We start from the raw sequence: 245,743 nt of genomic DNA, 5'->3' as shown, positions 1-245,743 counted from the left end.
TTTTTTTCATATGTCAACCAACACAACACACAGCAACGGAGTGACTGCAGAAGCCAATATGAGAATCGACCTTATTTTATACAGCCAATCATTAGAGACTTGCAAAAAAATAAAACTGTGCCTTTCTTCCCAGTAAATGTTTTTGTTTTGTGAAAATATAGATATTTTTCATAAATGTTATTTGTGTTAGCCTGTGGAGGATTTATTATTTTTTCATGAGTTAATAAATATTTTTAAATTTCTCAGTTTTAAATTCCACTAAAATAAATATTGATAAATTCACTCCAAACAAACAAAAGCTCTTTGAAGCTCTTAATAATTTTTAAGAGTGTAAAGGGTTCTGAGACCAAAAGATTTGAGAACTGTTATGTATGTATTTTTTTAATAATAAGCATTTTTTGAGATGCCATCAATAGATATTCAAGTTGTTTGCAGTATTTGCTGGTACAAGTAAAGATGCAATAAACAGCCTTATTTATATACCCTTACATGCTGACCCTGTTGTTTCAGAGAGATAGCTTATTAAGTTGCTGGGGAAAAGGACATGTGTATTTTTTTGGTATATTTGTATTAGTTATTATTTATTTGTTATATACTTATTAGTTATTATAAATGTATCTATATAATGTATAGACATAGAGAAATAAAAAAGAAAAATGGGGCGTAGTCTCTTCACTTAAATAAATCCTTTAGCCACTTTTTTGGGAGAAAAAAGGATAATATATGTATATGGTTAGGAAACGTAAACAGTCAAGAGAAGTGTAAAATGAAAGTTTCACTCTCTTTTATTTGGTTTTAAAGTAATAACACCACCCTTATTAAGAGTTTCTAGTAATTTCTTCTAGAAACAAAATCATGTTTACACTGAGTTTATGTAGAATATCTACAAATACAGTTAGAAGGCTTGCTCTGTATCTCTGTGTCCATCTAGTATCTGTCATCTATCTACCTGTGTATCTCTCTATATTTCAGCTGTCCACCACCACTTCTCCCCTTTCTCTCGGGCATGCAGCTAGACTGTATCTCTCAGTCTCCTTTGCAGTTACATGTGATCATGTGACTGACCTCTAGACAATTAAATGTGAGTGGTAGTGATATGCACCACTTCCAAGACTAGTCCTTAAAATCTCATACCTCTCCCTCAACTTAGCAAGCAATAACCTTTGAGTTGTTTTATGTTTGACTCTATTTTTTGTTACAGTAGTTAACCTACTCTATTATAATATCTACTGAATCTATCATCTTATTTTATGCAAAAAGGGGTCATACATTCTGTCCTACATCCCATCATTGTTGTTTTATTTAATATACTGTATTTAAAGTATTTACCAATATTTAAATTATTTGTTAATATAAAAATTTAATATATTTCAATGACATCCCAGTATATGTATTTTAAATTTAAACACATACAAAGAGATTACCATCTAAAAAGTCTGTATTAATTCAGATTCTCACTAGAAACTTATGAGTGCCTATTTCTCAATACCTTTACCTGTCCATGATGTTATTATACTTGCAAAACTTTGCAATTCTTGAATGAGTGACATCAACATCCTGGCAGAGTGAGCTCTTCCCTTAGACTCTCCCTTCTAAGATACAATGAAAAGGACATTCATAAACCAACAGAAGACATTCACACAACACAATAGATGTCTGAGAGATCCACACAGCCATATGTCTGAAAGTGGAAGTGCTAGACCCCCAGGAGGAAGTGGAAGGAGGTAAGGGGATCTCCTCTCCCTTTCTGGCAGCAACGTAGGGCACAGGACTGTTCGCAGCTCTGAAAGGAGAGGGAGGAGGGGTGGCTCTCTGTGGGAACACCTTTGCTCTCTGAATTGCCTCCCAGGTGTTGGTAAGCTCCACACAGAGGAGGCTAACCTATTGTGGGGGTGTCTTCATCAAGCCAGCACCCCAGAAAGGTAGATACCAAGGGCAGAGTGAGGACATCCCCTGTATCATGCAGATGAAAGAAAGCACCCCTCCCCCTGCCTGGAGCACCACCCTGGCCAGTCAGCCAGAGCAAGAGACTCCCACCAGAGTGCTTGCACATATGTTAGCAAAGCAGCAGCTGTGAGCAGGCAATCGCAGATAGGCCCTGTCAGCAAAGATTCCAGAGAACAGGCACAGGTGCCAGAGATCACAGTGGGCTTAGAACACACAAGTCCTGCCCCACACACCCCAGTGGTGGCAGGTGGAATCTGTGACAAAATGCTACCAATACGCAAAGGCACAAATCCACCCCATCAAATAACATGAGGAGGTATATTAATTCCCCAGAACAGAAGGAAAATGACAAGCACCCAAAAATCAATGTTGTAGGCATGGAAATTTACAATCTAAATGACAGAGAATTCAAAATAGCTATGATCAAAAAAAACTCAATGAGTTACAAGAAAATTTAGAAATACAGTTCAATGAAATCAGGAATAAAATTAATGAACAGAGGGAATTCTTCACAAAAGAGATTGAAACTATGAAGAAAAACCAATCAGAAATGTTGGATATGAAAAACACGATGAATGAGATAAAGAAAAATCTGGAGTCCTTGAATATCAGAGCAGATATTGTGGAGGACAGGATTAGCAATTTGGAGGACAGAAATATAGAAATGCTTCAGATGGAGGAGGAGAGAGAATTAAGACTAAAAAGAAATGAAGAAATTCACTGAGAAATATCCAACTCAATTAGAAAATGCAACATAAGGATTATAGGTATTCCAGAGGGAGAAGAGAGAGAGGAAGGAGAAGAAAGCTTGTTCAAAGAAATAATAATTGAGAACTTCCCAAACCTGGGGAAGGAGCTGGAATTACAAGTAAAAGAAGCTAATTGATCTCCTAATTACATCAATGTAAAAAGACCTTCTCCAAGGGAGAAGGGATTTAGTAGTAAACTGGCAAAAGTCAACGACAGAAAAAAAATATTAAGGGCAGCAAGGCAGAAGAAAATAACCTACCAAGGAACCCCTATCAGGCTTTCAGTGGATTTCTCAGCAGAAAACTTACAGGCTATGTGAGAGTGGAATTATACATTTGAAATTCTGAAAGACAAAAACTGTCAGCCAACAATACTCTATCTAGTGAAAATATGCTTCAGATATGATGGAGAAATAAAAACTTTCTCAGAAAAACAAAAGCTGTTGGAGTTCAGTGTCACAAGACGCCCCCCAAAAGAAAAGATCAAGAAGGTCCTCATGTGTGAAAAAAAAAGAGAAAGGGTTTACAAAGCCTTGAGCAAGAAGATAAATATGCAGACAAAATCAGAAAATTGCAGCTATCAGAACAGGTTAGCAAACACTTAACTATAACATTAAAAATAAGGGAAGGAAAATATCAAAAATAACTGTAATCTCGTAATTCTAACCACAAACTCAAAACACAAAATGGAATAAGTTGTGACAATGATAACCTAGTTTGGGAAGAGGAAAGGCATGGAACCTACTTAGACTAAGGAAATAAGAGGCTATCAGAAAATGGACTAGCTTATCTATGAGATTTTTTATACAAACTTCATGGTAACCACTAAACAAATAATTGGAACAGAGACACAAATGATAAATAAAGAGAAACAGAGAAAATTATCATAGAGAACCACCAAACTGAGTCTGTAGTCTGAAATACACAGGATGAGAAACAAGGGAAATACAGAACAACCAGAAAGCAAGTGATAAAATGGCAGCATTAAGCCCTCATGTATCAATAACCACTCTAAAAGTAAATGGATTGAATTTTCCAATTGAAAGACACAGAGTGGCAGGATGGATTGAAAAACAAGACCCAACAATATGCTGTCTCCAGGAAACGCATCTCAGCTCTAAAGACAAACACAGGCTCAGAGTGAAGGGCTGGAAGACTATACTCCAAGCTAACAGCAAACAAAAGAAAGCAGGGGTTGCCATACTTCTGTCAGACAAAGTAGACTTCAAGATAAGACAGGCAATGAGAGACAAAGAGGGGCAGTATATAATGATAAAAGGGACACTCCAGCAAGAAGATGTAACACTTATAAATATATATGCACCCAACACAGGAGCACCAAAATACATAAAGCAACTACTAGCAAACCTAAAAGGAGATATTAACAACAAGACAATAATCATAGGGGACATTGACACCCTACTTACATCAATGGATGGATCATCCAGACAGAAATTCAACAAGGAAATAGTAGAATTAAATGAAAAACTAGACCACATGGACTTAAGAGATTTCTATAGAACACCCATCCCAAACCAGCAGAATACACATTCCTCCCAAGTGCACATGAAATATTCTCAAAGACAGACCATCTGCTGGGAACCAGGGCAAGCCTCAATAAACTTAAGAAGATTGAAATTGTATGAAGAATCTTTTCCAACCATAATGCTATAGAAATCAACTGCAAGAAAAAAGCCGAGAAAGTGACAAATATGCAGAGACTACACAACATGATCCTGACCAACCAATGGATAATTGAAAAAACTAATGGAGAAATGAAAAATTTGCAATTCTTATAGGTGATATATTGAATATATCAATATATTGAATATCATTTTTGGTTTTATTTACATTATCATGACTATGATTACCTCTCATATTTATTGAACATTGATATTTCCTCTTCTGTAAATTAGTCTGTTCATATTTTTTGCTGATTTTTCTATTTATTTATAATAATTTTCTTATCAATACAATGTCTGTCTTTTCCTTTATGGTTTCTGGATTTCCTGTTTTGCTTAGAATGATCTCCCTGACTGCAAGGTTGGTGCAAGCGTTCTACTAAATTTTATTCTATTAATTTTATTTTGTATCCTTTTCATTTAAATTTAATCCATCTTACATTTCTTTTTGTATAGTGTGAGGTGTTTAATATTTATTTTCTTCCAAGTGGACAAAAAATCTTTCCTGCATTATTTATTAAATGAACCATTTTTTTTACCATGGAAATTTCACGTCACTTTAGTCAGATGTTTCCATTATATTGGGAACTATTATGAGCTTTTTATTCCGTTCACTGCTCAATTTATCCTGAATTAGCCCCATACTCTTTTGATTGCAAATTTTAATATCTTGTAAGAAAAGAAGTCCATCATTATATTTTCTTTTGGATTTTCATGGCTTTTATGGGACATTTATTCTTCCATATAGATTTTATAATCATGTTATATTGTTGCAAAAAAATTTTATTGGAATTATGATTCAAATTGCATTATATTTATACTAATATAGGAAACACTATATTTTATGATATTAGGAATTCCTATCTAAAGTATGTTACTATGATGTAGTATTTTTTACTTTTAATAACTTTTTATAATTTTAATTATGTAGGTCTTGTACCTTTTCATTTACCACTCTTATTTACCACTGTGAATGAGAAATTTCCCCCATGTTCATGTCTAAATGCTTGTTTTAGTACAAAGAAAAACCTTGAATTTTGTGTATTCATCTTATCTTCAGTCACCTTGTCCAGTTATTTTATTGAATTTAGTGGCTGCTTTATTAGTTTATCTTGGATTTTCTAGCTATAGAATATTATTGTGAACTAACAAAAAAGGTAATTTTATCTCTTCCAGTGTTTAAGTTGATTGGTTCATATTCTTGTCTTATTACGTGACTCTAACGCAACAATTGTCTATTGAGAGTAACATGCCAGATGTTGTTGTGGGTACTAAGGATACAACTGTGAATAAAATAGACAAATAAAGGTACATTCTAAAGGAAGGCAAACATAAACAAAAGAAATATAAAATAATGACTGATGCTGAGTAGAAAAGGAAAGTATGAAACGGGGATGGGAAGGCTCGGTTGAGGCGGGAGTGGATTTTAGGCACTGGAGCTGGGCATGGTCTCACGGGGAAGGCGGGCACCACGAGAATCCTTAATCATATTAGTGACGGCAGGCGTCTCTCTCGTGTTTCTAATTTTAATGGCAATGGCTTCAGCTTTTCAGCACTTAGTATGATGTTTGCTGGTTAAAATATAAAGAAACAAATAAAATAATAAAGCAGTCTTTTACATTGTATATGTATCTATGTATATGTATCTATGTGATATTCTTGGTCATCTAAAAGAGTGTTCCTCTACCACATATCGCTTAAGGACCTATTTTGTTATAAATGGCTTCTAAATTTTTTTCAAATACCTATTTAACTTCATTATGAGGGATTTTTCTCTTTTGCTAAGGTGAAGAATTGTGTTGATAGCCTTCCTTATGTTGAAATTTCTCTGCTTCTCAGGATAAATCTATTTGATCATGGTATAGTATTCTTTAATACTTAGAGGGACTGAATTTGTTAGTATTTTATTTAGAATTTTTGTACCTATGTTTCTAAGTAAATCTGATCCGTTTATGTTTGGCAATGAAGATTAATCTAGCTTCATAAAATGAAGGCATTTTCTGTTCTTTAGAAATTTGGAAGAAAAAAGCTATAATAGTATCTTTAGCCTGGTGGCTTTAAAAAAATTTGCTGAAGTACGGGGGCCGGCCCGGTGGTCTAGCAGTTAAGATTGCGAGCTCGGCTCTGGTGGCCTGGGGTCCCTGGCCTAGATCCTGGGCACAGACCTACGCACCGCTTATCAAGCCATGCTGCGGCAAGTGTCCCACATATAAAGTAGAGGAAGATGGGGACAGGCGTTAGCTCAGGGCCGGTCTTCCTCAGCAAAAAGGAGGATTGGCGGCAGATGTTAGCTCAGGGCTAATTTTCCTCAAAAAAAGAAAAAATGCAGTGATGTATAATACATGTGCAATTAAGTACATAACTTTTAAGTGCAGTTTTCTTATTTGTCCACCCATGAGTTGCTGAAACAAACTCAGCTATTAAAGATGTATCTTTTTTTACGTATCACTGCATTTTATTTGCTAACATTTTGTTTAGGATTTTTGCATATATTTTTATTAAAAAGTTTGTATTTTACCTATAATTCTCTTTCCCTGTAATATCTTTAAGAGGTTTTTATATCGTGGTTAAGCTAGCCCTATAAAGTCAGTTGAGAAATGTTCTTTCTTTGTTTCTTTTTTTTCGTTCTTTCTCTAATCTCCGACTGTTTAAGATTGGTATTATTTCTTCTTTAAATGTTTGGAGGGTTTGCTAATGAAGTCATCAAGACTTGGAGTTTTCTTGGTAGAAAGGTTTTCAATTTCAGATTCAATTTATTTTACAGATGTAGGAATATTAAGATTTTATATTTTCTCCTGAACCAATTTGGTGATTGTGTTTTCCAAGGAATATATCCATTTCACCTAAGTTGTCGAATTTATTGGCGTAAATTCTTCATAATATACACATTGCTTTTTTCCCTGGGGACTTTTTACATGCTAGGTCTTCACTTTTCCAGTCTTCTTTGTAGTTATTGATCTTTTCAAATGTTCTATCATTTTGAGGGTTAATTTAGATAGTTTATACATTACTCAGAATTTCTTCTAGAGTTTCAAATTTGTACCACAGCAGCCACTAGGCTTTCTTTTATTGTATGTGTCTTCGATTTCAATGACTTAATTTAACACATAAATTCCAATCATACTGTCAGGGTCTATTCAGATTTCAGCGTGGATAACTTACACCTAGTGCAAGAATCACCGCTCGTCACTGTTGTCTCTTTCTTCCTGACACATAGTTTCTAATCAAAAATGTGTACAGGTTGAATAAAATAATCATATACTTTCCACAATATTATATATTTATGTTCTATTTTCCCCTTAATTAAGTTTGGGGATGGTTAGGGGGAGGAGGGTGTGTTCATTTTGTAAGTCTTTTGAAAGAAAATATTTTTTATTAGCTTTTAAAATTTTATTTAATTTGCTTTATCTTTTGTCTATATAAATCTCCCTCTTATTTGTTTTGTTTGTTTTTAAGTGCTCTCTTGATTACCGTTATTTCTTTCCTTTTTTATACTCTAAAGTGTGTAAGTCTAAAAATATTCTTCCACACATTCTTTAGCTCTCTCCATGGGTCCGATTATGAATCACTCACCTCCTCATTATATCCTAAATTATTTGCAGTTTTAGTTTTGTCTTCATTTTTTACTTATGGAAGTATTTGGGAGAGTATATCATAATTTCAAAATAATATGCATTTGTTTTGTCTTAGTCAACTATAAATTATTGATTTGTGGTTTTAGAAGTTTATGATCAAAGATTAAGATTTACAAATGCTCCGATTTTTAGAATTTAATAAATTTTGGGGGGAGTCAAAACATCAATTTTTAAGAAATTTCCAGGTATGCAGCATATAGTTGCTGCTGTAAATGTTGGCTGTTAACAACTCACATCCTCTTTAGAGAATTGCCCTGCCAAATGGGAGTGCCTCACTAGGGAGTTTCTGTGCCTGTCTCTCTAGACCTGCTCCCCCTCAGGGATCAGCCACCAGCTAATGACTGACTGACACAGAGTGCAAAAGGCTGGCCCCCTTTTGTCAAGGCAGCACCGGCAAGGTGGTGCAGCCCCTAATCCTGGGCTCCCTGTGGGACTAGGCTGAAGCCAGGCTCCAGTCAAAATCACTTGCTCTCTTAACTCCTTCCCATCCTGTATCCTTTCTCTCTCCTCACAACACTCTCCCAGTGTCTCAGGCTCTGTTCTGGGGAATCTAACTGTATTCCTTTCCTAGGGCAGCCAGAACAAGTTACCATGAACCAGGAGGCTTAAAACAGTAGAAATTTATCCTCTCGCAGTTCTGGAGGCTACAGGCCAGAAATCAAGGCGTCAGCAGGGCCATGCTCTCTGAAGGTTCTGGGGCAGAATCTGTTCCATGCTTACTCTCAGCTGCCGGTATGGCCAGCGGTCCTTGGTAATCCTTGACTTCTAGACACATCACTCTAATTTCTGCCTCTGTTGTCACATGGTGTTCCTCTCTCTGTATGTGCCTGTCTCTGTGTGTGCCTGTCTCTGTGTCTATTTTCCTCTTCTTATGAGGACACCACTCAAGTGGGCTATGTCACTCCAGCACAACCTCATCTTAACTTACATCTTAATTATATCTGCAGAGACCACATTTCCAAAGAAGGTCAGAGTCACAGGTACCAGGGTGAGGAATTCAACACCTCTTTCTGGGGGACAGGCTTCAACCCACAACACTGACCTAACACATTAGACAAAAATGTGTTTTCTCTATTTTAGGATGTATCCTTCTCTCCGCGTAACTACTAAGTCAAGCTCTTTTTTTTTAATATCAATAAAAGCGTCCATCCATATCTTGCTTATTTTTTGCCTGTTTGATCTGTCAGATTCCACAAAAGAAACATCAAAATGTCATAATTTAATTGTGATTTATCAGGGTCTTTCCTGTCTGGGACTTTTTACTTTACGTGGGTGACCGCAATTACTGAATGGGTAAAGGTTTATTCTTGTCCTGTCCCCTCTCAAACTCTACCACTATTAGTAAGTAGCACTTTGTTTTGTTCAACATTTTTAAAAGTTGAAATTTGCTTTTCTCATATCCGTATTCCTTTACTTTGATGATGGTTTTATCTTCTCTATGAACTGTCTCCTGTATTATTACGTGACATTGTATTAGTCAACTCAGGCTGCTGCAACCAAATCCCGCACTGGGTGGTTTAACAACAGAGATTTATTCTCTCCTAGTTTTGGAGGCTAGAAGTCCCAGCTCAGGGTCTGGCAGGGTCAGTTTCTGATGAGAGCCATCTTCCTGGCTTGCAGACGCTCACCCTCTCACTGGGTCCTCTCCCAGCCTTTCCTCAGTGGGTGCACATGGAGAAAGAGACAGGATCACTCTCTCCTCCTCTCTTACAAGGTCACCAATTCTATCAGATTAGACCCTCACCCTTATGACCTCATTTAATCATAATTAATTCCTAACGACCTTATCTCCATGTATAGTCACATTGAGGATTTGAACTTCAGCGTAGGAATTCAGCAGGACAGAATTCAGCCCATAGCAGATACCATCCTTTATTCTACTTAGTGCTTTTGACCTTGAAATTTGCTGTGTCTAATGTTAGTATTGACAAGGGCTTTTCGTTTGTGTTTCTGTAGTATATCTTTAGCAGAAATTTCAAATTTAATTGAAATTCAATTTTAACTTTTCTTTGTCTCTTGGTTTTCAGTGTGTTTCTTAAAATCATGTATCACTGGCTTTTTTTTTTTTTTTTGAGGAAGATTAGCCCTGAGCTAACATCTGCTGCCAATCCTCCCCTTTTTGCTGAGGAAGACTGGCCCTGAGCTAACATCCGTGCCCATCTTCCTCTACTTTATATGTGGAATGCCTACCTCAGCATGGCTTGACAAGCGGTACCGTGTCTGCACTGGGATCCGAACCGATGAATCCCAGGCCAGCGAAGTGGAACATGTGCACTTAACCACTGCACCACCGGCCAGCCCCATGTATCGCTGGCTTTTATTTGTTAATTCAATCTGATAGGACAATGAAGTCAATTCACATTTATTGAGTGACACTTGATACACTTGATTATACTCTATATAAGCTGATATTTAGATCTTTTGTTTGCATAGCCAATTCTCCTTTCTCACTCGTTAATTTAGAAATGCTACCGTGCTTCTCTATTTCATTGCTGGTGGCTTTCCATTTTCTATTAGACACATTAAAATCTCGACTTCTCTATTTGATTGCAATTCCCCTCCTCCACTAAGATGAGCCCTTTAGAGCTGGGGTGGCCAAACTACGGCCCATGGGTCAAAAATGCCCTACCATCTGATGGTGTATGGCTCACAGGCTGGAAGGGGTTTTACTTTTTAAATAGTTGGAAAAAAAAAGTCAGAAGGAAAATAGCTTTTCATGATACACGAGAATTATATAAAACTAAACTTTCAGTTCCATAAATAAAGTTCTATCGGAACACGGTCACACTTATTTGGTTACTTATCATCCAAGGCTGCTTTTGTGCTCCGATGGCAGAGCTGAGGGGTTGTGACAGAGACCATGTGGTCTCCACGCTGACAGCATTTATTGTCTGTGCCTTTAGAGCTTGCTGACCTGTGCTGGGAATGTCCTGATGTCCTCAGTTGACCCAGCTGTCTAGAGTGGGTCCTTGGAAGGCTGTTACCTGGGCTCAGGAAGTGGGATGCAAATATGCAATTTAGCTGTGTTTTTAATTTTTCAGCTGTCTGACCAAAGTAAAATTCTTGTTATAGAATAAATTTCCTTAAAGGGAAAATAGAAAGATAATTATTTTTATAATTAACTAACGACATATAGTTTATTTTTCTCTAGTTTCAAAATGAACTAATGGCTCTCTCAGCTTAATATTTCTCATATGAATTTAAAAATGATTTCCAGCACCCCTGCACAAATCAGGCTGGATGTTCTGTGCTTTTGATGGTTAGGTTACCCACCCTCACCACTGTCTGTGGGAAGCAGCAACTTTCCTTTTCTGATCACAATGGAAAGTGAAGCTTAGGGCTTCCCATACTGGTTATACGAGCTCCTTGTAGAGAAGTAGAGAAGCAGCCTAGCAGGTGGGTGGAGAACCGCAAGTTTCAAGCTGTGTCCTGCATTACAATTAAAAAACAAATTGCGTACCGGAGTTAAACTAGCAAGGACAAAACCGAGAAGAGATTAGAGGAAACTTTAATCAGATATTTTACATATTAAAGCCTCAATAAACCTTCTAGTACTATGTGTTCATACGTGTGAAGCAAGGAAGACAACATATAAGTTCAAATGGACACTAAGACAGGAAAAATAAGTGGCAGTGGGCATAAACAGTCAAAGGAACCAAGAAAGTAACGAAGTGGAGGCAAGATATCTGATTGGAAAAAGTGTAAAAAGAGTCTAATCTGGGGATGAATAAGATTTGATAATAAACGTGGACTTGAGAAATTATTTATCATTCAAAGATGGCAGTAACAGATGATTAAACTCTGAGAAGTAAAAAAAAAAACCAAGTAATTGTGGATATTACATTATGGTGATAAGCAGAAATTGCTAAAACATATGCTCGATTCTTCAGGAAAACAGGCTCTGCAGGAAGAAATTGGAGGCCGAGAGCAAGCATCTGTGAGGGTCAGACGTTCTTGTACACTGTCCCTGTCAGTCTTCACAGCAAGAACCGAAGAAGTGAACACTGATCACTGACCGTCGATAAGCAGTGATCATGATTACCTTTGAGAAACTGAGGCTCAGGATGCTGGCTGCTTTGCCCAAAGTCACACAGCTAGTGAGGGTTGAAAGCCAAAAGAGATGAAAGGAGCCGAGCTGGGATGCAGCTGGACAAACGTTTGGCGGTCGGCCTGGGGCACCACTGCTGCTGTTGGTGGAAGCAGCACATTGGTGGATGAGAACCGGACGCAGGAGGAGAAAGCGAGAGAAGCAGAGAAGATGGGAGGCAGGGGGTGCGGCCGCTTCCTTAAGAATTCCGGGAGCCAAAAGGCAGAGTAAATTATCAATAACTATTCAATACTGAGTTTTCTCAATGCATTTTTTGGTAAGATCTAGAAAGACAGGTCAAGTTACGGTCCCAACAAGGAAAGTGTTTATTTTCTAAAATGCTAGATTTAAAAGTTCTAATTTCTCAACTTTTGTTTTTTAAAACACTCCCATATACTGGATAACTCCCAGGGGTTTTGAAAAGATCAGTGAACTGAAGTAGCGCTTAATTTCCCAGCACGTAATCTACCGGACTCTGTGGTAAGACCTCCTGTTGTGTTTTCTCTAAAGTGGGTGTGCTAACCACGACAACAGACGACAGCATCGACACCTCCATTCAAGATGCTAACATATTTTCGAGAGAACCTTCTCATTTCTTAGGATGCCTGACAACAGAAATAGATCATATAGAAATTTTTAAAAATGACGAAAAAGAGAAAGGCGTTTAATTGAGGTTTTGGGGAAAAACTTCCCTACTGATTTTAGGGGAGGGTTTCCTGCCAACATTCCCAGAGTCCACTGAATTTTCAGTAATTTCTATTAGTACCTACTATCCTCGCTGAAGCCACTGCTACTGAATAATTTACGAAGCAGGAGGGAGAGGTCAGGTGTCAGTCTGGCCGCCCGCCAAGTCCAAACCTCTCCCGGTGAGGTTTTTGCTCAGCGCCAGTCCCACTTATTCAGCGGCTGAGGCTCTCTCCATCTGAATGTCCCGCTAGTAACTTAAATTCAACAAGTGCAACGTCAAACTTGGTATTTTAGTCCCCAGATTCTTCCTGCTGACTTCCTTCCTTTTGCTAACAAGATCCTTGATCTAGTTACCCACACTCAAACTTTCACCTGCAACCCCAGGAGCCGCCACCACAGGGCTTCCTCTCAGGCCCTGTGCTGTGAAGGGCTTAGCAAATACAGGTATTGAATTCTCACCAAAACCCCGTGAGGGGGGTCCCAGCATTCTCGTGACTTTCCTTTAAGATGCGGAAGCTGCGGCTTAGTGAGGTGACTAATTGATTTAAAGTCACCTAACTAGTGACTGAGGCAGCAGGACTCAGGCCCGAGACTGCAAACACCCAAGCTCGAAACTTTCAACTGCCTTGTCTTGTTGCCCCAGAGTCACCTCTGACTCCTGCTTCGCCTCTGCCTGGTCATGAAGACTTTGCCCCTAAAATGTCCCATGCAACCGTCCTCTCCCTTCCATTTTCACTGCCACCGCCGAGTTCTGCCTCTTGTCACCTCTCACCTCTCCTAAGCCGTCTTCCCACACTTTAGTGACGATTCATCTTCTTCAAGAGTCACTTCCTGTATACCATCAGCCTGAGGAAACACCTCTGATGACTCCCCGTGGTCCAAGTGTCGTTTTGTGACTCAGATATTCAGGTTACTGTGTACGCTTCCGGTCTCAGTTCTAACCACTTACCTTCATGAACACTGCGTTCCCCCCAGTCTAGACTTCTTCCTGTACTCCGAACTCCCCTGTCTGTTGAAATTCTACGTCTTGCCTTCATAGTCTAGACTAATTCCTTCATGAAGCCTTTCCTGATTCCCTTGATCTTCTGGACGTTTCTAATGAAAGCCTGTGGCAGCCTGTACTGTGGTCACTTGTGGGCTTATCATCCCTGTAGGACCCCATTCCTCTAGGGCTGAATTGGGTGTTACTATTATCTTTGCAGCTGGTAGCTATGTAGCATAGTGCGATCGATGTACACGATTCTGGCTTGAAAAGTGAAGATACATCACATTTTATTGTTAGGTGCTGTCAGGATGTGTGGCCCATGTACTCACGATGTTTTCAATCTAGTAAGGGAGACAAAACTATTATTCAAAAATTAGCCAGAGAACAATCAGAAGTTCACCCAAGAGAGTGATGAAAGGACAGAGAGAACAGAAGGAAGGAATGGATGGAGAAGGATTTAAACCCGAGTTTGACGCTGAAAAGTGAAGAAAGTTGCTGTAAGTGGAAGGGTGTGTTCTGAGGTAGGGAAAAGCATGAGGGAAAGCTCTGAGGTCAGGATGGGCACGGCAGGTCTGGGAAGAAGGATGGCACTTTAGGAGCACCTATTGAGAAGGAAAAACGCCAGGAAAGTTCAAGGTGTTTCAAAGTGAAAGTTTCCTCAAATTTACAGTGTCATTTCTTTTTAAAAAAATGTTACTTTTTTAAATTGAAATATAATTGACATATAACATTGTGTAAGTTTAGGGTGGACGACATGTTGATCTGATACATTTATATATTGCAATGTGATTACCATTGTGGCATTAGCTAACACATCCAACAAAATTTCCCATCACAAAGCTTTTTGTGATAACCAGCCTTCTTCCAAGTTAACCACAATTAGTGAGTTTTTGCTGTATATTCTTGCACTGCTCTATAACTGCTACAAGGCGTCGCTGACCATCTGAATTACAGTACACGGCAATATGCCGGCAAACCTCTTGCTCTTCTGCTTTTTAACGGCCATCACGTTTTAAGGTTTTGATTCCCAACACAGCCTAGGACAGATGGTAAGAAATTATCTCATGGATGACATTTTAGAAGCCTAAAAAAATAAAGCCATTTTTATAATGAATTTCCTACATAGTAAAGAATTTCCTTCATTCTGATTTATTCATTCCAAGGCTGTGTGATTGCCTCTGCTATTGTTCCAAGAGGGGAGATGTTCCCAAATGTGTAATGAAAACATGAAGCTCATTTCTCACTGTGCTGATGATCTAATCCAGATTCAAAACTGGCCCATGGAGATTGACAAATACGAGTTGTGATAAATTATTATACAGACCTATTCCCACTAAGGCACTAACAGAAAAAATAATGAAAATTGGCCAGTTCATTTTGAAATGCTACCTAAAAAGCCACAACAAGCAGAAAGAAAAGAATTTAAAAAGTATGTTTTTAAATTTTTTATTACATGTCATTTGGGGAAAAACAGGACATCAATACATTTTAAAACTATAAAGCACTGACTGTTTTCACAGTTGTTAAATTCTTTTTGATAGGAATTACACATTGATTTTTCCTTAGGACTAGAGCGTTGCTAATTTTCTCCATATGTGTGCAATTTGTCTTTGACCTTTAACAAATGTGCTCCAGGCAGTCCACTTACCATCCAAGGACAGCGCCGCAGCATCCTTTCACATGCACACAAAGGGCTGAAAGCTCCATAAAAATAAATGATCCATGGCACAAGCTACATTAACCAGCAGAATAATAAGCTATTTCAGCCCTGTAAATTTTAGTGCCATCCATTCAAAACCGCACCGGGTCACTTTAGTATTAAATTCATAGGAACAAAATAGTAAATACACATGTTTTATTTGTTAAGCTGCCAGCTATATATTTTGTGTAAAAGTTTGTTGGCCTAGGCAAACCTATTCAAAGGCACATCAGGCGGTGTCTATTTAAGAGCAGTATCTCTTTCCAGTCCACGAGTTTGTGTTACAGATACATTTACTATTAAGCATCATGTATATTTAATATCACAATGTTTACTTCAGGGCCCTAAAAAGCCTTTGTCCACTTAATAGTTTCCATTATTGAAGAGCCGACATTCAGTTCTCCAACAATTTTGCAAAGGACAGGCAACCCATACGAGCTTCTAGCGTGAGCCGGCAGCCTCGTGGGACGATGGTCATTGTTATGAAATCATTAATTCTACCTCAGCAGTTTCAACTGTCAGGTACACGTAACAATAATTGCAGTTAATGAATGCTGCTCAATTTATTAAGGAGGAAATGAAAATCAGGATTCTTTTATATGCATGTCTGAGACACTAACATTTGTGTATACCATGTTGACTATTCTACTGTCATTTATTAGTCAGGGGAGATAGTCATATTTTTTAAAAAGGTCTCTTCATTAAAAAACAATGTAGGAAATTCTAAGTCTCTAATTAAAGAGTAATTAAAATAATTAGTACCAAAAGTAATGTTTAATAAGAATCTATGTCTATGAAAAAGCAATCTGGCAGAACCAAGACTTAGTTCCCTTGGATAAACAAGATTTTTTCTTGTGCTACCCTCCTCTCCTCTAATCCTTACCAGAGTATGAAAATGTGAAAACACTTCCAGTTGTTTGAAATATTAGTGTTTTTTCTTTGTCAAACTTTTGGGCAGTAAAACATTTGTGTACATAGATACAGGCTATTTCTTGCTTTAAAAAAGTAAGAACTACATTTCTTTTTTTTTTTAAAGAACATCCTTTTTTGGGTGTGTGTGAGGAAGATTGGTCCTGAGCTAACATCTGTTGCCAATCTTCCTCTTTTTGCTTGAGGAAGATTGTCCCTGAGCTAACTAACATCTATGCCGGCCTTCCTCTATTTTGTATGTGGGACACCACCACAGTGTGGCTTGACAAGTGGTGTGTAGGTCTGCACCTGGGACGTGAACCCACAAATCTCAGCCACCAAAGCAGAGCATGTGAACTCACCACTACACTGCTGGGCTGGCCCCAGAACTACATTTCTTATTTTCAATCACTCAAAGTAAACCGCATAGACATTTGCAAGAGCAAAGAGAGAAGAATTTCTGAAAACATAAGATGAAAAGGTATCACTTTTAGGATCCCAGAGGCATCTGCTTCCAATAAGTATGCTCTGACTCGTCAGCTGCCCAATGTGAACAACCACCATCAGCTTATACCGCGGAATCAGCAAGTCCTTGACCCGGCCTTTAATAACCTGGAAATTAACAGAAAAAATAAGGTCCTCACTTAGCCACGCTGAAACTTCAGAGTCTTAATCTTTGTCATAAATGTATTGGATTTAACTTAAGAAAATAGTATGAAGCGTGGTAGATGCTTTCAGTAATTGCTGTAGAACCATGACCGTGATTTCCTTCAAGCACTGTCCTCATGAGATAGGAAATTGAGGGACAAAATGACAGCACCAGCAGTAAATCTACATTTCCTAAGGGACATGGAAAAACTGTAATCCAGGGCACAGAAGTTAATGGATTTATTACATTCCTCGAAAATCTATGTGAGGAGGGCTTCCCTTCAAAGAATGTTGGCATTAGAGTTTCACCGCCTTGTTCACGTCCAGGGAAGGGACTGTACATCTGGAGTCCCCTGTCATGTGACTAACCATGAATATTTATTAAAGACTTTGTTGTAACAAGTAAAGTAGAGAAAACCTGATGGAGAGCCAGCACTTCAGTTGATAAAAATAGAAATGTACTTAAATGTATTTAAAGCCACAGAGTCTGTATTGAAGGCACACAAAGAGGCTGCCCAGGGAAGAGAAAATAATCATTAAAATATTGTATCTTCTACAATAAATGTTTTTATAAATGGGGCAGCTGTATACATTTTTTTAACAAAACAAGTGCAAATGGTGCACATAATGATTGTTTTAGATAAAGGCTCTTTATACACACACACACACACACACACACGGAATATGACCTAATAAAAATTTTCATAAAATATATTTAAGCACTTTTTCTGCTACTGCAAATTAATTGCCTTCATCAAAAAGTAGGAGGTTGCGCCTCCAGCAGATATTCTGGTTATAGCTAACACTTTGGGCAAATCATGCACATACCTCAGAGACCGTCTTTGCCATCTGCCTACAGACCTCTGGATCATACCGTTCTTCCTGCAGGTAGTTGCTTAACACATCTTTCAAAATATGGTTGACAACAACCACAGGAAAAGGTTTGGTAGGACCTGAAAATACAGATGAAATTCCTAAGAAGTAATTTCAAATTCTACCTGCCCACGCCATAGGCTAATCAAGAGGATTGAAACGCGAGAGACAGTAATCTTCTGGGTGGCCCCTATTTAAGGAAAAAATTGATCCTAATTAGGTTTCCAGTCAGGTTCTCTGGCAGACAATGGGCTCCTCCATTTACCACATGACATAAGGAGTGTGCTCAGTACCACTGAGGTTTGACTCTGAATGTATCCTCCTTCTCAGTTCCCACTATTAATCTTACTTCAAAGTCTCAGCATCTTTCTTACTGGCCCCCAGCTCTTACATCTCCCCTCCAATCTATCTACCACACTACAACTGGGGGAACTGCTCTGAAACCCAGATCTTACTGCCATATTTCCCTCTGCAAGATCTAAGGTTCACCTCCTACCCAACCTGTAGCCTCTTCTCCCACCACCACAGCTCTCTACGCCGATGCTGCTCCATCTCACGGGCTTCACCTGGCTTTTAGAGGATGCTTGTGTCCATTCGTTCTTGCTCTTCTTTTGAAATAGATCGCCCTTCCCCATCGTGTTCATCCGAGAACTATCCACTCACGTTGCAAGGCCAGCTCAAACGTCTCCTTCTCCAGGTAGCCTTCTTCCTGTCCTCAGGTCAAAGTCAGCCCTCTCTTCGCTGCCCTCCCAGTGCACTGCGCCCTCCTCCACTCCATCCTGGATCCTAATCCACCTGACAAGAGCTAAGGCAGACCTGGCTTTCTCCCCAGTGAAATGCAAAGCTAGATTCGATTTTGTCCTCCTCAGCGTCTACTACAATGCTAAAGGCACAAGAAATGTTTACTGTATGATTTCTGATTTTAAATAGAATTAAACATTCTATAGATAATAATCTTAGTACAGATAATGGCTACTTTTATTGAGCATTTTGTCCATCGGGCACTGTGATGAGCATCTTATATTTACTACCTTATAGAACCTTCCAATAAATCCGAGGTGAATCTTAGTGTTAGCTCCTTTCGCACATGGGAAAACAGAAGTTGAAACACATTTGGTGACTTGCTCGGAATCGCACAGGGGTGGAGCTGGGACGTACGCTCAGGTGTATCTGACTCTCCGGCTTCTATACCTAACCGCATTTAGTCCAAGTTCAGAAACTTACGATGGAGCTTTTTATCCAGCACCCCGGGAATCTCACCTGCACCTCCCAGGAATGGGAACGTGACCATCTCTCTGGCTATATGCCCGTGTCATTGTACAACAGGCACGTGGGTCCAGAGCCTGGAGTTCAGAGGCTCCATCATTATTTTCTGAATTGATGTGGATGAAGGAATGAGATCAAGAATCATATCCCATTCTATTTGAATAGTCATCAGGATCTTTTAAGTGTTTATTTTTAAGGTCTGTCTCAGTCAGAGGCTAAAGAAACATATGGCACACTAAAGTCAGGACAATCCCAAGAGGATTTAGGAAGGAGACTCCTTAGGAAGGTCTGAGCAGAATGTGGGAAATCAGGAAGAGCAGTGCACTACCCTCAGCCTGTGAAAGCGAGGGTGTTACCCCATCCCACCCCAGGCTTCAGGGGGCTGAGCAGGGCACTGTTCCTAGATCCCCAGAGAGGCCTGTGGACAGGCTCCCTGAGAGCAGCTCATGTCCTACTGTTGGCGGATGTAGACAGTCTAGGGGGAACCACAGGCAGGGTGGGGGAAGCAGACACCCCAGCCTCACTCCTCCCTCCAAAGGCCCACAGAGTACCTTTCAGATGCAAAATAACCCAGAAACAAGTAGATGTGGAAATACGTTTTTGATTATTAACAAGATGGCTGGTTGAATGCTTAAAAAATGGATGGTCAAGCATAAAAGACTTTAATCATAAAAGAATAATTCATATGACTTTTTATAAAATATGGAAAGTACTTTATACTAAGGTGTTTCTGTAATTACTTTTCTAACTTGATTCAACACTCAGTACTTCTAAAACGGATGAGACAATTTAGTTTGCTTATTTGGGGAAACAAGTTATGAAAATACATCCTTATGAAGAAGAAAAAGAGGGCTTCGTTTTTCATGTCCTTTATCTCGCTGAAATCTGATTCAAACCCTTTCAGCACACAGAGACCAAAGCCGCAGGCACCGCATGGCCAAGATTGTAACTTTAGTTACAAGTGGGGGAAAACTTGACTCAAACTCAGCTTGCCTAATGGCAAAATCTATGAGCAGAGGGCTGAATTTAGGACTCAAATGATGACGTTAGGGTTTGGTTCTCTCTCGGTCTCAGGCTTCCTTCACGTGGGGCGAGATGGCAGACCCTGCCATAGCCCCTACGTTCTTTCAGGTTTCAGGGCCTGATCTGCTTCTTCAAAAGCCCAAACAACATATTCTGAATTGAATCTCTAAGGCTTTGACTTAACTAATCAAAGGGTTATATGCCATCCCAGAATCAGTCACTGTTACATCTCTGAAGCTAGTGTCAGCCTCAGCAGAATGTTATGGACCAAAAGTGGTAATGATGGAAGTGCTGGGGCTTCCCCAAAGAAAATAGGGTCAGATTACCAGAAGGAGTGTAAAAAGTATATTGGACGGCAGGAATATTAGTTGCCTACCCCAGGCCCTGTGAAAATACCAGTAGACTGACTAATTATGGAGCCTTGTAATCCGTGTAGTCTTGGGACTGCTGTAGAAAACTGGCTACAGGGCCAAATGGGCTGTGCTGATGATCTGTAATTTTCTTGAGGTTAACTGGCCACAGATGGAACCACTCTGGCCCATGGAGTCTTCCTTTGGTCATTGGTAAGTCTCTGTGGATTTCCATGTAGCAGTATAATTACTGCATTATATGGATTCAGATAATAGTGGGCAGGTATGCATTTAAAGAAAACAAGTAGGTCTATGAGGAAAATGAATGGGAAGAGACATTCACTGTGGACTCCACCTGGGAGGATAGGGGCAGGTGCAAAGATATTTGTTTTCAAAGACCCAAAACCTCAGTGGGAAGGGATGACCATCTCTGTCAACAGGGGACCAGGAATCATTTGCCTTGAAGGCTTTTTTCTCTACCTATCAACAACATTTGTTGTTTTTGTTGGATAAAATTTTAATGCATAGCTCTTTCATTTAACTTAAGTAGACATAAAATAACTCAATCAGATAACCCAGAAATACCTAAGGAACTTCTTAATTCAGTAATACGCAATACACATCAGTGCCACTCAATGAATTGCTTGGTATTTAGGAAACAGTGATGGAGGAAAGCAGGCAATGGGTATTGGTTCCATTTTGCAGAGGAAGAAATTAAAGCAGGATCAAATCACTCAATTAAGATCCCTTATATTGTGCTAGCATTGAATATACTACAGGTTATCAGATACTATTTTAAGTAAATATCATTCATGAAATTAGTTTAAACTAGGAGTGAATGATGAAGTAACACACCCAGCTGATAGGTGTTTTCCAGCTGAACTGTGAGGCGAGAGACATCGTCCTGCTGGCCAGGTTCATCCACATAAGACACGGTGCTCATCGAGCTAAAGGCAAGAGAAGACCAATTTCAATAGTTATTATAACAATAAGAACAAAACACAATGTTGCTTTCAGCAAAAATGTTACAAAGGTAAAGTTTTCTTTAAGAAAATTTCAAGTCAGCCCCAGGTAAATATCCCAGTGCCATAATTACAGTCTAAAACATTTTGGAGATGGAAACAGGAAGGCATAGGAGCGGGTCTCAGTGTAGCAGTTGAAGCCCAGGGCAGGGCCTGGGCACCTGATGATCCAGAACGTGTTCCTGGGTTGGTATGTCTGTGGGGTAACAGACCATACGTTTCAAAAGCCATTGCCAACCGCGTCTCTACCACAGATGCAAATCTCTCTGCTCAAAGTGGACAAAGCTCCCAAAGGGCTGGGGCATATCTGAGGAAGCTTCAAATGTTGGGAAACAACTCCATGTCCACATGGGGTGTTATAAAAACTTCACTATTATAGGCACCTCACAAAAATCCCTTTAGTAGAAAAAAGAAAAATGAGAAACTCACCTGCATGGTGAGAGAAACCACAATTCACCCAACCTGTTGCGAATCAATAAGCATAACCACCCTTTTCAACATTTAGAAAGGGTTTGGGCTTGGTTACCAAGGCAATATAAGCTTATCCAGGTGCTGAACAGGAGGCCCAAGCAAAGAAGAGCCCCCAATGGCCCTCCAGCACTACTTAATTCAACTTAATTCAGAGGAAATTCAGCTGTCACCAATGGCAGTCTCAGCGTCTACCCCAATTCTCTCCACCTGTGCACATGGAAGTGCAGACAGATGTCATTTCAAAGGAGATGATACAACAGTGTGTGTGTGCGTGTGTGTTCAGAGTGACCACTTTTCCAAGCAGGCTATGTTTTTGTCTTAATTAAATGAGAAAGAGATATTTGTTCTCAATCTTTTGGCGATCTTTCTCTGCAAGGAGTTTAAAATACTTAGTTCTCAGCTGATTGGAATTAGTGAGCTTCTTGCAAATTGATATTTTAAGAAGATCACAGATGATCTATTTTTTTAAATCCTTTAATATAATGCAATTTACACAATAAATTAAGGTTTACCCATCCAGCCTGAGAAAGTGATGCAAAAAATTATGGCTGCTTTTTCACGATGGATTTCTGGATTAGAGATTTAGTCTTCATTCATGTAACACCTGCTTTCCTCAATTTTCTGCTGCCCTTTGAAGTAGCAACCGACTTCACTGGCCACATGGGCTGCAGGTGTTGTGGGTAGTACCAACGACGACAGCTTCTGCTTAGAAAACCCAGTGCTGCCTAAGCCCCTTGATTCTAAGATAAGCCAGCCTGCCCCAATATTATATATGTTACTTTTAACTTTGCAAAACATTTCCCATTAGTGATCTCATTTTACCTTGACAACACCCTTTTAACTAAGTAAAAGAGTCTTTATTCTATCCATTTCAGAGATACAGGGATCAAGGCAAAGGGCTTAATATCATACATGTGGGAAAGGCAGACTCAGATTGCAAATATCCTATTTACCTCCTGGTGACAAGTCTCACACAGGACCACATCTGACAGACTGAAAATAGGGGCAATGACTGCCTGAAGTAATTAACTACTGCAATTAAAACTTACTTGCACAAACATACAGAGGTATTAATAAAAAGCCAATTTCTTTTGTACTGAACACTACATCAAAAACTCACACAAAGAGAAGTACAGTTGGTACAAAACTCAAATTAGCATAAGTGGAAGTGAAAGACAAAAAGCAAATAAGCGTTTTTACAAAGAGTCCTCACTATTGCTTTCTTATTTCCACGTTACTGACGAAGTGATCATCAGTGCAGTTCTGTGTCATATTATGGGCACGAAGTTGGTAAGTGTCATAAAGACAGCTTAAAAAATCCGCTGGCTGAAGAGGGATGTGCAGATAGAAAGTTTCGCAGACTGGGTTTTTTTTTGATTTATTGAAGATGATTTTCTTCAGTGCCTTTTTATTTCTACATTAATCATGTAAACAGTGTATGCTCATTGTAAAAAGTTCAAAACATATAGAAAAACATAAAGTAAAATTACACAAAAAATTATTAACCCCAGTGGTTGTCTAATCTCTGTTAACATAAAAAAATTTTCAGACATGATTTTACATACGGGATCACATTATAGATGCTTGGTTTGTTTTTTTTCACTCAAAAATGTATCATGGATTCTTTCTATGTTGATAAATAGTAATCTACATCATATTTTCAATATCAAGACAGTATTTAATATAAGAACATTCTGGATTTTATTTAACCATTTATTCTCCAGGTCATTTACGTTGTTTCCAATATTCCACTGTTGTAAAGAAAACCATAATGAACACTGCGCCAGGGACTGCCATTTGTCCAATGTTTTCTCCTTCTTCCTGGGTTACGGAATCCTAAGTGTGTGGGAAAATTTCTGTCCAAATTAAAGACAAATTCATGGACTTCTTTGGTGCTATTGTGACCATGAGGCTTATGAGCCAATTAGATGTGAATGGAAGTTTTGGTGGAAATTCTGAGAGAGTTTCCTTAAAAGAACTTATTCAACCAAGAGGAGCTTGTTTATACCCTGCTTGATAACTGGAATGTGGATATGATGGCAAGAGTTCAGCAGCTATCTTGGGGTCTTGAGATGACAGTATGCATTACAGATCAGAAAGGTAGAAGACTAGGTCTGTGAACTGCTTCCCTCCAGACGTCTTTTATGTAAGACGAAATATATTTCTATTTTGTTTCAGCCATTATTTCTTTTTAAAGTTATTATTACAAGAAGCATTAGATATAACTGACACAGAGTTTGCTACTTGCAAGTGGGATGCTGCAAGCAATAGACGATGAAACTTGGTGTGGGTTTTGTGGAGGAGAGAGGGCTTTGGGGAGTGAGGGTTCAGATATTTTGCTGGAAACCTGGCATCCCACATCATGCCCAAGGAAACTATTTGGTTAGTCTGTGGCTTTCTGTACTTTGGAAGGTTAACCATGAATCAACCAAAACTATAACTTCATGGAAAATTATAGGAAAATTTTACTTTTTTAAAAGCTCTGTTTATGATATATTTTGAAACTGAAGTTTTTTATGAAGTTTTTTGAAACTGCTTGTTCTCACATTAAAATGAGACGGGTTAGAAAAAGGAAGAGATAAGAATAAAGAAAAGAATAAGCTGAACAGAAAAATTAAGATATTTATTCCTTGAAAAAAGACAAAGGGAAGATATAAAATATTCAAAATGCTTGCAATCTGGACAAGTAACATTAAACCAGACATAGGCTTGGTAAATTTTTAGAAATAAAAGAGATCCTGTATTTGAAAATTGAGAATTACCAATATCAGTTCAGAATAGTGACTTAGAAAAATTTGTACATTTTCTATTGATAAGCAACTTTACTCAAGCCCTTTGGAATTTTTCAAGATAAAAATGTGAGATGCTCAAAAAGTAAATTTATGGCTTTGTTCCCAGTGCCACACACCTGGCACAACACTTTTACTGGGTAAATGTTATAACATTACGAGTGGATGAGTTTCAGTTGTCCGTGACCAGACTCTAGTTTACAGTAATAACCCATGCGGATTCATGATCTCATTGCAAGTGGCATGCTGAAGTTGATTTTAGGTTTTAAATGCGAGAAGTGTTCTTGCTGCCCATGTGTTCCATCAGCTCGTTGGCATTTATGAGGAAAAAGATTTCAATAGGAAAATGTGTCCAAGAGAGTTGTAAAGTTTTAGGAAGGAAGGCAGATTAAAAGTCAATGCAGGAAAATTGAAAATCTGGCATAAATACTGCACAAGTCAATTATCGTTACTCTAGGGAGAAGAGTAACAAATTTGCAACCCAATTCGAAATTCAGTCAGTACTTGGAATCACGTGTACTGTTGCTGAGGACAGGCTTGGAATGAACCTGGCTGCAGAAATAGCAGCATAAAATTGTTCCACAGTAACAAAACTAACCCTCCTATATTGTACCTGGTTGACAGTGGGACTGTCCTGTGCTAACCCAACAGCCTGTGTTCTGATTACACAGAAAAGAGGCCAAAAAAAAAAAATTTTAGCCAAGGAGTTGGAATATGTTTATTCCTTCATGAAATTCCATTTTCCTAAAAACATAAAAATTTGCTTGCTAATCAGCCCTTGAATTACACAGAATAAATATATGACATGTCTTGTTGTTATGACTGTTAGAGATAGAAACAATAATTTCAATTAAATCTCACCAGCTACAACACCATCTAATTATTTTGGAGAATTCCCTTCCAGACATTTTCATTGCCGTTATTACTTAGATGTTTTGAAGCTGCAGTAAGAGATAATATTTGAATGTATTTGAATGACCTTGCAGCCATTAATATAGTATATTAAGAAGGTCATAATAGCATCTCTTTCTTCTATTTGTAATCACGGAATGCCTGGAACTACTATATTTGGAATGGTATCATTTGAGCATGTTGTTTTATTTATTTAGAAATCTGTTAGTAAAGTCATGTGCTGCCTCCCAGTGGAGATATTTCAGAGGGCATAGAGAAAAAGAAGGCTTTGGGGTATAAACTTGTGCATTTGTTCTTTTGTTTTTTCTTCTTTCTTGTAGCAAATATTTATAGTCCACCACGTGGCAGGCAAAGTGAGAAGTACTGGTTATACAAAGAAAAATTAGAGTCCCTGTGCTCGAGACACACGACGTGTAAGACACGAGAAAAGACGCAGAGAAACTCACTTTCTTGGGAGCTTTCCATCTCAAAACTTCTATGGATATTTTTATGACCACATGAATTATTATGGGTATATTTATGCCGGTGTTTGTTGTCTGGTAAGGTAATTTAGTTTCGTAGCCATTTAGTTTATAGCAAGTTTGCTGGATATTTATGTAATTTTGAGGGATTTAATCACATTATTGGTCCCATCTGACTAGTAAGAGGAAGGTTATAATGGAAACAAAAGTCAAGATATATTTTCAAAAAGGAAAGAGGCAAGAAAATGACATGATGTGTTCTTGGCACATGTTACTGGAGCCAGGTAGCCTGTGAAAAGTCCAGCTCGGATGTGACTGAAGGTAATCCAGGAAAGGTGACTGACAAAATGGAATAATTTTAAGTGTGTGGGCAGAAAAATCAGAGTTAGGGTCTGAAGCTCTTTGAGCTAATGCTCGTCCAAGAGAAAGCAAGGGCAAGGTCAAGGCAGCTGAGGGCGCTCCTGTTGCAGCTCCTGGATGAACGCAGAGGCTCAAGGTCACATCACCCTTGCTAATCACCAGAGAAGTGAGCTTGGCACTGTGGGTGTCACGGTTACCTCCTCAACACTGTGCAGATCATCAAGGAGGAGTGTGGCCTATCTTAATGGATTTTCAACACCAATGAAAGCATTTGTTTGTTTGTTCACATTTTAAATAAATGCACAATGTTTCAGCAAGGAGATAAAAGTAAACCTTGTTTTACAAATGTGAATGAGCCCTTTTCCATTGGCTGTAAATGCCTCTTTCACCTACAGGATGAAAGGGTTTAGTCAGCCTGGACTTAACCACACACGACATGTGAACCTAACCTGTTTGTGAGCAAAAGAAATGCCCAGGCCACCGTTAGTATAACGCAATCATTATTCATTCAAAGGCCAAGAAATATTTATTGAGTGATTCCTATGTGCCAGGCACTATTCCAGGTCCTTTGGGTACAATAATGAAAAAGTCCGAACTAAGATCTCTGCCTTTCTGGAACTTTATTTTAATGTCGAGAGACTGACAATAGACAAGGAAATAGTACAGGAGTAAATGATTTATTATGTTAGGTGGTGATAAATGCTCCAGGGAAAGGAGGGCTCAGCTAAGGGAGCTTAGAAGGGCATGGGGGAGAGGGCACTTTGTGCAATGTCAAGATAAGCCTCTATGAGCAGAGAACTGAGGGGGTGAGGAAATGGGCCACGCGGATGTCTGAGGGAGGAGGCTGCCAGGTGGGGAGGAGCACATGCCCAGGCTTTGAGATGGGCGGCTGCCTGGTATTTTCGAGGAAGTGCATAGAGGCCAGAGCAGCTGGCACAGAGGGAGCAAGCAGGAGTGTGGAAGAAGAGGAAGCTACGAAGGTGTCAGGTAGCTAGGTCACAAAGAGCTTTGTGGGCCACTGCGAAACCTTGGCTCCTACTCTGATAAAGCGGGAGCCTAGAGAGAGTTTTGAGCAAAGGAAGAACAAGATCCACTTTATATTTTGCAATGATCAGTTCTGCTGTGTTGATAAAGATCATAAGCTAGTATGCGTGAAAATAGGAAGACCACTTAGAAAGCTATTACAGTAATCCAGGTGAGAGATGACGGTAACTGCCATGGACTAAACTGTGTCTTCCCAAAATTCACGTGCTGAAGCCTCAACCAGCCACGTGACTGTACTGGAAGCAGGGCTCTGAACGAGGGGATTAAGATTAAATGAGGTCATCAGGGGGAGGCCCTGATCTGACAGAACTGGTGTCCTTATAAAAGAGGAAGAGACACCAGGGCACTCTCTCCACCAGGCAAGGGCACAGTGACAAGGTGGCCTTCTGCAAGCCAAGAAGAAGGCTCTCCCCAGAACCCAACCATGCTGGCACCCTGCTTTCAGACGTCCAGCCTCCAGAACTGTGAGGAAATACATTTCGATTGTTTAAGCCCCCCAATCTACGGTACTTTTTTATGGCAGCTCGAGTTGACTAATACAGTGACTCAGAGAGAGAGGGTAGCAGTGGGGGTCGTGGGAAGTAGTTGGGTTCTGGACGTATTTTCAAAGTCGATCCAACAGAATCTCCTGCAGAATGGGAGGGGGGTAGTTAGAGAGTCAAGTCCTGAGCACGTTGAGTGAGATGTCTATTAGGTATCACAGCGAAAGGTCAATAGGCAGTTGTTTATGTGAGTGTGGGGTTTGGGAGAGATGTGGGCTGGGGTGTCAACTGGGGGGCATAGCTCCATGCCTCAGTCACTAGACTGGAGGAGATTGCTGAGGGGAAAGAGTAAGGTGAGAAGAGGACAAGAGGCTGCTCCCTGAGGCACTGCTACATTGAGCAACTTGGGGGAAGGGGAGGGACCAGGATGGGGAAGGAGCCCCAGTCAGGGAGAAGGAAAACAGGAGAGTGGTGTCCGGAAGCCAAGAGAAGGAAGTGTTTCCAGGAGAAAGGAGAGATGGGCAGTGACAAATGTTGTTGAGAGGTCAAGTAAGACGAGGACTGAGGAATGACCACTGGTCAGCCACGTGAAAGTCATGATGACCTTGACAAGAGAGGGACCAGGGGTCCAGGGACAGAGTCTATTTTGTTCACTACGCTATCTTTAGCATCCAACACGATGCCCGTAACCCAGGCAACAAAATGTGTTCAATGAATAAAAGAAACGACTCTGTGATAAAGTCATTACTCTCATTTTATAGATAATACATTAAGACTCAAAGAACATGAAATAGCAGCTAGTTAAGCAGAAGATCTGGGACTCCAATGCAGGTCTAGTTTGAAACAAAGTTCTATGTAGTAACAACAGTTGATACTTGCTCTGTACTTGGCTGTGCTAGGAACCACTCTAGGTGTCTCCATGTATTATCTTAATAAATCGCCATCACACTTCTAAATGACAATTACTATTTTTAACCATGTAATAGAAGAAGAAACTGAGGCATAGAGAGCTTAATAACTTGGGCAAGATCAGCAGCCGGGAAGGGGCCAAGCTGGAACTGGCCCCTGGCCAGCGTGGGCAGAGCCAGGCCTGTGAGCCGCTCCTCTCTGCTTGCTGACTCTGCTGCTGCTGTCCCAGTCACTCCTTTGGAAACGCTGTCTCAGTTGGCGCGGGCTGCCATCACAAAGTACCACACACTGGGCTTAGACAGAAGAAATTCAATGTCTGGCCGTTCGTGAGGCTAGAAGTCCGAGAACCAGGCGTTGGCAAGGTTGGTGCCTTCTGAGAGCCAGGAAGGAGGGGTCTGTCCCATGCCTCTCTCCTTGACTTGTGGACGGTCCTCTTCCCCCTGTGTCTCCTCTCAAGGTTTCCCTCTATGCGTGTCTCTGTGGCCAGAGACGTGCCCCCTACCAGGCCCTTTTATAAGGACATTAATCATGTTGGATTGGGACCCACCCTAAGGACTTCATGTAAACTTAGTCACCTCTTTAAAGACCCTGTTTCCAAATAAGGTCACTTTTTGAAGTACTGGGGATTGGAACTGCAATGTGTCAATTTGTTGAATTAACAAGCACTTTCTTGACATTTCTAATTTCTACGGTCAGCGAACCACAGATTACCTGCTCTGTCATCGGGAGCTGTGATAATCTGGCAAGTCACTTTACCATACCCAGCTTCAGCTTCCTCAACACACAGGGGCACTAGTGCAGACACAAACCTATTTTGTCTGTTGACTGTTAGATTTCTATGCTGAATGGCTGTATCAGTTTTTTTTTTTTTTTAAGATTGGCACCTGAGCTAACATCTGTTGCCAATCTTTTTAAAAATTTTTTTCCTGCTTCCAGAAGCCCCCCTAGTACATAGTTGTATATTCTAGGTGTGGGTTCTTCTGGTCGTCTGGTTGTGGCATGTGGGATGCCGCCTAAGCATGGCTGATGAGCGGCGCTAGGTCTGCGCCCAGGATCCGAACTGGCGAAACCCTGGGCCCCTGAAGTGGAGCGTGTGAACTTAACCACTTGGCCACGGGGACAGCCCCCTGCTGTATCAGTTTTTATTCTCGCTTGCCTTGCCAACATTTGGTATTATTCTCCCTTCTTATATTTTGCCATTCAGATGGGTGCAAAATGGTATCCTGTTGTTTTAATTTGCATTTTCCTCATTCTAAGGGAGTTCAAGCAGCCTTCACATTCTGCTGAGCCATTTGGGTTTTGCTTCTGTAAACTATTCATCTCCTTTGACTATTTGTAAAATTGTTTTCCTGTTTTTTTATTGTCAACATGCATAATTTTAAAAAATATATATCTCCTACCAGCCTATTAACTGTGTCTATTATATCCTTTGGTGAACAGAAATGCTAAGTTTTATTGTAGTTATATTTACAAAGTTTTTTTTTTTTGCTTCATGGTTTTGGGTTTTCATTTTGAGATCTTATTTAAGAAATTGTTCCCTACCCACGGAACACAAAGATATTCCCCTGTGCTTTCTTCTCTTAGCTTTACAGCTTTCCACATTTCTGTCTTCCATCTGGAGTCTGCCGACATAGACGGCGTAAGGTGAGAATCCAGCAACATTTTTTTTCATGTAGTGAGCCAGTTTCCTCCCAACACGGTCTATCAAAATCCATCATTTCCCCCTTGCTCATTTACCATGTTTCCATACATCCACTGGTCTGCTTCTGAAGTTCCTATGAGTTCCATTGGTCTATTTGTCTATTCCTGTGTTTATCATTTTTACTTACTGCAGCTTTGTGGTATATCTTAACATCTGGTAGGGTAAGTCCCTTCTCTATGCTCCCTCTTCAAAGTTAACTTAGTTACTCTGATTTTGGATTTTGACTGAGATATACTGAATTTGTAGATTAATCTGAGAAGCACTGGCATGTTTATTGCATTAAGCAATTTCATTTATGGATTCTCTTTCCATTAATTCAGATCTTCCTCAACATGAATGCCCTTACCTTGGATCACATTCCCAGGGCAGTTTTCACAAAGATGCCAATGAAGGATTGTGCACAAAGCTGTTGCACATGGCAATGCATTCTGTGTGCACAGGGAGTGAAAGGCAATTGGGGCATCCATCCTTAGGGGAACGGATGAGAACATGTGTGACAGATGCATATTAAGGACTGCTATGCGGCAGTAAGGAGCAAAGAGCTAGACATCTATGTGTAGATATAAAAACTAAAAATGTTGAATGAGATATATGAGATTGAGAAAACAAAAGGAGATTTATAGCACAATACAATTTACGTAAGTTAAAAACATGTATCCTTGATAAGTACTTATTCTGTATTCTTTTATGAGATGGTCACTCCGGTGTGGCCACAGAAGGAGACAGAGGAAAGGCTAGGAAAATGGAGTTTATGATACTCACAGGTCCCACTGACAAGAGACACAACATGCTACGTGGAAAAACACAAGGGTGGTCAGGAGGCAGAAGGCAGAAGCAGGGGAGAGCGAGGGCTAGAGCCTTTACGGGGGGTCTGGGGGAAAGGCCAGCGGGGCGGGGAACAGTTTAGGATGGGCTAGTCTGGATAATTTTGGGGCGCTCTGAGCTAGAGGAGAGGTCACTGGTTGCCCGGTACCTGGCCCGATGATGAAGGCAGAGGAATACTGCCTCCTGGGGTGTGCAGCCAGAGGCGGAGGGCTGGCTCTGCGCTGAGCAGTTTGCATATCAAAGGTGTGCCCCCTACCGGACCTTGGCTATCTTTCAGAACTGGCTAGACCGGAAGGGGCAGGCGAAACATCATAACACACAGAGAATAAAAAATACATATAATACTGTACTTAAATACGTCTATTCTTGCAGTGTATGCGGTACTGTGTGTATCAGAGTATGTGCCTATTGGGAGAAGAGAGTGGGAGTGAGGACGGGGAGGGACAATCAGAAAACACGAGAGGGACTAGCTCATGTTGGCGACGACAACGTGCTAAGAAGGAGGAACATCTTCAGCTCAACTCTGCCCCTAAGGTCCAACTGAAAACAAATGGGGATAATGAAAATATCCTCTCTGCTCAACCCACAGGGTCTTTTTGAGAATCATATGGATACCGTATGTGAAGCGGCTTAATTCATCGAGTACAATATAACACCAGTTATTATTGTGGATTAATTTAGGATTATGGCCATTTCCGTTTTCTCTAGCTTTCTCTTTTGGGGGAAGCTGTATCTCAGCTGATCTTGTTGGGGGCCTTAGTTTGATTTAGATGACAATAGAACTCATCAAAATGAGGAAGCAGCCAGGCAACATCATTTTTAACTGTACATAAGCAGCTCACTATAGAATAAGTTGAGATCATAGAATAAATTCATCACATTTAAAATTACTTGTTCACTGTCTTTCCCACCAGATTATAAACTCCATGAGAGCAGGGATGATTTTTGTGTGGTTTGCCACCTAGCATAGTGCCTAGAACGTACTCATGGGTCAATAAATATTTATTTCAAATGAAGTAATGAATGCAATCTTTTCCATTTTTGTGGGGGAAAAAAATTACCAGGTAGCTCTCCGTTAACTTGAAAAACGAGCTCCTCCAGAGAAGAACCCTCCGGTTATTCACCATTCTCTGCCTACCATGTGGCACAATGAGTGGCACACAGTAGAAGCTCAATAAACCTCGAATAAATGAGTGAGTGAGAGAATAGAGTGTGGCCTAACCAGGGTGTTAGATGCTGTCAGTGGGTTCCAGTAGAGAGCCGTGGGATCTGCACTCAGCATCCTGGTAGCGTGACATCACTGTAATGTTGGTTTGAGGCACAAGAGAGACTCCCTAGTTCCCAACCTTAGGCTCGACCTCCTAGTGAAACTACTGGCCTCAGAGATAATAAGCCTGGATATCGTGTCTCATTATCCTGCAGAAGTAACTTGACCTCAGGCTTCTGTTTCCATTTAAGAACGTGAGAGCAGTGCATCTGTTCAAACACTGTTCGAAGGCTGCCAAAGGCCGAGCCTCCAACAAGAAAGATGTCCTGGTAAATACCTGCTCTCACCCAAGGAGGAAACAGAAGGTCTCGGTGAGTGAAGAGCTTCATTAACGCCCATTACGCACAGGTTGCCAGTTTCCAGGGAATGAGAACAACTGACTGTGAACAAAAGCCTGTTTTGCCACTTGCTAATTCTGTAGCTTTGGAGCCTCAACCTCTCTGAGGATGTGCTTCTTCATTTGTAAAATGGAGATGATAATAGCGTGTATCTTATGCAGAGGGCAGCAAACACTTCTGTAAAATGCCATAGAGCAAATATTTTTGGCTTTGAGGGTCCTGTGATTTTTATTGCAACTACTCGACTCTGCTGTTATGCGGTGAAAGCAGCTGGAGACGATCCAATAAATATTTATGGATACTGAAATTTGAATTTCTTATAATTTTCACATGCCAAAAATATTATTCTCCTTTTGCTTCTTTTCAGCCATGTAAAAACCATACTTAGCTTGGGGACTGTACAAAAACCGGTGGTCAGTTGGATTTGTCCCTTGGGCCATGCTTTGCCACCCCCAGGTGCAGGGCTTCTGTGAGACCTAAATGAGGTCATGGTGAAGGCCCAATAAAAGTCAGCTATTGCCACCCTTACTGCTACCCATTATCTATGCGCAAAACAAATAAAATTCAAAATTACAGATGAAGTATGATGACAACCATGTAGGTATAGAAAGAAATATGCCAACATGCTACCAGTTAGGATGTTGGAATAGTAAGATCCAGCTTAAGATGTTCTTTTTTTAAAATAAAACATAAAACGTAGATTATAACGAGAATATAATTTAAATAAAAAGACCCAATCCTAAAAACAGTTAACAATAATGATATTGAATAAAAATTCAATCATCCTTTCACAGTTCCAAAGGCCTCCCGATATCCACCACATCCAAGGACCAACGTTAAGCGTTAGTTACCACTGTGGAAGCTGTAGACATAGACACCGAGTCTATAGGGCTGAATCTGTGCTGATCTTACACCACACCAAGAAGCTGCTTTCCAAGTAGGTCTACCTCCTACTCTTCTTTGCTGTCCTTATCAGTGTGTTTACTTCTATAAAGGCAAATAAGTCCAAAATCTAATGAAAGAGCTAGAGAAGAAAACAGCCAAATTCAGTACCATGTAGGAGGGGAAAGCAGCAGGAGCAGAAACGAAGAGCATCCAACGCGGTTCAGAGGTGGCAGTGGTTGGGGTTGCATAGTTGGAGCTTCCTGGCGAGGCAGAGATGGAGCCAAATTCTGAAGGAGGAGAAGGAGAGCATTCCAGACAAGGGTACCCCACGGGAAAGCAACACGCGGCAAAGGCTGGAGGCAAGACAGAGCACTGAGGGGTTGTAAACGTGGAAGCTGAGTTTGGCCGGAGAGAAGAATGCCAGCAGGATGGTGGGGAAGGCAGTGCTAGAGAAGTAGACAAGGGGCTGCAGACCCTATACGTCATACTCATGAACTGGGACTGCATCCTAGTCATTAAATCGTTACTTGACCTGCGAGCCTCAGTTATTTCACAGTAAAATGGTAAGAATGATATCTACCGAGTAGGATCAACGCTGGGAGATTAAATGAGATAATGTGTTAGATAATGTTTTCAATATACTTCAGGATATGTTTTACATTGTTGAAATTGATCTATTAAAAAAACTGTTTTGAAAGAACTTTCAAATGAAAGATATGTGCTTTTCCATAAAACAATGTCATTTCAAAACAATGCTTGCATTAGATAGCTACTAAGCTTTCAGATTTTTTCTACTAGTTGAAGACTCGTTTCATGAAGGAGAATCACCCATACAGTCTGGTCCCAGACAGTGATGAAGATGATGGAAAGGAAGAAGGAGTGAGAGTGGGGGAGGCAGCCTCCTCAATGGCCTCTGCATCTCAAGGATGCTGCGGGCTGTCATTTGCTATTTAAGAAAAAAGCGCAAATAGAGGATCCATTCTGAACGTTTTGTTTGAGAGTCCAAACGTCTAACTTTGAAATGTATCAAAATAATTATCACTTAAATGTATTTGTTAGTGAAAAATCTATGCTAATGTGTTGGTAAAACTATTTTTGTATTCTTGTTATTTTAATTTGTATTTACACTTCAATAAAAAAAGAGCAATCTCTAATTCTTTAAATTTGGCCATGTTCTGATTGTACGTGACTTTCTAATTTGCTTAGAAAGGGAAGAGGTAAATGCAAATTATGCAAGTAGGGACGACAGTTTAGTCTTCAGATGAGAAAAGTTTTGTTTTTTTTAATCATGGGAACATGATCTGTGTCAGATTATTGTTATAAGTATTTTCTTAAAAAAAGTAGAATTTAAGCTAACAACTGTTTTAAAATAATTCTACAAAGAACTCTTACACTTAAATATTGGGAATAGCAGCCAAAATGGCTTAGGGTCAGAAACAATTGTTATGGAAGTTAATTCTCCTCCCAGCTGAACTTCTGACCTGCTGGGGTCGCTCCTTCTTTATACTTCCTGTCTGTAAAAGAGACAGCCTGTACTTGTAACCCACAAACATCCAGGGCTGGAAAGTGGAATTTTAAATAAGTTCATTAATACACTCTGAGAGCAGAAAGATTTGGTTTCAGAATTCTAACATAAATGTATTCCAGTTCTTCGGTCTCTGGTCCACAGGACACAGCAGCTCCTGCTTCCCAACCTGGCGATCAATAAACCACATCCTTCAATCCCCTGGAAACCGTTCAGAGGAAAGTCTGTTTATAAGTTAACTGATCTCTGCATCGGATAATTTGTTTTGTTTTTCCTCCCCAGTGGCAGTCAAAAAGGATGTGATGAAAGGATTAAAAACTGATTTATCTCTTTAGGAGAGCAAATGCAATATGTAGCAAGAGTCAAAAAATGTGCTCACTGATTACCCTTTGACCCATTAATTATACTTCTAGGAAGAAAATAAACATATACTTATTATATAACGGAAAAGAAAAAAAGTGGAAACAAACAAAATGCCTAATAACTGGGGAATGGTTAACTAACACAGAATCATAAACTGACAAGATATTATGTAGCCATTTGCAAGGATATGAACAAAGACTATGAAAATACCTTACACAATTTGTATAAAATAGTGCTAGATGCATTGTATATGTATATATTGATTACAAAAGAGCAAAAACTATGCGTTTATACAACATGGAGGAGAAGATTCAGGAGACTTGTAACAAGTCGCTCGTCTGCATTGCCGATGGCGTTTCTTTTGAGCAAACGATTTCTTGCATAGTCCTTGAAATAGTAAAAAATGCCGCTGGGATCAACACATCACTGAAGTTTTCTCACTCTCCTTCTCTTTCTTTTTTTAAATAAGGCCCCCAAAAGATGACCGGAACCTTTTACTTGCCCATTTTCTCCCTGTTTATGTCCCAAAGGAAATTTTTTTCCCCTCCTGATCAACGTTATGAGCCTGTTTACTCAATAACTGAATCGAGGTCGCTAGACATTCGGGCACTCACCCTTTGGGGCGCCCGTGGAGCTCGTGCCGCCGGCATCCCCGACTGCTCAGCGAGGACGTGCTCGCCCTTCGCTTCGACGAGCCAGCCGCTGCGTCTCTAGCCGTATCTGACGTCATCATAACCTAGGGGAGAAAACTTGTAAAATAACAAACGAAAGATCTGAAAACACTTACGTATAACACCGAGACTCCTAAATGAAGTACAGACAGTTTTCCGGCCATATTTGAAGGGGGAAGTGAGGTTCCCTTAAGAGCGATATTCATTATATGTTGTTATTCTCGTCAGTGTAACTGGAAATATGATAACTGATAACTTTTATTTGTGCAACTGTATACTTAATTCACATAAGCAGACATTAAGCTGCAGCAAAAATGCCTGTGTAGAAGAGGTTCAAGTCACCAGGAAAAGATAGCCATGTGCAGAAGAAAGATATTTCACCACACCAGCAAGCAATATTGTTTATTGCCTCCCCCAAGTTTAATTGTGATGAGAGTTGGCTAATTAATATTCGTTGGTGTTGCTGTTACTTTAAAAATTAAAATGAACTGTCTTCCCCAAAGGGTAGTTTTTTCAAGGAACAGTGACTTATTTAGTAAAGGGAAAACAAGAAAACTGTTAACAAAGTAATTTATTGGAAAATCTACCTTCTTCTCACAAATGCTTGTTGAGAAGCTGGTCGGAGGAATGGACTTCCCAGAACTTGGACGATAGCGCTACTGTATTAGCATTTAGATATTCATTTAAATGATTTTTTTGTGTGTGTGAGGAAGATTGTTCCTGAGCTAACTATCTGTTGCCAGTCTTCCTCTTTTTGCTTGAGGAAGATTGTCACTGAACTAACATCTGTGCCAATCTTCCTCTACTTTATGTGGGATGCGGCCACTACATGGCTTGATGAGTGGTGTGTAGGTCTGCGGCTGGGATGCAAATACACAGACCCGAGGCCATGGAAGTGGAGCCTGTGAACTTAACCACTATGCCATCGGGGCCCCTGATTTAAATGATTTTATAATCTGTAAATCTGAGAGTCCTAACAAGAGAGTGTGCTAGACACTATACACAGAACTGAAACAGGGTTCCTGCCTTCCAGGAGCTAGCAGTTGTGTGGGTAGGGCAGACCTGGTTACAGCCAAAAACCCCAGCATGATGGATGTCAGGGCAGAGAGAGGGAAGGGGTGCGGAAGGGCACACCAGCCCGGCAGGGGAATCGTGTGTTTGGGGGGGGCACTGTGGAGTATGTGTGCGTGTGTGACTGTGTGCCTGTGTGAGTGTGTGTGTAAGCATGGGCATCTCTGTGTAAGTGTGTGCCTAGGAGTGCGTTATCACTCCATGGGGGCGTGGCTGTGCGCATGAGCATAACTGAGTCCCTGTGAATGTGTGAGGCTGTGAGTATGAGCGAGTGTCTCTGTACATGGATATAAGTGTGTGCCTGTGTGTGTACCGGTGTGAGCATCTCTGTGTGTGCACCTGTGTGTGAGTGATTATCTGTGTACTTGAGTGTGTGCCTTCGTGTGTGTCTGTGTGTGCACCTTTGGGTGCCATACGTTTGTGTGCTGAATGTGTGAAGCTGTGTGTGTGAGCATCTCTGTGTGTGTGTATGAGTGTGTGTGTCTGTGTCTATGTGTGTGGACAGGACACACTGAGCCTGATTAAGTGGCTCATTCACGTTCTGCTCCAAAGTGGCTCAGATGGACCTCTGCCTGCTCCCAGTTTCCAGAGCTGCCCGCGGGGCCAGGGTTGGCACCTGAGGTCCTGAGGGGATGCAGCCGACGCTGGAGGTCGCCAGCCGGCTCAGGACTCGCGCGGCTCCAGGGCATCACCCTGAAGCCTAGATACGCAGGCGGGGGTGGGGGGACAAAGGCCAGGATCCAATTCCAGTTCCCTAAATTGGGGCCCCTTTTGATTTGTTTGGGGAAGAGGAGTTGTAAGGCGTCAGAGAGGTCGTGGCCAATGCTGGCTACTTCTCAACACATGCCCCCCCCCCCCCCCCCCCCGACCCCCGCGACCCTCTCTCTTCTCCCCTCTGGCCCCGTCGCGCTGCGGAGAGGGCGCACTTACCTCCAGCAGGGCAGGGGCTGCGGCTCGGCCGGCCGGGGGCCTCCTAGACCTCGGGCTCGTCCACTGCGGGACCGCGGGGGGCGGGGCTCCCGCCTCCCAGGCCTCCGTCTGCTCGCACCCCGCCGCTGGACTCCGCGGCCCGTCTCCAGGGTGACCTCCTCAAACAGTCCTCGGCCAGCCCCGGCCGACCAGTAGCTTCGGGGTCCTCTGGACCGCCGTAAGGATGTAAAGGATCTCTTCGTCACTGCTCAGAGGGGCCGCCTTGAGCCCCCCTGCGCCCTGGGGTGGCCGCGGGCTGGAGGGGCACCGGTTCCTCCAGGAGCGAGGAGGACATCTGGGACTCACGACGCGGCCCGGCGAGCCCTCCTCCGGCTCCCTCGCCCGCAGATGTGAGGGGCCGGAGCGGGAAACGCGGCGCTTTCCTGGGACGGCAACCCCGAGGCTCAAGGAGAGAGTGGAGCAGCCCCGCCCCCCGCCCCGACGCGGCTCCCCCGCCCTCCGAGGCCCAGGGCGTCTAGAAGGCGGAGGACGTGCCGAGAGCTCCCGTGCCCCAGATACTGGCAACCAGCTTTAGTTTATTCAGTTGTCCCAACAACTCTGCCACGAAGGGGTTGCTGTCCCCTTACAGATGTGGAGAATTGACATTCTAGGATGCTCACTAAGGTCCCCGGGACCGCTTGGAACGCGGGGGCCAGCTCCTGCGCCTCACCTGCGGGCCGCCTCGCTCTCCTGCACGCCACTGCTCCCAGCCGCTAGAAGTTTAAGCAGCTTTGAAAACGAGGCTGTTGGGGTCGAGATCTACTCACATAATTAATCGGCCCTTCCTGCTTCATAATTATCCCCCTCTTAACCCCTGAGCCCCTCCCCCAACCCAAAGCAAACAAAGCCAAACCCCGAAGGGACCCTCCTGCAGCGTGCCATCACTGGAGGTGCGGAGCAGACAGCGCCTCCCAGCGGAGCATCAGCATCAGTATCACCATCAGCATCAGTATCACCAGCAGCAGCAGCAGCAGCAGCGGGCAACAGCGGTGCCTCGGGAGGACGGTAGAGCCGGCAAGGGGGCGGATAGGGTCGGACAGGAAAAGATTGTTTACTGTATCTACCAAGTACTAGGTATGAACTGTTAGGTGACTGAGAAATATTCTCTCATTTAATCTGTGCAATGGCCCTGTGATAAGGGGACGCTCCATTTTTTTAAGATAAGGAAAGGAAGAATCGTTGAGGAACCTGCTCAAGTCTACAGTTAAATTATAGAGCTGGGATTGTCTGACTGAAGTCCTTGCGCTCTGAACAGCTTTGCCCCCTTGCCCAGCCTGAACAGCAACGAAGTTTCCAGAAATGTGGGTAGAAGTTTAAGAGGCTGGTAATGAAAGAGATTCACAAATCAGTTTATTTTCGTGTTTTTCATTTATTTTCCACACACACAAAAATCACATTTAAATAACAACTTACGCAGATGTTTCATCTTGTTCTCACGTATAACTAAACTTTGTTCTGAAACGGCAACTCTCTTTGGAGTAATGTGCCACCATAAATAACTGCGTATTCGGGATTTTGTGAAATGGGTGATTGGGAAAATTTTGAAGGAAAAAACATTTGTAAAAATCATTATTTACAAAAAATGATATCCACACCTTTTCTGACTTATAAGGCAAGTAACGTTAAAATGTTCCATGATTATCTTCAACAAGTCCCTACAACACATTCATATCACCATCGCTCAACAGAGAGCTTTGGGCTGTTCCGGGAAGGACGAGCCTTTGCGTCTGTGGCTGGGTTTCTCTTGAGCACAGCACAAAAAGAGTGGGGCTTTCATCACAGACACAGCAGTAATGGCTATGAGAATGACGTGTTCTCTGCTGGATTACACATGTAGGAAAAAATGCCAGGTGTCAACATTTTAACTAAATTTAAAAAGTCTACTCAAGTATTTTAACCCATAACTCCTTTTATAAATACTTTATGCCCAAGGTATTTTGTGAAATTATATATTCCGTACAAGGTCATAGAGAAATTCAGTTTACTTTTGCTACAAAGATCGTGGAGAAGTCTAAATAAAGGCTACCACCTACTCAAATGAAAGCAAATACTAACAGCATTTTCCTTAAGAAAGACAGTCGAGTGAATTTTATTACCTTTAGAAACACAGCAACATTTCTCTGAGATTCTTTTCCTAGTTTTTCCTATTGTAAAAGTATAAAAAAATGTAATGCCTTACATTGCCACCTAGTAGGCAGGAAAATTAAAGTTTGATCATTTCATTCATACAGATCTTTTCCTATACAAAGTGAAAATTAAAAAAAAATTCCTTGTGTATTGAAACCTAAGAATGTTCAAACAGTTTAAGAAGCCAGCTCTAGAAATTGCTGCTCAGCCTTTAGTGAAGCCCTGCTCATAGATAAGATCAGCTTAACAGCACAACAACACTTAGTTTTTTCAAGAAAAATTATCCAGCAGCAATTTCCCAACTCCTTTAGATTGAGAGACAGAGAGACAGAGAGACAGAGAGACAGAGGTCAGACAGGAGGCGATCTCTTTCATGCATATTCATTTAACAAGGCAAGAACTGAAGCCTGACCTGGAAACCAACACCGGTTTAAGAATGCTCATCCCAGCATCTCATAAGGAAAAGAAAAGATCTGGCTTTGGACCTCGGGACAATGATCCCAGAGATAGTCATTTGGTGTATTATTTAAAATAGCTTGAAGCAATGATGTATGAATAACACAAGCATTTGTTTTGCCCTCCCCCACCCCAGAAAAAGAAAAGGAAAGGTCAGTGAATTAAGAGACACACAACTAAAGTGGGATACAATTAACATTTGCATGATATATTCATTCAATGGAATATTTTAAAATGACCGATAGCTTATGATCTGTCAAGCTGAGTTACAAGTTCAGAATGAATTAAAAATGGAACTATATTTAGAGAAATGTAAGATGATTCAGCTTTACTCTTTTCTGTCTGATAACAGACAGTTTAGCCAGGAATTTTTTAAAGGAACTTTGATTGTGTAAAAGCAATTGATTTGCAAGATAAAGCAAAGCAAAAAAGAACTGTGAAGTGCTCATTAATAGAGTGTACAGTCCCATAAAAATCAATGCTAAATAGTGCCTTCCTGTTAGCTTTCACCAGAATGTTTTTCATATAATTTCTAACAAGATTATGTAAAAATGCTGTGAGCGTTGATCTACCATGATTCAATTTCTTAAAGTTGTTTAGTAAAATATTACCCAATATTATAAGCGTTAATTCCACTCTGCGAAGAATTTGAGGCATTTCAGCAGATAGTGGCCTGATGTGCTGATTCTAGGTGCAGATCTTAAAAATAACACTTAAAAAAACAAAAATAGAGGCTGGCCCTGAGGCTGAGTGGTTAAAGTTCTGTGCGTTCTGCTTTGACAGCCCTGGATTTGTAGTTTCAGATCCCGGGTGCCGACCTGCTCCACTCATCAGCCATGCTGTGACAGTGTCCCACATACAAAAAGGAGGAAGATTGGCACAGATATTAGCTTGGGTCTGATCTTCCTCAAGCAAAAAAAAAAAAAAGGAATATTGGCAATGGATGTTAGCTCAGGGCGAATCTTCCTCACCAGTAAATAAAGAAGTAAAAAAAATATTAAAACAATTTCATTGTTTTGTTTTGAATATTTTAGGTGATAAAATTAAATTCGCTAACGTATACTAATACAATTTAAAGTAGATACTAATTTATTTGAAATGGCAGGAATTTCCCTTTTAGTTAAAACAAAAAGCCAGAAGAACATTTGCAAAGCATTCTTGGTTATATTATTTGCAGCAGTTGTTGAAAGATATGTAAACTGGTGTAAAAGAAAATTTTTATAAAATTTCTTCAAGGTTTGTTTAGAAAAAAAAAGTGTTTTCCTGGTTCAATAACTTTCTTAAGCTTCATTGAAACATTAACTTTTACTATCAATGTCCAAGGAATGGGATCTATGGTATAGAATCATTTGTTTTCAGACCACAATGAAAATTTGCCAGAGCCAGTAGATCTGAATATGATTTGGAAAATACTGGAATATAGATTAATGCAATGGGAGCATCCTTTACTAATTTTCTTTTAGACATTAAGGGACACATGAAAATATATTTGCTTTTCATAGAAACATCTTTTCTCATAAGGCTAAAGCTGCATTTAGAACAGACAATGTACTACCCTAGGCATAGAAGGAGGCAATCAGAAATACCATAAATCAAAGGAAAAATAACTTTAGAAATTAAACCTAGAGAATAAATTACTATGCCCCTGGTGAATGTCAACAAGATGGTGCCTTTCTCTCATTGGAATACTCATGCAGGATAGAAATCAGATAGCATACATGAGGGACAGTCTAGAGGTTTGACCATGGTCAACTCAACAGACCCTAAAATTTGACATTCCTTCAAAAAGGCTATTTAGATTTCAATTAGATATTAAAAACGCAACTCTAGCCTGTAGAAGATGATAGAACGTCAAATTGATGACATGAGAGAAAGTCTAGTGGGTTTTCTTTTGTTGTCGCTCTTTGTTTTTAATATTTGGAGACTTAAGCACTGTCCTTCCATCTCATTTCTCCCCCATTTATTCCACGTGAGAAAAGTCACGTAACGGTAGCCATGTTTAGCTTGTGAGTGAGTGAATGGCATTTATAGGCTGTTTGTCAAATGAAAGAAAGGAAAGGAGCAGGAACATACAGAGACACCTCCAGAGAAGGCATCCAGTAAAAGGAAGTGGGCGGGCTCTCAGAACAGTCTCTTTAATCACCATAACATGGATTGATTTGTTCATTCATATCGACAACTTAATTTGACTCATTTCAAAGAAATAGCATGTTTCTGCATATTTTAAAGCAATATTTAGAGATCATCCTCATTTCGATCATAAAAAATTTATGCTTCCATTAAAAAAAAAAATGCTCATCAGAAAACCAGGTAGCAAAATGAGTGCCTTTAGATTCAATGGGATTTTGCTCAAATACATAATCTTTTGGGAAAAAGAAAGCTTAAAAAAAAAACCCCGCAAACTCATCTCCTTAGTAGACATCTGCACATTTTACTGTGTCATTCAAGATAATTGACAACCTGTGATTATTTTGGGGAAAAAAGCAAAAATAAACATGATTGGGGCAACTCTTTTGGAATGACATGAGTCCACGCTTATAAATCATCCAGTTCGAGGGCTTACAAAACGAATAGGGTCGACTTGTGAGTTAGATGTCTGAGTGTCCCTCGCAAGGAGGGAGACATTTATGAGGACTTTGTACTTGCAGTGAGTGACAGCCTACAACCCTCCTACGGCTTCTTTTAATCTTCTAAGACATTGACAAAAAGGACAGAAACATGAAAAAGAGAGAATGCGTTTCAGACCACTGTGAGACTGAGATAGCACAGGATGAGCACTCTAAGCAAAAGATAGGATTTTCCTAGAAAAAGCCCTCTCTTTTTTAAGATTGGAGGAAGTTAAACGGGATGAATGAAAAAATAAACTCGTTAGAAAAGTGGTATTCAACTTACAATTTAACGTTGAAAATCTGATATAATGTCAGAACTAAGAAGGACCTGGAGACATCAGCTGGGGCAGTGATTCTGAAATTTGGGGTGCTTGTCAAAATACATGTTCCTAAACCTTATCCTTAGAGATTTATTCATTCAATAGAAATTTATTGATGCCTATTATCTTCCAAGCTCTGGAGATGTTCTGGTGACTAAGCCAAAATCCTTGCCCTTTTTCAATAAATGATAATGCAAGTGGTTCACAAACCATACTTTGAGAAACATTCTTTTTCAACAATTTTGCTATTTCAATTATTCTTATTTTGAGACTAATTTTTCGTGGCACCTTTTACCTTGGTATTCGAATGGAATATGCATAGAGAAATAAAACAGAAGACTTTATTTGCAAGAATGAACAAGCAAAACAGGCCAGGGTCTCCTTCTGCAGTCGAGATAACTGTGTTACTTCCAGCTGCTGTGTTGCTTTGGGCAAATTAATCTGTCTAAGCCTCAATGTCACCATTCGTAAAACAGGAATTAAAAAGAGTACCTGCAACTTTTGGGTTGATGTAAGGATTAAACAAGCTAGTATCTATACTGACTGGTACACAGTACGCACTCAAGTAACTATCAATTTTTACTGTATATCAGTCAATTACTGTGATCGTACAAGTTTCCTTGTGAAACCCCCAAGGTGGATATGAGTCAAGCAGAATCATGGAACTTCAGAGGTGGAAGTAACTTTCCAGATCACTGATGTGGCATTACGGTGTTTAAACAGTGCTCTGGGGGCCTGGATTTAAACAGGATTCCATGTGCAATTTTAACAGAAAAAAGTCCTGCTGTTAAGAAAAACTTGAAAACCATTGGTGATCCCAATCCCTCATTCTAAAGATGAGAAACTGAAAAGGGCAGTGATTCGTCCAGAGTCGCACAGCAGGAGAGTTGATGTAGGTACCAGGCTTCCTTGAAAAGAAGATTTAGAAGTGGAAATATGTGTAATTGTGACCTCAAACACTTTGCAGATTGAGGCTGAGTAAAAACACATAAAAACAAAAATAAAACATCTGTAGTTTGACTTTCTGGGGGGTTTGTCTCTATTCACTCAAAACCATTTGAAATGTGGACATTCTTTCTTTACAGGTGAAATATATTCCCACGTACTACACGGTGAATTTTCATTTTGGCTGTAGGTGTAAAGAAAGAAGAGAGCTTTAAAAATAATTAAAAATGTAATCCTTAGGAATTATAAATTCCAATTATGATAAAATTCAGACCAATTCTTAATAAGAATTTATTTTTAAAAATATCATGAAAATACGGAATTTATTTGAAAAGAAAAACGTACTTTCCACGTTGCCAGAATAAAGCAGTATCATGCATACTTTCTGCCTTGGTAAAGCAGAAACTTTGTTAATCATGATGCTCAGGAAATGGTGCTCTGGTTAACGGAAACCCTTCCTTTTATTGTAATCCCTGATATGGAAAATCTGAATGTGTACTAGCCCATTTTGTTCTGTTTTAGATTGATAATGAATCTGGTTTAATGTTTCTTTCATAACTGAGATTCTTGCATTGTCTAGGGTCATTTTTCCTAACCTGAGTTCTTATTGTACAGGACTGTGGATATAGATGTGACAGTAGGTTATAAACTACGAGATTAAAAAACCCACCAAAATCTAAATCCCTGATATGAGTTTATTGTGTTATTATTTGACCTATTTTATGAAAGGAGAAGGGATGTATTCTGGTTCTGGTTATTCAAAGTTTAAAAATTTTGAATCACTGACTTCCATTTTGTTTCATAAAGACAAATTAAGGGATCATAGGATATCTTCATAGTTTCAAATTTAGTTCTTGGAAACATTTGAATAATGTTAGAAATTGCAATTTATGTTTTAAATTGTATTTTATACTGTCAACAAAATAATTCTTTGAAAAAAAAAAAACCCTTGTGTTTAACTACTAATTCACTCTAGAACTATGTGAAATATAAAGAGCAAGACATGAGAACCAGTAATATTTACACATTTTTAATATACGTTGTGTTAATAGTCAACATGTTTTTTCACGAATTGTTTACTTAAAAACACAATTTATTTTCATATGATGGACAATTCTCAATTTTCTGCTGCTTCCTCTCCACTGGTTTCAGTGTTTGAAATAAATTTCCCTGTGTTTCATGGGATTTAAAAGTTTGCATTTTCTATTTTGGTTTCAAAATCAAATTGAATATCTTTACTTAAAATGAGTATATTAATTATTTGTTCAAAGTACTTCAACACCAGACTGCTTGGGGAGCCAAGTGAGTTTGAATAGTAAGAATTCTTCTAAGGTCAAACAGATCATTTTGAACCTTCTCTTGGTTGCAAGCACTGATTGAGCAGTACAAATATTAATTTTAAAGTGCCACTATAAACAACTGCCAATCACAATCTCATTTTAAAAGTAAGACCTATAGAATTTAATTTGATTCTAAAATTTAAAGGGGCTACAGATTCTTTGTCAAATATGAGTGAGTGTAAAATAAAATTTAGCAACTAATGATAAACGAAACAACCTAATAATTACAGTTATTTAATAGTATAACCTGCAACAGTAATTGGTTTATGTTTAAAATAAATTCTATAACTTAAAAGAAGATTCCTGTTTTCAGATCATAACAGAGGAAGGTTTTCCAACTGGGACCCCTGAAGAAATGGGCTTCTCCATTCTGAATTCCCATATTATAAGGCCAGACTGAGTAATTACAGTTTTTATTATACCTTGTGACAATGAAATCACGACATAAATTTCTGATGACTCTTTTTTGGATTCCCCAAGAATGGCAAAGATTTATAGTTACATACGATGAATCATATCTAAAAGGAAATTTATTGCACAATAATGTGGATAGAATTTGATTTATAAAGCTTATTTTTTCCTTCCCAAATGACGTAAATGATGACGATTAAAATCCTCCTTCTGGATTTAAACAGGGGACTAAAAGGTTTTTTTCTGAGGTGTTCAGTCTCAATGTTTTGATTTCTATGGGTAAAGAAGATATGTGGTACCATTCTCCATGCTAGATGGGAGAGACTCTCTGTTTAGAGTAATTGTGCAAAAGTTGTTAACCTGTTCAACTACGGAAAGTCTTGAAATTTACTGTAAAATCAGAATTTTGGTTTCAATCTGACTAATTATTCAGCAATCTCCACAATTGCCAAACTGTAGAGAGAGGAGGAAGTAATTAAGACTTCAATATCTTCCTTACTCTTGATTATAATTTCATATACTTAAACTTTAAATATGAATTGCTTTCCCTTTTTACACAAGTTATAAAAATAAGAGGCCTTGTTTACACAGTTTGCATTTTTATGAAATTTGCAGTTTGAAAAAAAAGCTTTTTAAAAAGTGATAATTAATGCTTTTCTTTGAATATGCTGTAACCTTAGAATTTTTTTTTTCTGAAATAGTTTCTGAATTTAACCCACTAAACATCTGAAGATAGAATTTTTATTTAGCAGTAGAGTAAAACTTACTAAGGACTGAAGAAAAGGAAGTCTTTTTCTTTCTGGTTCCACTTAATTTTCTTTGTATGTGGCACCCCCTTTAGGACAGCTATCCATATTATATTTAAATTTTATACATTGACAAAATGCAATCTACCTCTGTAAGCATTGTGCCTTTCAACAATGCTACTGTTAAATTTACATACCACAGTTTAAATTACATCCATTTCAGGAATGGTAAAATGCTAAAACTCGAGTGTCTAAATGCCTTACTGAAATGAGTACAATTTACAAATACAATAATTACATTTTAAAACCATTAACAATATTACACCTAGAAGTAAATACTGTAGGACTGGTCATCAAGGTATCGTGTGAGGGAAATCATTGCCGAAAGTCACCGATGTTTCCAGCAGATATACCCCAAGTGCAGATTTTGGTTTGTTTTCATCAAGCCAAAATGAAAACCTGTTTCTCATACAACAGTTCTCCATTATACGAATCCTCCAATCCTTGCATAAGGTTTTATCAGTTATCTGCCAAGTATTTTCCTGCAAAACAAAACACCGTATCAGATGGTCACCTGGCAGTTCCATAATGTGGTTATTACGTGGGCAACATTTCTGTGCTTCCTGCCCTACCCCTGAAGCCATACACTGCATACTCGAGCGCTGCAATACTAATATAAAACAGGTAACGTTTTTCAAGTTTTCAATCTTGCAGACCAGCAGGTTTCCTTTTCATGTCTCCAAATGTGAACAATTTGTAGAGCTTTGGGTTTTACTCAGAATAGGTTGTTCCTGGATGTGAGAATCCGACTTGCTCTAGGAAGGGTGACCATACAATTACTTTCCAAACTGAGTCATCCTTGAAAGTTAAAGAGGTCTAATTAATAATTTCATCAGTCCAGCAGGCACAAACCCAGGACTCATCCCAATAGATCACTGATAAGTCTAATCACCCTAGTATTGGGGAATGCCCTGCCAGCAAACTAATCGTGTGTGTCAAAAACCTGGCTCACGGCCACATTCAGCTCGTGAACAACAGTTCCAATCTCTGGCCTAGGTTCTTTAAGGTTGCCGTTAAAATGAAAGATGGAAACTCTTGGATCTCAGCTAAGCCTGACAAGTCTAAAATCTATGAAGTCCTGTTGGAGAAACAAAGTTTTCAGGTAAGAGATAAATTCAAAGACAAATAGCATTTATCTCGTTTGTCAATATAACAAAAGTAGGATTTACTCCATTAACCTCAGTGTACACATCTATATGATAAGAAGGACTGGTCAGCCCCATACAGGAAACAGAACCAGAGCTACGATAAGTAGCCAGGGCTTTCCTAATTTCTGATTTCCACTTCAGTGTCCTATTTTTACTACACCCAACAATTGGTTTGCTCTCTAACGGGGATGGGAAATGGGACTGGGAGTGAGGAAGAGGAGGAGGAAGAAGATGAGAAAATCCTAATCTATTTCTTCTTAAGGAAGAGTAGCTAAGGCAACATTACTTTTGCCAATGAAGCTCACAAGATACCCACTTACCTGCAGCAAACCTTTTCTTGATGAGTGAAAATCGATATCCTGCTCCAACAAGTTCAATGTCGCAGCCAGAAAGCGTGCTTCCTTCACTTGTGAACTGCACAACCAATGGGGAAGCTTTGCTTGGGCCTTCAGACAACTGAAATCTTGCCAATAAGGAACCCACCCCTATAAAAAGAGTATTATTACAAGATAATAGTCAACGTCACATTCTGGATATAATTTTGAAAATTGTGCTCAAAAGTTGACATACAAAATCTAGCTTACAAGAAAATAGTGTATGTTTCAGTGACAAAATGGTGATGGATAAAATTTATCATTAAATATTATGAGCCACTCTATGCACACTGATGGAAGCGTAAGGCAGCCAAATGGCCCTTCAAAATTCAGGAGCACGCGGCTCGCAAGGCAATGTATGCCAAAACTATGATTACTATCAGAGGAAAGTGAAAAACATCTAAACGATCAGGGAGTGTGAGATCTGACACAGACTGGAAACATGCCTCATTAAATGCTCTTCCCCACTTTAGAGAAGGTCTGTTTGTTGGGGGGTCTTGGGCAGAAAAAGGGAAGCAGAAGATTCATTGAAGAATTATTTGCTTTTATTGGTTGAAATAAGTATATACCAAAATGAAGTGAAATATTTTGCTTGCTTTCAAGGCTAAGTATATTTTGACTAATAGTTTTCAATACCTGGAAGCAATTTCAGCTTTATACATTAAATCAAATAAGACTGTGATTACATTACCTCCATTTTCTGACTTTTGGGAAATATCGGGAATCTTCCACAATATTCTTTGTTGTTCAGCATTCCTAAAAATGAAATAAGTAAAAGACTTTTGCATATGCAAGGGTTTTTGTTTAATTGTTGCCATAATTTTTCCAGATAGTGTTAATTTAAAAAAATTGATCTTGAAAATTTTAGCTACAATTTAAGCATTATCTATCTATCTATCTATTTATCTATCTATCTGTCTCCCTATCTACCTACCTATGCATCCATCCATTCAACCATCCATCCATTCATCCATCCATCCATTCCCACATAAATTCGCTCCTTTCCTATTCCTTATTGTAACTAGCCACAACACTACCAGATAGATAAACATTTAGGGAACAATGCAGTGAAATTTGTTTTCACACATCTACTGAAAAAATAGATGGGAAGTGTTAATCAGTTAATTCAGATAATTTAAATTGGAGCTGTCATCTGGCTGACTTTTTTGTTTTTCTTAATTTTGCCTGTTTCTTTTTAGTTTTTAATGGAGCTAATGGATAATTTGTGTGTGTGAGGAAGATTGGCTGTGAGCTAACATCTGTCACTAATCTTCCTCTTTTTTTTAAATTTTATTTTTCCTTTTTCTCCCAAAGCCCCCCAGTAAATAATCGTGTATTTTTAGTTGTGGGTCCGTCTAGTTGTGGCATGTGGGACGCCGCCTCAGCATGGCCTGACGAGCGGTACCACGTCTGCACCCAGGATCTGATCCAGCGAAACCCTGGGCCACTGAAGTGGAGCGTGGGAACTTAACCACTCGGCCACAGGGCTGGCCCCAGCTTTTTTGCTTTTGTAGTGTTTTACTTTTTGCTTCTGACAATCGTATGGAAAAACTAGAGTATTTTTTCTAGGTGAATAAGTTCTTTTTAACAGCTGCTATTGGTACTCAGTGTCTATTCAGTTTCTGTTCCCATACCTTCTCTAATGTGCCATTTTATGGTCCAGAGGCTACAAAACAAAACCCTACATTTCTCAGACTCCCCTGTAGCTAGGGTCCTAGGTGTAGGATGCTTCACCAATTACATACACCACTTGAGATACGGACGATAGAAAGGAGGCAGAGGCCTTTCTCTGCTGCTTTCTTGGCTGTTTTCTGCTGGCAGCAACCTGAGATGAGGGATCTTCTGAGAACAGAGCTCTGGTCCAGTCTCCAGGTTCGTGGGTGTTGAGAAGCAGCTAGGGCAGTGCTGGTAGGAGCTTTCTCATCCCTGGAGCCACGTGGTGGTGGTGGGTTCTTGAATTCAGTGGCTCCGCTGGCAGCCTTCTGATTTCTCTCCTTCTTGGTTGTGGCAGAGGCAGCAGCTCCCCTGGTGGGCCAGTTCTGCAGTGCTCTGGGAAACATTCTTGGAGATCCAGCCTAAAGCTTATTCCTCCAGCACCTTCACCATTGGGTGAGCATCGAAATCCCTGTGTTAAATCATTTTCTGCTTAAAATAGCTACAGTGGTTTCTGTTTCCTGCCCTGAACCCTGACACACAGGCCTGCTGTGATCTCCTCCTGTGGGAAACACAAATGCTAAGAAGTCTGTCATCCCTTTGCCCCGGAGGAGCCCTTTGGTGAAGAGGGAGGGGAATGGCGGCTCCTTACCAGACTGCTGGGGGGAGCACGGCCTGCAGCTTGGTGACGCCTCCATCGATGGGGACCAGGAACTGCACGTTGTTGAGGGCCACGGCGGTGGTCATGGCATCTGTGTTGTATTTGTAATCTATGCGCAGGTCAGTGCTTGACGGCTCACAGCGCCAGTTCACCGCCAGGTTCAGAGGCGTGGACTGAATGCCCTGGGCAGACACCTTGCCAAACAACAGGAAAGAGAATATTTTAGGCTCGACTGTTGATCTGAAACAAAACTAGAAGCTATGATTATCTCCCATAGGAAGAGACTTAAATATCAAGGAGTTATCCCATTGTTTGTGCTGCTCACGAATGAGCTCCTGGTGAAAATCACCATGAAGGGTACCGTGTGAGGGAGAGCTGGGCCCTTCAGACAAACCGTTACAGATGAAAAACATAAAATCAATTACTAAAATCACTACAGCACTTTAGAGCTTACAATGCACGTTATGTGTAGGGAGGTGGTAGCACCCTGCTTAGGAGCTGACGCCAAGGAGTTAGAACTCCTGGGTCTGACTTCTGATTATCACTTAAAAGCTGAGTGATCTTGGATCAGTCACTAAGCCTTTCAGAGCCTCAGTTATTTCCTCATCTGCCAAATGGGGGTTATAGCAATAACACGTACCCACAGAGTTGTCAGGAAGATTGAAGGAGGTGTTTTATGTGAAACACTCGGCATAGTGTCTGGCACACGGTAAGGAGCTAAGGTTTTAATGAACGTTACCTATTAATAGTCTTATCCTATTTACTCTTCCCAAGAAACCACTGATTTAGATGAAGCTGATTATTATTACTCCTTTGGCATTTGCTAAAGTAAGGGCTTGAACCCAGATCCTCTAACTGGGAGGGATGCATTCTACTGTCTACTGTCAGCTCCAGTTAGAATCAACTGTGAGTTTGACTAAGGAAAAGCCAGGTTTGAAGAATCAACAAAAATTATCTAAAGACAATAATATGAACTTGAATTCTGGGTCCACAGTGAAAAAAATCAGAGTATTGTTATTTCCCAATCCTTCCCTGTGACGATGACTAGCTCTGGGAGAGTCTCCTTGTACAAGTACACACACTGGAGGGCTGGGGAGGGGGCGTCTATGTCCTTGCAGTTTTATTCATGGAGTATGAGTCTTGCTGGTTTGGAAGAATATACACAGCTCTTTATTGGCTGAGCAATGTCTGCACACATGGACACCGTGGAGAGGGTCCTGGGGCAGGTTGAGCACACAGGCAGGAGGGGTTGCTGCAGAAACAAGCCCAGGAATGAGTTTTTTAATAAAATGACAGACATGGCTTTTGATGGCAATTTTAGATAACCATTATAATTTTTAACTTTCAATATTTTTAGCAGCACAATCCTCTGCAAATAAACTTTTATTTAGAAACCTGTTATTTAAGATAGCTCACAAGCAGAGCCGGCTCGCTATCCTGGCCCTGTGTCTGCCCTTTATCCTCAGCAGTTCTCTGCTTGAGAGTGGTTCCTCTACCCAGCCAGGCACTTTTTGGAAATGTGAGGGTGTGGTTTTTATTGTCCAGTTCCAGGGGGATGCTACTGGTGGCCAGAAACCAAACATGCTGCAATTGGAGGGCAATCCCACAAAACACTGGCTGTGCCTCCCTCCCAAATCTTTGCGTTGTTGAGAACAATGAAAACACAACTGAAAGCGACCAAAGGGATTCCTCAGAGCACACTTGAGAATGAAATGATGAAACGATGGGCCTGGGGCTATTACATTTCACCAAGTGCTTGGACATCTACTGGGCTCCTAGCTCCTCACAATAACCCACGAAACATCTAGGTGTGATCATTATTATCCTGATTTGCAGGTGAGGAAACTGAGGTTTCGGGGGGGTGGGGCAAGTGCCAGGATGCAGCTGACTGCACTCTGGAATCCAGAGTCTTGCCCACACTTTAGCCCTTGACCTCAGGCTCATGTCGCGTGACAGGTGCATTCGTCTCCTTTCTAGGTTCACTTAGTAACAAGTATGGAGACTAAAAAAATCTCACAGGACTGAAGATTTCAAAAAAAATTTTAATCTGAAGTGAAAATGTACATGCATTGTTTTCAGCGAAAGTTCATGAAAGAAAACAACTACAGTCTTGTTTTTACCTTTTTGGGCATAAGAACCATGCATGTGTCCCGAAATTTAACTTCTCATTCAGGGAAAAAGTACGCTGGACTTCCCTTTCTTACTCTTTCCTACTTCTCTCAGAAGTTTAAAGCAGTCACTAAGTGTGTTTATATGCTTTGGGGGGAAAAAGTTAAATAAAAATGTATTTTTATCATATTTAATTATAAAAGTGATGAATTTCTGTTGTATCATTTGTTCACTATTATCAATAATGTTCAAAGTTTAGATGATACTATTCTTACAGGAAAAACATTATATTCATTTGCATTTTTGTAAAATGTACCATCACCTAGATACTTTACCTTCAATGATTTCCTTACACTGATCTAGATAAGTGGTTTTCAACTTGTAGGGTGCGTTACAATCACTTGGAGAAGTTGTGAAAAATACAGATACCTGGGTCACGTCCTGAACCAATTAAGTCAAAACGTGTGGGAGTGTCAGGGCCCAGGAGACATCTCCCTCTATCATCTCTATCTCTGTTTCTATCTCTACCTCTATCATCTCTATCTACATCTCTATCTCTGTCTCCTCTCTATCCTCTCTATCTCCGTCTCCATCTCCATCTCTATCCCTATTTCATCTATATTCAGCACCAGGTCAGACCCAACATTTGTTTACAAGTAGCTTGATGATTGTAAATACAGTCATGTTTGAGATGCACTGATTTCTATTAAAGTACAATTTAAAAAAACAATAATTTAGTTTCCTCATCTAAGAAAAATGATTTGAGTATATTTGATCACAAAAACTACAATGCATTAAAAATAACCTGGGAGATCAAGTGGCTGGGAACCAACGGGCTGCTCAGGCTCCAGTGAAGCCTCGTTTGAAATAGGCTTATTTACTAGATCAGTGAGGATTTGGGGTAAGGGCAATCCTAAACACAGAATGAAAGTCCTCATATACTCTACTGTGCTGTACTGAACATTGTTTTAAGATTAAATGATCTCTTAACATAAGTTTCATTAGAATTTATTTCATAGGACCGTCACGTTAGGAGAAAACACCAGACTGCTTACATTTAGTCATTTAAAATAAGAGGTTTGAGTACAGTAATGCTCTTAACAAAATTACAGTGAACTAGTTTATTGACACTTGTAATCTTAATTAATGTAATTTTCTGAAGCTTCATTTTTGTGGCATATTTCTCTAATTTTTTAACAAAATATTTTTCTTGTAAGTTTAAACTAGTAAGGATATGTATGAATATTCCTTTCACCAAGCAGTCTCCAAGTAGTCTTTTAAGATCTTTGTCTTACAAATTATAGCTTTTAAATAATATTAAAGGAAATGTTGCTTTATTTACTTTTACTTAATGTTAGGCACATTAGAATATACATTTACAATGTGAAAGTGACACCCTGGCAGTATAGACAGGCTTACCTGATACTTGAGCATGTCCACATTATAATATGTAGCCTGGGGTTTCTGTTCCGACACTTTCTTTAGGTGAGTCATCAAATTTGGCATGTTTACCCAGAATTCCTTGGTATTGGCATCATTTTGGGTATTATCGCTGTTTAATTGGGAACAAAAAATGATTGAGTAGCATTTTATAATCGATGGAAACCACAAGAGCAGCATCTCAGCAAATTGCCATCTGATCTCTATATCCATCTTTGACAATCTGTAGAAATTATATTATTAACAGTAGTATGGTTTTAGCACAATTGTAGTTCTGAATGGTATTACGTTAATAGATTAATACCCATGTGGAAGCATTATTATATTGCTATACATCTCAGTGATTACCCAGGAATATTAAGCAATCATGATGATAATTGGTTGCTTTAAACAGTAAATTATTTATTAACCCAAACTTAATAGGCTTTTCTGCATCACCAGTTTCCCCTGAATTAGTCGGTTAATGCAATCAAAGAGCTGAGTATATTGATTTTCTTTTGAATTGACCTGAACGGTAGTTTCTCAGAAATTGAGTTAAATATTTGGCCCAATGTTAACATGGTCTTTATCTCCAACTGAGGAGAAAGGGGCGATACTAAAATGACCAGACCACCTTTTTAGCATTCGAAAAATTTCATCTAAAAGCATCTAAATCATAACAAAAGTCACTTCACTGACGAGATGATCCTGGAGTTTAAATGATAACGACCACGGTAGTTCCAGGAGAGAGGTGCAGTCTTGAGGAACTAAGGAGTCCTGTGTTCCTGTGGAAGTCATTAGCTCTGCTCAGAGCCTGTCCATGTCTTGCAAATGCTTGTGTTAAAGACAGGAGGAGTCGGGCAAGAGTGTGACAAGCATCTGCTCACTTCGCTCATGACGAGGAAACTGAGGGTCCAGGTGATTGAGTAATCTGACGTACAACTCCTTTACTGAGATTTCACTTTCAGAGTACTCTGTATAACACAACAATAGCGGCTACAATTTTAGGAGCACCTATTATGTGCTTAGGTATTCTGTTAGATATATTATAAACCATTTCATTAAAATTTGCCCTTCAAAGAAGAACTATCTTCCTTTTTAAAGATGAGCAAATGTTGTAAGAAGAGAAAATTAGAGGTTAAGAAGAGAGAGAGTTGGCAGCAATAAAGTGATGAAGGCAGGTCGAACCTAAGTCGCCACGATCCAGCCTCCAGAAGTCAAACAGATCAAGAGGGCTGAGTCAGAGGTATCAGGGCCTTAAAACTGCTACTGGTCTGTTAGGAGGCAGTGGTTGTGGCTCCAGGTCTCAGCATGGCCCATGTGGCTCGCTGGGCCTTGGGATAGGTTGTTGAGGACAAAGCAAAGCTCTAGGACTCTGGGCACGTAGGGAGTGGATGGAGAAGACTCTCGGCCTCTGAGACTCTGCTCCTGGTCAAGCAGAGCTAAGGATGCTGAGAACGGCTGTCTAAACTTTTCTTATCTAACAGCATCCAAGTGACCCAGAGCTTCTGGAGCTGTAGCTACACTAGAAGGTAGGAGATAAGAGTAACAGAGGTTCAGAGAAATTACGCAATTTGCTTAAAGTTGAACAGCTAAGAAGTCACAGAGTCAGGATTCCAGCCCAGGTCAGTCTTCCTACAGGTTATACTTTCTTACTATAACAAAACAAAGGTGGGGAATTAATATCCGGCAACGTGTCATGAATTTGTACCAAGTAGATGTGAATAATTGGGGAGAATTTCAATTATACTATTTTTTTTAACGAAATGCATTTACTAAGTTCAATAACAAAATATGTCTAAATAATAGTCCTATGTCTAAAATAATTCCTCAGAGAACTTGCTTTAATAAATATTCCAGAAAGCTTTGCCCATCAAATGCTTGCACAGAGATGCAATTCTTGAATGCTCAAGAAGACTTGAGAATTCTTTAGTCTCATAATTAGTTTAATAATTGTTCCTGAGCATCTTTTACAAGCAAACCCCTTTCATAAGGGAAAAGTAGAAGTAAACCTCAATTTGGTCCCTGTCGCAGGACTTGCAAACCCCAATATCTCCTGGGGCCCAACTTCCAGCATAAATGAAGTTTTCCAGTAAACACAAATGAGAGAATAGGCTGGGGGTAAGACGGTAGATGTGAAAGGCTTGCCTTGTAATTGAGAATAATGCTTGGTTACCTTGCCTTTTAAAAATTGGGGGTGGTAGCTGTGGTGGTGAGCAGTACTGTGTAACAAAACCAAATAGGCCATATGACTAACGCGTTACCAATCACAGCCCTGACACAATAATCACATATTTAAAGTCAACAAGGTCTAAATTAATGACAACATTTTATTTTCGTTTTCTATTTCTTTATTTTAGCAAATAATAATTTAAGGGTCTATATACCGTTTTGCCAAACAAAAACATTCTCAGAATACTTAATTCAATTCATGACTGATATATTAATATAATTATATTATATTGCACATATGCCTAAGAACTTGGCAACATAACTGCCTAAAAATGCAACAAAAACTGTAACTATCACACCAGTCATATTACAAACAAGCCAGTGAGATGGCGGTACCTAATTCCTAATTTCAGATGGAGGAACCTCAAAAAATAAAATGAATTCGCTCAATGTGCACAACAAAAACATGGAGGGAGGGGCCGGCCCCGTGGCGGAGTGGTTAAGTCCACACGCTCTGCTTTGGTGGCCCAGGGTTTCACAGGTTTGAGTTCTTGGCATGGACATCGCACTGCTCGTCAGGCCATGCTGAGGCGACGTCCCACATAGCACAACCAGAGGCACTCACAACGAGAATATACAACTATGTACTGGGGGGCTTTGGGAGAAAACAAAAGAAAAAAAAGGAGATTGGCAAAAGTTGCTAGCTCAGGTGCCAATCTTTAAGGAAAAACCGTGGAGGGAAACTGAAATAAGAAGTTGCTGACTTCCAATCTTGATCATTTCACATTTGTTTTTCATTTACTGGGCAATGATTTCTGTCACACCTTTAAACCTAGAATCAAGTTTGCCGGTTAAGACATTGAAAGGAGGAGGAGGTGATCTTGGTAATCACCTGAAGGACCTGTTTTTGTTTTTCTGGTGAGGAAGATTGGCCCTGAGTTAACATCTGTTGCCAATCTTCTTCTTTCTGCTTGAGGAAGATTGTCGCTGAGCTAACATCTATGCCAGTCTTCCTCTATTTTGTATGTGGGACACCACCTCAGCATGGCTTGATGAGCAGTGTGTAGGTCCGGGCCTGGGATCTGAACCCATGAATCCCAGGCCACTGAAGCAGAGCACACGAACTTAACCATTATGCCACTAGGCCAGCCCCCCATGACTTGTTTTTTTACCACTGGAATGAAAAACTCTCATTCAGTCAAGAAAATGAGTGACTATATTCGTCCTCAAATTCTAAATAGCAACAACTTTTAGTTATTTCTACATAAATATCTGACTTGACTAAATTCTTTAAATTATAGTCAAGTTGTTCCTTCATTCAACACTATTACTCCAGTCCTCATTAGATGCCAAGCTCAGGGGAAGGTGCTGAGGACGTGGTGGTGAACTATAGATGTGCTCCATTCCCTCACGGATTTTACAGTCTAGTGAGGAGATGGGTGGATGAAGAAACACGAATGGATATATAATTACTAATTTATTAAGTGTGACAAAGGGAGAGAATAGGGAACCTGAGGGGAAATAACAAGAGGACACAGTATTCAATTTGGGAATGGTGGCTGGGGGTGGAGAGGAGAGTGGGATGGTCAGGGGAGGCTGAGCGGGACTGAGACCTGAAGGATAAGTAGGAGTCAGGTGAAGAAGGGTGGGAAGGGTATTGGAGGCAGAGGAAACAAGCACACAAAGCCCTGGGGGGGAAGGACTCAGCCCGTTTGACATCTGGCAGGACTGGCTGGAGCTACAAGGCTGCTGAGGCAGGATGGCGGGAGATGAGGACCGAGAGGAGCGGACGGCTCAGGGCCTCACAGGCGATGGTAACAGGTCTGGATTCTGGTCCAGATGCAATGTGGAGTCACCAGAGGTTATGAGCAAGGACGACCTGATTCGCCTCATAAAAGTTCATCTGGCTGTTGTGTGACAAACGTAGGAAGGGGGCAAGTTTGGATGCTGAGAAGGAAGAGGGAAGGCAATGCTGTGGTCCAGGGAAATGACAATGGTCACCTGGACAAGGGAGTTCACCATGCAGGGGAAAAAGTGGCCACTTTAGGGAGATTTTTAGATGCAATATCAGGACGTGCTGATAGAGAGGAGCTGTCAAGAAGAACTCTTTTCATCTCATCCATTGCAAATAGTTAATTTGTATAGTTGATCATCTTTAATGGCATGTACTGTGTGTGTTTGCGTGAATATGCGTGTGCATTTATATGATAAAGACAATCATATTCAGATTTAATAGGAAACGTGAAGAAGTATATTTACATAACCAAATTCACAGAAGCTTCTTTGATGTCATACACATAAAGTTCTATCAAAACAATTACCTCACAGTGGAATTACATGTTTCACAAAACAGATTTTTAAGCTCATATGAAGAGTAGCTCACAGCTCAAATATCACTTGGTTTAAAAAGATGCTAATGCAACAAATGGCTTGTACTCCTTTTATTGGGCTCTTTTCCCACCATCCTCACCCATTGTCTACCGATGGTAAGTAAAACAGACAATGAATAAATTGTCACTAACACAGACTTCATTACTCTAAACGGCTCATTAGCCACTTGAGACAGTTGACCATTAAAATACATACATGCACACACACAACCACCCACAGAAACTAGAGCGGGTGAGAGTTCTGGGTGTGAATCTACAAACGTATCTGCGCAGTGGTAATTTCTCTACAGTGCTGCTCTCTTGCTAAGGTATATCCCCCACCTAAGCATAAAGCTCGAAGCCACACACATCTCTAAAAAATTCGTGCAAAATATATTTACCAGCAGAGAAGTTGGGGATTTGGCAGGACGTGTTCTAACCTGCTGAAATTTATCACCCGGAAAGTCAGAGCCGCTGGCGATGGGTTGTTGGCAAAGTGTCTGGTGATGCCGGCAGGAAAGGACAACACCATTTCTCCGGTAATCTTCACAATACATCTGGCGCATCAAAACACAGGAGAGGAAACATGGGTCAACATGTGTGAATCAAAACAGTGGTGAAAAAGGCATTATGCAGCAGAGGAGCCAAAACGTAAGCTCTTACAATTCCACTCTCAACTGCTAATTCACTTTTAAGCCCCGAGAACTCAATGGTTTGTTTTAATATTCATCCGAAAAAAGTGGCCATTTTTTTAAATGTGTTTTTGAACTGTAAGAAGAAAAGTGCAGCTTTTCCCCTCCTGTAGAAAAGTCTAAATGTTCACCTTACAAATAGAATCATCTATTCTGGTGGTTCTCTCTCTGACTTCTGAATTTTCGACAGCATATTTGAAGATATTAAATTACACAATGTTATCACACTGTTCTCCAGGACTTGTTTGACTTTGAGTAACATGACACATGCCTCAAGCATGTTCTTCTATATTCTCACGAGGTAAACTTCTGGCTTCCCACTTAACTAGATCTTCATTCCATTCGCTCGTCTATTTGGTTGAAATTGTAAAATAATTATATAAGTTAACACAATAGGAGGATACTTTGGAAGGAAGAATAATCTTGTTTTTTAAAAAAGGGCTTTATTGATGTATAAGTGACATATAATAAATGGCTCTCAATTATAGTGTAAAATTCTGTAATTTTTGACATAGCATACAACTGTGAAACCATCATACAACCAAGATAACAGACATACCCAACATTCCTAAAACTTTCCTCCTGCATTTTTGTAATCTCTCTCTCCTGCTCTTCTCCTTCCTTCCACTCCTCAACCCTACGCCACCGCTAATATGCTTCCTGACACTACACATTAGTTTGCACTTTCTAAAATGTTATATAAACAGAATCGCAAGGAATGCAAATTTTCTTTGGTTTGGCTTCTTCCACTCAGCATAATTATTTTGAGATTCCTCCTTGTAGTGTATGCATCAATAGTTCATAACTTTTCACTGCCAGCTAGCATAGGGATGTACCAGAGGTTTTGTTTTTTGTTGTTCATTCATCTGTTGAAGAACATTTGGATTCTTCCGAGCTTTTGCCTGTTGCAGATAAAGCTGTGATGAAGAGGCATGCTCCATCTTTGTATGGGCATGTGCTGTCATTTCTCTTGGATGAGTATACAGGAATGGAATCACCAGATCACATGGTAGGCGCACCTTTAACTTTTTAAGAAACTGCTAAACTGTTTTCTAAAGTGGAAAAATACAGCTGCGTAGGAGAGTACAGTTTTTCCACATCCTTACCAACACCTGGTAGGATCTATCTTTTGAATTTTAGCCATTCTAATAGGTGAGTAGTGGCTTCTCATTGTTGTTTTTTTTTTTTTTTTTTTTTTTTGCTCACTGTGACTTTTAATTTTGGTCTAGATGTATCAGCAGCATCTATTTTTATTTCATTCAGTATAAAAATTCCTTTCGGCATTTCTAGGGGAAATCACATATTCAGTTAAAAAATTTGAAGTGAGATTTTAGAAAGGTGAAGAGCGATAAGGGTTAACCTTACTGAATAAGGATTTAAAATCTGGAAACATAACTTTCACACCTACTGATGGCTGAGATGGTTGATTAGACTTTCATGTGGAAAGTTTTATCACTGAGATTCATTTTTCATCTTTTCTCATAAAAGAAGCCCACAAAACAAATATGGGCATAGTTTCTCGTTATGTATTTGGGTTAATTTAAATTTGTGTGTACTTAAAATTGTTCTTTGTATTACCAAGAACACTCAGAAACAATAAATATTTGAGGTATTATTAATTAATTATTGATGTTCTTTATATCTCATTTAGGCTTTATAGATTTTGTCTTTCTGGTCATGACAATAATATACTCTTTTCTCCCCCAATTTGGCCAATTTTACAGCATCCCTTTTTTTTTTTCTTTTTTTTTTCTTTTTTCTTTTTTTATTAATGTTATGATAGATTACAACCTTGTGAGATTTCAGTTGTACATTTTTGTTAGTCATGTTGTGGGTACACCACTTCCCCCTCCGTACCCTCCCCCCACCCCCCCTTTTCCCTGGTAACCACCGATCAGATCTCCTTCTCAATATACTAATTTCCACCTATGAGTGGAGTCATATAGAGTTCGTCTTTCTCTGACTGACTTATTTCGCTTAACATAATGCCCTCGAGGTCCATCCACGTTGTTGTGAATGGGCCAATTTCGTCTTTTTTTTTGGCTGAGTAGTATTCCATTGTGTATATATACCACATCTTCTTTATCCAATCATCAGTTTCTGGGCATGTAGGCTGGTTCCACGTCTTGGCTATTGTAAATAATGCTGCGATGAACATAGGGGTGCAACGGACTCTTGAGATATCTGATATCAGGTTCTTAGGATAGATACCCAGTAATGGGATGGCTGGGTCATAGGGTATTTCTATTTTTAACTTTTTGAGAAATCTCCATACTGTTTTCCATAGTGGCTGTACCAGTTTGCATTCCCACCAACAGTGTATGAGGGTTCCTCTTTCTCCACAACCTCTCCAACATTTGTTGTTCTTGGTTTTGGATGTTTTTGCCAATCTAACGGGGTTAAGGTGATATCTTAGTGTAGTTTTGATTTGCATTTCCCTGATGATTAGCGATGATGAACATCTTTTCATGTGTCTATTGGCCATATTCATATCTTCTTTTGAGAAATGTCTGTTCATGTCCTCTGCCCATTTTTTGATCGGGTTGTTTGTTTTTTGTTGTTAAGCAGTGTGAGTTCTTTGTATATTATGGAGATTAACCCTTTGTTGGATAAGTGGCTTGTAAATGTTTTTTCCCAATTAGTGAGCTGTTTTTTTGTTTCAATTCTGTTTTCCCTTGCCTTGAAGAAGCTCTTTAGTCTGATGAAGTCCCATTTGTTTATTCTTTCTATTGTTTCCCTCAACTGAGGAGTTACAGTGTCCGAAAAGATTCTTTTGAAACTGATGTCAAAGAGTGTACTGCCTATATTCTCTTCCAAAAGACTTATTGTCTCAGGCCTAATCTTTAGGTCTTTGATCCATTTTGAGTTTATTTTGGTGTGTGGTGAAAAAGAATGGTCAATTTTCAATCTTTTGCATGTGGCTGTCCAGTTTTCCCAGCACCATTTGTTGAAGAGACTTTCTTTTCTCCATTGTAGGCCCTCTGCTCCTTTGTCTAAGATTAGCTGTCCATAGATGTGTGGTTTTATCTCTGGGCTTTCAATTCTGTTCCATTGATCTGTGGACCTGTTTTTGTACCAGTACCATGCTGTTTTGATCACTGTAGCTTTGTAGTATGTTTTGAAATCGGGGATTGTGATTCCGCCGGCTTTGTTTTTCTTGCTCAGGATTGCTTTAGCAATTCGCGGTCTTTTGTTCCCCCATATGAATTTTAGGATTGTTTGTTCAATTTCTGAGAAGAATGTTCTTGGGATTCTGATTGGGATAGCATTGAATCTGTATATTGCTTTAGGTAGTATGGACATTTTAACTATGTTTATTCTTCCAATCCATGTGCAAGGAATGTTTTTCCATCTCTTTATGTCATCGCCTATTTCTTTCAAGAAAGTCTTGTAGTTTTCATTGTATAGATCCTTCACTTCCTTGGTTAAGTTTATCCCAAGGTATTTTATTCTTTTCGTTGCGATTGTGAATGGGATAGAGTTCTTGAGTTCTTTTTCTGTTAGTTTATTGTTAGTGTATAGAAATGCTACTGATTTATGCACGTTAATTTTATACCCTGCTACTTTGCTGTAGTTGTTGATTATTTCTAATAGTTTTTCTGTGGATTCTTTGGGGTTTTCTATGTAAAGGATCATGTCGTCTGCAAACAACGAGAGTTTTACTTCTTCGTTACCTATTTGGATTCCTTTTATTTCTTTTTCCTGCCGAATTGCTCTGGCCAGCACCTCCAGTACTATGTTGAATAGGAGTGGTGAAAGTGGGCACCCTTGTCTTGTTCCTGTCCTCAGAGGGATGGCTTTCAGCTTTTGTCCATTGAGTATGATGTTGGCTGTGGGTCTATCATATATGGCCTTTATTATGTTGAGGTGCTTTCCTTCTATACCCATTTTACTGAGGGTTTTTATCATAAATGGGTGTTGGATCTTGTCGAATGCTTTCTCTGCATCTATTGAGATGATCATGTGGTTTTTGTTTTTCATTTTGTTGATGTAGTGTATCACGTTGATTGACTTGCGGATGTTGAACCATCCCTGTGTCCCTGGTATAAATCCCACTTGATCATGGTGTATAATCTTTTTGATGTATTGCTGTAATTGGTTTGCCAAAATTTTGTTGAGGATTTTTGCATCTATGTTCATCAGTGATATCGGCCTGTAGTTCTCCTTCTTTGTGTTGTCCTTGTCAGGTTTGGGGATCAGAGTGATGTTGGCTTCATAGAATGTGTTAGGGAGTTCTCCATCTTTCTCAATTTTCTGGAACAGTTTGAGGAGAATAGGTATTAAGTCTTCTTTGAATGTTTAGTAGAATTCTCCAGAGAAGCCGTCTGGTCCTGGACTCTTGTTTTTGGGGAGGTTTTTGATTACCGTTTCTATTTCCTTACTTGTGATTGGTCTATCCAGATTCTCCATTTCTTCCTGATTCAGTTTGGGGAGATTGTAGGAGTCTAGGAATTTGTCCATTTCTTCCAGGTTGTTCAATTTGTTGGCATATAGTTTTTCATAGTATTCTCTTATGATCTCTTGTATTTCATTGGTATCTGTTGTGATTTCTCCTCTGTCATTCCTGATTTTATTAATTTGCGATTTCTCTCTTCTTTTCTTGGTGAGTCTGGCTAGGGGTTTGTCAATTTCGTTAATTCTTTCGAAGAACCAACTCTTTGTTTCATTGATCCTTTCTATTGTCTTTTTTGTTTCAATATTGTTTATTTCTGCTCTTATTTTTATTATTTCCCTCCTTCTACTGACTCTGGGCTTTGTTTGTTCTTCTTTTTCTAGTTCTGTTAGGTGTCGTTTGAGGTTGCTTACGTGAGCTTTTTCTTATTTAGTGAGGTGAGCCTGTATTGCAATGAATTTCCCTCTTAGGACTGCTTTTGCTGCATCCCAAATGATTTGGTATGTCGTGTTCTCATTTTCATTTGTCTCCAGATAATATTTGATTTCTTCTTTAATTTCTTCAATGATCCATTGTTTGTTGAGAAGCGTGTTGTTTAGTCTCCACATTTTTGCACCTTTCTCTGCTTTTTTCTTGTAGTTGATTTCTAGTTTAATAGCGTTATGATCAGAAAAGATGCTTGATATTATTTCAACTCTCTTGTATTTATTGATGTTTGCTTTGGTTCCCAAAATATGGTCAATCCTTGAGAATGTTCCATGTGCACTTGAGAAGAATGTGTAACCTGCTGTTTTTGGATGAAGTGGTCTATATATATCTATTAAGTCCATCTGGTCTAATTTTTCATTTAATTCTATTATTTCCTTGTTGATTTTCTGTCTGGATGTTCTGTCCATTGGTGTTAATGGTGTGTTGAGGTCCCCTACTATTATTGTATTGTTGTTGATGTCTTCTTTTAGTTCTATTAAGAGTTGCTTTACAAATTTTGGTGCTCCTGTGTTGGGTGCGTATATATTTATAAGTGTTATGTCTTCTTGGTGGAGAGTCCCTTTTATCATTATATACTGTCCCTCTTTATCTTTCTTTATCTGTTTTGCTTTGAAATCTACCTTGTCTGATATTAGTATAGTGACACCTGCTTTCTTTTGTTCATTATTAGCTTGGAGTATTGTTCTCCATCCCTTCACTCTGAGTCTGTGTTTGTCTTTGGGGCTGAGGTGTGTTTCCTGGAGGCAGCATATTGTTGGGTCTTGTTCTTTGATCCATCCTGCCACTCTGTGTCTTTTGATTGGGGAGTTCAATCCATTTACATTTAGAGTGATTATTGAGATGTGGGGGCCTACCACTCCCATTTTGTGTCTTGTTTTCTGGTTTTCTTCAGTTTCCTTTGTTTCTCGTCCCATGGTTTAATCTGTTCTGATGTAGAGCTGCTACTCTCTGTTGTTGTCCTTCTACTTATCTCCTCTGCTCTTGGTTTTGTAGCCCCTTTCCTTTTTTGGATTTTTCAGGAATGAGGGTTTTCCTGAGGATTTCCTGAAGAGGAGGTTTTGTGGCAATGAACTCCCTTAATTTTTGTTTATCTGGGAAAGTTTTTATTTCTCCATCGTATTTGAAGGATATTTTCGCTGGGTAGAGAATTCTCGGCTGTAGATTTTTGTCCTTCAGATTTTTGAATATATCATTCCACTCTCTTCTAGCCTGTAAAGTTTCTGCTGAGAAATCTGCTGATAGCCTGATGGGGGTTCCTTTGTAGGTTAGTTTCTTTTGCCTGGCTGTCCTTAATATTTTCTCCTTGTCGTTGACTTTTGCTAGCTTCACTACCATATGCCGTGGAGTTGGTCTTCTTGCATTGATAAAGTTTGGAGATCTATTGGCTTCTGTCACCTGAAGATCCATCTCCCTCACCAGATTTGGGAAGTTCTCAGCCATTATTTCTTTGAATAGGTTTTCTGCCCCTTTCTCCTTCTCTTCTCCCTCTGGTATACCTATAATCCTTACGTTGCATCTCCTAATCGTGTCTGATAATTCTCGGAGAGTTTCTTCATTTCTTTTAAGTCTTGCTTCTCTCTCCTCCTCTGCCTGCAACAATTCTATATTGCCATCTTCCAAATTGCTAATTCTTTCCTCCATATTATCGGCCCTACTGTTCAGAGCATCTAGATTTTTCTTAATCTCCTCTATTGTGTTCTTCATTTCCAATATTTCTGTTTGGTTCTTCTTTATCGTATCAAACTCTTTTGTGACATAGCTCCTGAACTCGTTGAGTTGTCGGTCAGAATTCTCTCTTAACTCTTTGAGAATCTTAATGATGGCTGTTTTGAAGTCATCATCATTTAGGTTATATATCTCATTTTCTTTGGGATTGTTTTCTGTGTATTTGTTACTTTCTTTCTGTTCTGGAGATTTAATGTATTTTTTCATATTGCTTGATGTTGTTGATTTGTGCCTCCGCATGGAGATAGAGTTTAGTTGCTCCTTTCACTTGTTTCAGCTGCTGCGGTGGGGGGAGCAGCTGTTTATACTTCACCAACCAGGAACCCTGTCCGTAGTTGCTAACTGGGCCTGGGCCCCTCTTCGTAGCCACAGTGGCCCTTTGGATTCCCTCCTCTGCCGTGGGGGCCGTCACCGGGGGGCTTCAGGCTGCAGGTGCCTACTGTTGCAGCCCACCTAGATGTGCTCTCTCCTTCGGGTCTGCAACGGTGTTATGGGCTTTTCCAGCGGCCAGGGGTGGGATCACTTATATTTGTCGCTCCGTTGCTGTTGGCACCCACCAAATCTCACTTGTCCTCTATGGGTCGCAGGAGAGCTATTGGCATCTTCTACAGTCTGTGGTTAGTACACCTAGCTATGCTGCTTTTGCCCTGGGGTCTTCCAGCCTTGTGGCTGGTGGCTGGGTGCCTTCTACTGGTGCTGTGCAGAGGCTTTCCCTAAGGCTGCTGTGAGCCTGTAGGGTTTCCCCCTAGGCTACTAAGCTGGGTCTCTGGAACTCTCTCCAGCCCCAGTCCTCTCCGAGATCTCCGGCAATCCCTAGCCTCACGGGGCGGGCAACGGCAGCTAGGAGGTCGCCCCGCCCTCTGGGATTCTCTCCGGGCCTCTGCCGGGAGCCCTGAATGCTGGGCGTGGCCCCTCTGCTAATGGCAGACAGAGAGTTTTGTCTGCTGCCTGGCGGAACTCCGGCACTTCCCCTCCGGGTCGCAGAACCGGCCTTTGAAAGTTCCCCCCGCCCCGGTCCTCTCCGAGATCTCTGGCAATCCCTAGCCCCACGGGGCGGGCAACGGCAGCTGGGGGTCGCCCCGCCCTCTGGGATTCTCTCCGGGCCTCTCCCGGAGCCGTGAATGCTCAGCGTGGCCCCTCTGCTAACGGCAGACAGAGAGTTTTGTCTGCTGCCCGGGCGAAGCTCCGGTGCTTCCCCTCCGGGTCGCAGAACTGGCCTTTGAAAGTTCCCCCAGCCCCGGTCCTCTCCGAGATCTCCTGCAATCCCTAGTCCCACGGGGCGGGCAACGGCAGCTGGGAGACCTCCGTGCCCTCCGTGTCTCTCTCTGGGACCCTCTGGGCGCCCCGAGCACCAGGCTGGGTCTCCCCGCCAATGGCGGGGAGAGACTCTCCCCGCGGGCTCAGGTGTGCAACTCCAAAGTTTCCCTCTGCGTTTAGGAGTAATTGCGGGGGGTTTAGGTAGGGTTCTGGTCACCTGTTTCCACCGTCGCTCCTCTGTTGTGTTCTCGCTCCTGCCCTAGATGTGTGTGGATCCTCTGGGGGCGTCCGTTGGAAGAAAGCCGCTTGCGGGTACTAGGCTGCCCGTCGGGGTCGGAGAGTTTTCACCTATTTCCACATCCTCCCGGAGGAAAGTCCATCCGCCTTCCAATGTATAGTCGCGTGGGTGTCTCAGACGTCCTGAGATGCTGTCTGGATATCCTTTGTCAAGCGATAAGTGTCCAAATAATTGTAGACTCGAAGGGCGAGAGACAAAGAGGACTACTCACGGCGCCATCTTGGATCTTCTCCCTCTCTCATTGTTGTTTTAACCTGCATTTCCCTAATGGCTAATGATCTTAAGCATCTTTTCATGTTCTTATTTGTCATCAGTTACCTGCTTTGGGCAAGTGCCTGCTCAAATTTTCTACCAATTTTTAAATTGAGTTTTCTATTTTCTTATTGAATTTTGAGAGTTCTTTATACATTTTGTATACAAATCACTTATCAGATACATGCTTTGCAAAGATTTTTTTTCCCAGTCTGTGACTTGCTTTTTCTTTCTCCTAAGAGGACCTTGGAAGGGAAGAAGTTTTTAATTGATCAGTTTATTCTTTTATGGATTGTATCAATTAATTTATTTTTTTAGAATCCTGTCTAAGAAATCTCTGCCAATCCAAGGTCACAAAAGTTTCACCTGTATTTTCTTCTACAAGTTTTTCACGTTTAGCTTTACATTTAGCTTTATGACCCATTTTTAGTCAATTGCTGTATAAGGTGTGAGGAACGGATTCAAGTTCATTTTTAAGTGTGTGGATATGGATGCTTGATTGTTCTAGCGCCACTTGTTGAGAAAAGACTGTCCTTTCTCCACTGAATTTCTCCACTTGGCAATTCTGGTCAAATTCAGTTCTCCATCTATGTGTGGGTCTATTTCTGGATTCTCTATTCTGTTCCCCAGATCTTTTTTGTCTGTCTTTTCACCAATACCACACTGTCTTGATTACTGTAGCTTTGTAATAGTTCTGAAATTAAGTAGTGTTAGTCCACCAACTTTGTTCTTTTTTCAAAGTTGTTTTGGCTATTGTAGGTCTTTTGCATTTCCACATGAAATTTAGAATCATTGTATCAATTTCTATATAAAATCAATATAGTTCCATTAAATTAGTGCCTGCTCTGAGAAAATTACTGTTGAACCCTGCATGTATTTTTTCTTTGCCAACGAGCACCATGTTTTGTCAGCAGAGGGTGCTGGAAAGATACTGCAGGAAGAAGAGATTTTTCCCTCCTGTTCCAGCGTGCTGGCTGGGCAGGCTCTGCAGTACTCGGGGTTTATCTCGTGCCAGGCTCTTGCAGCGCAGGAGGGCTGTGTGTGACTCCTGCAGTGCATGTGGCACCCCCGGTGTGTGGATTTGCTAGTGCCCAGTAGCACAGGCAGCCTTCTGGGCATCTGGCTCCTGCAGTGCACATGGCTGCCCCAGGCCCCAGATCCTGCAGGGCAGGTGGACTCTCCAGCACCAGGCTCCTGTCATGTGTATGCTGCCTCCACAGCCAGCGTCTGCAGTGCATGGTGGCCAGCAATACCCACTGGCCATCGGCTTCCTCTGGCACCCCCTCAGCCAGTCTAGTCGTGGAGTGTGCCTCAGTGAGACACCTCCCCATGGACAGCTGGGAGTCTGCTGGGCTCCCCCTGTGCCACAGCCTGGAAACTCTCAGGAAAGTGAGCTGGGGCAATCATATGGCACACCCTGCCTCTCCGGGGGCACTGTCCTTCACCCGAGGGCCAGTGTCTTGGAAATCATTGTTTCATATATCTTGTTCGCTTTTGAGCTATTTTCAGGTGGAAAGGTAAATGGTCCCTGTTACTCTACCTTGGCCAAAAGCAGAAATCTCAAAAGGATTATTCTTCTTCAGGAAACAGTAAATATTTGAAATGAGTCAGCTTCTTTATGACTTCCCCATTCCTCTGGATAACTGACCCTTGCATAGTTCTACAACTTTGAGCTCAAGAGTGTACTCTCTAGGGAAACCGAGGTTAATAAATGAAAACTGCTCACATCCGTATACTGGTAACTGTGATTGATGAGACGCATGCGGCTCAGGTGAGATGGTCCTCGGTACACATTCAGAATAGTTTATGTGAAGAACTGCTATAGCCTTGTGTGTATAAGGCTGGGTTTGGGGTAGAGGTGAAGGGCCAGTGAGCTTCCTAAAGTTGTCATGCTCCCCCCTCCCCCCCACCCCGATATTATCATTGGTAATTCTGCACTGCTCTGAATGATAATTTTGGTTCCTGGAAATTTGCACCTCCATCTCTTCTGAAGAAAACTGCTGATCTCCTGGTGTGGTGCTAACTCTGCTGTCTTCCTTCTCTATCTTTTAGATCCATAAACCTTGCTTGATTTACTGATGCTGAACTGGTGCTGAGCCTGGACTTCCCATCAAGCTGAGTCTACTTGTGATGTTTTTCAACATGTGGACATGCAGAATATTGTCTGACAACTCTAGAAGAAAACAGTAATTAGTCAGATCACTTGTTCAATTAACCTCCGGTGCCTAGCATCACTCAGCATATTGTTAGCAGTGGTGACCCAAAGGTTTTCTAATGGATGGGTATCTGCTCAGATTCTTTTCCAGTTTGCTGAAAATGAGATCCAAGGGTGTCTTGGTGGGGGATAAAACTTCTCTTTTGAAAGCAAGTCAGTAAGGGGAGGAGGTGGCAATTATTAAGTCAATAAACATTTATTAGCTCCTAACTATGTAAGTTGCTTTCTGTTTGTTTGTTTTTTGAGTAGGGAGGCAATTAAAAAATGAGCAAAACAGCCCCTTCTCTCACAGGGCTTATAGTGCTGGGTGGACGATGAGAGAAGTAGTCAATATGAGCCAATATAAGCACCAAGCCTCCTTACTTACGTTACGTTTCTGGGCTGTGTCTCAACTGTCAGAGTCAGATCTTTGCTGATTTATTAATCCATCCAATGTCTAAGTTGATCTCAAGTTTTCTATGTGAAAATTATTATTTTCAACCTACACTCACAAAAGGAAAATCTTTGTTCAACCTTAATGATTGCTCCTATCAGTACGCAATGTGGCTACATTTCACGTGAGTTTGAATTATGGAAATCTTAAATACTGCAATAGGGAAATATTAACTAACTTACTTTATGAATAAAACTTGAAGTCATGTGCATCCCCACAAATGAAACGTTTGTCAAGAATGGCAAAATTTCAAAGTCAACTGGCCAAGTGACTTACAAACTCGTCTCTCCCTATCTGCCACAGGAAGCGCCGTGTTAGCCAGTCAACAGAAATGCCGGCCAATCTTGGTCAGCCAACGTGTGAATTTGATTTATGTGAGACCATGAGAAATGCATCCCTCTCATAAACTATGGCTTCTATGTGCTGCTTTGATAAGCAAGCCACTGTCTTCTTTTCTGAGCGTACATCCTCTGGGCGTATGCAGCTTCCTTTCCTTTGTTTATAATCCCCTTTCATCTGCTCAGGTACTAGACAAACTCCTTTTCATATTTCAAGACTTAGTTTGAAGGCAGGCTTTCCTTAATATCCTTTCCATTCAGACTTCCTTTGTTTTTCCTTTCTCTAGGCTCCTTGGACAAATGCACAGATTTTTTTTTTTTTTGAAAACTATTTTGTAGTTTCTTGCACGTATCTTACTTACTATTGTGAAGGCAAGTACTGTGTCTGAGGTTCTGGGAAGATGAAGATGCACGACACAGAACCCATTGCAGAGGAGGAACTCAATAAAATGTTTTAAAAGAAAATCCACACACTTAGCAATTATATACAGGGTGCCTATAAAATGTACTAGGCATGGTGGAATGCACTAGAATGAGCAGTGAGAAACAGGACAAACGTGGTCCTTGCCCAAACCTCCAGTTTAAGGAGGGAGACAGAGACTTGAATAATAATTGAAATATGATGATCAGGAAAGAAGAGAACATCGCTGAGAAACTTAAGTTTGTCTGGGGGATTATAGAATTAATCCTTAGCACCAATGTTCAAATAGGAGCTAATAATGGGAGATGTGTGCCCCCGCCAGAAGCAAAAGTCAAGGAGTCCTCTGCCTACGAGCTACTGAGAAGGACTCAGACGTCAAAATACCTGTTACAGGTGTTCTGAATACTCACGGAAAGAGTGTAACTATATTTGAATGGATTGTATATCATAATATGTAATAACTAAGGTAGTGAATTTTGGTTTCCAATGTGTGGTCTGAAAACAATGGGGAAGGCTTTGCTGCAGGTCGAGGGAAGCTCAGGCAAAGCAAATCCACATCTTTTGCTGCATCATTTCTCCACGTGGTGCTGGGTTTGGCTTTATCCTCCCCCTCCCCACCTCACCCCACGATCGAACTTTCGAACTTGAGTTATTTCCTTGAAAATGAATAACAAAGGAACAGCAATTAAAATGATTCACTGCCTGGAGATGAAATTAAATTTAGAAGAATGTCACTTCATGATCTGTTCATAAATTTCAGATCTCATAATTTCAATGAAATGTACTGAATTTTCCCTCTACCAATAAACAGTATATACTGCAACTACTTATGGCAATACAGTCGAAAACAAACTCAATATAGGCAGCCACCCAGAAGTCAAAGGCTCAATTCATTTGGAAGGGCATAGGAAAAGCACTAATATTAATTTGGCTCAAGTGCCACGTCACTGGAATGCCAAGGTCATGGATATCAGAGGCTCACTGGTGTGGACCTCCCCGCATGCCTGTTGTAGTGTGCTGGGGAAACTGACACAGGATGAAGAACTCGGCTTGTATAGGGACAGGCGCACAAGGTAACTGGTGGGTTGCTACACTACTTCTTGGGATTTAAAAAAGACTATTATCAAGGGCTTCTTAACTCCCATTGCATCACATCTACACCCCTCCTAGAGTGGACTTTCTATTATATTTACGCACAAGTCTTATTTTCCGTATCAACTGTCTTCACCCGCAATACATCCCATCTAGCACAATGGCAGGCACATAGTAGCCATTCTGTAAACGTTAGGTGAGTAACTGAACTTGTTTAGCAAATGTGCATTGAGTACTCCATGCCAGGTCCGGTTTTAGGTGCTGAGGATACAGTAATTAACAAAATGCTCAAGGTCCCAGGTGTCATGGAGCTTACATTCCAGTGGGGGAAGAGAGAGCCAGTGGACACTGAGAACATGTAACATGCTAGTTAGAGAGAAGGGCTATGGAAAAAGAGAAAGTGAGGTAAGGAGGAAGGAAGCGTTAACAGTGGATGGAGAGGAGTGTTGCCATTGTACCTAGGATGGACAGGGAAGGCCTCTGGTAAATCTGCTGAAGAATCACAAGGGAAGTGAGGGGACAAGTCACTCAGTTGGCTGGGAGAAGGTTTCACCAGGGTCGAAGGAGCAACAAATGCTAAGACCCTGAGATGCCGATGGGGTTGGGGTGATGCAAGAGAAATAGCCGTGAAGACAGTGTGGCTAGAGGGACTGAATAAGGCAGTGAGTGATGGAGACAAGATCAGAGAGGTGGCAACTGGGACGGGGTAGGGGTCTCAAAGGACAGATCACATAGGGCCTTGTAGACCAATATAGACTGTTTCATTTTTACATTGACCAAGATAGGAGGATTTTGAGCAAAGGAGTGACGCGATACATTGAGAATAGATTTGGGGGGGTGGCAAAAGTGGAAGTACCCCCACTACCAATTAGTCTCTCTGAATAAATGAAAGAATGAAAGCCAATTAGTAAGCAGACAAGAAAGAATTCATTCTTGTGTGATTCCCAGTGTTTTTCACTCCACTACAGATAGCCCTCTGCCCTCCTGACTACTCCTATATTTTTTAAGCTGTGTTTCTACCCTCTTTTCTCAACTCAGGTCAGCCTGAGCTTCCTAAGGTCTAGGTCTGTCAGTCATAAGTAGTCCTTACAAGTGGTATGACAGGAAGTTACGCAAATTCTTTGTTCAAAGAAGAGTCTGCAGAACAAACATGTATGTATGTCTATAAAGCATATATACCACCCACGCTCATGGTCCTCACTTGTGCTAACAGTTCAAATGCACCCTCTGTATGAGGTAGCTTTAATTTCTATGGATATGTGGATGTGGCTGGCAAATGACCTTCCTGCTCTGGAGATTAAAGAGGAAAGACATGGGAGAAACCAGAGTGCTGTAGACTGAATGTTTGTGTCCTCCCAAAATTTATATGTTGACACCCAATCCCCAATGTGATGGTATTTGGAGGTGGGGCTGTTGGAAGGCGATTAGGTCATGGTGGTAGGGCCCTCATAAATGAGATCAGTGCCTTTAGAAAAGAGACCCCACAGAGCCCAGCCCCTTCCACCACATAAGGTTACTGTGAACCAGGAAGCTGGCTCTCACTAGACACCGAATCTGCCAGTGCCTTGATCTTGGACTTCCGGCCTCCAGAACTGTGAGAAATAGATTTCTGTTGTTTATAAGCCACCCAGTCTATGGTAGTCTGTTATAGCAGCCCAAATCGACCAAGACACCAGGGTCCACAGTGTCGTTTTTCTATAATACTCTGGACCTAGAATAAAACCTAAATGTTGTTTAAAAGGACGTGACATTTAGGGAGGTTGACAGACCCCATTGGCTAGGCAGGACACTTAAAGGTGGAGTTACTAATTATCCTAGTTTCCTAGCATAATATTGTTAGATTTAGACTTCAAAATGTGAATGTTTCTGAAGTGTAAAAAGAATTCATGATTAATCATACAGATTCCCACTTAAATTATATGTAGAGATCCAAGTTCTATATAAAATAGTCTAGTGTTCTAAATGCTCATTTAATTTTTTCTCTCATTCTTATTTCCAAGGATTCTAAGATTTTCTAAACCCCAGTCCTTGTTAGTAAAAAATAAAGAGCAATTCTCTGCTTACCCAGGTCTGCCCTTTGTATATCCATCACAGTCAGATTCGTAATTGCATTAGTGACACACTTGAAAACCAGTTTGACTTAGGTGGTTAGTTTTCAGTGTAGATCAATAATCACTCTTAACTTTTTTTTTGGATCATGAACCGCTTTATGAAATTGCTGAATGCTGTAGACGCTCTTTGTGGACAAATGCACATATGCGCACACACACAAGATATGCAAAATATCTTGCATCCAATATATCCCACAAATTTCAGGGAATCCACGGACTTCCTGAACCCTATCCATGGAACTTCTCCTAAGAAGACAAAATATTGAATTACATTACACGCGCATTCAGTCTAGTCCACTGCCTCTGCGTAGGGATACAGGAGAAATCAGGCTCATGACGATGGAAGGTGGTGCATTTTCCCCTAGAATTTACACTTTGCTGTGATTATAATTTGTCTTGTCAACTTTTCCTTACTTAGTAAGGGTAACATATAACTTGTCCTCTTACTAATCTACGTGTTATGGAAAGGTGTTTATTTTCCAGCTTCTCATTCCAATGCACCGTTGTTTCAATTTGTATGTGGGTGATTCCCATTTGTCCAGGAAAGACTACGACAATAAAGACAGGATCCAGACATTCAGATCCAGATCCAGATGATACATTTCTCACTGCTGATAGACTTCAGTGAGGGCTTTCTGTAGCTTGTGACCAAAACTGAATCAGAGATCTCTAGATAGTGAGATATTAGATTCTTGGACCTTCTGGAAGATTTTCTTTAAAGCAGTGAATTAATATTCCTAATTAGTTTTGCTCCTCCATTCTGGGTATGCCACCTGTTATTGTTCACTGGCTTTCTTTTGGTTTTAAGATAAGGAATGAACTAGTTATATTTAGGGTTCCCACAATGAATAAGATAGAGTTTGGAGACTACAGTAGATCAAGCCGACAGCCCAGGCTTACTTGCTTGGATCTGCTCCCTTGAAGTAGGCGTTGACCGTTTCTGTAAATGCTGCTGCAACGGGCAGGGTGTCCTGGGCGCCCATGGTAAGGGGGCTGGGTCCTCTGGAAGAACCTGCAGGAAATGAAAGACTTTCCTTTATTATGGACACAGGGACACCTTAGTGTATGTAGGACTAAAAGTCCATTAGAGGATCACAGGGTGAAATCTGTTACTGAAAAGACATGTAATGTGCTAAGAACCAGAACTCTAAATATTCAACATAGAGCTCAAGTATTTAAAAGGAAATATTTGGCTGCCTTACAGACAAACACACTTGAAATTAATTCCATTATGTATTTTACCACAGAAAAAAATCCAAGCAGAGAATAAAGCCATAGAGGCTTTCAATGCTTTACATAAAGCATAGGGCAGTATTTGCATGACAGTTTGTACAGCAGGTAATTAATACAGGAAATCATTAGTTTCCTATTTGAGCATTCACCCTACATAGTTGCCCAAACACTCAAAACTTTTGGCATTTCTTCATTTTAAAGGAGAAACAGTCATGGGGTACCATGTTACACATGTTCTTTTCCAGATTATTTCCATTTCAAAAAGCCCAATTACCTCAGATCAAGCAGGCTGAAGTTTACATGTCCAAAAACACACACAACCAAAATGTACACCTTGACTCAGCACAAACACACAAATGCATCAATTCACACTATTAAAAAAGACAGCAGCTCTCCTGTTTATTGAACACCTGCTACATACCAGGCACTGCTCTGGATACCTTACGAGGATTATCTCATTCAAGCCCCAGACCAGCCTGTGGGACAAGCATTATTATTCTCATTTTACAGAAGAGAAAACTGAAGCTCGAAGACGTAAGTGACCTGCGCAAGATAACACAGTTCTTTAAGCGGCAAAACTAAAATTCAAACCTAGATTTGCTGCCCTGCAAAGTTCATGTTTTTCCCATTAGACAACACAGTCTGTCTAAATTAAACCTAGTTTTGTGCAGTTTTGATATGACCTGAGGTTTCCAAAGGGAGCAAAGTGTAGACCGTTGCCTTTGTTGCTAATCTCTAGGCGTGTACGGAACAGTAAAGTTTCAGTTACGACGAAGTATTTCATTATGTCGCAAGCTCACTGCTTCTCCTTCCTATAAACAACACGCATTCTCCCTTCCCTTCCCTTCCCTGCCCAGATGACATATTTGACCCTTCACCTTCAGTAACTTTCGTCCTCTTCTCTGGCTCTGACTCAATCTACACTTTGTACATCTCCCTCCTTAATTAGATTTTCCTTGACAATGCTAGTTCACTCTAGTCTCTAGTTTTTCTATCTTCCCTTGTCTTTTGATATCTTGAGCTTGGTAATTGATCATTAACAAACATTTGCTTACTATCTACTACGTACAAGGCACCATGGTAGGTGCTGGGGATTCAAAGATAAATAAACATAATCCTTGTCCTCAAGGAGTTACAGTTCAACATGTTAATATCATTATTGTCATTATCATCAATATTCACTACCAGCATTATCTCCATCACCATTATCTGTTGCAGACTTACTATGTGTTTTGCAATTATCTATGTAAACATGTGAAGTAAGCATTATCTTCATTTTGTAGTTGGCGGAACCAAGGCTGAGTTTATACAACTTGCACAGCTGGTATGCAGAATATTCAAGGCTGGTACCCAGAAATGTAGAGTTCATAGTTTAGGCTCTGAGGACTACATTAGTTTGCCGCCTGGGTAGTCAATTACAGGGCCACTGGAGGAGAAGCAAACAATTACAGCACCATCGGGGGAGTCTTAAGGGGAAGTATGCACGTCTAAGTCTTTGTCACCCCCAAGACTGTAAACTTTTAGAAGGAAGGAATGATGACATGAGCTTCCTTTATGGGACCTCTACAGTTCATAAAACAGAGCCAGGATTACATTGACCTCTCATTAAATCCACATCAAAGCTTTCCTTGTTGGATCTCAGGAAGGTAAAATTTGGGCACATCTATAAACAAACACGATGCGCTGAGCAGAGGCCATTGTTTTGATTCTTACCATTATATCCAGGTCATAGCCACGATGTGATTGGATAGATAGATCTGCAATCAAATAATTAGAGCAATCTGGTAAAGGCTTTAAGAGTGCTACAAGCAAATCTCTATGAAAACACTTCATGCTGCTTGGATAGGAGAGGGCAGGGTTCATCGAGAAAGTGATACTGGAACCAAGGTTTGAAGATGAGTCAGATCTCATGAGGGAAAAGGAAGAAAGCCCAGCATGTACATACATGAGGAACTGAGCAAACACATGGCATTTTGAGAAACCACAGGACGTGTGGTCTTATTTGTGTGTATGTGTGTGTGCGTGAATGTGGCAGGTAGTGAAGGGTGAGACAAGGCTTGGGGGGTTAGGAATTAGATCATGAAGAGTTCTGTATAAATATTTAGGAAAATTTGTCTTTATTGTATAAGTGATTTATGGGCATCAAAATTAGAGTTACTTTTTGATAATCTAATACAAATCTGTGGACGCTTTTCAGAGCACGCACATATATACAGCATTTAAATAATCTGAAATAGAATTACTAATTTCTTGAAGTCCTTGGGGTTCCTGGAACAGGGGTTAAGACACCCTCTAGAAGACGGGAGGCCGCTGAAATATTTGAAGTAGGGAGTTTATAATAGGGCTTGACTTTAGATCACTCTAGCTACAGTGCAGTGGATAATTTAGTGAAGGAGACAATAAAGTAAGTGAGGAGAACTCTCAGAAAGAAAAAGATAAAGTTAGAAAGAAATGCAGATATTAGTAGATAAAAGGAATGTCATAGGCATGATATTTCTTTAGTTCTGCAAAGCATTTAAAAGTCTTCTATGATATTCTTGTGAATAAAATAGGAAAAGTTGAGTAGATAATAGTCTTGCCAAGTGAATCGACAATTAGACGAATCATCATATCCAACGAGCATGAATCAGTGGCTTTCTGTCCATTGAGAAGGAAGCCTCTGGTGGAATATCCCAGAGACCTATCCTTAGTCTGGGCTCTCCAGTGCCTTGGATAAAACTAGAAAAGATGTTCAGAAATGGCACACTGTAGTGGCTGAGAGGTTGGGATTTGGCATTAGACATTCCTGGGGTTGAGCCTTGATTCCGACACTTGCCATCTGTATGATCTTTGGCAAGGATGATATAGTAATACCCACTTTGTAGGCCTGTTCTGAGGATAGAATGAGGTTAAGACATTTAACACAGTGCTTGATCCATAGTAAGCCCTCAATAATGATTAGCTACTTTTAAGATTATTATCACAATTTAAGATAATACAGAGATTATCTTAAATAATGACAGACTCATTGAAAGTACTCAAAATTATCTCAAACTTTTGGAATACTGGACTGGAAATGATAAGAAAAATATCAGCAAAAACAAATGTGGAATTCTTATATATCAAGATTAAAAGTTAACCAAACAGGGGCTGGCCCCGTGGCCGAGTGTTTAAGTTCACGTGCTCTGCTGCAGGCGGCCCAGTGTTTCGTTGGTTCGAATCCTGGGCGCGGACATGGCACTGCTCATCAAACCACGCTAAGGCAGTGTCCCACATACCACAACTAGAAGGACCCACAACGAAGAATATACAACTATGTACTGGGGGGCTTTGGGGAGAAAAAGGAAAAAAATAAAATCTTTAAAAAAAAAAAAGTTAACCAAACAATTGTGGTTTGGGGAAAACTGGTTTGGCAGAAGAACATGTGAAAAAAATATTTGGGGGTTTAGTTGACCATCAATTTGCTACAGTTGGGTTCAAACATTTCCCTTATTGGGCTGCGTCAGTGGATGAGTAACAGATGGATCACTAGGAATGAAGCTTTCACTGCTTTTTGTGTGCTTTGTTTTAAAGCCCATCAGCCAGCAACCGGAACACTTAACCACGAGCTAAAGACCAAACTCTCCAGGGTAATGATGCACAAGAACATCTGTGGTGCTAGAGTCGGAATGCTTGCGTCCCCCAAAATTCATATGCTAAAAACTTAATGCCCAACGCGATGGTGTGAGGAGGTGGGGCCTAGCTGTAAGTCATTCTAGCTCCTCTATGTGGGATGTCGTCACAGCATGGCTTGATGAGCAGCTCCTAGATCCTGGCCGGGATGGGAACCAGTGAGCCCCAGGCCTCCAGGTTGGAGCGTGGGAACTTAAGCACTCGACTGCAGCCCGGCCCCTAACATCCCTTTCTTACAGATGCAGAAACTTTGAGAGCTTAAGTAGGTAGCTCCAATTCAGAGAGCATGCCACCCAGACTTCCAGCTGTTCTACTTTGCTGTTACAGTAGAGCGCATCAGAGGCATGCGCGTCGGTCTTGATCGCATGCTGTCATTAATATCTGACCCTGGCAGCTCGCTGATTCTAGCTGCACCTCCATTACAGCGGACGTTGATCTTGGCACCAGCAACCTCACCTGGCTGTAGGGAGGATGTGCACTGACCAACACCAGGTGTCACCAGAACTGCAAATTTTCCCTTCTGTCCATTGGGGGTTAGAAACAATCACTTTGAGAGCAACCTGAAGGATGGGCAGCAGAGAGAGCTGGCTTGTTTGTCGATAAGACTGATCCCACCCTTGCAGTCAACCAACCCAAATAACTGCCCACTCCACCGGGCCTGCCGGGCGAGAGCCCAGTAACCCTTACGGCCAGGAATGAGAATGCGGGAGATGGAACCAACGGACAGAGGCAACAGCAAGTCTCAGAATGCATAAAAGAAGACAGAAGAAATTCCAGGAATTGTGGGAAGCCGCAGAGAGTAGATATGGAGTTAGCTTTCTCTAAAAAAAAAAGTGGATCATATTAGTTAGAATTAGTAAAAAGATAAATGATACTCCATTCTATGATAATTTACAGAGTATATTCTGTATAATGTAGTGATAAAGACAAAGAATGTTGGAATCAGACTAAATTAAATTTGAATCCTGACTTTATCACTTACTGTGTGACCTTGGGCAAATTACTTAACCTCTCTGAGGTTTAGCTTCATCATTTTGTAAAATGGAGATAGCAGTTTCTACAGAAGTTGTAAGGATTGAATATGATGATACAGGAATGTCCTTGTTATCTGAGGATAGTCAGTGTCAGAAAAAAGTCACTTAAAAATGAATGTATTTAAACACTTCCTAAAATTTCATAGTATAAAATGATAAAAAGGTTTGATTGGGACTCTAGTCAAACTAAATTTGCATAAAAATCTTTTGTTAACAAACCACGATCAAATAACTAATGAGTTCTTAGAATGAAAAAAATGATTTCTGTTGATATTTTGAGGAAGGGCATATTTTTCCGGTAAAATTGTATTACAGCTCTAAACACAGTCTAGGTTCAGATTTGCTTTGATTCATGATCATAAAGTGAGCCATTATTGCTGAGTTAATTGAGAGTTTTATAAATTTTCCTAAGGGCCTTTCAGTTTCTTGATTTTCTTTTGAAATGGCTATGGTGTAAGCTTCCTTTTTTTCTTCCTCTTCAGTTATTAATAGTTTTATTTCTGCCAAATCCTCAATTGACAGTGACTTTGAGTGTGACCCAAAGAGCTTTACACCAACATTTTTGTTGACTTCACGGAATCCTGTATCCTTTCTGAGCCCGGCACTTTCATTTTCCAAGAAATGGGCTCTGCATCCGCACGGTACGCCCACTGTGAGGCAGTGGTTCACGGGGAAACTGACTGACCTGCGTTATGTCAGGAATGGGGACAGATGGCGTGGATGCTGGTGTCAATTGGGGAAAAGCGATATTAGAAGGGGGACGAATGTTATAATACTTCCCTGTCATGTTGGTATTTACCTTCCTACAAAATCCAATAACCGCAAAGATGCTGATAAAGACGTTGGGAAAGAGAAACACCAGCACGTGTAAGTCTGATGCCAGCATCTAATCAGCACCCAATAAATGACAGCTATTGTCACTAGCAGCGGCGAAGAGTTTGCCTGGCAATCACTGCATGTAATACACTGTTTCAGGCTCCCCTCAACACCAGATGCACTTTGCACACGAGGGCAGGTGGAAGGTTAGAAGCCCCTCTGAGGTCAGCAGGAAGAATTGCATCACGAGAGCTCCATTTTAGAAGGAGGGTAGTGATCTTGCGACTTTGTGAACCTCAGCTGAAGTGATGATTAATAAACTAACATTACTTTTTAAAAATCACAGCAGCTTTCCTTCAAAAAATTTTTAGGATAGGTTTGTAAGAAAAAGAGTGAAAGAAAAGTTATTACATATAAAATGTTGCTTTTTTCTTTTTCTCTACATCCTTGAATGTTACAATTTTACATAAACTAGTTGGCTTAAATTATATGAACTATATCTTATATATGTGTATGTCGTATATATGTGTTTACGTGTTATATGTTGCATATAAAAACCTATAAATAAAATATTTTGTGTATTTTTGGTATATTTGTGTTTTTGTCTATTTTAGAGTTTTTGGTAGTCTAATGAATGCCATAGTCTGCTCTAATAAATAATAAAGCTGTGATGGGGGCTAAACTGAACATATACCTTTCGTATATGTTCCAAGGACTATGCTAGATGTTTCACATGCATGACCTCATTGAATCCTCACACTTAGGAAAAACATATTATTATTACTATTTTGAAGATGCTCCAATGGAGGCTTCAAGAAGCCCAGGGACTTCCCCAAGTGCTGCTTTGGCTTCTCACCTCCTGAGATGGTAGCATCAATTGACTTGCTGAGTGCCAGAAGGAGGAAAAGGGGCAAATCTCAGAGGAGGAGGCCTCGGTCTCATTCCTGAGGACCTGCTGTGAGCTGAGCACTGTCTTTGATGCTTTACACTCAGTGCGCTGTTTAATTATCACCACAATCCTGTGCCCAGATAGGCGTTACCACATATTACAGATCAACAAACAGAGTCTGAAGGAAGATCGTCGTGTGCCCCCATTCTCACAGGAAGTAAGTGACAGAGTCAGGATTTGGTGTGGGTCCACTTAACCCCAAGCTCTTGCCATATAAGAAGCCCCCCAGGCCTCATCTCAACCCACAGTGGCACTGGGTGAGTGACACCTGTTACATGCTTTTCAGTGTGCAAGGCATTTGCCTTCAAACATGCGGAAGGCATGCTTAAGGACGTCAGTTATTACAGGATGGAGTTAAGGATACTGAATTTCTGGGAGTAAAAAAGATTAGAGTTATTTTCAGTCTTCCTCTTCATTTTATATATATATATTTATTTATATTTATATATATAAACATTTTATATATATATATTTCACTTGCATACATTTCTTGCTTTTCAAATTCCACTCAGTCCAGAAACATGGTCAGCCAACAGGGTTTATAGAGAATTTTCTTCAAATTGGGTCTTTGCTTACAGTTCCCAAACCATCATCCAAGATTAATGCCCTGCTTAACTTCCTGAAATGATCTGTTTGACTCAGAAAACAGGAAAATTAAACTTCGTTTTCATCATCAAACTCCCATCAAGCATATTCAACACAGGGACTATTGTGAACAATGGACACGAGGAAGGAGACAAAGTCATAAGGAAAATGTCTTCGGTATGAGGACTCACATGACCAAATCCTAGACAATTTCTCCGTATAGACAGGATGGAGAGTTTTTTTGATCCAGCATCTGAACCCGAGCCTGCTAGAGCGCGGTACTACAAAGAATATGAATAATGACGTTAAGAGCTAATTTACGTAGAGCCCTTCACGTGATGGCGCCATGCGGAATACTTCATGTGCGTTACGTCTTCTCCTCTCGAAATCTCTCTCTGAGGTACATACCATTACTATGGGTATTTTACCACTGAGGAAATTGAAGCTTAGTGAAATTAAATAATTTGCTCAAGGTAATTGCTCAGCAGTAAGTAGAGGCGCTGAGACTGAAAACCAGATTTAATGTCAATTGTCTTCTTACACCCTAGCCTGTATTATTAACGTTCACCCACTCATGTCAGGGAGCTTTGCTCCAAGATCCAGCTGGATGCACAGCCTGCATTCTTAATGGAGCAGTATCACCCCAAAGGGGCCGAAGCTTGGTTCTTGGGGGAAGGTGAAAGAAATCTTACTTTTTTCTGTATAAAGCACACAGATGTACATAAGTACATAAGCAGATGTATGGTACCACCATGATATTAAAATTCTACTGGGGAGCAATTAAGGGAAAACAAAGTTCTAAAAAGTGTCCCTGGGTAAGGGAGGGGATATGAATAAAGTGTTTGAGAAGCACTGGTTTACAGTTTTAAAAGGGCCGTGGATGTGAATGTCCTTGGACACCTCATCAACTCTCTTGGAAAAAACTTTAAGGCACTGGTTTTGCTGAAGGATAATAGTTTCTTTCTTTCTTCAAATTTACACTCAGTGAATAATACGTGCAGCGCCCCCAGTAGGGGTGGTCTAATCAAGATATGTGGGAAAACATCCAGTAAGGGCCACGCAAAGCAAGAGAGGACAGGAAAGGGAGGCTCGAGAGCCTGGTCAGGGCAGGGGAGGTGTTCTCCCGTGAGCACGTGGGCAGTCCTTGAGCTGAATATAGTCAGGGGCTTCCACACATCGGAGAAGCTGGAGACACCCCGGGCCAGCCTTCAAACCACACAGGCTCATGGCCAATGGTAGGGGACAGTGACCGGGGTCTAAGAACACCAGGAGAAGGAGGAAGGAATCTGTCAAGGGATGGGGAGAATGAGAGGTCCCAAAGGACACCCAAGCACGTTGGCAGGTGGAGGATGTTTCTCTGTGGAAAGTCTGGGATGTGTTTTCAGAGAAGTGGTGGCTACTTGAAGGACCGCCAACATTAGAGATATTCTCAGGTTCAAGTGGGAAACATCAAGACTTTTAGAAAAGAACAAACATTCGCTGAAGAACCATAAATGGCTAAAAAAGTACAAAAACAAATTCAGCCTCCCCAGTAATCCAAGAAATGCAACAGGAAGAAAGACAGAATTTTTTATCTTTTCAGATTAGAAAAGATCTCAAAACAGTCAATCCTTCATGTTTGTGAGAATATTATGAAATAGGTACTTTAATATAATGTTGGTAAAAGTAAAAATTGGAGGAACCTCTCTAGAAAACTTCTTGGCAATGTGTACCATGAACCTTTAGAAGTTTCATAATTTTAGCCCATAATTCCAATTTTTTTTTTTTTTTTTAAAGATTTTATTTTTTCCTTTTTCTCCCCAAAGCCCCCCGGTACATAGTTGTGTATTCTTCGTTGTGGGTTCCTCTAGTTGTGGCATGTGGGACGCTGCCTCAGCGTGGTCTGACGAGCAGTGCCATGTCCGCGCCCAGGATTCGAACCGACGAAACACTGGGCCGCCTGCAGCAGAGCGCGCGAACTTAACCACTCGGCCACGGGGCCAGCCCCCCCATAATTCCAATTTTAAGAATCCATTCTAAGAAAATATCTTAAGGCCAAAGAATTATGTGCAAAGATGTTCACTGCGTGTGGGAAAACTTGAAGCAATTTAAATGCTTAATAATTGAAGTGAAATAAATCATGATTCATGACAGAATGAAATGTCATGCAGATATTAAAAAGTTTTCAGTAATTAAAAATGGAGCTGAAAACAATCAGCTATTATTCATCTATTTTCTCTATTAGATCAGAAAGGGTAAAAGGTACTGACATAACTCAGTGTTGACAAGGGCATGGAAAAATTGTTAATCATAACGCTGGCATGAAATTTTGAAGGGACATTTGGTAATATGTAGTAATATTTAAAATATGCATGCTCCTTAACATAATGATTCCACTTTTAGCAATTTCTCTTTAGGACAAATTATGACAAGTACATGAGGATATAGGTTTAAGGCTGCTCATTGCACCATTATACATAATAGCAAAAAAAAAAAGTGAAAAATCTAAATACCCACTAATAAAAGGTAGGCATATGCATATAATATAATCCTATGGAACCATGAGCATGGTTATACAGATGTACACATGCACACACACACGCATACATATACACTGCGCATAGTAAATTTAAGGGGCTACCATTGACCGAAGGTTACCGAGCAGATTATATATTCTATTTGCATAAAATTGTACATAACGTGTTTCCTTGATTATGAGAAACAGACTTTTGAAAACATTCAAACATTTCTGAAGCTGAGATGTGTCTTGTAATCAACGTCAAAAGAAACCTGGCAGCTGCTAACACGTTCCCCTGTTGTCTTTGCATGACCTTGAGAGAACGTAACGGCGAGTAGACTAGACGTTGTTAGTTCATCTCAGGGTCTCCTCAGTTGAGCTCAGTTCCTTGAATTGATAGCCTCTCATGTGACTGAATTTTAACTTACGTTTGTACTTTTACTTCCCCTCCTACGCTCTTTTCTTTAAAGATTCCATCCGATGCAGTCATAAAGTTAACAGTTATTTGTACAATGAATAGACTCTCACACACAAGGCCATGCAACTGCAGGCAGGAGAAACTGCCACGTCCTTTAAAGTCAAAGCCACAGAACTTTGAAAGACGGGGCACGTAACGGCTGACTGAATCATGTATCATGAAAGAATAGATAACTCAGGTGCTGAAACTAGATCTGTCAGAAACTTCTAGGTGACTTTCAGAAAAGTTGTTTACCTTTGGCAATTTATAAATAAACTTGGGGATACGAATGCAGCTAAAAGCCTGGAATTTTCGATGTGCCCCCCCAATTAAACTGTCAATGTCAAAGAGAATAAAGAGGTCAAGATTACAAACCCGCCGTAGAAAAGCGTCAAGCCACTGGATGGCAAACACCACTGCTGATGCCAACAGTGATCCAGGCGTATCTAATTCTGAACAGGAAACAGGTTTAGACTCAATTTCTGATGCTTGTACTAAAGATAGTGGCTTGCATTTTATCTGTTATTGCTGGTTAGATAAAAATGCTTTTCTATATCTAATGAAGTTTATTTTGCACCCGAAAGGTTGTTATTAAACCAATGGAGCATATCCCAGTGGCTTCCTGGAATCAAGTAAATGAATGCAGCACTCACACGAGTAGGTGTGTATGTGTGTCTGTGTGCGTGTGTGTATAAATATATACAGAGAGAATTTTATTCAAGACGTTTCACCAAATGTTAAAAATGTTATCTCTACCAGTCCCTCAACAGTGTGATTTCAGGGTTGTATTCACTCATTTTATTTTATTGTTTTTCAGTTCCAGGATTTTTTTTTTTCTTCAGCTTTACTGAGGTATAATTGAGAAATAAAATTGTTGGATATTTAAAGTGTACATCTTGCTGATTTGATATATATACATTGTGAAAGGATTCCTCCTGTCTAGTTAATTAACACATCCATCACCTCACGAAGTTTTCTTTTCTTTTCTTTTCTTTTTTGGTGAGAGCATTTAAGTTCTACTCTCATAGCAAATTTCCATTGTACAATACAGTGTCGTCAACCTTAGTCACCACGTTATACATTAGATCCTCAGCCTTTCTCCATCTTAGAGTTGAAAGTTTGTGCCCTTTACCAACCTCTCTCTATTTTCTCCACCTCCCAGACCCTGGCAAACACTTTTATACTTTCTATTTCTAGGAGTTTGAGTTGTATTTGCTTTTTTTAAGATTCCACACATAAGTGGTACCACACAGTATTTAGCTTTCTCTATCTAGCTTATTTCACTTAGCATGATGCCCTCATGGCCCATCTATGTTGTTGCAAACGGCAGGATTTTCTTTTTTCTCTGTATTTACTCTTTCATCTATTCTTTACCAGGCTCTTTGAATTTTTAAAAGTAATGTGCTTATATCAATTTCATAATCATAATAAAGCAAACTATGAGCTATTTTCAAATATGCTTTAATGGCATGCAGGACATTATCATATGTTAAAATAAAAGGATGCATAATTATACACTGTATGAAAATATAAAGTACACACACACACACACACACACATGCGGTGACATAAACATGAAAAATCTTAGGAATGAAATACACCAAAATGATAACAGTGGTCATCTGCAGTTATTACGTTATAGATTATCTCATTTTCTTTATACTTTTCTGTTTTCCTAAATTTTCTATAATAAGCATGCATTACTTTGATATTGTGGCAAAAATATTATAAATAGAAATTGGGAGTTATATTGGGATTTTAAATAACACTGAGTTTTATACATTTGTCTTTTATTTATTTCTTGAATATTCCTGTTCTTACCGTTAAAAAGGGGATGCTGGTGGTTTGAACACTACTGAAAGTTATTCCCCTAGGGGGCTGATACTGAGGAGTGGAGAGGCATAAAGGAGGCTGTCTGTCGTAGTCGGACTCCCTGATAACCTGCTATTTGAGCAGCCAGTTTCATGGGGAATGGGCTGTGAGCAGAGTCCAAAAAAGGCAAAATCTAAGAAAAGGAGTAATCAACATTAAGTAACTCATTCTTCCTCTTCCTGGACTCATCCTTTACAGCGACAATTGCAACTCTTGAAAGTCACCAAAACATCCTTGAAAAATTGACATCACCCTTGCTCCTTCATGACACTTCTACAGAATAACCTTTTGTGTTTTCTCAGAGGCATATTTCAAGTCTCTAAGTCAGGTCTTAGGGGAAGCCATGCTGTAATTACCCTAAATACAAGACCAAGAGACACAGTTGTAAATAGCACACATGGTCTGCGTGAATGTGGGCCAGCAGGAAACGAAGTCCCAAGGCCACATTTACTCACGTCCTGGTGACTGAATCCAGCACAGCCAGCGGAAAAGGAACAAGTCCATGCAAATTCCTGTCCATGAAAGTTCATGCTCTAGCAGAAATTATTACCGCACGCATGTTGCAAAAACAATTGAAGACACAAAAGGGTTAAAAATCTTAAGGGCAATGACTTATCTTAATGCCTTAGCTTAAATGCCATATCTTGATGACCCCAAATCAATCTTTGATTCAATACATGAAGCAATGAATGTAAAATTCTTAGCACATGTTGAATATTCATTAATGTTAATTGTTGTATTAGGAAATGATTACATCTGTATAGCAACTACTTTACTGTTTACAAAAGCCTTTCACAAGTAACTGACTAAAATCTGTTAGCAGTATATGTGGTGTTGATCAAATATACTCATTCCACGCACAGAAAAGGGCTTAGAAATGGAAAATTCTCCTGAGTCTTAACATTACCACTTTGGGTCATTTCTTCATTCATTGTGTCAGCTGTCCTTTCTGAAGGGGGCAGTCAGAGGTTCCCCTCTCTGTCTGCAACAGTCAGAGGCAAGAGTACAATAGGAAGGGCAGCCTCGATCTGCAACAGCCCTTCTTACAAGACATACAATGAAAGGCTGGTGCAGGACGAGGGCTCACAACCACGCAAAAGTAAAGCAATTCCCTCTGGCGATTCTCTGCTTCTCCATCCTTTTCTCAGGAAGTTTGAAATTACTTGTCAAATCTGCTGAAATGCCATGATTTACAAATCCTTTAATAAAAGAGATGGTAACAGCTTTTCTTCCAACACCTCCCATCAGCATTAACACAGCACCCGAGGAGTGCATCACCAGGCAGATCATTAGTCCCAACAAGTCAGCTTTAATGATAGGCTCTGGTGGAGGCGGGGGGTGTACAGCAAGGAGGAGGCATTGTACTTCCAAATCATTCTCCTGCTCCATAAGCAGTGGAGAAAAGACGGCTCACTGTCCATGCTGACAAGGAGGGCAACTCACATGTAGCAACTCACAGCAGATCAAGTTGCCAGATGTTTTATGTGGAAGAAGATGAGAATGCTACCCCTCAACCTTCTCCAAAGGAGACAATAACTGGACAAAACACAGCCACAAGCAAGGGATACGGGAAGCTGGATGACAGTGGGAAGAGCTAATCATTATGGAGCATTCGCATGCACCCGCCTCCCATGTGCTTGACCATTCAATCCTGACTACGACCCTATGAAATAGGTGTCATTACTGTCCCAATTTCCAGAGGAGGAAACTAAGACTTAGAGAGGTTAAGGAACTTACCTAAAGTCCCACATCATGCTGGGGCTGCAATTCAGACCCAGAAGGATAATTCCATGGCCAATGCATACACACACACACACACAAACACACACCCACACATACTTCTTTGCCTTCTCTCTCTCTCTCTAGTTCATATATTTTCCTCTATTTATCTATAGGTATGTACCTACGTATGTGTGTGTATGCGTGTGCACATATGTGTACTGAGCATAAATTGATATAAATTAATTAGAGACTCTTTTTCTATTTCTAATAGCTAGACTAGTATCCAATATATCTTTAGGTTAACATTTACACATTACATAAGATTATATATTAGAACTCCAACTCAGCAACATTTTGTATTTCTTCAATGCATACTCCAGACTTAAACGTCACTCCCATCGCTTCCCCGGGAAGCTCCCCCTAACTTCTAGGCCAGGTTAGGTCTCTCTGCTGGGTGCCTCCAGACCACTCTACCTCCTGAATTGTAAAAAATCTCTACACATTCTTGAAACTACGTGTTTAGTGTCTGGCTTCTACGCCCCGTGAAGGTAGAACCATGTCTTTCGTATCCACAGCTGTGACCCCAACACCTTCCATAGCACCGTGCATGGAGCAGGCACTCAGTAAATACTCACTGATTGAATGAATGCAGCCATAGCAATATCTGTCCCTGTAGCAACATTACCAAGGCCTTAGTCTACAAATTCGTTTATTGTTTTCCCTGTCAGATACCTACCTATTGCAGAATCAGTAACCCTGGAAAACCTTAGCCTTTTGCTATGCATCCATCATAATCACTTTTGTACACACACATTTAAACACATGAAGATAGTCCTGACTCCTGCTAAACAATATTAACTATGAGTATGTCCAGGCATGTACATACTGGAGCTACCATGACGACTATTTCAAATCAAACTCTACAATATCATAAAGGACAACTAATTCCTTCTTTTGAACATGACTTATATGTCTATAAGTTTACTGCAGGGGTGGGTAAGGAACTTGACAATTTTTCCCAAGAGCTCATACTTCATACAAAAAGAAAATTGGAGTGTGCTATAAAAAAACCAAGTTTTTTGCTATTCATAAGCAAAGACATAGAAAATTTATCAATTATTTTTAAGGCTTATACAAGTCATCACATTTTTACTTGATGTACACAATAAATATTAAAAATTCCTTCAGTCTCATATCGTGATCAGTTTTGTGTGTTCCTGTCAGTGTGTCAGGAGAAAGAAAAAGGAGAAAGAGAGAAAAGATCGTAAGACAGATGAGAATGACACACACCTAAGAGAGGACAAAAGGCGTTGACGGGCAGCAGTGAGGGAAAGAAGCAGTGCGCCATCTCTAAGTTAACGTGTATTTGCAATAATAGCCATCTAGAAGCTGGGATTTTTCTTCTAAGCTTGATGTCTGCAATTTTCCTATCTGGTACTTAGGTTAACAGTCATACTCAGAGTGCAACCAGGTCAGCCAGTTAGGCATTCCCTCAAGTATGAACGAGTGGGAGACAACAGACCAGCAAAAATCCAGGCACTTAATATATTCCATGAAAGCATATCCATTGAATATCATGCATTCAAAACTAATCACCAATATTTGCATGGTGATTTAAAGAAAAGATACAATGGAGCAAGTTTCAAGTTACATTCCATTCTTTTTCCAACATGGCTCCTGAAAACAGGCATGCCCCAAGGTTAAACCCTCACCTCCACGGATTCAGCCCGTATCTCTAAGCAAATGACTCCCAAATTTCCAGTCTGTTTACTCCTAGACTCATGCAACACAGATGGTGTGCAGGACCTCAAAGGCGAGAGATCTCAAAAGCAACTCACGCTTCCTGACCAAATCTAGGACTCTCGGGGACTCCTTTCTCCTGCTTTACAACAGCACCCTTCTCCCTGTGTCTCAGGATGGAAGCCTCCACTCCTTTCCACATCCAATTAGATATCAAATGTTTCTACCTTGATGGTGTTTCTCAAATCTCCCGATGAAAATGGTACTGTCAGTCCCTTCCCACTTCTCTCGGACTGCTTCGGTAAATCCCCAGATTTGTGCCTGCCAATAATCCTAAAACTCAAAGATGATCATACCACTTCCTTTCTCAAAAAATTCTCAAAATGCCACCTTGCGTAGGGATTGTGATTCAATTTCTTTTCTCAGTATTTAAAGCCTTTTAGAACATGATCTCTACTTACTTTTCAGGATCAATTCTTAAAACATTCCTCGCCTCTCCCGGTGTTTCCCAACCCTGAGTACAACCTGGATATCACTCACCTGAATGCCTCTGCTCAAGTCTTTTCTTCAAATTGGAACCCTCTTAGCTGTCTAAAGTCCTCCTTGTCCCTTAATGTCCCTGGGCCTCCAAGAAGCTATCCTAGATTCTTCCCAGTTAAAAATCTATCCAGTATTCACACACTTCAGCATGCTTTTACAATTCTGTTATGTCATTCACTATAGTCCGCCTCTTATAGGAAGTGCCCGTCTCTTCTGTTTCCTGTGAATTCCTAGAAGGCAGAAGCCATATCGTTTATCTCCGTAATTCCTATGCAGGGGCTTAGAGCAAAGAGGAGCTCACAGGAAGCTTGTTAACCCTCGAATGGAGGAACACATGAGTGCGTCTTCTTTAACTTTCTAATCCATTCAGCGTTGACCCAACTTTCCTTTGGCTGCTGAAGGGAACTGTTTAACTTTTGCTTCAGGTTTTGGAATTGTCTGCACACAGCAAGTCTTCTTTTTGGGACTGAGAGCTTTGTGCCATTCTTGTCAGTTCTCCACACAGTAACCCCAGTAGGACAAGAAACACTGTTACACAATCTACTTCTGCACCCAGGCAAGCATGACTCAAACTCGGGGTTCATCTCCTTTGCTGGGGAGTAAAAGTCTTCCATCTTGAGCAAAGCAAAGGCTGTCCAACATCTATATATTTTAAAGTTATTGAATTACGTTCATTTTCTTTTGAGTGAGGGACACATTCAGAAACAACTGAGTATTTTGGACTGTTACGGCCATAAGAGGAAGAAAATACACCACCAGTGAGACTCGTAGAGATTCAAGAGGAAGTTCCCGGGCTTAATCACTACCAGAGACCCAAGAAGTCACTCTAGAGACCAGGAAAATTCCAGAAATAAGAAACAAATGCATCTTGGGTACAGAAACTTCTTGGCCCCTTCCCATAATTCTCCTCATTCAGTTTGAATGCAAACTCAAAGTACAAATAATAAAAACCTTTTGGGGGGGCCGGCCCCGTGGCTGAGTGGTTAAGTTCGCGTGCTCTGCTTTGGCTGCCCAGGGTTTCACCAGTTCGGATCCTGGGTGCAGACATTGCACCGCTCATCAACCCATGCTGAGGCAGCATCCCACATGCCACAATTAGAAGGACTCACAACTAAAAATACACAACTATGTACCAGGGGGCTTTGGGGAGAAAAAGCAGAAAAAAAAGATTGGCAACAGTTGTTAGCTCAGGTGCCAAACTTAAAAAAAAAACAAAACAACCTTTCAGAGCTATTAAGCAATAAAAAGACACAAAGGAAGCTTAAATGCATATTGCTAAGTGAAAGGAGCCAATCTGAAAACGCTACATACTGTATGATTCCAACTATATGACATTCTGTAAAAGGAAAAACTATGGAACAAGTGAAAAGACCAGTGGTTGACGGGGTTGTGGGCCAGGGAAGGTGAATGGGTGCAGCATAGAGGATTTTGGGGGCACTGAAAATACTCTGTATGGTACTATAATGATGGATACATGCCAGTGGACATTTGTCCAAACCCGTAGAACATAAACACCGAGAGTGACCCCTAATGTCCACCATGGACTTCAGGTGATGATGATGTGTCCGCATAGGTTCATCAATTCTACCAATGCCCCACCCTGGGGGGAGGTGTTGATAACAGGAGAGGCTGTGCATGCGTGGGGCAGGGGATATACGGGAAATCTCTGTGCCTTCCTCTCCGTTTTACTATGAACCTAAAACGGCTCTAAAAACATTAAGTCACTAAAAACAAAACAAAACTGAAAAACCTTTTATATTGTATAATACATTAATAAACCAAAAAATCTACCTTATTTGATTTTCCTAATTCTCCTGCCAGGTGGGTATTATACCTTCCAGTCTAAAGATTATAAAACAGAGGCTGGCCCGGTGGCTGAGTGGTTAAGTTCGCGCGCTCTGCTTCAGTGGCCCAGGGTTCAGATCCTGGGCGCGAACATGACACTGCTCATTAGGCCATGTTGAGGTGGCGTCCCACTTGCCACAACTAGAAGGACTCACAACTAAAATACACAACTATGTGTTGAGGGGATTTGGGGAGAAAAAAGCAGTAAAAAAAAAAAGAAGATTGGCAACAGTTGTTAGCTCAGGTGCCAATCTTTAAAAAAAAAAGATTATATAACAGAGACTCAGAGACATTACATTCTCAAGATCATTTGGTTACTGAGTGGCATGGCCAAGACTGAATATTATAGTGGTTAGGAACATTGGTTTTATAACTCGACACTAACTCCCCCTGAGCTGATTTACCCACTGACCGGCTGTGTTATTTTGGGAAAGTTACCTAAATTCTCAGAGCCTCTGTCTATTTATGTGTAAAATGTGAGTGATCATGGTGCCCACTTCATACAGCTGCTGTGTGATTCCTCCAGCTTACAAATACGGACTAATCAGCATGAGACTGGCCCATGGGAAGGGCTCATCAGTGCCGCTGCATCAGCAGGGCGGGTCTCAGTGGCACCGGATATGCTGACTCCAAAGAAAGTGATCTTTTCACAAACCAGGGACCCTTTGCTTGGTGACTCAGGATAGAAGCTACCACCTACTCTTAAGCTTTCCTACAGCATTTAATTGGATAGAATTCTGATATGAATTCCGTACATTCACGTCCTCCTTGGCAGCCCATCCACATAATTGGCCTAGACACCAGGGTAAAAACAGGGAGCACTTTGCTGACTGTGCTATTAAGAACTATATATTAGTCTTTGACCCAGTTCCTGGCAGAAAACTCCTAAAATTCTTGTAATTTCCTGAGTGGTAAGAGTGAGAGGGGAATCTTTCATTATTCATAGTAAGCCTCTTTCAACCAGGCCTGAGTTTATGCTAATGAGATGACTCTTGGAGGATGCGGGCTGGTTGCCAGAGGCACCAACCATGAGATTCGAGGTTTGGAGTTTTCTGTCCCATCTCTGACCTCTGGGGAGAGGAGAAAGCCTAGAGATAGACTTAATCACCAGTGGTCAGTGATTAAATCAATCATGCCTATGTAATGAGCTTTCATAAAACCCCTGGGTTTTATGAAATCAGAAGTACAGGTGACAACCTGGGACTTGGGATTGGCATCTGAAGTGGAGGGGGGCAGTCCCGTGGGACTGAGCCCTCAACCTGTGGAGTCTGGATTAACTCTAGGTAGTTAGTGTCAGAATTTTTCAGTGTGAGGAAAAAATTCACATATTTGGCGTCAGAAGATTTGTGAGTAGTACAGAGAAAGAGGTTTCTCTTTTACTGACTTTCTAGTCTGTCTCCGGCATGACAGTCGTAGGCTAGACACGAATGAGAAACCAAGGAAAGATCAGCGTGGAGGCCAACCTTGGAGATTTTCAGAACCAGGCCACTAATTTCTTACGAAGGGGCAATGCGAATTCTGAAACCCTCAGCAGATCCGACCAATAGAATATTTGCAGGTTCAGCTCCACTGGAATCTTCTGAACAGGTTTAGGCTACTTAAAAAAACTCTCCGTGACCTTAATTATTAACAGAAAGGATTTTACATTTTATATTTACAGTCACGTGCAGCATAACAAAGTTTCGGTCGACGACAGACAGCACGTATGGCGGTGGTCCCATCAGATTAGTACATATAGCGTAGGTGCATAGTAGGCTGGACCGTCTAGGTTTGTGTACACACACTCTGTGATGTTCACACAATGATGAAGCCGCACCACGACGCATTTCTGAGAACTATCCCCGTCGTTGGGCAATGCGTGACTGTAGTTTACATACAAAGATGCTGAATAAAAATCCAGGAGTGTGATTTTACTATTTTTAATGAAGACGGTCTTGTATCTTCATTATGTTTTTAATGAAGATAGACAGTCTTTTTGTATTTTTTTCCCAGCCTGGTTGTACTTCACACTGTGGTGTGCAGACTTGGGTACTTGATAATTTCACAGTTTTCCTGATTGAAAAGGGCCTACACTGGGGTAGGGATGATAGTGGACACTTCCCATTTAAAGAATATTGTGAATTTGGCAAACCAGTTGCTTCCCAGAAAATTAGTCACACCCTCCAATTTTCCTTTTGCTAGTGACTCTCAGATGAATGAATTAATATCCTCCTGGCCACGTGAAAATTTTGGCTGGTTTGCTTCTTACCAGATGTTATTACCATGGGAGGGTAAGGAAAGTTGGGTAGTCCACGACTATGATTGTGTCTTACCAATTACTAAACACGGATATTTAATCACCTGCTGAAGGAGTTCAGAAGCTTAAAGTGCCCAAGAGTTATTTTTTTTCACACAGACAACATAATTCCAAAGAGGAAAATGTAGCTCTCATTGTATAGATGATTAGAGTCCTTATAGAAACACACTTCTCCTCCACGGGGTCTAATCTGGCTAGAAAAAAGAACTTGAATGTGGGCCTGAGTTAGTGGACTGAGCAAGAATGGGATGGATGTGAAACCCAGAGGTCTCGGCAAGGTCAAAGATAAGGTATAGTCAGGAGGGTTAGGAGAGCGGGAGGGTTAGAAGATTAGGGAGAACCCACCAGAACCACCTACTTCAGAAGAACGAGATGACGTCTGTAGAGCAGAGCATCGTCCCAGGTCTCCAGCTGGGAGGCCTGGTTTGAATCCCTACTCTGCCTCTCCCTGGCTGGGCGATCCTGCAAAAGTTACTCACATCATCTGAATCTGAAATTCTTCCTCAGTGAGTTGTGCAGAAGAAATGAGATCACAGATGGGACAGACTTTGCACGCAGTGAACACTCAGATGTTACCTATCGTTATCCATCACTTTCATTGCCTCAGGGCCCCTACCTAAAATTGCAACCCACGATATGCTCTATTCTCCTTCTCTATTTATTTATCTTCTTATTTTTGACTCTTCACATTAGAATGGAAGCTCCGTGATGACAGAGATTGTTTCCTATTTTGTCCACTACTAGGGAGAGTCAAGGACTGCGCCGGTACACAGGACTGCTCAGTAAATATTGTTGAACGAAGGGATCATTGCCTAATGTAGTCCTTGGTGCACAGGAAGGGTGACAAATTGTTAGTTGTGAAACAACTAAAATGACCCTTGCCAGCGGGGACCATTTCTGAGATGTGGCCCCAGGTGTGAGTTACTGGGTACAGTGGAGGGAAAGCTTGTTGGAGCTGAAGAAGTCAGAGGCCCTGGGGCCAGGTGTTGGATGGGTCATCCACATGGAATCCATGTCACAGGAAGAAGCTAGGAAGTGTGATGGAGAAGAGGATGAAGAGGAGCTGCCAGCATCTCTAAACCTATAGATGAATGCAGAGGAACGCTCTGCAGCTCAGCAGTGGACAGCAATACGGAGCAGTAGAAGGTGGAATTATCAGATGGCCACTTTCCACAGTGGGGAGTGGTTGGGGAGTGGCAATATGGGGTTGGGAGAATTCAAACACTGCCTCCTACTCCCATGACATATGGCCCACAGAAGATTGAAGAACTTTCTGTGGAGAGAGCTACAGGAGAAGTACGGGTCCCTGGAGAGAGCTGGGATTCAGTTAAGGAAACAGGTGGGCGAGTTCAGCAGAGAGCCTGCGAATGAAGGGAAGGGTGTTGCTAAGGACGTGACATTCCGAGGCACGACGGGAGCAAGAGCAGTAAACAGCAGCAACGAGTGCGCAAGAAGCTGGATGCACAGAGGCTAGAGACGGTATTCAGAAACAAGGACACTCAAGAAGGCATGGTTGCAGGATTTTCTTTTTCCATTAGTAGATACAAGATGATTTTGCAGTTAAATAAGCTAATCAAGGAGAGGGCCAGCACATTTCTGGAAACATCTTGATGTTAAAATGCTCTGGGAAATTGTCCAAACATCTAACAGTCACATCTTTTCCTAGTCACAGAAATAGCTTTCCACTTCTTCCATCTCAGAATAATACTTGGTAGCTTCAACCGGATATACTCTTGGATGAATGTATTACCTTTTGTAACCTTTACTTTTTTTTTTAGCCCAACTTAAATAGGTTGTATTTTCAGTGAAATTGTTTATAAAAGTAAAACATTAAGAAAAGCTTTGGAACCCTTGTGAGTTAGAACCATTGTCTGACACTTTTCTACCCCTCTTGGAAGTGTGAAGCACCTCACGTTATCCCCAAATAAATTCCTAGGCCAGTGCTCATTAGTTGGTTGGTTGGTCAGTGACTCAAACACTTCCTGAGTAGCTGCTATGCCCAAACACTGTACGGACAAAGCAACGAATAAGACAGGCTAACGTTTTGAACACTATAAAAACATTATTTAGACGCCAATAAATAATAATTTAGAAACTATTTAGAACAGGTGAATATTTTTACCTGGCATTCTTTCTTCCTCTCATGCATTCCCTGAATGAAGAATTGTAGATAATAATAATTAATATTAATAATAACAAATGTGGGTAAAATCTGAGTACCGTAGAGGAATGTGCTAGAAGTGTTATTCAATAAAATTGTCATGTTGAATGACAGTCTTCTGGACTATAAAAATTTAGATAGGCGTACTATTCTCAAGGTAACTTACTATGACACCATTTCTATGTTGCTTTATCATCACAGCAGAAAATAAAAAAAATCCTTCCAGGTTGCACTAGCTAAAAATACCTGAGACTAATGTACATAAAGATGAAAACAAACCTTCTCCATTCCTAAAAAATAGCCATTCTTGCTCAGGTGCAATGTGTCATTTTAGTTTCTCCAGTGTCTTCCCTTGAAGCTTATTTTAATGTACTTCTATCTGTTTATACTTCCCAGACTTGAGCAAAATTCAAGATGAAGATAACACAGTACCAGAGATTCCAATTAATTTCTATTAAAACTCTTTCTTGCATGACTTCTCATGACCCGAATTGAGATGCTTAAGGACTTTGGATCTTACTAATTAGAATGGCAATATTAGCAACTTTAGGTACCCAGAAATCTACTAACAAATATTATATTTTCCTAAAATAAAAATGTGATTCATATTATGATATTCCACACATTTGTTAATACTTATACTTGATTGATAATTTCCTTTTTAAAAACAAACAAACCAACGACGAAAAATTATCCTTAGATTGGTATCTTCAAAAAAAAAGTCTCTTTCTCTCTCTATTTAACGAAACCCAAACTAAAACACAAGTAAACAAGCCAATAGATACTCTGAAGCCAAAACAAAGTACAACAACAGAAAAGCTGCCTGAGTTGTTCTTTTGTGGAGCCCCAGACAATTCCTGGAGGGTTGCCTGTAGCGTGTTGCTTAATTTCCTGGTTAAAACTGAGCAAACTGCAGCCTTCGTTGTGGCCCCGCCAAAGCAAAGAAAGGGCCTTCATGTCTGATGTCCTTGCTGTCCTGCAGGATTACCAACCTACTCAAGGCAGCTTCCCTTTTGAGATGCGCTGATCAGTACAAAGATACCTGTGCACTTTTTAATTCCATCTGATTCAAAGAGAAAGTTTAGAAGGTCATAAGTTTGTGGACTTTGCACCTTGGTTATTACAAAACTAATGACCTGAGGCAATGACAACTTCTGACACAAGTGGAAAATACGCCTCCTCCCCTGAAGACTGCCTCTTCTGCCCTCTCCCCACGCCAGGACAAGACATCAGATATTTGGAAAGTCTTAAGTCAGATCATATTTTCTGCTGCAATCCAAGCCACTCCAAGCTAAGGACCTCCGTCCCTAGGACCATCTTGAAAGGAAAATTCACTGTGGAGAGGAAAAAGCCACACCACACAAACTACGTACAAATCTGTATCATTCTGATTTTTCAAGTTGTCTTAAAATAGACGCCCAAGTTACGAAAGTTCTTTTTGTTGTCATGAAACACAAAGACAAGTTCAATATTTAGGTTCCATTCTAGAGTAGAATATTTTTTTGTCAACTTTTGACCCCAATATTTAGATTCCATTCTAGAGTAGAATATTTTTTGGTCAACTTTTGACCCCAGGATAAATTTAGCTATTTAAAATTGTAGGAACTAGGGCCTTAAGTGGTAAAAATTTATGTATAAGATGGCCCATTAATTAAGTTAAATTATTTAATTTTAAATTAAATTATTTAATTTAAACTTACCATGAGTTTAAATGGGCCATTTTATCAAATGCCTGTCCTGTGAAAATGATTTAGAATTTAAATATAAAACAGAAGAATGCTAATCAGTAATACAGAATATGACAAATTATCCAACACTGAGGTTAGGTATCTGACATTCTATTTATGTATGTTTTCCTTAATCTACTAAAATGGCAGGTCCGGCGATAGTTGTCCATTTTATTACAGTCATTGCAGTTGCAATTTCAGGAGACGTAAATAGAACTTACTAAAATAGTCCTTTCTTTCTTTTCCTCATTTTTCTGACCTCCCATGAAGCATTCCTTGTCATAAGAGTATGTACGCATATTTACATTTTACAATAGTAGATGCTGTAATGGTAATTATCCAAAACAAAGTTAAATGCCAATTCCAACCAAAAATGACCTTATATTAGTTGCATTGCATTTGCAAGAGTTAGCAAAGAGCCCTGGTTGACAGAGTTAAGTTCCTTGGCCAAAAAAGTTTGTTTTTTTCACTTTAACACAGTTAATGAAGTAACCAATATTAACTGCAAATTAGCTTTAATTTTTTTAATATGAAAAATTGAAGATCCCATACCAACCAAATTCAGGTACTATTTTCTTTAGTATTGAGGATTTTCTAAGTAGCCATAGCATTTTCATATAGAAAGTGAGACCAGGTCTTCTGACGAGAGCTGGGATTTCGAATGCAGATGAGAAAGGATGAGGAAGTATAAATCAGAGTCTGGTATGCTATGTCCTACTTACCTTCAAAAGTCAAATAAAACTTTCCTCTGTCAAACCAAACGAGGGAAGGCTGCTCATTCTCTGTATGGCCAGGAGTTGAAGCGGGACGGGGAAGGTTAGGGAGAGGGAGAGAGAAGGACACAGTGTGAGTCACAGAGCAGGTCATAATCTCACTACAGTGGGGCAGATGCACTGCATGCTACTAGCGTGCAGGGAAAAGGGAAGGCTGGCAGTCTAGGCGTTTTTTTAGTTCGGGAAACAAAGCAAAAGCAAAGCTATGGAGGCCTAAAAAGATGGGCATGTGTTGTTGGGTGCTTGACACTTGGTGCCTGTGCGCACAGAGCAGGTCTTCCTGGCCACGCAGGGGCGCCAGCATATTTTAACTGCACTGCTTTGGGCAAACTGTCATTCAGCAATTGCTGTATCCATTTCATCTTCAATGTGATCCCCTTCTATGTTTTCAAAAAGATAAACTCAGAGTTATGGGTTATAGAAAACTTAGCTTAGGTTTTAAATGACAACAGCATTGCACATCAATTAAAAGTTCGCGGAAGATGTCCTATATCTTCCGTCCCCTCCCCGGAATCACCTTAGGCATCCAGACACAAAGACCCTTTACCTAAGCACCAAAGAGAAAACAAGGTTACTGACGTGCTCTATTGCTTTTTAAATTAGAAAGCAGTCACTGGACATGTAATTCTGAGCAGTTAAATTATTCCCTCCTTTGTAAATTCACAAAGCAATAGCAGCTCACCTTTTCCGAAACTTTTCACTGAGAAACTGTCATGCAACCTGCTGCTTTAAATATGTTCACTTAAAAAAAATTCAGTGGCATGAATTCCACGATGAACAGTAAACAGGGCGCATCTGAGAAGGACTGGACGCTCATGAGGGCAGTAGCATGTCCATGAACTTTACAGCATTCAGATGACATAATGGCTTGGATTTTAAAGTCTAGCATCTGGAGATCACTCGTCTCGCACCATACCTGCAGGCGTTTCACAGCGCCTTTCAAACGAGGGCAGTTTGTCATAAAAAACATCATCTTCTGACACTACGAACCAAAGAAATATAAAGGCGTGGAAAACAAAAACACAAATACAAATCCCAGATGAAATCAAGCAGCACACCTCACTGATCGAAACACAGGAATGATTTTAACGAAGAAAGGAAAGAAAATCCAAGACACTGGGGATTATGACTAGGATATAAAAAAGTGATGTGCTTATTTCACGATGATTCTGTGAGAAGAAATTAAAATTTTAAAAATGCCAGGTTTTAGCATCTGTGAATTTGGCTGAAGTCAGCTCCATGGAAGAAATCATGCCTCCACCTTTTCATGCGGTTGTTAAAGGCACTATCATTAATAATTGACTCGAGGAAACGGATTTCACTCAGACACGATCCTCAAGTGACCAGACATATGTCCATCAACCGAACCTCCTGACAGAGCACTGACAGCTGAACAGGATCACTCAGCATGCACCTTCCCCCCTGGGAAAAGAGGAAGCTTTTAATGGGGCCGTGAGAAAGCAACAGTATAAGTTTAAGGTCCCTGAATGAAGTATCCCATTTCAACTTCATCAATATCCAAATTCAATTTGCCTTGCACCTGTCTTTGGTGGTTATGGACTGTTAATTTCAAAGAGCATTATGGCAATTCCATCTTTGGGTATGGTATCCAGCTATGGCCAAATGCCTTTATAAATTGGTCACCACAGTTGCCCTGGACCCCAACTGTTCCAGCTCCTTGCAGGTGCTCTCCTTTCTCACCAACTAACAAATGCAGGTGATTGGAGTTTTACTCTATCTATGTGATTAAAAAAATGTTCAATGCCATAGGGCCTGAGGTTATTATTGCAACTTTAGTGGAAAATTGAATAAAATCTGTACAAAGACCAGTAAGGGAGAATCCTCCCTACAATGTAGGAAAGATAAGGAAAGGGGTGAGTGTAGTAAAATCATTCTGTAAACAGTATTTCGTGGAAAATATTTTACTAGCTTGCCTCCTAGATGTAGAGAATAAGACAGGGAAACTATTTCTTTGTCAATTTTTAGGGCTCTACGATAGCACCTGTCAATTGGTTTTTTTACACATGTGGCTTCCTTACTGGCTAGAACAGTTAATGCAACTCCTATAATCCCTTTAGGAGAGGAACAGGACGAATGGAACTGGCCCTCAGTAACCTCTCCAGAAAATAGGCAGCAAAACAGTTACACAGGCAGTAATTGATGTAACAGTGCCTTTCCATACCTACTAGTGGGAAATGATGGAGGAGATCCTTTCTGTAAAGAAGTGACTTCCTATTTACAGCCTCGTTAACACGAGGAGCCTCAAACGCTGCCATTTGTTCTTTGAACTGAAGTTATACAACAATAGCTCATAAGAGTTGAATAGCATGCTTATGATTTATTTTTTTTTTCTGGTGGTTATGGACATTAAGGACTCAGAAGAAAACATCCTAAATAAATCAGAGAACTTAAAAAGTGAGTCATTGGAAAGCTCTGTGTTTGGTTTAAATAAGGGCAACACTCAAATTAAGTATAGAAGAAAAAAATTTCCTTAAGACCTAACCATGGAAACTCCCTCAAATTGATCTGGGATGGGGAAGCCAGTACTGGAGACAGCCTTTTCCAAAAAAAAAGCAGAAGAAAAACAAAAGACTAAAATTAAACGTGGGAATTTTTAATTGGGATCAGGAATATTCACCTCCAAAGGACTTCCTTTGTGCGCAGGCTAATTGGCGTTAATACAGGTATTTTTAAAAGAAAGCTTATCCAGTTCAGAACTGCCACCCGACTTGGAGAGACAGAGGTTTGGAGGCAGTGTTTTAAGTTTTAGATGCTATGGTGAATATTCCAGTACTGAATAAATCACTTTTGCTCAACGTGCTAGACCACAGGCAGCATCAAAGTCCATCCGAGGTTTCCTTCGGTGCCCATAAATGATTGCTTTTCATTCCTTACAGATTCCTGGGATGTTAAGATGCAATTGAAAATGCATAATTAACAGTGAAGGAATTGTAATTAATAGTGAATTTAACAATGAAAAAAACTGTCTCCATGGTAGTCTTTTTGCATTGGGGTTCCAAAGGAAGATTTTGCAGTTCTGTGAGCTTTTTCTAGCAGAAAAGGAGCTTATTTTATGTCATGGATTCTAATATGTGCACTTTTTCACATTTTAACCTCTATGAAATTGGTATGGGTCTTAACATGAATGTGATAAGAAAACATTGTGTCTGAGCTCAATTGGCAGCATTCCCCCTGGGTCTCAGTCGTGTCTGAATAACAGTTCGTCTTCCAATTGAAGGAATCTCAAATTCAGTGCAGTACAGCTGCATAGGAGCTCTTCACTATCTGAGTGTGGCAATGCACAGAAAGTTTCATTTTTGGGTGTGGCATCAGACTTACAACTTTATAATCAAAGCTGTCAAGAAAGATTTTATGCCCTAAGTCTTTCAGAGGCATATTCTTATACGAATTGTTGTGTAGGAAGATTAGACTTAGTCTTAAAAATTTAGTCCTTGAATTATGTTAAACTTTACAATAAGCAAGTACAAATAAATAAATGCAGTTTCTGCTACACTTGCCCCAATTTTGGCTCAAGTGTCACAGGAATTGTCAAAAAAGTACTGTGGTGGTGGGAGGGAAATGTCGAAGCCATCAACTTCAGGAATTTGCCCCTGAAATCCTCTAATTCCTCAAGCCATTTGACTACCTTAAGCTGACATTCCAAGTCAGTCATGAATAGTCAGCCCCTTGGTGCTGAACAGTCAAAGCACATCCTCTCCAAAAGGAGGTAGACAGCAATACGCAAGAAGCTGCTGGGTAGTCAGTCATTTGACAATGCATTTACTTCAGAGAGAAGTGACTGTCAGGTGAGCCGCAGCAGCAGGAAATAAAGAACAGGAGAGCAAGGAAGATGAAAACCAAATAAAAATAACAGAGCCAAACAGAGTAAATGAGAATGCTCCCCAGCAATGCAGCCATGTGATTACCCTCTCAGGTGGGTTTTTTTTTAACCCCTCTGTGGTTCATCTTGAAAGAATGCATACTAGCTATGTTAATAATCAAAGTCACTGGCCAGAATTTGAGGTTTCTGCAGCACGGAGTATAAACACACATTGCACCAAATATGGACACAGTTCGAATTCTCTGTATGTGCAATTTCCTCTGTGAATTTCAACGAGTTGGAAGAATCCATTAGAGAGTCATCCAAGGTCACTTGAGGTCTGCTTCCTCTGAGTGACAGTTTATTCTTTTCACTTTCCTCTCTGACCAACTAGGAAAATCACATGGAATTGGTGGAACAAATGATCTTGAGCAATAAAAACAAGAACAACAGAGCAGAAGTGGGGGAAATGGCTGGAGCAATCAAGAGTATTACAGAGAGTTCAAAAATAAAGTTGGATGTTACAGAAAAAACAAACGAAAAACTCAGAGAGAAATGAGCTAATAGACATCTAAAAACAGGAAGCCCCAAATTGCCCCAATTGGTGATGCAGATAAAATATAGGCTTGGCTATACAAATAATATTAAATACCTGTCTGTTAATGAATCATGCTGAATTAGATAGCTGCCTATATTTTCACCAAATTTGAAGGATTCTTTTGGGCTGGTCTGATTAAAAATATATAGCATGTGATATAGTTGCAATACTCTTTGGGGGCCCTCAGAGGCACACCTTAACTTATTTCCCAGGAAAATAGAAAGTTCTTCTCCAGAAGAGCTTCAGACTTTGCTCAAACTACTTCTCACATGGGCAACTCTATAGCGAGCCCTTCTTGGGTAAGTAGCAGCAGGAATTTATTGAGCTTGGGTTAATGATTCTCCCAGCAATGCAGGATGGGTCCGCTGGTTTATAATATGGGCGACTTGTAGGGGAAGTCAGGCAATAAAGGAGGACAATGGGAAAACACGGAATGGGAAAGCCCCAGTCAGAGACACCATGCAAACGGGAGAAGGCAGTAGGAGCTCAGGAAGATGGGCAAAGAGGTGTAGAGAGAGACCAGCCTGGGAGGAGGGAATATGCTCCAGGCAAAATGAGGCATTTAACCCTGGGGAAGCCATCCAGCTGAGCAGCCATGCTCAACTCGTCACTCTCAGCACACCATAAGGAAAGAGGCACAGAGGCATTTAATGGAAATGCCAGCAATGACTTATATCTTGGGGAAAATTGACTACACATCACTGAAAAGCACTAGAAAAAATGTCAAAAAGTTTGTTCCAGTTCCACAATGCCAATGTTTATACCATCTATCAACATAAGGGCAACCAAAAAGTGACGAAGAAATGAAAACTTTGAGAAAATAAAAGTTCTAAATTTTGTGATTTCTGATGTGGTACCTGGTTGGAATTTAAATAAACATACCTCCTCAAAGGAGACCATTTTGATTATAAGAAATAACATCTAAATTACAAGACCTTATTTGACGATTTCTTCTTTACTTTTATGAATAGTTCTGTATGGCACAGCATAAGAGAATTCCTGCAAAACACAGGGGTTCATGTTCTTTTATTTGTTTATTTGTTTAGTTAAAGCCCTTTGCCTCCTTTGCTGAGAAGGTGCTTTTAAAAGAAGAGTCAGATGATAGCGAAAGACACAGCAAAACAGTTTCGACCAGAAACCCAGGGCCTGGGGTTTCAGACCATTAAAAAATAGCCAGTCAAAACCACAAACAGAGTAGAATAGAGGAGATAATTTTTACCAACTGTGGGAGTGGTGGCTGCGCTCAAGGAATTGGTGGATGATATTGAAGACGTGCTTTCGGCCCGGGCTAGGGGTGCTATCGGAGGAGGGCTGGAAGAATGTCTGGGAGGGCTGAACGGTCTGGGCTGCAGGTGGAAGAAAGAGAAGAAAAATTAGATACACAGGTCATAGTACTTTTGTTCCATATTTTGAATGTCTTCCAGCCCCAGGCATGGCAACAAGGTTCTTAAAAGGGTACAAGTGACACCATTTTTACACTGAAATTGACTGTATCTGTACAGGAGGTCATGGTGGAGCTGGAGGAGCCATAACCCATCCTGTGCTGCACTCAGTAGGGCCATCAGATTCAGAGAAGCTGAGATCTGTGCTGTGGTCAGCGATGTTTCAGGACTGGGAAGTCACATGCCCTCAGGGACTAAGCAGGTAGCCGACTGTGAGAGCTTAAACCCATTTAAAGATATTTGAATACAAAACACTGTACTGCGCTAGCTAAACCAAATACCCTGGACCTCACTAGTTTGTGACTCCTGTGCATGGATGCCAAAGAAACTGAGCTCTGCCCGAAGTCTCTTAGTTGTTTACACAGAATGTTTTATACCCCTCAGCCTTAAAACACAGTGCAAGAAACTTCTGGAACAAATTCATCGGGCCACCATCACCCTCCTTTATGTCCACGTAGTGTGCCTACCACCGGTAACTTTTCTGTAGTCTGGGGACAGAAATCAGGACTTGCCTTCTCTTGGCGTCTTCCAGAAGCAGATAAATATGGAGAAAGGAAACATCTGCTTTCTAAAGAATTTAGCACAATTGAAAGTTACTATCTTAGTTTGCATCAACCCACTGAAGCAGGACGGAGGGCCCCAGAATCCTATCCTGCCATTTCAGACCTTGGCTTGCAAGAGGGTAGAGGTTCGAGGAGGGTTGAAATGCACACCCATACTGCAGGGACACTCGTTCAGATGTCACCTGTGAGGGCCACGTGTACGAGCGCTCTAGGCTTAGACCTGAAGTTGAGACGCCCGTGTTAGGGCATCTTGGCTTCTGTCTGTCATTCTCACCACGTGTTTCTAGGCGAGCCAGGGCAGAGGAGACATACCACGTCTCCGACTCCAGGCTTCCCCGGGGGCAGCTTCGGCCGCGAGGGAGGCCGGGGAGGAGGCGGAGGAGGGGTGGTGCTGCTGCAAGGAACCAACGGAGTGGCTGGCCGGGCGGGGGATGATGCACCTGTAAAAGAAGCTGGCATTCAACATGGCTGGAAACGCAGGGGGCCAAGGGTCTCATCACCTTCCCCCACCTCCCCTGTTCAGACAGCCGCAGTCCCGGAACTTTCCTCCCCCTCAGCAGTTACTGCATTCAACATGGTAGCTTGTGGTGTTTTTTCTTTTTTTAATAAAGAAAAAAAAGCACTTGGTTGAACTATGGTTGATGGCAGAAGCGGAAGCTCATTGCCTTTGTTGTCATGTGACGCCCGTGAAAGGTAAATCCTTTTGTCACTCTCTGGGACAGAAAGTACATTCTTAAGACTCTTCCGGCTGGGTGGCGGGTAGTTTTCATTTTGACCACATACACACCAAACATAAGATAAATTCTCTTGCCTTTTGCATTTTCAGAATTTATTTATGTCCAAGATGAAAGCGGAGGGTAGAAGTTGAAGGAAGATGAATGATTTTCCCACATTATATATTTTTAAAACATGTATAAGAAGAATTATCTTTTGTACTGTGCTGCAAAATCTGAGTGCTGTATAAATGTAAGCAAACACGATGCAAACAAAGGACCAAATCTAAGAAAGTAAACTAGATGTTGTGTGAGGACTTTGTGTTTAGAATCTTAGTAACAGGAACATATTGAATTTAGAGGATTTTAGTTTTCGAAGGAGGCTGCTTAGGAATCTGCCTACATAGAGTCTGCCCACGATGATTTTTGTGGTGATTTTTAAAAGAGCCTCTTGGATTTACTTTTCTGGCTGCCAATGACAAGCACATGAAACACAGAAGACACACAGAGGCCGGCATGCACACCAACCAGCACACCAGCAGGCTCTCTGGACTCAGGGTTCTGCCTACCTTCAGTCACACTACGGGCTACACAGGGAGCCACTGGACTAAAAACCTCAGGAAAGTCAAATCAATATCCCAACAGTTCTCGTTTAGAAAAGTTCCAGCGACTCCTGAGGTATCTTCACTTGGGTTAGAAGCACAAGTACCAAATCACTCCAAGAAATTTCTCAGGTATCCTGCGCCAGGAAAATACCCACCCTCCTGCGTCCCTCCAACACGCCATGAAACTGCTCTCCGGAGGGTCCTGCACCAGCACCTCCATCCCCGGCCTCTCACGTTCTCAAAGAGCTTTGCAGGTGAGCAGCAAAACCCATCATCTCAGAATCTACACTCACCTTAGGAAAGTCCCTGGGAATAGACTTTGCTCCTCCTGTTTAAACAACCTGAAATCTTGACTGCGTTACATTTCTCTCTGCTGTTTATTTTAAGCGTAAGTCCATCACTGTGAAACCCTACTAATAATTACCCGCCTCCCCCCAACTCTTCTCCACCACCACACCACCACCTTTTTACTGTATTCTTACTTCTTATTTTATTGGGCCAGGGTCTATGTTAGGCATTTTCCATGCATTATCTTATTTTATCCCCACAATAAGCTTTGGAATAAGGTACTGTAATTATCTCAGGGGAAACTAAAGCTCAAAGACATTGGGTAACTTGCTCAAGGTCACACAGCTCAAATGGTCTATTTAACTCCGAAGCCCAAGCTCTTCAGTGCAATGTCTTGTAGCTTTGGGTGGACTGTGAGCCCCACATTCTGCATGAAGGCTTATTTTTGCCCGGGCAGCTTGTGCACATCTCTCCCAATAGAAATATTCTTAGTCTTTGGCTAATCTTTACTTGAATAAAAAAATAGGGTATGTTTTGACAGGTCCCACTATAAAGTTTTCTTTTGAGTTAACAGATTTACACCCAGGATTTTTCAGAACACAGATGTGACAGCAAAGAGATGGGAAATAAACCTTTAAACAGCAAAGTCTTTGTCGGGGAGTTTCATGGGCTTTTACTGGGCTCTATTTCGCTGGAAAACTATGCCATAGAAATCTTTCAAAATCTCTATCCAGGGGTCTATTTCCAAGAAATAGTCTTCTGACTCGATCTCAGGACAAGGTGAGCTGCTTATCCTACACGTTCCAGAAGAGAAAGTTAACAAACCTCTATCAGTGACGCTTGGGGAAGTCATGAGGGGTTGTCATCCAGGCAGTGTGGAATATTGGAAAAACTGGATGAAAGGTCAGACGGTCTGGGTTCTGGCCCCACCCGCCTCCTGTCGGCGGCGGATCACCACCTCTCTGAACCTCAGCTTCCGGCATTAAAGAACGAGACATGTTTCTACCTTACAAGGGAGTTGGAACAGTTGAAATGGAAAATGCTTATGAAAGTATTTAGTAAACTATAAAATGCTACACAAATGGAAGTCAATAGATGTTGATGATGGTGCTAAAGACTGTGTCTTTTGATACAGATACAACTAAAAGCAAAGAAAAAAGTGGCTAGTTAACCGTTTTCCTTTTCCTTTATGGACATCCCATTTAACTCACTTTTTCCTTACTGAGTTGATTTAATTGATTTGCTGTGCAGTTAGAAAGACACTAAGGGAGTGTTTAAGAAGCCAAATCCTGCTTGACAGAGCCCTGCGGGCCAACAAAGGGTATTCAGGGCCTGAGGGGTGTGTGACAACTGACCTAAGGCTTCACGTGCTCTTGTGAGATTACACAACTGTTGCCCATTGTAAGAGTGTAGAAGGTTATTATCTGTACGTCTCTAGTCTCATTCTTCAATCTTCAGTTATACTTTCATTTTCCTTCAGACGGCGCTTATTCCCAAGAATAATGCTGGAAAATAATTGGACAAATCACCATTTATGGTTTAACTTCAAACATTGCCCTTGCATTATTTGAGTTTTGTGAGTTCAAAAAAGTTGGCAGCCACTGACACGCTCTCACAATCCATTTTCTGAAGTTCCATCATAGTTGCTGAGAACCACATAACTATGGCTTCAGCTTTCATCTCTCTTTTTGAGTGAGTGTGGGTTGGGGGAAGAGGAGGGAAGCTGGAAGAAGTGGTAAATGGAATCCAACAGATCTGGGGTCAGATCCTGACTTTGCTACTTATTAGCTTTGTGACTGTGGCCAAGTTCTATCTTTGAGCTTCCGTTTCCTTAACTGTAAAATGAGGCTAATACACTACAGTGTTGTGGGGAGGATCAAATGAATTAAAATACATGAATTTCGAAATATGTAAAGAATCAAATAGCATTTCCAAAATTGTATTTAATTACACCATTTCTTTGAAGAAAGTATTAAATACGTGTGGGAATGGTTACATACTATGCTTCTTTTTTGGTGACCAGCACATTAAAAGCCCTAAAACAGTCCTGTCCAACAGAGCTTTTTGCAATGATGAGAATGTTCTAGAACAAATGCTGTCCAACATCATAGCCATTAGCCACATGTTGCCATTGAGCACTGAATTGTGGCTACAGCATCTAAGGAATTGATTTTTTTCTTTTAATTTTAATTATAGTTAATATTAAAATAGCCACACGCGGCTAGTGCCTTCTGTATTGGACAATGCCACTCTACAAAGATTTGTGGTTAGAAAATACATTTGTTTAATTCAACCCCATGAAGCTCGAACTCATTTGTTCACGGATGTGTGTGTGTGTCTGTTTGTGTTTAACATCTGTTAATATGGCTTTAGTTCCCAAGTTGGAAAATGTTGCACTGCAGAGTCTGTCTTCACTAACACCCCTCTCCCTGGCCTCCAAACTTGCTGCAGGCCCATAAAACAATTTCTCCATCCCATCCCCTGGGCACACAACCCACATGGCAGAAGAGAGCGCCTCTGCCAAGAATCAGTGTTACGTTCCAGCAAAGCAACATTCTGGCCAAACTTCATATTTTTAACTTTTGCCATAAGGAAATTAAAGTTCTTGGAGGGAATTCTTCACTTCCAACTGTTTTTCAACAGCAGGTAACGCTTCTGATTCACAAGGCTGTGAGTACCGTTTGAACTTGGTCAGTGGCAGTCACCTTGCTGTGATGAAATTTTAAAGTGAGCATAATGGTATCCAATTAAATATAGTTTGAGAAGCACAGGAAAAGTTAGTCCTATTAGGCTAAGTGTTATCAAAAGCAGGTAGTGAGAAGCATTGCTCATCTTTAAAATATGAGGCCATATCCTATTGTCTTAATCCTAGATTTACATTTCTGCCAGTTTCTGTATATTCCATCAATAAAAGATTAAGCGGCAAATAAACTGGGACTTAATTAAGGAGATAATGGTGCAACATTTTATTTATTCATGAGCTTCATTGGCCCAGTTCAATCTTCCACTTAGAAATTCAGTCCTTTAATACCAACAAAGTATAGCCTTTTCCAGCTCAATTATTAAGTATCAATAGTCTTCACTGGTAACAGTTTCAAGTAATTTCAAATAAGGGTAAGGAAGTTAAACATTAAAACAATAACGAAATTCTCCAAGATTCCAGAAAGAGAGCCAAAGCTCCAATCTTGGCTCATTAGGTCAGCGGCCAACTCGATTATACAAACGCCTCCCAGAGCCTGAGGAGGTGATGGAGAAAACCGAGGGACAACCAAGCGGCCCTGTGCTTCCTCCTCCACTGAGAGTGTTTCCTGGGAGGAGAGCATCGTGGCCAGCCACTGGAAACAGGGCTTGACTCCTAGAAAAGTCCTTCAGAAGACTCAGAGCCTGGCCCAGGAAAGAGTCCCACAGAAGACGAGGGAAAGATGCCCTTCTTTGACAATGGACAGCCAGCTTCTTTGGGTTTGAGGTCTGAACTTGAAGGCTTTCCAGAGGGCCCTTTATTATCTTTACAGAGAAGCAAGGAGCCTTATATCCCAAAAAAGTCCTAAAAACAGCAATAAAGGATGGAGGTGGTGCTCTATAGAAAGGAGCACAGAGGAGCAGGTTTGGAGGGAAGAGTTTTGGAGATCTTGTTGATGACACTGTGCGGTATAGATGGGTGTCAGTCATCAAATAAGTTTGGGACATTTTGTAACTAAATTTACAACAGTGCTCGGAGAGCACAGTGGTTAAGAACACAGGCTTGGGATCAGACAGAGCTGAGTATGAATCCCAGGTCTATCACCTCTAGCTGTGTAAACTTGGGCAAATTACTTAACATCTCTGACCCTCAGTTTTCCCATCTGTAAAATGGGGACAACAAGAGCATTGACCACATGGGGTTGCTGTGAGGATGAAATGATGGGCATAAAGCACTCAGCGTGGTACCAGGACGAGAAACTCCAGCTGTTGCTATTATTGGCAAAATTAAGGCTCTCAGAGATCCTATGGAAAAGAAACTTGCCGAGTTTGTTTTAACACAATGTTTCCCAAACTTATTTGAGCATTGGATGGATCTCCTCTCGTGTTGGAGGAAGTCACAGGGGGGTGCATCTAATGATATAAAACGTCGGTTTTGTGTGCAGTGCAGGTGACTCCCCAGCCCTCTCCTTGATCAGCCTGGATGCCCTTCCGTGAAAGCAAAGAGGAATTTGCAAGCATGAGCAAGCACTGAGAGAGACTCCCCTGAGAGAGGCACAGTGATGACTGACTGCCAGGAGACAGAAATGCCTTGCCTTTCTGTCTCTTCCCAGGTCGAAATAACTTACACTTGGACACCTCTTTCAAGGCAAATGAAAAACAAATAGCACATCACAGCCCCAGGAACGTGCCTCCTGAACCCACGGGCACAGGAGGGAAAGCACTGGGGGATCTTGCCAGACAAATATGAGAACCAGGGGAATCAATGCAATGGAAAAAGATGCATTAGAAAATCTCGACCTTCCTCTGGTGTGCGTGGCAGGTGTTCCTTTCATAACAAGAGGACACAAAATGAAGCTTCAGATATGGAAAGCCAAGAAATCAGATTCCACGTGAACATGTGTGGATAGATAGTCTCCCAATGCACATTTCTGATAGACTTCTCCATCATCTGTCACCGCACTCAGAGCTGACCTCCTGGCCCATGAGCAGGTCTAATGATGAAACCAGAGAACAGCTAGTCTTCAGTGGCAGGTTGATTAGGTAGGGGATGCAGTAAGGCATCCTCTTTCTCGCCGTCCTCCAAAATCTCCTTTTCAAACCCTACGTCTTTTTTTTTCTGAACTAATTAGAGGGGTTAACACGGTTCTCCCCCAGAAGAAAAAAATAGTAGAAAACATTGACCTACAAAAACTAGGGCTCTGGAAAAAAAGCACAAACTTCCATGAATAAGGTCTGAGGATCCAAGTTGATAACTCTGTACTGTGTGATTGAAATTTGCTAAGAGAGTAGAAAAATGTTCTCACCAAAAAAACCCCCACAAAGATAGATATGTGAGGCGATGGATGTGTTAATCAATTTGATGGGACGGGGGCATTCACAATGCATACATACATCAAATCATCACATTGTCCACTTTAAATATCTTACAATTTTATTTGTCAATTATACCCCCAAATTGAAAAAAAAAACCAAAAAACCCAAAACAGGGCACTTGAGAACAAGGACATCTGACAAGGAAATCAGACATTTAACATGAAACTCATTCGCTATGAAACCTGTCCTTCTAGAACTTTCCTGAATTCCAAACAACGACATCACAGTTTTTTTTTTTTTTAAGAAATACACATTTCCTAACTGCAGGGTGGAAGGCAGGGCACTGCTAAGGGCTGAGAGCGTGGGGCAGAACACATCCACAGACTTGCACCGCGACTGCAAGCATTCGATGGACTAGGACATGCCATGGGGCCACAGCACACCCAAACCAAAGGAGGGACGGCTGAAGCTCTAAAGCCACTGCCAGGCAGGAGGAGGATATTGCTCACACTGCAGCAGCCACAGCCATTCCCGGTCACATGAAGCACACCCAAACAGTAAGACATACCGCTGGCGGTCCCCGTACCACTGCCCGAGCCAGGTCCGGGGGACGAAACCACAGTCCTGTAGGTGGGTGGTGGTGGGGGAGGTGGAGTTGCTCTCTGTCCCAACCCAAAATCTTTAGGAGATGAGATTGTTTCTAAGTAATCATCTTTAATGAAGGTCTGCTCAGTGACTTTCTTCTGGACTTCTTCTAAATTGAGCGGTGATGGTACACTGCGAGGAGGCCCAGGAGGCCCTGGGGGGCCCGGGGGGCCTGGGGAGCCCGGAGCTGGGGAGTCAGCTGGGTTGTCTGATGCAGCTGGTGGGGACACCACCTTTTCTCTTGGACTCAACTCTGGAGTAACATGTTCCGGGGACGTATCAGAAAAATGGACCCACTTTTCTTCGGCATTAACAGCAACAGACTTGGGAGACAACACTGGACCAAAAATGCTGTCCAAGTCATTGATTGACGGTAGCTTTTCAATTTTGACCTCTGTGGCTGACTGGTCACTTCCTGTGGTTAAAGTAGGTGATTTTAAACTTTGACTTTGTAAATATTATTTGTATGGGGCAGGGTTGGGAGGGGTGAGGCAAAGCCTGGTAATAGATTGCCTGCTGAGGTGCCATGGTGGGCATACGGCACAATGTAAAACTATCTTGATTGGACCTGGAGCTGAACCCGAGGGGAGAGTGCCTTGCCTCCATAATGTGAGCGCCATCTTTCTATGCTGCCGTTTACCCTCGTGCAGGTGAGCACAGCTACTTCTCCCATGATGGGAGGCGGGCAGCATGCTACTGCTCCCAAAGGCTGCTCTCACGGGTGGGAAGTGGGATGATGTTGGGAGGCAGCATCAGGTTCACAGAGAAGCAGAGACTCTGGAACTGTGGATTTCAGAAGGTAGGTCCCTCTTGAAAATCTGGCCTACTGCAATACACACGACACAGTCAAAAAAGGACTGATTGCTGGAAATCTCCCTCATATTTGATAAAGATTGCCTCCTTCATCATATTAAATGAAAATCTTTGGTGAAACCAGTTATAATATCTGTTAGTTTAAAAAATTATCACATCATAATTAGCTGTATATCTTCCCCCTTTAAACACACCAGAAATACAGTACCTGGATTATTTAAAGAGATATCCCCAAACATCTACTTACAAACACACACAGACAGACCCCGCACGTAACGTACACACAGATTGTCGAGAAGACATTTACTATTTATTAGAACTGTTACATATATACCTGTTTAATAGGGAACAAAACTATAAAGGTAATTTGTAATTTATAATTCCTTTTCTCGTCAAGTCTAACCTGTTAACATAGTATGCATATCTACGACAAATACTTATCTCACGAAGCCCTGAAACAGAAAAGTCTCTGCTTTGCTTGACATTAGCATCAGCTAATCCTTTTGAATTCTCATCAGTAATAAGAGAAAAAAATTAAAAGCTGTATCTTCTACAGCTTGGCAGAAAACACTTGATAACAGCTGCAGTGTGAGGAAGTGCCTTTTTTTTTTTTAAACTGAGGTTATGCAAATTAGAAATTGCTACCTGAACAATTGCAAGGCACAAGCAGAAGCCACTTTACCTTTAAATAACCCTTTGGCTATAAGAAGGGCTTGAACTTCCGTATTTCACTTTTGAGAGAAGTTATCCTTCAAGGCTCCCAGACTACAGGTAAACGAGGTGGCAGTTTACATGACCCATAGTATTTATAATTTTGTCGCTGGTAGATTTATTTATATGTAACATATTTATGGAAATACGGGGAGCCAAAATGGTTTGAACCTGCAAAGAACTTTACCTATGACACTCTGGATGACTCTCTGTTGGGTCTGAGTCAATATAAATCTCACCCCTGAGTATGTCTTGCATTTGCTCTTGTTGATAAATTCTCCACTATGTAGCTATCAAACTCACCAGGCTGCATAAATACCAAAGGATGAAGCTGCAACAGAATTCCAAAGGTGATGAACCACACTCTAAGGGCCCAGACACACAGAATAGTGATGACTGCTTTTGACTGGCTAGCCCAGTAGGAATAGGTAGATTATAAATTGTACGAATTCACAGTATTGATTTTAAGAGAAGTTAAAGATGTGCCTTAGAAATGATCTGTCTACAGGCATGCATATTTATCGTCTTTACACATCTCTTTGCCATGGGATAATAAATACTTTAATGATTATTGGGAAAAAATTCCCTACCACCCAAGCTTACCCTTGGGTATGCTGCTCTTCCTAGGGACCATTTTAGGTCTTTGGAGACTAGACCATTGTAATTCTAGAAAAAAATTTATCAGTTCTTGGAAAAATACAAATTGTGCCTCGAGACTTTTAATTTGTAAACCATTAAAATGAGATCCAATGAAGTGAGATGTCAATTAAGCAACGACTTCTGATATTGAGATGTTTTTTTCTTTCACTTCACAGGTAAATGTGGCCCTCATTCAACAAAATTATACAGAGTAAAAATTAGTTGAGAAAGTGAACCTTTTTGTGAAATCTGGGAGTGATACCTTAAAAGAAGTCTGCATAGTAAATTGTAATGGAAGTAAAGCTACACGCAAACACTTTTGGCAAACATTCCATCACGTTTAGCCTGGCCTACAGCTTCTGACACGTCCAGGGCATGCTGAGGTCCAGGGCCACTGCTGATGGCCACATCATCCCAGAGCAGAAAAAACTGAAGCTTACCTGGTCCAACTGTTAAGGGGGAGCCTGTTCGGGGTGGGGTGGCTGGTACATTTTTTGGAGGCAGTGGTGGAGGTGCTGCAAAGGGAGGAGAAGGAAGGCATTATTGGTCACTTTCTCCCTAAGTTACACGATATTCTGTAAATAAGCGTGAATTTGGCTTTCATTCATATTCCTGCTATTGGAAATGCAATAGCCATTAATGGTCTCAATTTTTTTAAGTTCAAAACTAAGGACCCATTCGGATTCTTCCATTTTGTGATAACGACAAGAATTTGTCAAAAGAATGTCAGACAACAACAGTAACAATATCACCATTTCATTCATTCATTCCTTTATCTGACAAATCTCAAGTGGCAACTAAGTTGTACATCTGGTACCAGGAACTAGGGCCATAGGGTTTAATAAAAGGGGCCTCTGCCTTCAAGGAATTGATAACTGACTGAACAATATCACGTCCACAGTCTGGGGTCTGTTGGAGGAAATGAGAACAGCCTGTGTGGGGGTTCAGGTGAGGGATTTTTAATATGGTCAGGATATTATTGGCTGGATTGGGTCTGGAAAGATTTCTCAAAGTTGTACGTCTGAAATGTTAGTATCGTTTTGAAAGTCTGAAGCAAAATGATTTGGGTCAAGGAAGAATGAACAGATTGCCTTGGTAAAAATAATGGCTAAAAAATCCTCCGAGATAGAAGTTTTGTCTTACAGCCACCACCCAGAGATTCACCCTCGCGAACTGGACTTGTCATTTTGTGGGCAAAGTTAGGAATTCCTGTTTCAATAGGTACATTTTTTTCTTATTCTTTCTTTAAATGAATGTTTTCTTCTCACTGGCCATATCTGGTATATTTGAAGACTTCACACTAACCTCCTAAACCAGCCCCAAGTTCATCTGTGAGTCTGAATGTGGCCCAGTCTTTCGTAACCTAAATGCAGAGCGAGTCAGCGGGTCACTAGCTGGAGAGCTCTCACCAGTACCTGCTGTCTGTCTGCATTAGAAAGAGCCCCTTTGTCATTTCTCCCCCACCCAACTCTAGTTATTTAATGTTAGAGAGCACACTATCCTTCCACACAACAGGCATCACTAATAGCCGTCATTCTAAAGCCCAGGGATTTGTGGTCCGAATCTTAGCTATGAGCTTCGGAAAACTAGAACTCAAATGCACCATGTTTTCCCATCGAAGTTAAGAGTCAGTCAGGGGCTCTGTTTCTGGTTACGGATCTCTGCAAAAATTGAGATCACAATCAACAAGAATCATAAAAACCAATAAAATGGAAAGGCTAATAACTTAAAATAGTAAATGTATGCTGCAACAACGAACTGAGCAGAATTACACAATATACACCAATTTTACAACAGCCTCAGCTGTGTTAAGTGTAAACCACAGCACATAAAACTCATAAAATTCGACAATACCAATGGTTGGACTTAGAATCAATACATCATCTACACAAACATTTCATTTGTGTACTTTCTTGGCATTCAGGAAGAGTTTTCTAAGAATAATTTGGATAACTCAGGTCTGTAAGGAAAGCTTTTCAAGGAACTTAGAGCATTTTTACTGGCTTTATTTCCCAGCAGCATGGAGAAATATTCAAAATCATGCCACTGGGGTTCAAATCCTTTCAAAATAAGTCTTTGAAAGTTCAGAAGTTTTACAAAGGTTATTGATAATGCTGGTTTTCCTATCCATTTTATGAGAGAAATACCGTTGGAAAGACTGGATCGCATGGCTTTATAGCAATATTCCCAACAAGTAACCCTTGGGCCTTTGATTAGGAACCCCCATGAAGTTTTTTTGTTTTTTGGGTTTTTTTGGTGAGGAAGATTAGCCCTGAGCTAACATCTGTTGCCAATCTTCCTCTTTTTGCTTGAGGAAGACTGTCACTGAGTTAACGTCTGTGCCAAACTTCCTCTATTTTATGTGGGATGCCACCACAGCACGGCTTGATGAGTGGTGTGTAGCTCCATGCCCAGGATCTGAACTGGCAAACCTTGGCTGCCAAAGTGGAGCACACGAACTTAACTGCTACGTCACCAGGGCTGGCCCCCACCATGAGTATTTTTAAGACTAAGAAGCAGAGCCCTGGGGAATGCTGAAATGGAAAAAGCATTAAGTGGTCTGTACGTGAACCTTGTGAAGCGAAAATGCTCTCTGGGTCCCCCCTTCACCTCCAAACCCTTTGAGAGCCTATCCTCCTCACAAGGGCATTTTGGGAGTGCTTTCCATCTACCATGGGAAGTCTACTGAAATGAGAACTCCGTAAAACCGTCAAACAAGTGGTTCCACTGAATGAGCCATCCATTCAGTCCAAACAGGCCCACCCACTGCAGGGGAGGGCCTATGATGAGCTTCAGGACCTCCTGCCCCAGCCACCTGGAGTGGGGAAGGGGGCATGCCAGAATAAGCAGGGCTGATGGCTCAGCTCTGAGACAAATTTGCCCTGCTCTCCTGTCTCAGCTTCTTTCCACCACATACGGTCTTTCCTCTCACTCTTCAATTATCACTCTTTCCTCTCAATGTGTCCTTTCTAGCCTAAGCAGCCTCAGTTGTTCTGCAGGACTAGCTGAGGCCACATCTGACTTGCCACCTCTGTGTTGTGTTATCACTCCACCCTGGAGCACAGTAGGTTCTTTAGCTTACTTGCTTCTCACTCTTATAGATACATAGCAAATGGATGAATGAGTGAGCCTGTGGGATGTCAGGACAGGCTGTGGTTCAAAGTTAACAGTTTTACTTTATTTGTTAGGCTGCCTTGAGAACCTACCGTAGGCCCCTTCAACTCTAAAGCCTGTTAGGATAACGTCTCTTCTTGACATCATAAAGTCCAAATGTTGCCCACATAGACTTTCTAAGAGTTGCCTCATTTCACGATGCAGACAGACAGTAAAATGAGTCACTTATTTTTCCAGACAGAGCAGACACATAACTTACTTCCAGTGGGAAAAGGTCTTGTTAACTTTGGCGACTCGACGCTTGGATTAATTGGCTGGCCTGAACCCCATATCTCAGGCTGATCTAAAATAACTGGAAACATAAAAAGAAAATTTCCCAGGGTGAGTCCAAAAAAGAGACGCCCAATTTTAGAACTTGAAATTTCAATTTAAGGTTGAACTTCACAAACTTATTTCCCTCTTGCCTCAGTACTAGCAAATTAATTTAGGAAGGTGCTGCTCTTCAGCCTTTCCAGGCAGAGAATGGAAATAGGAGTGAGTGGGGGTGTGAGTGCACGGGAGGTGTCTGTGTGTGTACGTCCAGCTAAATAAAAACTTTCAAAATGGAGCGTCTGCATTTTCCTCCCAGTTGGTCACTTAAGGACATTCTGAATGTCAGGACTTGTAGTGGCTCCATTTCTGGCGCCATTGGAAAATCCGGGCATTAATCCCATAGACGTTGTTTGAAGTTGATTATTTAAAGTTTGCTATGAATACGCTTTAAAAATGCAAATGCCTGGTTTCTGTACAGTGATTCCGATCTTTAAAAGATCTTACAGATTCTTTAAATAAACCTTTTACAGCATCATAAAAAGGAATTAAATTATTCTAAAAATGTTTGGTGAATATCTTAAGAGAACCAGAAAAATAAACAAATGCTTAGACATCTAAAGTAAATGAGGGCAATCAGGCATTGGGCCTAATGACACCGAATCTAACGTTTCTTCTGTTTCTTTTGTCTCCTGCTTTTGATTTTTTTATTGCTATGGTAACAATGTAACTAACTAGTTCTTCTGAGCACCTATCATAATGCCAGGGTCTATGTAAGCCCTGCTTGTAATTCATTATGTTGTAAAACACAGGCTGGGAGGTTGGTCCCATGTGGATATGAATCCAGTTTCCACACTTGCTGTAGGACCTTGGGCAAGTCATTCAACCTCTGAGCTTCCCTTCCTTCAATGTAGAGATAAGGAGAGCCACCTCTGAGAGGTACCAAAAGGATGAAAGGAGGTAATGCATATAAATATAATGTATATCAAAATGCATATAAAACACAACACAAAGCTAGTAGCTATTGTATATTTTAATCCTCACAATACCACCACGTGGTTAATATTGGAACCATTTTCAGGAGAGGAAACCAAAGACAAGAGTGATTAAACACCTTGCCTAAGGGCACACACGGTGAAAATAGAGCTAACTATCTCTCCTAAGAACTGCTTTCTATTTTGCATATCAGGTTTCCATACAGTTGCGGAATTCCTTTAATGGGCAGATTCAAATGCAACAAATCAAATCCCGCCTTCAGTCACTAGGCAATCAAGTTATTAAAAGCGAGATTGATCACAGGTGAGCTAATAAGATAGCTGATGGCCTCACTGGAGGCCACTTTTACATAGGGATTCTAAGTTGCAGACGTTTAAATTACTGAAGGAGTATTCAGGGATGTTCCAGACACGTTTTCCTGTCATTGAAAAATATTCAGATGCGGCTGACTGCTAGCTGTCTCGCAGCACCCATTCTCCTTTTCTTCTATAGGCGCAGAGTTTTAGCTGGCCAGATGGCACAAATTCTCCCCAGTGGGCTCTGGTTGGACGTGAAGTACATCTCTCCCAGATTCTGCTCTTAGAAGAGTTGGCAGTGAGTTATTTTGGCCCTTCCCTCCACCCTCCTTTCTTCTGACTGGGAGATGCTGAGAGCTGGAGCAGCCCCCTTGAACCTAAAGATGAAGGCCACACGTTGAGGATAGCAGAGCCACCCTCCAGTCGTACATCGTTTACTTTGAGACTGTTAACATGAAACAGAAATAAAATTCCATCTTATTTAATTCACTGCACTTTGGAGTCTCTTTGCTACTGTAGCTGAGCCTGGTCATTGTGCTTTCAAGTCTTGTTGTCCTTAACACTAAATTTAATTTCCTTCACAAATGGGCCCTAGAAAAATAACATTTTATTATACATATACACCATAGTGTTCATAAATCAAATGATTTTTATAAAATCATTCCATATTACCAAACACAGCTATTGGAGATACAGGTATTGGACATAAATACATCTCAGGAATAGATTAGAAAGAGATAATGATAATAGTAATAGATTATAAAGATTATATTTAGAGATTAGATTATAAAGAGTTTCATCTATGTCAGCAAGGTATCCATTATTTACAGCCATTCCAAAAAAGATGGTTAATTTTAAAAAGTTAAATATTTAATTCTAGGAATGAATATTTAATAGGTAAACCCAACAATAATGGCTGAAATTATATTTCTCCCATACATTTTATTTCTAAGATGCTAAATGATTCCAGGTCATTTCTGAGTCTTGAGCCTGCAAACCATGTTTGCTATGTGAGCAAGCCAACTGACACCTCCACTGAAGAGGTGGACAAGAGAGTAAACGTGGTCAGGGAGGCTAGGTCGCAAGGACAGTGACCATGCTGGGAGCTTGATGGTCTGGCATCACAATGATGGCTGTTTGGCTCACGGAGCACTGACTCCCTGACCAGTGATTTGTATAGATTTGCAGTAATTCTTACTGACCTCTTTTGAGGGATGAACTTGTTAGCTATTAGATATTTCTAGAAATAAAGTTTCAAATCCTAAAATACTAGAGGTTTGCGAACTAAACTCCTGTGCTGATAAGACACCTAGATGAAAGCTTTTTTTTTCTTCACATGAGTATCTGATGATGCATTAAAAATAACACACATACATTTACTCTAGGTGCACTGTACTTTAATAAAAAGATAAACAAATCTATAGATCTACAGAGTTTTCTTACCTTCCGTCTTCTGTTCATCAAAAGCTGATTCTAATGGTGGGCCAAACAGGGGAGCGAGGGCCACAGTGTCATCTGGAGGCTTTTTGCTAAACCACACACATTAAGGCAAAACATAGAGAAAGGGCGTATTAATGCTAAAAAAAGATACGCCGGCTTTCAAATACTTTTCACGTTAAGGCAGATGTATGTGTGTGCACTCATGTGTGTACATATGTATTCACACAAACTCCCCCAGGGCTGGAAAGTATATGTTAGGAGGTCACATGTATTATGGACACAAGAATTGGTAGGAGATAAGATCCCTGGTTCCCAATGGGGGCACAAGGTGCTGGTCCAACAGAAATAAGTTGAAGCAGAGAATCTTTCAAGCATCATGATTCTCTCTGCCTGGAAGAGATAACACTAGAGATAACGGTTTGCTGCCAAGCAGCTTCCTCTCTTAAGATCTCAAAACCCACTTACATCTGTCTTTACCACATCCTGTGTCGTCGTTAATGCAGTTCTTGATTAGCGAAAGTCAGACATAGGGGGGTTAAGTGACAAGCCACCCCGAGAGTTTGTGTTTGAATAAGCCCAAGGTCTACCAGCTTTCCATTCCACCACCCTCCCCCTGCACCCAACAGACTGGTTATAACCTCCTAACACCTTAACACAGCACATCTCAGAAAGAGAAGAGTATTGAGAAATCGGGGGAAACAAGGGAATAAGTTACACACTTTTCCTAGTTATTAAACAAAAGGCTGCATGATCTTCTCCATTTCATCCCCAGACCTGATTCCTGTCATGGATCCTAGTAAATCCTGTGTGTGGTGTGAGTTAAGAGGTGAAGAGGAGACAGACGAGTTGGAGAAGAAGGGAAAACTAAAAGGATCTAGCCCTTAAATAGAAATAGCAGGGTTTTTTGGGAAAACAATGTGCATTTGCACAACACTTACTTAACTCAAAGAAAACACATGTAAAATACGTTTTGCTAAAAACAAAGATCAAAATCAAAGATATGTTTGGTGTGCAGCAGGTAGAATATATCACAAAATTATACCCAACAGGCTACTGTCCAGAGGGCAATGTAATCATATTTCGGGTCAGCATTCCAGACACCAAAAGACCTCTTTATGCAGACCTTTAACCACTCGTTAGTGAGGCGACCACACGTGATAGACAGTTACTCTAGATGACGACACTGCACTCCCTGAAGTCTCCCTCCACCTGTGCTTACAGGAAATGAGAACACATTTGGACCATCCATGGACGCACACATTTGAGCAGGCCCCTTATTAATAGGAGCTGAGAGTTTAGCCCAAAGATTTGCTGAATTATTAACTGTGTCTGATGCCTTGCAAAAAACTCAGCTGATGTCTTTCCTGCTCACCTTATAAGTTCTGGAGTCGGTGTGGAACGTCTGGGTCTCGCTACTTCTTCACCTGATGCATAGCACAAAGGAACTTTTTAGGCACATTTTTGCCGTTCACTTCCGGCATGTCTTAAAGCTACGTTTGGAAACACTTAGAGATTTAAGTCCCATCAACAAGCAACTCAACATGAAAACTTTGCAAAACAAACCCTCTCCCCTGGCAAGGCAAAAGCCATATATTAGGCATATGTAGCAGCATTTTCTCTGGCATTTGTAAACCCTAATTAACCAAGGAACTACCATGATAAGGCATCAAACAGAAGATTTGCATACTGCAGAGTTTAGTGGAATAACGTGCCATTCTTCGAATGTCTGCTGCCTTGATCAGTTCTGCTTCCCAATTACCATAAGAGAATACTAAGCCAGGCCATATGTACACAGTACATGACTCCAGCATTCTCTGCCTGTTCTTTTCTTGAAATGCCAAGAAAATGTTATACCTTTAACTATGAACCATGAATTTAGAATTCCCTAGAATGTGTTGTATGCAGCAGAGGAAAATCATGCCCTCTGTATATTATAACCTACATCATATCACCTTGGTTGACTAAAATTTTCTTATCAAATAACACAAGAGTGGGTAAGTTGCATCTACCTTCAGTTCCTTCTTCCCTGTTCCTCTCTCCATCCTCATCAATAAACACACATTGGATTAAGTTCATTTCTAAAGTCAAATGATACAGCAAGAGCTGACAAATAATAGCAATGTTTTTCTAAAAACATTCATTTTCAGAATTTAAACAGGAATCATTCAGAAACCACAGAGTCCCTTTATCATTACAAGATTTCTTTGCTGCAGAAATAAACATTTGTAAGCCTTAAAAATCAAGCCCAAGAGTGTATAATTCAAATGTATATATGCTCCAAGATCCAAGGGACTATTCCTTCTTTTAAATCAGACTCCACTTCTGGTAGCTAGGATATACTTACTGGATAAGTTCCTTTTAATTGCACCCTAGAATTAGAAATAGACACTATAAGGTTTAAGACCACATATATGTTATGTACAATATGTATATTTCTGTCAATGCAATGAAACTGAACTCAAAGAAATGCAGACAGGAAAAATGAAATTTTTCTCAGAATTGTATTCCAGTTGGATATGGTAGATACACACATAAAAATCAATTTTTTATTTTACTCAAAGATTACAGAGAGGAAGGGAGGGTAAGTCTTCTGAACCGAAATACCCCTTACCTGGGTAGACTTGGTAAATTAAAGTAAATACTGAATAGTCTATTAAAAAGAAAAAACCCTTGAAATCCAGCAGACAAAAATGTAAACTCAAGTTTAAGCTACATTTGACGTTTGAAAATTACAGAATGTATTAGGAGTACTGTCTGCTCTTATCCGATGGGGTCCACAAATTGTTAGCAGAAACAATCACTAGTTTACTAATGTATTTTTAAAGATATAAGTGGCAAATGCTAAAGAGAAGGAAAACTGGGAGGCATTGCCACTGAATGAGCCGTTTTATTCAGGAAGCAGGGGAACTCCATCCCCCCCACTGGCCCTCCCCACCCCCATTTCTTCCACTTGCCTGCCACTCAGCCCACCAATCTGCCAGTTGGGAGTCATTCCTTTAGCCCAGTAGCATTGTGATACTACTGGAACGCAAATAGCTTGGTAGGAATGATCTGAGAAGGTCTTTCGTAGTTTTTACAGTGCCCTAGCAGAAACTTATTCCCATAACAGAAGGATTAATTAAAGTTTTGAATCAAAATCGCTATGAAAGATTCTTATCATGGGGTGCTACCAGAAAAGAAGACCCGGGGAAGGATGGCACCATGAGCCTGTCTCTGGAGAATGCCAGGGGTGGACTGGGGGTGGGGAAAGTGGAAGCATAAGAAAGTTTTCCAAAGGCTAGGACCATGAGTTTGGTGGGTAGTCACCAAATATGCAGTTTTTTCCTACTTTCCTACTCTGGTGAAGGCTCAGTCTGGTGCTGACACATACGTTTTCTACTCTCAAACGATAACATCAGCCACTCAGGACAAGAAGTAACACCTCTGACAGACCGAAGGAAGCTTCTCTCCCTCTTTCCTAAGGATTCACCAAATATTCTGTCCCATTTGAACTCATTTATGAGAGAGGACTTGATTCAGTCTGAGCAAGGAGCCATTAGGTGTTGTCTAGTGGGTGGCCTGATCTCTCAAACTATATTTTCTGATTTGTCTCACCTAATAATGCAATCTGTCTGTGTGTACTGTATAGAAAATTATTACATTATTAGTAATAACTTTTAAAATAAATAAATAACATTTATTCTTTTGATAAATACTTTAAAATGTTCAATTAAATTCCTTATGTATATTTAAATGAATACAAAGTTATTTTAAATAAATACGGTCATCTAAATTTGCTACCGTCATGGAGGGAGTTTGGATATCGCTTGAGTTTTGGGAAATGAGACTGTAGACAAAAATAATAAGGGAACAAATTGTTTAAATGGAGTTAAACTTCTTTTCTGTGTTATGGAGGCTCAGATAATCAGATTTTTATTAATAAGGGCTGAAGGAAAAGATACAGGGGCTCTAGTTCCGAGAGGTCAATCTCAAGATTGGCACTGAGGGAACAGGACCCACTGAGTATTGTGGGTGAAATCCAGGAATTAGGGGACCCAGGGGCTGTACTGAGGATCTTTTGGTCTCTCTGTCCTACCCCTTTTACTAAAATGAAATACTCATGAAACCAAGAAAGGTACAGAGCTTCTTTTGTATTCATTGATTTCCAGGGTATCAATTCATTCCACAGATATTTATTGTTGAGAGGCACAATAAACGAGAAGGCCCTGTAACATTTTTATTAAACATGCCTCATGAATGAAGAATCACCAGTTTAGTGCAGGCAAGACATGGCAGAAATATGCAAGAAAACTCTGTTGTTTCGAAGTTAGGAAGAATAAAATAATATCGGTTTCAAAAGGAACAGATGTTTGAACCATCAGCAGCAAGTCAGCAGCAACAGAAAGAAAGTCCCACTGTCGGGCGGATCCGGCACACAGATCTTTCTGGCCTTGATGTTGCTGCGTGACAAATCTAGAACAAGGTGAAGGTGACGTCGACCACACAAACCACATTCGGGAAAAAAGCCCATTGGCTTCAAAAACCTTCTCCTCACGAAGTGACCACACTTTCCTCCTCTCAATGATTGTCCTTATATGTATATTGTGAATAAATTTCCTTCATTTTGAATTAGCTCATTCATTCTTTTTCCTTAAAAAAAAAAAGAGTGACGTCATAATCTGAGATGCCGCCTGACCGCTGGGTTGGAATCATCCACACCTGAATAGCAGTTTTTGCATCTTTGATCCTCAGCTATGTGGTTTAAACAGAGAAGCACCAGCTTGTCAGCGGAGGCAGAGTACTTGCCTCAGACAATAATTGGTTAATTGAATTGGCACAGACCTAGGGACTTCTCAGAGGGGGATGTTTTCAGTTCCATTTCTGTCAAGGGACCCACTGGGCAGGTGGCGGTTGTTTCAAACATAGCCAAGACTCTTCTTTTTATTGTTTTAAATTCATCACACTCTTCAACCTGAGGAAAATGACTGAGATTTCCCTTTGAACAATGCAAACTAAATACTGATTTGTCTTCAGGGATGAAATTTAGAATTAGGTGACAGCCTAGGCATATTGACTTGGAATCGTCTTCTCCTCCCAAGATGGAAATTATGATCATGTATTATTATGCATCAGCGTATACTGACCAAGGTTAGTTATGGTCCAGGGACATATTTTGAATTCAGGCTTAAAAAGCATGTGGCTTAAAAAATACTTTCTTAATTTCTGTATAGTTTTCTTATTCTTTATTATCACTTTGCTAGAAATTTCTATGGTGTTTTCTGACCAATCTAAACACACACACACACACACACATTTTTCAAATTTAGCTCTAGGAGTTGAGATTCCTATGTATTAATTTAGTTTGTTATGGAAAAGTGCTCTGATAATCCTAAAATATGCTCTTGCCACTTACAGGACCAGAGGCTTCCAACCAGTAAACCTAATTCATCTGCCTCATTCATATCGGGTTACTATAAATTTAACAGAAAGCCAACCTGGCCACCTGGGCTTGGCAGCAATTTTCTCTATATATTTAAGGTAAAATGTTTAAGGTAAAAATGTTGAGAGTTCTTACCGGGCTGCGCCTCTGTGATCAGCAAAAAGGAAGAGAGAAGAGACACCTAGTCAGAGAATGATGGCTCAGTCAACAGGCTGGGTAACAGAAGACGTCATACACAGCTACCAACATATACTCCAAGCAATGAGGCCAAAGGAAGACAGGTGGTCATTGTGTTTGTGGCTTATTTAAATCATAGGAAGGTTTTGGAGAACCTGAAAGAGAATCTCTCCATGGTATAATGACTTTGCTAATGGGGATGTACCAGCTTCAGTTACGTGTACACGAGAACAAGGCAGAAACTTACAAGAAAACCCTACTGACAGCTTTTAATGTCTCGTCATAAGGGGTTTTCCCCCAGATTATTTGGGGAGGAGGGTTTTAGAGAATAATACAGAGAAAACTATTTCCCGCACACAACAGAGAATTAGCAAACACTGTAGACACAACACATTTCCACCTAATTAGGGCCTAAAGGGAACGTCCAAATATCAAGGTGCAGGGTTAGAGAGACCTCTTCTTGGCCTGGCTCTTCTCGTTAGTGTTCTGTGGAATGAGTGCCAATGAGGACTTTTTTGGGCAACTATCTGCTCTTGGCCTTGTGATTTGGACAGCCTCTACCAGTGGGCAGGAATGTGACAGGGAAGGTGACGAGCCCCTGACAAGCACAGGTGGACATGATGATAACTGTCCAGCACCACCAGAATACTAGTGGATCAGATGACATCCGGAAAAACAAGCAGACATATGACTTTGTTCTTTCACTCCTCAAACCTTGATTATGGCTGCTATCAATTTACCCCACAGTCTCTGATTGCTCTCCCTCTTTAGGATTTTTCTGCAGTAACAAGAGTGACTACGATGGGAGTGGGGAAAGAGGTGTTGCTCAGAGTTTCACTTTCAGGGTATGGGCTAACCCATCAATTCACCAGAGGCTACCTGGGACCCAGTGTTGGCTAAATCCCCAAATCTGGGCCAGGAGCATAGACAAAAGTGTCTAGAAGATTGCTCAAATGAAGAAGATGCTTCTATACTCTAGAATATAGACAGGAAGTGAAACCTATAGTCTTTTATACCTGGGAGGCCTCCATGGGTATCTAGTCCAACTGCCTTTATGGTACGGAGAGGAAGGTGAGGCCCTGAGACACATTGCTAGCAAACGAGTAGACAGAGACAGAATCTCCATCTCTGGTCTCTCATTCTCGCATCCTTTCTAGTACACCAAACGTACCATTGTTGGAGGACTCCTAAAGCAGAAAGCAGGAATGGGTGCTTCTCAGATGAGTTTTGTAAGCAGCTGAGACTTTAGACATACTTACTCAAGTCAATTTTACTTGTAATATTTTAGACTTTACTATTTGCCTTATTTTCCAGGTTCTGCTCTATATTGATCCCACCTTTCCTATAAATCTGTCTATATGCATGGCTGCAATTTAAATAAAATTAGAAAAAAGAACTTATGAATATGCATTTCTGGGCTTAAATTCTTTTACTGACTAATTCACACTGTGTTTTGAGAGAAATTCAAACAGTCTTTTCTATGAAGATTTAGACTTTATAATTATTTAATGACCAAAGATCTACTCTAAAGAAATAACTGCGGGAATTTACTATTTTTAGCTTAAATTTCACGGCAAACGATTTACTCTTAAAAGTAATATAAAATACAGCAAAGAGGGGATTAAAACTGACACAAGTTCCCCCAAGATGAAATTATGAGAAATAATGCAAAATAAAATGCAGATGCAACCATATGGAGGCATAACCTTAAATTCAAGAAGCTTTAAGATGATAGAGAACAGTACTTTTCAAAATAATTTCAGTTATGTCAATCCATCCAAGTTGTCATATCTTAATTTTCAATGAGTTAAAAATCTGTAATTTTAATCATTAGTTCCTGTTTGTATTTTGTCTGGTAAAAGATAACATCATAAGATAGCATTTTGGAAACTTTATCTGCAAAATGCCTTCATCGAGGAACAGCTATTCAAATCCGTGCAGTCAGAATCTTATTAACCAGAATCCAGAAGACCCAGCTAAAAGCTGTGGAAAGGTCAGACCCAGAAAACCTAAGAGCTCTGAAACCTTCAAAAAAAAAAAGGAACTCCAGAAGTCAAACGGAAGGGCTTTATACGTGTTCATTATCACTATTAAGGAGTGTAAACTGGCTGTGGGTTCTGCTGAGCAACCAAGACAGCAAAACCACAATCAGGCAGGAGGGGAGGGTCTTTGCCTGCTACAAGTTTTTTTTTTTTTAAGATTTTATTTTTTCCTTTTTCTCCCCAAAGCCCCCCGGTACATAGTTGTGTATTCTTCGTTGTGGGTTCTTCTAGTTGTGGCATGTGGGACGCTGCCTCAGCATGGTCTGATGAGCAGTGCCATGTCCGCGCCCAGGATTCGAACTAACGAAACACTGGGCCGCCTGCAGCGGAGCGCGCGAACTTAACCACTCGGCCACGGGGCCAGCCCCCTGCTACAAGTTTTATTCTACTCTTTCTCCTGTCATTTCCCAAGAACTTTGAAGCCTTTAGCATTCTATGTTTATTTTACCAATATACAGAATTAACTTCAAAGATGGAAGGAAACCTACTCAGTATCTGGTCTTGATGTATTCTAGAAGCTGAACATTCTAGGAATTGAGTTACCAGCTGAAGTGCATGCCGGGCAAGGAGAGGGGTGCTTTGTGTAAGGACATGTGTTTTACGCAGCTTCAGGGAACTGGCCGCTGCTCACGCACACCTGTGCGGCTGTGCAGATATTTGACCTAGTGCTGCCGGGTCATCAGAGTTCCTCAGAAGATGCACATCTGACGTTTTTTTAAATTTCAAATATTCTGGTTTTTAAATGCAGGCTAAAATTGTTTTTAACTGCACAACCAGACAAAATACCTATTCAGTTGTTCAGAATCTGCAGGTGGCCAATTTGTCTCTGATTGCAGGCGTCTGTGTCACAGGTAATAAGCTCTCAGTCAATTTTATCTGCTCTTATTATTACTTCACCTGATTACTCAAATGGAGACTTTGCAATTGGTCTATTTGTTTTCTGAACAAATGTCCTGTGTGCCTAATTAAACATTAATTGCTTAATTCCTAGATTTCTCTTGATCTTCTGAAGCATTCTGGAGAAGGTTCTGAAAAACATTTTATTTTTACCTCTACCTTTATTTTGGTGTTCAACTTAGAGATAACTCTTACTTTGTATTTTGAGGTTATTTTCAAAGTGGGTATACACTACTAATTTATGATTTGATCACTAGAATGAAGATCTTTGGTTAGAATATGTTATATTTCTAAAATTTATATAATTTGCAATATGAATATGCCTCTCTAAAAAACAATACTTCCGATCATGTCCTCACAGGCCACAGGGTCCTCACTCCACACCAGCTTTGTTTTGTTATTCTTTGTCCAAAAGGATTAATTTAAATTCAGCTAACTAGGATACCTTAGTCTTAGCCAATGCGAGTGTTTTAACATATTTATAAAAAGAAGTAACCAAACACAATCTGTCCTGCTCATCAAGATCACTGAATAACCAGCCTTAGGTTTTGAAGCTTTACAATATCCTCATTTGTCAACTTCAGCGCTACAGAGAAGCAGAGGAAAATGCATCAAAAGCTACAAAGCACCAAACAAGTATTATTTTTATACCGTCTAGTCATAGCAAACTCAGTGGTTCATGTTATAGGATTTTCTAGGAGAGAATTAGAATATATGATCATTATTATTACGCTCCCTGCCAATATTCTTATTTGCTTTTCAATGCTTTAGGTAGATGCCTATCTAGTAAGCACCTATCTGCCTTCCCTATCGTAGATGTTCATCTATATGTAAATTTGTTCCTGTGTCTATCACAAGTCAGGTTACAGAGAACACCTGTCATATCCAATAGGACTTGGTCGAGATGATCTTCTGAAACTCCATTGGGGAAGAGGAAAAAAGAGCCTGTTACTGACCGAAATATCATTATGAGTTGACCAGATTGAGAAATCAACAAGATGAACATTTCCAAAGAAAAGTGAGGCAAGAGAGTGGGAGGAGGACTCATCCTTAAAGACATACAACTGAAAATGAGAAGAAGGACCTGTTGTGAACTCTGCTGGAAGGACCACAGGAGGAAAACCAATGAGGAACAGAGAATTTTTAAAGCACCATGGCTAGACTTTAGGCCCCACAGTCCAGTCAATATTTAAAGTGGCCAAATTAGGATAATTTAGAGAAAGATTCAGGGTCAAGGAGAATAAATGAAATTGGTAAAAACATAAAGAAAGGCTGCTATACACCAACAATATTGTATGTGCATAGCAAGTCATACAAGGTTGACTCTCATTTACTCAGAAGTGGGCCATTTAGTTTAGCAATAATAATAAACATAATAGGTGCTTATTTTGTTTTTGGAAACAAAAAGACATTGGGTCCACATTTTGATAAACTGTCATATTTTGACCTCAGTTTTTGCTCTTCCTGTGTCTCACGCTCCCCCTCCCTCCTGCCACTTGGACACGCTACAAGTGTGGGACACCTGCACGCCGTACGGAGACTGCCAGGCTCGGGTCAATGGGCAGATGAAAGGTTATGGCACTCGCTGCAGCACCCACTTAGGTGAGCTAAACAGAAGCAACCGACCAACCACTTCTCGGTGCTTGTTAACAGGGCAACACAGTGTTTTCATATTTCCCAGGGGAGAGGTCACCTGTGTCGGCCATGCACTGGCATCCTGGGAGCATGTTCCCAATAAACCAGGCAGCTGAGCAGAGAATATGGATTTTTTTTTTTTTACTAGATCTGTTTCATTGTTGCTTTAAAATAAAAAAAGATGTAGGGACACCTTACCAGATCTGTGCTGCCACTAAAAGTCCCTCAGTGGTAGCAGAAAGGACTGTGTAAGAGGTGCTTTCCACTTTATAAAGATCCTCTTTTTCTGTCTCTGACAACTCTAGAAAGCGATATTTTTCTAACTGAAAAAACAAAAGACAGCTCCCTTCTTCTAGGCTAGCTTCCCAGCATTCATTCAGGATGGGTGCTATCACGTTGTAGATTATACAAAAAATTAACTTAAAAAATGTTTGCCTGGCTCATGTATGTTTATACTTGACTAATATATGTATGTATGCATACATACATTACTATGACTGTACATACATTACTATACATTACTATATATATGTAAATGTAGGTATAGTAATGTGTGTATACTAATATACATTCCTATGCATACATTACTATACGTGACTATGTATGTACGTATAATGTATGTATGTAGCTTCACTAATCTAAGTGGGAGCTGCAATCAATGAAACTTAATACCTAAAATATTTGATCGTCCGCCTGTGAGCGAGGCAGAAGAGAATCTTTGCAAACTCACCCTGTGGCCTTTAATAACAGGCTTGTAAAACTGCTTAGCAACCCACTTCCTTTTTCCCCATTGGGCATAATTAGACCCTGTCTGGGTCACAAAGGTTTGCTTTTAAAATTCGAAATCTTGTTTAGGTGTTAAACATAGCCAGTCATTAGATATGCAGATGACGAAAACAAACAGAATAAATAATGTTCAGCCAAAATGTGGAAAGGACTTGTTATTTCTTACCGGACTTTTCCTCTAAAAGCGTAGGCATGAGGAGGAAAAATAAAGAGAAGATGAGAGGAGAAATGTATTTTCAGGAAGAAACACATCAAGGCTCAGATGCTTCCTTAAAGCAGCCCTCTAAGGCATTGCTTTCACAATGCTTCCTATGGGTGTCTGACATGGTCGTTCCTAGGCTGCTGGCTTTAGTTTGAAGTGGAGAAGAATATACCACCCCAAAAGAGGCCACTTTGTTATATTGATTATTTTGAGCGGTGAGCACTTGAAAAACAGCAAACGTAGGCAGTGGCTTTCTCCTAACTCCCGTATCTGCCTAAAGATAAATCCTCCAAAAGGAACTCAGTTGTCATAAAGCCCCTCCCGGGGAGTTCCATCAATCAGGGAGGTCTCAATTACCCCAGGAGAGGAGACCACAGTGGACACTGCACCCAGCCAAACTTTGTCACAAGCTGGCCTACTTCCCAGCTCTTCTTCCAAGGGCCCATTCATCTTTCTTAAAAATCACGTACTGTCCTCTAAGAAGTCTACAATCCCCCCGCTTTCCCCATTAATGTGATATTTAATCCTGAATTATGAGTCCATCTCTCTGAGTTTCTCATTTTTCCATGACTTATTCATAAACTTTTGTTTGTTTTTCGCCTGATACTCTGTCTTCTTGTTAAAGAGTTCCAGGTAAAAACGAAGTGCGTAAGGTTTTGCCTCCCCTTCAAGTTCAAGCTGTAAAGGGCGTAGGTATGGCCTCTGTGTGAGCACATTCTAAGCTCCTTTGAATGGTTTACGTTCATCAAGTAGATTTGTGCCTTGAAAATAGAAAATTATGTTTTGTAATATTGAAGGGAGTTGGAAAATGCCATGAAAGCATTGCAGCCAAGCATGGTCATGAAAGTAAACATGAAATTTTCCAGAAAATCTCTAATCTTGTCTGGAAACCCAACACCTCTCACCACCTCCTCCCAAGACACCGTGGCTGGAGCCCTCAGTTCTTTCATCTCATCTTCAGTTCCCCCACTCCCCATGGACAATTACAGATCATTTTCCTGGTGGGTGGTCCTGGGCCCTCGGAATGCTCTTTGATTTCCTCAGTAACTGTCTTGGTGTGGGCCTCGTCTCCCGATGACAGTGGTGTTAGCCAGCCTCCTACATGAGCTTCCCAGCGGATGGTCCTACTTCCCATTTCATCTCCTAAATCCATCGTTTGCACTATCCCCAGAATTATTTTCAAAGTCAGTGAAGTGAATCTATTACTCTTCCCTTCAAAAACCTCCCTATTATTCAGAGAATAGAAGGCAAACTCCATTCTATGTCATTTAATGCCTTCGTGATGGGCTCCAGCTTGCCTTTACGCCCTCATCCTGCACTGCTGTCTGGATGAAACCTACACTTGGCTGCAGATGCGCCTGGACATCTCCCGAATGTGCAGTGCACTCACATCCTCCCCTGCCTTCTGCTCCAGCTGCTTCATCAGCCTTCGCTGCCTTCCCCCTCTCCCTCAATTAAAATCTTACTCATTCTTCAAGGCCAGCAACACTTCTTCCATGGGCCTTCCCCAAGCTCCCCAGTCAGAATCAGTTGTTCCCTTCTCCTGTTTGATCACAGCACATTCCTTCTGTTCAAAATAATAAACCCATGTTGGAGGACTTTCTATTTGCCTGGCATTTGTCAGCCTCAGGGAAAACAAAGGTACACACTGCTAGTATATTTTACGCAGTTCTTATTTTGTTCTTTATTATTTCAGTATTTCTGCTAGGTTATTAGCTCACAGTGATGGCTATGAATGGACTGTCTCTGCCCCCAAACATAATGCCAAGCACACAGTAGGCAGTCGAAGCATGCTTATGAATTCTCCTTTTGGGGATCATTAAGACATTATACAAATGTTTGAAGCACAGTGTCTTTCAACATATAGAAAGATGAATTGCTCTTGAAATAAGGCTGAATTATACATGGCCCGAGGGATGTGGCCCTGGTTGTAACGGCTCCTTCTCCGGCTCCTATAAATGTTTCCCTTAGCTCCCACTTAACTGTTGATCTCTCTGCCCATTAATGACCTCAGGTGCTAGCACATGGTACAAGGGCTCCAAGGAAGTGGCACAGCTTTGCACAAACATTAGCGCGGAGCCATGCGATCCAGATCTCCAGGATGGAATTTTCTCCTATAGCAAAACGCTAATGCTTCAGAAAAACTGAGGGCAGAGATAGGGTCCACATTCTTGTGCGACTTTCAGGCCCAGACCCTTGGTAAGCCGCACAGAGAAATCAAAATTATGAAGGTCCATGTCCTCAATCTACAGACCAAAAGAAATTTTGGGTTAAAATCAAATAGCTTCAAAAAAGTTGTCCTGGAAGGAGGAGCATGAGCTTTTATATATTCAAATTAGCTTAACCTCTCATTGTCTGGGTGCCTTTGGACAAGTTACATGTGCCTCAATTCCAGAATTTGTAAAGTAGGGAGGCCGCCTGGTAGAATTGTTGTGAGGATGGTAAAGACAAGGATGATATTGACAGGTAACATTTATTGAGAACTTACCATTATTGTTTTACCTCATGTAGTTATGGTCATTATTATCTCTAATTTACCAATGAGAAAAAGGCTCAGATGAGTTCCAAGGTCACATGGTTACAAAGGAGCAGAGCTGGGACTGGATCCCAGCTTGTTAACTCCAGACAGCCTGGTCAGGGGTGGGCTCCTGGCACAGCCCAAGTCCCCTAAACAGACTGAACCCACTTTCAGGGCCTTATCAGCATGGAGATCTAGAAACAACAGAGCTAAAAGCCCCCAGATCGCAGCGCCTGGAAAATCACCTTTCCAGTGGAAAGAGTTCAGCAGATCACGCCTGTTCATCATAGCAGGTCTCAGGGAATGAGCTGCTCGGGGAGTGAGCGTGTGTTTCTAGGCATGGTTTCAGACCTTGGAATGAAACTTTGATTATAAGGTAAATGTCTCAGTCTTTTTCTAGAATTAAACTCATTTTATTTAATTAGAATCAGAAGAATAAACACCAACACACAAATGATAAGGCCCTGACTCCCTCACTTTCCCATTCCAGGCTACATGATGATTTAAGCATCTTTATTCAATATGTTGTTTGCTTTGATTGTTAGCAGCTACCAACACCTAGAGTACGGCCTCTTGGTTTAAGGGTTTCTTCAGAATGTTAAACAAACAAACAAACAAAAACATGACAAGACAACTCACCTTTGGGGAAAACAAAGATATTCCTTGGTTTAAAATGAGCTAACAGCATCAGAGTTGATTTTTAATTATGGAAAAGATAATAGAACTGGAAAAGGAATGTACGTCCCAGGTGCACTTGTACATAGAAACAGAGTGAGTTTGGGATTGGACAAAACATATACCTAAAATATAACCACTGAATGGTCTCTAACTGCAGGGATTTTCCTGTCCCTCCCCCTGAGAAAACGCAGTTCTCTGACTTGCAAGCCTTGTTGAAAGGCCTCTCACCCTTATGGGATGTGGGACTCCGCCTCAACGTGGCCTGACGAGCAGTGCCATGTCCGCGGCCAGGATCCGAACCCTGGGCCCCCGCAGCGGAGCGTGAGAACTTAACCACTTGGCCACGGAGCCGGTCCCCCAAACCACTTTCTAATGCAAGTAGTCACTCGAGTTAGGTCTTGTGGAAGTCAACATTTCTGCATGAGGGCTAGAAACCAGCAACAGTTAAAACTGAATTCTGTATAAGACCCAGAGCCAAAGCTAACAGGTGAAGGGAGAAAATCCACGCGGAGCTGCAGTGGTCCTTCCTGGGAGGTTTTGTGCTCTAAATACACCCTGCCCCCTAACAAGGAACTGGGCTGCTGTGGGAAATTCTGGCATCAAGCTTCAGAGAGTGGGACCAAGACAGAAAAACAGGTCTGATCTATAAGCTTTTTAAGAGTGTGCAATTGTCTAACCTGAAAAATAGGATGGCTGTGTTTTGAATCTTTATATTTTAATTAGTGAGATTTATTGTAAATATAACCCCTTCCTATCAGGTATTTGTGACTAGTCATGTCTTCACAAGGAGCAGAAGGATTATCTAGTCATTTATAAACCTATTAACGGCGATTTACTGAGCACCTGATGAAGACCAGGCTCTATTCTAGGTATATTAGTGAACAAAACAATAGGAACAAAAGGCAGAAAAGCTCCAATGAGCTTATTTTTGAGAGTGGGGGGAGGAGATAGATAATAAATATAATAGGTGATCCAAGTGTTTAGTTCTTAGAAGATGATAAATGCAACTTTAATAAGCAGAGTGAATGAAGGTGTCTGGTAGGGAGTTCTGAGATGCTGAATAAGGTGGTCACGTGACTGAGCAAACACCTGAAGGTGGTGAGGGGGTCACAGTACAGCTCTCCTGGGGCAGGGATGGGGGTGGGGGTGGGGGCAGAGCCAGGGAGCCAGGCAGGAGGGAGTGAGCAGGAAGAGTGGCAGGCGTTAATCTGGAGGTTGGGGGTGTCCCCACCATGAGGGTCTTGAAGGCCACTGTAAAGACTCAGGCTTCAGGCCGCTCCGGTGCAGCTTAGGGCTGTTGCTCCTCAGGAGCGCCCAGGTGTGGATGGTTGGTGCTGTCTGTTCCCGAGAAGAGGCACAGATGCAAGAATATCAGAAACCGCCTGCATGTGACAGATGCTGTCGTTTTTCAATACTCTTTGGAAGCTCATTTTGATCCCCCATGTAATATGTTAAAAAAATAAAATAAAATAGAGAGGGACTTCAAATAGGTTAGGAGGTGGAAAGGGAGTTTCAATTGGGCAACCTCTCTGAGGAAACATTTTCTGACATGATTAATGTAGGTGATTCATGCTCTTAAGAGTTTTTTTTCCTAAGACAATTAAAAATTACATTCATTGCTGTAGATTATTTCTGGTACTAAAAAATTCTCCTCCAAAGGACAAAGGGATAGGTACTTTTCCCCTACACTGTTATTTTTATACTATTATTCATACATTTATAGAAACTCAAATATAAAAATAAATATAATAGTATAAGAGAGATAACAATATCTACTCCTTTACCCTCAGGGTCAAGGACCGCTGAATGACTGAAAGCTGAGATTTTAGATGAGAAAACAGACATCTCTCTGGGATGTGTGCAGGAATGGGAGAAGAGAATTATGACAAAAAACTAGCATCCACAGAAAAGAAGAATGCATGAATAAACTTTTAAAAGGGACTGCCAACTGTCGGAGAAGAAATGGAATTATTGCTCACCTTGTTCAGCCATCCAATAAAGGAGAAAGAAACTTAGTTGAATTGAAGGGGAAAAGATCAAATAAATTTGCTTTCTTTATAAAATAATGTGAGGGATATAAACTGCATCATATTAAGCTAAACACCAAGTTCTATATAATTTCCCACAGTGAAGAGCATCCATCCATCCCACCCACCACCAAGTGTTTTCTAAGAAGCTACTATGGGTCATCCAGTGTTGTAGGCTCATGAGGAAAGCCCCGTTAAGAAAGGATTAGGAACGCACAAGTTCCGGGTGCATGATTCGTTGTCATAAACCCAACATTTACTGAATTGTGCACAAATTATGCTTCTGTTACAAACTTATTTTCCAAATTCATTGTTTCTTTAAAGAGCCTGTAAATTCTACCCTGATCATGGCCATTAGCTAATAAAAATAGTTTTAAATTCTAAACTTTACACCAGTAGGACTAATACAACCAAGGCAGAAGAGCTTAAAGAGACAAAAATTAGCCTTTTTGATTGTAATTAGCATTGCAATTAAAAGCATATAACTCAAGAATTTGCTACCTCTGGTAGAGGACATCCTGACATTTTGTGTGTCAAGGTTGTGGGTATATTGTCTCATTCAATTAGATTTTCCGTTGCTAGCAGTGACTGAGCTTTAGAAGTGTCTAAGCCTGGGGATCATGCTTCCGGAACCCCCAATCCAACCCAGTTCTCTGAGACAGAGAAACATGATTGAAATCTGTAGTTATGCAAGGAAATTCTAACTCTTACACCTCACAAAGGGAAGCAAAATGCCATGTACTCAGAGGGTACAGCCAACATTAATTGGAGAAAAAAATGACAAAGGCGATCCAGACTGAATTCATATTCTGCCCATTTTCAAGGAGATCAAAACATACGACAACTCAGGAATTTCTTCTTACCAGCATATGGTGGGCATGAAACATTCGAAAATACGATATTTATTCTAAAGGTCAGGAAAAGGAAGCAACGGAGAGTTCCCTAAGAAAAAATAATTAGTAATGAAGGAAAGAACAAAAACGTATCATAGAGCAAACGAATTCTTCTGCAGACAGTCCATGGCTTACTATAATTTGGAAAGCGAAAAACATATTTTGAAAAAGGAAGGTCCCACCAATTTCCCCAACCATTCTTCTCTTCAAGGCCTGCAAAAAAAACGTTACCTCTCATGGGCCAACTCGGGATGATTTGGGATGGGCTGCCTACAGTTCTGTCTAGTGCAGGCTTCTCAGACTACATCTGGGATCTGGGATCTAGTTGCAGTGTCTGCTGAGGGTCTGGAAGTGGGGAAGTGGCAGCTTACGTGCGCCATACTTGATATCCCTGGACTAGACCCGACCCACATCACATGTGCTCTAGGAAGCTCTCCTTGTGAGTGGAACCCAAGCTGAGCCTCTTCCCTCCCACTCGCTGCAGTTGAGGGCCGGGCTGAGCACGTAGCATCAGAATGCATGCAATCTTTAGCCTCCCCTTGCACCATGCAGTGCTTCCACCAGGAGCGAATGCCCGTGTGTAGGAGACTGAAGCTCTCTTCCCCCGCGGATGACTCTTTGTTTTTACTGAACTCAGCGGGGTGCTGAACCTTCTGCCAGAGCGAGGACAGGAAAGGGGGTGGTGTTACCAAGCAGCAGCAAATTCACGGATTTGGCTTGATGGCAGGCTAATTTGGGGGTGGGCGGGTGGGTGGGCCACCTGGAATAGGCAAGCAGCACCAGACTGCCTCTTGTTCGAAGCTCTCTCCCCCTCCCCGTATTTTTCGATTAAATAACTCCATTATGGATTGCAAATCTCCAGGCACAAGATGAAACTAATTGCTCCTGCATAAGGTCATGTCAAGTTCTTTAATTCCTTGGATCACTAAATTTCACGGACAAGGGGAGGAGGCACACGTGCCAGGATAGATCGACTCCCACTCTCACGTCATCTCTATCAGCCCCTTTCTCTTAACTTTTCTCAACTCCTCCCTCGCTATTTTTATTTTCTTTCTGCCTCCCACAAGTCTCTTAAGAAAAAGGAAAGCAGAGCTGAAACGGGAACTGACGCTTGCCTGGGTGACAGACAATAAACTGGGCATTTTGCAACGTTATCTCATGTCATCGTGACATCAGTCCTGTGAAGCAGGTGTTCTCGTTCCCATTTTGCAGACTTGGGCTCTGAGGCTCCCAGTTAAGGAACTTGCCCAGGGACACAGATAACAAGGTACAGACTCAAAGCCTTTGCTCTGCCTGTTTCTCCAGGGTGCTTCAAGGAAACGTTCTCTTTCTTGGGCTCCTTGCTGTCTCCCCAGTCTGCCCCTAGAACGGAGAGCTTCCCACCGAGACTATTAGGCCAGAATACATAGCAAAATATCAAAGCTGAGAGGGATCATAAGGAGAATTGAATCATAGACCTTTACTTTGTAGGTGAGAAAACATGCTGTGTTTTTAACTAGGCAGGAAGGAGGGAGATGCTGGAGTTTGAGTCTCGGCCCTCGAACCTTCAGCAGCCTCTTGACCTTCCTGAGTTGGCTTCTTCTGTAAAATGGAGCTATCACCACTTCCCTGTCTGCTGAATAGTGTAGCTGCTCAATCTGTCTTTCTGATCTTGACTGGGCATTTATAAAACATAAACCATTATTATAATGAACCATCGACATAAAAATACTTATTTGATTGATTAGGGAACTGAACTATATGAGTCATGTAAAACTGAGGTGTCATTCCTTAACATTTAAAACAAAGGTGCATAAAGTCTTAAAATGAATTTTAATAAACTATAAATCACATATGACACAGCAGCAATTAAGTCGACTGACCTGCCAGCTCAGCCTTACTCTCGTGTCACATGGTAGGACACCCGAAGTCCTGTGGAAGGGGGTGTCTGAAGAGTGACCGGGAGGAGAGCCTGGAAGGTGGGCTTCTGAGGTGGGATCACAGCCCTTTATTCACCATCGAAGTGAAAGCCTTCAAAGGGTTTGTGAGCACTCAGAAATTATGTGTAAAATGTTCTGGATGAGCTAATGAACATCTCATTTTCCCCCTGGAAAGAGAGCCAATAGCTTTCATCACAAGTAGTATAACACAGTGGTTAAGAGTTCTGACTTAGAAACTGGACCTTCTGGGTTTAAGTCCAAGCAGCTTCACTTACTGGCTGTGACCCCTTGAGTGAGTTGATTAATCCTTCTGTGCCTCGATTTTCTCATCTGTCTAATGGCGATAATAAGAGTACCTATCTCATTGGGTTGTCATGGGGATAAATGAGTTAACAACATGAAGCATCTGACACAGTCAGCCCTCAAATTTTCACAGCTGCCACCACCAACACCATCACCATCATAACTTCTCAGAGTGGTCTGTGACCTTAAAGGATGTTTACGAGTCCTCACCACGAGACACGGTGGTGTTGTTCTGATTAATAACAGCTGTCATTTACTAAGCATCTCTCTTACATACGCAAATTTACTTACAAAGTACTAAGCACTTTCTATGCATCACTTCCTTAATTCTTAGAAGGATTTTACACTTGACTCAGCTTTGACTGAGGCTTAAAGGTTTAAGTAACTTGCCCAGGGTTATGCGGATAACGAGTGCGGAGGCAGAATGCAAACTTAGTTCTGACTTACTCCAGAGCAAGTGTTCTTAATTGGTACAGAACTAAATGCTTGTAGTTAAGGACACCTTCTCAAGGTAAGCTGGCAGAGATTCTTGGCTCACCAAAGAACGAAAGTAAAGAAACCAATGGCAGCATATGAGAAAAGGAAGAGATGATGTTGCAGCAAGAATTAAACCACCGCATTTGTCTTCTGGCTTCCATGACAGCTACAGAAGCCACAGGTTCCAAAGCATCCAGGGAGCAAAGCACACAGCTGAAGATGTGTCAGAGATAGTGCTCCCTGTGGGCTCTGGAGAGACAGAGATGTCCACATCTGAGACCCTGGGAAGGGTGAGGAAGCCAGGAGACTGCAATGGAAGCCAGAGGGGAAGCTGCCCGCAGAAGACTATATCTTCAATCAGGAAATTGAAGCGAAGACAGGCAGGGGTTTGGACCACAAATGCAAGTCCGGCTTCTGTGTGCTGCTAGCAACACTGGTTATACATTGTTCTCTGGTAAATTTGTAAGCAGTGTTAGCAAGAAGGTCAGACAACGTCTGTCCAGTATTTCTGATATTAGCTCTCAGTGCCTGCTACATGGAAGGTGCTTACCAAATATTTGGTGAATTGATTTGAAGGGGGATGAGAAACAATGTGAATTCTCCATGAAATAAACTTGGGGGGTTGATGCACAGTACAAGATCCCATTGTGAATGCTTGCTTTCAATAGTCTCCTGAAGGAGCACCAGACTTGTTTGGGGGATTTTGATGCTACTTAAAACAACTTAGGAATGCTCTGGAATTACCTCCAAAATCAGTTCACAGGCAGCACAAAAAATTTCTTTTATTAGTTTTCCAGTTTCATGCATGGGATAATTACCGGTCTTGACTCTAAATGACTTTTGGCTATTTGGGTATCCTGATTTATCGCTATTAATGATGTTCTTTAAAATGTGCCCTAGGCCTTGCAGATAATTCTAACAACAACAATGAAATAAACTCTGAATGTAGTATCTACAATGAGCACTTTATATATATTAACTCATTCAAGCTTCACAATATCCTATGAAGTAGGTACTGGAATCATCTTCATTTGTAGGTGAAGAAACAGGCATAGGTTTTGGAACTTGCCCAAGGCAACCCAGTGAAGAGGTAGGGCCCAGTTGTTTGAGTAATTGTGACATCACTGGAATAAGTGTCTATTTCCATCTCCCTCAAATTATCTTAAATGGAATTGTATTCACTGCTATGTCTAATTCTCATTTTGTTGTTTTTGTAAAGGCATGTTTCCTTACAGTTCAATCTTGCACCCATTATTTTATTTAGCCCCTTTCAGAAAATAATTTTACTTTTTAAGAACACAGCTATTCTGGGAAGATGTAATGGAGGTCTGCTTCCACCGTGAATGTAGGGAGTACGGTATAAGGGGAAGCAAACAGCAAAACTACCCATCTCGTGTCTCTGTTTCTATCTCCTCCCTTATGGCGGATGACCTTTATGTTGTACTCACAGAAGGAGATGGACATGCCAACAGCCACCTTGGAAGGTAGGTGTTTGGGATTCCCACTTTAGACATGAAGAAACTGACACTCAGATAGGTTTAGGAAACCTCCATAAGCAGCACTGCTAGCAAGAGGCTGAGTTCAGGCCTATCAGATTGCAACATCTTTCCCACTATACACCAGGTCCTTCAGAGGATAAGTACAAAATTTCTATCTGAGTTTAAAGAAATATCAATCAAAATGTCCAGTATGAAAAAAACCGACTTCAAAGTAGTTCTTCTAAAAGATGGATCAGATTTGGTTCAGGATTAAAGTCTAAGGTAGGCAAGAGATCCCCAAACCCCTTTAACTAAATTCAAGCCTTGAGATGAAGATATATGATAATCCAGAACATGAAAACACAGAATGCCTTTAGGGCAGGAGACTGGAAATGGGGAAGCTGAGACAAGGCTCTCAATAAGGGGGAAAGTTAAATCCAAAAAAAATATATATAGACTAGCATGATGATTGATTTTATGGGTCAACTTGACTGGCCACAGGGTACCCAGATTAAATATTATTCCTAGGTGTGTCTATGAGGTCCTTTCTGAATGAGATGAGCGTCGGAATTGGTGAAGTCAGTGAAGAAATGGCCCTCCCCTTTGTGGGTGGCCATCCTCCAGTCTACTGAGGGCCTGAACAGAGGCAAAGGCAGAGGAAGGACGACTTCACCCCCTTTTCTGCCTCATGTTTGAGCTGGGACATCTCGTCTGGTCTTCTCCTGCCCTCACATGGGAGTTACAGCATCAGCTCCTCAGGTTCTCAGGCCTTTGGACCCGGCCTGAATTTCAGCACCAGCTGTCCTGGGGCTCCGGTTTGCAGATGGCATATAGTGAGGCTTCTGAGCCTCCGTAATCACGTGAAGCAATTTCTCACAGCAGATCTCTTCACACACACACACACACACACACACACACACACATCCTGTTGGTTCTCTTTCTCTAGGGAACTCTGACTAATATAACTAGTCATGAAGAAAGGAACAATCGTAAAGCTCCACTTATGCATCACGTACTGGTGGTGGGATCAGCTGCGTGCTTTGCTCATTCAGTCATCTGTTGAAAACTATCAACAAAAGGGCCTCACCTGTGCCATGCACTATGCAAACACAGGGGACAAAAAGTCAAAGAAGATTTGACCCTGCCAGCGATGGATAATCACCTGCACAAAAACCCCATAAGGACTGTCATTATCCTCACTTCACAGGAGAGGAAATAGAGGCTCAGAACAATTATGGGGCTTGTCTAAGTTTCCACGGGTAGAACACAGCAGACCTGGACGTGGCGCCCAGGCCTGAGTCCATGAGCTACGGTGCTATGCGCTTTCTGTTACCACACAGCTGCCTCCTATTAACTCAAAATTCTAGAACAAATTATTTAAACAGATAGCCAGAAAGCACTTGGAAAAGAAGGTGAGAACCCTAAGTCCCAGCACAAAGAAATAGTTACGGCAGACTAACCCCATCCCCCTCTCTGATAGGGTTTCTGGTCTAGAGGATTCAGGCAAAGCTGTTGACATTCGATGTCTCAAATTCAGCATTGTGTTTAATGACATTTCCATCACTGGTGTGAAGAACATGGAAATATGTGGCCAGGATGAGAGCGTGGTTAGGCGAGTCATTGTACGGTGAACAAGGAAGGCTGAAGTGTGTTATCAACAGATGGGTGGTGACATGCCACAGTGCTCTGTCCTTGGCCTGGCCTTTCATATATTTGCTCACTCCTCACTCACACAAGTATTTATTGAATGGCAATGACATATGAAAAAGGCTCTATGTCAGGTACAGGGGATTTGTGGAGGACAAGAAAATGTGCCCCATAGATTTCTCTTCAGAAGGGCTTCTTGCACCAGCTGCTAGGAGCGATATTTGCAGACAGCCTTCAACGGTCAAGGCTTCAGGACCTGCGTCAGCTGCAGGAAGCCACTCCGCCCCTTCTTTGCCCACCCCTATCGGAGTCCTGACTGACGTAGCGTGAAGGTCATTCATCTCAGACAAACCCAGCACAACTCTGAAGGGTCTTTCCAGCTCAGAGATCCCCCTGCGATCAGCTCAGGCTGCTGTTGGGCATGCAGAACAGCTTAACTGCTCCTTCTGCATGCCCCCCGCCCCCACAGGTGCTGAGCCTGGGCTCACTCCTTAATAAACATCCTTCACGCTAATCTTGGTGTTGGATTTAGCCTGCTTCACAGAAAACGTGTCGGGAAAAGGAGTGACTTTGTCCCTTGTTCATCCTCGAAACAGCACAATACAACCAAAGACAAAAGTTACACAGCATTTGGGTTTAACACTTTTCTTTCAACAATGAAACCACCTGCTTCAAAAAAGCAGTGAACTTTGTAACACAGAGGGAACACTGTTACTGCTGGAAGGGTCTGCCTCAACCAAACAAGTAGGTATTTTAATGAAATTTGTTTCTGTTCATCCTGCAGCTGGCTAGTATGCGGCATAGCATCACTGGTGTTTACAAAATAGTGATTAGAATTTTTTTTTGGCTGAGGAAGTTTAGCCCTGAGCTAACATCTGTTGCCAATCCTCTTTTTTTTTTTTGCTTGAGGAAGATTCATTCTGCACTAATATCTGTGCCAATCTTCCTCTACTTTATATGTGGGATGACACCACAGCCATGGCTGACAAGCAGTGTAGGTCCCCACCTGGGATCTGAACCCATGAACCTGGGCCACCGAAGCAGAGCACACTGAACTTAACTACTATGACACGGGTCCAGCACCTAGAAATTTTTAAAAGGAAACTTCCTAGATTCAATAGGTTCTGACAATAATTTGAAGGTAAACAGGAAAAAAAATTCATTTCCTAACGAACTCTCAACAGCAATCTAAGAATTTTTAAGACACAGTGGCAGAAACTGTCAATGCCCACCAATATCCAATTGCTCCTTTGTTATTTAGTAACAGAACCCGGAATTTTAGCTGGTTACATGTCAATCCAGCCAAGACTACATTTCCCAGACTCCCTTTCAGCTAATATGGCCACACAACTAAATCATGGGCAGCGGGATCTGAGTGACAGTGATGTGTGCAACTTCTGAGTTAAATCCTTAAAGGAAGCCACTTTTTAATTTTCTCTTTCCTCCACCCCGAGGCTGGCACGTGGAGGTCACTGATGGTGGGAAGGCAGCAGCACCCTCGGAAAGGTGGAGCAATAATACAGAAAGTTCCTGGGTTCTTGAATGACCCCTGGCGTAGGGCTCTATTATCCATCTGAACTGCCTACCAGCTTTGACTTTCATATGGGAGAGAAGTAAACTACTTATTTTGTTTAAGCCATTACTATTTTGGTCTCTGTTGAAGTAGCTCCATCAGTATTCCAACTCGTACAGATGCCAAATCAACAACTAAAACCTGGGTGCTGTTCATTCTTTGCCCTATCAGCATGCTCTCTTCTCAGGGTAAGAACAGAAATTAACATCCTGTTCCCGTGTGTTAACCACCGCATCACCACCTCTTCTTTTCTGGTGCTCTGCCTTGTCCTGGGCCACATTATACTTTATTTCTATATAAAAATCAAACCACGGTGAGGTCTGGACTGAAATTGTGTTTGCCTAGACAGTAGGATCATTGCCAGCAATGAAAACCCAGATTTTCTATGCTCCTGAAGCTTTGTTTTGGGGAAGGAGTAATCTTCAGATAGGTTTATATTATATACACACATAAATATATATAATTCATTCATTAATTCATCCATCCATGCAGTCATTCATTTCATTCATTTATTGAGTAATTTGACCATGAAGTGTATACCAGGAAACTATTCAAAATTTATGATAAGAGATACCAAACGAGTTACAATTCATTGATATATATTCACAGATAGATGAAAAGAACAAGTGAAAAACAACTTTATCTTAAAATTCTTCAAAAGAAATAGAAAACAGGAATCCAACATAAGCCATTGTTATAAATAGTTTACCACTTGGAATTTCCTCTTTTTCTATCAGTGTAATGATTGATGGTTTTTACCCTAAGATCCTTAGCCTGAATGAAATATTCTGACACATATAGTATTAACTGGTATGGCTCTGTTTTTCTGTTTGTGTATCTGAATTAAGTGTAGACATACAAGTGTCTGACTGTTTGGCTGGAAACCTAAAGATGCACAGAGCATTTGCCACTTTTGTCATGGCACTAACTGGATTTCAGAAGGTTTTCGTCTACTTATCTGGTTCTGGAGCTAACATACTATGTATGTCATCTGTGAAATACAGGTACACATGGGTGATCTAGAAGAGGGCAAGGGTTCTGAAGCCAAAACGATGTTTTCAGTTCCAATCTCTCTTTATACTTTCCTATATTTAGAAACATTCTTACCTTTCCCTGAAGTAGCAATAAGAGCTCACTCTCCTATACTAAACATCAAACCCCACAAATACTTAGAATCATGGGAATGGCAGAGGCAGGCTCTCACAGTAGAGGGAACAAGCTGGGGATGCGGGGGTGGTGGCGGTAGGACAATCTGAAGGTCCCTTGGTTTGTGGTGTCGCTGGTATGCAGAAACAACCCAACCCCGTGATTGCTCTCTCTGGGTGTCTCCGTCTGGTTTTCACACCGCTGTCTCTAACATCTTTTCATCAGTCTTAACCACATCATGTCAACATATTACCTTGCAAACAGGTGTTGAGAAGAGCTCAGAGTAAATGACCGCTCTTCTTGCTGCGCCCTCAGCAACGCGTCTTGTTGGAGAACTATCTATCAGATGACTTGGGCGCACATATTCTCTTCGATGGAGGGAATTCCTCCTTTCCTAGAGTCAACCAGCTTTCAGCTAATATACACCATGTGTCTGGGATTGTTCTAGTAAGATTTCTTTCATGTAAATTTGTTCATTTAATCTCGTGATCTTGCATCTTACACTTACCCCCGGGTAGCTTCCAAATGCCCACTAAGTTTATTACACCCTACAGAGAAGTGGATATAAACAGGTTTCAGGCATTTAAACAGATTTTTACAATTAATTTAAAAAATGATTCAGTAAGCGAAAAATGATTTGGAAGATGTCAGCTGAAAAGTCAAAATGTGTGCATTTAATATACCCCCATTACTAGAAATCACTGGTATTACAGACCACTACGTGAGTTCAAAATCTGTACCTCCCATTGCAGAAGGGAAACAAGACCAATATATTTCATGCTTTGCTTTTCAGGAAGACATCTTAAGATGGCAAATGAGTATACGATCAAAAATTACCTGAAATATCAATTGCTGTGGCTGATTACTTAGCAATCATTTTATTTGTCACTAACGGGAGTGATAAAGGCCATTATAAGCACTAAAGAAGGTGTCATTATAGATTTTATTCATCTGTGGCAGGCAAATGTTTATTCTCAAAGGATAGATGATTACAACTCCTTTAGAGGGATTGGTTGAAATATTTCCAGAAGCATCTCACAAATGGTTCAGCACTTATTAACTACCTCATTCAGGGGGAATGCTGTCGGGAGATCACATCCCTCTGAAGAAGATGCCAAGAACATATTAGCTGCTGGTTTGAGAACCTTCATCTGCTCCTCACAGCTATTTTAAGAAAACAATTGTAGCATTTATCAAACACCACAGAGAGACTGCTATAAATGTTGGAACTCAGAATTCAGCAACTAGAGAAATTTAGTAGATGGGGATTGGGAGTAGGAAGAACAAATTGTAAAAAATATTAATTTGAATAATACAAATAACACATAATCTGTATTTCAGTTGCCTAAAAAATGAGAGTATTTAAGATAATTTGATAATAAAATATAATGAAGATTATGAGGTTTAGTATCTTTTTTGACTATGATCTATGAGACTAATATTTTTTTTGGAGCATGGCAATGAAAAGTTTTTTTTTTTTTTTAAGAAAAGCAATTTCTTTGGTTTTCTTCCCATGAGTTTCTATGTGTTATATTATTAAAAAGGACACTAAGAGGTGCTTTAAAAAGTCACTATTAGTAAACATGTAAACTTCGTAGTGTTTTTAATCACTTTAGAAGTAAGTCCCGATAACCTTTCTATTTTTTTCTTTTAAAATACTTGCAGGAAAGCAAGTCAAAAAGAAAGGTGGTCTCATGCATTTTTACCATTCTGAAAAGCACAAGAACTGCAATATAAAATGAGCATAACTTTCTAAAGCTAGAATGAGCTATGGAAGGCTTATATAGTTCACAAATGGTGACCACATGCAGCCTTCAGTGTCAGGAGTTGCTGATCTACTCAACGCACATGGGCAGAACTGTCCACTCTCACCAAAGCTTGGCACGAAAAGCCACTCACCACTGGTGATGGGGAAAGGGCGATGTTGCCTATCGACGCCTTCAGTTCATCCACAGTGGCAGCGTGCTTCAGAATGTCTTTAGACTGCAGTGGCTTAATCTTGATATTAAATTTCTTGTGTGATTCTTCTTCTTCTTCCGACTCGCTCGAAGAATAAAAGTGCTTTCCTTTGGTAGGTAGAACACAGTTAAAGATATATAACTCTTTTTTCTACTGGGAGGCAATGATGAGTGATTGCTCATAGACGCAGCCAAAGTATCCTTAGATGGCAGAATGTCAAAGCAAAACTAACAAACATAAAAAAGGAAAGCAGGCAAGGGTTAGAACGTATTCACCTTTCCTGAGAACGTGATTAAAGGACGGTGAATTTCAAGAAGCAGTGGTTACCACATCCTACATTTTTGCTCCAGTCGGCCATTGGGTGTGTCACACTTGGTGCACATTGTGACGGGCCCATGGGAGCTGACTGGTCTACGCAGAGAGGAAGGCCACTCTATGGACGATTTTGGATTAAGTGATTCCGAGTGCGACATGCTGTGCCCAGAGATGATTAGTGGGGAGAGGATAAGTCAGAGCTGTTTTCCAGTCACTATAAATGACACTGCTGGATCGGACAACCCAGTCCCCACAATTTGCACAGTTGTTTTCAGCACATTTTTCTCTCCGTCCTCTCCCTCTTTTCTATGAATAGATCAAGGCAAAAATGCCTGCTTGTTAGTGATCAGGCTGTTCTCTGTGCTGTTTATTTATCTCTAATACTAAGGACAACAGGACTTGAGAAACTTGGGTAATTTCAGCACCTGTTTAAAACCTGAATTGATCATACTGTTTTCTGGGAGAAAATAAAAATTAAAAAAGTAAAGAAAGGATATAGCCGGGTTCCTCAGGTCTGATGCTGTAGCCTTCTTCATCCAGCTCAGGCGAGTTCTATAAAATGCAAGTGCACATCAAGCAATTACTATCCTGACAATGATCAAGGAATTATTCATTTTCCTTTTACTTACGGATACAGACATGTCTCTTATTTCAGGAGGCTAGGATCTTACCCTTTAGAAATGATGGCTGAACAGTATCTGTTTAGTTATTTACTTAAAGATGCTTGGAGAGTCTTCCTACTGGGAAAATAAACTAGAAATCAACTGTCAATGAAAGAAAACATTCAAAGAGAATTTATCATGCATTTCTGGTAAGCAACACAGGGGGATACAAAATGAGAACTGTTTGTCCTCAGGAAAATTGAAATGTATTTTGGAAGGCAAAAAAAAAAAAAAAAAAGAATACAAAACATAAAACATCAGTGACAGAAGTTTGAAGGAAGAGGAAGTTAGTGAAAGAATGGGGGTGGGGGCTGCGCCCTTTAGGGCAGATAGGGAGGACAGAGGGGAATGGGTGGAGGGAAGGAGCCTGCCCTGAGACCAAGGCAGGAAGGCACAGTATGACTCAGATGGGCAGAGGAGAGGGAAAAGCAAAGATGACACGACTGGAAAGGAAGCCGTATGGTGGGAGACCACGGGAAATAAGACCATGGGTGCCACCATGCTGGGGGAAGAGTTTATACATGATATAGCTCCTGTAGCTTCTCAGTTAGCACAGCACATGCTGAAAGCAGAATCTTAAGGTGTTTTGGAAGTGTGCTTCAGGATAGATTGGGAGCAGAAGAAACTGGAGGAAAGAAAACTCATTCAAATACTTGCACCAATTCAGGGAAGATTGCTAAGAATAAGGACTAAGTTGTTGGTGGTGGGAAGGGATGAGTCAAGGACATTTGGAAGGACAAACTGTTCGTTCTTGGTAACAGATCAGTCACAGGAGAAAAAGGAGCAGGAAGGTTCAAGAAGACTCCAAGATTTCCACCCTCCGATCCTGGGAGTACTCCTGTCTGAACTAATTGTAACAGCAGGCAACCAACACTTTTAGGAAAGAGACAGTTTGCACGATTGGGATTAGCATTATATTTGAGTTCCTCTTATACGGTCAGTATTGTGACCCACACTTCATTTCACTGAACCCTCCTAACAATCTAATGTGGAAAGAATTATCCCTCCACCCAGGAGGAAACTGAGAGAAATCGGATGTCACACTCAGCAAATGGCAGACCTGGGCCTTGACCGCAGGCATTTGAGACTATCTTCTCTGCCTTAGAGGGGAGGAAGCTGAAGAGAGCAAGGGCTGGCCCTCCTGAAGTGGAGGTTACAGGCCTGGAGGTGGAGAGGACAGAGCTGGACAGAGATTTTGGAGTCACTGATGCAGTAAAAGTTCCATGATGATGGAGAGAGAAGGGGGCCACAGAAAAGCCTCCATTTATTGAGCATTTACAGTGGTCCCCCTCATCACTCAAAGTTACTTTTTTTTCTTTTTTTAAATGCAAGTGTATTGAGGTCACTTCCCTGATAAAAACCTGTCCCTGGCTTCTCACTGTATTTAGAACAAAAGCCCAGGTCTTCTGCCTCCTGCAGCCACAGGGCCTTGCAGGACCTGGCTTGGGGGCTCTGTAGCCTCAGGCTTCAAATCCTCTTCCCCATCCCCCTCAGCCCCATGGCCTTCTTCCCATTGTTAACCGTTATGATTTGAAAGCCACAGCTTTTTCCCATTTCAGGGTCCTCATAAATGCCATTCTCTCTGTCAGGAATTCTCTTCCCTCAAATGTTTAGCCAGTTAACTCCCACTCATATTTTAGGGCCTTCCTTAAAGGTCGCATCCTCCCTGAGGCCTGCCCTGCTCTTTCCCGCCAAGAGTGAGGGTATAACCTATGGGGAATAGAATCCTTCGAGAAAGCAGTGTCTAATGTATAATTGCAGCAGCAGTTCCTATGTGACCTGATTGCTTTTAGGACTAACCAAATTGGAGGGTAGCTATGCTTCATTTGAACTCTCACGTGTTGACTGGGACAGCTCTAGACTTTAGGGTTTTGTGCTAGATGCGGTGGGGGTGGGGGTGGGGTGGGGTTGGGTGGGGTGGGGTGGGTTGGATGTAGTACCTGATGAGGAATTTGGTATTTTAATTATCATACTCTTTGTTTGTTTAGAATAGCCCATTCTTACACACTAAGAAATCCTACAAAATATAACAAAAGTCTTTCTGGGTAAAAAAGAATTAATTTTGGGAAAAGAACTCACCCTTTCTTAATATCTAGTAGCTTCCCTTACAACATTATTTGTGAACAATTTGGATTTAGGGTAACATTGGAGCTGTTATAGATTTTAGAGAGTCGAACTGCTAAAAGTATCAAAAAGATCTCAATCCTGGGAAACAGATATGAGAGGCCCAGGTGAAAAGGTGGCATGTTTTAGGGTGTGGGGGTGGGAAGCATGAAGAATTTAACCCTCAGTTTTCCTTTCTTTAAAATGCAGATGATATAGCGTTTGCTTCTTAATGTGGTAAGGATTCCATAGCATTCAATATTATGACTGACAAATAGTGAATTTTCAATAAATGGTAGCATTATTATAAAAATAAAATTTTTGTCATTAACCAATATGCAAAAGCTTTAACATCAAGCTTAACTTTATGAAAGAGGAGGTTGGGTCAGGATGGTCATCTAAAGGACACGTGCAGAAGCACTGTGCAGGGACTGTGCATCTGGGCACTTACTATGCAGTAGAAACGATCTTTGGTGTGAACGTGGCCTACATGTCTTAGATGATTAGAGATCCAAGAGTGATTGTGGCAGTCCTGTGTGTGTTCATGATGTCAATCAGTTTCTGGGGGAATTATAAGGAGAGTTGAGGTCTCAGCTGAGATTCATCTCACTCCTTGAGAAGAATAAGGGATTGTCACTTGACCTGGGAAAAATCTGTACCACGGGGCTATAATTATGTGCTGTGGTCTGAATGTTTGTGTCTCCCTAAAATTCATATGTTGAAATCCTCACACCAAGGTGACAGTGTTAGGAGGTGGGGCCTTTGGGAAGTGATTAGGTCACAATGGAAGAACCCTCGTAATTGGGATTAGTGAGACCCCAGTGAGGTTACAGCTAGACGGTGTCGTCTACAAACCAGAAAGTGGGCCCTCAACCAGACACACACTGGATACCAAATGTGGGGAGACCATGATCATGGACTTCCTAACCTACAGAACTGTCAGAAATAAATGTTTGTTGTTTATAAGCCACTCAGTTTATGGTATTCTTGTTATAGCAACCCAAACAGAATAAGCTATTATGAAACCAAAGCCCAGGGGTCCATTGACTTGCCTTGATTCTAAAAGCTGCTTAGAAATAGAACCAGGACCGAAACATCTGGAATTAATATCATAAAAAAGCATTTTTGAACACATATTAAAGGCTAGGAAGGCTACTGAAATATTCTGCAAATAATTAGCTCATCGAATACTTGCAACAATGCTATAAAAACTTCATGTCTGCTGGCCAGCAAATAACACTCCCAAAGCCACACCCAGCTGATGCGTGGACAGGCTAGGTCTTGAACCCAGATCTAAGAGTCTCTCACGCTTAACCTCTGTGCCAACCTGATGGTGTCAGGCACTTCCTAATGAGATGGAGAATGTTTCACTTATTTCTAGGTCCTATTATAAATACTAGCATGCCTCAACTTATTTTCAAGTTGTGGGATACTTAATAAAGAAAAACAATCTTGTGATACTCACATATCTTTCCCAATCAATTTCCGCATAAAATCCATTTGGTGCCCCATTGCTTTTCTTCTGTAATAAATTTGAAAATACATTTAGAAGAGAAATATTTGAATGAAAAAAACCCAAGGAAAAAAGAGCGCTCCACTCTTATCTGTATTTAGCAAGAGCTATCAAAATCCAGCACTGGAAAAACAAATTGGAGCAGCCTCTTAAGCAACCACATTGGCGTAACTGAGTGGTAAATGGAGCTGCCGTGACGCTGCATACAAGAGCTCGCATACCTATTTCACAAAAGACTGTAGGATACCTAAGCACAGGGATATTCAATAGAGGTTCAAATTTTACTCAATTACTGAAGAATTAGAAACACCTACATTATAATGTAATCCTCTATAACTTCAGGGGATGTAACTCTCTCTCTATATATATTTAAATGGAAACATTTTGACTTCTGTGTTGCTCTCACATACAATTAGTTCTATACATCCAAAGAGTATTCATCCCAGTCATTGTGTAAACTTGTAGCTTTTCTAATACTGACTCAACTTTTTCCTAATCCTCCCCCCCTTGATAGAATATAACGGAAATCAGCTCCAAATTAGTTAATTGAGCTCCTAGGTATTACAAATACTATTGATATTCTTTTCAAGTGGCTTCTCTTATCAAATTATTAAAATAGAACTCGAGGATTAATCAAGGATTTCTGTCACTTGTGTGTCCTATGCCTTCACGAGCACATACCACTGCAAGATGACTGGATCTCAGCATTGCTCTCTCTGGATTATTTTAAACTTCTATTTTGGTTCCTAGTACAATCAATGATATATGGCCAAAAGCACTTGAGCAAGGATGTGGTATCATCCGAATAGAAATTGCTAGGGTTCTCTACTTTTTGTGAGCAAAGGACAAAAACACACATCACATTGGTCATGGAGAGCCCGTTCAACAACGATCCTGTACGTAGCACACAGAGCGACGTACGCCACTGAGTGCTGGCAGATCGCAGAACAACACACACCAAATGGGGAAGCACGAGACCTCTAACTTTGCAATCACTAATAAAGGCCACTTGGACTGCAACGTGGACAGCTAACACCTAACTTGACAAATAGGAGAAGTAAGCTTTTCGTGTATGCGTATCACTAGAAAACCAAATTAGAGGTTACCCAGTAACCATCAGCTTTGATTAATCCCTGCTGAATGTTGACTGGGCATTCTAAGAAGCAGCAGCAGTTTAGGGCGAGCTGTGCATGAGGACTAGATACTGTGTTCATGCCGTCTCTCTTCCTACGCCCTACCACTGCACTGAACATGCCAACACAAGAGCTCTGCCGTGCCTCCACAGACTGGCACCCAGGAACATGGGCCCCGGTCCCACCTTCCTCTTTGTTCTGCTCCCAACACAGATTATATACATTGTCAGACTACATCACTTTAGCCGTCTCACAGAGTAGCCTTCATTGAATTAGTGCTCAGTAATACTCTTTCTACCTGGAACAAAGCTCATTATAAAAGCCTGCCACGTCAACTCTGCACCTGTGTAAGCTATGAAGTTGAGGACATGGTCCATTAAATAATGTGCCACCTAATAATAAAAAATCTCTCGCATGGGGCATGGGCATGGGTCCTATTTTCTTCTTGCCATATTTGCTTTCTTTTTAATTCCTGCGTTACCACTCTGTTTGCATATGTCTTTTTTGTGAAATTCTCCTAATCCTTCTTCGAAAGCGAGTATAATAAATTCAGTATACAAATTTAATTTATAATAATGGGAAATCAAATGAACTAAGTTGATTCCAAAGAACTAAACTCATGAATTTTGTGATCAGTACGCTCTACTATTAATAAACCTTTTAGTTCTTAAACAATTCCTCAATACAAGGACTGTTATCCAAAAACCAGAGAGTAGGGAAATTACTGAGTTCGAGATTTTCAAAGTTCTACACTTTGCTTCCACGATAATCTCATCTCCATAACTAAAGCCCTTCACAACAAAGATAATGTATACGTTCCGCTGAACGAATATATGTGCGTGTATTTCTTTCCTGACAACATATATCCAACATTATGGATAAAAGAGTTCCTGAATTTTCCAAATCTGGGCTGAGTGAAAATTTCCCAGTTTCCGTGGAAACCAATGGAAGATTGAGATGAAGAGAAAGCAAAACCTAGAAACAATTTTTTTCTTTTAAACTAGGAACATTTTAAATACAAATGCTAAACACAAACAACAAACAATAACAATACATTCTTTTGGGGCAGATATTCAACAGACAGACACATACAAGTATACACACATACATGGCTTTATTAGAGGAATTGGCAATTTGGCCTCATTCATGCCAGTGAATTCTTACAAATATATTTGGTTTTACAAGTGGAAATTCTCAAGTTAAAGCTAGGTCAGGGCCTGGCTGAAGCTCTTCTGGTCAAACCCCAAGAAAAAAACAATTCTCCTGGTTGAACCGCTTAAGCAAAGTACAGCTCAGAATGGTGACAGTGACGGCAATGGCTCTGCAGATTTTCAACCGGAAAACGATGAAGAAGCAAGGAAGAATATAAGTCAAGTGGGGAAATATCATTTAAAAACTAAGCTTAATAATAAAGCAATATTGGCTCTTCATTAACACATAAACAGTGTTTTTTTTTTTCTTGGAGTCGGAGTTATCTATTCCCTGACTTTTCTTTTTAAAAATCCTACAAACTAGTAAAAGCAACTTTTATAACTTGAATATATGACTGTTATTTAAAGATAATTGAGGCTCCCAGCAATATTAATTATGTTTTAAAGGTATTTGCTTTGGTCAGGCTTATTGCCTCCTCTCAGATGATATGAAGGGCTAAATCAATAACTGTAGGAACAATTGTGTTCAATTATACATTCTCGAAGTTCTCAATTTCGACTGTGAATGCTCCTCTTTCCCACAGTCAGTTCATGGCCATGTAGTGTTCCTCGGGCGAGAAGTGTTAAAGACACATGGGTGGGGCCAGCCCGGTGGCGCAGCGGTTAAGTTCCCACGTTCCGCTTCTCGGCAGCCCGGGGTTCGCCGGTTTGGATCCTGGGTGCGGACATGGCACCACCCGGCACACCATGCTGTGGCAAGCGTCCCACATATAAAGTAGAGGAAGATGGGCACGGATGTTAGCTCAGGGCCAGGCTTCCTCAGCAAAAAAGAGGAGGAATGGCAGTAGTTAGCTCAGGGCTAATCTTCCTCAAAAAAAAAAAAAAGACACATGGTGTACTGCGTAAATGTTATCTTTTTGTCACTGATTTAAACTTGACTCACTTTGTAAATAATCCTATGGACTATCACTATCCAGTAGAATTGTCTGTGAAGATGGAAGTGTTCTGTATGTGCACTGTCCAATATGGTAGCCACTAGTCACAAGGAGCTGTGGCGTACCTGAAATGTGGCAAGTGTGACTGATGAACTGATTTGTAAACAGCCACATGTGGCTACCATATTGGGCAATACAGCTATAGTTGTTGCACAGTCTGGGCTGCAATCAGCACCCCTGACTCGACATCATTTGGTCCACCACATTGGTTCCTACAGGCCAGGTCCTGCCAAATTCCAGATGTTACTGAGATAGTGCTTATCCTAACAAATGACTATTCAATTTGTGTCGTGATGTTTACATTATAGCCAAGCCTTTCTTGTACATAGCAGATTCTTTTAAAAATCTGAATTCCTGTCCTTTATCTAAGATAAAGAAAATGCACATCTTTTCCGCCTGATCACTCTTTAAAAGTATATTTGGACTTCAATATAAGTCTATACGGTTGATTTAAAAATTGGCCTCAGGTAAAAGTAATTTGGAAATATCTAAGAAAGAGTCTTCTTAAACGAAAAAAAATAAATGCTACTGTTTTTTCCAAATTTCAAATTGGGATTTTACTCACTGTTTCTACAACCCCTTGGAAATTTTAAACTAAAATCTGTTTCCTTACCGAAACTTTTTTTCCTCCTTCACGAGCACACTCTGCCTTGTTACTGTAGGGTGGTTCATGTGGGCTGGGCTGCTGGAATTGATTGTTTTCATGTAGAAAAAAGTTGTTAAAGGATCTGTTTGTTCTTCAAGACACATATAAAGAATCACACGGAGTCAGCAAACATACCATAGGAGAAACAATTTCTAAGCCAAATCGTAGGGCCTACCAATCTTGGCAGGGTTCCTTAAGCAAAGAGTGGACTTTGGGGCCCATAATGAGGCTCTATTCAGCAGGCCAGCATGGCTAGGCCAGGAGAAGAAGGGAGAAGGAGGAAGACACATCCCAGGCACTAAGAATTATGTGATCTGGTTCTCATTCAGCCAGCACTTAACTTACAGGTAGAGAACAGACACCAGGACACATTAAAAGAGACTGAATAAAAATCATTCTATTTCTAATCTGAGTATGAAAAGTCTACCTCCACCATATTTTCCCCTGGATCAAACCTTCCAGAGGGTCATCCATACATACAGCACCCACAGCTGACATCTCCACATCTGGGCCCTTTCCAGCACACATGTTCAGGACGAGCAGAGGTTTCTTCACAGAAACGGCTGGGATCCCCAGAGCCCCTCGTCTATGTGTGGATGGAAATCTGAACTGTTTAGGAAAAGGTTAGAGTGTATCCTGCACAAAGCAGTTTTGTCTCTGGGTTAGAAAGCGTCGTCACACACAGCTGCCTGAAGTCCTGGACATCATGACAGACAGCTCTGCTGGGGACGGGTGCGTTCAGCCAGTGAGGGGCAAGGCGAGCCCCCCTTCACACTGCAGCTCGGCCACGAAGCCTCTGTAGACTAACCCTCAAAAGCACTGTTGCCAGAGATGGGCTTCCCTGGCTTTTGGGAAAGTGAAAATTAAATAAGCATCAGTATGTTAAACCTATTGTGTAGCCCCCGTGTTGATAAAGTCGTCTATAAGCACAAAGCAGGTGCACCACCACCTGTAGTTTGTGGAATCGCATTACTGAAACCATAAATTTCAATCTTAGACTTTCCGAAGGCAATAATTTGGACGCTACATCAGCCGGGTAAACGTGGGCTGGGTCCACAGACACAAGGTCTTAAAGAAATCAGTCTAAGTTTGAAAGAAAATCAGGTTGAGACCTCCCCTGTAGCACTGGGATGATGATAAGTTCTCCAAATCCGGTGGCCACGGTGAGTGGGGGAACTTGGAGAACATTTCCAAATGGTAAAACTGGCAGCTGGCTAATAACTTCCAATTACCTCAGAAGCTGTACCCTGTTTCTGAGAAAATGCATTTATTTTGAATGTAGCCTTTCTTAAACAGGTCTGCATTATTTCCTGAGAAATCAAAATTAAATAATTCCTCTTTCCTACTAATCATCACCATGATATTTATTGCATTTCCAATTAAGTAGCAAAGAGGGTGAAACTGCTAATTAATAGCTTTATATGACTTGGCATGGTGGAGGTACAGGAGGACTGGGGCAACTCAGGTATGAAGCCCCAACCCAGGGGGGACGGGCCCGCAGAATCACGGCTGGGCTCATTAATGCAGCACATACTCATAGCTGCCTGCTACATGCCATGTGCTGCACCAGGCACCAGGTGCACGTTCCACCAGAGACCTTAACTGGTGGTTCTTAGAAGAGCAGAGAACACTGAGGCAGCACTGGAGCCTCAGAGGCAACGAACGGGGGGAGACGGGAGCTTTAGAGAAAGAAAAAAGGACAAGACTGAGGGAGGCAGAGGGAGAGAAGCAAGAAATAGCGCTCCAGCCTGGGAACAGCAGGGAGAGAAAGCAGAGAACAGCTGACAGAGCCTTGCAAAGCTCAGAACAGAGGGATGAGAGAACCCAGGAAGGGGACGGAGACAGAAGCAGAGAGAAGACACAGAAGCAGAGAGTACCTGAAACAGGGTTAACGAGAGGGCTCTGAGCCAGAAGCAAGAGGTGAGAAGAAGCTGGGTCTTCTGGGTCTTTTTTTTCCCCTGCTGAATAGAGCCTTGATTATAGTGTTACCCAATGTCTGATCAATTTCAGTCTATTTTCTTAACATTTCATGGCGAGAACTACATGAATGCAAAAGGCACCCCAAAGCTAAGAACCTTAAGTCAAATGTGGGAGAAAAACTCCTACTATAGTTGCAATTAACACCCCAATTCTGGTATAATATTATAACGGGTGATTTTTCAAAAAAATATTTTTAACCACTAGATTTATTTTAGTTCCCACTCCAGCCCAATGAGCCTAATGTGAGTCCATTTTTTTTTTTCAGTAACAGCTGTTCTTTTGAACCTGCTGAATAGGCAACTGATTTATATTTGAAGGAATCATTTTAGCAGTGGGTGCAGACTCCCACAAGCACAACTCGGCTCAATGCGAGCCCGTGCACCACGGACTTCTTTAAAAAGCAAGAAACCTGGTGACCAGCAAGGAGTCAGAGTTACTATTAAATCTAAACCCAATGGACACGTTTTCCTCCTTCAGGCTGTAAATTCAGGCATAAGTGGTTTCGAGACCATTCCCTACTTGTGAATTTAATAGAGAAAATGGATCTGTAGCTCAACTATGCAAGGGGAAAAGCTTCTTTCAATTTATTGGATCTCAGCTCCATTATGACTTTGTGGCCTCCGTTGGAGAAAAACATTCTCACATAACGAGCTTTTATATCATTAAATTGGAAATGAAATAACGGTTGATGGTAGCAGCCCCTGCAGGAGCTGTCTGGCTCTTGACCCACTATATTGACTGGCTTGCTTGCCTACTCAGGGGCGGGGTTTCAGGTGAATACAACAAATAAGCTGAATTTGACCAAGATTGCATTTATGTCCCATGCAATTACTACAGAAAATTACAACAGTCGGAGGTCTGAAAAGTCATTTACGCTATTTTTTCCCCTACAGAATAAAAGAAAAAGAAATGGGGCTTTAATAAACTTAAACATAGCATATATTGAAGTGAAAACCTACTAAAAATGGTCATTTAAATACTTACAATTCCATCTCTGTCTGGTGAACCTCTGTAACAAAAAGAAATTGGCAGCTGTTAGGAAAATGAACCATTCTTGCTACATAAAGTACAACAAGAAGAATCATCAAGCACCCCCCCTCCGCTCTCCCACATTCCTGGCCCGGGAAGCCTGGCAAATGAAGATGAAATCAAAACAAGTTGGTTGAGTGATCGCTGAGTGTGGGGTGTGTGCACGTGTGTGTGGGAGATTCTCATTAAAAACTGAAGTCCAAAAGGCACAAGTTGCTAGTACAGTAGTGTTTTGGCCCACTTTTGAGAGGCGAATTCGTTAAGAGTCTGTCCCAGCCTCGCTGGCCCCATTTAAAAAGACCACAAGGAATGTAAACCGATTTGCTGTCTCTCATCTTTTCTCCTGTGCGTGGTCTTGAATTTCCCCCATAGGAAAGAACTTCTGCGGTATTTTTCAACTTACTTTGAGAATCTATATTTTCTTCCATATTTCTATATTTACAGCTCCTTTGATTATAGGGGAGCAGGAAATGAGAGGAGGGCAATGTTTTGCTAAATGGCTCACTCTGATGACTAAGTCCAGGGAAGCTAGTTGATGGTAGCACTACGCAGCAGTGCTTAGGAGCAAAGCTTGAGAGTAGGAAGAATTTGGGTGTCCAGATTCTGTGACCTTGAACACGTTACTCAACCTCTCTAAGCCAGGTTAAATAAGACAATGTATATAAAGAACTTATAATTGTTCCTGACACACATTAAGTATTAGCATATGTTTATTTGTTAGAATTATTTTTCCTCCTCCTTGTCGTCTCTTTAAAAGGAATACAAAACTGCCCACCTGCTGTGACATTAGACTTTATATCAATACAGGAAGGATATTATTATTTTTACTTTGGAAAACTGGAGGAGCCAGAGGAAGGGAGAAGGAAGAGGGTAGTTCCTGCAACTTTATAATTTCTTGTTTCAATTCACCCTGTAAGGAACTAGAAAATGTTATTCTATTAACACAGAGACCAGAATTATGCTTCCATGGGGATCTGCACTTTTAATCAGAGAAACTAATTGTACATGGCAGCACTGGTGTCCTATTCTGATCCTCCATCCATCTTATCCTTTGATGAAAATGGGGCTGGTGCTTCCTATGACGGTGGCAGCAGGCACTGCAGCTACGAGCGCCGGCTCAGGCGCCACACTGCCTGGGTTCACTCAACTTAGATCTCCTGCTGCCTAACGTTGGGCGAGTCACTGTACCCTTTTGTGTCTCAGTTTCCTCATCTACAAAGTAGCTACGACAATGACATGTGCCCCAGAGGGCTATTAGAGGATTCAGCGAGTTAACGTAAGTGAAGAGCCTGGAATGGTGCCTAGAATATAGTAAATACTAGAATTCGTATTCTAGATAGAATTATCTAGAATAGTAATTATTATATAATCTGACCTAAGATGAGGAGTAGAGAGATTTTAGAGCCTCAGACACTGGGGCATGTGTTCTCAATTCATTTCCTAATCCTTTCTTATCAAGTTTTATATTTTATTTTAAAACAATTTTTTTCTTTTTAACCACAGACTTCTATTTTAAAACTAATCATCTACCACAGATTCTTTGCCTCTACCTGAAAAGCGTCAGTTACGTCTTGCAATTACTGCCTTTTCTCTTCCCCTCCTCTTGGTCTTGAGTATAATTTTCCCATCTCTTCTTGCTCTTCTGGGTGATAAAAGAAGAGGCACCCGATTCCGGACTAGAATACTGGCTCCAAGTCTTATTTTCTGGGTAGCCTTCAGCAAGTTACTTAATTCCTTTTGGCACTGATTTTTCATATCTAAAATTGAGATATTTCTCCTAACCTTATTAAACTTCTGTGAGGCTTACAAAGGATAGCAGCGCCCACACAGTACGCTGCCCAAGGCCTGCCACTTAGCATAGGCTTTCTCCTTTCTTCTCTCTCTCAGCCACTGACATGATGATCGAATCAGGAAGCTCTGTCCTAACCCCACTGTCTATCTCAGGAGGTTCCAGCAGCTGAAGCTGGAGCTGGCGGCCACCCTAGCAGGTTGCCTGGCAACCCTCACAGAGTTGCAACAGCCCTGAAAACAGTTTGCAGCAACAAGGTTTCAGTGATAGCAGACTAACATCAGCATCACCTAAAGCTCAAGGGACAGCGAACGGCCAGAGCCTTTTCCCAGCCTTTTGGAAGAATGATACCTGACCCAATTAGAGAGCATGGGTTCAGGAAAAGCAAAGGTTTAACGCTAAATGGCTTGTCCTTTGACCATCGCTGCTGGTGGAACCAGTTTATGGCTAATTTGCTAAGTAATCTGGGGCACTCAAATGATAAGAAGTTCAGGAGAGACGCCTGGGATTTTACAAGCAAACGTCTCGTTAGAATACTTCAGAAATACTGGGCATCTATGCAAAGCCCTAAGGAATACCTTCCTTATTTCCAAACCTTTGGAAATGGTGATGGCAGAGCACTGCTTTGGCCACATGCAAATCAGCTCAGCCTGCCCTGGGGAGGTTGTGTGACCTCTTTTCCCTTTCGAGGGAGGTTTTTTCTCCTTTTTAACTTTCTCCACACACCAGAGATTATGCACAGTCAGTCACAGACACTGTCTTCAAAGAAAAATGGATTTGGTTTCTGCTAAGGATTTTTTCCTGAGATGTGTCTGATGGTGTCCCACACAGCACATGGCACATTGTAGGTGACAACAGATGTTGCCGGCAGACAGACTAGTCGGGTGTCTGGCCTTTAGGGAAATCAGATTTCCATCTAGAGTAAACTGAGGCCCAGAACGGGAAAACGTAATCCCCAAGGCGTGGAGCTATCGGCAACGTGGGACGAGGGCCCAGTCCTCTAACCATCACCTGTTCTGGGGCTTACTGCTCAGAAAATGACAATTTCTTAAGAGACAATGGAAATTATGTAACCCTCAGAAAAATATTCCTAATTCAATCATTTAGAAAAATTTGCAAGACTAGAGTAAATGTAATTTCCATGAAATAATTATTTACCAAAAGAAAAAGCACAAAGGGAAGAACAAGGGACTTCACATTTGATATCTAGACATAAAATAGCTTCTCCACCCTGAATCCTTTACTGCCTCTAGTTTAAAAGTGTTCAAGGCTGCCAGCTGCCTAAGGCCGGAAGCCCAGACATCTCTGCCTGGACTGAAAGCCCTTCCTATCTGGCCCTGAGCTCCTTTCCAGCCTTGCCTCCCACTATCACCTCTACCTGTGGGACAGGGAGACAAACTGCCCTACTTGTCTTGTCCTGAACACTCCGTGACCTGTTGGCCTCTCGCTTTAGCTGGTGTTCCCTCTGCATGAGATGCATGTCCTCAGCTTCTTGAAGGCCAGACTCAAGCCTCCGCCCTCCCTGGAACTTCTCTGATCAGCTGCCCAAAGATGAGCTTTCTAACTCTCAAATTCCCATGGAATTCCATTTTTAATAGCTCATAAGGAACTTATCACACACTAATTTCTATCAGTAATAATAAGAGTAGTAGCTGCTGTCATGTACTGAGTATTTATTAAGTACTAGGTACCATAGTAGGCATTTCAAATAGGTTATCTCATTTTACTTACATGAAAGATATTTCAATTTGTGGGATAGACAGATATTTTATCCCATGAATTATAAATTCTTAGAGGACAAGGACACAGAGCAATGCTCAACACCTTGTGAAAATTTATGCATGGTAAAAAGGTGCAGAATGAAAAGCTAAAGGTGAGAAATAAATGGAGCCCTCTTCCTTTTCACTTGTGCCCAAACAACTATTAATTTCCCCACTCTAACTTTCTTCCAGGGATTCTAGCCAAATAATGGGTTTAGTGGGCTCGTTATTCTGAAATTCAGCAGACCATGCCCATCTGCATTTCTGCATGCTCACAACCAGCGCAGCTGAGCAGGGCGCTCTCCTAAAGCACTTACGTGGAATCAGTGTCCTTTTCTTTCTTCCGTATTCCAAAGGCCTTCCTTGTACGTTTTTTCAATCCTGTGGGAAAACAACAAAGGGTTAAAGAAATCATTTTTCTCTTTGAATGTTCCTAGCAACATTCAAGTGAACATGTTTTTTAAAGTTGCAACACACCAGTTAAATTTTAACGTTCAAAAAGCAATGAAAGTTTCTTCATTTGTTTGTGTGTGTGTGTAGGCACGAGTGTAAGAATCATTATTGTATTTTTCAACAGATATTTATCAAGAACTCGGCACTGTAAGTTCCTAGCACTATAAGCAACATAAGAATAAAAAAGAAAGCAAAGGAGATCCGGGGAAGGTACAGAAAAGATTGCAAGCTTTTCTTAGACTATTGTTAGTCATCTCTCAAATTGTTGCTCTGCCAAGAAACCAGACCAAAGATTTAGAAAAACAACAATTTCCAGGTTAGACACATTCGTGAGACTGGGATAATTCCAAGACACAGATTACGTAAACCATACCAAGAGAGCTACACTGACCTGTCCCATCGTTGTGTCTCATACTCCCATCTCATCTTTTCTACTTCCACAATTCTGTGGCTAGACGGGATTATTCACCATTCTCTGAACATATCCCGACATCTTTACTCCGGTATCTCTTTTTCTTCCTTAAGTGGTCCTTACCTCCAGTTGAAACGTTTTCCTTACTTCGTTAATATTTAGACCTTCAATTCATCCTTCAAGGCCCAGCCAAATACCACCTCCTCTGTGAGGTCCTCTCAATCCTAATGGGGTAAGAAGCTGACTATTCCATGCTCCCCTCAGTGTTGCTCTTATATGTATGATAACATATCAGACGACTCCACTCATTAGTTCCTATGTCAGTTTCTGTGAGCCTTTCTAGGACAGAGGCCAAAGCTCCATTCTGTGTGTCCCCTATACCTAGTACAGGTACCAGATAATATTTGTTGATTTAAAATATCTCTGGGAAGCTTCATTCAGGCGGTATCAGGGTAAGAAGGCTCCTTTCTTCTGTCCTGGACACACCAAGCCTAGTCTTGGTTGTTCCATTTGTATCCTGTCAAGGTTCTGTCTGAGATCCCCGTCTCCTGTATGTTCTGTGGTTATATACTCGGCTTGTATTTCTTACGCTAGTGAGTATTATTCAAATGTACTAAATGCCTGTATATTCAAAACCTTAGACTTGTTCCTGGTGGTTTGGAAAATCTTCTTACAAATTGGAGCTGGAAAAGCCACTGACTTTCAGGATTTGTTTGGCATTACCAGGTGGAACACGGGAAAAACGCTGGCAGACTCAGAGACTTGATGACACCTTCTTCCAAAACATGTGAGTCAGTGCAAACCGCTCAGATTCTCTGAGTCATTCATTATCTGGCCTCAGGATACTACTCAGATATAATCTCCAAAATGCCTCTGTTGGGTCTAATTTTGCATTTTAGTAGTCACTCGATTTAAGATGGTTAGGTCTTTCAAATGTCAATGTTTATTTTAAAAAAATTCTCCTCCCACTTTAAGCTATTCTCCATTACTCTCCAGATGAAGAGTTTATAGGAAAACTTACTGACATTTAAAACTACCCATCCATAATATTTAGGAACACCTTCCCCTCATTCATTTTTAATTTTTATTGTTAAAAACATTCTTCCTTCTTCCTTCTAATTGCCTTATCCCCTTATAGGGACAAAATATCATAGTTATAATCACCATTTTCTTCCTATAATTTTCCTTGGGCTTCAAGCCTCTTAATTGGCTTCTCCATGCTTCTAATTCAGCTTTGGGGTCACAATGAATGTTATATTCACCAATCACTACTGGCTTTTATAGGACCATAAAATGAATGCTCTTATTATCTTAGGTTTTCAAATCACTTTATTTTCTATGTCTTGACCTTGAGATAAGAGATAGTATGCCCCACCAAATAGATCAGAAAATACACACAAATTCCAGTAATCCTTGTATTAAATTAGTAACAGAGCAGGCAATAGTAGTTTTCCACAGTCTCTGTCCTGTTTTTGACCACCAAATTTAGACAATAGCCAATGTGAACTAGGTCATGGGCATCACGAGTCATCCTCTTCCAGCAAAAAACGCATTGGATCAGGATTCAGGAGCAGAGTCCATTCTCAGCATCATTTCTAATTGTGTAGCTACTACAAGTTACATCTCTTTGTGTTTCAACCTCTCATTTTATAAAAAATCAACCAACAATAAGGGATGAAAGAATTTGCACACATTCACACAATGCTATGCCAATCTGCAATTTTAGTTTCACTGAAAGTCATATTTCCTATACAAAGAATACATTCCCATATATGGAATATACATAGAAATACACTAAAGATGTGACATTCCAGGAAAACAAAACTAATCAATTTGTTGAATACGAAAAAACTTTGAAAACTTTTTTCCCTCCCTCAAAGGAGAAAGATTTGAGAAATTTAGGAAAATATGAAGATGACTCTGAAAGACTGAAGAAAACAAAGTTATGAGCTGTGAGAGTTATTCATATTTTAATAGCTCTTCGAGAAGATCCAGGAAGAAATACTCATACCAACTGTGTTAAAAGTGAACAGAGAGGTGTCATCATGTCTTTTGAGTTTATTAAAAAATATTCAAAGAAATTCTTCAAACGAGAGCAATGACAGTCAAAGTTCCATTGGGAATAACAAGTTTAAGACACTATATCTGTTAATCTGATAAGGTTAAAAAACACTTTATTCAATGATTTTCCACTTCTAACTCCAGAATTCCATGAAAATGTTCATCAATTTCTACAGCATAATTGTTTTTAGGCTGTGTCATGAATTTTTGTCAACTATTCTTTACCAAAAACAGGAGAGAAAAAAATCAAGGGTTTTTGAGGAATGAAGTAACTTTTCTTTTGCTGATGTCAAAACAAAGAGATCTAAAGAGAAAGCATTTTATTGTCCTGATGTTTTGGGGCTAGAATGGTTCTCTCCCAAGCTGGGGAACTGAGAACATCTTCCTGTGCGCATTCAGAGCTACGGTCTTGGATCAGCCATGCAGGAAATCTGGCCTGTGCCTCTAGCTTCTCTCTACCCAGTTTAGATTCTTTTAGCTTCCTTTGGTATTATCAGAGAAGGTAGTCAAGTCTGGGAACAACACAACAACAGAATTAAAAACAGACTGATCTTTAAGAGGGTAGGAAAGCTTATTTCAAAATAGGCAGTCTTGGATATGGCCTTATAAGATAAAGAAATAAAGCAACAGATGCAGCAACTGACAACAGTGATAGTGTCAAAAAAAAAAAAAATACAGCATAAGAAGTTTCATCATTGTCATATTAGCTACCATTACTGAGACCCCACCTATGGGCCAGGTACCAGTCGCTTTACACATGTTGTCTTATTTAGTTCTCTCACAAACCTTCTGGAAAAGCAGGTGTTTTCTCTTCAAATGATGAGGAACCTGAGGGTTAGCCTAGCTTAGGTTTTCTTACCATCATCTCCAGGGAGGAAATCGGAGGCTCCTCTCCCTCCACTACTCCCAAACGTGGAAGTGCTTTGGGAGTTTGTCCCAGGTCCCTCCACATCCTCTCCCTGGGGCAATTCCATCCACTCACATGGTTTCATTTACCATCTGTATGTAGATGAACCCTGAATCCACAGGTCAGGCCCAGTACTATCTCATGAGCTTCTGAATATACAGGGCTTCTTCTCATACTCAGGCTTCTACAAATAGACAGCAGATTTTCTCAAAAGCCTTTAGGCTCCACTTATTACACATATGTAATCAAACCTAGAAAAATATGCCCGGTCATTTAGTTTACAGTTATTTTCTGAATAAAATTCCCCTTAAAATGAAACAAGGCAGATTGGCTTAAAACTTTATGGGACTTTTTTTTCCCCCAAAGTTGTCAAATATGTAGTAAAGAAATGGGGATCTCTATAGTTTCTTTCTTTTCTTCCCCACTCCTTCCCATCATTTCCTATCCTGGCCGCACAATAATCTGGCTTGAACTATTCCATTTTTTTTTATTGTGGTGAAATTCACATGACATAAAATTTACCATTTTGACCAGGTTAAAGTACACAATTCAGTGATATTTAGTATATGCTCAATGTTGGGCAACCATCACCACTGTTTAGTTCCAGAACTTTTTATCACCTCAAAAGGAAACTCTGTACCTATTAACAGTCACTCCCCGTTCCCCACTCCACCCAGCCCCTGGCACCTCTAATCTGCTTTCTGCATCAATGGATTTGCCTAGTCTGGATATTTCACATAAGTGGAATCATACAGTATGTGGCTTTTTAAATCTGGCTTCTTTCGCTTAGCATAACGTATAATCAAACAAAAAACGAATGACTTTTCCCGATGCGTGCAATCTACACACCATTGATGTTCAGTTTTTTGATATTTGTGTATATCCACGTATTGAGGAAGGAGAAGGAGCTCCAAACCGCACGGGCAGGACCTACGCGGACGTGTGGACATCAGGCCAGGGAACAGGGACTCAGGGCGAGGGCTGTGCTGTGGACTCACCACACTTTTAGGTGAAGAATGTGCTCAATGGCACATTGAAAAGTTCAATTTAGCCCAAAGCACATACCATAAATAAAAACTAATAGATGTAATTTGTTAAGTACTTACAATGTTTGAGGAAATTTGTCAGGAACTTCCTTATCTCAGCCCAGCACAATCTTATAAGGCGGGAGCTATTATTGTATTGGTTATATACCCCAGGGCATGAGGAATGCCTGGTACCAGGTCACACCGGTCTAACTGTCAGGCCACCTTTCAGAGTCCCCTCTGCCTGGCTCCAGAGTCCATGCTTTCCATGCCTCTGGGATCTCTCTGTCAGCCAGCTCAATTCTTTTTGCCCTCTCATGAAAAACAACAACTTTTTCTTTTTTTTAATTGAAAGAGCTTTCTACGGAAATTCGGCTGCACATTTCTTAAACACGAAGACTGTATTTTGCATGTTTAAATCTTTGTATATTGCCCAGTGAACATAAGGAGGCCCAACAAATGTTTGCTAAATGGATTATTTCTGTAATACATGTGAAATTTCAGCTTGAGTCTTCACCAGCTTGGAGGGTTACTCAAAGGTGAATCACATGTAATGGAATTACTTATTTTCTGCAAGAACCCAGGCCAGAAATTTGGTCTCAGTAATAAAAAACAGGCAAATGTAATTGTCCTGGGCATAATGCCGCCTATTGACAATGACTCTAGACTGGCAACATCTATTCATTACCACGGTCACTGTATTTCTGTCAGGAAAGATTAAGATGCTTAGCGTATCAGCTCTTCCTCTAAGTTTTAAATATAGGTACTATAATCCAATTCAGATTCTTTGTCATAAGAAGGTCTCATAGAAAGACGTAAGACCAGTTAAGATGAAGGCTAGTCCCTCTCAGGACTTTTTGTGATATTTATGATTGCTGGTGCCTAGACTGCTGCCTAAGATACGGGAGATGCTTCAGAAAGGCGAGCACCAGGAAACATGAAAAGTCAAGTACCTGGCACATAGTAGTCACTCAACAAATGTTTATTGACTACTCTACGTATTTGTGATTCTAACCAAAATTGTTCAGATTTGGTGGGTGTGTGCTCTTTGCTCTGAATGCTTTACTTTCATTTTTATGTGACTGAAAGGAAGTCCAGGGGGTCTTTGCACTTAGTAAGCACAAAGCCTCTTTACAAGATAGTACCCATCACTCTGAGCTGAGCCTGTTGGGCGAAATGTGCATCTCATGATACATTCCTTTAAGACTGGACTGCAAAAGGGTTGGATGTGGGTGGCACCTGGAAGTTCAGATTTGATATATGGGAGCTCCTGTTAGTGCACTAAAGCGGAGATTGCTAGAAGGCAGTTAAGAACTTCAAGGGCATGGGCTGGTCCCATGGCAGAGTGGTTAAGTTCATGCCCTCCACTCTGGTGGCCCAGGGGTTTCACCCTTTCAGATCGTGGGCGCGGACATGGCACCCCTCATCAGGCCATGCTGAGGTGACATCCCACACAGCACAACCAGAGGCACTCACAACCAGAATATACAACTATGTACTGGGGGCTTTGGGGAGAAGCAGGAGGAAAAAAAACAAATAAAAGAAGAAGATTGGCAACAGACGTTAGCTCAGGCACCAATCTTTAAAAAAAAAAAACAAGAAGTGCCAGGGCTAAAAATAGTAATGACTTTTTAAAAAAAGAAAATTTAAACTTCTGGTGACGTGGAAGAAATGTTAAAGAGCAAATGGTTATGGAACAGGTTTGCCACAAAAGGATTTAGGTTTTGCTATGCCAATAATAATGCAATGAAGGAGCTGAGTGGAATTAGGAAGAATTTTAAGCAGGTGAAAAACTTCTATTAGGGTTTAAATACAGTAGCAAAATCCACAGGAAGCACATGGCCTGTAGGTGTAGAGAAAGTAGGAGGTTGGAGCTCGGAAAGGCTTGGGTTCAAATCTCACCCTCCCTACCTCCTGGGGCAAGGTGCTTAACCTCTTTGGGTCTATTTTTCTCAGCCATCTATCATAAAAGGGTTTTGTAAAGTGTAAGTGAGTCTAAAAGCCCTACAACACCTAAAATATATTGTGTATCACTTTATGTAAATTTCTGTTATTTTTCTTGCAGTTTTGGTAGCTAGAAAGCAGCTATTTTAACCGATTACATAAGAGCCCCTGAATGCCTGATTTCCGCACTTACAGAATCCCCATAGTTCTGTTCCTTTAGAAATAAAAATACATCAAAATTTGGAAATAATCAAATTTTCAAAATCTCAAGCTTTCCTTGGTTACAGCTATAATAACAAAACCAGGCTTGGTTTCAAGAAATGTAATTTACTAACATGTATCATAAAAGATAAGTGAGGATTAAAAAGACTCGAAGTAAGAAATACACATATCTCCCATAGCAGGAAAATATAGCATTGATGGATCCTTTACCACGTGCAAGGCTATTATAAACTCTAATTAGCCGGTCTTCCCAGGGTGATTTGAAAGTCAGGTGGTATTACTTCTGCCTGGGCAGCGGTGTATAGAATTTGCAGTTTCCTGCTCCACCCTGGTGGGGAGACACACAGCCTCTGCTGGAAGAATAGCACTTCAAACACTAGTGCAATTAATTTGACCCATTCCATGAGAACCTTGGTGTGTAAAATGGCTTCCCTGTTCTTTGCTGTTCCTCTCCCTCATTCTCTCTTCCCACAGTCACTGGATCTCTTCTCTCCCCTCCGTCTCTAGTCCCTTCCCAGACTGACACTGAAGTTAATGATCCTGCTCAGATGGACTCTGGTTTCCAGGCATAAACAGGAAAATTCAATTGAATCATAATTCACCAAATCTCATTTTCAAAACACTCCATTTTCAACAAGAAAATAAATCCAAAAGAAAGCAAACTGGACAATAACAGGAATGCTTCTCGCAGGCCTTTCAGGAGCAGGTCCTTAGGTAACGCCTCTAAATTGGTACTACATAGACCATTTAGTGCTTCGGCTTAAATTCTTCAAAGGTGAATTAAAAAAGAAAGCTGGAACACGTCCCCCATAGAATTCTTTTGGTTTAATTCTAACCTACTACATGGAGGCATAGAGGTGAACAAGGGGAAAGGAGATTTACGTGGCACCGCCGCTTCAACACAGCACAGGCTATCAGCCAGCTTTATTTACTAAGAATCCATGAAGCCTACTTTCAAAATGGAACGGAAATGGTTTAAAAGTTAAAAGTGTATAAGTATGGAGTTATTTTTGAAAAAGAAGATCAGTTATCAGATAAACACACAGAAAAAATAAAAGGTTCGAGAGGGAACTAAACACAGAATTTAGCTCTAAGTTCTTTTGAGAGGTCTTAAAGGCCTCTGGGAGGCATGTGGATTGATCCTGTTTGCAAGATTTATGATAATAATGATCATCCATCTATGTATTCACTTGTTCTCCACTCATCCATCCTTCCATCCACCCACCCATCCATCCTTTGACTATAAATCCCAATAGGCAATAAAGTTCATTATTATGAAATTATTCCCATTGGATAACATAAACCTGCCAGGGTGCAATGAAAACCTGCTCACCCTTAGTCTATTCTCATCTCAGGTGGCAAATATCAAGTCAACTCTCTTGGAAAACTAACCCTTGGTAGGCTTGCAGGTTTATCAAACCATCCCTTCAGCATCTTCTTAGGCTGAATGGTCATATTATTATTCCCTTTCTTTATTTACAGAACATTTAAATTCATATTTGTTACTTTACTGATCATTCTCTGGTTTTAGGTCCTCGTAGTTACCTCGCAAGCTCAGAATGGCAATTTTTTTCCCATCATTAGTCAGTGTTTTTTCACCAGTCTCCCAGTATTGGGCAGGGATATACCCCCAGCCTTTTATTCATGCCTAGAGTCATGCAAGCTCCAGCGTACTGGGGATCACTATCAGAAGATCTCGTTTCTCATTCAGTGGTTGATAGCATAGGAACCCATTGCATTTGCACTTCCCTCAGCCTCCGTATTCTCATCCGTAAAATGGATTTTATCTCGTAGGATTGCAATGAAATAAATCATGCACATAATGTGCTTAGCAACATCAATGGAGTGTCACAACCAATATTTTCCAGAAATTGAGTCTGAATATAAAACTGACCCCAAGATAAATTCTTAAAATTGTAGGATTAAAAAAATCTACACTGTGGTTTACTGAATTACCCTTTTCCCCTAAAGGTAACAGTTGAAGAAGGCTTTGCAGGTTTTGTTTCCTTTTTCTCCCTCCCTAAAATCACAATTTAAGCAAAAACTTTTTGTTCTTGGTAGAAGGTTTTCATCAGCTAAAGGACTCTTAAGGGGAAATAACACAGCACAACCGACAGGCAGTTAAATCCCAGAAAATCAGGGTGGGGAGCAACATCCGCTCTGGTCAGAGATGAACAAAACTGAGGTCCAGAGAGATTAAAGCCACCGGCCCAGAGTCACACAGGAGGTTAGAGAGGAGGCTGCACTGCAACTGTCACCCCTCACTTCAGTCCAACGCACTTCACTGCGCCGCTTCATCAAAATGAGTGGGCATATGTGTGTGTGTGATGAATATGTATACAATGTAAAAACATAAATATGGATATATATTATATATGTGTATATATATCCAGAGAGCGTGAGAACACAAGCTATACATCAGTCTTCTCTAGTGCTCTAGAATACCATGTAATTTTAGATTTGAGTATGGTTTTGTTTCTACTTCTATGCTAAATATATCTCATTACTTTCTAAATGTTTGAACAGTGTTGTGAACCCTCATTTGGCTGAATAGCATTACCCTGACAATCTGAGTCACATTTCCAGTGACACTAATATATATATATTTTTTTTTTGGTGAGGAAGATTGGTCCTGAGCTAACATCTGTTGCCAATCTTCCTCCTCTGCCTTAGGAAGACTGTCATCGAGCTAACATCTCTGCCAACTTTCCTCTAATTTTCGTATGTGGGACTCCACCACAGCATGGCTTGATGAGCAGTGTATAGGTTTGTGCATGGGATCCGAACCTGTGAACCCCGAGATGCTGAAGTGGAGTGCACAAAGTTAACCACCATGCCACCAGGCCAGCTCCAGACACAAATACATTTTTAGCTGAAATATGGCTTAGCATTTTGATTAAATTTTCTGTTAAGTTCTCTGAGAAGACTTTTGAATTGATGAGACCATCACCTCAAAGGCAGAAGGAGATTTAAAAGGTGACTTTAATAACAATGAGCAAACAAAACAGAAAAGAATCATTAGGAATGGGGTCTGTGGAAATGCCAAGATCCAAATGCTGAATCTGAATTGAGCTAATTGTGTGGTGCTGTCCACAAACGGAGTTTGTTCTTCCTGGAACAGTCACATTTACAAGAGAAATCGTATGCTTAATTCAAAAGTTTCCCAGCACCCGAGTCAGGCTGCCCCAGATATTTCTCCTCTGAAACTCCTTCGAAAACTGAACTACTCTAGTTCCTTCTTTTTTATAGCCACCTAAACACACACACACACCTCGTCCATCTCTGCCATTTGGTTTAAGCAGAGCCCTCCTTGGCGATTTCAGCAGAGTTCAGTCTGTGCTGAAGTCACCAGAAGACAGAACTCCTGACTCAGTGTGGCATTTAGGGCCTGGTCTCCCATATTTCTCCCATTTTATCCATTACTATTTCTCTTCGAACACTCCACTCTGCAACCAAATGAAAATTTCGCCTCATTCCACAAACACGTTGTGGCCTATGTATCAGCTTCTGTTTGGAGGACTCTCTCTCTGGACCACCTCCTCCTCAAACTCTACCCATGGAAACCCACCGTCCTCGGCTGGCTCAGAAATGCCCCCCAACACCTGCCGGAAGTTTTCCTTGGAACTGATTGTTTTCCTTTGGGTTCTTCCAAACGTGACTTAAGACTTCATTATAGAACTTACCAAATTTTACCTTGTATTGCAGTTTACATTGCCTTTGTTCTTTTGGATTTAAGGTGCTTGAGGACAGGACCCACTTCTTATTCATCTTGTGCCCCATAGGTGACCCTGATTCAGTGCCCTGCACACAGCAGATAGTCAGTCGACATCCACTGAATTGAGAAAAGGGTTCCAAGCCAGGCAAATGTTCAAACCACGTCAAGAATGACCTTCTCCATCATTGCTGGGTATCGACGGCCAAACCAGGAGCTTTCAAGTAAAGACTTCTTCCATCACTGAGAAAAGAGCCTCTATGACACACTTGCTTGCTCATCCTTGCTTATATAAGAGCATGCATCACAAACACAGCCAACAGCCTAAAAATACAGCAAAGTAAATGAAGAAGTAGAAGGAAAGGCGACAGAAGGTGTCACACAAGTGTGTCCACACGAATAGGATGCACTAACACTGTGTCTCCAACACAGGCGAGACCCTCAGACTCTCCCTCGGTGCCTGTTCTTCTTCTTTTAAGGTCAGAGATAATAACCACATTAATCTCCTTTTCCAGACCAGAAGGGCAGCAGCCAAACAGAATGGGTCAAAGAGTTAAAGTTAAACACAGGTAGCAGTGGCAGCTGCCAGGGAGGAAATGACACATCGTGCTCTGCAGAAAATGAGAGGGCTTTTGTCTTGGCCACCAGCCCAAGCGTAGCGACAGGGCCTGACAGCTTCGTTGAATTATAGCATGGGGCTCTGACTGGTGTTCTAAACAAGGATAAATATTAAAAGCACTTTTAAAATTGTTTTAAGTAGTTGCAAAAATGTTATACCATCAAAATGTTTTCACTGTCAAAAAATAGGCTGAATTATGTTTGATAATCTTTGCTTAAGAAATATAAGCAATATAACAATGTGTATTACATATATATCAAGTATTATTAATATATATCTATAATATATATTAAAACAATTTTTGGTGATATTTCTAAAATGTAATATATATTGCATTTTATGTATATTATATGTAAAAAATTTATTCTTTTCTCAGAAAATTAAATTCTGTGGAATAAGACTAGCTAACCTTAAGCTATCATTTATTAAATGCCCGCCACGTACTTTTCATGCCTTACCTCATTAAAACTCACAGCACCACACTGTCAAGTGGGTATAATTCTCTCCACTTTGCAGATGAGGAAAACCTCTCAGAGAGGCAACATGGCATGGATAGGAAGTGGGCGAGGGGGTCACATTCAGGTTCGTGGGAACCCGAGGCCTGTGCTCTTCACCCATATGCACATGTTTGCTGGGGGCTGAGGAGAGAGCAGGGTGCACACAGCACCCCAACCTGGCACCCCAAATGGCCCCTGGCGATTCGCCTCACGCTTCCCGGTCTCCTCTGCCAGCGCTGCTGGGAACACCTGCTGTGTGTGGTCTGCTCCATTCTCTTGCTAACATTTTTACAGGAAAAGAAGTTTATACTCAGGACTAAAAGCAGCAGCAAGAACTAAGTCAGTGGTTGACACATGGGAACGAAATATCTCCTTTGCCACCAAGTCCTAACCTTTTGAGTAGGCTTCACCTCTGCGGAAACTCAAGAGCTTGACCAGACATCTTTGTGACAGGGGGCCCCTGACGTTGGGTCCGGGGGGCTTCACTCTAGGCGTTTCAGTCTCCCCCTTGATAGAATGGATTCAGCCACACAATCAGAAGGCAAGGGGGAAAGAATGTACCATCTCTATCTCTGAATTACTGTTTTTTGTTTTAGCGACAGACAGTGACCAGCTTCGTTGCTTCAAATACCCTCAGCCATCCATTGCCAGCAAAACCCACCCCACCACTATGGTATGTCCCCTGTCGCTCAGCTCCGCCCAGTGGGACTCCGTGCCTGAGACCGTGAGCTTGCTGTTTCTCAAATGCTTGAGGGCACTCTCCAGCTGGAGTGGGTTTTATTTATAAGGAACATGGATTCAAGGATGCCCAGCGACCTGCCCACTGAGTGTGATAAAACACCAAGCCCTGGTCCCTTATCGTCAAGGAACTTGTCTCTTGAGATAACCAGGGAGAATTTTGTTTTAGAAATATGAAAGAAGGATGGGGAAAATTCATGGTCAGGAGAAGAGTATTATAAACTCAAGCACATTTCATCAACAATTAAAATGGAACTTGAAATGTCTGTTTGAATTCTGTTGGGAGGCGAAGGGAGTAGTAACCCCATTACAAGATAGCACAGCTCTCAGAGGCGACGCAGGGCTCCACTGCTGTTTGCATGAGGGCCAGTGTTTGAGGATTCCAGCAAACACATGCTCATGAAAATGGTCTCTTTCGCTACAGCAAATAAAGTCTTTTACTATGTAGCTGTGGCTCTTCTTTTTGATCACAGACTCCATCGAGAATCTAATAAAAGCTATGGCTCCCCTCCCCATAAATTACTGGCATGCACATAAATCTACCAACCTGTGTGCACCATTCCTGGGAATTTATAGACTGCCTAAAGGTATCACGGACCCCAAGTTAAGTCCCCTACTCTGTAGGAACTCAATTATTTTTTTGCATTAATGTGTAACAATGGTATATAATAAATGATCTTGGCCGAGACATCTCAGCTCTGTCGAGCATTATGATGAATCTCCATCAGATACTAAATGAGTTACTTATCATTTTAGAAGGAATCAGAGCCTGAGTCAGGCTTAGAATTCAGTGTCTGTTCCTAAACCCACGATGATGGATGCCCTAAATTACAGTCAATCAGCCGAGCCCTCTGTCTTGTCTCGCTCATGGAGCCTCCCTATTTTTCTTCTGGCTGGTTTAGCCATCCATCTGTTTCTATTACAAACAGCTACAGGGCTTTTGCTGGACGTGCAGCTTTTAAAACTGAGTATAAGGAGGAGAAAAAATCCAGTTATTTCAGAAGCAGAAATAGAGACTAAAGAGCTTCGTCATTAGCAATGATGATGAAAGAAAAAATAAACAGAGTTCCTACTGTGTGCTAATTACAATGCTAGGCCCTCTCACATATCTTACATCATTTAATCTATAAATCAATCCTGCTGGGTAGGTATCATCCATCCACTTTTTATGTATGTGTAGCCAGAGGCTCTAAGAGATTACATGACATAGGTAAGACACCGTGGGTAATAAATTGCACTAATATTTAAATATATTTGTGTCTGACTCCACATCTAGTATTTTTTCCTACTATACAACGCTTTTAAAAGTGTTTATTAAAAAAAAATCTGAGAGCTAACTCCATTCTTCCGGTGTCTTGAAATTATCTATGTCAGAGAGACCTCAAAGATTCCTCAGATGAAAAGATATGCATGGAGGAAGAAAGGTGACCTCCGCCTCCTAGAATACTCCGGTGAATTCCAACACTAAGGTCACATGGTGTTGGCCGAGCCACAGAGCAATTGAAACCTTACCTGGAGGACTGGGCTTCCGTCCAGGAACATTCAGCCTCACTGCCTTTTCTCTCAAGTCATGGCTAATTGAACCGCAGAGAGAATCAGTGGTATCAGACTAACGAGGAAACTTCACATCCTCCTTCCATTCACCCTCAGACACCTTCACCTGCATTTCCCTCTAGATCAAAACTCAAAGCCCTTATGAACTGTCAGGGCAAGAATATCAGCTTGTTTGGGGCTACAAAGAGGTCATGAGTCATTGTAAGGGGTCACAAGTCATTGTTTTGCTGTATTTGCTAAGAGCTCTGGGACACACCAGGTAACACAAGTAGTTCGTGCTATCTAGAATGATTGCCTCTCCCCACATCTCATTAGGGCTCAGTCTGGTATAAAGAGCACAGTACCGTCTCCTCAAATCCATTTCAAGCACCCAGGTTGAAAACAAAGTCACATTACAGTTCTTTAGGAAAACGTCTCAGAGGTGTCACATGTCCTCAGCCTTCTTTGACAGCTTCCTATTTCTATGTCTACTTTCATTTCTCTACCTTTCGGGCGGGGTAATGAGATGAGGTAAGCACCTGGTCCGAGCGCCTGTGGGTCCAGAGAACTCTGGCCCTGGGGCTCCACCTGGGGAACCACTGCTTTAGAGCAAATGTGCAGGCAGATAAGACAGCCTTTAATGTCTGCCCAGACAATGTCTGCCAAAGTCAGGCCCAGAACTGCATTCTCCCTTGGTAATTGCCTCCTGCAACCCACCTAAAAACTTTTGGCAAATGCTTATTGAGGACCTACTACACACTGGACATTATTCTAGATATTGGACTACAGAGATAAATAAGATAGAGCTTCTGCCTTTGAGAAGCACTGCTGAGTTGGGAAGAGAGATTCATACTACAAAATTTCAATATAGCCTGACATTAGGGTATGCTTACGTGCAGTAGTTAGAGTCTATGAGAGCAGAGAAAAAAGGCACCCACCCCACCCAGGGAACTCAGGGCAGAGGCCCATCTGACATGTACAATATGAGTCTCAAAAGATGAGGAAGAGTAAGTCCGGCAGGAACAAAAAAGCAGGATGAACATTCCAGATCAAAGAAATTACACAAACAGGCACAGAAGGATGAAATGGATGACATGTATGGACAACTAAAGACAATTTGCTATTTGTTACTAAAACTAAGTAAGAAGGAGACAGTGACAGGAGGTAGGGCTGAAAGGTAGGTAAGGATCAGGTCACGGGGGCCTTTTGTGCCATAATAAGTGACCTGGACTTTGTTCTGCAGGTTATTAGGAAGTGGATGTAGGCTTTTGGCAAAGCATTTACATAGTTAGAACGTATGCAGCCGGGAAGACGGACTGAGAAGTAAAGATTAGAAGCAGAGAGATTAATTTAGAGACCATTGTAGTAATCCAGTCAAGAGATATGATGGGGACCTGCAATTGGGCTGTGTTATAGAAGCGGAGATGAAAAGAGTGGATTAAACAATTACTTAGGAGATAAAGTAGGGAAAACTCAGTGAATGACTGGATGTGGGATTGAGGGGTGGGAAGAACCTGAGATGACTAATAGTTAGAAATAAGGGGCTAAACAGGGATCAGGGGAGACTCTGACATCTCAGATTACACAAAACCCAGCTACCGCGTGGCCGATACAACGCAACAATTCACACTGTAGTTATATAGTAGTGATCGCTGACGAATTAGACATTCACCACATCACATACTTTGATCCTCCCAACTGTCCCGTGAGAAAAACATTATTTGTCACCAATGAAGAAATGGGTTCAGGAACTGGTAAACGGACTTGGTCAAGATCACATAACAAAGCAGGAGTGGAGTGAGGGCTTGGGCTCAGGTCGACACCAGAAATCTAGAAAATGATCTTTCCTTTTAAGTTATACTGTATAAAATTGTCCATATTTGACTATTTTGACAATATCATATGGTTTGCTCTAACACTATGCCATGTTCAATGGAGGAATCTCATTGTCCCACCGCTCCGTGACAGAAACGCAGGCTTTCTCTCCACTCATCGAGGCGGAATCTTTCTGTGTCTGCATTCTAGTAGTTCTGTTTCGTAGATTATTCTGCTACATTATGAGATGGAATTCAGAAGCCTGGGAGTAAACCCAAGGAGCAAGCTTTGGAGTAACTTCTTTGATCTGTAGAAAAGTGGCTTCTTGCCCTTCTTAGACTCTCATCACGTTTAGCTCACCTGAGGGCTGGCTCTCCAGGGACAGAGTCTAGCTATCTCACCAGGTTCCTGTGAAGGTCAAATAAGATAAGACCCGCGAAGGGGATTCATAAGCTATAAGTGTTGGCCAACACATAGCACTGTGTTGTTATTCTCTTGTCAGTAATGCAAGCAAAGGGAGGAGGACACAAACCTTTAGTTGATATCCTTCAGACCCCTTTCCGATTGTGAGAATATTCCCCACATCTGCACAGCTGCTGGGTGTTGATTACATCTAGCTATTTTTTGTTAAAATATACTCCATAGCCACTTTTCTTACTGAGACTTCGAGGGAGAGTCGGAAAGCAATTGCTTAGATAGGGGATGATCAGAGACAGGAAACTTAACCATCCTTAGCATTGCTCTCTTTCTATTTCATTTATCCTTCCTTTCTAGACCCTATCTTAAAGATTTTGCCGAAAAAGATTAGGTCTTTCCTACCCTGGAAATTTATATAGAGCTCGAGGACAGTGTGACCTGTGTGAGTGATTCTTCTGCTGCTTCTTCATGCGTGGCTTCGCATATCACATGCTCTTTCAGAGGCCATGCAAGTGCGTATTCTAATTCCAGTGTAAAAAGTCTTCTTATTATGTTTTAAAACATTGAGAAAGCTTTAGTTACTCGTTTTTAAAATGGAAATTTCTCTCTTCCGGGCCACTAAGTGGAGACAGTCGCCGAATTCACTCGTTCAGGAAGTATGGGATTTGATATATAAATCCTACACGGGATGTGATTTTTTAATATAAATCCTATTATATATATCCTATCTTTGTAAATAAAAATCTGTACTTGAGAAGAACCATGAAAGACCTCATAAATAGCTTGAAAACCTTTGATCCCTTCTCCTCAAAGACTGAGCACACTATTCTCACCTCTTTTTTCCAAGACAAACCCCTGTCAAATAGCGTTAGCATAGCATTTATCATGTATTTTACGACTGGCTCACTTAGGCTGCACTGACAATGAAAATAGTAGGTGAATTGTCTCATCTCCTTCTTCTGATAGACGTGTAAAGAGGAGAAAAGTGTACACACACACACAAATCTCATTGTTTCCCCCAGGTAATAACTACAGCATATCAGGTTATTTTATTTCAGAGAGGTGAGTTTTAATTAAGGGCTTAATTTGGTAACACTTGTAAATTGTTATGTGCAATTGTATTTTTAAGTTCTAGGAAATTTCTGGTGCAAAATATTCAAATGCATTACAAGAAAAGAATCTCTCTTCTTACACATCCAGTTATAATTCATCATTTTCAAGGTGAGCAGGGAGAGAACATGCAAATTATGAGATAACCTCATGCTCCCTTCTGTTCTGCGCTTTGGCAGTTTGGGTTTATTAGTTATGCTCAGCCTAAACACTGCGGTCGACTCTGGAATTTCAAAATTCAGAAAAATATTGCTAATTTGCCCAGACTGGCAGGAAAAGCTGGACGACCTTCACACTGGTGCCTTGCTCCTGGAGGGCTTTTGGCTGTTTTGGGGGCTTTGACACACACTATTTTGTTCATGCCTCATAACAACCATGACAGGGAGGCAGACGGCGCGACAGTTCTCTGGAAGAGGAGCCCGGGGTTCGTGAAGCCCAAGTCAGGGATTTCCAGGCATGGTCACACAGGGAGCTTCCAAAATGCTGGCATTCCCAGTCTTTGCTCCAGGAATTTATACATTCAAAAGTTTCCGAGGTGATTCTGATGTGGCTAGTCCGTGGCTCAGTATCTGGAAAGCTCAGGTCACAGGAGCAAAATCTAGGGCTCTCAAACCCTATGGCAAGTTTCTCTGTACGACCCCAGCTTTGAACCCCTCAGATCTATTTGGACTTTTGAGTCCCTCTAGCAGAACCTTCCTGTGGTCTGAGATGCTGAGATTCTCGTTTCTCCAGACCGCTGATTTTCTGCGCAGTCAAGTCTCCTCTATGTTCACTTGACACCAGGAGCAACTTGGTCTGTGCGTGACGGAATTGGACAGATATGCTTGGGGCATTGCTTCAGGAAGGCGGGGTTACAGAGAAAGGGATCCAAGCACTGATCAGAAATGGTGCTTTGTTAATCTATTATAAGGAAATGCTTTCTACACCAGAACGGAAGCTGAACTAGGTAAGCATTTTTCAAACTACAGGCAATTACTCACTAGTAAGTCAGGAAATCAATTTACTGGTTTTCGACAAGCATTTAAAAGATGAAATAGAGTAGAAAATAGAGTGCCTCTCATATAGGAAGAGCAGGTGTTTGTTTTTTGTAAAATACTTCACTCTCCATCTGTGTCAATGCGTGATGTGTACGTCTGGGTCCCGTGAATATATTTTTATTACTGTGGGGGTCAGGATAAAAAAATTTTGAAAACACTGGACTAGATCATTTAAATTCCTTTTAATTATAGATTTTAGAATCCTATTTTCACATACACACACACAGGATCAAAAACAAACCGAAAAAAAAGAACCCAACTGACAAAAATAGTGGAAAGAGAAACTCATCTGAGTTTCTTATTAAAGAAGTATAAAAATTGCTTTCAGACAATCTTTGTGCTTCTTTTGAGCAGGACCAATCTTTGTGTGTGTGTGTGTGTGTGTTTTTTTTAAGATTGGCATCTGTGCTAACATCTGTTGCCAATCTTTTTTTTTCTTCTTCTTCTCCCCAAAGCCCCCCAGTACATAGTTGTATATTCTAGCTGTGAGTGCCTCTGGCTGTGCTATATGGACACCGCCTCAACATGACCTGACGAGCGCTGCCATGTCTGCACCCAGGATCCGAACCGGCGAGACCCTGGGACGCCGAAGTGGAGCGCACAAACTTAACCACTTGGCCATGGGGCTAGCCCCAAACTTTGTGTTCTTGAAGGCCGAGCGGTCCCTTTGTGTTCCTACTGAGGAGACTTTCTCACTGGTAGGGAGACATTGGGGCATGAAATCATCACAAACTGTCAACGATAAGAGTCTACGTGAATAAGCTTTTACTATGCAAACGGCATTCACTCCATACCATCCCAGGAGGCTAGGTACCGCAGGAGACCTTTAGAAAGTCATACCACCTACATAACTCTTGTTTCCAAAAAAATGAAAAACACCAAGGAAATGTGAGTGGCATCAACAATGAATACGACAGCTGAGTTCAGCAGAAGTGGTTAGTGAGGACCAGTCCTGGTCGCCTGGGCTTGGGAAGGCGAAGCGAGAGGTACAAGATCTTGGCCCTCGTCACATTGCACTGTATTTAAAGGTGTCCCTCCAGCATCTCCCCCACTGTCTGGCTTTGCCAGGGTGGGGGTGGGGGAAGAACTGAGGAGGTGACACTCCAGGCAGAGGGGACAGCCTAAACCAAGACATGGAGGTGGGAGGTGGCATGGGGCATGTAGCAGGCTTAAAGCTATGCAGAACAACTGGAATGTAAAGAAAACCAGGAAAATGGGGCTGAAAGAAACGGCCAAGGTCATAACAATTTTTCTATCATCTGTTAAGTTTGGACTTTATCTTGGAGGCAACAGGAAGCCACTGAAGAGTTTTAAGCAGGGGCTGATGTCATCAGACGCGTTGTTTGATAGAAAACTCTGGTGATCGTGTGCAGGAAGGAAGTGAGCAGGGCAAGACTAGAGGCCTGAAAATCAAATAGGAGGGACTTTACAGTGATCCAAGTGAGAGATGGTGATGCCAATGGTGGTTGGAATGGAGAAGAGTGGATAAGGTCAAAAAGGAAAATTACAACCTAAAATCGGCAGGACCTCGTCATTGAGTGCAGGCAGAGGATGGATCTACAGATTTCTATTTTAAGTAGCTAGGATAAAGATGGTGCCATGTATTGTGCTGGCAAATACAGGAAAACAGGAAAACAAGTAAGTTTACCAGGGAGTTGAGTTCACAAACACGTTAATTTCAAGAGGCCAGAGGGATACGCAGGTGGAAACATTCATTTGGCACTTGGGTATCCCACTCTGAAGCTCAGGAATAACAGCGTCGGAATTTAAGCAGTGCTTCAACCATCATAGTAGTCGAGAGCCAATCCTGAAATGAGGATCTATTAGTCTTCACGACAACTGTATGAGATAGGCCATATAACTCTTATTTAAGAAATGAAAAAGCTGAGGCCCAGAGAGGTTAAATCACTTGCCCAAGGTCCCACAGTAAGCGGCAGAGAAGAACTCCAATGCAAGTCTGACTTCCAAACCTAAACTCTTCCGTCTTTGCTGTGATGCCTCTTGAGAAGGGAGTCTGGGACAGATGTGAACCCTGGGGGCAGTTGATATTTGAGAAGTGGACACAGGAGGAAGAGCTATTTGCTCTGTCGCACTGAGAGACTGACCGGGTTTCTGAAGCCCTGTAAAGACGAACGCTGCAAAGAGAACCTTGCAAATGTGGCAATGGCCACCTGGGCTTCTGAATATACATCTGAAACATCCTCTGCAGCAAAATGTAAGAAGGGAACTAACTCTTATTGAGCAACTACTGTACATTAAATATTATACTCTATACAAGACTAAATAATCTCAGATAATCCTCACCACTCTATGATATATGATTAGCTATTATTGGCCTTTTACAGACGAGAAAATCAAAGCTTAGGGGAGTTAAAAGCTCACTGAAAGATAAAAGCCACAGATGGATGGTACTCTAGCTCATGACGGTCAGACTCTAAGGCCCACGCACCTTCCACTCTCCAATAGGTATATGTGGCCTTCCTGTGTAGTGAGGCATTAGTGACGTCACTAGAACCGGTCATGCAGAGAGTGATCACTGAGTCTAAACAGGACAAAACCTTGAGCAAGTTCAAGTTGGTGAAGTTGGTCCATAACGCCCTTTAGAAAATTACTTTTAATAACATTTAAATTCTTCTCATAGATTTACTCTAAAATGCAATTTCCAGTAAGGCCCAAGGGTAAATCCAGCCCAGTTAATCCTGTCCTACTCAGTGACAAGTGGTGTTCATAGTTATCCCCCTGAGGGGCAGCAGGATCCTGGATAGGTCTTCATGTTTGGGCTTCTTCCGTGTTCCAAGCTCTTCTCCACACTCTTGGCAGGGTGGTTTTCCAAATCTGCAAGTCTGATCAGGTCGTGCCCCTGGCCTAAAATCTGTCAGCTCTTTTCCTCATAGATCCACCCCCTTTCGAGGTGTAGAAGACCGTTCGTCATGACAAGCTCACCTACTCACTGGCTTTATCTCCTGCTGCTGCCCTCGTGCCACACCACAGCCCAGTGACACTGCCCCCTGCATCCTCCCTCACAACGCGCCTTTTCAGCCCCAGGTGTTGAGCACACTCTTCCTTCTGCTTTGAATTTCCCTTTGCAACATGTTCACCCAGCAAAACTCCTACTTGGGCTTCAGGATAAAACTTAATCATCACCTCCCCAGGGAAGGTCGCCTTGGTAACACCGTCTAGGCAGCGCTGGTTGCCCTTTCCTTGCTGCAACTGTCAGAACTCGTGAATGCCTTATTATTATTATTACTGTGGCCTTTGTATTATTGCTGCCTTGTTATTGCAACTGCTTCTTGAGTATGACCTCTCATTTTCATGACTTCCCTTTATAGGAGGGCTCCCTGTGCGAGTTCTCCCTCCGCCTCTCCAGTTTCTAGCAGAATGATTGGCAAATGAAATATATTTGATAAATAGCTGAACAAATGAAAGCTATTCAAATCAAAGAAAGATTAAATCTTAGATACAAATTTTTGTCTAAATGTGGGTCATAATCACACAGCTTTGTAATGAATCTTTTTTAAAAAATTAAATTTCTATAGGATTACTGAAATGAACCCAAAGGCGTGAACACGGACTGTTTAACATGCTGTGCACAAGGCTGTGTGTCAAACGCCAATGAACAAGAGCAAAGCAGAAGCTCCCTGAAGCCGGGGAAGGCGGTGTTTTCAAACGCCCGTTACAGCCGAGTCAACGCGCACATCTTCTGAAGGCTCTATGGGCATTCACGGGGCCTTGGGTTTTAATATCGCCTGCCCTTGGGGCTTAAAAGATGGTATCAGGGACCACTTCTGGGCGGACTGACGGAGAGATCCAGACTCTCTTCTGGGATAAATTGGAGCTCACCAGGTTGAACATAGACCCCAAGTGTCCAATTCCATGAAAGACAGGGTCAGCCCTTGAGCTACAGGAAACCTGAGGGGAGGACACTGCCCTCTGAGAGCCCCAAGGTCGCCTTGGTTACAGGAGCAGAAAGTTGTTTTAACATTGTTTCAGTGTTTATTCAGAGTAACACAGAACCTCACGTCATCCTGTCCCGTCCATTGTCCTCACATACGCCAAATTAAGAGGGGCAGTGACGAAGTCAGCACAAGGATTCTTGCAGTCAAACATGTAGACTGGAAGTCCACCTCTACATTGAAAATTCCCGCTCAGAGGAAGAAGATGATGCGGATTTGCAGAGAACGCTTGGCTTCGTACAAGGCGTCCTGGGAGGGGAGCCAGGCACCAGGATTTTGTCGCAGCTCTGCCTCTGATCGGCTATGAGTTTTTAGGCGAGTCATCTACCCCGGCAGCCTCAGCCACTGACCAGTGGTCTAGACTTGGACAGTCATGAAAACCCTGTCAGTGTCCATTTCTTCTGGCATAAAATGGGGCTGATCACACCTACCTGTGGGATTTCATGAGGAATAAAGGAGAAAACACGTGTGTTTGCCAGCACCCCAGAGCAGAGGCGCCCGTATCACTTGATGTCTAAGTAACATTTTCACAAAACAGAAATACCTAACAGTTCCAGTCACGAGGTAGTTGGGCACAAATAACTCGATGAGTATTTTTTTGTCCTTAACAACTTAGCAATTGTTTGATTAAAAAAATGATGCACGTAAGTTGAAAGAAAAAAATAGAAAAGAAAATATTGTATTTGTAAATATCTTCAACTACTTACTAAAGGGACGTGTGTGCTTGTGGGTCGTGCACAGACCGCCGCCCCCTTCATTTCCTGTTCCACACAGATTTTCATGCCGTCCTTGTTTTCATTACAGTAACCGTCTAAAACCCAGCTTTGCAAAGATATGAAGTCATCTCAGGGAATGTGGCAAGGTCTAAGGTCAAAAGTGTGAAGGACCTTAAGCTCATTCAGTGTCTGATGGATATTACTGGGTTTCGCCTGAAAATTTAAAGTATTCTGTGGCACCCATGGTAGCCTGGGGCACCTCGGCACAGAGTTTGGGAACTATGGCCCTAGCACGTAGTAGGAGGGGTCAGGAGGGATCTGGACTAGATGAATTATCACTTTTAAGTAAATAATTCTATAATTTGTTAGTTTTTATTGCTTTTCTTATACTGGTCTGGATAGAATTCATGTAAAGAAAACAAATTTAAATCACCTGTTTCCCTTTTTTCTGGATTAAAAGGCACCTTTATCATCAAAACAAGTCACTGGTATTAGCATCTGTATCTCAATAGTCTTTGACACTGAAGGTTGCCAGTATGTATTAATTATTGTAAAAGGAGGTAAATATCTTAAAAAATAGACACATGCTCAAGAGAACCGACTTCCCCCTACACTGGCCAGTTGTGATCTTTTCTACTTGAACTACAAAGGAATTAAAATATGTTCACAATTTACCAGCTACATATGGCACTACTTTTTAAGGAATGTTGCATTTAAATGCAAAAACACTCTATTTGGGGGAATTTTTATTTATGAAAGATAAAAGCATTTCAGCAAGCATGCAAATCATGCTTAGATGAGGTGAAACTGGGGGAGGAGATAAATGTTGATGCATAAAGTCCTTTTATTTGGCATGGACAGGGGATAGAGTATGCTAGAAAAATCCCATACTCTAGGAAGGAGAATTAGCACATAAATGCAGTCTGGGCTCCATCTTGTGTCAGTGGCAACTTACTGTTAATGGCTATTTGAAGTATTACGTTAAGAAGGATTCTGAGGAAAATTTAGGCTCTTTAAAATATTGGTGATGTCTGTCATGGATTCAGGAGCAGAGACTGGCACCACACATGCCACATGTTTGCTATTTCTGGCTGAAATGAGTAGAACTCCAGAACATCCTCTCCCTCCCACTTTTAAGGAAAAAAAAGCCAGATCTCATTTTGCTTACTTATTTTACTATTTCACATTAAAAATTAAAAATAATTATAAAGCAACTCAGGCTTTAAATAAAATTCTTAGTCTCATAGAATGTTGGATCAACAGCTTTCTGCTGTAACAGAGATGACTCAGGTCAGAGAGGGAGCACACACATCTTTGGGAATAGTCCCAGAGTAGAAATATTAGGAAATATTAAGAGCACAGCCACGTTAAGTTTAAAAACACCTGAGCATCATTTTCTCCTACTATTCTGAAGGAAAAATTCCCTTCATTTGATACTTAATAGTTTGCTGTAAGATGCTGTTGCAGTCTCCAAAACGCTCATCACGGATCTTTCTAAAAATCTTTTGAGATAATTGTAGATTCACATACATTTGTCAGAAATAATAGAGACACCCGTGTACCCTTCTCTCCCTTTCCCATTCTGATGGTAAATCTTGTATGACCATAGGACAATATCACAACCAAGAAATTGACATTGATACAATTCACCCAACCATCCAGATTTCACCAGTTTTTACATGCACTTGTGTATGTTATGTGTGTATTTGTATTCTTTAGTGAAGTTTTATAACATATGTAGATTCCTGTGACTGCCCCCGTGGTAAAGCTACAGAACATTCAATTACAAGGATCCCTCGCACTACCCTTTAATAGGCACAGCCACTTCCCTCCCTCCACTCTTCCTAACTCCTGGTAACCACTAATCTCTTTTCCATCTCTATAGATAATTTCAAGAATATTATACAAATGGGATCATACAGCAAGTAACCTTTTAAGGTTGGCTTTTTCAACACAGCATAATTCCCCTGAGACCTCTTGAGTTTGTGTGCATATCAGTAGTTCATTCTTTTTGTCACAGGATAGTATTCTGTAACATGGATTCTGTAGAATGGTGTAACCATTCCCCCTTTATCGTCAATGTTATGAAGACGTTAGGGAAGCCAGTGAATGGAAATGCCAAAATACCAACTCTTTTACATGCACAAAACCTGACCATGGAACTCAGGAGTTAACTAGTGTAACTCTTATCTTTACCTTTATCTCATATTTTGTGAGCTTATGGAAGGTATTTGGGGGTATCCTAAGATCCCTTAGCACAGGGAAAATCTGACTAATGGCAACAGCACACGATGAGGAGAAATAATGTGTTTTAGGCTGAAAGCTGGGATGGATGACTTCACTGTGGCCTCTTCCCAGGATGGCAAATACATTTCACTTCCAGTAGAAATGATGAGCTTTTAGTTGTGCCTGCCTGGAGGGTAGTGATGACAATTCTGAGGTGAGTCCACGCTCAGCAGGAGCAGAACCTAGCTGGTTCCTGATGTCTGCCCCAGGCATTGGTGGAGATATCGTCACATCTGTGCCAGTTGTTTGTCACTGGCAGTGTTAAAGCGAAAGAAAGCCCACATCACCTGAACGGTCCACGATCATCATGAAGTATATAAAAACAGTGTTTAGGAAAACAAACCTGATGAGTGTGTCTCTGGCACTGTTCAGACAAGGGGCTCCCAGCAAACGGAATCATTGAAAATTTTATCCCCGTGGTGGGAAAGCATGGTCCAAGCCAGGAACCCCTTCATCACCATCTCCTGATTCCTTTTTATTCCAACTCTGCACACATCAACAGAACAGCTCATTCTGAGAGAGAAAGCACTGACCACAGGAGCCAAAAGTTTTCCCTTCCCCTAACATTTGGGTGTGTAGTAAGGGACAAGCAGGGTGCTAATGCCTTTTATAAACATTATCTCATTAATTCTCACACAATCCTGGGAACTTGGGTCCTGTTACTGTCCCCATTTGCAGACGAAGACTGATGCTTAGAGAAGTTCGGTAACACACACACGCTGGGAAAAGGAAGCCTTGGTGTCCGTCTCCATGGCTTTTCTTACTGCTGGACCTCTTTCTAATTTTGAATTAATAAACTGGAGTTATGCTCAATATGTGAATCTCTCATAAGTCTGGGCCGCATGCTCATTGACGCGGTCCTGGGGCCTGGTCACTTCGGACGCTGGCAAAATCAAGCGCCCAGATCCCCAAGGTTAAGGACCAGATCTGGGAAAGGGCAACTCAATGAGTTTTCTAAGCCACTTTGCTTAGTCCTGAGCCAGGCTTCCTCAGCCACACCCTTCCTCATCACACTAACAAACCACAACCCAGAGTTCAGCACAAATGGCAGACGTACTGAAAAAAATGGCTGTGGTTATATTTTCAGAACCTACAGGGTGGGAAATTATGTTAGTAATAGCAGGTCTAAAAGATTGGGACAAATTTCCCAATGCGACCCACAAAGGAGGAGAAAGAAATAATTTTGAGGACTAAATAAGTGTTAGGAGTTCAATGGGTACAAACCTTTACGTTTCAGCAAAATAAAAAAAGTTTCTATTTTTTTCTTTCACATATGTTGTTTATTCCCATTAGATCATCCCACGAATACTCTTCATTCTCACTTCTAGATCTGATACAGAAGTATTTTTAAATTTCTAAATTTGTACTCACATTGCACTTTATAACTGTAAGTTGTGAAGAAGAAAAACGCTTTCTTGTTATGAGGCAACCATGAGCAAGATTCTTCCACTTCACCTCTCATAGTCTTATTCACTAGGAATCTTGCAAAACTTAGCAGAAATTTGTTCTATTCTTTAATTTAAGAATATTATTAGATAAATATTCTTTAAAATATGTTGGTGTCTCAAGTTTATTTAGGAGAAGAGGAAACCAAAGCATATGAGAGATTAAAAATAATACTTGGCAAGTTACGCAACAAATGAGGAACAGAGCTAGGTGTCAGCTGGGTCTGCTTTTGACTTCAAGTGAAATTCATTCTGCCGTATGACTCACATCAGCACCACTTTCCTAAATGACTGGACGGCAGTCTCATAAGAGATCTAGGTGCCGAATCAGCCACATACAGTAAGAAGTGCTATGAGCCAGCTGGCTCCACCAACCCATGGGAAAAGTGCACAGACCTGTGGGGCAAGAGAAACTCTCACTCATCGCTGGTGGGAATGCAAAACGGTACAGCCACTTTGAAGACAGTTTAGTGGTTTCCTACAACACCAAATATGCTTTTACCATACAATCTAGCTACTTGAGCTCCTGGGTATTTACCCAAAGGAGTAGAAAATTTATGTCCACACGAGAACCTGTACATGGATGTTTGCAGCACCTTTCTTCATAATTGCCCAAACTTGGAAGCAACCAAGATGTCCTTCAGTAGGTGCCTGGATAAATAAACTCTGGTACCTCCAGATAATGGACTATTATTCAGGGTTAAAAAAAAAAAAAAGAACTATCAAGCTATGAAAACATGGAGGAAACTTAAATGCATACTATTAAATGAAAGATGCCAGTCTGAAAAGGCTCATCCCGCATGATGCCAACTACAAGACCTTCCAGAAAAGGCAACACTACAGAGACTGTAAAAAGATTAATAGTTGCCGGGGATTAGAGGGGAGGGAGGGACGAACAGGTGGAGCACAGAGGGTTTTTAGGGCAGTTAAAATACTCTGTATGATACCACAATGGTGGATACATGTCATTATACATTTGTCCAAAGCTGTTGAATATACAACACGAAGAGTGAACCATAAGGTAAACTACGGACTTTGGGTGACAATGATGTGTCCATGTAGGTTCATAGATTGTAACAAATGTACCACTCTGTTGGGGGAGGTTCACAGTGGGGGAGGCTGTATGTGTATGGGGGGCTGGGAGGATACAGAAATTCTTGGTGCTGTCCACTTAATTTTGCTGCAAACCTAAAACTTCTCTAAAACATAAAGTCTATTAAAAAAAACAGTGAACAGAACTGGCAAAAGAAGGGACTTTATCAAAATGGGGGAAAGGAGAACCTGTGTCCATCACCTGGATAAGATCATTCTCATAGGCTTCTGTTGAGCCTAAGAATCATACTCTTGGCCTAAATAAAGTAAAATTATCTGAGAAAATTTTCTTGTTTAGCAATTGGATCAAGATTCTTTGTAAGGAGAAATCTGGCATTGTTTGGAAAGTGGTTTGATAAGATGCTTTGGGACTTTGGTACCAAATCCAGAATGTGGAGAGAGGCTGCAGGAAAGAAAGAAGTGTCAGAGACCTCTTCTCTCTCCCTGAAGTAGTATGGTCAATGCTCAACTTTAGAGAAAAATTAATGAACACAGAAGCTTTCAAGTTTACTGTGGGTGCACGATATTAAAATGTCTCCATTGCCCCTGAAAAATATTTAGCAAATTTTACATTCCTCAATAATGCAGAAAGAGTGATGAGAGGGGGGGTTTTTTTTGTTGGGGTAGTTTGAAAAGGAGGACAAGTGGGCCATTGACATCCGGGCTTCAGAAATAGAATGTCATCCTTATTTTTAAAAATTCAGATATACAGCACACACACTTGAAACCAACAATTCAGATGAAAATTATTTTCTAATGTGTCTTCCAATTTTATAGAGATTTACCATAAGACTCTGTTAATCAAACTAACAGATGTTGACATAATCCAATTATTCTTATGAACACACAATGAGGATAACATTTGTCTTTATCTTCAAACAGATTAGGATTACCCAAAAGGCCATCTATGCATTTGCTTAGGGCACTGAAAATGGGAAAAAAATTTTGAAGAGTGACATTTCCTAAACCAAGTACAGAAATTTTTGAAATTTGCTAGACTTTCTTACCCTTATTTGATTGAATAGCATCATTTTTATTTTGAATTAGATATAGTGGTAGAGTAGATGACAACATCTTTTCAGTACTCTTAGGGTCTTAATCTAATTTCTGTCCCCAAGGAATTTAAAAACTCATTGGGGAGGTGAAAACACACGGGAAACAAAGACGCTCACAGCATTCTATCATCACACGACAAGCAGTATCTCAATCTGTAAACCCAATAGAAATTTTATGAGACGTTGACATAGTTTTATAGAAGAGATGAGACTTAAGCTGGGCCAGAAGGACTGGGAAGGACCTTGACACTCAGAAGGAGAGGTGGAATTTTTACAGCCACAGAGTCTGAATAGCCAGCCATTTCCATGACTTCTGAAGATGGTTCCTTTAAAAGTCTTTACTTACAGGTAATGTTTTAGGAATTTGTCGTCAAACACCCTCACTTGTTGATCGTCAGGGCTTAGGGTCATTAGACATAAGGGAACACAGCACCAGCAGAGCGTTTTCTGTGGGTGTTTGGATTTTCACCACAGGCATGGAGCTTGATGGAGAGGGGCAGGAAGTCCCAGCACAGCGCAAGAGCCCCTGGGAAAACCCGTCTTCAGGGAACTCATGGCCTAGAAAGGCCAACAGTCTGAATGTGCTTTGAGGACTCTTGACCTTCTAGTTCACTGTTTAGGGAATCTGTTTTGTTTTGTTTTAAGAAATGAAGAGAAGGAAAATTTTGTGCCCAAATGATTTAAGAAAACAAAGTCTAAAATAGACAGATCTTAGCCTCTTCGGTGAACATCAAATTAATTCCTTCTATTTCCTTCCAGTCATGAGAATCCCCTGAACTCTTCACCTTCTCTTCACCCCCACCCAATACCATCACCCCATAGCATATAGGGATCAGAAACCTAAGTGAAGAACGTTAATGATGACATATTTAGATGCTAAACAGAACATAAGACATGTTTTTGAATTGATTAAAGTAGGCTTGTGTTTTACTGCTGGGGAAAAAATATTAGGAAGGTATGGGTTCTACTTCTGTTTCTTGCGTTAGGTAGAAGATTTTTTTTCTTTTCTTACCACATTTCTACCAAATCTTACTCTTTTAACTGCCAGACCAAGGAGGCTATATATTTCCTTTATTTAAAAAACTTAAAGGACACTTAACAATAATAGAATTCTGGTTACTTCTACGAAAATGTTCAGCTGAGGATCTATTGCAAATGGTGTCCAAAGAATAAAACACGAATTAAACGTGAAATCAAAAGGGAGATAAGAATGAAGAATGAGAATGGGATATTGTGAAGGTTAACTGCACATGAGCTGTGCTTAGAGCTTTCTAGATCTTGACCTCCAGTGAAATGGAAAATACAGGAAGGAAGATCAACTAGAAATAGTGAAAAATTAACTCTCTTCAAATAATTCTTATTTCTTTTCTTTCACCGTAAAAGTCAAATTATCATATATTATTAGTCTGAATATATCTTTGCCTTGGATCACTTGGCCTCAAATATTGACAAATCTTGCATATTAATATATTGGTCCTTCCTAGAACATCGAAACACCATTGCTCCATTTTCTGAACAGTTCAATGAAGTAGGGGAGGTCCTAACATTTCCACATTTTGTAGGTGGAATCACTGGAGGAGAGAGAGGGCAATGCTTCTAAGAGACTCTACAGTGAGTCAGGGGCAACTTGGGGTGTAAGCAAAAGTACTTGGGTATTATTTTATTACTTCAGTCTAATGCCTCAAGGGGACAAATATCTATGCAGTGATTCCAGTTTTCTTTAGTTAGTGAGAAAAGATGATGTCCTAGCAATAATTTTCCTTCCTTCAAGGGGATCATAGTGGCGCAGACAGGAACTAGCCATGTAAACAAATGTAAGACCACGTGACAAAGGAAGATGCAGAAGAAAGATACTGTTCATCTCTGCCTGTTGGAAGATGGGGCTCAACCAAGGACGCGCATCGAAATGCAGCTGAGACAGCGTAACGGTTTCCTCTTTAGTTCGCCGAATGACAGGGTATCTGGCTCAGAGAATTATTCCTATATGTATTTAGTCACATACTGAGGAACTTGGATTTTTGTTTATTAAAATTAAAACTAGGATCATCAGTTTCTGCAATGGTTAAATCCAGCTTGTAAGCGAATAGTCAGTCCCAAAGGTTGAGAAAGCTTAGGGTGCATGAGAACAAACTAAGGAGCTCACTCAATGCAGTGACGGGGCCCACTCCCCGAGGCTCCGTAGAACCCTGAGGTTCATCTGAATTTCGAGCAAGCACTTTAGGAGATTCTGGGGCAAGGAGATTGTGGCACACACTCTGAGAATCCTTTGGATGTATTCAAGCTTCCCTAACTACTTTCTAGAGCTGATGGCTCATCTCTTGTGCAAATCCACCTTCAGGTCTCATCAAAACCACTTCGACTTTTCTGGCATATATCCACTCTAGCTGGGCATTTTATTTGGGAAACCGTATATAATTTGAGGTACTTACAGGCATATCTATCTCACCTTCTCCTCGATAAGTGACTTTTAAGCAGGGCCTAAAAAGTCATGTGTAATTCAGATATTTATGAATCAATGTCAAACACATCAGAGATTTGATGTATTAAAGAACTTTATAATATGTGTAAAATAAAATCACTTCCTAATCTATATTTTTTTCACAAATCTGAGTTTAAGTCGGGTTTGCTTTAAAGCAACATACACCTCTAGGTTAACATTATTTTTTCTAGCATAGCGCAACTGGGTGTCACTCTGTTAAAGTGAATAAAGACCTGAGGATTTAGGAACGAGATTTGGGGGCTAGATAATCTGAGGTTATCCCAGATGGATCATCTTTTTAACTTGTTTCATGCAGAGATAACGCGAATTGCTTGCTATGTCCTTGACTGAAAAGGGTTAACTGCCTTTCCACTGCCATAAACTGGCAAAGCCCTTTACAAAAAAAATGATGTTCGGTCTGTGAAGTGTGTTTTCCCCTCACTTAGTCAAACACTTAGAGGTAAACGCCTTTCCCGGATCTCCCAGAGAACAATGACTCTCCATTCATATTTGTAGGCCCGGGACGTGACCCGTTTTCACACACACTTTCCCTGGAAGGGACGTTAACAGTGAAGTCCTTCTACCTCCCCTTGCCAGTTCATCTGGCCACTTCTCCTGAGAAAAAGTACCTCAGAGCAAAGCCACCCCTTCCCACAGGCAGCGTTACACAATCAAGGATGTTCTATATTACCCAGCACGTTGCTTTTCTAGTCCACTTCTACTCATTCAGAATTTATGAACGCTTTCAACATCAAGATGACCTTTCTTCAGATTGCTAGATAACCCACAGCCTTCTTTACCAGCCGTGTGAGCATGGCTGAGTGAAGGAGCGTTGAATGGACTTGGGGAGACAGAGATTCCAGTCCCATTGTTGCCACTCTCAGGCTGTCCCTTCTCCTTTCTATGAGGGAAGATTCAGAATCCCTCCTCCTCCTCTCTGAGTTCTGGGTCAGTGTTTCTCCTTTTCTTTCTGTATGATTCTGATGCCAAAGTGGTTGGTGACCTGGCTTTGTTTCCAACAAGACACCCATTAGTGGGCAATGCAGCAGCTCCTCACGGTGCACCGTGGTCCCAGGTTCCACATCATCTGTGACAAGCACCCCCTAGGCAGGGTGAGAGGTCATCTCTTGTGAGCTCAGGTGGCCCCTTAGATAGAACGCAGGCAACTGAGACTTTGTGAGGCCAATTAGATCACAATACAAGAGGATTAGCCCAATTATAGTCTACTCATTTGTCTGTAATCAATGTCCTGTGTCTTTCTTCATTTGCTGAAGTAAAATTTGGTAAAAGTCTCCAGTCCTTTTTGTTTTGACGGTTAAGTGTTAAGCATGTCAGGACCAAACACATTAGGTGCCATGTGTTACTGAGACAATCATTCTCCAGTCATCAGCAGGAAACACAAAAGAAAACTCCACTACTTTGGAGTTTTCCAACGAAGAATGTATAATAACTTGGCTTGGGCTGAGCTGAGGATGTGAGCAAAGCATTTTAAATTTAAGAGAATGCATGGACCTTAATACTTGAATTATTTTTATAGAAATGGGTGCTGCTCATACACAGTTTTTACTTATCCTTTGAGTCAATAGTGGCAGACCTACTAGGAAATACCTTGTTGACAGTTATTACGTGCAATCGAAAGTAATAAAAACCACATTCTATAATAAGAGTAACTGTTCTATTACAGTTCTAGTAACTGTTGGAACTAGAATTTGATAACAGGCAGGCTGACTCCAGAGCCTTGACTCCTTAACCGCTGTGCTGCCCTGCCTTATAGGAACTAATGAGCAGTTTAAATAGATTGAGCTTTCAAGTCTAAAGTAGTGAGGTTTCATGGTTTATTCTCACGTCTCAGGGTGTTTCAGTCACTAAGAAAACAAGTAATGGTGGTAAGAAAAAAGTTACACAATAAAGTTTCTCCAATTTTTCCCACACATTTTTTAAAGTTTTGGTATCTATGAAGACTTATCTACAGGTCAGAGCTAGGAGATCGCAAGAAATGTACCAAGCACTATACTGAGTATTGAAGACAGAGCAACAAATGAAATTTTTGCTGTATATGGAGAGATAGACAGTGAACAACTAAATAATCCATCTCGGGTCAGGTGGAGAGAAAGACAGGAAAAAGCAGATTCAGGTGACAGAGAGTTTTGAAGTAGTGGGTGCTTTTTTATGTGGTGTGCTTGAGGAAGCCCTCCCCGGTTAGAAGACATCTGAGCAGAGACCTAAAGGAAGTAAGGGAATGTACCGTGTGCTGACCAGGGGAAGAAAGTTCCAGAGAGCAGGAAGAGCAAGTGCAAAGATCCTGAGGCAAGAACATGCTTGAAGGGACAGGAAACAGCAAGGACCTAATGTGGTTGGAAGAAGGTGGAGGAGGAAGTCGGAGAGATTTTGGGTCTCTGGGTTACCCAGGGATTTGTAGGCAATTGTTAGGAGTTTGGCTCTTTTTTTGAGTGAGACGGAAAGCCATTTGAGCGCGTTAAAGAGTTGTGATATGATCTACCTTACATTTTAAAGGGATCGCCTTCGCTGTCATGTAGAGAATCCACAGAAGTGGGGCTAAGATGAAAACAGAGCGGATAATTAGGAGGCTATTAAAATCGACCATCTGAGAGCAGACCATGGCTTAGGCCGGGGTGAAAGCTTCGGAGATGGTGAGGAGTGAGTGTATCTGGGATATATTCAGACACTAGAGAGAATAAGATATTTGGTTGATTGGATGTGGTGTGTGAGAAACAGAGAGGAGTCAGGGATGAGTCAAAACTTTTGGTCAGAGCAACTGGCAGGACGAGGTCAGCACTTACTAGGACGAGGAAGAAGAACGAATGAATGGCCAGTTGTGCCTGGGTGGGGGTGTCGCCAAAAACAGTCTTTATAGGAAGAAATAACATTTGAACAGAGTTGGGAATTGGTATTATACAGTTAGGGAGGGTCGTCCAGGGAGTTTGAACAAGGATGGTTCTTATTTCCATCAGAACGGGCACTATGAGCCACGGCAGATAAGAAAGTAAGGACGTTGTGAAAACTACAAGCGGTCTGTTAGGACGGGAGCAGAAGGTGTAAGACGGGGAGCCAGCAGGGCCCCAACTGTATGAGACTTTCCTGTGTGCAAGGCATCTGCATGTCCACCACCGTACGCCCATCATCGTACACCCTAATGGGAGTGCCCAGAGACACTTACGTAAAGGGCTGGGCTAGTGAAAAGTGGGTGAAGCTGAGCATATGTAGCCTTGAGAAAGAGTGTGCTGGGTACTGACATGGTGGGAAAACAGGGCAGTCACGGCTTCTCTTCGATTTAGCTTCTTCAAAGAGGAGGAAAACAAGCAACAAAAATAACAACAAAACTTGGTTAATCCTACCAGTAATCATGTACACTATTTTAGGAACCCCAAATAAAGGGAAGTGAAACCACACTCTCTCACACACTTAAAGAGGAAGACAGAAAGTCCTGCTCTCCTTCTTGAATTAGATTTTCATCTAGATGATCTGGAAAACACGTGTGTGGATCCTTTACTTGTAGACACATCACCACATCCTCTCTGCTTCCTGCTCTGGATACTCACTCCACCATGAACAAACTCCCGGGACCAGTGAGTCCATTTGTCGCGTAAAGGGCATGGGACACACACTGTTTGAACCCAGGCTCAGTCAGGATTTTGAGTTTCTAGGCAAGTCACTTACAATCTTTGCTTCAATACCCATTAAATAAAACAGGATAAAAATAACTGCTTTACTGGGGCTGCCCAGAGGCATAGAGGTTAAATTCCTGCGCCCCACTTCTGAGGCCTGGGTTTGCAGGTTTGGATCCCAGGCGCGGACCTAGCACAGCCTGTCAAGCCACACTGTGGCAGCATCCCACATAAAATAGAGGAAGATTGGCACAGATGTTAGCTCAGCGACAATCTTCCTCAAGCAAAAAGATGAAGATTGGCAACAGATGTTAGCTCAGGGCCAATCTTCCTCAGAAAAAAACAAAACAAAACCACAACTGCTTTACTTAACCTCATAGGAGGAATGGGGTATATGAGAGCATTTTATAAAATGCTTCACAAAAGCTAAGGCACTTTAAACATGCAAATTATATATTGCATAAGATAAAGTTTGTGAACTATTTTTTCTTAACTCTAACCTTCCCAAGCAGCTTATAAACTCCTAACGGGCAGGACTCAATTTTTCACCCCAGCGGTTCCCACGTGAGTTGGTCATTAGCCCCATCTGGGAAGTCTTTTAAAGATACACATTCGCAGACTCATGCAGATATCCTGACTCAGAATCTCCAGGGTTGGGCTCAGGAACAGGAGCTCCCGTGTGACTCAGATGACAGTCAGATTGGGGAACTATTGTCACGCGACACTGGGTATTGTTCACCCCCAGTAATGCCCGTATCAGGACATGGTAGGAACTTATATCTGAAACTGAGAATGATTAAAATATAAGTGTCTCTGCAAGAGGTAAGATCTTGAAAAAGTCAAACTCATTTATAAGTGACAATGTAATATTTCAGTCAGAATAGGTCTTAATAGGGAAATGATCCCTAGTAACTCATCTTGAGGCTAAAAATTAATATCTGGTCTTGAATCCTGACTTTCTACAGGAAGGGAAAGTACAGAAGAAGGAAAGAAAGGAAAATGTTAAGATGTAGCCAAGGACTGAGCCTGCTGCCGTTGTGTCCATCCTGTTCCTCCTTTATCTCTTTTTCTCTCTGGATACACAACACACACCCACACAGACAGGCCTGGATTAGTAACACCTTTCTAGATTTCTACATACATTGGCTCGTCGAATTCAAACTATTAATCATCTGAGTTCCTGCTATGCTCAAAGCCTCATTTTATGTGGAAAAGCAATTGCCTGGGATCTTGCTTACAGGAGGGAAATAAGATGAGTACACCTGTCACTGTAACACAGACGAACGATGGGAATACCCACTAGCTAAAGGGCCCCGAGACCTCTCTCCTCTGTGTGCTTCCCTTGTGACCAGTCTCCTGTGTGGTCAGAATCAGAAGCCAGGGGGATAAAATTAGTTAATTTAAGCATCAAGGTTAGAGTGGATTAAAATTAGAGAATGGCTATCAAACTGAGATACAAATAGCTTAAACGAAATTGTTCAGGGTCAGTTATGAATGACAAGCATTCTTCAAGGGGTTCCTTTACCTGAAGAGGCCCTGGAATACATCACTGGATTAGTCAAGGAGACTTGAAGACGCATGTCTCTGCTGCAAGCACACGCTATGAGCTGAGAAGGAAAGGGAGTCAGAGGAGGGACCAAGGAAGGCCCTCATGGAGGAACTGATACTTGAAGTGGACTCTGACGGATGGGGAAAACGTTTAATAGACATGGGAGGAGGGCAGGCCCAGTGGCAGCCTGAACTCTATCTGGGAGAAAACCTCCCCTGCCAGTGTGTAGCAGTGTACAGCTAGGGTATAGCAGCTCGGTACTTATTCTAGATACTCCAGTGTGTCCCAACCCACTGGGAGTTGCCCTTCTCAAAGAATAAAATGGAGCTTCCTCAACTCTGCCTGCTGCAGCTGCACTCTGAGCACCAGGCGTGCCCCAGCTGATGCTGTGGCCCTGAGCAGGCAGCAGCCCTGCCTGGGGAGGAGGTGGCGGGGAAAACAAGACAATCACTCTCTTTGTCTAGTTTGTAATCACTGAAGGATAATTCCCAGATCCCCAGCTTCAGATGGCACATGGCTAATGAGGAGGCATCTTCTTCCAAGAAGAGTTTGGCATATGGCCACTACCCATTCCTACCTGCTCTGAGAAGAGGGATGAGAAAAAAGGAGGAAAGATCAGGAAGAGGAGAAGGAGAAGAAAAGAAACAAAACCACAAATGCTTTCAGAAAATTTAAATAGATGAATTTTTGGAGCAAAAATGGTGAATAGAAGAGGCTGGTCCAGAAGACGCCGGCATGTGAGGTAGAGTGGTGTGGTAATAAGAATAGCTATCGATTCCTTGAGTGTTTACCGTGGGCACTGGGTTCACTGTCTCTTCAAATCCTCGCCACAACCCTACAGCCTCCTCTCCATTTTATAGATGAGGACACTGCGGCTTGCAAAGGTAAATAGCTTGCACAGATTCCTAAAGCTTTTTAGTGGCTGAGCCAGACTGAATCCAGGTTCCTGACTCCAGAAGCCCACGACCCTAACCCCACATTATAATGGGATCAAGCACTTAGGATCAGCGATGGGATGCTCCTTGCTTACAGTTCTTTCATTTCACCTAACAAAGAAAGGTTTCTCAGTCTTCCTCATCTTCAGTGACTCCAAATTGATACCTACCACATTAGCACCTCCTCACGAAGAAAAGTGTTAATGTTACCACATCTCCTTCCTTGTTAACAACAACTTGAAAACAATATTTGTGATTCCAGAGGGACCCAACCCCAGGTCCCATCTCCATATCGTTACTGTCAATTCTCATTTTTTTGACCTCCATTTATAAAGAAACACCGACCCACTTTGCATCGCTACACTTTCACTCCAGCTCCAGTGCCCACATGTTCCTAGGAAGAAAAGTCTGGAAATTAAATAAGTTGTACTTTCTCCTGGTGTCATGATAAAACTGCCACTGTCAGGGGAAGCCTGGGTCTGCTGGGAGCATGAGTAACTGATAACAAAAGCAAACTCTGTCTCTAGTTGTCTTTCCAAAACACCGGAAGACAGGTGGTTTCTGTTTAAGCCTTAAACACACAACACGTATTTTATTGACTTTGAAGTTTGTCAGAATCTAACCATGGATAGAAAATAAAGCCCTCGATATGATTTTAAAACAAAGTACATATGCACTGGGCGTGAACCATGCAGTTTACACAGTGTTAGAAATGAAAAGACATTAGAAATCAGACTGACCCACTCTTTCGTTTTCTCTTGGTGAAAGCTGAGGCCCAGAGGGCTGCTGGGACTCGCCTGAGGACCCACATTGAGGCACCTGCAGGATGTCAAAACACATGGCTATGACAGAAGAGACATTTACTAAATTTGTGCTATGTCTACTTGAGTTCAATTTTGAGAGTTTTGACTATTTTTTAAATTTTTATTTTATTTTATTTTTTTGAGGAAGATCAGCCCTGAGCTAACATCCACCACCAATCCTCCTCTTTTTGCTGAGGAAGACTGGCCCTGAGCTAACATCCGTGCCCATCTTCCTCTACTTTATATGTGGGACGTCTGCCACAGCATGGCTTGACAAGCAGTGCCACGTCCACACCCGGGATCCGAACCAGCGAACCCCGGGCCGCCGAAATGGAACGTGCGAACTTAACCACTGCACCACAGGGCCGGTCCCTTGACTGTGATTTTTAAATGGCTCATTTCTAAAACAACAACAAGTAGAGAAAATTTGGGGGTGCGTCTACAAGTAAATGTAAGGTCAACTTGAATTGAAGAATGAGAAAGTTAGCCAAATGAAACAGGATGTTTTAAATGCACCTTATGGACGTGAAGGGGTTCAGAACACGCCACAGGAAGGGGTCTCTGACCTCTCCCTTTCCACCTAAAAGCAGGTCATAGAATTGCCCATGAGAAGGGTGCCCTCCCTGGATCAGGAAGAGAAGAACATTCTTATCACCGGAGACTGGCAGTCAACGCCAAAATGGACCTGCAGACACCAACCTGCTAAAATAACCCCTGATCTTCCATTAGTTTCCCCCATACATTTCCCAGTCACTGTCCCACAATTCACTGCCCTTAGCCCCAAACTGCTTTGTCTTGTCACATCTCCACAATTTACTGCTTTTTGTATAAAAAGGCACATAAGCTTTTAGACCTAACGTCTTTTTTGGGTTTTCATTTTGCTTCTGAAGACAACTGTGAACATGTAAAGGTATTAAATAAATTCATCCGCTTTACTCCTGTTAATGTGTCTTATGTCTGATTAACTCTTAGGCCAGCCACAGAACCTAAGAGGGTCATCATCTCAGTCTTGTGGGAAATTCACACGTGACCTAGGACAAGCTCTCCCAGCCTCTTCACAACACTCTCTAAATTCCTGGAAGAGACTTCACTCTCATCCCCATGAACCACATACAGACACAAGCCTTCAAAGCAGAAGGTCAAAATTACTCATCATGTGATGATCAGGACTACAGAGATGACGTCCCTCCAAGTGTTCTGTGAGCAGCAACTCTATAAACTTTTCTCCCAAAAGACGTCTTCTTTAAAAGCTCTATGGCTCTGAAAACCCACATTTTTGACAAAGTATAGCATTAAGTCTATTTTAGAATGAAAAGACATTTAAAAATAATCAACTGGCACCATGGCTTCATAAAAGAAAATATTATTTTAATTTTTACTATTATTAACATAATCTCCAAATGAATTTCTTGAGCAAGGGCAGTTGGAAACCTTAAATCAAACACACACACACAAACACACATGCAGGCATGCAAGCACACATTCACACAAACACACATGCACACACACACAGACTACGTTGTCTGAACTTTGGTTGCTTCACTATGGACTAGCATCAGTCTACAGACTCACACTTGAAAAACATAGCTGTAGGCAACGGGAGCCACTGAATGTTCTACAAAGAGGAGTAACAAGAAAAGATCTGTTAAAGAAAGACATGGCTGATGACAAAGACATGGATTAAGGACAGGTTGATAACTCTCCATGTGCTGCATATATAGCAAATCATACTCTCTATCTCCTTAAAGGATTAAAACAATCTAATTTTTCTCAATGACATATACTATAAGTGCCTAATTAAAGACTGAGAATGTATATAGTACAGAATTATGTTAAGTGATGAATAAAACATGAGGAACAACTGGAGAAGAGTACAAATAAGTTGGGGAGGTGGGAGATGCGGCAGAGGATGGAGAGGACTGGGCAGGGTGGGAACACTCCAGCAGAGACTGGACAGCCGTTGGCTAAACTAACTTCTTCCTCTTGCTGGACACACAACTAAGTTACATGTCCAGGAGACCTTTGCAATTAGGTGTGCTATGTGACACAATGGAACTCGAGCAGAAGTGATACTGGGTACTCCCAAGCTGAGAAGCAGAGAAACGGACATGCCTCTTTCTGCTCTCTTTCCTCATCTGCCAGCTGAATGCAGAGGACTCTGAGGCCCTAGAGATGGCAGTGATATAAGATGGAAAGAACTTGGGTCTCTGAATGAATGTGTGGGAGGTTCCTTGCCTACCAGGAATACCTATACATGAATGAGAAAACAAGCAAATTTGCCAATGTGAGGCCACTGTAATGTTTGAGTTTGTTACATCAGCCAGCATTACCCTAAAAGTTATGTATACCATTCTCATGCCTAAGTTTTAAGGAAAAATATAGCTTTATTGAGATATAATTTATGTACAATAAGTTTACAATTTAATGGTTTTTAGAATGCTCAGAGTTGTGCAGCCATCGCTGCTATCTAACTCCAGAACATCTTAATCACTCCACAAAGAAACCCTATACCCATTAGCAGTCTCTCCCATTTCCCCCAACCTCCCCAGCCCTAGACAACCACTAATATTCCTTCTGTTACTACAGATTTGCCTATTCCACACATTTCCTATAAATGGGATAATACAATATCTGGTCTTTTGTGATGAGCTCCTTTCACTTAGCACACAGTTTGCAAGGTTCACCCATGCTGTAGCATGTGTCAATACTTCATTCCTCTTTATTACCGAATAACATTCCATTGTATGGATACACCATATTGTGCTGTCCATTCATTAGTTGATGACCTATGACCAAACTTTTCTTATCTTTCCTGTAGGGTCTTTAAAATGTCCTATCACCAAACTGAAGAGGAAATTCATTTCTCTAGAGGATGCACACACACATCAAGTTCTTGTGGGTTACAACTATCAACATCTTACCAAAAAATGGTTTATTTGACTTAAAATCACTCAGAAAACTTGAAACTCCAATTAGAGTGATAACATACAAAGTCCCCAAGAGTGACAAAAACAAGAGGAAAGCACATGTTTTCACACATTTTAATTCAAGAATTGTAAGGAAAAAACAATGCATTGCAGCCAAACAGTTGGGCAGCAGCCTCTTTGAGGATATGCTTTTGGGGAGGAACCCAAGGACTAAACCTAATGTCAACACAAAGCAATTAAGTAGACATTAGGTATTGCTGGGTCAGGAAAAAAAGTTCATTAAAGGAATCAGCTCTCGGTGTTTTTCTAAAGATAAATCCGAGCTAGTCTAAAAATCATTAAATCTTAATGACAGAGTCAATTTGTTGGTGGTGTTTACAAATGAAATACTAACATATTTCTGTAGTCTGGAAATTTATAATTGTGATTGTCTTTCCATGTTAGAGAAGTTAAATTTCTGAGAAGATTTACAAGACACGAGTGAAACACCGCAGGACAGAAAAATGCTGCTTCTGTATTCCCTCTCTTTAGGTCATCAGCAGGACATTCACAAAGAAAGGATTGATTCTGCATGGATTACATTCATTTGATAGACACTTATCAAGCACGCCTTGTTTCCTGGGGACTCTGGTGGTGCTGGGAATACAGAGATATACAGACATTGGATTGGGAATTACAACAGAATGTAGTAAGACCTGTAAGAGACTCATAGATAGAGGGGAACTTGAAGAGAATGACTAATTCTGACTGAGCTCCTGTCACCATGGAAAAGATATTGTGTTGGGACTTTAGAGATGAGTACATTTGCTGTGTGAGAAGGAGAGCAAGGAAATTCTGGATAGTGGAAATGGGCTGCACACAGATTTGGAGGCATGAAAGGGCATGGCAGGTTTAGGAAAAAGGGAGTTATGTAAGGCAGAATTATAAGGAATGCAGAAGCAGGCTGAACACTAGTTTGGGTTCAATCTATAAAGGCGCTTGTATGGCAAGCTCATGAGTTTAGATTTTGTTCTTTAGCTGGCAGAGAATTAGCAGATTGTTGCTTTTTAAAAGAAAGAGTGAGATAGTTGGACTATTTAAAAATTTTGCTATGAAAACATATACACACACAAAAGAATAATATAAAAATTACCATATACACATCCACCACTCAAAAATTAAGATTTTTCTATTTTTGCTTTATTTTATTGAAGAGAAAGATTTTAAAGCAAACTTGATTTCTTTTTGCCCCTGCATCTCTACATATACATATGTTCTCATCTAACCACAATCTATTTTCACATCTAACTAAATTAGTAATATTTTACTGGCATCATTTAAGCATTTGTGGACTTCAATGTCCTTAATTTTCTCATAAACATATTTTTTTATAGTAGGTTTGCTCAAATGAGAACCCCAATTAATTTCCCATGTTACACTAAGTTGTAGTAATTCTTAAAAATCTTAGTTTGGAGCTCTTTTCTTTGTGCCATTATCCTCATGCCATTGACTTACTGAAGAAACCTGGTATAATGTTTCGGAATTTTTCCCACATGTTGCATTTATCTGTTTGCTTTTTTGTTGGTGTAATTTACCCTTTTCTTATATTTTTCCTGTTTCCTATAACTGGTAGTTTATTCTAAGAGGCCTAATTAGATTCAGCTTCAATTTTTTTTTAAGGCAAGAATAGTTCATAGCGGGTATTGATAACTTATATTGCATCTCATTGAGAGGCACTTAATATCTGGTTGCCCCGCTCACAGTGATGCTAAGATCGACGATCAGACTTGCTTCTAAGAAGATGACTTTTCTAGTTCTGTGTGGAAGATGGACTCTGGCGAAGCCACTGTGGTAGCAGGGAGATGAGACACTACAGTATTACAGAGGTGGTGGTGCGGATGTGCACTAAGGCAGGAATGGTAGATAAACAGAGAGAATGGTACATTCAAGAAATAATTCTGAAGTAGAATTATGGGAAGATTGGAAATTTACTACGAGTTTGAATGGGGGATGGGAGTTGGGGTCGGTGAGCAAGTGGTGAGGACAAAAGAATATAAGCTCCATGACAGCAGAGAACTAAGTGTATGTTGCTCAGTACTTATCTTTAATGCTTAGTGCTGATCCTGGCTTACAGTAGGTATTTGATAACTATTTGTTAAATGCATATATCAATGGGTGGTTGGATAGATGGATGAGTGGATGGGTGGACGGATGGTGCTGAAGCTTCTAAAATAGAAAATTAGTTGGATATTCACACTATTACTAATAGCTAGGGAGAGAACATGAAATGTCCTTCAAATATGACTTGCCTTCAGGATATTTGTCTCTTGATCATTAGTACCTCAGGAAAATGCTTCATATTGTAAAGTATATTCCAAATTGTACAATCCAAGGATGTAAAGAAAGATCCAAATGAAGCTAAATTTATTCCTTGGAATGCATAACTGGATTATAGGAATGTAGGAATAGCCTGTGTGATTTTTTTGGCCTCATGTCATATGGAAGTTTCAGAAAAGTTCTATGATGATGATAATGTGAGAATTCATGCATGCCCACTGGGTGGCATCTCACATGATAAAGTCGAGAGCATTAAAACTAATAATAGATCATAAAAACCAAAATCTGATTCCTTGAAAAGATCAATAAAATTGATATGCCTTTAGCCAGGCTAATTAAGAAAAAAAGAGAGATGACACAAATTACTAATATCAAAAATGAAAGAGAGGACATTACTACAGATTCCATAGACATTAAATATATAATGTCATTAAATATATAAGACATTAAACATATAAATATATAAAGGAACATTATGTCTATAAATTCAATAACTTGTATAAAATGTACCAATTCCTCAAAAGGTGCAATCTACTAAAACTCACACAAGAATACATAGAAAACCTGAACAGGCCTATATCTATTAAAGAACTTTAATAAATAATTAATAACCTTCCAAAACCACATCAGGCTCAGATGGGTTTACTGGTGAATTCTACCAAAGATTTAAGGAAGAAATTATACCAATTCTCTTCAACTTTTTCAAGGAGAAAAATAGTAGAGGAAATACTTCCTAACTCATTCTATGAGGCCAGCATTACCCTAATACCAAAACCAGACAAAGACATTACATGAAAAAAAAACTACAGACCAATATCTCTCATGGACATAGATGCAAAAATCCTTAACAAAGTATTAGCAAATCGAATCCAACAATGTATTAATCTGGGATTTATCCCAGATATGCAAGGCTGGTTCAACACTCAAAAATCAATTAGTGTGATCATATCAACAAGATAAAGAAGAAAAATTACACGAGCATATCAATAGATGCAGAAAAAGTATTTGACAAAAGCCAACACCCATTCATGATAAAACTCTCAGAAAACTAAGAATAGAGGGGAAATTTCTCAACTCAATAAAGAACATCTACAAAAAACTTACAGCTAGCATCAGGCTAACTGATGAGAAATTCAGAGCTTTCTCACTAACATCAGGAACAAGACAAAGATGTCTTCTGTCCACTGCCTTTCAGCATCATACTGGAAGTCTTAGCTAATGCAATAAAACAAGGAAAGGAAATAAAAGGTATACATATTGTGAAGGAAGAAATAAAACAGTCTTTGTTCTCAGAAGACATGATCATCTATGTAGAAAATCTGAAAGAATCAACAAAAATCTCCTGGAACTGATAAGTGATTATTGCAAGGTTGCAGGATAGAAAGTTGATAAACAAACGTCAATCACATTCCTATATGCTAGCAATGAACAAGTGAAAATGAAACATAATGCTATTTCCCAAAATAAAATTCTTAGATATAAATCTAACAAACTGAATATAAGAACTATATGAGGAGAAAAATAAAACTTTAATGAAGTTATTAAAGAATAACTAAATAGATGAAGAGCTATTCCATGTACATGGATGGGAAGACTCAGTATTGTCAAGATGTCAGTTCTTCTCAACTTGATCTGTAGATTCAATGCAATCTCAATCAAAATCCCAGCAAGTTATTTTGGGGGTATCAACAAACCAATTCTGAAGTTTATATGGAGAGGCAAAAGACCCAGAATAGACAGCACAACATTTAAGAAGAACACCACAGTTGGAGGATTGACACGATCGTACTTCAAGACTTACTGTAAAGTTACAGTAGTCAAGATGGCGTGGTGCTGGCAACAGACAGACAAATAGATCAATGGAAAAGGATAGAGAGCCTAGAAATAGACCCACATAAATATAGTCAAGTGATCATTGACAAAGGAGCAAAAGCAATGCAATGGAGCAAAGACAGTCTTTTCAACAAACAATGCTTCAACAATTCGACCACCATATGCAAAAAAATGACTCGAGATGCAGACTTTACACTCTTCTCTGAAAATGGATCATAGACCTAAAAGTAAAACACAAAACTATAAAACTCCTAGAAGATAACATAAGAGAAAATCTAGGTGACCGTGGGTATGGCAAGGAGTTTTTAGATACAACACCAAAGGCATAATTCATGAAAGAAATAGTTGATAAGGTGGACTTTATCAAAATTAAAAACTTTTGCTCCGTGAAAGACAATGTCAAGAGAATGAGAAGACAGGCCATAGATTAGGGGGGAATATTTGCAAAAGACACATCTGATAAAGGACTGTTATCCACAATATACAAAAATCTCTTAAAACTCAACAGTAAGAACATGAACAGCAAGAGTAAAAACTGGACAAAAGACCGGGACAGACATCTCACCAAAAAAATATACAGATGGCAAGTAAGCATATGAAAGTATTCTCTATGTCATATGTCACTAGGGAATTGCAAATTAAAACAATAATGAGATGCCACTATGTATGTGTTAGAGTGACCAAAACGCAGAACACTGACAACACCAAACGCTGCGAGGATGAGGAGCAACAGGAACTCCCATTCATTGCTGGTGGGAATGCAAAATGGTCCAGTCGCTTTGGAAGACAGTTTGGCAGTTTCCCACAAAACTAAACGTATTCACGCCATACAATCAAGCAATCGCACTCCTTGGTATTTACTCAAATAAACTGAAAATTTACGTCCACACAAAACCTGCACACAGATGTTTACAGCAGCTTTATCCATAATTGCCAAAACTTGGAAGCAATCGAGATGTCCTTCAGCAGATGAAGGGATAAATAATCTGTGGTCCATCCAGACAATGGAATATTATTCAGCACTAAAAAGAAATGAGCTCTCAAGCCATGAAAAGACATGGAAAACATTTAAACACATATTACTAAGTGTAATAAGCCAATCTGAAAATAAAGTTTATTCAACTTCCTTATAAAATGAATAAGTGCTGGCAATCTAATGCACAGAATGGTGATTATAGTTAACAAAACTATATTCTATACCTGAAAGGTGCTAAGAGAGTAGATTTTAAATGTTGTCAACACAAAAAAGAAACTGTAATTCTATGATGTAATAGAGATGTTAACTAACCAGACCACAGTAATCATTTTGCAATATATATTGTACATGTTAAACTTACATAATGTTATATGTCAACTATATCAAAAAAGTGGGAAGCAAAAGAAAAAAATAATTAATTAAAAAAGTAATAGATAATGAAAATGAAGCTTACAAAAATAAAACTTTAAATACTTAGAGGTCATCAAGGCAAAGACTTTGGCCTCTCATGACAGTGGTATTTTCCCCTTTTCTTTCTTCAAATAATGATTTTTCTATCCCATAGACTACTATATCTTCAGTTCTGAATGTTTGAAAGTATCTGGTGGTGTTCTTCTTTGTAAAAGAAGGTTTGGATTATCATATCCTTCCTTGCTAGCAAATTGACAGTGTTCATTGCCATTAATAGCTACCTTTCAGTGGTTGAAAGAGTGAAAGGTTCATATATGTTTTAGCCATGCTTATTTTTTAAATCTCCCCTCCTCTTTTTTTTCCTGATTAGAAAATCTGATTCAAATTGCTTTAGTGCAAATCGGAGATTTATCAGTTCACATAAATGAAAATTCAGGAATAGCACTGCCTTCAGACATAGCGTGTTCCAGGGACTCAAACCAAGCCATCAGGGCACCATGACCTTTAGCAATCAATTCTCCTTTCTCCCTGGCGACCTCCTTCTCAAGCTCCTCTATTTAGAGACTGTAGCCTCAGGCTCAGATCCTCCCAGGTTTAAGTTTGAGAGAACAGAGAGTGCCACATTCCAGTAGCTCCCACATAATTCCCAGAATTCATTCTGATCCAACCAATTTGGAAAATTGTCCATTCCCTGATCCAATCACTGTGGTTATTTCATTTTTATAAGCATCATCTAGAGTCCTGCTTGGCTAGGTCTGTGCCACATAGAGGAATGGCTAGTTCCCAAAGGAAATTGGATACTGTTGCTAGAAAAAGAGTAAATGCATTCAAGGAAGGCAAAAACAATGAAACATTCTCTACTTTGTACTATGTGTTCATAGTTATTCTGTTGTCATCATCATCCCCACCTCAAAGATGAAAAATCGAAATCCAGTGAGTGGTGTGGTTAGGACCAAAATTCAGGTTTCCTCTCTCTTAGCTTGGTGTCATGTCACTGGACTAGAATAAATATTCATTACTCCAAAAATGAATAAAATAACTCTTCCCCCAGGAAAAGTGTACTTTTTCCTTGCTGGATAAAAATAAAAGACTTTGGAGGCAAATATGAAAGTTCTTCTTTCCAAATTATCAGTTGTTATTCCAAATGTCTCTGAAATCAAAACGATGGATGGAATCAGAATCGGTTCCTAAGAAACTTGATGGGCCTAAGGGACAACAATTGCTCGTAATTCACACTGATCTTAAAAAGATCCCATGATTCAAACAGCAAAGCAGCTGGCAGAGTGTGCTGAGGCGGGCTACTTACCATCAACAGAGCATCCTAGCACCCTTCTGGTAATATTTGCATAGTTTCTGGCTTAAGTTCCAACATATTTGAGCTGAATGATTAATTTCCCTCAATAGAAAGAGACAATAAAATGAATCCATCTTTCACTCAATGTAATGACTGGTCTGGGTTAAACCTAACTGAAATCGTTAACAACTTAGAATCATTTATTTGAAATAAAATTTACTTTTTAATAAAATGGGTTAACAAATGGGAATGAGATGGATCCTTACAACTCAGACTAGACTATTATATTTCAGTACCTCCTGCTCTTTGCTTTCTCCTAGAAGTACAACATGGTGGAGCTAAAAAAGTTTTTCTTGACAAACTAGACTTAAAATTCTGCAAAGGCACAGGCTGTTCCTACTGTACTTACCGCCTGGCACCCACACAGCGCCTAGCACAGGGGAGGAGCAAGAGTCTTCCAGCTTTTGGATCCCACTGTGACATACTTTGTTTTCTAGAACTCTAGGCCCAAATACCAGAAAGTGCTTCTCTCGGTAATTCCCAATTTTAGAAATCTCTCCCCTTCTTCAGAGCTATCTTGTATTTTCTGCCCAAATCCTTCTCATTTGGAATTTATTTACTGCCTTGTCATTTTCATGTATCTTGTCCTCAATTAAACTGTAAGTTTCTGATGTCAGAAACCTAGGTTTATCCTTTTTATACCCCCTACAATCTAACACAGCCCTCGAATACTTAAGTTTGAATTTCTACTTGTTTCTGATGACGTGGACAGACACATCCAAGAGAAATACAGTATGATATTTAAAACAAAAAATAAACAAAACCCAGAAAATAAAAGTCCATGTAAATAGAAGGAAGGAATAAATCTTTCAGAGTTAATTAGATAATTACACTTGGGCAATAAATTTGGTTCCAAGTTATCTGGTCCAAAAAGAAAAAGGGGGACACTCAAATGACAGGCTGGATGACCACATCAGCAGAACCACCTCCCAGCTGACGGTAAACCCAAGTAAAAACCTATCAGGGGTCATTGTGATGAAAGCAAGTGGGCATCGGAGTCAAGTGGTCCTGGTTTCACATCCATTTTATGCCCCTTTCCTAATTCTGGGACTATGGGCTGGGCATTTAAACCCTCCAGACCTCACTTTCTTCATTTGGAAAATGAGGCCTTTGACCACTATGAGTGTCACCGGGTTATTGTAAGGAGTGTTATTATTAACCTAGTTACACATTAATAATAACAGTTGATACTACCCGCATGCTTACTATGCCAGGCACTGTGCCTATGTGTAATATCTCATTTCCCTCTCCTCCCCTCCTTGTGAGGGAGGTGACTGTGGCGGGATGACGTAAGCGGGCTAAGGTCTCGCAGCGAGCCCACTGTGGACTGTGTGACTCTCAGTGGGGACGCAATCCAAGTGAATGCCCTCATCCCTGCATGGCCTGGTGAACGTCTCCCACCACCACATTTCTACGAAAAAAATAACCAGTGCAGTATGATTTCCAACATGTACTGTTTCCTCAGGACCACGGGGCATCCTTGGAGCATCCTTGGACTAATTTGAAGAGGAAATGGCAGATGACACAGAAATCTCAAGTGTCAAAAATTTTTTGTGTACCTTTTTTGCATGTTTGTATGCATTAGCCTGGATCAGTCGGGTCAAACCACAGCTTCCTCTGAGTCTACCTCAATGAACGTTCCCTGGTTACTGGCCACAGTAACATATTGCCTGTCCAGCCTCATCCCGTCACCCTCTGCCTCCAAAGAAACGTTAGTTCCAGGTGAGGAGGAGTAAAAGAGCATTTACCATTTAAGTGAGTTACAGGAGAGTCAATGGACCGAGATTGAAGAGACTGAATTCAAGTCCAGGCATGCCACTCATTAGCCATAGGACCTTGAGAAGGTCACTCTGAAACTTGAGTGTCACTACTGCTAGAGCGAATAAGCTGGACAAGATTAGCAGTTATTGACTTGCTTCTCTGGGGACCCTGTCTCGGGGACGGCCACCCCAGGGTAAGGAGGAGATTAAGACGTTCTCAATCCCTAACTTAAACCCGGGCGACCCCAGTTTTATTGGTTTTTATTTACTGGATGTTGACTTTAATTGGGTTTAAAAAGGGCTTCTGACTCATTGAACTAGATGATTGCTAATGTTCCTGGTTTAATGATCTCAGAACGTACATCCATTCCTGGCTGGACCGGCTGCCCTAGGCAGGGCTTCTGTGTTACACTAGTAGTAAGCGTAGTAGGTTTATTAAGAGAAGAACGAAGGAAGAGACTTTCTTCCTTCTCTTTGCTAATGTCTGAAAAGTAAAATATTTCAAATGATATTCCTTCTCTGAAACTAGCCAATAGATGGCCACAGGAAGACGTTAGTTTAAGTGAGACCAGATGAACCGGGAAATTATTTACTGCTTCCAACAAATTAGCTGGAGGGAAAAAATAACCCTTTCTCCCCTTTAGCACTGTGGGGAGAAAGTAAACAAAACATTCCATCCGATGTGATTCAGAATTTCCCAGACGCCGAGCCAATCAGCCCGCTGGAGAGCTCTAAACCACCAGGACCTTCCTGAGCATCCTCAAAGCACAGAGTCGTCTCTTGGGAAAGAGGCAGTGGCAGAGGGGACTGCACGCCAGGCTCGTAGGCAGGAGAGCTGGTCACGGTGTTTCTGCTGCCTCTCCTTGTTTGCTATTGGGCAAGTCACTTTCCTCTCTGGTCTAGGATTCCAAACCTGCTAAAGGAAGATTCTGGACTAGCTATGTGTCACTAAACCCCTTCTTCTTACAGCTTAGTGTGTTCCTCCAAACAACCCAGGAGTCAGCCAAATGGACAGCCCAAAGTCCTCTGGCCTGGGTAACACTTCTCAATATTGAAGTGGAAATGCCTTACATCCCAACCCCGTAGGCCACGATGCGCCCACTGACCCTACCCTCAGCTCCTCCAAGGTTTGCTATGGGGCTATATTCCTCTTAGGCATTTCTTGTTCAGATTGGCATATTTACAGCAAATTCTTGATGTTGCATTTTTCCTTTCACATCTAATTTTTTTTCTCTCTCTACTTCATATTGATATTTCAGGAAAATAACTCTTTTTGTTTTCAATTTTCTCTAAATATAACATATTAAAGAACAGTGGGTAATAGACTTTAGCAACAACAACAAATAGGGAAAAACAAAGGAAGGGTCACATTATAGCAGAGCAATTACTCAAAACTGAATTTTAGACATTTCTATTCCTAAAAATGGCAGATGGCCTAGTGGTTAAGTTCAGCGTGCTCCCCTTTGGTGGCCTGGGTGGCCCGGGTTCGTGGAGTCAGATCCTGGGTGTGGACACTCGTCAGCCATGTTGTTGAAGGTCCCACGTACAAAATAGAGGACTATTGGCACAGATGTTAGCTCAGGGCTAATCTTCCGCAAGCGCAAAAAGAGGAAGATTGGCAACAGATGTTAGCTCAGGGCTCATCTTCCTCAGCAAATTAAAAAAAAATCACACGTCATTATTATCAGAGAGAACCTTTCCCCTGCCAGCTTTCCTCCGGACCCCTCAACCTCTCACTCTGCTACAGATCCTCGCTCACTCTGTCTTTTCCAAGTCCCCTCCTGGCAATACCTGGATGTTGAAAATTTTTCCAGCTTCATTTTATAGAGCAGTTCGGCTCTCTCTTTCTTTTCAGTGTTTCTCCTTGGCCAAGCCTGGGGCTAGTTTTCCATATTTAGAAAGGGCCAAAGTATCATTTCTAATTGATCTCTCTATGCTTTCGTTTCCTCCTCTGGAAGATGGGAAAACTCCTATTTCTGTGAGACTTTGTGAGGTGATTCCTGCTCGGTGCCCCAATGGCGCCCGGGACACACAGGGCCTCAGCTACTGTTAGCTGTTATTAGCTATTGGTATGTGCGATGCTACAGAAGCTTTCAGGACTGTTTTGAGGGTTGAAGACAAAGTGTTTCATGCAGGGCCCGCCTCGTGGAAGGCATGTGAAAACAGGTGACTGTGTCGATACTCACTGAGGGCTTCTCTACGCCAAGTGCTTGTCATAACAGCCCAGAGAGGTGGGTTCTCTTATTCTCCTCAGCCCACAGATGAAAAAACTGAGGCATAAAGAAGGTAAGCAACTTGCCTAAGGTCACATAGCTAGTTAGTGGCATGATAAGATTTAAAGTCAGGCAATAGGGCTTCTGTGTTTTTGCCCACCATGTTGTCCTGACCTTTGTTTTTTTAGTAGCATTCAAAAATAAATGAGGACAGAAGGTTCATTCAATGCATATTCTAACTGTATGAATTCGTATCCAGGAACAAATTCTCTTAACACACTTTTAAAAGGAGTTTTGGGCAGTTCACTAGGTCTTGCGGGAATGTTATCAGGATGTCTGGTTGGTTGTTTTTTAATTGCTGAAGTAAAATTCATCTAGTGTCTAAACAGAGGAACTACGCTGCACAATGCTGGCGAAAATCATGACTTTTCAACAACTGGATCAACACAGTGTTGGACTCCAGCGTTGCCTCTACTTGTTTAAGTGTGTGAGCTGCAAGGACGACCTCACCAACTGAGCTTGCGAACTATGCGGGTGGACGTGAGAAACGTTTAGTATTTCAATCAAGCAAAGTCAACTACAACGTCACCCTGGCCCTGATTTCACAGTCACACAATCGTTCCTGGCCTGCATTGTAATGAAGCATCGATGATCAGCTACCCAGTAAAGAGTGAAGTGAAAATTATTCTTCTATATTCAAACCAAAGATTTTAGAGGTCAGCTTCAGGGACGGCTGATCCAGTGAGGGAAAGGAGAGGGCTGGGGCCCCCAGGCTCCCGGCGGTAGTTGCGCGCTGAGATGCTCTAGTGTCCTTCTTGAATTGAAGGCCATTTATTGGGAAGTGGATATAGGCAGACCCAGCGCCCATTCCCTCTCTCCCAGTCACAACACATTTCCTCTTTCCAGCATAACCTGGACTGTTTTCAGATATCCACTCCTCACACATCCATGTGTTTCAAGGGACACTAACCCCCTCCTCTTGGCTCCAGCAAGTGGACCCTGAGAAACCTGATTAAGCTAAGCCAATCACAGTCATCTCGTTCCCCTGGCTAAGCCATGGGCTGGGAATAGACCTGTGACATGACTAGAGATGAAGAAAGCCTAGATCGTTGATGCTGCTGCAGAGTCACGTACTCTACTGCTCCTGGAGCCTGCTTTTGATTTTCTCTGCTTTTTCAATTATGGAAGACAATAAATCTCCTCATTGTTTAAGGTAGTTTGAGCCAGGCTTTTCTCCTATATGAAGCTCCGTGCATTCTAAGTCATAGCATGCATGTGTGCACTTGTGCAAGCTTGTGTCAGTACATGTGTTAGGAAATTAGGGTAAGCCAGACTGCTTTCAGGGAAAGTGGGAACTCCACCGTAAGCCAGGATAAAACAGAAATTCAGGATCTGCTCCACAGCTGAAACACAGCAAACCGGTCGGCTAGCTACCCAAAGGGTGGTCCATGTGCCAGCAGCATCAGCGAAACTTCTGAGCTTATCGGAAATGGAGAATCTCAAGCCCTACCCATGACCTGCTGCACCAGAACATGCATTTTAACTGGACTGATGGTGTTTCCTATACACAGGAAAGTTGGAGAAGCATTATCCTAGGACAGTTGAGTCCTGGGAGAGAAGTAGAAGGGAGGGCCCAGCAACAGGGTCCCCAGGGATCTCTTGAGGAGTCTTCAAGGCTCAGCTTTCTTCCCCTTTCCCTTGTCCCCAGCTGGAGGGAAGGACCTGGAAGTCATTTACAGGTGCCAGCCTCTCTCCAAAGATGTTTCTCTTTGACTCTTTGGAACCAAATTGTAGCGCCTGCATGGTAGGGTTCTAGGACTAGTCCTCTGAAGCCTAGGTGACAAGTGATACCTCTCCCTGATGTGATGGCTGCTGTAGAGGGCTCTTAACAAACAAACGGAACCCACAACCCAGCCATCACTTGTGAATTCAACTTAGGCCAAGAAAAGCCAAATTGGAAGGAAGGGCTAATGCATAGCCGCCAGTCTAGCACACTGGGTATAGCAGACGCTCGGGCAGGACCTGGGACATAATTTGTGGGCTTGGTGCAAAATGAAAATGCAGGGTCTCCTGCTTAGAAGTTATTACGAATTTTAAGAAGGCCACAGCAGAGCACTAACCAAGTGCAGGGCCCTTCTAAGCATTATGCAACTGCCAAGGGGGCACACCCATAACCCAGCCCTGCTCTCAGGATAAACGAGCAGGACAGGAATGAAGGCAGGTGTCTCTACTTTCAGATAACCTTTTGCAATAAAAAGAAATTATCATTGGAACAGGTCTATGATTGGTTCATGGTAAATAAGGCTCTGTGATAAAACCATTCATACTAAATATCATTTCTTCACTTCTTCATTTAAACTTACCACATCCAAGCCATGATGCTAGTTTCTTGGATAGAAATTTTTTTAAGAAAAGACATCCCCATCCTCAGTGGCTCACATTCCAGTGGGCAAACTAACATGAAAAGAGGCCTGTAATCTGAGGCCGTGGATTGTTACAAATGGAAGAATCCAAAAAGTATTAAGTATTGAAAGTGACTCAGAAATCCATAAAACCTAAGTGTATTCTATAGATTATTAAGTTCCACTCCTAACAAAAGTCATTTTCGTGTGTGGCAAGCTTCCTAAATGACGCGAAGAAGCAGGCTGTTCTGAGATCCCACAAGTGGAGTTTCTGGTTGAGGGAGGAGGGGCATCATTTTGCCAACATGGAAATCGTGTCTAATGGGTACCTACCTATTTTTCTCTCTCATGAAATCTGGCCCCTCCTCCTCCTTTTCGTCACTATATCCTCCCCAAACATCTATCCCAAAGCCATTGCCAGAGGTGGGCAGACCAAATGAAGACCCGTTTTCCTGATGTTTTTGGAGAATGTTTGGCAAAGTCTGAGAGACTCAAACTTGTGTGTAAGAGAGAAGGGAGAAATCTGTATTTCATGTCAGCCTCGAATTAAAAAGAGGAAAAAGGAGGGAGCTTAATTTAGACCTTTCAAATCCCAGCAACAGGGAGCCATTTTCACATCTTTGAGCACCAAATTGATCTGACCTCTTGCGGAGGCTTCTGACGCACGCTGCCTTTGGCCAGGGCAGCTCATTGATTAGCAACCTTGGCCATGAGTGTGGAGTGGGAAAGTTCCACAAGCCTTACATCACAACCATTTGTACAAAAATCTAAAGCCATTTCACCGATTCAGATACAAAGTTTACCCTTGACATTTGGATGAGAATGCCCAAATTATAATCACCACTCCAGACAATAACAGAGCGTGTTGAGATGTGGATGCTGGACACACAGCTAGCTCTATTCTCTTACTGACTGCCACCTAAATCCCTGCATCCTGAAGTGGGTGACTCATACTCACACCTTAGGAAACCTACAAATTGCTCCTGTTGCAAACCTAAAATGTATTGTATGAATACTAGAAACCTGGATGTTAAGCTTGTAAATATCAAGATTCTACTACCCTTGTTTGTCAAGCATCGACTCAGAAAACATAATTTAACCAGGTTGACATTCTTTTAAATAACTGGAATTCACATGATCAAGATTTGGCTTTTCTGAGGAAGAAGCTTTTAAGTAAAGTAAAAATATTAACTTTGAAAAACCAAGAGGGGTACAGTCTGAGACATCTTGTGTTACGGATCATTTTATCTGTAAGAGATGTACTCACCCTTTAGAAAACACTTTCTGATCCGCACGCTCATTTGAACAGGGCCCAGCTGGCACCAGAAGTAGGGCATCTTGCACAAATCATCCCATGACTTGTGGGTGGGGGAGGGGGAGTTCTGGAGCCTTGGTTTTAAAGGGTACCAGCGACACATACCCAATGCTATGCTTTGCAAGGAAGCTGGGCACACAGCCTGCCTTCCTCCATCTCCATTGCAAGCCTGGAAGCAAGCCTGTCTAGGCTTTTGTGAATTTGAACCTACATCAGGTTGAGCCAACTCAATCAGTGGGGAAATACAAATGCCCACTTCATTTTTATTCAGCTGATCAGAGGCTGCAGTGCAGAACTTCCTAGGACAGTATGCCAGAGAAGCCCCAGGCAATAGAGCTTCCTTAGAGAAGGCATGTCATGCCGTTAGCCATGCAGCATTTCAAGAGTCAGAGAAGACCCAGCAAAGGAGAAAGAGGAGCTCCAGCGCGGGCAAGGTCGTTATCACTTAATGCCCAAACACAAGAGCACATCTACTTATAAACAGCTGGTGAGCATCTTACTGGGGATTATGAATAAACTGGAGCTGAATCCAAAGGGCTATCCATTTCTAATAAGATGCTATTGTGTTCCATTGACTGTACAGTCTGACTTAGGAGTTTAATCTCATTCTTGGGGTTAGTCTGGTGACATAGTCAGTGTTTTCCTATGTTCTGCAGTGATGTGAGAGGTAGTGGAGTATAATGCTGAAGATTGCACACTTTGTAATCCCTGGATTTGAATCCTTGTTTAACCATGTTCTAGCGTTTTTATCTTGGGGAAATTACTTAATCTCTCTGGACCTCAGTTTTTCCATCAATAAAATGGGCATAATATAGCACCTACCTGACCATGCTGTTGTAATGGTTCAATGAACAAGGTATTGATAGAGCATGTCAGAATAGGGTCTTACACACAGACAGGGTTTCCTCTTCCTCCAGTCTGTAGGAGAAACGCCCAGCGCTAGGATTTGGCCAATTCAAAATCCTTCTTTGATTTCATCGATTTTATTCTTCCTTAAGTGTATAAAAACAAAGGAACTATAAGACCACAGAGCTGCTAAATTGGTGCCACTGGGGTTTAAAGAATGCTGACATGATATGGGACGAAGTAGTCAAGGATACCCTTGTGGAAGGGAGTCATACGTTAATTCAGCAAATATTTACGAAGTGCTCCTTGTGTGCCTGGCATTGTGATCATGGTTGGGATACACCTTTCTTTTTTTTTGAAGAAGAAGATTAGCCCTGAGCTAACATCTGCCACCAATCCACCTCTTTTTGCTGAGGAAGACTGTCCCTGAGCTAACATCTGTGCCCATCCTCCTCTATTTTATATGTGGGACACCTGCCATAGCATGGCTTGCCAAGTGGTGTGTAGGTCCACACCTGGGATCTGAACTAGCGAACCTTGGCCACTGAAGCGAAATGTGTGAACTTAACCGCTGTCCCACCAGGCCAGCCCCAGCACACGTCCTTCTTGATGAACAAGAGGGACAAGGCTCTTTTTTGTACTCGGGGTGGACCTTGAAGGACTTGGAAGAATTCAAGGAAGAGAGTTGCAGAAAACAGCCTTGGCAAAGGTTCAGAGATAAGATGAAGATGGTGGACATGCGAGAACAGGTTTCCTGGAGGCAGTTTTTGCTTATGGAAGCCTGGAGAACTTGATACCCAAGCAATGGAGAAGGAACAATTGAGGTTTTTGGACAAGAGCAAGAAGTGAGCAAGTGTGTGTGTGTGTGTGTGTGTGAAGGATACATGCGAAGGGCTGGGAGGGAAAGTGGGTAGAGCCTGGGAGTATGAACAGCTTGCAATCTATTTCAGGATTCGAGCAGTGAAATAAGGTCCAGATTTACAGTAGTGGGTGACAGAAATAGGAAAGAAGAACACAGAGAAGTATTTTGAAGAGAGAACTGATAGTACTTGGTGATTGAACCAAGAGATAAGGGAGAAAGAATAAAACATTCTCCTAACCAGTTGAGATGATTAAAGCATTAACAACGTGGCTCAAGATAGACAATCTCCAAGATTACTCAGTTTAAAGACAAACAATTTTATAGATGGATTTTATCCATGAAGAGTGTCTTAAAACATCACATTGAAACTTACAGTCATGCACTGCATAATAATGTTTCTGTCAACAATGCTTATATGGCGGTAGTCCCGTAAGACTAGTACCATACAGCCTAGATGTGTAGTAGGCTGTACCAGCTAGGTTTGTGTGAGTACACTCTGTGATGTTTGCATAATGACAAAATCACCCAAGGACACATTTCTCAAAACATATCCCCATTGTTAAGCGATGCATGACTGTAGTAGCAAAGTTGGAAACAGATTTCCAACCTAGTGTCTCTTTCTGCTACTACACCAAGCGAAAGGTCATGGTACTGTATAAAAAATATAGGCAGACTCAAATTTGAATTCTCTGCGCAAGCTATGGGGTCTTATTCTGTCTGAGCCTTGGAGAAAGTACCTAACTCACAAAACTATGAAAGGCAGGGCAGAAGATATTTAACGCAGTAGAGCCCACTGGTTGTTGGCTTTCTTCTCTTCTACACTCAACTCCGAGCTTATTTAGCCTCATCTGGAGCATCTTTCTTCTGAAATTATATAAACTTGTGGATCAAGGCAACACATATTCAGCAACTTCCAGAAGAGAATTCTTAAAGCTGTATTAGATTCCTTAGAGGATTTGCTCAGCGATAATGGAACAGAGTATGTTCGGTCAATATGGGAGACACGATAATGGGAGTGGTAATGTGACTCAGAGAAAGAGTCACAGATAGTTGCAGGATAAATCAAGCAGCAATGAGCAAGTGGTGCCTGTCCGTGCACATCCCGATGGACACTCAGAGGGTGACCAATGGCAACAGTGCTTCCAAATCCAGACGCTGACCCCAGTGTGCCAGAGTATCAGAGCTGGAAGGGAACTCAAAATCATCACCCCAAACCTCATTATTTTACAGATGAGGAAACTGAGGCCAAGAGAGGGTAGGATAGGAAGGAAGGTGTACAACAAAGGGCAGGGAATGAGACTGTGAGCAATCAGGTAGATCTTAGTCAAATTACTGAACTTCTCTTGGCCTCATTGTCAATGACCCTATTTTTTAAATGGAAAAAACAATACCAACTGTAAGAGGAGGCCATAAGCATCACACGAAATGCTTCATGAAAAGTACAGGGCAGAGCTGCTCTGAGGGTCATTTTGAATTCTTTACACTCGCCCCTCCCCACCTGCGTACAGAGTTATCACAAATGCTCTGATGCATGACTGTTGAGGGGCCAGTGAACAGAAAGCCATCATTCCCCCAGCTTTTGGCCCAGCCCCCTAAAACCACCAGACCCAGGTCAACCATGACCCAAATGTGCAGCTTCTGCCAGCAACCCCTGCATTGCAAACATGGGTGGCAGGGAGTTGGAGAGACAGGAATTCCAAGAGTTAAGAGAAAAACAAAACTTGGCCGATGTATTGGTCTCTGAGGTCTTGGTGGCAGTCGGCCAACTCGCTGTGTTGTGGCCAAGGGGAACTTGAAAATGAAGGAATGGGAAGCATCTTAAAGGGAGAACTTGCTTTGTTTTCTTCCTGGCAGAAGCGTTTTCCTTGTAGTGGTTGAAGTCATTTTTCTCTCAACCAAAAGATGGGATTTCCTCATATAAATTGCCTGTCATTGTACAAATGGAAGAAAAAAAAATTGACTAAGTGAGTGATTACTCTGTGCCAGGCTCTAAACTAAGCACTTTATATGTGTTAGCTCATTTATTCCTCACCATAACTATGAGATAGGTATTAGTATGGTAACATTGATTTTAAAGCTGAGAAAACAAAAAACAGAGGCACAGAGAAGTACATTAGCTAAGATGGCATAGCTCAGAAGTGCAGGGTCAGGATTGGAAGCTGAACAGCCTTGCTCAAAGTCCCCTGTCTTATCCACGCTCCGCTACCGCTCCCTAAACCAGCCTGCATGAGGGGAACAGGAAGGGCAGAGACCACAGGACAGGAACACAGCAGGTAGCAGCGCAACGCAAACCAGGGAAGGAATCACGAGAAGAAAGGAGGGAAGCAGAGAGAAGAGGGAGCAGTGGAAGGTGCAGAAGAGCACACAGTGCAGAAAAGGAAGATGAAGCAAGGAGCCAAGTGTAGCACAGCCCGGGAAATCAAGTTGCTAAATGAATTTGCTGAAGTCAGTAAAGGCTCTTTACAACACAGAGCCAGCAAAACAGGCATGCTCAAGGGCTCAGATGGGGTGATGCGTGGTGATAAAGAGGTCCCATATGAAGTCTGTGACTGCTCTGACAATGGACAGGAGCCTCACCAGCCCAGCTTCCTGGACGAGCCCACGATGACAGGTCAGAGATCACAGGGCATGGACTCAGCAGTCTCATCCTACTGGGCTGCTTCCTAACTGTGCATGTGACCTTGGCCTTCCTTTTCCTTATTTATCCAATGAGATTAAGAATGACCCTCAAGGAAACACTAATTTGAAGAGATATCTCCACGCCTATGTTCTTTGCAGCATTATTCACAATAGCCAAGACTTGGAAGCAACCTAAAAGCCCAACAACGGATGAATGAATAAAGAAGATGAGGTATATACACAGTGGAATACTACTCAGCCATAAAAAGACGAAATTGCACCATTTTGCAACAACATGGATGGACCTTGAGGGTATTATGCTCAGAGAAATAAGTCAGAGGGAGACAGACAATTACCATGTGACTTCACTCATATGTGGAAGACAAACAAACAAACACACAGATGTGGAGAACAGATCAGTGGTTATCAGAGGGGAAGGGGGTGGGGGGAGGGTAAAAGGGATAAAGGGGTGCATGTGTATGGCGATGGATGGCAACTGGACTTTTGGCAGTGAGCACAATCAGTATACACAGAGGTCGAAATACAATATATACCTGAAATTTATATAATGTTATAAACCAATGCGACCTCAAAAAATTTTTTAAAAAAAGAATAACTCTTATAGGGTTATGGAGAGAGATCTGCCATTTATACAGCCCCCCACTCAGAGCCTAGCACCCTGATAAATTATACACTGTAAAAATAGTGACTGTCATTCCTCCCAACGTCGGGGGACTGTAGCCCACCTTTCCACAAGTCAATTTCCCCCTCAGAGAATCTCCAGGCTTGGACATGCGCACACTTTGGGGCCTTGTGCCTTATATACGGAGTTCATCCAAACCATTGTTTCTCCTGCTCTGACTAAAGAACTTGTGATGAGAACAGGAAACACAGCACGCAGGTGAAAAGGCAGTACCTAAGGGCTGCATTTGAATTTACTGCAGAGTAGATAGCATAAATGCTCTATTTCGAGTTTATAAATAAACTTGGAGAGGATCTGCATATTTTTACACGTTTCTAAAATACACATTTTATTATAGTTATTGAGGATGGAGCATCTGTTAGGAATATTAAAATCAAAAGCAGTGTTAAGCCTTAACTACAATGAAGTTATTAATGTGGAATTGGGAACTATAACCCTTTCCAAACCACACAGTCAGAATGGCTTTATTTCTTATATTAAACAAAAGTCAACTGGTGACTGAATTGCCTGTGAAATGCTACAAAATAAAAATTCTATTATAACTGAGATGAGGAGATGTGCTCAACAGATTGTTAAGCAAAAAGGGGACCTGGATGTGTCACTCTAGCACAGAAGTGCATTACCTAGTGAAGAAGGAATGGCAAATTCCCCGTAGTCTGTTGAAATTTCTGTTAACACACAGCACCATTGAAATCTATAAAGTACAGCCTGAGAAACTGCAAACCAAGGTGATTAAAAACAATCAGAACAAAGGCATCCTGGATAATAATTTTGTTACCTCTATGATCGTCTACTCATTTTTTTATCAGCCAGAAATTTTCATGTGCAGTATTATAGATGTTTTATAGTATTACAGGAACTGGACAGGAATCTCCTCATATTTAATTGGTATCCAGTGAGAAGAACTAGGTAGGCATGCGGTAATAGTATCACTTATTGGTAACTGTCGATTGCTGTGCTGCAGATGGTGTCACCATTTGCCCTTATGTGTGAATATATTAAATCTAATTTCTCAAGGTAAAAATTGAGAGACAATATTACCTAGTGGTTCACAACATAAGTTTGGGAGTCAGATAGATCAGTGTTCAAGTTGTAAATGTTTGGGCAAGTTGTAAACTCTCCGATCCTCTGTCTTCTCATCCACGTAATGGGGATAATTGTCCTAGCATCACCCTCCTAGAATTGTTGTGAAGATTAAATGAGATAAATGCCTATAGAAAATTTAAGAATAGTTTCTGGCACACAGCAGGAGCTCAAGAAATGGTAGCCATTTTTATGTTAATAAATCTGAACTCTACCTGGACATTTCCTCCTCTAGGGAAGGGCGGTGGTTTTAGCTGTACCTACTTGTTAAGAGAAATTATGGAGCATTTCAGGGATAATAGTATTCTTAGTCTTTCTTATTATGCAATATCCGGAGATCTAGATTGTTCTGGGGCAGCTACCTTTCAGTAAGGTCTAATCAGAGAATAGGAAAAAACGGAAGGAAGAACTAAAGTCAGTTAGGACGACTCCGGGAGAAGAGGTGATTCAGAGGGAACGGCCGTGAAGAGCGATTCCTGTCACCAATCAGCTGGGGAGATCAAGAGTTCACCAGGCATCCACCTACGCACCACAAATGCACCGACCACACCAAAACTCAAAAAGCATATTTCCGCAGGCGTTGGTATAAAGAAATGCAAAAGTCTGAGGATTGGATTTAAAGCCTAGACTCTAGGGCAGTGGTGAATAAGAAAGGCTTTCTGGAAAACAGTGGGAAGAAATATCCCTCAGGCTCATAACTCAGCTGGAACAAGTGCTTGCAGTGCAGAGTGGTGTAGCAATGGGCTCTTCCAGAGGGCTGAAATGGAGAGGGAGGCACTCTCTTTTTCTTTCAGAAAATTTCCTGAAAGGTTCCTCCTTCCTTCTGGAACGGCATAGGAACAAGGCAGTTGTCACGTTGGGATTTGGTTGACACTCATTTAAGAGACAGAACAGTAAGATCAAGAGCCTTCTGAGGAATCTGGAGGAGTCAAGGCACGGATGGAACTCAAAATATGTGCGGATAGCTCCAGAAACTGCTCAGATAGCAGGTCAGAAACTAGGTAAGCTGGCAGGGGTCAGGGAGCACAGAGGCAGAGCAGCTCTAGGCGAGAAACCAAGAACACAGTCAACAGACATTTTCAGAGCACGATGTAGCATGTTCTGGGAAAGCTCACCGAAGCAAGGGTATTGACAGGCATGGGGTGAGTGTAATGTTAACGATGACAACAGCAGTGATGACAACAATAACAGCTATGATCAATTGTATGCAAAGGTCACAGGAAATAGGCTAAATGCAGCGTCACTTAATGCTTGCAACATCTCCCCCGCTTTACCAGGTGAGGTCCTCTATTTAAAAGGCCCTTTGAACATCCCATCCAGTGCTTCCTTCACAGCACTTTGCTCACTTGCCATCAGTTAGTATCTGTGTTAATTTCACATCTGTCACTATACTGTAGGATCCACGAGGCCTGTGTTCATGATGTTTGCTCATCATGTACACCTAGTACCGAGCACAATGTTTGGAATCTCAATAAATAACTTGCTGACAATCTTGTGAATTTGTGATAGATTAAAAGCTAAGAAAGAAAGAACTAAACAGAAAAACCTGAAGCGCGGGCTTGCCCACAGGCACACAGTTAGTAAATGGCAGGCGCAGGATTTGAACCCAAGGCTGTTTTGACTTTCAAGCCTGTGCACTTACCTGCTATATCTTACAAGTAATTAGAAAAAGAAAACCAGAGTCCTTAGCGTAAAGAAGACAGGAACAGGAGCAAGTGCCACCTTCAGGAAGGGGACAGTACCCTTCAGAGGCTAGACAGTTTCAGCACCTTGGAGGAGAAAAGAGGAGCTCCACAGGGGGAGGAGTCACAGGCGAATGGAGGGAAGGGAGCCAAGAGGGATCTCAGGCAATGGAATTCAGAGAGGGCACGTGAGGTCTTAATGGAAACATTGTGGAGAGAAACGGAACATGGAGAGGTCAACCTCTCTCGAAAGCAAGATCTCTTAAGTGCCTCTATCTTTCTGATCTGGCCTACAGAGAAACAGCCTCGGTGATGAAAGCCGGCCTAATAAACCAACTGGTTCAGTACCAAAATGGCCATCGAAGAATTAAGGTGATTCAAAGCCATTTAAAAGCAAGCACGTGAAAAAAAAACCACATGAAATACTTGGATCTCTAATATCTTCATGTTTTTCGCCTGTCAACATGCCTCCGAAAAAATCTAATGCCACAACCACTTGGATTAGAAAAAGAGTTTGTTCAATAGCTGAATTAAACCTTCACTTTGAGCTGTCGGATCTCAGTAGTGATGGTGCTGAGTGGCTTGGGGGAAGGGTGCCACAGTCCCTTCTAAACTCTCTTAGCTTTCCTGAAAATGAACATGAAATTTAAGTAAAATCAGAGCATTTATTACTCAAACACAGATTCCAGACAATTTCCTCTCAAAAAAAAAAAAAAAGGAAAAAAACCCCCAGAATGCCATCTGTAGCTACTCAAGTCCATCCAACATCCAAAGCAATTGTTTAAAGATGCAAATGGAAGCATGACTTTCTCCTTAAACCCCTCCAGTGGCTTTCCATTGCCTCAGAATAGATTCCAGATCCATCTTCCCTGCTCACAAAGCCCTGCCTGCCCTGACTCTTGCCTTCCTCCTTTCCTCCGCCTCCCTCACTGGTCTCCAGCCACACTGGCTTTCCTCTTCTTCCTTGAGCTTGCCAAGACCAGGCCTTTCACCCCTGCAATCTCACTCCTGAACTGCTCTGCTCCCCGATCTTTACCTGTCACAGGATGAAGACGCCTCAGCTAAAATGCCTTCCCTGACCACCGAAAGGAGCACTCGCCACCACTGCCCATTCTCTTCCGCGTGATATTATTTTCCTTGAGTTGACCACCATCTGAAATTATCTTGTTTATTCATTTGATTTGTTAGTCTTGTCTTCTCATAGTAGAAAGCAAGCTCCCTGAGGGGAGGGACTCTGTGTGTCTCGCTCACTGTGTGTCCCACACCTAGAACCGTGGCTAGCTCATGGCATGCCACTATCACTAAAAACCTCCTCTGTACTTAGTCAAAATTGATCAAGAGGGCAATGAACTCTATTCATCAATGTGCCAATTGAAGTGGGTTGCCACAAAGATAGCAGAAAACTCAAGAGAAGAGATCCAGATTAAATAATTTGACCTGACAGTTAGATTGAGCAGATTAGACTTTGTTAAAATTATATACAGAACTATACTTGGGTTTCTAACTAGGCCAAGATAGACTTCAGTTGAACACACTTTAATATGTATTTTTAATTGTCCCACTCTATGTTCATTATTAGACATGATATTTTTCCCCAATTTAACAAAATTACATATAACTTTCCTCGTTCAAATAAATAATTCACCAAATTAGGAAAGGTGTTCCTCTCTTGGTATCTAGAAATGAATAAAATCATTTGTATGCATGAAAGGTGGAAGGTATGAGGCGAGGGGTTGACTGTGGTAGGAACACATCCTAGTACTACATGACAGAATCTTAAAATTAGTTAGCCCTTTCAAAATTATCTTACTTAGCCCTTCGCTTGAAAACAGAGTGTCCAAGATACTAAATCTAATAATGGCTCTAATGCTACATTATATTTATACAAAAATTTATTGCTTTCAAAATACTTTCACATATATTTTGTGCTTTGATGTTTATAACCAAGTGAGAAAGGCAGGAGAGCTCAGATCATTTACCATTCTACAGATGGGAAAATAAAGAGATGGTGACTTGCCCAAGAGACACAGACAGGACCTCCAAAAAGGACATAAAAAAATCAATTCTTACCCACCTGGTAAATTCTTGGCCTCATCCTCATGGCTAATAAAGAATGGTGCCAAGAGATGTCAGAATTTTTTGAATCAAAATCAATTTTTCTTTCTACTCCTTTGCTTTCTCTTCCTAATGTTAAATGGCTTATCCAAAGTCACTCACCTGGCTGGGGCAGTGCCACAACCAGAACCCAGTACACAACTCTCACCACCTCACCAAGCTGTCTCATTAAATGAGAACCAAGAATTCAGACCATACCATGTGACCCATTAATATGAGCCATTCTTGCTCAGTACACAAATCAAGCTCCAGCTGGCAGTCTGAATGTCTAACGACAGGGGAAAAGTAAAATAAATTATGATGCAGCGGAATAGTGTTATACAACCAAAATAATTATACAACCAAAATAGCAAAAGAATGCTTTTGGAGATTATTCATGAAGATAATAATGATAGTTCACATTTCTTGACTAAGCATTTACTCTGTACCAAATACTGTTCTTTATGTATATTACATATACATAGTATATGATTATATAATATATAACGAATATGTAATAGATATCATATCTACTGTATCATATAATAACATAATAATAACTAGTTATATTAAACTCATTTAATCCTTTAATAACCTTTTCAGCTAGGGATTATCTCAAACAGAAGAAGCAACTGAGGCACAGAAGGGTTAAATAACTTGCCTGAGCTCACACATTGGGCAAGGGGAGAGAGAGAGGTCAGGATCTGAATCTGGGAAGTGTGTCTCCAGATCCTCCACTCTTAACAAATAGATGTGCTGCCTAGGATATTGGTTACTGCCTAAGGTAAAGTAAAAAAGTCATGTGCGTGTGTATGCACACACATATGTATACATATATGCATCTGTCTATATATATACTGATAAAATTGGGTTCTTTAACATAGATATGCATTTTGACTACAAAGCTGTGAAGAGCTAGCGTTTATTGAGTTCTTACTCAATAGGCCAGGTAAGTGCTAAGTGCAATCTATACACTATCTTATCTAATTTCTCCAGAATCTTACGTGGTAGGTGTTACTTCACCTGCTTTACTGATGATATTGCTGAGGCTTAAAGAGGGTCACGTCGCCCCTGGAGCCCACGTTCTACACTCGGCAAATTGCAGCACTGACTGGTTATTTCATAATAACGAGTTTACGGGTGATTTCAGTTTCTCCTTTTTATCTTTCTATTTTCCAAGTTTTCTGCCATGAAACCCAGTCTTTCTTAAAAAGAGAGGAAACAATTGGAGTCGGGCAGAAGGTGTGAGACGCCATATGAACTGCATGCTCCTGGGCCGTGTGTGGCTCTCAGCCAGAGTGATCCATGCAGCAGGAGAGCCGGGAGCCCAGCCTGGGGACCGCCTAGCATCCAGGAGCCACACTGGAGCCTTTGCTGTGTCCAGCACAGCAACATTGAATGAGCCTTTACTATGGATCAAACACTTTCTATGGGTTTTGCAGGTATTAACTAATTTAATTCTCAAGATAATCACGTGCTGAGTGGCTTGAATGTGGCCCCAAATGTCTTTAATCCCTCAACAGGCTTCATTCACTCACTGGATATTTATTGAGCACTTACACTGCCATGCATTGGGAATACAAAAATAAGACATGGTCCCTACTCTGGCAGAGTCCTTGGTCCTTGGGGGAGGAACAAAGTAGGCACAAGAACAGAAAACAGCAGCTACCATTTATTGAGAGCTGAACCTTTGGCTCGAGACCGCAGGATCAACCCACCGAGGTTTCCAGCCTGCCAGCCGGCCCTGCAGATTCTGGACTTGCCATGTCAGTCCCCACGATCCAGGGAAGCAATTGCTCAACAGTCTCTCTCTGCCTGTGGGCTCTGTATCTCCGGAGAGCTCTGAGTGCTACAAGTGCACGCTCTGATTTCCTCCTTACACCCTCACAGGGGTAGACTACCACCAGAAGGGACTGCTATGATCACACCCATTTCCCAGGTGGAAGGGAGCACTAGCTTCCCAAGGTCACACAGTGGGGTTCACCCAGGTCGCTCTGACTCCAGAGCCAGTGCTCATGACCTTCCGCTCTGTGGCCTTGAGGGTAAGAAGGGAGGCTGAGGGAGCACAGGATGGGGCACCTCCCACTCATCCCAGGGGATGGGGGGCTTCACTGAAGACAGACACTGTGGTTTGATCCTGAATGACTCAACACAGAGTGGGGAAGGAAGAGCTCAGTCCAGGGAGAGAGAAGGGCCAACGTCTCCCTCCAGTCGGGCTGTGGCGGTGGCTACGAGGCTGCAAGGCGGCCGGGTGGAACTGCTGCACAGCGCGCTGCAGCCTCTGACTCCATCTCAGGAGCACGGGACCACGCACAGGCAAGCGAGGAAAGCGAGCTCCCTGGTGGCTGTGAGGAGGATGGACTGGAAGGGGAAGCAGCGAGGTCCGATGAGGTATGGCCCAGGGAGAAAAGAGTCAAGAGCTATTTAGGAAGGATAACCTGCCGCTCGTGAGGGTCTACTGATGTGAAGCGGGAAGGAAGGAGGAATCAGGAACGAATCCGAGCACTGACTCTACTTGGCTACCTGGTTGGCACAGTCCTTTGAAGTGCGGGCACAAGGAGGCTACCAGAGACCTGATGGGCAAAGCCGATAGTGCCGGAGGGGGGTCCTGCCTGCCACAGGGCTCGCAGACCATTTCCTACTGTTGCTGCCACAACCAGTGCTGTGAGCGATTCTTCACACGTCATCTTTCAGCGATTCCCCAAGGGCATCAGTAAAGGCTGGGTGCACAGCTGGACCACGTATACTGCAGTTTTAGTCACTGCATTTCAACTTTGGGAAACTGCCCACGGTGGGGAAAGCAAAGTGATGTCACCTCATGTGCCAGCTCCAACCACCTGGCAGGGGGGCCTGGAATATGATGTTGACATAGATGCTGAGGCCAGAGAGAAAGACAGCTGTGATTGATTAGTGCTGCCCTCCGTGGTCAAGAAAGGGGTAGTGTAGCACATGGACAGTGAGAAAAGAGGATGACAGAATATGCTAGTAACGAGCAGGATGGTGAGGAGAGGAGGGAAATCTGTAAGGCCTGCCCGCAGAAGACGTGCAGTGATAACCCACTTGACAAGCAAAATAGCAAGTGGTAACCCTAGTCACTGATGCGAAGAAACCCACATGCAACATCAAGCTGAGGGAGAACCAGCTGAGAAAATCACTGGCATTTGCATCACCGTTTTTCAGATGTTTTCATATTTATTATCTCATTTGATCTTCACAACAACTCTACGAGGTAGGGAGCCAGCATTGTTGCTTCCTTACAAACGGGAAGGCTGAGGCCACCGCAGTTCCAGAACTCACTCAAGGTCACACAGCTCGTAAAGAGGAATAGCCCCTTCAAGTCCTGGTCCTTCCCACCACACAGCACTTACTCACTAACAGCAGACGCAGGAGCCGAGGAAGCAGAGGCGAGAGCTATAAATGGCCACATTGTATGTGGACTCAGGAGAGCGACGACCCTGGGGACACATTCATTTGTGTGTTTTTGGGCAGCCACCCAAGCAGCCTCAGCACCTTTAACGTGAAAGACACCGTGGGTTCCAAGTCTTTGTCTATTCACATTTTTGGAATCACTACTAAAATAAACTTTGACTTGTTCTCTTAAAGAGAGAATAAAAATCCTTGGGTAAGTTGATACATTTGGCTTTGGTTTCCAAACCTGCAAAATGAGGTTGGACTAGATTGGTTAATTTTCAATGGTGGCCTGCACCATCACGTTCTTGTGAGAATGGCCGAGGCTTTTACGAAACGGCAGCGAACCCCGACCTGTCCTTACAGGGAGAAAGGGCTTTTGTTCATAGTGGGAGCCGGGCTTTTTGAGAAAAGGTTTTGTAGAATGTAAGCTGTGGAAAGTCTAGAGTCCGCCGGCCACGATAGTGATTTCAAGTGTCCCTTCTCATCATAAAATTCTAGGAAATCCCAGTGCCGCTGAAAGGAGCCCCTGGGGTGGAAGACTTCTGTGTTAGGCGGCCTGCTCCAGGCTGGAGGCTGATCTGAAGCATCACGACCTGATCATAAAATTAACTTGCTTAGTTCTGAAGAAGATTTTTGAAATACCATGTCAAATTTAGACGATCTGCTGTTTGCTTGTCAGCCGGAGATCCAGGCCAAATAATTTCAGATGTGAGCAGGGCCTTCCAATTACACTGTTATGTAAATAAAGAGCGCTTGACTAGGAGTCAAGTGTGGTAAATAAATGCTGGTTCTGCCACTTGGTAAGGTGGTCACCTTGAGGAAGTCACTTCACCTCATTAGGCCCTAGTTTCCTCCTGTTTGAAACAAGGATGGTAATACCTATTCTTTCCACCACACAGCGATGACATGAGAATAAAATATGTACACAAAGATGTGACAACATATACTTGACTCTAAGCTTCTGAAGACAAAGACCACAGCTGCCTTTTTTGCTGCCACATTCACAGTATCTAGAACAGCACCTGAGACTAAGGAAAAAGCTCCAGATGGATCTGTTGAATGAAGGAAGCATTTTTGAAAGTTTGAAGTCTGTGCAAGTGTCACATGATCCTATGACAATGTCCTAAGTGAGCACAAAATTTTCCCCATTATACTATTTGTTAGAGATATTTAACATGAGTCATTCTGCATGATCTTTTCTAAAAATCCTAAAATACCACTCCTGATACATAATAGACGTTGATATGGAACAAAAGTAAAAATGAAGGTCTTTGGTATATACTCAAAACATTTGGAATTGATGTGTAACTCTGACTCTGAAGTTGCTCTTCCTGTGGGGCTACTTCTCTTGTGTGGAAATGTTCAAGCCTAGAGTTGTAGCTGAACTCTCAGCTCTAACTTTGAGCTTGGGAAGAATGAGTCCGAGAGGCAGCATCATAAGATAGTGACAGAACTGGTTTCAGAATGCCAGGCTTCTGAATGCCCACCTGTCCCTGGACACATGGATAACACAGGCTTATGCTGATTGACTTCTGCAAAAGGAAACTGGCTTTCCGACCATTGAAAGAGACTCATCGGTGTGTATCTGTATATCACTTCTCTGAGTTCCTCTCTTGAACATTCTGCTACCCTTTGCTCTGGACTCACTGGCCTCCTTGCTGTTCTGCCACATCCCGAGCCTTCCCACTTGCCCTTTTCTCCTGCCTCCTTGGACAACTCCTCCAGATGGTTACATGGCTGCTCACTCCCTCCACTCTCTCCCTCAAGTCTTTGCTCAAATGTCTTCTCAGCGAGGCTTTCCATCGCCCCCCTATTTGCAACTGCAGCTGCATCCACCCCACTCCTTCCACCACTTCATCTATCCACTTTCTCCAGTCAGTGCTTCTCCACGGTCCTCATCCCCATCTAACGTACTCTGCATTCTATTTTTATCATCTCTCTCCTGCACCAAACAGGAAGTTCCATATAAGCAAGAATTTTTCTCTGTTTTGTTCACTATTGAACCTCTAGCACCTAGAACAGTGCCTTACACGCACTATGCATTCCGTGTATCATTTTCGATGAATGAGTAAAGAGATCTCGGCTAGGAGCTATGGAGGAGAGTTGCATGAATGCACTGTTGCCTTCCGATAAAGCAAAGATGCAAAACTGACTTGAGACATACATGCAAAAGAACAGTAGAGGAAGAGCACACCAACAAAAGGCAGGCAGTAAAACAGCTGATCATTTTCGTGTCAGGGACAAGAAAATGTTCAGGTGGGAGGAAGGAGAGTCAATCATTCGAATTCAAACCTTGGAGGGAGTAGATATGGGGAGTTCAAAATCAATGATGCCAGAGACGCCCAGAGCTGGAAGGTCTACAGGGGTGGCAGATCCATGCTCTCCCTGTGTTTGCAAGGAAGCAGAACCCCAGGAAGGCAGAGCAACCTTCTCAGGGCACAGAGCCAAGGAGTCAAAGAACACGGATTCAAGCTGAAGTTGACTTCTGGGTCCACGCTCTTTCTACCAAAACGTCCAAACTGCACGAATTCAGCAAACACACCGGGCTTCTGTGATGCACAAATTCTCTAATCAGGAATAATTGGTGTCTGAAAAACCTCACATACTTTGACATTGCCGCTACATGCTACATGCACAAATACATCGTACCACATCACACTCATTTACATTCGCTTGTTTGTTTAAAAATGCTTTCCCAGATTCCAAGTCAAACTCTCTAGCTCTAGAAGCTACTATTTTCAGATTTGGTCATAAAGCAGAGAAAAAGAAAGAAAGCCTAGGTGGGATGGAAGAATGAGTGAAGTGGGGAAAGAAAGGGGAGAAAAACAAGGAAAGCAGAAGGAGCGAGAAAAGAAAAAATATCTGCAGGATATTGACAACACGCCTCTGGCAATTTCTGGGAATTTCTTTGAATAGCTGTGTTATAACTTGTCTCTTTCCATTATGAAATCATTTCCATGGAGCTAATCACCAAAATAACTCAAGTTCAAGTGCATATTTTCAAATGAACTCTATCTGTTATTTTGTTTCTCAAAATGTATTATCTGTATCCCACAACTTAGTATTTCATAATACATTATCTTTTTCCTAATTACTTCATGTTTATAGATCTTGTTTCTCCAATGAGAATGTAAATTTGACCATTTATTTTTCTTATATCCACCATAATTCCCCAAATAATATCTTATAAGGTACAGTTTGAAGTCATCGGAATAATTTATACTTGGTTTTATTCACGTACCCAATAAATAAACATGCTAAGCGTCCACCATGCATCCAGAGCTAAGGATACAGAGCTGAAGATGACAGACCAGGTTTCTGGCCTCATGGCACTAACTTCCAAGTGAAATTCAGCCCATGCACCAGGGAATAACCATGGATCATAAATGCAGTTCTGAGAGACAGGGGACTAAGATGGACTCCGTGGCTCAGTGTGTGTGTCTGGGGATAACAAGGATGACAATGAAGGCCTCCTGGGGAGGTGGCACTTTTCTGGGATCACAAGAGAATCAGTTATTCCATAAGTTGGCCAAAGAGAATTACAGGCAGAGCAACAGCCCTGAAACAGGGCAGTATTCGCTCTAAAGACTCTGAGACAGACAGTGAGGCTGTCGGTGTAAGTGAGGCATTCGATGGGCCTGAGGAGGTACTGCAAGCCCGTGGACTGGTTCTTGGGTGCTGCGGATTGAAGAGAAATGAGAAGATCTCGAAGGTTTTTAAACAAGGAGGTGACATGATACAAGGCATTTAAATAGAGACACTAACTATCTTTCTAACACTCTGTAGATGCAATTAAATGGTATACATGCTCCAAGAATGGGTACTCACCCCTCTCCAAGTCTAAACCTCCTTCCCCAGTAGCTCTCTTACTGGTAAGCAAGCCCCCTTGAGCCCACAGAAGTATTTGGTAGTCAGCTATAAACCAGTTAGATCCAATACTTCTGCCCCACACCCTACTTTCTCCTCAAGAGGACCCTGCCCTTAGCATACTCCCCAATTCCCTTTGGTCTATGCCCCCTTCCTTATTCAGTGAATGTCTCCTCAGAGACTTTTTCAGACACGGAGGCGAAATCCATTGCAATTCCTTAACCTTTTCCTCCCTTCCAGCTCCTTTACAGTCATCTCAGTAAATTCTCTCTCCCTTTCTTAATTCCATTTGTGAATTTACGTAATGAAAGTAACCATGATTTAACAGCAGTAGATGTGACAAAATTGAATCGAGAGAAGGTAAACCTCAAGTATGGAAGCAAAATTGAACATAATTGAAAAACCCAGTGTCATGAGTTGCTGAAACTTCTGAAAATATACCTAAAAATCCCCTTCAAATTTTCTCTCTGTCTCCTCATTGTCCTCTAATTAAACCTCCTTTCCCTCCAAAAGCAACATTCAAAATTGAAAATATAGTTAATGCCATCGTTCTCTTCTGGCTCATTACTACAGTAACCAAACTGTCCTTTACACTTTTCATAGGAAATATTTGATATTTCAACTAGATAGAGCATTAATAGTCTTTGAAGGACTAGTGTGAGAATCTAACCATCATTTATATCATTATTCCTGTGGGAAAACTCGTTTCAAGTGAGCAATTCACAAACAAACTTTCAGGAACATAAAAACTGTGAGCTGGTGACTTCCTGAAACTTGTTTATTTGAAACATGGATAGTGTATATGCCAAATTCAACGGAAAGAATTATCCAGAATCTCCCTGCGTGGTTTATCTAAGTTAATTTTTTTAAAGACTGCATACTCTTTTTGGAGATTTAAAGCTGACCCCTGGGGGTTGATGGGAACTTTTACATTTCAGGAGGCTTTTTCTGACACAGTCTCCAGGAAGGCGAGAAATTACATAAGTGATGGAACATACACTAGAATCTCACACGCGTGCTTAAGGTTTTCCAAAATAACTTCACCATTTGTGGGAAGGGAATCAGCAGGAGAGTTAGAAGCACTCCCTTTAAACCTTCCTAGCTGACGAGAAAATGAACAGCTCCAGCTTCAAAATGCTTTCTTCTTTTCTGATCACATCAAAGAATTTTCCAAATAAATAAAACTCCATTTCTAGATAGAAAAAAAAAAAAGCCTTTACTGTTATAAGGTTCATTGCAACAACAGAAAGTCAACTAATTTAGAATTGTTCAAAATTTTCTAAGTCACGCTTTTGGCGGTAAAAGGCATTAACAAGGAATTAAAAGGTCTGGTTCTGTAAGCATTCAGATTTAAAGAGAGAGACAGAATATGCATCAAAGAAACGAAGTCCTAGTTTTCAGTTAGGTTAACATGCCCACCTCAACACAAAGGAAAAAGAAAAGGTCCCTATTTCAAGTGTTATGAGGGATCAAAAATATGAGCTTTGTTGTTAACTGAACTTGGGTTCAAATTCCATTCCACCATTTTCTCCTCAATGTATTAGTTTTGATTTTTGCAATTTAGAAAAACTAGTACAAAAGTGCTGCATGCAGAATACACTGATGTGTAGGTTACTGTGGACAGAAAATTGAATAAAAGTTATTAAATCACCTTGCACGTTGCAATTAAACCCAGTATACCCTCAAAAATATGCACGTTGATTTTAAAAATTCTTAAATAGGATGAAACTTTTGGCACCCCAAAACTTATCTTTCCAGTACAGAACCTAAGAGTCTGACTATGGAACTGAAAACATAAGCACTTTCAGTCTACTTCCATACCGACCAGAGAAAACTGCCCAAGCTGCCTTACAAATAAACAGATGTCCTAAGAAACCTTGGCTTCACTGAGCTTAGAAGGGGTGGCTAACATGCCATTTCAAACTTTAATAATGATACGTGGAAAACAACAGAATCCTTGAATAGTTGCCCTAATCACATAGACTGCATTGTAAGCTTAGCCAACACATACACCCTTTAGCAAATAATTCCCTCTGCCCTCCCCTTTCCTTCATGTTCATACTGCATAAGGCTCCATATCATGTGTCATTCTTTAGGAAAGACACAACTCAGTACCAACCACTGCCAAAAAATAAACGCAGGAATAAACGAATCAAGTCCCTTAAAAAATGTTTTTAAATAAAAATATTTTAAATAAACTATGAGGCCACAAACTACTGGTGACCTGCTTGAGGTCCCTGCGGAATTATTTCACTGGCTTCTACGATATTGGAATCACCGGGGAGGTAGCAACGTTCTTCATCTATGACCGGGATTTCCAACAGGCATTCAATGAATATCCTGTTCCTTCAAAATGAGAACACAAAACTAAACTATGAGCCATTCCGATGAATATTTGTTAACTTTTGTTTTACACAAAGTAGAGAAGCAGCTTTGGAAAGTTGTCATGGCCATCCCCTCTTGAGCAGCAGACTAAAACATTTTAGTGAATATAGAAGTATATTCATATACGAACACGAATGTAGGTTCTCTCTCTTTCTAGAACTGTGTCAGTGCGGATGACTGTATGTGTGTGTACCTGTGTGTGTGGGTGACACATGTACTAGTTGAGAAGAGACATCATTTTAACTGTCTAGATGCTGGGTAACACCTTCTCGGAGCTCACTGATATTCCAGCAGAGGGCTGCCATGACAGGATTTTAGGATGCCTTTAGGGGGTTCCTTATCTTTCCAAGGTTGTCATGATAGATGTAGCAGCCTAGCTTCCTCTAGGGATGAGTTGAGTGGAAATAGTAACTGCTATGCCACACCTTCAGAGCATGAGCAACTCAGGTGAAATTCTAGATGCAATATCAGAAACATGCATATATTGCTCCAAAGACCAGCATCTAGGTTGGAAGGCCATTGCTAGGCAAACTGATTTCTGGTTAAGGTTCTCATCTGCCTTTCTAAGGTCACCGAACCATTAAGATAATGTCTTGAAAAGCATTTAAGCAGGAACTATGGGTAGACAAAAATCATTAGTTTCATTTAAATTTCTAGGGCAATGAGCACACCTGTCTAACTTCTTTTGCAAGGATCTGATGGAAGGCAACTGCATCCATAGTGTCATCTCTAATTCATAACGGTGCTAAGATAACATCCTTCGTTAGGCACATTTGGCAAACCCAGAGCTACAGTGCTAATCCAGCTCCAACACAAGTCTTTGTTACAGTTCTCATTTCGGTTTAGGCAGCTCAGATAAGCTCATCACAGGGCTTAGAACTGACCTTCTGGGATGGCACAGTAGGAAATATTACCAACAGAATCATTAACGAGCACCAATAAATATTACTTCCTTCAGAGAAGATACTTTAACTTCATAGTTTGCAAGACAAGAAGTAAGATGAAAGATCTTCCACTTTCCTATGTAAGATTAAAATCTAATTAGAACGAATGAAGATTTATTTTCAAGAAATGCTACATGAAATTTAGCTGGAGAAACACAATATTTCTACAGATCGTTTTTTGGGGTTTTTTCCTGAAGAAAGTAATCCACAAGAGCCTTTAATTGAAAGGGACATCAGTAATACTATTTTTGCTTGTCTTCCATGTAATTCAAAGATTAAATCCATTCTGAATTAATAAAAATGATTTAATCTTAGAGCACTGGTAATTTCAGTTTAGGCCTATATTTAAAGAACTAGCTTGAGAACCCTTTGCAAACAAGACCAGGCTCCATAACAAAATGCTACCCAATCGCTCCTTGAAGGTTATTTTCTAAAATCTGTGGGCCACGACTGTAGCATTCTTCACTCCCCCAAATCACATTAACAATGTTTCACATGATGACAGAGAGAGTGCAAAGAATTCATTTCTGCCAAACATGTAGAGGCTACACTGCTGTTTTTTTGAAACCATCCTCTTATTCCATTTTAGTAAATTTCTAAAGAATGTTTAAAATCTGTAGGACAGACCTGAGCTTAAGAGGTGGCCTCTCTGCCATTTTCATGGCTGATTTGAGACCGATTATGCACTCGATTCTGCTTTGTGAAATCCAGGCTGGGGACAAATTTCTGCCTGTCATCTTAGGAAAGGCCAGGAGTTTTGCACCATCCTGTAGTGTGAAAACAGAAAATAAAAGCCAGGGTAGGGCTGCCTGCTTCTTTCTTAATCAGCCGGCTGCTTTTCTGAGGCAATCTTGGCTTCACTCTCTCAAGCTTGGAAGGGTAATTTAGTCGAATAAAATATAGTTTAAACAACATCTCCCCAGGGAAAGTTCCTCGTTACGCTTAATATTGAATGCAAAAAGGTAATCAGTAAGTAATCATTCGATGCTTGGCTGTGGCTAAGACCCATTGCACAGGGAACTCATTTAGGAAGCAAAAAATTCTTTTTTTAACCTGATAAGACCCTGAATCAGGAGCCAAGAGGCCCGGATATTTTCCCATATCGCTCATTCTGTTGCAATGACATCCCCATAAAACTATAGCTTATGGACGAAATTCGCTGTACCTCTCATCCCAAGAATAAGATGTAAATTGCAAAGGTAAAAATATCTTAGAAGAATTTTTTAAATTTTTAAACAGTTCACCGAAAATGACAACATGGATAACTCTGTCGATGACCTCTCCTGCCTAAGTCAATTTCAGAAAACAAGTTTCCATTGTAAATGTTTAATCAGCATAGTCCCAGGAACCCGGAGCAGAAAACCCTATCTTCTCTCCCAACTTACTTGCTCTGCAAGCTTTTTCCTATCTCTATCTCAGCTCCCTGCAAGCACTTTATGTTTTCCTCTCTCAAAGGAGCTGGGAGCTCTGTAGGTTCTGAGCTCACAGAAGCCCTGTGGTTTGATTCCATTAGTCTGAGCCCTGGTCCGCTGCAAGCAAACTGCAGCATTTCTGCTTGCAAATCCTGGCAACCAGGTTCCAGACCAGCCACAAACACAGGCTGCACACATTCTTCAACGGTGTTCTGCCCAAACCTTGCCTAAAGCCAGTCAACCGCAGCAGAAAGCATCCTACCTTCCATCATGGTGGCAGAATTGCATTCCTTAATTTCCAAGGAGTCTGAAAAAACACAGGAGGATGCAATTTCAGGTCCCAGCTAAGTCCTCACAACGCTGCTGCCGAGAGATCTGCTCTGTCCACTGCTGAAGCCAAAGGAGACAAGTGTTAACCCCAAAGATAGGCCATGGATGCTGCTGGTGCTGCTTCACCTACAGGCTCCCACGAAGATGCTGCGAGAGAAAGGGAGAGGAGCAGCGAGCCGGCCGAGCTGCACCGCCTGCGCTGCCTCGGCCAATCCCTTCAGCTCTGGACCGCGTCACATGGTAGCCAGCCTGCATCTCCTGACACAATACCCCCGGAGAGCACACAGAACCTATTTCCCGTCCCCGTTCCCCTCCACCCCCAGCCCCTCCCGCTTGTCACCAAACGCACAGCCCCTTCCCCACCTGGTGACGCACTTCCCCCGCCCCTCCTCTTCATCTTCTTAAGCCTATTGCAGCGGCTGGGTACCCGAGATTAATTATCAGACGCTGCCACCTTCACAGGGGACTGCGTGAAAGGAGCACCTAGGCGGCTCGCTGTGCAGGGGATTTTTTTTTTTTTCTAGAAAAACTTCTTAATAATTCCTTGCAGCCTGAAGTCTAAGCGGCACACTTTTAAGCTCCCATTCCCATCTCCTTTTGCCCTGAAGGAATTCCAAATGTCAGCGTCCCTGGCCTCCGCACACATCTGTGAGTCTCTCTCTCTCATTCAAGAGAGAAAAATCAATCCGGCTGACGTCGCATCATAAACAATTATCCCCAAAAGGATGATGCAGAAGAAATTTCACCCCAGCTGCCTTCAAGAGAGCCAGGGAATTAATCGCGCATGACATGCTGGAGGGCTGAACTGTCATTAAAACAAAGAAACAAAAGAACGCACCCGAGTGGGGCTCTGGAATCGAGCCCGCCGCGCTGGCGATAATTTCTGGGGCGGAGGGCGGGGAGCAGGGAGCGGCGGGAGGGAGGCGGTCCTGGAGGAGGACAGCTGTGCGCGCCGCTCCCCCCGCCCCAAGGGGCCCCGACAGGACCCCGCGGGCGCCGCTCCGCTGTCCTCCGGCCCCGTCCTGCGTGCGGTGCCCCGGCTAGAGTGGGGCTGCCGCTGCCGACTGCTGTCCCAGTAGGAAACCAACTTTCCTCTAAACCACACGTTTGTCGCGACGCGCCTCTGGCATAGATCGGCATCTGCAATCGCCATCCAGCCCATTGGTTCACCCCGGTGGAAATCCGGAGGGAGGCACTTGTGCCAGTTCTGGCCCGAGGGGTGGGTGGAGCCCGGGGTTGTGCAGCTTCCAGGCATTAGATCTGGGTACCGGGCTCCTGCCTAAGTGGGGAAGGTTATGGCACCCGGGCTGAGAATCTGTCACCTGACTGGTCCCCAGGGACCCCAGGAGCCTTTCAGAGGGCCCAGGCGCCGGGTCCGGAGAACCTCGCTTCCCTTCAAGCGGGCTCTGACAGCTAAGGAAGAAGAGGTATAAGGAAGGGAAGGTTTCTTTAGAAGCCTGGGAAGCAACAGCGGAAGTGGTTATTTCTCCCTCTACAATCTAGCAACATGGCTAGGAGAAAAGCCACTACATCACAGAGCAATTGTGAGCATCAAATGGAAGAACTTTAAAAAGTGAGA

The 245,743-nt window shown here is 41.3% G+C and overlaps 2 protein-coding genes across 9 annotated transcripts; both read right to left on the bottom strand.

Annotated features, from left to right (window-relative positions):
• Nucleotides 1–16,681: 16,681 nt before the first annotated feature.
• Nucleotides 16,682–39,012, bottom strand: DYNLT5 (dynein light chain Tctex-type family member 5). The gene is made up of 5 exons (XM_046645752.1): nucleotides 38,568–39,012; nucleotides 36,510–36,631; nucleotides 21,396–21,487; nucleotides 17,857–17,981; nucleotides 16,682–16,992 (listed from the first exon to the last, which is right to left on the bottom strand). Exons 2-5 carry the CDS (start codon nucleotides 36,626–36,628, stop codon nucleotides 16,789–16,791), a joined length of 540 nt encoding a protein of 179 aa, XP_046501708.1. The 5' UTR covers nucleotides 36,629–36,631; nucleotides 38,568–39,012; the 3' UTR covers nucleotides 16,682–16,788.
• Nucleotides 39,013–46,129: 7,117 nt separating this feature from the next.
• On the bottom strand, nucleotides 46,130–244,826 carry SGIP1 (SH3GL interacting endocytic adaptor 1). Of its 8 annotated transcripts, none has more exons than XM_046645840.1 (23): nucleotides 244,528–244,826; nucleotides 244,097–244,224; nucleotides 166,296–166,359; nucleotides 162,385–162,409; nucleotides 159,388–159,459; nucleotides 155,448–155,504; nucleotides 151,715–151,769; nucleotides 150,843–151,018; nucleotides 125,471–125,495; nucleotides 124,499–124,550; nucleotides 123,130–123,215; nucleotides 120,345–120,437; nucleotides 117,412–117,486; nucleotides 114,732–115,223; nucleotides 107,875–108,002; nucleotides 106,777–106,903; nucleotides 76,142–76,253; nucleotides 59,927–60,082; nucleotides 54,985–55,117; nucleotides 51,448–51,650; nucleotides 49,834–49,898; nucleotides 49,089–49,253; nucleotides 46,130–48,102 (listed from the first exon to the last, which is right to left on the bottom strand). In XM_046645840.1, exons 2-23 carry the CDS (start codon nucleotides 244,104–244,106, stop codon nucleotides 48,080–48,082), a joined length of 2,394 nt encoding a protein of 797 aa, XP_046501796.1. In that variant the 5' UTR covers nucleotides 244,107–244,224; nucleotides 244,528–244,826; the 3' UTR covers nucleotides 46,130–48,079. The 8 variants fall into 8 exon arrangements, with proteins under 8 accessions (XP_046501796.1, XP_046501797.1, XP_046501799.1 ...); XM_046645841.1 differs by having other exon boundaries at nucleotides 244,097–244,221; XM_046645843.1 differs by lacking the exon at nucleotides 244,528–244,826 and having other exon boundaries at nucleotides 114,750–115,223; nucleotides 244,097–244,370.
• Nucleotides 244,827–245,743: the final 917 nt, after the last annotated feature.

The sequence above is a fragment of the Equus quagga genome, chromosome 18, assembly GCF_021613505.1.
Source record: "Equus quagga isolate Etosha38 chromosome 18, UCLA_HA_Equagga_1.0, whole genome shotgun sequence".
Classification (NCBI taxonomy): Eukaryota; Metazoa; Chordata; class Mammalia; order Perissodactyla; family Equidae; genus Equus; species Equus quagga.
This window is presented reverse-complemented; position numbering and strand designations above follow the sequence as displayed.

Excerpts from the sequence above, each read along its gene's own strand:
- DYNLT5 (XM_046645752.1), bottom strand. The coding sequence starts at position 36,628 with ATGATGACGTCAGATACGGCTAGAGACGCAGCGGCTGGCTCGTCGAAG. Across the intron at positions 17,982-21,395 it reads GGAAAACACCTATCAGCTGG|GTCCTACCAAACCTTTTCCT; the intron begins GTGTGTTACTTC and ends CTGTATTTTCAG. Across the intron at positions 16,993-17,856 it reads TGGCAAAGACGGTCTCTGAG|GTTATTAAAGGCCGGGTCAA; the intron begins GTATGTGCATGA and ends GTTAATTTCCAG.
- SGIP1 (XM_046645840.1), bottom strand. Across the intron at positions 106,904-107,874 it reads AGCCTGGAGTCGGAGACGTG|CCCAGACCGTTCAGCCCTCC; the intron begins GTATGTCTCCTC and ends TTCCACCTGCAG. Across the intron at positions 49,899-51,447 it reads GTGCTCCCCCCAGCAGTCTG|GAATGCTGAACAACAAAGAA; the intron begins GTAAGGAGCCGC and ends TTTCATTTTTAG.